We start from the raw sequence: 220,453 nt of genomic DNA on the forward strand, positions 1-220,453 counted from the left end.
GCCTCCTTGTCGCTGTCATCTCCACAGGACTTCGAAGATCCCATCGAGATCCTGCAAGGCAGAATGGTAAGAAGTTCATCCCCATGGATGGTTGGGAGGATCGGTAGCTGAACCTGAGGGTGTCCTGACCCACCTGGGCCCAGGAGGAAAAGGACCAGGGCTCCTTGTCCCAATTCTGTCTCTTCACAGCACCAACTTGTCGACAACTTCTGTGAAACCCTTCTATGGAAATCTAAAGATGAGGTGGGTCAGTGAACTCCCCCATCTCCAATGTAAGTGGAATGGGGTGGCTTTGTTGCAGGAAGGAAGAACTTTTCCAGTGCCTGAGAGTGGGCTCTTGTTTAACACTTGGAAATAATTCTCTGAGGAGACGGCATGCTGACAAAGCAAGAGAGTTTACTGAGAAAGGGTGCCCGGGCGGAGAGCAGGAGGGTAAGGGAAGCCAGGAGGACTGCTCTGCCTGCTGGCTCGCAGTCTTGGGCTTTATGGTGATGGGATTAGTTTCTGGGTTGTCTTTGGCCAGTCGGTCTGACTCGGGGTCCTTCCTGGTGGTGCATGCCTTGCTCAGCCAAGATGGATGCCAGCGAGAAGGATCCTGGGAGGTGGCCAGACACGTCGAGTCTCCTTTTGACCTTTCCCGAACTCTTCCAGTTACTGGTGGCTTGTTAGTTGCCTGTTCCTCACTAGGACCTCCTGTCCTAAAGTTACTCATGCAGATGGTTATGGTGGTGCCTGGCCAGGGTGTGCAGTTTCAGTCGCTGTGCCTCCCCTAACAATTTCATGATGATGGTGATGATGAAGGTGATAGCTCAGAGCCCAATCCTTACACTGCACAAAATTCACCTGTGTATCCAGTGACCGCACAGGTTGGGAATACAGAGGCCCAGGGCTGCTGGGGAGGTGTGCAAGTCACAGGGCAGAACGACAGAACAGCAGTGTCAGATGCTTGGTCCCCAGCCACCGGGGGAAGAGGGGACATCAATGAGCACAGACTTGGGCTTGGGATTGAGACTCAAAGTGAGAGAGGGCAGGGGAATTTTAAATTGAGTGATATTTTCCCAACAGGTCTGCTCGGATCTTACTGAATTGGAGGTGAGTTTGGGTCTTGCCCTTCCCCTGAAGTTGAGTTCCCACAGTTGGGATCAGCCAGGGTACTGTGTCTGGATGTCTGTCTTCCTTCTGACTCCTCTGGACCTGTGGGAGGCCCAGTGGGGCCCACAGACCTCAGCTGCAAGCCCTGTGGGCAGTCTCCACATTCTCTTTCCCCAGAGCACATGCAGTGCAGATGTGGCTGACGCTGTGGATGCTCAGGTTAACAACAACTCCGTGAATTTGAGCTGACATCTCAACTCCTCTTGATTCCCTTCCCCACTGGTCTGTCTTGTCATTGGTCCTGCCACAAATGCACAGAGCTCCCCAGAGTGGGGGTGAGGGGGCCCTGAGAGCTCCGGAGGGGCAGCCTTGGGGCATCAGCCTCCCCACTCAGTGCTCGGTGACCAGAGCCCTACTCCAGGGCAAGGGTCCTCCTTGGGTGTGTGAGTGTGTGTGTGTGTGTGTGTGTGTGTGTGTGTGTGTGAAACAGGTCTCAGTGGTTACAAGGTCAGAAGACCAACTTTCACTGTTTCCTCCACAGGGAGTCCCACGTAACCTGGATTCTCTCAGGGTCCAAATTGTAAGAAGCTCATCTCCATGTATAGCTGGGGGCTCGGGAGGCCTGGGTTCTGCTGGGTAAAGCCAAGAACATCTGGCCCACTTGGGACCCAGCAGGGAGAAGGACCGAGCTTCTTTTACTCAAGTCCCTCTCTGTTCACAGCACCGCCGTGTGGATTATTTCTGTGATATGATGGGAAATCAACCAGAAAAAGCACAAGTGGGTCAGTGTGGCCCACCCCCGAACCCTCCCCAGGTTGAGGGAGGTGGGGTGGGGTCACAGTCACAGTGATGATGAGGGTCACAGCTCAGCGCCCAGTCCTTTCACTGGACAAACGCACACCTGTGTGGCAGGTGAGTTCACAGGAAGGGATACGGAGGCCCAGGGATGCTGAGGGAGGTGTCCGGACCACAGGGCAACGAGGGCAGGCAGGCATGCCAGACGCATGGTCCCCGGGTTGAGGGTTAGTTATTGGGGTGACTGGGCAGAGATGAGAACTAGCTGGGGCTTGGGGTTCAGGGTGAAAGTGAGAGAGGGTGGGGATGTTTTAAACAGAGTGTTTTTTTCTCAACAGGTGGAGGAAGCCCTAGGAGAGATGGAGGTGAGTTTGGCCCTTGCCCCCTGCTAAGGGTAGTCCTCAGAGCTGGATCAGCCAGGGTATGGGGTCTGGGGCCCTGGCCCCCTTCAGACTCACCTGGGTGCATGGGAGGCGACAGTGGGGACCCCTGACCTCAGCAGCGGGGCAGGAGTGCAGACCGCACACTTCCTCTCCCCAGGAGGCACTCAGCGAGGACATCGTTGAATACCTGGAAGATCACATTCAAGAGAACCTTCCAGTGAGTTGGAGTCACTGTCTCAGGGCCTTCCTTCCTCTCCCCTCTGGCCTCTCTTGCCCTTGGTGCTGGCACGTGTGCACAGAGCTCCCTGGAGTGGGGGTGAAGGGGGTCCCTGAAATCTCCGGTGGTGCAGCCTTGCTGGCATCGGCCTCCCCACTCAGCGCACGTGGGGCCAGAGCCCTGGACTCAGCTTCCTGCCTGATGAGCCCTGTGGGCCTGGTGCTGGGTTCAGAGGCCAACCACCTACAGGCAGGTACAACCAAGCATCAGGGTTCGTTTGAGCTGACATCTCAGCTCCACTTGATTCCCTTCCCCACTGGTCTGTCTTGTCATTGGTCCTGCCACAAATGCACAGTGCTCCCTGGAGCAGGGGTGGGGGGGCCCTGAGAGCTCCAGAGGGGCAGCCTTGGGGCATCAGCCTCCCCACTCATTGCTCGGTGACCAGAGCCCTGCCTTCAGCTCCCTGCCTGGGAGCCCCGCGGGCCTTGCGCAGGGTTCAGAGGTCAGTCCACCTTCAGGTACAATAAACCACCGGGGTTTATTATTTGAGGGGAACCAAGGGGCCAGGCTCAGGTTTTGGGAAAAGTCTTTGTGTCTTCAGAGCTGTTGGCAGGAAGGCAGGCAGTTTTCATTCATGGGCTTCTGGGTCCCAGAGTTTCCTAAAGGTTGGGAGGCCTCGGCTCGGTCAGGACATTGCCCCATTGCCTCCCATCCCTGCAGGAATCCAGTGCCTTGCTTTGTGAAACACAGCAAGAGTTTCGTCGCAGAGTCTGTGAGCCCTCTGGCTCCTACAGTCCCCCATCTGGCTCCTACAGTCCCCCAGGCCCGAACCAGCCCTTTGACTCCTCCACTTCAAGGAGTTGGTACGACTGGATACTTGAGCGATTTTATTATTTTAATTTTTTTTAGTTCTACTAGTTTATTGCTACCAACCCCTCTCCCTCCACCCTCGTGCACACATGCTCAGTCATGTAACCCCATGGACTGCAGCCCGCCAGGCTCCTCTGTCCATGGACGTTTCCAGGCAAGAATACTGGAGTGGGCTGCCATTTCCTTCTCCAAGTGGGTTACCATTTTCTTCTCCATACTTGAGCGATTTAAAGAGCTCCTGCAGTGACTGTAGCAGACGTTTCGGAAAGCCCTAAACTGGATTAAGTGGATAGCAGCTGCCTGCCTACTAGGCTTGCGCAAAGCAGCTGAGGCCATCTGGAGAGTGTTAAGGGTTTCTGTTCCTCTCTGGAGCAGTTCTTCAAGAGCCTCATCCAGGTCCAGAAGCCCCAAGGGGTCCCCAGGGAGCTTGGCCTCATCTAGAAGCCTCGATTTTCCCTTCTCACAGGGCATCTTCTGATGCACCCTTTACCCTCCTGCTCACCCTTGACCCATCCTCGCAGGCTGCCTTACCTTCTCCCCTTCAGGGAGGAATGCTGCCTCACCTCCTCCCCTTCAGGGAGGGCCCAACCCCACCCAGCCCGTCTAACTCTCCCCGCCTGGATTCTCCTGCACCAGGTCTGACCTGCCTGCCACTGTAGTGCTGATGTCCTAATACAAGTCAGTTGACCGAAATGGAGTGTCTGTGGGGATTGGAGGTTGGGGGTCCGATGGCTACAGGCAGAGGTGGTGGGTCAGATGGACCCACGTGGGGGTCCTGGTGCTGGGTGAACAACACAAGCCACTGGACTCTCTGATCTGTAACTGGGAATGAAGGAGGAAACAGACAGAACAGGCTCTGTCTTGAAAGCAGGACTCCATCTTGAGCCAGACTGAGCTGTGCCCAGTATCTATGGAATCAACATACCAACTGGGAAGCCAGACCCTTCCTCCCCTATGGAGGAGCCCAGGACTCATACCTAGAACTCTCCAGTCACCTAAAAGAATACCCTAATTATCTGTGTAACCAAATAGAATCGTAAATTCTATTATGCTTATTGGGGTGTGACCACAGGCCTATTGATAATTGTCCACTGTTAACTGCCTGGGCTTAAGGCATACGGGTTTAAGGCATACGAATCACAGGTTAACTTTGATTGTATCTTTCTTTTCCTTTGTTCAGACTAGTTTCAGAGAATTTGGGGAGGTAGGTTTGAGCACATACATTTAGGGTATATAAGGTTTTCACAAAAACTGGTCAGGGTCCTTGGCTAAGAGGAGACTCTACCTTGGGCCCGCCGGTGTAATAAGCTGCACTCCACTATCTGCATCGTCCTTCTGAGTGAGTTTGTTTCCCAGAACGCGTGTCAAGTCGTGGACTGACTGGTGGGGAGGACTGGACCGTCACACTCCTAGGCTCTTTGGTCTTTTTCCAAGATCAGAGCCCCAGGAGCCAGGGGAGGGGAGGGAGGGCGCCCAAACCTGGGCCAGGAGGGAAAGCAAGGTAGGAGAGCGGGAGTGGGCCTCTGTGCCTGTGGCCTCCCTTGCCTGGGCCTCAAGGCAGAGACTGGGGGGCCCAGGAGCAAGGCCTGAGGGCCAGCCTGGCTCACATCCCCCTCCCCCAGGACACTACCCCACCTCCCCAGCCCTGACTTCCTGCCTCAGGGAGGTACACACAGAGCAGCTTTCAGGGGTTCTCTTTAGCTCAGTCTTCCTCCCAACCCCAAAGGGCTGCACCCCCCACCCCAGGCTCAGAGCTCTCCCCCCCAGCTGTGTCCAGGAATCACCTCTACTTTCCCCAGATTTGGGGCTGGTTCTCCTTCAGCCACTTGAGCTCTGGTTGATGAGTTCACTTCCTTTCCACAAGTATTTGCTAAGGAACAGCTACTTGTCAGGTTGATGGAGGGGCAGTAATTTACCAGAAGTCATGTGATTTGAAATCTGTGCACCAGAGGAAGAGGCCAACCAAGTGGGTCTGATAGGCAGGAAGGTGAGGAAACTTAGAGAGCAGTTTTGGGTTTTAAAGATTATGGGTGGTTGTGCTGTACTGTGTTTAGTCACTCAGTCATGTCTGACTCTTTGCGACCCCATAGACTGTAGCCTGCCAGGCCGCTCTGTCCATGGGGATTCTCCAGGCAAGAATAATGGAGTGGGTTGCCATGTTCTCCTCCAGGGGATCAATCCCAGGTCTCCTGCATTGCAGGTGGATTCTTTACCGCTTGAGCCACCAGGAAAGCCCAAGAACACTGGAGTGGGTAGCCTATCCCTTCTCCAGGGGATCTTCCTGACCCAGGAGTCCAACCCAGGTCTCCTGCATTGCAGGCAGATTCTTTACTAGTTGAGCTACAAGGGAAGCCCCTATGCATGGTTAGGGGTCCCCCAACAGTCAACCCAACTTACCTGCAGGCAGGTTTAGTTTTTCAGTTTGAATTAATCACCCGCTAAGTGCTAGCATTTTGTTTGAATTAGTTACCAACCTTCCACAAGAACAGGTTTCCAGTATTAATCTAACATCTGAGGTTTTAAGTTTTATTCAATTTTAATTAAACAGCCAAATACACTGGAGGATATTGTACTGAACATGGGGGTTAGTGGTGGACTCCAGAGGAGAAATCACTCCAGGGTGAGACTGGTTGGCTTTGCCCACAGTTGGCTCTAAGAGCTGTCTTCTGCGCACCCCTCCCCACCCGCCCCCCCGCCCAATGCACACATACACACACACCCTGACAGACATACACACAGTCACAGTGAGCCTTTCCAGGGGGGAGGAACTCTCCCTGGATCTGCTCCCACCCAGCCGACTCTTGAAGGGGTGGGGGAAGCAGAGGGCATCACCACAGACCCAGTGGAGAGGGTAACAGGTGACACTTTAGAAAAATATAAAGAGGGGCCATGTTCAGAAGGCTGTTTTACTTTGGGTATTTTAAAATACATTCCTGAGGTCTGGAGGAGTTGCTTCTGTGCAAGGGAAGAATTACCATGCAGGGTCAGTGGAGCCAGAGGGAGGTGACTGGGTGGGGTGGGGGTGGGGTGGGAGCAGGGCGCATGTGCGGCAGCCGGGAGCAGCCGGGGAAAAGATGCGCCGGGATCGGCCCCGCCAAAGCGGGAGGAGCTAGTACAGAGTCTCTCGGGCGTGGGTTCTCAGGTGGCGCAGCAGGTGGGAGTTGCGGCTGAAGCTGCGGCCGCACTGTGCGCACGAGTAGGGCCGGGCTCCGGTGTGCACCAGCATGTGCCGCAGCAGGTTGCAGCTGCGGCTGAAGACCTTGCCACACTCCGGGCACTCCTGGGGGGGCTCCGCCGGCCCAGATGCGGCCTCGTCCCCCGCCCCGGCGTGGGTGGCCAGGTGCCGCTGCAGGTGGGCGTTGCGCCGGAAGCTCCGGCCGCACTGCTCGCAGCTGTAGGGCCGCTCGCCCGTGTGGCTGCGGCGGTGGCGGGCCAGGTTGGAGCTGTTCCGGAAGCGGTGCCCGCAGGTGTCGCAGACGTGGGGTTTCTCCCCGGTGTGGATGCGCTGGTGGCGGGCCAGGTGGGCGCTCTGGCTGAAGCCCTCGCCACACTCATTGCAGCGGCAGGGCTTCTCGCCGGTGTGGCTGCGCCGGTGGCGGGTGAGGTCCTGGGTCTGGCTGAAGCTCTTGCCACACTGGGCACAGTGGTGGGGCCTCGGGCCACCGTGGGTCAGGAGGTGGCGGGCGAGGCCGGCGCGCCGCATGAAGCGCTTTCCGCAGTGCGGGCATCCGTAGGGCTTCTCGCCCGTGTGCACCCGCTGGTGACAGACCAGCTGGGAGCTCTGACTGAAGCTGCGGCCGCACACCTGGCAAGAGAAGGGCCGCTCGCCCGTGTGCACGCGCCAGTGGGCCCCCAGGTGCTCGCTGCGCCGGAAAGCCTTGCCGCACTCGCTGCACACATAGGGCCGGCGCTCGGGCCCGGGGCGCAGGCTGCCCGAGCACTCGGAGCACTGGTGGCCCTTGTCCTTGGCGTGGATCCGCAGGTGGCGCTTGAGGCTGGAGCGGCGCTGGAAGGTCTGGCCGCAGTGGGAGCACAGAACCACGGTCAGCTCGGGGGGTGCCGGCGGCTTGGTCTCCGGGGCGCCGCCGGGGGCCTTCTGGTCCTGGGCGTGCGCCAGCAGGTGCTGCGTGAGGCGTGCGCGGCGCTGGAAGCCCTGGCCACACTCGGCGCACAGGAAGGCGGGCTCGGAGGAGTGCGTCTGCAGGTGTTTGTTCAGGTGCGAGCTCTGGCGGAAGCGGTGGCCGCACAAGTGGCAGGTGTGCGGCCGCTCGTCCGTGTGCGTGCGCATGTGCAGCTTGAGGATGGAGCTGCGGCCGAAGCCCTTCCCGCAGCACAGGCACAGGAAGGACCGCGCGCCCGGGTGCGAGTGCAGCTGGTGCGCCTCCAGGCGGGCCAACTGCGGGAAGCTGACGCCACAGTCTGTGCAGATGAACTTGACCTCCGGCTCCGACTTGGGGACGCCTTCGGCTGCTTTGACCTTGAGAACGTCACTCCTGCCGGGAGGGGACATTTCTGCTCCGGGGCCGCTTGTCTCAGGGCCAGACCCTAGCGACTGGGCGTGAGGCTCTTCTGCCACCCTGGGGCTCTCTGCCTGAGCGTTTGCTGAGGCGGTCGAGGGCCAGGACACCCCTTTCGGCTCTTCTGCCTTAAACGCCTCTTCCAGGGTTCTGCCTCCAGTTCCTAAAAAAGAAACAGAAAACAGGACACGTTAGGCGTTCTCAGAGGGCCTTCTGGGAATCTCTAGAACCTCAATGCCGGGAAGTGCAAAGAAACCCAGAATTCTGCAAAGTTTATAGGTGGGCAGAGGGTGGGTAAAAAACTAAATAACATACAGCTTACCAGTTGTAAGGTGTATAATTCTGGTCCATTAGGCCTGTTTATAATGTCAGGCAACCATACCACTACGTCATTCTCCGAAATGGAGACCCATATCAGTTAGCAAGCCTTCACATGACCACTGATTTTATTTATTTAATTAAAATATTTATTTATGTATTTGGCTGTGCGGGGTCTTAATTGCAACACACGGAATCTTCATTGCAGCACGTGAACTCTTATTAATAGTTGCCACCTTGTGGGATTTAGTTCCCTGACCCCAGCCCCTCTGTTTTGGGAGTGCAGAGTCTTAGCCAGTAGACCACCAGAGAAGTCCCTTATTTTATTTAACTTTAGCTGTTGTAATTAATTTTATTGAAGTATAGTTGATTTACCATGTTGTGTTAATTTCTGTTGTACAGCAAACTCGTTCAATATATATATATATTCTTTTCTCTTATGTTTTATTACAGGAGATCCAGTAGGACATTGCTGTTTCTCCATTCTATTAATATATGTAATAATTTGTATCTGCTAATCCCAAACTTGCAATCTACTCCTCCCTCCCCCTTGGCAACCACGAAACTGTTCTCTCTCTCTCTGTATTTCATAGATCAGTTGATATGTGTCATAGTTTAGATTCCACATATAAGTAATACCATATAGTATTTGCCATGACCACCTTTTTTTTTCTTGGCCATGTCAAATAGCTTGGGGGATCTTAGTTCCTTGACAAAAAATTGAAGCAGAGCCCGTGGCAGTGAAAGCCTGGAGTCCAAACCACTGGACCACCAGGGAATTCCTGACCACTTATTTTAAAAGTTCAGAGTTGGGGGGGTTGATGCTTAGATGCAAAGAGCCTTAAAATTATACCTATATAGATATAGACATATCAATAGATCTATATCAATATATATCACCTCATCAAAATAGCTCATTTTTAGTCAAAGAGGCCAAAAAGTCAGGGGCCACCTTGGACATACAAAAAAGCCTTCAGTGGTCATAAACCCAGGAAAAAGCTGTCTCACCCAGAGGATGCACAGGCCAAGCCTTCTTTGCTGGTACGTCTTCAAAGGTCAGGGACTCCTGTGACAAAGGGATAGCAGAGATTGTCAGTGAGTGAGGAACGGGGCTCGGGGACCTAAGAGAGATGAAGAGCTCTCCAGGTTTAAATTAAGGAAGACAGGGGTGTGCTGAAACCACGGAGTTGGAGAATGTTCCAGGGCATGAGACAGACCTAGAGTGAGGGAACCCATCCAGCTCACCAGCACTGCTGCCAGCTCCTGGTCTCCCGAGTTCTCCTCCGGCCACAGCTCAGGGCCCTGGAGGGCTGACGGCAGTGAGGGAGAGAGAGAGAGAGAGCTGTGAGAAGGCAGTTCTACCGCCATGTGGCCTCGGGGTTGTGCACCCGTGGCCAGGGCCCTGGGACGCTCCGCCATTCCCATCAGCTAGGGAGGCCGTCCCCTTTCCCTCCCTTCCCCCAGCCACCCGGCCCCGCAGCTGCCCCCGCACCTCAGGCCTCCATCTCCCTAGGGCCCCGGCTCCTCACCGCTCTCTTGCAGGGCCTGCAAAGTCCTCTTGGGACCTGGGCTCAGTGGCTGCCTTGAACTCAGGGAACGTCTCCAGTCCCCCATCTCAGCAGGCTTGGAGGGCCTGGACTGGGACGGTGGGAGTGCCTGCGGTGGCTCCAGGGCTGGAGGCCCTTCTGAGGGCGCTTCCTTCTTGGGACTGTGGCTAGAGACTTGGAAAGAGCCCCCCTGTTCCTCCAAGGTGCTGTCTGCATGGGGACAATTCTTGCCAGCATTAAAACTGAAATCCTGTTCAGAACACACCATGTCAGGGCACAGGCAGGACAGTAATTCACGTCCTACTAACTCCCAAGGGCAGTGGCACAGTGTAAAGGTGACAGTCAGACAGAGAGGGAGGGAGTTAGGAGGTCAAGAAGGAACTGGCAGAGGAAGACAAGTGGGACCTTGGTCCCCCAACCAGGGATCGAACTCCCTGCTGTGGAAGCACAGTCTTAACCACTGGACCACCAGCAAAGTCTCAGCTCAGTGATTTCTAACAGGGTGATAAAGTCCCCGCCTTTCCGCCTGCTGTCCAGCCCACCGGGCAGCCTCTCTTACCAGCGGCCCCACGTTGCTAGACTCCCTCCGGACACCCTCTAGCAGCAGTACCACCTCTTCACCATCCCTGAGCGGCTGGCCCTGCAGCCGGGCCAGGAGGTGTGGGGGCAGCACACTCAGGAACTGCTCGAGCACCAGCAGCTCCAGGATCTGCTTCTTGGTGTGTAGAGCCGGCCTCAGCCAGTGGTTACAGAGCTCCCGGAGCCGGCTCAGGGACGCCCTCGGCCCCATGTCCTCCTGGTACTGGAAGCATCTGAAGAGCTGATGAGCCACCTCGGGCCGGGGCCTGGCCTCTGGCCGCCCGGGGTCCTCCTGGATGGCAGCCTCCTCCTCTTCCTCCAGCTTGACTGCTCCGAGCTGCTCCGGCTCCCCCGCAGCTGGGCCGGGTTCTGCAAGCATCCTTCACCTTGGGGACTCCTCACCACGGTTGCTCTCGTGTTCAAGTCTCTCCCTCCCAGCTCCCACACCCGGGGTGTTAAGGGGTGCCTGCAGGTGTGGTCTCCAGAGCAATCTCTTCTCGAACGGGTCACAGGTAGTGCCTCAGCCTGACCAAACAAGGCAGAGAAATCGAATTGTTCAGTACTATCCGTTCCTTCCTGAAGCACTTAGAACTTTACCTCGGTTTGCCCCAGGGACCAAAGTTGGCAACCCCGAAACAGGACAGTCTGGCTGTCCCTGCCTCTTGATATGGTGCCACAGGGAGTACCTGGCACCACTGAAGAGAGAGTCCTTGCTAAAAAATGTTCCGTCACAATCCAATCCAGCCTTTAGACCCAACTTCCAGTTAAAGGGCATTGCAGGGAATAAGAACAAGTTGGCGGAAAGGCTAAGTGGAATAGTGTTCAAAGGTACAAACTTGGGGAGGGAGGAGGAGAAAAAAATAAATAAATAAATAAAGGTACAAACTTGTAACGTGTAGTAAATAAGCCATAGTGATCTAATGCATAGTATAGTGAGAGGGTAACAGGCAGGAAGGCCAGGGGTCTCCAAACAGAGGAAATAGGCTGCAAGTGTCAAACATTTTTATCTCTCTTAAGCGGCAGGAGGAAACAAACTGGCGATATTTTTTTTTCCTTCTCTATACAAATTTAAAAGGAGGTTTCTCTTAAAATGCTCTGTTGCCATGACACCTGGTTTCACCTGAAGCTAACTATTCTCAAACTTATTTGAGAGCTATTATTATTGGATCTCATCTCTGGCCCCGGATTAAATTCGTCTCCTCAGGAGGCCAAAAATCCTGGCATCTTATCGTTCAGCAACAACCTTTTGATAGCAAATACAGATAATAATGTTGTACTGTAATACATTATGTAATATGATACACATTGCTACATCACAGTCATATTATAATATATAAATGAAATGTTGTTTAAAAGTTACTCAATGTTACATGTCACATTTATAAAACAGGGCCTTCCCTGGTCTAGGAACTTAGAGTCCACAGGCCACACAGCAACTAAGTCCCGGCTCCACAGCTAGACAGAAGCTCGCGCTCGGCAACTACTGAGCCCATGTGCCACTACTAAGACCCAACACAGCCAAAAATAAATAAATGAAATATTTTAAAAACAATTATAAAACAAGTCAAATGATCCATTGAGTAAATGACCAAACAGGTTCAAAAGACCGGACATGCCCAGAAACAACTGGTCCAAGTTCTTCTAAGTCTGTTATAAAAAAATAAGTGCCTGTAGGCACATTGCTGTAGAGAAGACTAACAGCTGATGTAAGGAAATGTGTGAACCTTGACTGGATCCTGACCTTTAAGAAAGGGGGTGGTGGTGCTAAAAGTTATTCTGGGGAAATAGCTTTGGGGAAATAGTTGGGGAAGTCTGAATCTGGTGGAGCCCTGAGGGATAAGGGAAATGACTAGCAACTTTTGAGATGGGATTCCAGCCTTGCGCTATGTTGGAAGTGTCTTCATTCTTAGAAATTACTAAGGATTTGGAAGTGAAGAGGCATGAGGTTTCAGCCACACTTATGGATCAACAAGGCAAAAGTGGCAAAATTATAGCAATTGTCGAATCCGGGAGGTGGGTGTATGGATGTTCATTGCATTGCTGTTTCAACTTCTCTGGAAGTTTGAGAATTTTAAAGATAAAAGGGTGGGCAGTGGGTGTAGTTCATATATATGATCACTCCTTAACCAGACGTCCTGATTCTCACTTTCTGGTGCTGGAGGTGGCTCTCAGTGGTCAAGGCCAAGGTCACCCAGCTGACCAGGGCAGGGGTGAGCTCCCACCTAGTGTCCCAGTCTCCTTCCCTGGGTTCCAACCCAGGAGACAGGCCAGGATGAGCCAGGGAGAGAGGGTTGGTGGGTGGGTTTCCACATGAGACTAAGCTGACTCCCGCAGAGGTTTGTGACACATGTGTCCCCGAGGCAGGCCAAAGCAGACAGGCATCCAGTGGGTGCAGCCTGGGGAGCTGGGTGATGAGAGGGAGACGCAGACATTTCCCTTTCTTCCCTAGTTTTTTTTTTTTTAATCCTGGATTCTTCCTTTGTCCACTGGGAAGTATCCATCACAACACCCCTGTGAGTCTAGCTAACAACAACAACAAAAAGTGCTTCTAACTTGGCAACAGGGGGCACTGGTTCTGTAAGACTCTTCCTTCCTTTGGGGCTAGTGGAGACCTACCTAGGGGCAGCGGACCCAAGTTCAGCCCCACCCCCAGAGGACTCAGTTCAGTCCTTCAGCACAACGCAGCCAGGAGGCTTACACTTCCAAACAAGCTTGTACTCTTGTTCCAGAGCTTTGAGGCACTTTTATTTTATGTTTTGGCTCAGCCACGTGGCTTGCAGGAGCCTAGTTTCCTGACCAGGGATTGAACCTGCACCCTTGGCAGTGAAAACGTGGAATCCTAAGTCACTGGACCACCCTGGAACTCCTGAGTTACTTTTATATTTCAATCCAGGCAGGGATTACTTTATGGATACGGAAACCCAAGTTCCAACATCTCTCTGCCCTCCCTGTTCTCCAGCCTCAGGGCTGCGAAAGAGCCTTTTCCTGTTCCCCTATCCTCACATGAACATCCAAGGCAGAGAGTTGGGCAGAAGCCCTCCTGCATCACTTCCCACCAGGTAAAGGCAGCAGAGCGGTGCCCCCACCTGCAGACAGTACACGCTGGGCACACGTCTAAGTGCTGGCTGTTCTCATTGAGTTAAAACACAAACAACCATGGCTAACAGCTCATCCTACCATGACCATGTTACAGCCCAGGACACCTAGACACAGAGGTACAGACATTCTTTCAAGAAGGCAACCCAGCCTTGGTGATGGAGACAGAGAGGAGTCGGCCTGGCCAAGAGCTTTGATAGTTTAAGCCTTCTTCATTAGGGGCTGAGGGATCTCTGAACCTCCTTTTCTGGTGGGATGAGTGGGGGCTGAATGTGGTTAAAGAGCACAGGAAACTGAGCCTAGCACTTCCCAGCTCAGAGGAGCGGGTCGTGATGCTAAAGCACAGACCGAGGCCTGTGTCCTGGCCACCTGACCAGCCCCCAAGCCTCAGCCTCCCTCCACCCCCTCCAGCATCTTCCCAGCTTCCCTTCCTCTCCCTCATCTTACCCACTCCTTCCTGCCACTCTCCAGGCTCCCTCAACCACTCCAGAATCTCCCAGCTTTCCCCACTTCCATCCTCTCCCCCAGAGCCTTGTTCAACCTCCGTTCTTTCCTGCACGTTGGCACACAGGGTTCCTTCCACTCATTGACACCTCTCTTCTGGGATGCCACATACACCACCCACCTATCTACCTTGCAGTTGTAATTATTAGGAAGGCATGCAAACATGTCTGGGGCAGAAGAGGTCTTTACCTTTCAAGAAAATGGGTTTTTGTTTTCTTATGTTTCGGTAGCGTGAGCAAAAAAGTGATACAGAACCCGTCACACGTGATCAGGAACACAGTATTAACAGATGGCGTGTACCGAGAGCTTCTCCGCATGGGTTCTCTGCTTAGGGTCACTTCATCTCACTCCATCCCAAGGGAAAACTATAATTTCTCCATTCGACAGGAGCGAAGAACACGCTCCGAGAGGATGGGTGACTTGCTCAAGGTCACACCAGGGGAAGCGAAGATTTGCTTTAAGAAGAGAATACTGATCTTACGGTGCAAAAGCTTAGAAATAGAAAAGGACCCAGTTCCCCTCCCGGCATGTGCAATCTGCCTAGCCTTAATCAGAATATTACAGCACAAATCTGAAGAACTAAGGGCATTCAAATTTCCAACCCTCAGGGCTTAACTCACGGGATGCCACAAGCTTCAGGTGAGGTCTCACCAAAAGGTTCGAAAGAGATGGAATTCAAGGGACTTTGGCCTGAAGAGTCTCTCCCGCCCCCACGTCTGCAGGACAAAAGCTCTGTGAATATGCGCATCTGTGGGGGGTGAGCTGGGTTGCTGGAGGCGGGGTGTGGGGCTCTTCAGCCATCTTCTGGTATTTGACCAACTTAACTTGGAGCCTAGAGTGGCGGAGAGGCTTAAGGTAGACCAGCTCGGGTGGAGGTGCAGTCACAAGACCCACCCAGACAATGGGGGTGCCCAGAGCCGGGATCCTTAGCCAGAAACTTTCCCTTGCTCCCTGAATCGCTGGTCTTTATTGGTTGCGCTCCCCTCTAGTGCTGAGCTGAGTCGAGGAGCCCGGTCAGTCAGTCCACCTGAGGGAACGTGGAGCCTGCCTTCCACTCCCCAGAAGGCATAGCAAACCCACGTCACAGGAAGTCCTGCGACCCTCCCAAATGCCCCCACTGACACAGGCCCCCGGGTCTTCCCAGCCCTGGACTCCCCAGCACTGGGCTCCCCAGCACAGACCAACCACATCCTCCCAAGACTCTTCCAGCACTCTAATGCCTCACCCCACCACCCCTCCAGAGGCCTGGAGCCCCCTTTCTCTCTCCAAGGTACAAGGAACCCCTTAAATCTGTCCTTGGCATCCTGTACCCCAGGCCTCCCTGCAACTCACCACTCGTGGGGGTGTTCTCTGAGGGCCCCTAGGGCCAGTCAGCCTCGGCCAACCTGGAGACCGACTCCGGGAAAATGGAACAGGAAGTTCCCTGCCCCAATCCCATCCAGGTGGTGAGGGGGGCTTCCTTGAGTTAACCCTTAACCTCCCAGTTTGGGAGCGGGGTGGGGAAAGGGCGGGGCCAGGGAAATAGACAAAGCAACCAGTTAGGATTCCAACCCTGGCCTGCATTTGAGAGTCTAACTACCCCTCCGAGTAAGAGCTGAGCCCCACCTAGTCAGGACTGGCTCTGTGCCCCTTGAGGGTCTGTCAGCCTGTATGTTTGGTGGGGGACAAGAGCTGCCATTTAAAAATGCTTGCTGGGGTTTCCGTGGCAGTCCAGTGGTTAAGACCTTGTGCTTCCACTGCAGGTGGGGCAGGTTCAAGCCTTAGTCTGGGAGGTTCCCCTTATCTCCAGGTATGGCCAGAAAAAAAAGCTTGCTGTGTGCGTGGTTCTTTGCTCGGCATTTCATTCACGCAGCAAATATTTGCCAAAGGCCTGCTGTGGGTGTTGAGGATACTGAGCTAAATGTGAGGGACAGTTCCAGATTTCAGGGGTTTAAGTGCCAGGGCACAGGAGCAAACCACAGGTACTAAGAAGAAAACAGAGCAGGACCATGTATTGGGAAAGAGAGGTCACAGGTTGACATTGCCACCTATAACTCTCCAAAGAATCTTTAGGGGTGGCTTCTGTCCCCTCTTTATCGGTGACTAAGTGGGGCTTCCAGGAGCGCAAGTGGCCTCACCAACAGCCTAAAGTCCAACTCCAAAGTCAAGCCTTTCCCTTTGCTCTAGAGGGCCTTTTTGGGTCATGTCCTTGGCCCTAGCGGGACGGGCGCCTCCCTCTGGGGAGTCCGCGGTGTCCGGCTGGGCGTTCAGGGCGCCTCCTGTTTGGGGGGTGCTGGGCCACGTTCTCAGTGGCCGACGCTGCACTCGCTCTGGTTCCCCGGGTCGTGTCTAGTCTCCTGCACTTGCCAGCACCTGGACTTCGTTCCTTTAACTGTCTAGTTTGGATCTCACAGGACGGCGGGAGGTATCCCTTCTCTGCTCCGCGCCTAGCGCCTGGCACATGTGAGGATGGACGGAATGCCTGAGGAACGGCCGGGCAGAGTCCCCGGTCCTGCGATGTTTACTGGCACCGCGCACCTGGCGCCCCGCGAGGCTAACTCCCCGCACCTCGCGGGTGGGCGGGGGTTGTCGCGCCCCCACTCGGGGCGGGGCCGTGAACCTCACCCGGGGCGGGACTGTGAAAACCCACCCCGGACGTGGAAAGGAGGCCCCGCCCCTGGGCGTGGCCGGGCGGTGGGGCGGAGGTGTGTCCTGCACCCCTCCACCTCGGCCGGGCCGCCACGCCCCCACCCGGCCCCGCCGCCCCGGCCCCGCCTCCAGGACCGACCCGCGCGCCGAGCGCTGCGGCCCTCGCTCACTAGGCCAGGTCCGAGCCCTGCGACCGGGAGGAGCGGGCCCCGTCCAGACGCGATGGGGCAGAGCTGCAGGAAGGACTGGCCTCCTCGGGTAACGATCCCACGTGGTGGTCTCCGTGCCTGGAGCCTGGGTGAGAACTTCGGGGAACTGGCCGGGAGCGCAGAGGCCAGACTCGGTGATCGCTGCTGACAGTGACTTCCAGGCGCCCGACTCAGGTGCACACCTTCCCCGGAAATCTGTCAGAAAAGCAGAAATCGAGTTGACCCAACCACCAGAAACAGCGTCCCAGCACCTAGGCAAGTGAGACAAGATCAACACTAAACAGACCACCAGCCCAGGTGGGATGCATGAGTCAAGTGCTCGGGCCTGGTGCACTGGGAGGACCCTGAGGAGTCGGGTGGAGAGGGAGGTGGGAGGGGGGATCGGGATGGGGAATACGTGTAACTATATGGCTGATTCATGTCAATGTATGACAAAACCCACTGAAATGTTGTGAAGTGATTGGCCTCCAACTAATAAAATAATATTAAAAAAAAAAAAAAAAAAGATCAACACTAGCTTTTGGCCTCCTCCACCCCTAACTCGCCGCCCAGGGATGGGCTCTGGCTAATATCCGTGCTCCTGGTCCACCTCGCGCGCGCGTCATTCATTCGGGAAAAATTTGCTTCCCTGAGTGCGTCCAGGCCTGGTCCCTGACCCCAGGGACCCACTGCTGAATACAGACACGACTGCTGCCCCCTTGAGGCTTACAATCCGGGCAGGACCAGATCACTGAGGCCAGGATTCCTTTTGACTTTTATTAGTTCAAATTACTTTGCAGGAAAAAAATAGGGGGGGGGGGGGTGTGCGGGGTGGGGGTGCTTAGGGGAACTCCCTGGCTGTCCAGTGGTTAAGACTCCGCTTTCACTGCGGGGCGGAAATTCAGTCCTCAGTGGGGGAACTAAGATGCCGCAAGCCAAAAAAAGAGGCTTAATGCACATTTAAGTCCCTTCAAATTCGTCCTCATCTTTGAAAATACACTCTCCTGTCCCAGAATGTTAGCCGCTAAGAGAGGAAAATTCTTGTGAAGTTGCTGGCTTGTTACTTTACTCCATTTAGTAAACGATAAACGCATCCTGAAAGGATTTTTAATATACGTCTACCTGTTTAGTGTATATATCAATATCTTCTAAAATTATCTTGAAAGTGAACACAAACTATTCTAGTTTTTAGATTTAGATTTAAAGGTTTAATCTAAACCTTAGATTTAGGGGGAAAGTAAATGGTGTTTAAAAACAAACAAAACACAAGCCCCAACTTATCATTTATTTATAAAATATGAAAAAAAAAATGTCTAGTATTATCCAGGCCAGGAAAAGTCCTTGAAAATACTGACTGATGCGGTCTTCATCTTTTTTGTTATCTCTTCAGAGATTGCAAAAGAAAAACAAATTTCTTGTATTTTCAGTTTCCATAGGATTCCTCCATTTAGAATAATTCAGGGCAAAAGGAGAAAATCCTTCTCCAGCTCTGGGAAGAGCTACTGTTAAAAACACTATGATCCCTTGATTAGACTCTGGCTTATCAAGGGGCTTGAGCTTCCTTTGTGGCTCAGCTGGTAAAGAATCCACCTGCAATGCAGGAGACCTGGGTTTGATCCCTAGGCTGAGAAGATCCCCTGGAGAAGAGAAAGGTTACCCATTCCAGTATTCTGGCTTGGAGAATTCCATGGCCTGTATGGGGTTGCAAAGAGTAGGAAATGGCTGAGTGACACTCACTATCCAGTGGCTTAAGTATGTTTCTAAACTGCATTAGTAACATGTTAGCATTTTCCTCTGGGCAGCTGCGATCTTGAAGGAGTAATTAGGAATGTTTAAGGCACAGTCAGACCCCTCACTAAGGACCAGCCCTGGGACAAAGGCACTGGGCATTCTGATGAAAGCAGGAGTGAGCACTCCTGTTCAGGTCTGTCTTGAGTGTCTGTAAACTAAAGCTGTCCCCCAGGCTTTTCAGCTTGTGTTTTTGGCAGGAGCCAGCTGTTGGCTCTGCGAACTCCAGCTGCAGTCATCACTGCTGATCGCTGCCGTGTGACTTGGGCAGGTCATTTAATTGCATCCCTTCACTGTGCTGCTCAAAGCTCTTCCGTGGCTTTCTGTGGCACTCAGAACTAAGTCCAGACAGCTCGGCCTGGGGTTCAGCCCAAAGCCCCTTCCTGCCTGGATCTCATCTTCTGTCCTCTTCTCCTTTGCCTTTCAGCTTCTGAACACGCCAAACTGATCCCACCTCACTACCCTGGCCTCATTATTTTTATATGTATATAAGAAATTTTGAGATACATCCTTGTATTTATTCTGACCGCACTGGGTCTTCCTCGTGGCATTCGGACTTCTTTTGTTGGGTCACACCGGCTCTTGAGAGGGGAGGGGGTGAGGAGGGGAGCAGTGCTCAGCAGGGCAGGCTCAGTTGCCCTGGGGCATGTGGAATCTTAGTTTCCTCACCAGGGATTAAACTCCACATCCCCTGCATTGGAAGGTGGATTCTTAACCACTTGGACCAGCAGGGAAGTCCTCCTCTTCATTCTTTTTTTTTTTTTTTTTTTTTTTAATGAGTTGGTTTAATTTCAGGTGGTACAGAAATCAGGACAGAACAAAGACTTTAGAACACATTTTGGCAGGAATCTGGGCTAGATTTACTATGATCTCACAGCTAAAGCAGAAAAAACGGAGAAGAACTAAAGAGAAGTTGAGCCACTGTATGATTTATTTATTTTTAACAAAACTATTCTCTTAAAGGTACAATAGGTTCAAGACAACACTTCATCCTAGCTATGTGTGTATTAGTCGCTCAGTCGTGTTCAACTCTGCAAGGCCATAGACTGTACCCTGCCAGGCTCCTCTGTCCATGGAGTTTTTCAGGCAAGAATATTGGAGTGGGTAGCCATCCCCTTCTCCGGGGAATCTTCCTGACCAAGGGATCAAACCTTGGCCTTCTGTATTGCAGGCAGATTCTTTACCATCTGAGCCACCAGGGAAGCCCCTTCATTCTAGGTGGTGACAGATATTATGGCAGGGAATCCAGATGTTTAAACGTGCATGGGATTAAGGATCATCATTGCCTCAGACACTACTTTTTCCCAGATTTCTAAATTCCACCTGTGACCAGGGGGCCCTTAGCTTTTAGCTCCTCAAGTTTCTTCTGCTTTTTCTGTATCAGTCTGAATGCTTTATTTTCCTCATCTTTCTTCTTGGCTTGCCTTTGTGGCTGCTACCCCTCCCCAATTTTATTTTAATTAATTAATTTATTTTGACCACAACATGCAGCTTGTGGGATCTTAGTTCCTTGACCAGGGATCGAACCTGTGCCCCCTGCAATGGAAGCATGGAGCCCCAAGTTCCATAGGGCTGATAGCCTGAACATTGCTTACATCTGTGTTTCTCTACCTCCATGCCACTACCAAGTCCAGGTCACCATCATCTCTTGCCTGGATCATAGCAATGGCCTAACTGGCTTCTTTTCATTCACTTTCTTTTTTCATCTCCCCCACCCCATACACTGCACAGCATGTGGGATCTTAGTTCCCCAACCAAACCCTCATCCCCTGCACTGGAAGTGCAATCTTAACCACTGAACCACCAGGGAAGTCTCCCTCCTTTTTTCTTTCAAAGTGAACTTTTAGGTGAACTGCACAAACATGTGCGCAAACACAATATGAAGCACGTGATGAAATTCCACCAACTGTAAACAGCCCTTGAGCCAGCATCCCAATCAAATCAGAATTCACTGGCACTCTACTCTGGTGCCCCCTTGTGGTCACTTCCCTTCCCCCATAATCTCGACCTTGACTTCCAATCACAGCAGATTTGTTTGGTCTGTTCCGGAACTCCGTGTAAATGAAGTCACACAAGAGGAACTCTCCTCTGACCTTACTCCACAGTGGGGGACTCATCCACGTGTTGCTGATTCCCTGAAGATATACCCCCGCCGTGGTGTTTATTCATTCTGTCGCTACACGAGGGGGGGGGTGTTCAGTTTGGGGCCACACTTAATAATTCTTGTAGGTCTCTGGGAACCATACAGGTGTGTGACTGTGGGGCGTGTGCCCAAGAGGGAGTCGCTGTGTCACAGGATCTGTGGATGTTCAGGTTCAGGAGGTCCTGTCCCACCTGTGCAGGGAGCTGGTACTGTGTCCTCTCCTGCTGTCTGCAGATTCATCTTGTGCGTTTCTCCTCCCAGTCCTAGGACCAGCCATTTCTCCATGGAACCCTGACTCCTATCATTACTGATTCTTTTCATATTATAAAGCATTCACAAAAATAGGATTTTTAAAAGGAGAAGTAAAACTAATGGAAGTTCTACATTTCTTTTCACATCCAGTCAAGTTAAAAAAAAATAGAAGAGATATTTGTGAAAGCACACGACACGTAGAGGAGGGAGTCTGCCAGCTGAGGGTAGGGGGCAGAGACTGCATGCAGAAGGATGAAGGGCTGGAAACATTAGCTGAAAAGGACATCAAGGGTGGGTGTCTGCATGCCATTGTCATCTGCTCCCAGGAGTGGCCTCCAGGAGGGTCCTCTGATGCATAGTCAGTCACAGCGCCTCCTAAGTGCCCCCATCCCTGCTTCAGTGTCTGTCACTTTTGTGAGTGTGGGCTGAAACTCTACCCAAGACTGGGGGACACTTTAGTGTATCCGACAGCAGGAGGTAGTCACAGCAACAGCGAAGGGTATTTAGGGATAATGACAGTGACCTGGTTTCCTAAAAATGCAGCAACTTCTAAGGAGAAAGTAAGTTAATTTACTCTAACATCTACCCACAAAAAGCCAGGTGGAGTGACTAGTGAGCTCAGTCTCAGTAGACAGTCCCCTTCCTACCTGTACTGTAAGCTGTCTTTAGCACCCAGTTAGAGACAATGTTCTGGAAGGTGGGATGTGGGTGTTTGGGAAACATCCAGTCAACTCTACTTTTCTGCAGGCTTTTCTGGCCCTGGTGTTCATGGGTTGCCTGGCTGAAGCTGAAGCTGCCAGACTTGACAATCATGGTAAGAAATGCTTGGAGCTGCTGCCTAGGGAGGAGCCTCCTTGTCCTCCTGGAGCTTGCCCGGGGCAGGAGAGGGCCACATGTGCCAACTGTGATGGGCAGGCTTCTGAGCCAGCATCACGGCTAAGATCCAGGAGCCAGGTTTGGGGTTGGCAGTCTCTCTGCCTGCCTTGTTTGCAAGATCAGAGGTTAGGGCTTCCTTGGTATTCCCATGGTTAAGAATCCATTTTGCAGCGCAGGGGACACAGGTTCAACCCCTGGTCCAGGGAGATCCACAAGCCTCAGGGCTAAGCCCAGTGCCACAACTACTGAGCCCATTTGTAGCAGCTACCGAAGCCCACAAGCCCTAGAGCCCATGCTCCATAAGAAGAGAAGCCACCACAATGAGAAACCCACACACCACAACTAGGGAGTAGCCCCCCGCTCTCCACAACTGGAGAAAGCCCCTGCACAGCAAGGAAGACCCAGCACAGCCAATACTAAAGTATTTTTTAAAAACCAGATGTTAGTCTGTTCACTCCCTGGAAAGAAGCAAAGGTTCCACCATAAGAGCTGCTGGGTAGTTTCAGTTGGTGCAAGGCCAGGGCATCAAGGAGTGGGTGGTGAGTAGACTGTGATGAAGCCACACAGCAGAATGTGCCACAGTTACAAAACAGCAAGGCACTGCTTGAGAACGGCAGAACTCTTGGCACATAACCATCTGTCCAAATCTGCACGAAGACTTAACCGAACTCTAGCATGGCTTCCAGAAGCATAAGGCTATGATGACTCCAGCCCCCCTTTCAAATGCCTGCCAGAGAAAGCTCCACGCTGTAGAATTTACTATTTGTTCAAGCCAATACCTGATGATGGGCCCCTCACCTCACTTTCTAAGAGCATTTACTAAACAAGGCTTATAATGTGAACATATGTCTCTTTCAACCCAGAAGCATCCCTCACAGCCCTGAGAGTCATACCTTTGAAATGTATGCATCAGAAAGAACAGGGCCTGTCTCCCTTCCCCGTGGGAGGATGGACTCCAGACTCCCACATCTGCCAGCTGGCAGACACCCCCCCCCCCCAAATGCATCTTCATTGACCGGCTCTTTGTGATTTTTCACTTTTCTGACTCTACTGACCTCCCCCCCACACCCCAATTCTCCCTTTGAAACACCTGGTCACCTTTGCACATAGGATGGAGATCAGCTGTTTGCCCTGCTGTCTGTAGATACCGCATAAAACCTCTTTTCACCACTTACTAATGTCTGGTTGTGTTTGTCTTTGACAGACTGCATGCTTTGCTTTCTCTATTTCTATGTTTTTCATACTGAACATCTCTAAGATATATGTCACCTACGTAGAGGGGGCAAGTCAGCAGCATACACTCTCATTTTTGGAACAAAACCCATCAGACGTGGAGGGGCGGAGATCCGTGACCCGGGAGGCTGGACTGAGCGCTGGGCGGGAATTCGCGCTCGCGGGTCCCCGGAGCCGGCGCTCTCGGGCAGAGGGCCCTCGCGCAGCCAACCCCATTCTCCCCACGGGGAACGCGAGGGCTCCCGGGCGTCCGCCCCGCGGTCCTTACGGCCCCAGTTGCCCACCTGCCCCTGGTCCACAGGCGGGCTCCACGAGAGACCCAGGAAAACCGGAAGTTGAAATGGGCAGCCAGACGGGAAACGCGGGCACAACTAACCAAGGTCAGATAGCAACAGGATAACCCTCCAGCCCCGGCGCTGCCTTCGGGGGCGCGGACGAGAGCGCGCAGGTAAGGGCGACTAGGTTGCGCTCTGTGGGCGGGACCATGCGGAAGATAGCCAATCACAGTGTCTCCCGCGGGGCGGGGCGGGGCAGAATCGTTGCCTGAGCGACGCGATCCCCGCGTTGGTATTCCGCTGGCAGCGCTGCTGGGTTCCGCCGACTTGTGCGCGTTCTTGGCCTCGCGTGGCTCCGAACGCGTCCTCCAGCGGCCACCGCGCAGCCAGGAGATGGAGTCGCAGGTTCCCTTTACGCCTCCGGGGGTCAGCGGACCGCCGGCCGCCTGAACACTCACGACCTGGTCTCCAGCTACCCTGAGAGTTCTTTTTTTCTTAAAAACTTTTTTTTTTTTTTTTAATTTATGGCTCCACCTACCTAACACTTATCCGTTCAGTTCTGTCGCTCAGTAGTATCCGACTCTTTGCGGCCCCATGGAGTGCAGCACGCCCGACTTCCCTGTCCTTCACCAACTCCTGGAGCTTGCTCAAACTCGTTTCCATCTAGTCGGTGATGCCATCCAACCATCTCATCCTCTGACGTCCCCTTCTCCGCCTGCCTTCAGTCTTTCCCAGCATCAGGGTCTTTTCCAATGAGTCAGTTCTTCGCATCTGGTGGCCAAAGTATTGGTTTCAGCTTCAGCATTAGTCCTTCCAATGAATATTCAGAACTGATTTTCTTTAGGATGGACTGGTTTGATCTCTTTGCAGTCTGAGGGACTCTCAAGAGTCTTCTCCAACACCACAGTTCAAAAGTATCAATTCTTCGGCGCTCAGAGTTCTTTATAGTCCAGCTCTTACATCCATACGTGACTACTGGAAAAACCATAGCTTTGATTAGACAGACCTTTGTTGGCAAAGTAACGTCTCTGCTTTTTAATATGCTGTCTAGGTTGGTTATAGCTTTTCTTCCAAGGAGCGTCTTCTTTTTTTTCTTTTTCAGTGGTTAACATTTGACCTGATATTACTCGATTATTCCTGTTTTTCTTGACCTCTCTCACATTCCTTTATTTGCCTTATCATCTCTCTTCCCTAAGACTAAATAAATCTCTGCAGTGCCCTGTCTCTAGCCTGATTTAACCATCTTTTTTTTTTTTTTTTAATTTAACCATCTTAATGAGTACATGTTTGTTTTTGTTTTTCTTATATCAAATGATTTTTTCCCCCTAGTTTTTATTATCCTGGCTGTTTTTGTAAGGTTCTCTTTAAGACCCTAATCAGCTCACAGGCCAGTCTGGGGGGAATTCACAGAGTTATTGGCTTGACTAAAAATCCATTTTTCCCAACCCAGTATTTTCTAAAGATGGCATTTTCTTACTCAAGCTCACTGAAGTCACAGGATACTGGAGTTGGCATTTGTTGACCATTTCACACACCTGAAGTTCCAAAAAGACCCTTCATCCATGATGATTATCTTATAAACAGGCTCCTGAGGTAAGTATACCTCTAACCTGGTGGCCTGTGAAGGAGACAGCAGATGTTTTCTGCTGGAATTGTATACAGTTCTTAAACTGCTTGTTGGTTTTAGTCATCTATATCCAAACATCAGGATATTTCGCATAAAAATTGAATTCTTTCTTGACTTCTCTTGAAAAATCCTCAAGGTTTTGGCAATATCAAACCCCCAACCACCCCCTTTAAACAAAATGTGGTTTTTTGAGACCCTTGAAGTCCCTCTCACTCCAGTCTGATACCTCAAGCACTGATCATTCATTGTACGACCTGGTTGTGAAGTGAAAGTCGCTCAGTCGTGTCCGACTCTTTGTGACCCCATGGACTGTACGGTCCATGGAATTCTCCAGGCCAGAATGCTGGAGTGGGTAGCCTTTCCCTTCTCCAGGATATCTTCAATACTACCTGGTTACTGAAGACATTTAGGTTTTTGACCGCTTTACTTATTGACTCACTCTGCCCTGGTGCTTTTCTGAAGTCTTTCAGGGACTGCAATTCTTACACAGCAAATATTGATAATCCTTCCTCCCAGACCTGCTCAGGCCTAGAGCAAGCCCTGGAACAGTTTCCTTTCATTTCCAATGAGTTAATGTCTGTCATATAGTACGTACTCAATAAATATTTTCTGAACAGTTAAATAAATGCTGAGGCTTCATTTGGTCTAGTTTAGGTGATCCCATAGTGGCATCCAAACCTCTAGGCTTTCTCAGTATCCCTGAAGTAGCCCCTTTTGCCTGATAGAGAAACATTTGCCCAGGAATCAGGACACACACACTCTCTCTGCCCTGGGTATACTCCTGGGTCTGCCATGTGTGAGACAGTCCACCTCAGGGCGAATTCCTTTACTCTGGACACTGACTTGATGAAGAAACACTCCCAGACTGCACAGTTCATCTTTTACAAGGCCCACTGTGCCTTTTCCCTCAGTTTATAACCCTCTCTGGCTTGAAAACAGTATTGACTCTTGATACAACTTTGTTCTCTTCTCTTTACATTGAGGATTAAAACACCTGAAAATACTGACCAGAACCAAACTCCGGGGGTAATTTTTCTTTCATTAAAGTGATCGTAGAATCCCTCAGAATTCTAGGACTCCTAAAACAAGTTGAACTCCACAAGCAGAATTGCAAACCCAAAATGCTGCAAGGGCCAAGTGGGGAACCAAAGGTGGTAAACTGAGAGCAGACCCCTAATGGGAGGAATATGGGTATAGGGTTGCTCTGGTTCTGCTTTCTCAAGACAGTCAATCTTATGGGGACTCTCCAAGGGGGTGATACAGGGGCCACTGGTGTCTGTCTTCCTGGGTGATGTGGATGCATCTCGGAGGATGCTGATGGGCAGAAGGCAGGGGGCCTGGGAACGTTTCCAGGAGGAATCTTCCTGGGATTTGACTACAGGGCTGACTCTCACCCCTTTCCTGACACCTGGTCTCCTGTGCCCTGTTAAGGAGGGATGGGTGCTTTGCCCCAGAAAGTGAAGCATAGTCTCTGCTCTCCATTTTGGGAAACTTAGTTCTCAGGGTCCGAAGGAAAGACAGAGGCAGAGGGGTGGACTATGAAGCCACCAGGGTTGTCTGAGGGTTTGGGACCCTGTGCTGGGTCAGGGGTGACTGGCTCAGGCCCCTGTGTCACTTCTATCCCTAGCCTTGAGAGGGAGCTGGGGGTGGGGGGAAGGTGTCTAAAAAAAAATCAGATTAATCCCACATCTTTCCAAGGTGTGAGGCATGTGGGGTAGGAGTGGGTAGAGAGTTGTTCCCAGGTCTCTCTGTTTCCTAGGATTGCTCTTAGGCAGCGAGACCTCCATGCCAGCCTTGAGGTGAACTCAGGACCTGCTGACTACTCTGGGAGCCTTAAATGAAATCCAAGGATGTCTCCACGGAGACACCGATAAGACCTTCAGAAACTGTGTACTGAAAAGGACCACCGTGTCCCTCCACTGGGCAGTGTCCGTCCTGTAAGGACAGCTGCAAATTTGAAACGCTCTCAAATATCAAAATCCTTTGACAAAATCTATGTTCCCGCTTTGGCTGGTTTCACGAGTACAGGCAGGGTAAAGCGGTCGTGAGCCAGCAAGGAGAATCTGGGGAGTCGTCTCCCGGCCGGAAGAGAGCAGGTGCAGCCGGCCTCGGGACCCCAGACCCGGAACCCTCCAGGCTGGGAACCCTGTAGGGCTGCAGCTGCGCGGGGAACGGGATCTGAGCGGGACTTCCTGTCGTCGCTAATCCCAGTCTCCACCCGGCTCCCTGCGCCCGGTGCAGGCTGCGGAGACTCCCTTCCCCAGGGGCGGGGGCCCCGCCGCCCGTAGCGCCCCCTCCGCCTCCAAGTCGGTGAGAGCGGGGCTGGGAGGGCGCCTGGATCCCGAGAGCCGCGCGGGTGGCCGGCTGGCAGGAGGGGCCGGGGTCAAAGGTGGAAGGCTACGGGCTGGCGGGGAGAGGAGGAGGCCTGGACCGGGTTCGGAGAGAGGAAGGACATCATTCGTGCGGGACCGTGAGCAGGATGGACGCCCGGCCCGGGCGGGTGATTGCAGCCGCAGGGAGGGCTGCTGAGAGCGGGCGGCTCAATTTCGGGATCCCAGGTGGGACCGAGTCAGGTCGAGCGCAGGGTGTGTGTGTGTGTGTGTGTCCGGGGCCGGGAGACGCTGGGGCCTCGATTCCTCCGCCGAGCTGGCTACGGCGGGCGGGGCCCCCATTCAGCACCTGTTTGTAGCATCTCTGTAGATCTTTACGCTCCTGGTGACGGGAGATACAGATTCCAAATTCCCCCAGCTTTCCCTAACCCAGCTGCTCTGAGATTCGGAGTTGTTGCTTCAGCGATAAAGGGGATCACAGAAAACAGCATTCAGTCAGAGCGAGGAACCAAAAACAGCTTAGAGAGGGAGGCCGTTGGAGGGCGTCCGGGGGGCTTTATGTCCGTTTGGGGCCGAGGATGGGTCTGGTCCCGCGTGGGGATTTCGGGGCTTTCAGGGGGTGTCCAAGAGACGCTGGCTGATTTCCTTCTTCTCCTCCAGGCTCCTGGCCAGAAGCTGGAGGGGGCTTGGCCAACACAAGCACCAAACGACTCAACGGTGCTTTCTAGCTCTAAGATTTAAAAAATGTCTGCAGACGACGGAGCCATCCGAGCTACCCAGGACAAGGTGAGAGGCCGAGAGGTACCAACCGGGTGTTGGGAGGGGGAGGCATGCACTGGAAGGATTGGAGTGGGAGGGGATTTTCAGGGCAGGGCATTTGAAAGAGTTAGACTCTCTGAGGGAGCAAGGCTGGTAGATGGGTTCCGGGGTGTTGAAGAGAAGGAATGATGGGAAACACTTTCCACCTGGGAATGGACTTCTGTGGTACTGATTTGCTTTGCCTGGTGAAATCATAGTCAGCAGACCAAAAGCTACATAAGATGGTAAGGGAGTTGCATGGGGGGTCCTACAGGTGGGATTTGCTCCAGGCAAATGAGCACATGGCAAGCCTCACCCCTCTGCCTGGGTCCCCAGTTCCTCTCACTCTGGGCCTGAGCACTTAGTCCTTCCTGTACCTGTGTGTATGTGATGAACAACCTGAGGGAGGACCAGGGTCACCAGCCGTGGGGGAACCTGAGTCAGCTACAGCCGAGTGTTTGACGTTGCCCAGGGACCCTGGCCTCTGGGAACCAGGTGTGTCATCTGTAAAGTACGGATCATGTGCCTGCCGTGCCCACCTGTCTCGCCAGGTGATGGGGAGGCTGGGAGAAGTTAATAGGCAGGGGAGTCATCTGTGTGCAGCTCGTCAGCCTGTAGGAGCTCATTACTGCAGCTTGTAAACCAGCACCACCCATAGCAACTAGATCCTGGGTCAGAGAAACATGGAACTCCTCTACTAGGATTCCAGTGGCTGCAAGTGCAAAGACAAATCAAGTGGTTTTTTTTTTCTGTGTTCATATCATAGAAGCACAAAGAATTTTTTTCCGCTGCTCAGTATCCCTTCCATCATGCCTTTGTAACACCCAGTGGGCCTCATAGGTCCATAGCATTCTCTGCTGATGTTGGATTCTGTCAGCTCCCACCAGAGAGTGATAATAATAATTACCAGCACCCGTCTTTGTTCATCCAGAACATTCTGGAGAAGGTAGCTCTTGTGTGTTACCAGTGCGGAGGCAGAGCAGCTGGGTCTCAGAGGCCTCCTGGCCCAGGCATTTTGACTCCAGGCTTGAGGTGTTTCTTGTCCAGACCCTAACCTATACCCAGGTGGGTGGGGAGGTGGAGGGATAGACTTGAGTTCCCAGCAGGAGGCTGGCTGTTGCCCAGTGCTGTGGGTGAGATGAGGCCTCACAGGACCTCCCAGTGCAAGGCAAGTGACTTTCCCCAATGCTCTGCTCTGGGCTGAAAGGCTAGTGACCAGAGGTTATGGATTTCAGCCCCGTCAGCCTCCCAGGGGGCTGGACCCTGAGGCTGCTGTGAAGGGGGCAGAGAGGTCCCTGGAAGTCCCACCGTTGGAGGCAGTGCTGAAGGGGATGAGCCTGGGAGTTTTCTTTCCATCAGACCTAGGTGGATGCAGGAACTCAACACATTTAGGGGTACCCTTGGACTTTTTCCAAATCAGAAACTACAGCTTCTCTGACCAATTGAGTAAGGCCTGAAATGGGCCAAGGCCACAGGCGTTCCTGTCACTTTCAAGAAGTGGTTGCCCTGGGGTGACTTGCGGGTCAGCTCCACTTGAGTTCCAGTCTCGGTCAAGTCACTCTCAGCTCGGCGCCTGGGTGTGTTAGGTTCCTGTGTTTGCTGTAACAAGGGACCACAAAGTGGGTGGCTTAAAACAACCAGAATTTATTCTCTCACACATTTGAAGGCCAGAACTCCAAAATCAAGGTTTCGGCAGGACCCCTCCCAAGGCTCTAGGGGAGGATCTTCCCTGCCTGTCAGGTTCTGCTGGCTCCAGGTGTCCCTGGGCTTCTGACAGCATCGTTCCAATCTCTACTAACAACTTCACGTGGCTTTGCCTCTGTTTCTGTGCTCTCTTTTTTTGTTGTTTTGTTTTGACTTGTGGGGTCCTAGTTCCACCACCAGAGATGAAACTCTGGCCCTTGGCAGTGAAAGCTTGGAATCCTAACCACTGGACCACAGGGAAATCTTTGTGTCCTCTCCTTATATACAGACACCAGTCACTGGATTTAGGGCCCAACTGATTCCAGGATGATTTCATTTCAAGATCCTTAACTCATTACATCTGTGCCGAGTTGTTTCAGTTGTGTCTGACTCTTTGTGACTCTATGGACTGTAGACTCCATTACACCTGAAAGACCTTTAATCCAAATAAGGTTCCAAGTAGACATGAATTTTGAGGGAACACTATTCACCTGACCCAACCACACTGTTTCTTCATATATTCAGTTCAGTTCAGTCACTCAGTTGTGTCCGACTCTTGGCAACCCCATGAATTGCAGCACGCCAGGCCTCCCTGTCCATCACCAACTCCCGGAGTCCACCCAAACCCATGTCCATTGAGTCGGTGATGCCATCCAACCATCTCATCCTCTTTCATCCCCTTCTCCTCCTGCCCTCAATCCCTCCCAGCATCAGGGTCTTTTCCATTGAGTCAGCTCTTCGCATCAGGTGGCCAAAGTATTGGAGTCTCAGTTTCAAAATCAGTCCTATCAATGAATACCCAGGACTGATCTCCTGTAGGATGGACTGGTTGGATCTCCTTGAAGTCCAAGGGACTCTCAGGAGTCTTCTCCAGCACCACAGTTCAAAAGCATCAATTCTTTGGCGCTCAGCTTTCTTCACAGTCCAACTCTCACATCCATACATGACCACTGGAAAAACCATAGCCTTGACTAGATGGACCTTTGTTGGCAAAGTAATGTCTCTGCTTTTTACTATGCTGTCTAGGTTGGTCATAACTTTCCTTCCAAGGAGTAAGCGTCTTAATTTCATGGCTGCAATCACCATCTGCAGTGATTTTGGAGCCCAGAAAAATAAAGTCAGCCACTGTTTCCACTGTTTCCCCATCTACTTGCCATGAAGTGATGGGACCGGATGCCATGATCTTTGGTTTCTGAATGTTGAGCTTTAAGCCAACTTTTTCACTCTCCTCTTTGACTTTCAGCAAGAGACTCTTTAGTTCTTCACTTTCTGCCATAAGGGTGGTGTCATCTGCATATCTGAGGTTATTGATATTTCTCCCGGCAATCTTGATTGCAGCTTGTGCTTCCTCCAGTCCAGTGTTTCTCATGATGTACTCTGCATGTAAGTTAAATAAGCAGGGTGACAATATACAGACTTGACGTACTCCTTTTCCTATTTGGAACCAGTCTGTTGTTCCATGTCCAGTTCTAACTGTTGCTTCCTGACCTGCATATAGGTTTCTCAGGAGGCAGGTCATGTGGTCTGGTATTCCCATCTCTTTCAGAATTTTCCACAGTTTATTGTGATCCACACAGTTAAAGGCTTTGTCATAGTCAATAAAGCAGAAATAGATGTTTTTATGGAATGCTCTTGCTTTTTCTTAGAGAATAACAATCCACACTGCTCTGGGAGGTGTGAGGCTCACGTTGGGAAGAGGCATCTGCCCCGTGGGCACCTGCAGGGCCGTGCCCAGCCTCCCTTCCTTCCCCCACAGTCCTGTCCGCTGGTGGGTGTGAACCAGGGTGTGCAGGTCTCAGGGACGGAGAGGGGAGCAGGGCAGCCTTGCACTTGGGCGTACGCTCTGCCACCACGGGGTCTGCCTCTGTGTCTCCCATCCTCCGTCCCAGGGCTGATGCAGCTGTCATTCCTAGACTCCAGGTCATGGGCATTCTTGTCAAGAAATGCTCTCTGAGTCAGAGGGGACAGTGCCTCTGGGAGAGGCCCGGGAGTCACCCCACATCAAGATGGAGCCAGAGGAGCTGCACCCTGAAGGGATGTCGCAGGAGGCCAGAGCTCAAGGAGTGGGAGGCTGGATGCCCCTAAGCCAGGGCGCTAAGGAGAAAGTGTGTTTCCTGCCTGGAGGAGGTGAGACAGAGAACGGGGAGAGGGGCCCCTTCCCTGCTCCTAGCCCAGGTAGGGAGACCCAGGGGTCTGCCCCACAGAGGCTGCCCCACTCACCCTGAGCCCATTGACCCTCCTCTCGGGTCATGTTGGGGGTGGAGTTGGAGGCAGCAGGGGGGCCCCTGGTGAGCCTGGCATTCGCTCACTCCCGGGAGCAGGAGGGCCAAGCAGGGCCAGGTGGCCGCCTAAGGACCTTTCTCCTCTCTCAGCCCTCCCGGCCCCCCAGATCCCTCTGCTCTCCCGCGAGGGGAGGACCAGAGACCGGCAGATGGCCGCGGCGCTCCTCACCGCCTGGTCCCAGGTGAGTGTCCACGTCCAGGGCTGGAGGAAGAGCCAAAGGACATGGAGGGACAGCGTCTGTGACGGAGCTGTGCTTCAGATCCAAGCGCTGAACCTGAGGGTGGGGGCCAGAGATCCTGAGCTTTGGAAGTGGTGCTGAAAGGGAGTCTTGCTTTTGTCCTCTGCTGTCCACAGTCGCATGGTTCTTGCCCCCAAAAGTCTTCCGTAGGCAGCTGCCTTGCTTCACCAGCAGACCCAGGTCGGGCCTCACCCCAGTCAGCAGGATAGGGGTCCAGGTCCGTCCTTGTCCTGGCACCACTGAGCGCCTCCACCACATCCCGGTGAGTCCCAGAGAGGGGGCATGTCCTGGAGAGGGGACCTTCTGTGTTGTTTCAGATGCCGGTGACCTTTGATGATGTGGCTCTGTACCTCTCCCGGGAGGAATGGGGGCGGCTGGACCATACCCAGCAGAGCTACAGGGAGGTCCTGCAGAAGAGGAGGGGGCTGTCCTTGGGTAAGGGCTGGGGAATCAGAGCGGGGCCCGTCTACCACCACCTCCTCCCCCTTTTCCAGGGCTTGAATCCCCTCTTGCAGTTCATCCGGACCTTGCTGTCCTATAGAACCTTTCTAGTGGTGGATGTGTTCTTTCTGTGCCGATGTGGTAGCCACAAGCCAGATGTAGCTAGTGAGTCCTTGAAATGCAGCTGGAGCCACTGAGCTCTTTTATTTTAATCAGCTCAGATTTGAGTTGAAGTAGCCATGCATGGCCAGCGGCTGCCATGCTGGACAATGCCCACCTAGAGACTACTTCTCTCTAGTTCTTCCCTAGCTCTTTCCAGTAGCTCCCCTTCCTCTACCCTCCAAGCCCAGCTTCAGAGGTGTCTGAGCAGAAGCTTGGCTCCGGGCTGGGCTGCAGGCCCAGGGAATGGGGAACGGTACCAACTGGTCCCTCCAGGCCTTTGACTCTGAGCTGTCACATCCCCCTCCCAGGGCAGCGTCCTCTTCTCAGAGGGGCCTTGGTTCCCTTGGTTTTTCTCATGGTGAGTAATTAAGTCCCAGGGCTTTGACTCCTCAGTTTCGGGCTGTAGTTTTCATGACAGAATTTTATGAGGGTTTATGGGAAAATCAGAGCATTCATTCATTTGGTCAGTCAGTCTGTCTGCCAGTGCATGCATATCTGTTACACACCTGATGGTCCCGGTGGAGCCACAGACTGGGTGATTCCACCCTCTGACTTTGGTGGTGGGCCTCAGGATCACAGCAGTGGCTCTGCTCACACCTGTAATTATCTCAGGTTTGCTTGCCACCCAATGTTGGGACTCTGCGGGGCCTCGGCCAGCAGGTCCAGGCAAGTCCTGGGAGATCAGAGGGAACCAACCTCCACTTGCAGCCCCATGGTGGGCCTCAGGAATGCCCTAAATCACCCATTGGTCCACATGTTACTTCCCTCCCATGGGGCTTGGATCAGGTCATGAAGCCTGGGGCCCCCTCTGCTGTCTTCCTGACTTGACCGGAATACCCAGGCCCTCAAACCCGGGGGACTCGGCAAATAGGCCGTTGGTCCCTGATTTCTGGGTGGTCGGTGTCCCTGTCTCTCTCACCCCAGCCCTCCCACCAGCCTCTCTCTGCCCACTGCCCCTCCCTCAGGAGCCCTGTTTGTGGTCCGGGGAAGGTGCAGGAGAGGAAGACTGCATTTGGATTCTCACTGATGGGCCACTGCTGGGGGCTGTGTGACACAGGGGTGGCCAGCCCTGAGAAGAGTGGACGATGCCTGGGAAACTGCGTCCTGAGAGGGTGTGGCCATCTGGTTTTGCCCTGCATTTGCAGAGCTGCACCCCCTCTTTCACTCTATCTCTCTGGGGGGTGGGTGCTGGTATCTCCCACTGTGCAGCCCGAAGGGCCCTGACTGAGCGCAGCATCTCTTTCCAAGCAGGGTTTCCTTTCAGCAGACCCTTCTGGGCCTCTCAAGTGCAGGGCAAGGGCGAGGCCCCGGGCTCCAGCAGGCAGTTGGGACATGAGGAGGAGGAGAAAAGAGGTGCGTGCAGAGGGGACAGGTGGGCAGGGCAGTGGGGTCTTGGCTGTCACTGTCCGATGCCCCAGGTCAGCGTGGGCTGTTTCCTGTGGGGTACAGACACACAGCCCCTCCTGGGGTGGGACCACCTGCCTCCCCTCCAGTGTGGAGGTAGCTCTTGCTTCCAGGGTGCCCCGCAGGTGCTTCCCCTCATCTCCATCTCCAGGACTCCCCTGAGGCCCTCATGAAAGCCTCTCTCTTGCTGGAAACCCTGTTTATCCAGGAGCGGTGGAGGCAGACAAGGAGGAGCTGGCTGCATCCCTGGGAGCCCTTGGCGATGTAAAGTCCTTCAAAAGCAGAGTGGGAAGAGCCCAGGTGGAGGCCCCGCAGTGCGGGGAGCGAGCAGCCAGCGGCCAGAACTCAGGGCCAGCCAAGGACGATGTGCAGCCCCGTCCCGTGGAGGAGGCACAGCCAGAATCAGCCCCGCCTGACACCGACCTCCCGAAAACCCAGGAGGGCCACTTCCCAGAGCAACCCAGAGAGGGGAGCACGGCCGCCCCCGAGAGTGGCGAGGAGGGCCTGGCGCTGGACAGTGAGGCGGGCAAGAAGACCTACAAGTGTGAGCAGTGCGGCAAGGCCTTCAGTTGGCACTCACACCTGGTGACGCACCGGCGCACGCACACGGGCGAGAAGCCCTACGCCTGCACGGACTGCGGCAAGCGCTTCGGCCGCAGCTCGCACCTCATCCAGCACCAGATCATCCACACGGGCGAGAAGCCCTACACCTGCCCATCCTGCTGGAAGAGCTTCAGCCACCACTCGACGCTGATCCAGCACCAGCGCATCCACACGGGCGAGAAGCCCTACGTGTGCGACCGCTGCGCCAAGCGCTTCACCCGCCGCTCGGACCTGGTCACCCACCAGGGCACCCACACGGGCGCCAAGCCGCACAAGTGTCCCATCTGTGGCAAGTGCTTCACTCAGAGCTCGGCCTTGGTCACCCACCAGCGCACCCACACCGGGGTCAAGCCCTACCCGTGCCCCGAGTGCGGTAAGTGCTTCAGCCAGCGATCCAACCTCATTGCGCACAACCGCACGCACACCGGCGAGAAGCCCTACCACTGCCTCGACTGCGGCAAGAGCTTCAGCCACAGCTCGCACCTCACCGCCCACCAGCGCACCCACCGCGGCGTCCGGCCCTACTCCTGCCCGCTGTGCGGCAAGAGCTTCAGCCGGCGTTCTAACCTGCACCGGCACGAGAAGATCCACACAGCGGGGCCCAAGGCCCTGGCCATGCTGATGCTGGGCGCGGCCGGGACTCTGGCGGCACCCCCGCCTGCCCCTACCTAGGAGGCTGGGAGGGAGGGGCCGGGGCATCTGCTGTGAGGGTGTGACCTGGGAGACCCAGGAAGGGAGGCGGGGAGGTGCTGGCATGGGGGTGGCAACACGGGAGGAGCTCGGATGAGGACCAGGCATGCTTGCTGGAAATTAAAGGCCTTGGAATTCAAGTGACAGCCTATAGCTTCCTTTCATGGGGCCCTGGAAGCTGATCCTGGACTCGGGGGGGCGGGGGGGGGGGGGGGAGGAGTGGAGACTCCTGGGGCAACTATGCATTCTCACTCAGTCCTCTGAGAAGGCACCTTCCTCCCCAGTCTTCACCTGGCTTGGGAACCATTCCAGAATCTAGAGGTTTTCAAGCTGAAGCCAGCCGGCCATTTCTGCTGCTGTTGTCATTAGGTATTCCTACTGAGCCCTGGACCCTCCCATGGCTCTTTTCCTAGGGAGTTAGGAGCAGGGCAGAGTCAGCATGAGAATTCATGCTCAGTGTCTTCTGCCTGCCTTGTCTCCTGTCTCAGGCACTGGGGCATGCATTTTGTGGCTTCACATTTTCACCTGCATCCTGGGGTCCCAGCTTCAATCTAGTGAGGATTTCTCACTTACCAGGGACCCCCTACCTCTCCTGGTCCTTTCTGAGGCTGATGCAATCTCCCTCTCCTACTTCTCACCTCCTTGGCCTCTTTGCACAGTTCAGTTCAGTCTCTCAGTTGTGTCTGACTTTTTGCAACCCCATGGACTGCAGCACGCCCAGCTTCCCTGTCTATCACCAACTCCTGGAGTTTACTCAAACTCATGTCCATCAAGTCCGTGATGCCATCCAACCATCTCATCCTCTGTCATCCCCTTCTCCCATCTTCAATCTTTCCCAGCATCAGGGTCTTTTCAGATGAGTTGGTTCTTCACATCAGATGGCCAAAATATTGGAGTTTTAGCTTCAGCATCAGTCCTTCCAATGAATACAAGAGTGATTTCCTTTAGGATTGACCGGTTTAATCTCCTTGCAGTCCAAGGGACTCTCAAAAGTCTTCTCCAACACCACAGTTCAAAAGCATCAATTCTTCGGCGCTCAGCTTTCATTATAGTACATGTCCTTTGTAATTTGTCCTGCCTGAGCCTGCCTGCCTGTTTTACCCTTCAGTTCAGTTCAGTTGCTCAGTCGTGTCCAACTCTGCCCTTGGCCTTGATGAAATGACAGAGTGCCTGATGAACTATGGACAGAGATTCGTGACATTTTACAGGAGACAGGAATCAAGACCATCCCCAAGAAAAATGCAAAAAAGCAAAATGGCAGTCTGAGGAGGCTTTACAAATAGCTGTGAAAAAAAGGGAAGCAAAAGGCAAAGGATAAAGGAAAGATATACCCATTTGAATGCAGAGTTCCAAAGAATAGCAGGGAGAGATAAGAAAGCCTTCCTCAGTGGTCAGTGCAAAGAAATAGAGGAAAACAATAGAATGGGAAAGACTAGAGAACTCTTCAAGAAAATTAGAGATACCAAGGGAACATTTCATGCAAAATGGGCACAATAAAGGACAGAAACTGTATGGACCTAACAGAAGCAGAAGATATTAAGAAGAGGTGGCAAGAATACACAGAAGAACTGTACAAAAAAGACCTTCATACCCAAATAATCATGATGGTGTGATCACTCACCTAGAGCCAGTCATCCTGGAATGTGAAGTAAGTGGGCCTTAGGAACAAAGCTAGTGAAGGTGATGGAATTCCAGTTGAGCTATTTCAAATCCTGGAAGATGATGCTGTGAAGGTGCTGCACTCAACATGCCAGCAAATTTGGAAAACTCAGCAGTGGCCACAGTACTGGAAAAGGTCAGTTTTCACCCCAATCCCTAAGAAAGGCAATCTGAAAGAATGCTCAAACTACTGCACAATTGCACTTATCTCATATGCTAGTAAAGTAATGCTCAGAATTCTCCAAGCTAGGCTTCAGCAACACGTGAACCGTGAATTTCTGGATGTTCAAACTGGTTTTAGAAAAGGCAGAGGAACCAGAGATCAAATTGCCAACATCTGCTGGATCATTGAAAAAGCAAGAGAGTTCCAGAAAAACATCTATTTCTCCTTTATTGACTATGCCAAAGCCTTTAACTGTGTGGATCACAATAAACTGGAAAATTCTGAAAGAGATGGGAATAGCAGACCACCTGACCTGCCTCTTGAGAAACCTATATGCAGGTCAGGAAGCAACAGTTAGAACTGGACATGGAACAACAGACTGGTTCCAAATAGGAAAAGGAGTACGTCAAGTCCGTATATTGTCACTTGCTTATTTAACTTATTTAACTTATATGCATCATGAGAAACACTGGGCTGGATGAAGCACAGGCTGGAATCAAGATTGCCGGGAGAAATATCAATAACCTCAGATATGCAGATGACACCACCCTTATGGCAGAAAGTGAAGAAAAACTAAAGAGCCTCTTGATGAAAGTCTAAGAGGAGAGTGAAAAAGTTGGCTTAAAGCTCAACATTCAGAAAACTAAGATCATGGCATCCGGTCCCATCACTTCATGGCAAGTAGATGGGGAAACAGTGGAAACAGTGGCTGACTTTATTTTTCTGGGCTCCAAAATCACTGCAGATGGTGATTGCAGCCATGAAATTAAGACACTTACTCCTTGGAAGGAAAGTTATGACCAACCTAGACAGCATAGTAAAAAGCAGAGACATTACTTTGCCAACAAAGGTCCATCTAGTCAAGGCTATGGTTTTTCCAGTGGTCATGTATGGATGTGAGAGTTGGACTGTGAAGAAAGCTGAGCGCCAAAGAATTGATGCTTTTGAACTGTGGTGCTGGAGAAGACTCCTGAGAGTCCCTTGGACTTCAAGGAGATCCAACCAGTCCTCCTACAGGAGATCAGTCCTGGGTATTCATTGATAGGACTGATTTTGAAGCTGAGACTCCAATACTTTGGCCACCTGATGCGAAGAGCTGACTCATTGGAAAAGACTCTGATGCTGGGAGGGATTGAGGGCAGGAGGAGAAGGGGATGACAGAGGATGAGATGGTTGGATGGCATCACCGACTCAATGGACATGGGTTTGGGTGGACTCCGGGAGTTGGTGATGGACAGGGAGGCCTGGCGTGCTGCGGTTCATGGGGTTGCAAAGTGTCAGACACAACTGAGCGACTGAACTGAGCTTGATGACATTAAATGAAAACTTCCAAGTCCCTAACCACTGGACCGCCAGGGAATTTCCCGGCCCAAGTCCTTGCTAAAGGCATAATGCCTTCCCTGGGCCGGGCTGGGCCGGGGACTTCGGCTGATTCAGCACTGCGATAGCCAGAGAAACTCCTCCCAAACTCGTGTGACCTCGCGGAGTCCGCGGTCTGGAGGTCGCCTCATATCCAGGAGGACAGGTTCCGTAAGGTCCCGCCCTCCCCACGTTGGCCTTTGCCAATCAAGTGTTGAGGCGGGGCTAAGGGGTGGGCTCCAGCAAAAGTAGCCAATCACGACCGATGTTTGTTCTCTAGGTATTCCCTCCCCTTCACGCCCCCAAGCCGCACGGTTGCCTGGCAACTGGTCGACGCTTTGGGCTTTGGAACTTTGCCTTTTCCCCTCTGCACAGGCTCCAGGCTACCACCGAGACCCGAAACCTTCTTCCGTCCTAGAGAGGGGGCGGATAGAAGGCGAGGGCCCGGGCCACAGCCGCTTCCAGCTTAGCTTCTCGCGCAGAGCTGAGACTTGCTGCTGCCCAGAGACCACATGAGGCCCTGGTAATGGCTGGCTTGTGCACGGTACCCGGCGAGTAGAAGCCCCGGCACAGAAGCTCAGCGAGAGCCCAGACGCCTCCAACCGGCACTCTAACACCTTCTGAGCCTTAGAGTAGGGCCTAACTGGGCTGCCTGAAGAGTCGGGCGTGGAAACGGCCTGAAGGAGACCTTGATTCTTTTGCTGGGAGCCGGGAAAAGTGAGGCAGTCCATGCTGGAGTGGGGACGTGGTGATGAGTGGCGCGCAGGGGTGAATGGTAAAGGGCGAGGAAACGTTAAATAGGGGCTTTGCTGCATTCACTCCTTCATTTTTCAAATACGAAATGAAAACGTGCCTTCCAGGTCCTTTGCTAAATATCGAAGAATAGGCGATGAAAAAGCCAGACTAGATCCGTGCCCTCAAGTGGTTCCACTCTAGTAAGGGCGACTAACAAGCAGTGTAATGTATAAATGACATATGCATTACTTGCAAGTAGTGACAGATGCCAGAAAGAAAGGAACCGGGTGAAGTAAGGGAGGATGTTAGGTACTGGTTGTCGGACACGGCCTCTCTCAGGAGGGAACGTTCAGGCTTTGGGGTTAGGACCTTCCAAGTTAGGGGAACAGAATGAATAAAAGCCCTGCCCTGAGGAAAAGATTGATGTTCCAGGAGTTGAAATGACACAAGTGGTGGAAGGGAGGGGTGGGGGTTGGTTAGAAAGGTGAGACTTGAGAGAAGCTGTGGCCTGAGATTTCTCCCTGGTGTCTTGTGTGAAGGGTGGAAGACTGGCAGTTATGAAGATGGTCCGACTGTCTGCATTCTTATGCTCCTCGGCCATCCCAAGATGTGTAATCAGGCGGCAGGTTTCCTGCCTGGGTTGCAGAGGCAGGATTCTGTGGTTTGTGCCTGTCACCGCCTGGAGCTAATGCCAGTTTTTCTGTTCTCAACTAACAAAGCTCCAGGTGAGCCATAATGATTAAGCTCCAACAGGCCACTGACCAGAACAAGCTGGGCTCGAATCTTCCAGGGAAAGTGGAAAAGATGCCCGGAAGGTCCTTAACTCCTGCTGTCTCTCATGCATGAGTCCTCTTTCCTGTGGCATGACCATTTGACAGCTCTTGGTGATGCATAATTCCCTGAGAATAACCATTCTTTATTGAATGTTTCCTTGTGTTAAAAGTTAGTATTGGACTAAGTGGTCTATGTGTATTCTCTCATTTATTTAATCTTTATAGCAACCCTATGAGGTAATGAATCAGGATTCAGTTCAACTGCAAATAATAGAGACCCAAAATAAAGATGATCTTAAAAAAGACCGAAGTGAATTTCTCTTTCTTTTTTTTTGAAGTGAATTTCTTAAGACAACACCTGGAGGTGGGCTGGAGATAGCTTATGGCAGGACTGGCATGGCAACCCTAATCCACAAAGTCAGTAGAGACCTAGACTCCTCCAAGCCTGCTGCCCCACCACCATTAAAGTCTCACCTCACTGACCCCAAACAAGCAGTGGGACTTAACCATATGTGCCAATTTTAAAAATTTTAACCAAATGGGAATATTATGTACAACTTCATGTTAATAAATCTGAAATTGTTAACGAAAGGGATGACTTCCTAGAAAAATCATAATAACAAGATTTAGTCAAGATCACATAGAAATTCTGAATATCCAGTATCCCATAGAGAAATTATAAAAGTAAAAAATATGTATTTTTACCATTTTTTTTTAAGACTGAAAGAAAATCTGATTTTAGCTTGGGTTTAGATTTGACAAGAAAGGCACTAGGACCATTGTCAATTTTCCAGTACGCTGGGTGAGAAGACAGACTCAGGTCAAAGGATTTGAACATTATTTGCTTGAGATGGGGAAATTAGCTACCCCTGCATAAAGTGCACACTGTGTGTGCATGCGTGTACTTAGTCGTGTCCAACTCTTTGCGACCCCATGGACTGTAGCCTGCCAGGCTCCTCTGTGCATTCAATCTCCCAGGTAAGAATAAACTCTTAGCAGGCAGTAATGCTAGTTAGGGTTTACATTCTGGTTAAAATAGAGATCCAAAATAAGAGTGGCTTAATCTCAGAATCTATTTCTCTCTTACACAATCATCTAGGCATAAATCCACCCACAATAACCAGAAATCCAGGCACTTCCATCTTCTTGCTTTGACACCTCTAGCATTAGTGTCATCTGCATGGTCCATGCCCCCATGTCCAAATTCCTGCTAGCAGTTGGGAAAAAGAGAGTAGGAAGACAGAACCCCTTTCTAGTAAGATACATACAGCACATCTGCTCATGTATCATTGTCTTCAATATAACAACATGGTCATACTTCAATGCAGGAGACTGGGAAATATATATTCATTATTCTTAAGGGCCATATGCCCACTGAAAACTTACTATTGAAAGGGAAAACTCATATTGAGGAACCACTAGAGGTCTTTCTTCTTCAAATGAGAATAGATGCTCCATAATACAAGCATGGAAATCTATATCGAGACAAACAAGAAGTATTTTCATTACCCAAGCCAATGATGCCTGTTGTGCTGAATTTTTTCAGTACTTATTTCTTTTTATTCATTCATTATTTTTAGCTGCGCCAGGATCTTAGTTGTGGCACGTGGGATCTAGTTCCCTGACCAGGGATCGAACATGGGCTCGCTGCATTGGAAGTCCAGAGTCTTAGCCATTGGACCAGAGGGAAGTCTCTGTCCTGATTTTTATCACTTTGGGAGCTCTGGACAATGCTCTAAGACAAAGAAAAATAATGAGTATAGATTTTAGAAATGAATATAACTTCTGTGGAAAGAAAAATTTTACTCTTTACATTATATATTTTCTAACTAGAAAAATAAACTAAAACTATCAGAAGGAAAAGAAAATGCAATAAGATGGGTCAGCTTCAATATATATATACGAATAATTTAGCAACTACAAGCAATGCTGAATAGAGTATTTGGTAGGTGTGCCGGCTATTAATTTATTGTCTCTCAGACCCCCCAGCAAACCCTTTTGGTCCTGCTTTGTGATAACGGAGCCGGATTCTTAGACGTTTCTTCTTCGCCAGCCAACTAGATGTTAGTCTTTGTCAGTAGAGGGCGTTGAAAGAACACTAAGGCCACAATGGAAAAAAATGTCCTGTGTCGTTTTCCACTGGGGCCAGTAGGGGGCGGCGAGGGAGCCCAATGACATCCACATCATCAGTCTTAATAGAACAGCCTGGGCTCACGCCGTCCAGTAAGTTGTTCAAATACAGAAAGATGTATGTAGTAAAGATCTACAAATACAGAAAAATGGACACAACCTAAGTGTCCACGAGTAAGAGACTTTAACTGGAATATGGAAATTTCATGCTTTGGAATACTGTGCAGCTTGCAAGATGCGTTTTATTTATAAATGCTGATTTGGAAACAAACCTTCAATAGACTTTGGAGCCAACGAAACATTACTTAAATAGAACGGTTCCAGATTTATATTAGAAATATTCATAGAAGTAGAACACTGAAATATTAATAGTGCTTATTTCTGAATGACCTTACTAGAGATCTTTTCAGTTATTTTTATCTTCAGTTATTCAACAAATATTGTGCCGGGCACAATATTTTAGGTGATGGAAGTAAAGCAGTGAAAAGTCTGACCTCATGAAAATTATAGTCGAGTAGTGGATTCAAATACTATACAAATACATCAGGTAGTGATAAAAGTTAAGAAGAGAAATAAGGTAGGGCAGAGGCATAGCAGCGAGGGGAGGTAGGGGGCAGGAGCTGTTTACACAGGGTTAGGAAAAACCACTTTGATGGAGTGCCACGTGAGCTAACTAAAGAAACTAGCTTTGTGGATATGGATACCTTGACAAGTTTATTTTCTTGCCTACACTAAGGATGCAATTCTTGCAAAATCAAACAACAATCAGACAAGAAAGGATTTTCCACTTCAGAAAAATATTTTGGAGCCTCAGATCTCCAAGCCGAGTAAGAGGGTGGGAGCACGGACAGATGTACAAAGTTTTTCCGATGCGGTGCCCCTACTTCAGATTCTCCCCAAGCGCGGAGAGCCCCGCTGTCCTTCAGTCAAATCTATCGGTGGCAGAGGGCGGGGCTCCTTCGGGGTGAACGTCGCCGACGGCCGCGTCCGGCTGAGAGACCCTGGCCGACTCTCAGGAACAAAGAATCGCCGCCGGAGGTCCCCCGCCCCTCACTGAACTGCTTCCCCAGCAAGCTCCACGCTCCACTAAGAGCGGATGAAGACTTGGGCGGGACCCTAAAAGCTATAAAGGAGTTTCCGAGCGCCGAGCTTCAGCTCCTGGACCACCGTCCCCTCAGTCCTCGACCCACTCTGTAGCGGGAAATGCCGAGGAAGGAAGGAAGAATCCGCGTCGGAGTATCCCTTCCGGCGGAGCTGGCGTTCCACTCGTAGCTGGGATAAGCCATGTATCTGCCCACCAGGCCAGTCTTGGCTTCACCTTTACGCCCTTCACCGGCCAGAGGAGCACAGAAAAACTGAAAAACCGAAACAGAAGACAGTGCTGAAGTGTCTCCTCAGCCTGGGGGAATGGGTGTGGCTGCGCATGGGTCATCCTTGGGAATTCTGCCCATTCATTGGCCACCCGTCAGAAAGAAGGCGGGTAGAGTAGGAGAACTGCCTCCTGGGGAGTGTAGTGCTTAGTGTGTGCCTCGACGCGTGCGCTCTGTCGCTTCCCGGCGGGCCCCGCGCAAACTTCCGGCGCCCGGAGCAGGCGGCGGAAACTGGGATCGCCTGGGCGGCTGTGGGCGGTGTGTGTCTAGAGAGGGGCGGGACCGGCGACGCAGCCCGCCGGGCTCCTTAGGTTTAGTACGGGTCTCTGGGCGGCCCGGCCCGGCCCTGCCCGGCCTCCATAGGAGGCAGAGGCCGAAGGGGTCGGTGGAGGGGCCGCTTGGAGGTGCGGAGGGGAAAGCCTGGGGCGTCGCTTCTGCCGCCCGCCCCTCCGCCTCTCATCTCCGGGCAGGCAAGGCTCCTGGGACCCTGGCGGGGCTCCGGCCGGGTCCGCGCTCCCGACTGCCGAGTCCTGCTCAGCGACTCTGGTGAGTCCCTGGCTCTCTCCGAGCGGAGCCTCCTCCTCGGTCACCGGAGGATGAGCGTGGAGAGCGTACCTTTCAGGGGTGTTGTAAGCAGTAGGAGAATAAAGTAAAGGACGTGCTTCGCGTGTAGTATAAAAGAATTGGAAACGATATGAGTGCCTCACTCAGCTGGGGTGGGTACTCATTGAGAAACAAGTATATCCGTACTGCAGGATCTCCTGGAGTGGCTGATGAAGAAGCATTGTTAGGTAGAAAGGCAGATTACTAAATCGTGTTGCAGTAAGAACTGATTTATGTAAAAACACGCACAAAGCACTCCCCTCCCTCCCTCTCCCCCCATTTCTGTGGATACATTTCCAGTTATTGCCCCGGGAAATATTTGGGAGGTCAGCTGTCAGACTGTTAATGGGGGAGCAGCTGCATGTGGAAGGGAAGAATTTCTCTTTGATGTATTACTGTATTGTTTAAACCCCCCCTTTTATTACAATGGTTCATAATCACTTTTTTTCTTGAAACAAAAAGCAATTAAAGGGCTTCCCTGGTGGCTCAGTGGCGAAGAGTCCGCCTGTCAGTACAGGAGACGGGTTGGATCCCGGATCCAGGAAGATCCCACAGGCCCCAGAGCAATTAAGCCTGTGCGCCACAGCTCCTGAGCCCACGTGCCACAACCCGTGTAGCCCCTGTGCCCTAGAGCCTGTGCTGGGCAACAAGAGAAGCTAGTTCAATGAGAAGCCTGCTTAGGGCAACTAGAGAGTAGCCCCACCAATCTCCACGACTAGAGAAAAGCCGGCGCAGTCAAAAGTTAAATAAATAATTAAAAATACTTTTTTAAAAAGCAATTGTAAAAACCCAAAATACACACGTTTCAGGACTGTCGTGTAGAGTTGCAATAAGGTGTAAGTATCTGTCATGTTCATGTGTATCTATGGATAATGGATGGCTCCAGGTGGTGTCTGTCTTTTGGAATTAAGTTTTCAGATTGAGAAAGATAATACAGCACATATATTATATAACAATAACACTACCAGGAGAATCTGGGACAACACTCAGTAATCAAAACATTAGTTTAAAAAAATTTTTTTTTTTTTTTTTGGGAAGCACCACCAAGTTTGCAGAATCTTAGTTCCTCAACCAGCAATTGAACTCAAGTCCCTGGCAGTGAAAGCATCAAGTCTTAACCACTGAACCACCACAGAATTCCCAGTTAAAAGAATTTTTTTTTAATTGAAGAATAATTCACAGAAAATACATCAGAAGTTCAGCATGAGAGAAGGAAATGGCAACCCACTCCAATATTCTTGCCTGGAAAGGTCCATGGACAGAGGAGCCTGGCGGGCTGCAGTCCATGGGGTTACATGACTGAGCATGCGTGCATGAGGGTGGAGGGAGATGGGTTGGTAGCAATAAACTGGTAGAACGAAAAAAAAAGTTCAGCTTGATGAATTTTTATGAACTGAACAAATACATTAATATTTCTGCCATACAACATATGAACATTTACATTACCTGGGATAAAAGGAGATTATAAATATGCTCGTCTCACGTCAGTAGACCAGGTGGTAAAAACCTGGGAGTTTGGGATTTTGGAACTAAGGATAAGGGGCCATGGGCCTGTATAGGTAGGAGAGAGAGAGAAGCGTGAGCTAAACATCAGAGGAGTGCCTAGAAAAGGCTTCAGGGTCAGGCAGAATTGGAGCTAGAGCCCCTGGACGTCCTTCCAGGCTGGTGCTTGCTCATATTCCACCCCACCCCCACTTTCTTGATCTTTCCCCAGGAGTGCCCGTCCAGATGCCAGCTCCACTGGGGAACCCTCTGGGAGACTGAAGACCCAGGCTGAGGCTGACTGGCCCTGAGCCCTAGGCCAGGGCGATGGCAGCCCCCCCAGAGCCTCAGGACCAAGCCCCTGAGGAGGGAGAGGGGCTTCTGATCGTGAAGGTAGAAGATTCCTCCTGGGAGCAGGACCCTGCCCGGCTAGAGGACTGCGGGGACCCAGAGGTGTGCCGCCGGCGCTTTCGGCAGTTCTGCTACGGGGATGTGGGCGGGCCCCACGAGGCCTTCAGCCAGCTCTGGGAGCTCTGCTGCCGCTGGCTGCGGCCCGAGCTGCGCACCAAGGAGCAGATCCTGGAGCTGCTGGTGCTGGAGCAGTTCCTGAGCGTGCTGCCCGTGGGCGTCCAGGACTGGGTGTGCCAGCGGTGCCCAGGCAGTGGCGAGGAAGCTGTCGCTTTGGTGGAGGACCTGCAGAAGCAGCCAGTGAAAGCTTGGTCACAGGTGAGGGGTCCCGTCCCACATCCTGGGGGCACCTGGATGGCACGTGAAGTGAGGAGAGCTGGCTGTCTCCCTAGAGATGAGTCCTCGACGGGTCAGAGGCGGGGGTGGGGGAGGACACGGAGAGCCAAGGGAGTGTCCATGGGAACTTGTCATAATGTGTGGCCTTTCTGAAAGACACCGTCCAAGTGAATCTGGTTTCTTTTTGGTGACTTTGAAGGGTAGCAGTAGGCCCAGAGGGGGCATGTTCCAAGAAAGCAGCTTTTAGCTCCACAGGATCTGCAAACATTTATTTGTGTTCTTGGGAAGCATCTGGGGAGATGCTGATGTGTTGCCGGGGAGTGGGGTCCTGCCCTTGACAGGAAGGTCTCCCACCACGGCCCCTTGCTAAGTGGCTTTCTGATTCTGGCCTTTGGAGGCTGGTCCTTGCCTCGTGCTTGGTCGGGGACATAGCACTGCCTGGTCTGTCTTCTGGTCTTCCCGGGGGGCCCCATGCTGACCACCTTGCCCATCCCCAGCCTCCTGAGGAATGTGTCCTATGTCTCCTTCCCAGGGATTAAACTCTGTCTCCCCAGTCTGGTCTCGATGCTGATGAGCGTGTTGTGGTTCCTGCACAGGATATGCCCTCAGAGCGGGCGGAACCCGAGGCTGCAATCCAGGGGTCCCAGGCCCAGGGGCCTCCCCGGAGGGCGGGGACACGAAGCCGGCCACCTGTACCCTGGGAGCCGCACAGCCGTGGTGGTGAGTAAGCTTGAAGGTGGCAGAATGGCGTTGCCCTAAGGGAGCAGGTAGGGTGTTTCTGTTCCAGGAAGGCAAGGGGTGTGTGTGTGTGTGTGTGTGTGTGTGTGTGTGTGTGTGTGGTGTATGTGTGTGCAAGTCATGTGTGGTGTGTGTGCAAGGCGTGTGTGCAAGGCATGTGTGTGCATGCAAGGCATTTGTGTATGGTGTGTGTGTGTGCAAGGCGTGTGTGTGGTGTATTGTGTATATGTGTGTGTGGTGTGTGTGTGTGTGGTGTGTGTGTGTGTGGCATGTGTCATGTGTGTGTGTCTGTGTAGTGTGTGCATAGCATGTGTGTGTGTGGCGTGGGTGTCTCTGTGTGTGTGGAGTGGGTGTCTGTGTGTGTGGCATGGGTGTGTGTGTGGTATGTGTCTGTGGCGTGTGTGTGTGGTGTATGTGTTTATCTGTGTGTGATGTGGGTGTGTGTGGCGTGGGTGTCTGTGTGTGTGTGTGTGGTGTGGGTGTCTGTGTGTGTGTGTGAGAAGGACAGCATGTGAGAGCGCTTGCTGCCGGCCTAGGCTGGGCTCTCTGAGGCTCCCTTCTTCCCCGCAGCCCAGCTTCCAACTCTTAAACAGGGGAGCACCAGAGAGACGACAGATACCTGCTTTGCCTCTGGGGTGAGTTACCCGTCCCTTTGTCCCTCTGACGCTGATGAGTCCCTGAAATGGGTCTCTCCTTCTCACCAAGGCCTCCTCCATCCCTCCTTTTCCTGCCAGGACCCATCCTGTTCCCATCCCAGCGCCCTTCCTGTCTCCACCCATACCTGCCTGGGGAGTCCTGAGCAAGGCAACTCTGAGTTGGGCTTCCTCACCTCATTCTAGGGACCTGTGACATTTGGAGACATTCCCTTTTATTTCTCCCGAGAAGAATGGGGGTCCCTGGACCCTGCCCAGAGGGATCTCTTCTGGGACATAAAAAGGGAGAACTCTCGGAACGTTGCCCTGGGTAAGCATTGGGCACAGCAGGGGCACGGGTGGGATCCCAGGCATAGATTGTTTAGGCCTGTAGTTTCTAAGTGGAAGGTGAGGTAGATCAGTCAGGTCTGTAGTTAGTAAATACCTCTGCTGCGGAAGCCTGGCAAACCCCTTGGGTGCTCCAAAGGGCTTCTCTGCCGTCATTTTCTCATGTCCCCGTTGCACGGAGGCTGGTCTGCTGGAGCGCAGGGCTGTCAGCCTGAGCGCCCAGGTGCTAGCCCGGAGCCCCGTTCCCGCTCCCCTCCGCTGTGGCCCCGGAACCGCGTGGCACTTAAGAGGTTGCCTACTACCCGCTTGCAGGTTTGGGGCGCAGGAGCCACAGTGAGAGGTCCCAGCTGGAGGAGGTGGTGACGGCGCTCCCGGACCAGGCTGCTGGCGACGAGACCACATCCTGGAGGCCAGAAGAGGCCGAGGCCTGGGAGGGTGGAGCCCGGCCCGGGGCGCCCCGGGGGCGGGGGTCAGGGGCGCGGCGGGGCCGGCCGCCCACGCGCCGGCGGCAGCTCCGGGACCTGGCGGCCGAGAAGCCACACAGCTGCGGCCAGTGCGGCAAGCGCTTCCGCTGGGGCTCCGACCTGGCGCGCCACCAGCGCACGCACACCGGCGAGAAGCCGCACAAGTGCCAGGAGTGCGACAAGAGTTTCCGCAGCTCCTCAGACCTGGCGCGCCACCAGGGAGTGCACACCGGCCAGAAGCCCTTCTCCTGCGCCCAGTGTGGCAAGAGCTTCAGCCGCAGCGCCTACCTGGCTGACCACCAGCGCATCCACACGGGCGAGAAGCCCTTTGGCTGCAGTGACTGTGGCAAGAGCTTTTCACTGCGCTCCTACCTGCTGGACCACCGGCGCGTGCACACGGGCGAGCGGCCCTTCGGCTGCGGCGAGTGCGACAAGAGCTTCAAGCAGCGCGCCCACCTCATCGCCCACCAGAGCCTGCACGCCAAGATGGCCCAGCCTGTGGGCTGAGGGCGGGAGCGGCACCCTCCCATCCGAATCCACCATCTCAGCGGCGGGCTCCCCACTCACAGAACCCGCCGGCCCTGCCCTCCTGGGACCCTGGCTGACGCCCAGGGCATGCAGTCCCCTGTGACCTCGCTGCCAGACTTCTAATGCTCTGAGGTTTTTCTTGCCCCTGGTTTTCTGGAGCCCCAGCACATTGCAGGCGGGTGGGCTGAGAACAGGGGAGAGGGAAGTCTGAGGACTCAGGCAGGGCCTGGAGCCCCATTGCAGAGCCCCCCTCAGCCCTGCTTGGCCCCGTGGCTCTCTGTTCCCAGCCTCTGGGCTGGGTCCGTGGGCCAGGCCTTCGGTCCTGCCATCCTGTGCCTTCCGGTGGGAGGGAGGCTAAGCCTCAGGGTGCTGCTGGGGTCCGGCGAGGGATCAGCCCACACCTGTGATGTGGATCCTGGGCTCCACCCCTTTCCATCGCCAGGCTCTGGCCTGTCCCAGCAGCCCAGAAGCTGCCCGCCTCTGCTCTCAGCCAACCTGCCTCCGGCTGAGTTCCCGAGAGTCACCCTCCACCAGCTGGGGAGAGTGGTGTGGGCTCTAGGGACAGAGGCCCACTGTGCAGACTAAGAACAGGGCTGGCTGAGGCCCGCTGCCCTGCTGCCCTCTGCTCCCCTAGCGTCTCGAGGTTTACGGTACTTCACGCTGCTCTGTCCACACGTTGTTGTTGACTCCTGAGGCGCTGCAGTCCCTGCAGAAGGGCATTCACAGGGACTGACCACAGGCCCTCCCAAGGAGCTGGCCTGGCTGGCCTTAGAAGGGCAGCAGAAAGGTGAGAATAAACATGAAAACTTTCTCCAAGCTGCTCTTGTTCTTTAGGTGGCCGCTGGGAGTGGGGGGGTTGGCGGGGCCTGGGCCTCCTGACCTGGTGGTCCTGGTAGCCCGTGGTGCTGGACAGTCATCGGGTGGGGCCACCGTCTCAGCTTCCGGGCGGCCTGGGCCCCAAGGGCTGCGGTGAGCCTCAGGGGCATCCCCGTGTCAGCCAGTGCTTGCCCCGTCTGAGGACAGCTCGGTGGTACAGCTGGCACACTCCTCCTTACCCCACAGGAGAGTGGGCGGCTAACTGGGAGCTAGGGTTTTCACCGGGGCCCTCCCTCTGTCCCTTGATGAAATCAAACCCCATGACTAGTCAGGGCAGGGGCTTGTGCTGCCCACGGGGGCCCCGGAGCTCTCAGCTGGACCCTGTGCTCAGACCCCTAGGGAGGTAGTGCTGCTGAGATGGAGCGGGCCCCATGCATCCTTTCACATCTGACCCTCCCCTGCCTGGCCCGGGCCTGGGCCCCTATGGAGCTGGTGGGTGTGTGCTAAGATCACCTACCCCGCCAAGGCCTTTGCAGTTCAGCAGGTGGTGGCCTCGGGGCCACCTGCGAGACTGGGGGTGAGCTGAGGCAAGATGTGTTGTCCCCCAGTCTGTGCGCCTGCCTCTCTGGCCCCCATGTAACCCAGGCTTCATCCCGAGGTTGCTGGACGAACCCCATTTCCCTGATGAAGCCACAGGGCTCTCCCTGGAGAGCAGGGTTCAGCCAGGGGTTCCTGTCTCTGGGGCGGTGCCCTTCGCTGCTCCCCATGCCCCCAGACTGGCAGTTGCTGTGTGGGCAGGCTCCCATACGTGCCCTGAATGAGTGAGTAGGGGTGGGGGGTGGCGGGGGCAGGGAATGAATTTTTTCAGTGCTGGAGGCGGCTCAGAAGGGAGACACCAGAGTGTAACGAGATCAGATAGCAGGTGGGCCAGAAGCTAAGAATAGACTGGGCACAGCCTCCTGGCGCAGGTGGGGGTGTGTTAGTGCCAGGCAGGAAGTAGCCCATGGGATCCAGGGAACAGCAGGGCCTGGGGTGTCCAGGACCCAGGGTTCCAGGGCAGGGGTCAGAGTCCAGCTCCGCTCATAAACAAAGCTGATGGGATAAGACTCGGAGAGAGGCCAGGCCTTGGGACCCAGAGCATTGGCACTGGAGCTGTTTGAAGGAAGCCCCCACGTCACCCCCATGGCTTTCTTGGTGGCTGGGATGCTGCAGGTTGCCTCGCAGGTGGCTGATGCTCGGGAGAGCCTGGGAAGAAAGGTAGGCGCTGGCTGGCCTAGCCCATTGCTGGCTCCCAGTTGAACCCCACCCCGGCCCAATTCTGGCCTTGCCTTCCCAGGGTAAGTACAGCGTGAAGGGCCCAAGGGTGGCCCTGGCCCTCTGCAGCCCTGAGGTGTCAGCCTCTACGGTCGCTCTCCTGGAGGGCGTATTCCAGACCCTGGGCTTTGAGAGCTGCCAGAGGCAGGAGTCCTCCATCCAGGTGAGCCCTCCCCTGCCCCCCGCCCCCGACCTCTGCCCTCAGCCCCGCCTGGGGCCTCCCTGCACTCAGGCTGGCACTCACTTCTGCCCCAGGGCTTCCGTGGGGAGCTGACGAGGTTCCGGGAGCAGCTGGATGCCCGCGGGGGCCCGGTGGGCTGTGCTTTTGTGGCCTTGGTGGCCCCCCGCCGGCAGCTGAGGCAGTCGCAGCAGCTGGTCCGGGAGCTGAGCCGCTGCAAGGCCCTGTGGGGCCGCCCCAAGGTCTTCCTGCTGCTCTCCAGTGCTCCCGGGGGTGAGCGGGCCGGCCGGGGCCCCCGATGGGGGCCGGACAGAGTGGGGGTGGGGGTGGGCAAGAGGGCCGAGACCTTCCCTCCAGGCCCGTGTGCTGCTGCTTCTCCACCCAGCTGTCCCCGAGCCTGGGGCCTTCCTCGCCAGCCTGGGCGAGCTCTGCGGCCGCCATCCTCACTGGTCACTGCTGCAGCTGCTAACAGAGGTGAAGGCCCAGGAGGGGCGTCCCAGGAGGGGGGACGACGGCGCCGATGTGTTCTCTAGGGGGCCAGAGAAACCACCCAGAGGGAGGGCCACCAGGAAGTGGGGAGGCCGTGACCCTGTCCCAGGTCCGGTCTCATCCCCACCTGAACCCATTACCCCCCATTCATGCCACAATAATGCTTGTTGTCTACACACAGCCTCTAAGCCTCGCCTCCCACCTCCTCCCATCCCTGTCCTAACCCACTGAGGGCACCCCAGGTTTTCCAGCATCAGCTCTGCTCCGTGCCTGTGCCCAGGCTGCTCCCTCTGCTTGGAGTCCCGCCCCCACCCGCCCCTGGTCATCCCAGCCTGGCACAGACCCTCCATGCATCGGCTGTGCCCCTCATCACCCAAGGGCGGATGCTTGAATTCCCATCCACCCCTGTTCACGCTCACCCGGCTGTGACGGTCCCATCAGACCTGTGGGTCCCTGGGGATCAGGTCTGGTCTTGAGGCCCGAAGTTCTCACTGGGCAGCAGGTGGTCATTGGCTGACCCCAGAGGTGAGGGTGGGCCCCAGCTCTGCTCCACAGTTCTCCCTAGGTGGTGCCCACCCCATGGGCCTTCCCGGGCGGGCCCTGACCCGCTCTGGGAGCACCCGGCCTCTGTGCTGGGCTGGGGGGCAGAGTGGCTAATGGCTCAGCCACTGTCTCCCTGTGGCCACCAACGTTCTGGAATTCTGTGACCCTGAACTTGACTAGGACCTCCCTCGAGGCTTCCCTTTCTTTTGTGTCTCCTCCTCCCTCCATTCTGGCAGGGGATCCCAAAGAGCCTGGCCAAGCTGTGCCCTGGAGCCAGGGCGCCCCCATAGCCCACCCCCACAGAGTGGCCGCCTGAAGAGTTCTCTGCCCCTAGGTCTTCTCCAGGACAGCTCAAGAGTCTGCAGGGGCTGCCTACTGCCCGGTGCTTCGGAGCTCCTTGCGGGGGGCACTGTGCCTAGGGAATGAGGAGCCCTGGGGGCCTGAGGTGAGGGGACAGGACGGGGGTCCAACCACATGGCAGCAGTTTTGAGTGGGATGGAGGTGTGGGGAGACCCGGGCGGGGACAAGGAGCCGGGAGGTCCTCCGACTGCGTTGAACCCACTTAGTTAGTCCTGTCTGCAGCCAGAGCCCGGCCCCAGCATTCAGTATGACCTGTCCGGGGCCAGGGCTGCCCTCCTGCTGGCTGTGACTCAGGGCCGGCCGGGGGCCCAGCATGATGTGGAGGCACTGGGGGGCCTGTGCCAGGCCCTGGGCTTCGAGACTGCTCTGCGGACAGACCCTGCAGGCCAGGTGAGAGGAGCCCAGACCCACTGGAGGAAGGGTGCCCCCACGGGGCCCTGGGGACTCTCTCCTGGGCCTCATACCAACCGTGGGCAGGAAACGCACCCTCATCCTCCCTGTTGTATGCATGCATCTGTGCAAACCCCCTTCCCTAGCCCCTGGAAGCCCAGTCTCGGGCCCCTGCCACCTCCCACGCTGGCCCCTGCTCAAGGCTCTAGCTGGACCCTCAGCCTTTTCCTGGAAGGATCTCTGGTTCCTTCCCAGACAGCTGTCAGCTCACTGCTCTCCCCTCACGGCTCTTAACTTTTTGGTGCAACTTCTCCGTGGCGATCCGAGAACCAGCTGCAAGAAGCTGGACCCACATCTCCTCCAATGAATCCGTGATAGGCTTTGCAGCAGGGGGGTTGGTTAGAAAAAGGTCTTGCCCCCTCCCGGGCTGAGGCTGGCAGGAGGTGGGAGGTGGGAGGTATTGTGGGCTGAGGACTACAGAAACCACCCAGAGGCGGGGAGCCAGGTTCCAGGGAGGCTGTGACACTGGCTCAGGCCCAATCTCATCCCGTCCCCAGGCTTTCCAGGAGGAGATGGCCCAGTTCCGGAAGTGGCTGGACGCCCACAGGGGCCCCGTGAGCTGTGCCCTTGTGGCCCTCATGGCCCACGGGGGCCCTCAGGGGCAGCTTCTGGGAGCTGACGGGCAAGAGGGGCATCTGGAGGCACTTGTGCAGGAGCTGAGCTACTGTGGGGCACTACAGGGCCGCCCCAAGATCTTCCTGCTTCAGGCTTGCCGTGGGGGTGAGCAGGCCCCCGGCCCACCCTGGAGGCCCGCCTCCTGCTGCCCTACCTCTCCTCATCCCGCGCTCAGCCTCTCAGGACTTGCTGTTCACCTCCTCCAGAAAGCCTGAGCACTGCCCTCCTCCTGCCCGCCTCCCAGCCTCTCCTAGAGGTCATGTCCGTGAACCTGAGCCTTCACCCTCAACACGTGTCAGTCAGTGCTCTGAGTGTTTCCGGCCTGGCAGGTCGGCCCAGAAGCTCTGGGGGTTGGGGGCTAGGGCCCTGAAAGCATCCCAGGGTGTCTTCAGAGTGAAAGGACCTGACTGTCCCCTCCGTCCCCAGGGCACAGGGATGCGGGAGTGGGACCTGCAGCTCTCCCCTGGTTCAGACGCTGGCCGCGGGCACCTCCAGCCACCCCCTCCCAGGCCGATGTCCTCCGTGTCTGTGCTGATGTGCAAGGTGGGTCTGCCTACCTGAGGGCTTGGGTAGGGCTGGTGGGGAAGCTGCCAGGAGGGCATTTCCGGGGCTCTGAGCTGGGATCCTGCTGCCAGCTCCCTCCTCTCTTTGCCAAGAGGACAGGAAGGGAAACCTGCTAAAGGGTAAGGACCTTTGAAAATTGAGAGTTTTTCCCCCTACTTGAGCTCGAAACAGCCCTGAAGACAGGAAGGGAAAATAGCTCTTCTCAGGTCACACAGCTGGTAAGTGGCAGGGCTGAGATTTGAAACCGGATCTGTCTTTCCTGCCCTGCACTCTTTTTTTTTTTTTTTCTGCCCTGCACTCTTTCTACTGCCTTGTGTGCCCTTGAGCCAGACTTGAGGGGGCCCTTGGGGCAGTTGGAGTCCCAGGATGCTGGGTAAAAGGCGTTGCTCCCTCTTGCAGGCAACTCCAGGGGCCCCACTCCAGGGAGCCCTAACCAAGCAGATGTGCTGATGGTCTATGCAGCCACTGAAGGTAAGGTCATCACGAAACCCAGTTACACAGAGCCCAACCTCCTGGCTAGAGATCTGAAGTGGCGTTAGGGACATCTGGGGCTTGGCTGTTGGGGTGCAGCCCCATTGCAGTTAAGCCATCTTCCTTCCATATTTATTATTTGTGACAATAGTAACATGGAGCACACAAACCGAGGGCTGGCTCTGCTAGGCACTCGACTTGACTCCTCTCCTCTAGGTTGTAAGGTCCATGAGGGCAGGACAGTTCTGTTTGCCTCAGGGCCTGGCACATAGTGGGTTCACAGTGAATGTTTGTTCCACATTGAATCCATGGTATATCCACTCCACAAACATTGAGCAACAACTTGATCCAGAAGCAAAAAGGTGCTGCTCCCTACCCCAAGCCCTGGGGTCCTGTGTACTTGCCCCCACTTCCACTGACAATAGGCCACTGGGGACTGGAAGGCAACTGGGAGGGGACCAATTGTGACCTTCTGGCCCTGGTCCCCTGACCTAGGCTGTGTAGCCTATCGGGATGAGAAGGGCTCAGACTTTATCCAGACGCTGGTGGAGGTCCTCAGAGCCGACCCCAAGGCAGACCTCCTGGAGCTGATGACTGAGGTGAGTTTCAGGGTAGGGAGGGTAGCCTGGGGAGAGGGGCTGGATTCAACCTTCTTCTCAACTCCAGTGTTCTGATCACCTCCTATCATCCTTTTGCTGAGCGAGGAATTCCTTTGCCCTCAGAAACATGAGACGTTGAACACAGAACACCTGACACCAGACAGAGACACGGCCAGCAGTTATTAGCCACATATGCTCACAGCTGGGGGCAAGGACACCTCAGGCCATGCAGGCCACTCGGGGTTGCCTTGGGGAGCAGAGAGAAGCAGCAGGGGCTGTAGACTCAGGCCTTGTAGACACAGGACGTGGGGTACTTGTTGCAGTAATTTCACAGGTTGGCAGGGAACTGAAGCCCTTCAGGATGATAGCAGGGGTGGAGTGTATCTAGTCTGGTTGGTGGGGGAACTAGCCGCGAGGGGGGCCTTCCCTGATGGGTGGGGGGCACTTCTGACAAGAGCAGGGGAAACCGCGGGGGCCTGTGAGCCCCAAAGATGTCAAGGCAGCACTTGAAATTTCAGGCCTCGCAATACACTGGGTGCCAGGCTGGGCGCGGGCGTGGGGAACCTGGCCGTCCCAGGCACAGGCTGAGTGTGGTCCACACAGGTCAATCGGCAGGTGTGTGAGCTGGACGTGCTGGGTCCGGACTGTGATGAGCGCCGCAAGGCCTGTCTGGAGATCCGCAGCTCCCTGAGGCGCCGGCTCTGCCTGCAGATCTGACCGCCCCCGCGGCCACCCAGGGGTGCTGACAGTGGGGGGCCGCACACCAGCACCACCAGTAACCCCGTCCATCCCTCGGTTTCCTCTCCCAAAAACGGCGCGATAGCACAGGAAACTCGGCTGGCATGAAATAAACGTGGTGATCGCTGGACACGTGAATAGCGCTCGCATGCAGGGAACTAGGACAATAAGCGAGATGATGTATGGAGCGCCGGGCACTTCGGAGGCCGGGCCCATCGAGGGAAGAAGGGGCGGACTAAGAAACCCTCACGTGGGCTAGGAGGCGCTGGATGACCTGGGAAGGAGCAGCCCAGGGTCCACAGCACTCTCCCAGCACTCCCACCCCACCCGCACCGCACGCTGGGGCCGCGGACGGGGTCGGATGGCAGGTTTAGTGGTGCTGCGATAGGGGAAGCAAAGGGGCTGCGGGAGCAGCGGGCAGCCCCGCCCCAGCGTGGGCCTGGGGCTCGTGGGAGAAGAGATCAGGAGTTCTCGGGACAGGAGGGGCTTGGGCAGCTTCACCCGGGCTCGAACTCTGAGTTGCACGGCCACCTCAGCGGCGCTCAGTTGCGCTGCTCAGCTGCAGGCTCAGAGCCCTGCTCTCCAGGAGTCCCGGGGGCGGAGCGACAGACCAGTGTGCACATGCACACTCGGGAGCGGCACTGCGCAGGCGCTTGCAAAAGGTTTAAGAGAAAAGCTGAGAGAACGTTCTGCGCAAGGCCGCGTGGCCTAATGGATAAGGCGTCTGATTCCGGATCAGAAGATTGAGGGTTCGAGTCCCTTCGTGGTCGTTGCAGGGTTTAGTTTTCTTCTTTAGATTTAAAATTTTCCTTGTCTCCCAACTGCTCATTACGCAAGCCTAGGACCCTCTGGCTGTCAGCCACACTCCCTCCTGCCCTTCAGATGCATCTCTGATGCTAAGGGGCTCAGGACCCAGGGTGAACCCTTGGGCACTGTGGGGAGACCTACGCTGATCAAACCGGGGCGGACTGCTGACCCTGGAACCCCGACCAGGAGTCCCAGGAGCCCAGGGGCGACTGGCTGCATGAATATAGTTCAGATGACTAGAACTGCGACAGATGAGGGGTTGGACTTCTGTGGGGTGGCCCACCCTCAACGGGTCAGGGGCATTTAAAAATATAAAAGAAAGAAAGAAAGAAAAATACAAAAGAGTATTGTGATGAAAAAGTTTTGGAAATAGATAGTAATGATGATGGTTGCGCAATACTGTAAATATAACTGATGCCACTAAAATGTACACTAAAAATGGTCAAAATGGCAAATTTAATGTTATGCATATATTTAAACACTAAAAAATGTTTTAAAATTAAATAGATTATTTCGATTTCTTGCAGTGAACATACCCTTAAATGATTAGTGTGAATGTATATTTAAAATTTAAATGTAAAGAATATGCCCAGGATTGAGCCATCATTTTACCCAGAAAAAATGACTGTCCCTGCGGAACCAAGTTCTCGCCAAGGAATTTCTGGCTAAGTGGAATGACCAAGGCGATGGGACCTTCTCCCCCCAGGGAAGACCCTGGGGGAATGGCAGCTGAGCCTGTACCCCAATGGAGGGCGCAGTAATCTTGAGGTCATGGGGAGTGTCACTTCTCCTTTTTCAGTTTCGTGATGTGTCAGTGGTTTGCTAAGGACTCATAAACAAAAGAGAAGTTTCACTAAGATAAACATTTTAATTATTTCCCCCACTTTTACTGAGACGTAATTGACGTACAGCCCTGTATAAGTTTAAGGTGTACAACATAATGATTCAATTTACATACATCACAATCATTATCACAATCATGGTTTAGTGACTATTCATCATCCTTGTGATGAGAATTGGGGATTTACTCTCTTAACTCTAAAGATGAGCTGTTCTAACATAGCAGTGTTGTCTTTAGTATGTTGTATATTGCGTCTCTGGTACTTCTTTTTGCTGGAAGTTTGTACCTTTTGACTACCTTCATCTAATTCAGCTCGCGCCTCCCCCGACCCCACTTCTGGTAACCACAATGTCAAATATCTTCAAGAGGGGAAAGAATACCCATCTTCTAATAAGAGAGTAAACGCCGGGCTCTCTGATATTACAGTTCCACACTCTACACACTGAGCTAGCTGGGCATATACAGAGCCATCACGGAGGGTCCTTAGGACCAAGACCTAAGGCCACTGGGCTCTGCTAAAAACCGCCTAGACTTGGGACTAGGAAATACTCTCGATCTAAGAGGCAGCGTGGGGAGGAGGATGAAGGTCATGACCGACGCTTTTCCCAAGCTCCCGGCTGTTCCCTCTCTCCTCTTCAAGCCCACATTTTGCCTTAGCGAACTCCTTCTTGATGCTAGTTTTCACGGGACGTAGATTCTCCTAAAAGAAGCGGGGGAAGAGCTCGTCCGGGATTTGATGCCTAGACTTTCTGCACCCTAACCGAGGATAGTATCCCAGTCAAGACAGCGGAGCTAACTGCTACCCTAGTACTTTGAGCAGCTTCCTTCGCGCATGCGCGGTCTCCCCGGGGTCCCGCGATGCTCGGGGGCGGGCGGGATCTGAGCGGATGCACCGGTCTCATACGGTTGTCAGGAGGACCAAAATCAGGCCAAACTGGAGCGGGGATGCTGTACGGAACCGCGGGGAGGTACCAGAGAGACTGGTCTAAGACTGTCGAACAAAGCCTTTCGTCAGCCCCGGTGGCCTAATGGATAAGGCATTGGCCTCCTAAGCCAGGGATTGTGGGTTCGAGTCCCACCCGGGGTAGAAGAGGTTGTATTTTAAACCCCCCTAGAGAAGGGGGGAAAGTTAAAAGAAGCCAGCTGTCTACTTACCCGAATCGGAAATTAAGCGCCCCCCGGGGGGCAACCCAACCAGCCGTCACCTTGAACTGAAGTCCAGCAAGGTTTAATTTTCCCATAAAGACATGCACGTTGTCAGATGTCAGAGGGCTTGCATTCTTTATGTTGTTTTAGCAACCATCCATTCTACTTGATATAGAAATATTCATTTTTCTAAATATATTAATTGTATTGTGGTTACTTACATTTTTTTAAAGTCTTTATTTTTTATAAACCTAGCCAGTTATTTAGAGATTAAATTATGTGACAGCCAATGTGCTTTAAAATAGTGGGCTGGGTAGTGACTGCAGTTAATAGTATTGTACTGTATACATGACATTTGCTAAGAGAGATCTTAAGCATTTTTATCACACACATCAGGTAATATGTGAGGTGATGAATGTGTTGAGTAACTTCACTGTGGTAAATATTTTACAATGTAAATGTATATATCAAACCGTCATTATATACCTTCAGTATACATCATTTTTATTTGTCAGTTGTATCTCAGTAAAGCTGGAAAAAAAGATAATGGACTGGATCGAGGTATACACAAAACAAGTTTTTCTATGAGGTGATGTCTTAACTGAGCACATTATATTATTTTTCTCTGCTTTAGTTCTTCCTTGAAATAGTCCATAATGAAGTTTTCTCTTTTTTTTAATCCATGCAATCTATGCGTTCATCCTCAAGGTAATAATCTCCCAAACTTCAGGGTATGGTGGAGAGTAAAATTAGAAACCTCCTCTACTACATACACACAGAAGAAATGATCTCTGAGGCTTTGTCATATGTGTATATGCAGAGATATTACTTTGCCATCAAAGGTCCATCTAGTCAAAGCTATGGTTTTTCCAGTAGTCATTTATGGATGTGAGGGTTGGACCATAAAGAAAGCTGAGCACTGAAGAACTGATGCTTTTGAACTGTGGTGTTGGAGAAGACTCTTGAGAGTCCCTTGGACTGCAAGGAGATCAAACCAGTCCATCCTAAAGGAAATCAATCCTGAATATTCATTGGAAGGACTGATGCTGAAGCTGAAGCTCCAATACTTTGGCCACCTGGTACAAAGAACTAACTCACTGGAAAAGACCCTGATGCTGGGTAAGACTGAAGACAGGAGGAGAAGGGGACGACAGAGGATGAGATCATTGGATGGCATCACCAACTTGATGAACATGAGTTTGAGCAAGCTCTGGGAGATGATGATGGATAAGGAAGCCTGGTGTGCTGCAGTCCATGGGGTCACAAAGTGTTGGACACGACTGAGCGGCTGAACTGAATTGACATATCTCATGGGCTTCCCCAGTGACTCAGTAGTAAAGAATCTGCCTGCAATGCAGAAGTTACAGGAAATGAAGATTCGATCCCTAGGCTGGGAAGATTCCCTGGAGACAGGAATGGCAACCCACTCCAGTATTCTTGCCTGGAGAATCCCATGGCGGTCCATAACATCACATAACTGAAGTGACTATATATATAGTATATATGCACATAGTTCTCTTTTCCTTTTAAAAACCATGAACGAGACTCTTTTGATCCTCCAGCTCTGGGCTTACTTCTCCTACTTTCCCAGGCACCTGGGGTCCCGTCATCCCTTCTCCAATCAGGAATTTCTGATTGGAGCACCTGCAATCTGATTGCAGCATCTCCCACCATCATATGTGACCTGTAGAGAACAGTGACCACAGAGTGATCCAGCTGCCAATGTTTCCCTCACTGATGTCTCTCCCTGCCTTATGAAAAGGAGTGTCCTCGGGGCACTCTCAGTGGGGTGGTGGGTGTGCTCATCAAATATGACAGACTCACTGCAGCATTTCTTTCTTGCAGAGTCTGAGTTCATTTCTTTACATGATGCCAGGGACATGCTTGAATCTTAATCCCCTTAAACATAGGTCACCACTGAGTTCAGTGCTTAGCCAGCCAACCAAGAAACATTCAGCTGCATGAATAACATTTAAACACAGGTTTTAGCCACTCCTTTTCAGTCAGCCTGTTCCCACATTTCAGGAGTGTATTATCCTCTGCCATTTAATAAAAGATCTGTCTGCTAAATAAAATGAAGAAATAAACACAGGCTTGCTGGGAAGTGTGCCCAGAGTAATAACTTCACTAGATCCAAAAATCCCATCCCATCCTCTTTATTCTAACATCCTCAGATCCATTCCCACACACATTCCCTACTTTTCTGCTGGCATAATTCTTTTGGCATATGAATGAGTTCCTCCCAGGCCAGCCTTTGTACTTGCTCCTGCAGTGTGCTGATCTAACTGTAGTTACGGGACAACCAGTGTTAGAGGGTAGCAAGGCTGGCTGGTGTGGGCTTTGAGGAGAACTCTCCTCCCCTTGCAAGACAACCGCTCCAGGTGCAATTATTATGGGATATTCAAACACAGGAAGGCTACTCTCCCCAGATATCAGAGAATAGTCTGCTTTCACTGGCAAGGGAGACTCCAAGTGACTCAGGGGTTTAAGATCTCAACTTGGTCCAAGACGACCTAAACTTCCCCAGGCTTTGGCTCCACTCCTTCGTAATCAATGCCATGTCTTTCACAGAAAAGAACTCTCGAGGCTGTGAACTCAACTTACAGTGTCATCCCGCAATATACATCATTCAGTTATGTGTTTTATTTTCAGCATTGTCAGCCTTGCAGCTATATGATTATTTTTTGGCTGACAGAAAATATCCCTGGATCTCTGGGCATGGCTTAGGTTGAAAGTTTAAAGGCCTGATCTTGTCATTTTCTTTCTTCAAACAAACAGGCACACCCAGGGGAGTCCTTCCCACGTCACAGTCCTTGTGGTCACCTCTACTGCTGCAACAGTCAAGTGCAGCAACCACGTGGTCCCCCAGGGACCTGCTTCTGTCAGCACTTCATCATAATCAACCAAGTGATAGGCGGCTTGATCAGGTGCTGCTGCATGTCAGGAGTTACCAGTATACCATTTCCCACTGGCAAGGAGCTCAAGTCCAAATTCATTACTGAACCAGGGCCCAGGCATCAGTCAATAAACCCATTTGTTGGTGGGGGGAAGGTGGGAGTAATGGGAAGAAGTTGTTACAAGGATACAAAAGTTTAATTATAAGATGAATAAGTTGGGGAGATCTAATGTACGGCATGGCAACTGTAGTTAATAATACCCTATTGTATACCTGAAATTGTTAAATGTAGACCTTAAGTGTTCTCAACACATACACACATACACAAAAGGTAATTTTGTGAAGTGATGGGTGTCCGGCTCGGCGTGTGGGATCTTAGTTCCCCACAATGTTCATGAGCTGAACACACACCCCACGACTTCCATCCCTCACATTGTCTTTAAAACCTTTCCCTGAAAGCCATGTCTGGAGTTTGAACCTTCTGAGCACTAGCTGCCTAGACTTCTTGCTCGGAGTCTGTAATAAACTCCTTCGCCATGACTCAAGCATCAATAGATTGGATTTACTGCACGAGGTTGAGCCGACACAAGTTTGGTTCTGTAACAATCTCATTCTTAGAGTGTTTCCAACCATTTTAGGACATATTTCCTAGAAAAGCTGAGACAGGGATTTTTGTGTAATCAGTTCGAGAAGGGAACACTCAGAGGAGGCATCTGTAAGGGAGAGGAGGACGCAGGATAGACAAATGGGCTAGTTCTTAAATTTATCTCTCCGGTTTCATTGTGGAAGCCAGTTCTTTACAATCAATCATAATCTGTCCCTAACATCCCCCAGAAAGACAGACTATAACAGAACTCTGATAAATATAGTCGGGTCCCTCTCTTTTGGATGAGTAGGTTGCCCCAGTCCAGCCACCAAGAGAGACATGACCTGGCAGGCACCTCCCCAAGCCCTCTCCTGCCCCCCTCTTACCCCCACCTTGGAACCTGGATCCCCAGATGACCCAACATCCTGAGAGCATCAGGAGTGGCATCGCTAAACTTTCCAGCTGCCCTGTCTCACTCTCAGAAAGGAACTCACATTTCCCTCACTGCTGCTTCTTGGGAAGCAGGGGACCTCACCTCTATCTGAGGTATCCCATGACTGCCAGCTTGCTTTCTACTTTAGAAAGGGGAGAGGGGCTGGGACAGGAATGGATGACCAGATGAGGGGCTCCCTTCCCTGCTCATCTCCCCCAGGAGGGAGGAAAGCCGCAGGGATGCAGGTGGGGACACAAGGGGCAGGGGGTGGGGCTCCTGGCTGGGATCACTCCTGGATACAGACGGAGCACCACATCGGTCCCCACGCAGGGCCAGAGTTAGCTGAAAATCCATCTCCAAGTCTCCTCTTGTTGCTGTCGTTCAGTATGTAGAACTGAGACTGATCTCATAAGAAAGTGGGTTCAAGTCCTAGTTTGGGGGACAATTCTTGGCCTTGCCGGGATCTCAGGAATTTCAAGAAAATTCCTAGAGGAAGATCCCACGTGCGGTAACTAAGACCTACTGCAGCCAAATAATTTTTTTTAAAATTCCTAGAAAAGGATCACTCTATATCACACTTTTAAATTCCAAAACACATATAATGAAATATGATGCTATGCTGAAAAAAAACTAAAAAAATTAAAAAAAAATAAAGTGGTAAAACGTCTTGCAAAAAAAAAAAAGATGCTATACTGAGACTCAGCGTGCCAGTCTCCCTGGTCTGGCAACTTCAAACTCAGAAAGCAGCCCCGTGGAAAGAGGATTAGTTTATACGGACCTTCCTGCTCTCTAAAATTACTTTTGTTTAGGTGTAATGCCCTAGGGGCAAAAGCTCCGCCCAACGTGGGGCTCGAACCCACGACCCTGAGATTAAGAGTCTCATGCTCTACCGACTGAGCTAGCCGGGCTGATGCAGAAGCGAAGCTACAGTTCTCCTGAACTTTGCTGAACCTAAAACTGGTAGGCACACGCTCTGAATCCCGCGCACACCGTCTCCCTCGGTTAGGGTGTGGGAGGTGCCGGGTTCCAATCACGGACAATTTCTCGTTTTCAAACTCTCAGCCCCTTTCAGAGAGGTAGCATTAAGCCGATCAGGAAGGCTTGATGGCCTCGCCGCCGGGACAAGCCGGGAGACCTTCCCTCCCCGGAAGGTGGGGGAGGGGTGGGGGGATGTGGACCCCTTGCTCGTGCAAAAATTTGGAGCAGCTGCCCTTCCGGGAGAAGTGAGCACCACCCTCCAGTTCTGACCCCTACATCAGGTTCCAGATCCGTGAGTGTTTCCTGCGGCCGAGCCCAGACCAGGAAGGACCCGGAGAAGCTCGAGGGTCACCCGGGACCGGCCGGTTGGGAGGTGACCGAGTCTCATTCTCCTTTGTCGCATGTTGGGTAAAATTTCTGTCCTGGGGTCCACCATGAGAGACCACATTCGCCCGGCCGCACGGTCTCTGCCCCCTGCTCCTTGTCACCTGCCCCCTCCTCTAGCTGCTGCGGACTGGGTGGCCTTCCTGCAGGCCGGGGAGGAGGGGCGGAGTTCTGGCTCCGCCGCCCGGGGGCCCGAGCACGCGGGAGTCCCCTCACCGGGAGATTCGGCCGCGCTGCGCCGCTTCCTCTCCTTCTCCAATGGAAACCGAAACCATCCCCAGGATCTGGCTGCGATTCTCAGCCCGGGATCCGAAGGCGGAGCCGCGGTCTCGGGCCTCCAAGGACAGACACTAGAAGTCACTACAGCACCGGCTCGTTGGTCTAGGGGTATGATTCTCGCTTTGGGTGCGAGAGGTCCCGGGTTCAAATCCCGGACGAGCCCAGTTTTGGTTTGGTTTTGTTTTTTTTTTCTCCCGCCCCCTCAGACATCGGCTAGTTTTCGGTTTGAAGACTCCGGATCTCCGCGGAGTCCTGAGCAACGGAATCGTGGTTCCCGCCGGCCGCGATCCGATCATCCGCGCTCGGTTCTGTTCTGCCAAGCGGCCGTCACTGCGCTGGGTCGCAGCAGGGGCGGCGGCCTCCTCGAGCCCTGGGCCTGGCCCTGGGGGAGGAGACCGAGGTGGCTCAGTCTCGGCTCTCGGGAGGCCAGACCGTCACTGGGCTGGGTGATGATCGGGCTGGGCGATGATGTGACTTGCTGCGTGTGTTTATACTCTGGGTAATAAACTCAAATTTTATGACCCAAGTAAAGGACAAGCCCACGTTTCAATATCTTTCCTATTTGAGGGGCTGCCCAAAGGGTCTTCCACGACCCAGGGAAGGAAGGAAACGCAGAGGAGACTGCGCATGGGGCTGCAGCAGACCACTAGTCTCCACGGGGTCCAGGGGGCGGTGCTCCAGACACGGGGTCTCCTCTCCCCCTAGAAGAACGCGGTGTTTTCATAGGTTTTATTATTATTTTCTGAGGCAAACTGGTCCAGCTACTGAGAAGATGACTTATTACAGTTTCCAAGAGGAGGTTGCACAGCTCCGTGTGGGGAGGAGGGACGGGACGCACCAGCGTCGGAAGGGAGAAGAAAATGAAGGCAGGAGACTTTCTCGTGGTTTCAGGGAAGGTGAAACAGGGAAGGCAGGGAAGACAGGTTGAAATGGCTGGCTGAAATAAGTTCAGTGGGCTCGGGGGTACAGGTGCTGTCCCTGGTTGTCTGTCTCCTGGCCTTGAGGTGATTCTGCAGATGGATTGTGGCCCAGAGGGTGAGAGTTTGATAAAAACAGGTGATCGTCGGCTGTGGACCCTGGATTGGTTGGTTTATCTTTGAAAAATGCCTGCTGACAGAGAAATTGCTTGCTATCTCGAACAATTGACCAGATCCATGGGTCTGGAAGATCCCCTGGAGTAGGAAATGGGAGCCCACTCCATTATTCTTGCCTGGAAAATTTCCATGGGCAGAGGAGCCTGGTGAACTACAGTCCATGCGGTCGCAGAGTCTGACAGGACTGCAAAACCGAGCACATTGACGAAGAGGAAGGTTCAGGAGGGAGGGGACATATTCACTTACGGCAGATTCACGTTGATGAATGGCAGAAACCAACAGAACACTGTAAAGCAATTATCCTCCAATTAAAAATTCAAAAATAAAATTTTAAAATGTTAAAAAAAAAATGAATTGACCAACCTTGGGAGAGGCCTCTGCTCCAGAGTCAGCAAGGCTCCAGATAGCTAAACAACATAATACAGAAAAGACATGGCTGATACAGGAAGGGACTGAGACTTTGGTTGGAATCTGAGGGCCCCCAATCTAGGAGGCTTTCTGATCCCAGGCCCAGAGTCGGACCTCCCCAGGGCATTAAGGCACAGAGCCCCTGCCAGGCAAGCTGCCAAAGGGCCAGAACTGCCCAGCACATGCAGAGGGGGCAGGGGGCTGGTGAACCTCTTCTCTGGTTTAAGTGCCCTGGTTTCTCTGGTTAAGCCTGGAGTCTTGCATGCTCAGTGCCCCTTTCATGCCTCCTGACTCTCAAGTCCCCTAGTGAGTGCGTTTCCTGAACAGAACTCCGGTTCAAAGGCCTCTCTGGCCTTTGAGGCCTAGTGGGCATCAACCAGAGTAACCAGGCTCCCTAACCAGCACTTTCTTCCCCTACAGACAGAACCTTTCAAGACTTCCATTCCTTGACGGGAAACCACCACTGCCTCCACCAGCAGGTCCGCTCCTCTTTGTGTCGGGGTGCCCCTCCCTCCGACCTGCCTCAACCTCCCCCCCACTTGGGCACCCTAGGTCTCCTGTCCTCTACAGCGAGCCCCAAGTCTAGGTCCTGCCTGAAGCTGGGGTCTGACTGTCATCTGTCCAGGGAACGGGAAGTGGGCACTGCAGAGGAAGCTCCCTATGGAGCTTTTTGGCATCAAATTTGGCATCAAATCCCCAATGAGCCCCGTTTGCTTTTTCTGACCACTTTAGGGCTGGTAGAGTGGGTGTGGGTCCTGGGCCTGTGAGAATGGATCATGGGGCAGGTGCAGTGGGTGGTGGACCCAGACCCGCTGGATGTGAGTGGCCAGAACAGGCCTGGGCCCTGAGGTCAGGGGTCCGTGTGTGTTCAGTGGATAGGGAGGCACCAGGACCCAGGTCACATCAGTGGCAACAGCATCTTGGGGCATCTTTTCTGAGCAACTTCCTCCCTTATCCTTTTACTCCCTACTTAAACCACCACCCATCGCCGGGGCCTCTTCCTGGCTGACGTCTGCACTGGGATTTGAGTCTGGGACTCCGGAGGTGGTTCTCCTGGCCGGACCAGCTGTGAGACTGGCGACCCCTCGGCAGGTGTTTCCAGTGGGTGCTGGGGGAGCCAGGTGGTCCCGGAGGCGTCTAGGAACCGGCAACGTCGAGGACGGGATCCAAACTCTGCTCCCAGCTTCGTTTTGCAGCCCAGGCCTCAGCCCGGTGACAGAAGGCGACCTGGGGGCGTTCTGCTGAGCTGATCGCCTCAGTTTTCCTTGTACAGAGAATGAGAGGGGAGGAGCCGAACCCTCCAAAACCTGCATTGGGACGCGCCAACTTGGAACCTCAGCATGGGGCAATGTGGAACGTCCCATGTCTCACCCACCCCCACCCTACCCCTGTCCACGGAATTAAATCCTTCTACTCATGACACTCATGGGGAAAAGGGAACCATCCATGGACGAAGCAACAGGGACAGTCCCAGACCAGGGAGGACAGAGCCAAGTTGAGCTCTGCAGGAGGGGATATTGGCTCATTGGTCTAGGGGTATGATTCTCGCTTAGGGTGCGAGAGGTCCCGGTTTCAAATCCCGGACGAGCCCTGCTTTTAATAAACGGCTGTGTCCCAGGGACACACTGTTGTCACATTCACCGGATATGGATATTCCCACCTCAGCTGTCATCCTCATCCTTCCAAACAGTGGTCTGGGTTGCTCAGAACTACAGGGCCACTCCTGGTAGAGAGAACATGGAACTCGGTTCTCCCCTGACTCCCAATGGAGCATCCTAGTGTAACGAGCTTTTTATGACTGTGGACATGTTGTCCTGCAAATGCAGAGATGATAGTAGCTGGCTCGCTTGCTCCCCTAAATAAACCAAAGGAAAAAGTGTGGTGGGTGGGTTTGGTCTAGAAGCCAGGTTCAAATCTTTAATGGACCTATTTCTAGGGTTCCTTCGGTTAAAGAAGTTGAGGAATCTGGTGAGTTAGCAGGTCCACTGTAAGGAGTGGACACTTTGGGCTTACGAGAGCTTGGGCAGGTGACACGGTGCAAAATCACAGGCTGCGTGACTTCACCTTTGGTGCATTTTGTTCCTAAACAGAATGGCAGGAATTGCTTAGAGATCCTGTCAAAAAGACGCCCAACATGGGGCTCGAACCCATGACCCTGAGATTAAGAGTCTCATGCTCTACCGACTGAGCTAGCCGGGCACACATGATTGGGAGACTACAGCCAAACTTCAGAACCTGACTGGCTGTGGATCACCCCAAATGACTGGGTAGGGTACGTGCCTGGGTCAGCAGGGATGTGGGGTCCTCTCAGGGCCTTCTGTGTGTTTAGACTGCCCAGAATTCTCCACATCCCCAGCAGGAGAGCAGCCTTGCAGGGGCCTGGGAGTGGGGGGAAGTGGGAGGGGTGGGGAGTGAGGGAAATAGGGGAAGTCAGGGAAAGTGGGGGGAGTCGAGGGGAGTAGGGGGACTGGGATAGAGTGGGGGACATGTGTGGTGAGATGCCACTCTGACAGAGGGACGGACACACAGCTGCTCAGCAGCTGCCAGGAGCCCTGCAACTGGGACAGAACCGAGGGTGGACTTGCCCAAGTTGATCCCAGCACTCCTGGATGAGGGGACCTACCGAAATTGGGCAATGACAGGGGACCCACCACTGTATTTGCACAAGTAAACCCGTGAACTGAAAAGAATTGTTAGACCTGCTGGGTTCTACTGGGTTCTATGTTCATATAACACCATCCATGCTTCCTGCACATTATCTAAAATAAACTTTTTTTTATTTAAAGTTTTATTTTGCCCCAACGCTTCTCAGTCTGTCCTTTTGGTGATCTTGAATTGTTGGAACCAGGGACCTAGCGGTGGATTGCTGGAAGGGGTTGGAGACCCCAGGGTGCTGGGACACCTACCCTGTTCACTCCTGTTTCGGCCAATCTCCCAGGATTCAGAATCAGAAGTGAGGTGGCCCTGGAGGAAGAAAGCAGATCCTTGCCCCGCACTCCTGAGATCTGGGTAGGTTGAGGAAGAGGCCACCCTGCCACATCCCCCTCCCAGTTTACCCCTTTAGAGCAGAAAGCAACTTCAGATACACAGTGGACTGGGATGAGGGCAGAGGTCATCTGCTCCTTCCCTGCCCCAAATTCTGGAGACAGGGTGCCTCAGAGAATCTTCTAAGGATCCCCTGAGATTTCAGACTCCACCAGTCCCCATGTGCAGAGCTACCCTGCATCCTGAAATGCAAAGGGAGGTTAGCAGGCAGCAGGAGCCTGCAGGCACGGAGCACCGTAGAATACTGTGGGGCCATCCTTAATGTTGTTGGATATGCACATGGCATTAGATTATTTTAAAAGAGAGGACTTTATTTAGAGTTAAGGCAAAAAACTTTTATGGGTGAAACAATGTCATACACATATTTCAAATATACACAGAGATAGGGGAGGCTCCAGTGTGGGGGGGGCAGTGAGGGGTTATGTGATTCTGCTCCATTTTTTCCCCAAAACTTTAAAAGTAAAGTTTATTTTGAAAATTTTATTCTTTGATCAAAGAATGGAGAGGTGCAAGTACTCTTCTAAACTTTATTATTATTATTTTTAATCCACCAGAAACTTTCAGTAATTTCTTTTCTCTTTTTCTTTTTTCAGTTACTATTTCTTCTAACACTATTTAGCTCCATCTTTCTCCTCTCTTAGGTCTTCAAGACTCCAATATTATATATTTTGTTAAAGCCCCACAAAGTCTTGAGACTCTGTTACTTGGTTTATTTTTTTAAGTTTATATTCTCTGTTCTTCACATTGGGTAACATCTATTGTTCTATCTTCAACTGATTCTTCTGTCCTGTTGATCCTGCCATTGCCTGTCAATTAAGTTTTTTTATTTTGATTATTGCATGTTTCACTTCTAAGGTTCTCAGTTGGTTATTCTTTATCTGTTTTATTTATTTGAGACTTTCACTTTTTAAATTTGTTTTAAGTGGCTTGTAATTGCTCTCTGAAGCATTTTTACACGACTACTTAACCACTTTTACCCTCCTTGGCCGATGGTTTCAACATCTGAGTCAGCTTCTCTTGATTGCCATTTCTCCTTCAAGTTGACATTTTCTTGGTTCTCAGTTTGATCAGTGATTTTCAACTGTATCTTGGACAGTTTCGGTATTATGAGACTCTGCTGCTGCTACTGCTGCTAAGTCACTTCAGTCGTGTCCGACTCTGTGTGACCCCATAGACGGCAGCCACCAGGCTCCTCCATCCCTGGGATTCTCCAGGCAAGAACACTGGAGTGGGTTGCCATTTCCTTCTCCAGTGCATGAAAGTGAAAAGTGAAAGTGAAGTCGCTCAGTCGTGTCCGACTCTTAGCGACCCCATGGACTGCAGCCTACCAGGCTCCTCCATCCATGGGATTTTCCAGGCAAGAGTACTGGAGTGGGGTGCCATTGCCTTCTCTATGAGACTCTAGATCTCATTTAAATCTTCTGGGTTTGCAGCCTTCTCTGACAAGGCGCTCCCCGGTAGGGAAGGAAAGAGGGGGCCACCCTGTTGCTGTCTGGTGAGGGCAATTCCCACAGGATGGGACCTGGTGGGTCCCACAATGCTGGGCTGGAGTGAGAGTTCATACTGTCCACTAGGCTTCCGCCGATGGCCCCTGGCAGGAGGCAGGAGGGGCGCCTCCTATTGCTCCCCGCGTGGACAAAGAGAAGATTGGGGGGAACGTTCATGTCCGTCATTAGAATCTGGATTACAGCAGGGCGGGGGAGCGGGGGACGGCGCCACTAGGTGCTGGGCCGACGGCCCTGACGTCTCAGGTCCCAGGAGGGGAAAGGGGGAGGTGAGGAGACACTTCGGCCGAAGTTAAGGGGTCCATTTCCTCAGGTGGATGCTCAGGGCAGTCCTGCCCAGCCTCCCTACTATCACCTTTCACCCCGTGGGAAGGCGGGGATGGGGGGGCGGTCCAGGGGGCTCCCCGACCCAGCACCGGTCATTAACAAAAGCAGCTGCACAGCCGGGCGGCCAGAGGTTCCCCCGGCCGGAACGCACCCGGGAGCCTGCCCAGGCCCGGGCCGGGAGGAAGCGCCGTTCCTCACCCGCGGCAGCGTTGGCGCCGCGCGCCCCCTGGCGGCAAGGCGGGGAACAGCACCTGCCAGTGCCGCGGCACAGGGCCGCGCGCGGGGCTCGGCGTCCCAGGCGGGAGCGGTGGCCGCCGGCTGTGCCTGGGGATCTCTCTTCATAATTCCCACCCGCTAGGCTATTTAACGTGGAGCCCAAGTTCAGGACTCAGATTCTGGACCTCTAGCCCTTCCGCTCAGGCTAGCGGGCTGAGTGGATGGGACGGGCGGGTGATGGTACATCAGACCACACTTCGTGTCCACAGGAGGTCCTGGAATAGGTACACTGGGAGTTCTGGGGATAAAAAGATGGGCTCGTCCGGGATTTGAACCCGGGACCTCTCGCACCCTAAGCGAGAATCATACCCCTAGACCAACGAGCCACAGTAACCCTTCCTTTCCTCATTCCATGTTATCGTCACATCACTTCCCTGTCCAGCCTCAGGGCCACGGCTCCCCGCTTCCGAGCCGCTTCACAAAGGGCTCCGGTGAGTTCAGTTCTCTGCCGTCTAGAAGATGAGAGCGCAGTGCCGCTGGCCCTGTGCGCTCGATTGGCGACGCCGGCCACCATCACTGAGGCCTCCGCCCAGAGGAACTTGAGGGTCTTTTCCTCTCTATATAACCAAAGGCTGGGGACTGGGGACAGAGCTGGAGCCGCGGTACCCGGATTCCTCTGGTCCCCACGAGGCCTTGAACGACACAGTTGTCACTCTCCTCCAAGGATGAGAATTTAGATTCAGGGAAATGTGGGTCTTGTGAGGCTTAGGGGCCAAGCACACCAGTCACCCCAGAGGAGCAACTAACGTGGCCTGGGCCTTTCCCAGGGCCCTCCCGCGGGAGCCTCCATCCCTGAGCTGGTGGCCTTGTCCAGAGGCCACCTGCCACCACCACCATCCCTGGGCCCCTGCCGCGGAGGCTCTGCCCTCGTCAGAGCTCAGCAGAGGGCCCACTCTTCCCTGTACACCCAAGCCCAGGCCCTAAAACGTTCAGAAGAGCTCACGGCTAGATTCTGCTGGGACTTGTTAGACCTGAGATACCACCCTCACATGTCCCTGTTGACCCTGCAACCTCAGTGACCCTCCTCCCCACTGTGCATTCTGACTCATCTCACACACTCCATGCACCAGGCTCTGTGCTGAGAACTCTGCAGGGACCAGCTCTGAGGGCACCAGCCCCAGTGGGAGAGGCCATGATCTTTGAGCAGAGAGACACACACCTGGAAAGACAGGGAGGCTGGTTCAAGTGCTGACCCGAGGGGCGGAGAGAGGAGGAGGAGACTTGGGACAGAGCAGAGGGGGTGGGGTTGGCTGGAGTGGGTGCTGGAAGAGGGGCTGATGCAGGGTCGAAGGGTGGAAGGAGGGCAAGACTCCTTCCCTTGTTGTGGGGGAAGGCCCAGGGCCTGCTCGGTCTCGCTGGCCTTTTAAGCCAGGGATTGTGGGCCCAGGTTCCACTGGGAGCTGGCACAGTGTGTTGGGTCTTGCAGAAGGTTTCTATTGCCTGGGTTTGGGGCAAATGGAGCTTCAGCTTTGGGCGTTAGCATTTCTGACCTCCTCCAAAGGACCTTCAAAGCTAGAGCTGTCTCTTGGTACTGTGGGGTGGGGGGAGGGAGGCAGAGAAGGGGTCCCTGGAATGTCCCAGGCTTCCTATTCAGTCTAGTCCTTCTGACTTTTCAGTGGCGGCAGCTTTTCTAGATTCTGGGACTTTGGAGGGAAGAAGAGAGAGGTCAGGAACAGAATCCCACCCAGGATGGGTTTTCCAAGCTGCGTAGGAATGGTAAACAATGTGCCCCCCGTCCCAGAGACTTTCTGGGCAGACAAACCATCATGGGAGGGACCCAGGATCGGTTTCCGATTCTTCCAAGATATCCCCAAGACACTGGTGGTCGTGGGCAGAGCAGTGGCTCCCTGGAGTCACAGATGCGAGGACCCTACACAGGGACAAACAGAAGCAGCCCACGAGCCCTCCCCTCTGCCGGGAGCCAGCACACAAGATCCCACCCATAACAAGGTCATGAGGAGAAAACCTGACAAGAAAGGCGGATCAGGATTCCAAGGATTTCAAAAAGCTTCGCTCATCTTAAAGATGATATCTGTCTTTCTGATGCTTGCTTTAATAGACTACTCCCTAATTTCTGTGGCACAGGCAGAAGGCCTTCCCCAATCTCTTTTCAAATAAGAATCAACTTAGAACTTTAATCAATATGTCTCCCAGGTGGTGGTATCTTATGAGATTATCCAGGATGAAAGGAGTGTTTCAATTTAAACTCCTTTGCTGGCATTTTAGTTTGTTTGGCAAATGTATTTATGCCCTTGGTACTAATATGCATGACTGCTCATAATACCCTAATCATAAAACAGCATAAAGAACGTGATCACACAAAGGCCCTAATAGGCATAGAGCCCTTCGGGGGGTGAGGAAACCCTATTAGAAAACACAAGAAAAATTATTCTAAAAGTGGTTATTGGGTCAACGTTTGCTTGCTGTGTTTTTGCTCTTAATGTGCTAAGGTTATGCAGTGGAAACCATTGTTAATATAGTTAAAGATTTAGAAAAATAAGAGCTTAGCCCTAGTGTGGTAACAATGAGATGGTTGTTAATTATTAGCCAGGAGTGCTAGGCAGGGGCTGCCTCACCGAAGCCAGTCACAGAGTCTGTGTGGGGTAAACCTCTTAGATAAATTCAACTGACAGCTTCTGCAGAAGAATTGACCTTTGTGTTGACAAGGTTATATTTCTACTATGTTGTGACATGCTGTACTGTTGCCCTATGAGACTGCAACTTTTCTGTTAAGATCACCACAGAAACGGAAAATAGGTTTACATTCACCTGACTTGCATAAAATGTCAATAGGCCCCAAGGCCAGAAGATAATGTGCAAAGATCTACTATAGAAATAGAATGCAGAAAACATCCTGTTCTTCCTAAAGGACAAACTGATGTAATGTTAAACTAACCCTGTGTAAGCATGAGTAATCATCTCGTACCTTGGATACATTCTGAGTGAGGGTATATAAACTGTTGTCAAAAAGTAAAAGATAGATTTGGCTTCACAGAGGCTGGTCTCACGCGTCTTCTCTCGCCAACGCCGTTCATCCTGAGGGTACCCCTGGATCCTACCGAGGCTGGGCCCAGGCAAGTGGTAAGGGACCCGAAGGTAAGACCCCAATTGTTCAGTCTCGGAACGGCTAGGACCCCACTAGGGTGTTGCGGGTCCCCCTGCATAAGAAAGGTAGGGTTAGGAAGGTGGGTAGGGTTAAGATTTCTTTTCAGAAAAAGCTAAGATGGGCAACAATGAATCAAAGGAAAGGCAACTTTTTATTGGGGTGATATTACAACTATTAAACAAGAGAGTTATTAAAGTAAAAAAGGCCAGCATTCAATCTTTTTTCACATTCGTTCAGGAGCAATGCCCTTGGTTCCCAGAAGAGGGCACTGTTAACTTAGATACATGGGAAAAGGTGGGAAAATGGTTAAGAGATTATTATACTTTACATGGACCGGAGAAGGTGCCCACCGATACCTTCTCCCTGTGGAGTATGATTAGAGATACCTTAGATCCGACTCAAGAATTCGAAAGAGTAAAAGTTAAGGGAAATGAAGACGATGATGAGTCCAAACCAAGCTATCAACAGTTAATGTTATAGAGAAATGTTAGCTGCTATGAACACCAATAGTCATCCAGAATGTGGGGACGAAAAGGAGAAACAACTTTCACCCCAAGATGAGGAAGATTTAGAGGAAGCAGCAGCTCACTATCATTCTGATGAGGATTGGTCCTTTTTTGCCAAAGATGCTCCTAAAAGTTTAAGAGATACATCTCCAATTAGGCCTTCTGTAAAATTCAATCCTAAAATCCCTAAAGTATCCTTAACACAGGGAAAAAGAAGCATGAGGCGATCTCGACCCCCCATGCCTCCCCCTCCATATAGGAGTAAAAGTCCTCCCTTAGGCTTTTCACAAAGAAGGGTGCTTTCAAGGCCTGAGGATGATTTTGACCCCTATCTTGAGGCTTGTTTTCCTGTATTACTTGATTCAGAGGATGAAGAAAGCCCCTCTTGGGAACCCCTTCCAATAAAACTGATTAAGGAACTCAAACAGGCTTGTACCTCATATGGAGCTACAGCCCCATATACTTTGACATTATTGGGCCCTTTGGCAGCTAGATGGATGACCCCATATGATTGGGAGACAGTTGCTAAGGCTTGTTTATCTGGAGGACAATACCTACTTTGGAGAACTGAATATGAGGACTCAGCCCGTAAGCAAGCTAGGGACAACCGCAAGCATGGTCCAAAACATATTGTGCAAGAAATGCTGGCAGGAACTGATGAATTTGAATCAGTCAGAGACCAAATGAATTTAGATAAAAAAGCCCTAGAGCAGGTGACAGCTTGTGTTCTCGGGGCCTGGCATTCCTTGCCTCGAGGAAAAGAATTAACCTCTTCCCTATCTAACATAAAACAAAAACCAGAAGAACCATATGAAGATTTTATATCTAGACTTATTGAAGGAATCCACAGGGTTATTCCTAGCGAACAAGCAGCTGAGGTCTTGATAAAACAGCTAGCATTTGAAAATGCCAATTCTACCTGCCAGGCTATACTTTGTCCTATAAAAAAGTCTGGAGATATAGGGGATTATATTAAGCAGTGTGCAGATGTAGGACCAGCAATGATGCAGGGCATCGCCATAGCTGCAGCTATAAAGGGTAGCTTTTATCAACAAGCAATATAGTCCTTCTTTACCGGCAAAGGCAATCCTCGAAAGGGCCACTCAAATAGTCAGGGACAAAATGCTAATTTGGCTAAAGCCTGTTTTTCTTGTGGTCAGATGGGACATTTCAGCCGAGCCTGCCCTCGAAAGGCCACCAATACTCCTTTGCTAAATTCTACCTCCACGGTTATGGCCCCCAATCTTCCTAAGACTCCCTGCCCTCGCTGTCAGAAGGGATACCACTGGGCCACGGACTGTAAATCCAAGTTCCATAAAAACGGAACCTTGTTAGTTTCTGGCCAACAGCCGGGAAACGGATTGAGGCGCCAGTCTCAGGTCCCAACAATGATTGGGGCAACGACATTAATCCCATTTATACCCTCCATTCCGTCACAGAACTCATCAGAGCAACCCCAGGCAGTGTAGGACTGGACCTCTCTTCCACCACCACAACAAAAAGGGAGACATAAAAGTATTAAAATGTTTGGGAAAGAACCATCTAAAATCATAGTGCCTTATAATAAAGAGCAATTAAATCCCCTTCTATTACTAAATGAAGATTGGCAGATTGCCATTGGTAATTACCTGGGACAAATTTTACACCATTTACCTGCTAGTCCCTTATTAAATTTCCTCTCGAGACATTCAGTAATATTCCAAGAAAGGTGTCAAGTTTCCCCTACTGAGGGGGCAATGTTGGTGTTCACGGATGGGTCTTCTAACGGAAAAGCTGCTATTGTCAGCCAGACTTCAAAAAGGGTCTTGAATACTGGGGAAACATCAGCTCAAAAAGCAGAATTAACAGTTGTGATAGAGGCGTTCAAAGAGTTCTCAGACCAGGTTTTCAATTTATTCTTTGACTTACAGTTAGGTTTTTTCCTCAAATTGAAATGGCTGTTTTGCCAGAAAATAAAACCACAATCTTTAGATTATTATCTACCCTTCAACAGCAAATTTGGAAAAGGTCAAAACAATTTTATGTTGGACATATAAGAGCTCATTCTAATTTACCTGGACCCCTCCATACGTTTAACCAAGAGGCAGACTTGCTAACCCGGACCATAGTGGCCAGTGCTTTCGAGGATGCTAAAGCCTCACATGCTATGCATCATCAAAATGCAACTGCCCTTCAGTATCAGTTCCACATTCCTAGGGAATCTGCATGCAAAATTGTTAGGACATGTCAACTTTGCCCTACTTCAGTTCCCGCTTTGCCTTTTGGGGTAAATCCCCGTGGTTTACTACCTAATGTGCTTTGGCAGATGGATGTAACACATGTTCCTTCCTTTGGAAAACTATCCTTTGTGCATGTTACTGTAGATACCTTCTCCCATGTCACTGTGGCTACTGCCAGAACGGGAGAAGCCTACAAAGATGTAGTTGAACATCTTTTTGCTTGTTTTTCTTACTTAGGGATGCCTAAATCAGTTAAGACAGACAATGCACCAGCTTATACATCTAAGCCCTTTAAAAAATTCTGTGCCCAATTAGGTATATCCCACTCTACAGGAATTCCTTACAATCCCCAGGGATGAGCAATTGTAGAAAGGGCACATCAAACACTTAAGACACAAATTTCTAAATTACGGAAGGGCAATTCAAATACAGTTCTCCACACCACATTTAGCATCATGCCCTCTTTGTGCTCAATAACCTTAATGCTGATCAAGCCGGTTTAACAGCTATGTTTCGTCACTGGAACCCGGAATAGAAAGATATAAAACCTTTAGTAAGATGGAAAGACCTCCTTTCTGGACTATGGAAGGGACCTGATCCCTTGCTAACCAGTGGGCGAGGGTATGCTTGTATTTTTCCACAGGGTGCTGACTCGCCAATTTGGATCCCGGACAGACAGATTCGCCATGTTGCAGTCCCCCAGACATCCGGTTCCCCCATTGCTTTGACCACAAAAGACGAAGGGCACTCCTCTGCCCCTGCCTCTGCCACCCACCTGAGAAGTCCAGCAGACTCTGAAACAACCGGCAGCGGAGATCCTGGAAGAACAAACGGTAGATCCACCCACTAAACAGATGTCACGGCTTTGCATAAAAGACCGTGATCCTCCTACTCCTTTACGTAGTAGAAAACCACCAAGACATCCTGCGCGGGCAACTCAACAAGCCTCCATACCCACATGGGGGCAAATTAAGTCGCTTTGCCTTCAAGCACAGGGAATAGCTTCTCTACAGGGATCTTCAGCCTGTCCCAAAAGTTTTTATTGCTATGCTTGCTTTACCTTTTTGCCAGTTAAGTGCTACCTCTTCCACATCAGAAAAATACTGAGAATATTTCCCTGATCCCCCGACCTTCCAAGTAGTTACTTGGAACAATGACCCTATACGGGTCAACACAAACCAGCCTCATCTCTTGGGAGGATCCTATGCTTCCTATGATAAAGATCACCATCCCATTAGTTTTAACTATACTTTTAGGGGATTAACGGATGACCTTCCCGTTTGCTTTAACTTCCCCCATAGTTATACAAGAGATCTTATCACCCCCTCTAAAGAGGGGTGTGTTGGAGCCTCCAAAAAGCAATTCTGACAGATTCTCCAGCATCAAAATTTTCAGATAAAACAGGAGATCGGCTGGTTTGGATATTACAGGCCCATAGGCCCGGGGTCCTTGACCCCTATAAATCCTTGTTCCTCAACATTCCACCAAAATATCCCAATTGTATTGATGTTGCTCCTTCAGACGTCGTTTGGAAAATTATAGACAACCTCCTGGGATATCCGGTATGGAAATCTTGTACTTATAATTCGAAAATAGATTATAGAATACCAGGAGGCAGAAACTATTCAGTACAAGACTGGAGCAATCCAGACCCAAGTCAGGATCTAGGATCTGTTCCTGACTATGCCAATAGGTTTAGCAATTGGAAAGATGATTCCATCCCTTGGCTGTTGGCGGCCAGCAAATGGCATTATAATCAATTTGTTCCCCTCATGTTGTCCTATACAACTAAGGGCAAAACTTTTTGGCAACCAGAAATTTGGAGAGCCCTTGCTGCCACCTCCATTGTTACTCTATCCGGCCAGAAGACGATTCCACCTATTCTGTGCTGGCTTGTTTACCCTCCCCTTACGTTTTTTTTGTTCACTGATGACTCTAAAAGGCTTCATATACAGATAAACTATTCAGGTGGACCAAATACAGCCTACTGTGAACAATGCATGCTCTCGTCCTGCCTAACCTCTCAATATAATATTTGTTCCTTTGTGGTGCTGCAACGCCCACTTTACCTTATGGTACCCATCGCAGTGAGTACCTATTGGTATGACAATTACGGTCTAGCCGTTCTGCAACAACTGCAAGATTTAATGTGATCCCGACGGTTTGTAGGACTACTTATCTTAGGGATTTCAGCTTTGATAACAGCAATTACATCTGTCACTGTGGCGGCGATATCATTGACTCAACAGGTACATACTGCTTAATATGTCAATGATATGTCAAAAAAAATGTTTCTTTAGCTTTAGCTACGCAAGAGATTATAGATAGGAAATTAGAAGTAAAAATAGACACCCTAGAAGAAGTGGTCATACATATTGGAACTGAGTTGCCGGCTTTAAGGGTAAAGTTAGCATTATCCTGTCATGCAGACTATCGGTGGATCTGTGTAACACCTCTAAAAGTAAATGATACCGATTACAATTGGGAAAATATTAAAAATCATATTTTGGGTGTATGGAATAGCTCCAGCATTAGTTTAGATCTTGGAAAGCTTCACGGTCAGATAAAAATCTTAGAACATCCCTGTCTGGACTTTACTGCTGCAGGGGCTGCTAATGATTTTTTTGTACTTTTTCTAACTTTATTACTGGAAAAAATATCCTATCAACTATCTTCAGTTATGCTGCTGTAGCAGTCCTAGTCCTACTTCTCATTATAATCCTTCCTTGTATTGTCAGAACTCCCCGGCAAAACACTCAAAAGCTCGCGACTGAGATCCATCTGGCTGTCTTAAAAAATTAAAAAGGGGGAGATGCCGGGAGCCAGCACACGAGATCCCACCCATAACAAGGTCATGAGGAGAAAACCTGACAAGAAAGCCGGATCAGGATTCCAGGGATTTTGAAAAGCTGCCCCTGACGCTCACCTTAAAGATGGTATCTGTCTTTCTGATGCTTACTTTAATAGACTACTCCCTAATTTCTGTGGCACAGGCAGAAGGCCTTCCCCAATCTCTTTTCAAATAAGAATCAACTTAGAACTTTAATCAATATGTTTCCCAGGTGGTGGTATCTTATGAGATTATCCAGGATGAAAGGAGTGTTTCAATTTAAACTCCTTTGCTGGCATTTTAGTTTGTTTGGCAAATGCGTTTATGCCCTTGGTACTAATATGCATGACTGCTCATAATACCCTAATCATAAAACAGCATAAAGAACGTGATCACACAAAGGCCCTAATAGGCATAGAGCCCTTCGGGGGGGTGAGGAAGCCATATTAGAAAACACAAGAAAAATTATTCTAAAAGTGGTTATTGGGTCAACGTTTGCTTGCTGTGTTTTTGCTCTTAATGTGCTAAGGTTATGCAGTGGAAACCATTGTTAATATAGTTAAAGATTTAGAAAAATAAGAGCTTAGCCCTAGTGTGGTAACAATGAGATGGTTGTTAATTATTAGCCAAGAGTGCTAGGCAGGGGCTGCCTCACCGAAGCCAGCCACAGAGTCTGTGTGGGGTGAACCTCTTAGATAAATTCAACTGACAGCTTTTGCAGAAGAATTGACCTTTGTGTTGACAAGGTTATATTTCTACTGTGTTGTGACATGCTGTACTGTTGCTCTATGAGACTGCAACTGCCAGGAGCCGGCACACGAGATCCCACCTGACAGGCAAGGCGGATCAGGTTTTCAAGGGTTTCGAAAAGGCCAGCTCATGAGATCCCACCCATGACAAGGTCATGAGGGAGAAAGCCTGACAGGCAAGGCGGATCAGGTTTTCAGAGATTCCGAAAAACTGCCCCTGCGCTCACCTTAAAGATGATATCTGTCTTTTTGATGCTTGCTTCAATAGACTACTCCCTAATTTCTGTGTCACAGGCAGAAGGTCTTCCCCGATCTCTTTCCAAATAAGAATCAATTTAGAACTTTAATCAATAAGTTTCCCAGTTGGTGGTATTTTATGAGATTATCCAGGGTGAAAGGAGTGTTTTAATTTAAACTCCTTTGTTGGTAGTTTGTTAGCCAAATGCATTTATGCCCTTGGTACTAATATGCATGATTGCTTATAATATCCTAATCATAAAATAGCATAAAGAACCTGATTATATAAAAGCCCTAATAGACATAGAGCATTTTTGAGGGGTGAACGAGTCCTATTAGAAAACATAAAAAAATTATTTTAAAGGTGGTTATTGGGTTGACGTTTGTTTGCTGTGTTTTGCTTGCTGTGTTTTTGCTTTTAATGTGCTAAGGTTATGTTATAGAAACCATTGTTAATATAGTTAAAGATCTAGAGAAATAAGAACTTAGCCCTAGTGTGGTAGCAATGAAATGGTTGTTAATTGGCAGTCAGGAGTGCTAGGCAGAAGCTGCCTCACCAAAGTCGCAGAGTCAGTGTGGGGTAAACTTCTTAGATAAACGCAACTGACAACTTCTGCAGAAGGATTAATTTTTGTATTAACAAGGTTATACTTCCACTCTGTACTGTTGCCCTATGAGACTGCTACCTTTCAGTTAAGGTTACCTTAGAAACAGAAAATAGGTTTACATTCACCTGACTTGCATAAAATGTTAATAGGCCCCAAGGCCAGAAGATAATGTACAAGACCCTCATAAACAAAGAAGTATGCAGAAAACACCCTGGTTTCGTGAAGAACAAGCTGATGTAATGTTAAACTATCTTCCCCTTAGAAATGTACTAACTTAGGGTATAAAAGCTATGGTAAAAAATAAAGGATTGCCAGACTCTTCCAGACTCTGCCAGACTCTGCAAACACCCCCGTCTGGTCATTCTCTCTCTCTTTCTTTCTCTCTCCCTCGCAGACTTGGCCCTATCAAGGCTGGTCTCACCTGTCTTCTCTCTCTCACCGACACCGTTCATCCTGAGGGTATCACCTGGATCCTGCTGAGGCTGGACCCCGGCATGGATGTCCAGCTGGGCGTCCAGGGACTGTGCCAACCGCCTGAATGCTCAGAGGGTGGGCTCCAGGACGCCCGCACCTGTGCCAATTTTTTTTTTTTCCTTCCTTTTATGTAGGACCCGCCTTTGAGACTCAGCGGCAGGGAGTCAAAGATGGCTCTTGTCTAAGCCCGGCTAGCTCAGTCGGTAGGACATGAGACTCTTAATCTCAGGGACGTGGGTTCGAGCCCCACGTTGGGCGTGTGCTTTTGGATGATGAAGAGGCCACACGGGCGGCACACCACCAGAAATAAAATATTAAGAATTAATCATTTCCAGAGGTTTTTAGCGATACAGGCAGCCAGGGGACCTATGCTGCCAGCAGCAACCTGATCGGTTCCCTGGGTCGTCACACATTTCAGTCGCAGACTTCCGTCTCCGCCTTGAGCAAGCGGTTCAGACCTTTGGCCCGCCAGCCAGCTTTTGAATACCTGACCTGAGAAGACGCCCAGCCCCTGGATTTTAGATTTAGTAAACCCCGAGCAACCGGCGCCGCTGCGCTTGACTAGGGGCTCATAGAACCCCGAACTCCGCGAACCCCAGGGCGCCCGCCGCCCGCAGTGTGGGTGCCGGCGGCGGGGGTGGTGAGGGCGGGGATGGAGGGCGACTCTCCGGCCCGGAGCGCCCCGGCCAGTTCCAGGCACCGAGGTTTGGGGAGCCCCATCAGGAGACTCCTCCAAAGCAGGGCTCCCCGCGTGCCTGAGGAAGGGCTGCTCAGAACTCCCCCCGCCCCCCCGCCCCGGCCCCGGCAATTGGTGGTCTCTTAATTGGTGGGGGGGGGGCTCTCAACTTTGCTCCACTCTCCCCCAGTAAAAAGGACATGGACACGGGGCGTTTCGCTTCTCGATTTGGGGGAAAGCGAGGAGGACGCGACACAGTTTCCATCAGCGGATTTTCTTATTTTCTCTCAAGGATCCAGCCTTCTAAAAGGCCCGGCTGGGTGTTTGACGGGAGCAGGTTTGCTTTCTTTTTTGGTAGGAACCCAGGCTTCTGACATCAGCGAGGCTGCCCCTGCCTCTCCCCCGGACCCTTGGAACTCCAGGTCCCAGGACCCAGGCTGCTACTCCGGCCAGAAGCTGCCTTCCCTTCAAGACACACTTAATCTCAGGAATTTCTCCTGGTGTCCTTAGGGGAGAAGAAAGAACGGTCTGGGGTACAGAATAGTTAGGTCCATACACCTTAGTAGCTTTATGCGCACCGGGGTGGGGGGGGGGGGGAGTCTTACCTTCAGCTGTGGCTGCCCTAACAAATAACCACAACCTGGGAAACGTGTGTGTGCGTGCTAAGTCGTCTCAGTCGCAACCCTATGGGCTGTAGCCCGCCAGGTTCCTTTGTCCATGGGATTCTCCCGGCAAGAACGCTGGAGTGGGTTGCCAGAGGATCTTCCTGACACAAGGATCGAAACTGAGTCTCTATGTCTCCTGCATTGGCAGGCGGATTCTTTACCAGTAGCCCCATCTGCAGATAGGTGTGGCTAGGATTCTGTGAATGCTTGCTCCACATGGAAGAATCTGAACTCCCTTACCAGCTTAACAAGCTTAACAAAAGCTGCGCCCAGCGTGGGGCTCGAACCCACGACCCTGAGATTAAGAGTCTCATGCTCTACCGACTGAGCTAGCCGGGCTGCTTGCTTACCTGTCTCTCCTTTGACAGATCGACCCCCCTGTCCATAGGTCCCTGCTGTTCACAGCTTGGCTTCTCCCAGTTTTCTCAAAAAACTGCCAGGGAGCCTCAGGTTTGAAGGCTGCGAGGGGGCGAGACAGCCTTGACCGAAGTATAGAGGCTTGCTTAGGGGGGCGGGGTGTGGGGGCGGAGGCTGACCCAGACGGACAGGCATATGGAGGCCCCGGAGCGCGCCGCGCTGAACCTGTGCCTGGGCCCCTGAATCCCATGCACGTCCCGGGACCCCGCACGCAGGAGGCGGCCCCACGAAACTGTCTTCTTGCTTCCCAGATATGGGATCAGAACCCAAGCTTCCCCCAACCGTTCCTCCCTCCCGTGGGGGCGGGGGGGAAATCAGGACCCTCTTGCAGACTGGGGGGCAAGGTCGCTAAGATAGGTGGCACAGGCTTTCTTCTCTACAGTGGTCTTGGGGGTGAGTCCTCAGGGCCTTCGAGAGCTCCTAGGGCCAAACCACGGTCCCCCTGACCCCTGCTCCGAATACTCACCCTTCACCTTGCCCCACCCCCATCCCCGCCCTACCCCCTTCCCGCTTTAGGCGGGCCACCTGCGTTATCCAGAAGGACCCAGGGGACCTGCTGCAAGCCTGGGAGAGAGAACCCGGTACCCAGGGGGTGTGACGCAGTGTCTAGCCAGGGCCACCTTCTTTCTTCCCAGTCAGTTTCTGGAATAAGGAAGGAAAGGCACCTAGAGCCACACGGGGGCTTTGGGAGCCCAGTCCAGGAGCCCCAGGGTCTGCCCTGGACCCTAGTCCCCCTTCCTGTAGGGTGAGACTTGGCTTTGATCCAAGGTCAGTGGCTGGGGCTGACCAGTTAGTCTCGAGTTGGGTCTCACAGGGAACCCCCATGCAGTCCCTGCGCCTGGGCCTGGGCCAGAGGGAGGGTCCAACAGCAATGGATTGGTGGAGGGGCGACCACCCCCCCACCCCCACCCCCTGCCACGCCCGGCCTCTGGGACCCACAGTGTCGGTCTCATTTCTCTCTGGAGAGTAAGGCAGATCCTCCAGCCACAAGCCCCCCTTCCCTTGGGGAAGGGAGGATCTAGGGGACCACCTAAACTGAGTGAGGGAGAAGAGAGAGGAGGAAGTGGATGACACCAAGGACAGTCAATATGGTTATTATGGCTTGTTGGTCTAGGGATATGATTCTTGCTTTAGGTGTAAGAGGTCCCACGTTCAAATCCCGGACAAGCCCACTTGTTTAAAGCAGTTTGGTTTCAAGTTTTGTGATGCTCTATATGTTTGATTCTGGAGAGATATATATATAGTATCTAATAAACATACTACTGTGTAGGCACCCTACCTTCTGAGATTCTGGATGGCCATGAGTGTTAGGAGGACACCATTCAACCCAGCACAGTGCATTTTTGAGAAGAATACTATTAATACTATTTTTACATTCCTTTAAAATAATCATCATTATTCTCTAATGGAGTATGTGCTCTTGATGGGCCCTGTACAGCTTCTCCAACTTTGGAATCAGATTGAACTCTGCTACTCTCAGTTCCTACTCCACCTTGATTTTCCAGCAGTGCTTGCTTTTTTTCACAGAAACCATGGAAAACCTAACTTTGCAAAAAAAAAAAAAAAAAAAAATATATATATATATATATATATATACACACACACACATATATATCACACATCATAAAACTTGAAACTGAACTGCCTCGAACCAGTGGTTCACATAGAATGGTGTTTGATGGATGTTGACTATTGCTGTTTCCGTCAAAACTTTAAAACATCCCTGGAAAATTTAAAATGCCATAAAGGTGCCTCCACACACAGTGTGGGATTGCAGAAGAGTTGCCCTGAGTACAGGAGTCACCTGGTTTAGGCACAGAAGTGGCCAACACCAGAAGGAGCTCCTGCAGGTGGCCCCTTGGGCTGGGTTTGGGGCGATCGCTATGGAAGGGGCTGCCCTTTGAGCCCAGTCCCTCCCCCGCCCCAGGGGGCACTGTCTGCCTCAGCAACACCCTGGGCCAGCAGCCCCAGGCTCCCAGCCCACTCCAACGCCCACCCACCCGGCAGCCCTCCCTCTTGGTGCACAGACAGCCAGGCCCCGCCTGCTGGGCTCTGAAGAGAACCCTTGGGGTTGGATTCAGGAGCTCTCACATCTAAAGCAAGAAAAGCACCCCCAGGACAGAAAAGTCCCTCTGGCTGGTGGTCCTTGGTGGCTGCTCTCCCTCACAGTCTGCCGTGTACCCTCATCTCTGTGGTCTGGAATGCGTCTGTGGTGCTGAAAGACCGTTCATAGACCATTGACACATTTTCCTAAAAACAAAACAAACAAACAAAAAAACCCAAAACCCAGCTACCCATAGGGGTTCATTTGGGATTTGAACCAGGACCTCCCACACCCAAAGCAAAAATCACACCCCTAGACCAACAAGCCACCATAACCCTACTGACAGTCCTTGGTGTCAACCACTTCCTCCTCTCTCCTCTCCCTCAGGCAATTTGGGTGGTCCCCCCAGATCCTCCCTCCCCTGAGGGAAGGGGGCCTTGTGGCTGGAGGATCTGCCTTACTCTCCAGAGAGGAATGAGATCAACACTGTGGGTTTCAGAAGCTGGGGGGGGGGGGGGGGTCACCTCTCCACCAATCCACTGCCTCTGGGCCCTCCCTCTGGCCCAGCCCAGTTACAGGGACCGCATGGGGGTTCCCTGTGAGACCCAAACTCGAGACCAACTGGCCAAGTCTCACCCTACAGGAAGGGGAACTAGGGTCCAGGGCAGACCCTGGGGCTCCTGGACTGGGCTCCCAAAGCCCCCGTGTGGCTCTAGGTGCCTTTCCTTCCTTATTCCAGAAACTGACTGGGAAGGAAGAAGGTGGCCCTGGCTGGACACTGTGTCACACCCCCTGGGTACCAGGTTTCCCCTCCAGGCTTGCAGCAGGTCTCCTGGGTCATTCTGGTTCAGGCCACATGGTCTGCCCTAACACAGGGTGTAGGATGGGGTGGGGTGGGTGGTGTGTATCAGGGGCAGGGGTCACGGGGCCAAGATTCATCCTCAAGAGCTCTCACAGGCCCTGGGGACTCACCCCAAGACCACTGTAGATAAGAAGGCCTTGTGCCACCCATCTCTAGTGAGCGTGATCCTCAGGACACTGTCCCCAGTCTGCAGGAGGATCCCGATCTTCCCACCCCACAGGAGGAGGGACGGTTGGGAGAAACTTGGGTTCTGATCCCATATCTGGGAAGCAAGAAGGCAATTTCATGGGGCTGCCTCCTGTGTGCGGGGTCCCGGGATCATGCATGGGGCTTCAGGAGCCCACGCACTGACCTCCCAGCGCTGCACACGCCCACCTTGACTCCATCTGTCCGTCTGGGTCAGCCTACTCTTTCCCCCCTTCCCTCACCACCCTAGGCAAGTCTCTGCGTTTCAGTCAAGGCCGTCCTGCCTCCTCACAGCCTTCAAACCTGAGGCTCCTTGGCGGTTTCTCAAGTAAACTGGAAGGGGCCAAGCTGTGCACAGCGGGGACCTATACAGGGGTGGTTCCTTCAAAGATAAAAAGGTGAAAGCGCTGCCCGGCTAGCTCAGTCGGTAGAGCATGAGACACTTAATCTCAGGGTTGTGGGTTTGAGCCCCACGTTGGGTGTAGCTTTTGTTAAGCTGTGGTGAGGGAGTTCAGAGTCTTCTGTGGCAAGCAAGCATTCACAGAATCCTAGCCACACCAATCAGAAGACCCTGGGACCAAATTTCAAGACCTCGACCTAGGAAAAGGAAAGGGCAACTCACTCCAGTATTCTTGCCTAGGAAACCCACGGCCCGAGGCACCTGGCTGGCTACAGTTCAGAGTCAGAAAGAGTCCCACACGACTGAGCAGCTAAGCAACAATGATGACCTAGGGTCGGGGAGAAAGCATGGAACTTTCATAAAGAAGGAGACGGGGAAGATCTTCATTTTATGATGGTTTGACCTTTTGGAGGTACCTGCTGGCTGGGGACAGACTCCCAACCCCAGGGCCAGCTCATTCCTAGAGGGAATAAACAGTTTGCAAACCAACAAATTTCTAGTCCACACACTGAGTCATCTCTTTATATAACTTTCACACACCAGGCCAATATTTCCCCTGGCCCGAATCACCCATGACTTGATCACCCAGCCTCCACACCCTAAAACCCACTGAACTGTTCAAATGAGCCAGCCACTGTTGACCCCATCCTGCCTTACTTTTCCCATGGAAGGGATTTGCCCAGAACCGTAAGAGGCTCCCAAGGTGGTCGTCTCGCACCCTTCGGGGCTTTGGGGATCAGTAGCGGGATCCGCCACCCTTCTCCCGTGCCCAGGCTGGCAGCCCTGGGGCCTGGTGCATAAGGCCGAACTGTCCCCTCCTTCCCCTGATCCTCCTCCTCTGGAGGTTCTAGGGCACAGGCCCCACCTTAGCGGATCGGTGCCTGCTTGATGACAGTCCCCTGTGCCTGCCTGCTCCTTAGCCACAATCCACAGCCCCACGCTGTCAGCCTGAGGCTCGGGGTCCCCTGGACAGTGGGTGCTCGTCCTGTAAGATGCCCTCCCGCTCATCCAAGCCTCTGGTCCCCGCCCCCCACGCCCCCATGTTTCTGCTGCTCATTCTCCTAGGGCGGGGATCAATCCCCCTGTGGTCCAGGAATCACTTCGTCCTGATCCTGGCTTAGCGGACCTCTCTTTCTACCCCTGCTGGCCTGGGTTTCCTGGGTCTTCCCGCCGCAATTCCAGTGCCCCTCTGCCAGTCTACTTGGAAATAAACCTGACTCGAGCAAGGATGGGAATAGTTGTGAAGGAAGTGTTGAGAGTATTCTCTCAGGGGTGGCTCGTTGGTCTAGGGGTATGATTCTCGCTTCGGGTGTGAGAGGTCCCGGGTTCAAATCCCGGACGAGCCCATTTCCAGTTTACCCATTATTTTTTTTTTAGATCGGAGATTCCGGGATCTCTTTCCCAACTGGATATGGGTTTCTTCCGGCTGATCGGAGATGTGCTGGAAAAGTTGCAAAAATACACACTAGCTTTTGAAGACTCGATCCAAACAAAGTAAGAGGTCTGATAACTTGTTGAAATGATACTTCAGATATATTGGTTTAGTTAAAATATACTATACTTAATTTTACCTTTTTATTACTATTTTTAAAATCTGTGGGAATTCCCTGGTGGTCCAGTGGTTAATCAAGATTCGCCGTTTTCATTGCTGGAGTCTCAGGTTGATCCTCAACAGAGTAGCTAAGAGCCAACATGTTACATAGAAATTTGATATAAGGCATTCTTCTTTTGTTCCAGAATTCAAAATTCTTCCACTACATACGTTGGCCATTGGAAGGGAGGCTTATACATATGCGTGTGAGTTTGTGTGTGTTTTAGTTGCTTGGTCGTGTCCGACTCTTTGCAACCCCATATACTGTAGCCCACCAGGCTTTTAGTTTAGCTGATTGAATTTCTTACCTGGCAACTTGGAACCCCACGTATGTGTTCTATTGGACAAGATGGAAGCTGCAGCCGTTTATAATCCAACCTTGAAGGTCCTACAGTGTCACTTAGGCCCTACATTATTATATGAAGAAGTCACAGTCACAGTTCACTGAGGTTCAAGTGGGGTCAGTCCAAAGACCCCCACTCCTCATTGCAAAGTGTCGAATAATTTGTGGTCACTAAAAAAGAAAAAGAAAAAAGCTTTATTCAGACTCACAGATACTTAGAGAAAAAGCCAGTGGCTACCAGTGGGGAGATGGAGCAGGGTAAGGGGCACATGGGGTAAGGGATTAATAGGTAGAAACCATTATGTACAAAATAAGCTACAATGACATACTGTACCACACAAGGAATAAAGCCAATTTTTCTAGTAACTATGAATGAAGCATAATCTTTAAAATTGTGAATATTGTACACCTGTAACATATAATATTGTACATCAATTATACTTCAATTTTTAAGTTTTGATATAATAGAGTGTAACACATTTAAAGTACACGATTTCATACATTTTGACCTTTGTGTACTTCCAAACCATCACCAGAGTCAAAATAATGAACAAATTCATCATCCTCAACATTTTTCTCATGGCTTTGTTATCTCTTTCTTCTACCCCTCAAACAGCAGTTTGCTGAGAGTTTTTAAAATCAGGAATGGAGGTTGGACTTATCAAGTGCCTTTACTGCATGTATTGAGATGATCATATGGTCTCTTTCAGTCTATAAAAAGTACATTGATTTTTAAATGTAAACATTCTAGATAGTTTGAAGACATCAGAGCATTAAAGATCTTGCTCCTCTGTAACATGTCCCTTACCCCCTAGCCAGCTCCCTTCCTTCCTCACTTTTACCGGAGTAAAGAAATACCGTCCTCCAACTTCGGGGGTCCTAGAAGGTGCAGCTTTCAGGGATGTGGTCGATAACGGTTTTTGCTGACAGAAGCCACCCCAGCATACAGATGCCAAAATGTAACCGACTACCCCGGGTGGGACTCGAACCCACAATCCCTGGCTTAGGAGGCCAGTGCCTTCTCCATTAGGCCACCGGGGCATGCTCCCTAGGCGCTCACTTCCTGTCCAGGACCCGCCCCTTCTACATTTCCTGCGCGAGACTTCTGTTCCAGCATTTTGCTGCGCTGGTTCCTTTGTTTAGGGCCAAGCACAGGCTTAGGATACAGGCATCCTTGTGCCCGGTCCCCTAGGGTCCCGGGGCCGCCCAAGTCCCCCCTCACCTGGTGGGGATGGAGGAGGGAGTCGGGGTGGAGGTGGGGGTGGTGGTGGAAGCCGCCCTGCGCCTGTATCGCCGAACCCCGGACCCTAGAACACCAAGCCTAACCTCACCCTCCCCTTCGGGGTATCGGCACCGAAGCTTCCCCCAGGTCCCCTCTCTCGGAGCAGAGAATCCCGCCTCTGCCCTAGATTGGGGGGGGTGGGGTGGGACGGGGGCGGAGGGGAGGGGAGAGGGGGCGGTGTCAGGGCGACAGAGGACCAGAATGCGTCATCTTCCTTCTGGCTCTTTGGTTTAAGGGTACGGTGCTGGTCTTGGGGGCGACCGGCCCTTCACGCCAGCCTTGGGCAGGAGGGGCAAGCCAGGAAAGCTCCAGGAGGAGGGGATCCATCGCCTCTCCCCCTTTTTAGTGCCCGGCACAGGGAAGGCGGTGGCTACAGACTTTTCCTGCCGGAAGAAGTGTCCCTCACCCTCTGCTCCTCTCACCTGGAGGCTTAGGGGGACCGCGGAACCCGGATGGGACCTGTGGACTAGGACCGAGTTGGGGAAGGAGATGAGGGAATTCAGAACCTCCGCACTCGTCCTCTGAGCCGCGCGCGGCACCTTGTCCCACAACGACGCCCTTGGGGCTTGGACCCGGGACCCGATCTGGGATGATGCTAAGGAAGAAAGGAGGTCGCAGCTTCTCGCACGTCAGGCGTCCAGACTGCGGGCTCTGCGACCCCAGACCACAAATCGCCCCCACCGGAGCAAAGGGGACCAGGTTTGTCTGCTGTCTGCTGTGGACTGGGGACCCGACTTTCCTTTGCGGACCTAGAACTTGTGCCGCGAGTGGGAGACAGCAGCTCCGCGATTCAGGGCCTGTAACCTCGGCGGCAGGTAGAAGATGGGGAAAAAAGGCGGGTAGGAGCAGCTGGCCAGTCACCTGGGCTCCGCCCATCCTCGCAACGCCCGGCTAGCTCAGTTGGTAGAGCATGAGACTCTTAATCTCAGGGTCGTGGGTTCGAGCCCCACGTTGGGCGGGTTTCCTATTTTGGGGGGCCCCTGTTGCTTGCATAGGCTTTTCAATAACTCCGAATCCGGTTTGGAGAGATCTTCCTGAGAAAGGGCTTCTCTGGTGGCTCAGCTGGTAAAGAATCCACCTGTAATGTGGGTAGACCTGAGTTCTGTCCCTGGGTTGGGAAGATCCCCTGGAGAAGGGGACAGTTTATGGCCCCAGTATTCTTGCCAGAGAATTCCAAGGACTGTATAGTCCATGGAGGGTCCCAAAGAGTCAGACAGGACTAAGCAACTTTCACTTTTCTGAGAAAACAAACACAAAGTCCTAGTCACCTTATCCTATGAGGAGGAAGAGAGAACCCTGAGTTGGGGTGTGATTTTCCCCTCAGGAGACATCCTTGGCGGAGGGAGCAGGGAGGGTGTGTCTTAAACAAGAAAAGACAGAGCCAGGCCTGGAGGGGTCCCCACCCTATGACTGGGGTGTACGTTCTGCTCCCCTGCTGACTGGGGGTCTCCGTGCCTCAGTTATACTCTTTGTTGGCTTTGGGTGGGTCCTTAGGGCCCCTGGTCACCTCACACCAAGTGAGACTCACATCCTACCCTTCTCTACAGGGCAGATTCAAATCCTGGACAAGCCCTTCCCTTGTCCTCAGGGCACTTCTGCGGTGTGCCTGGAATGATAGACTCTGATTCCAGTCAGATTCCAGTCTTTTACTTTATGATGGAGAGCAAAGGGGTTAAGACAGGAGGGGGTAAGTAGTGACAGGGAGTCCTGGGGTCCGAGCCCTGCCCTCCCCCCTTGTCCTGGGTACCACTTTGGGACACTGGACTGATCCATATCCGTTACACACACACATCCATACTTCCCTGCACAGACTCTGTCCCTGAACCTCAGTTTCAGGAGAACTCTAATAACCTTGTAGAGATCTAGGAAATCTCCACAGCTAAGTGACTGGTGGTCTGGGGTTTTGAGCCTCCCTCTAGGTGTGAGTGGTCCAGGATACAAATCCCAGGCAGTTCTTTTAGGGTTGGGGAAGGGCTATAGGACCAGGCTCCTCTATTCCCCATCTGAACCAAAGCCAACAGATCTGGACCCACCATGCCTGGGCTCTCAAGGGCCTCTCAAGGGCCCCATCTATAGAGTGGGGATAATAGCAGCTCATGCCTCAAAGATTTATTTGGGATATTAAGTTACTTAATTTTTTGGTAAAGCATTTAGAACAGTGTCCGAAGACTGCAGAACTAACTCTTGCCTGAGCTTCCATCCTGTCTGCCCACCCCAGGCCACCTCCCTGAGCCAGGCAACTCTGGGTTGCTGGAAACACTGGTTTTCTCCCTGAGGCCCCTCCCAGCTCCCTGGGCCCCCTCTTGCCCCTGTACCTCACACTCTTCCACCCCACTTTGGGCAGAAACCTGAAGTCTTGTCCCAGATGGCAGCCTCTAGCTCTGGATCCTGAGAGTTCCTATCAGTGATCCGACTGGACTCAGAGTTAGTCAGGGCCCAGCAAAATATTTTGGCAGAAGGAACCCATGGGTCAGGCCTACTTTCCATCGCCCTGAGGCAGGAGCTGTGTCTTCATATTCCTGGCGCCACCTCAAGCTGATGCACTCATGTCCTCTGGCCTCATGGTGGGGACCGGGGTCAACATGTGTGCCTCAGGCTGTGTCAAGGCCCAGAGATAGACTGGATTCAACTCAGCACCAGGCAACATCCGGGATCTCAGGCTGCGTCTGACTTTGGGGGTTCGGGTTGAGGGCTATGTGTGCAACTGAAAATACCTATGATCTGAAGCAGACCCTGGCATCATCATGAGCCCAGACGTGGTTTTAACAGATAGTTGGTAACAGCGACTAGGGGGGCCCATCCTCATTTGGGGCCAAGTGTCCGTCTACACATTGGGAGATCATCATCCCCCGTGGGTCTGCCCTGAGTTCTGTCCGTGCGGCAGGGCTTCTGGAGACCACTGAACCACCAGCCAACCAACCATCCATCCGTCAGTGCCGAGCCTCACCCCAACCCCGCACAGCTCCTCCCCTGTCTGAGAACACCACAGATTCTAGGCAGTCTAGACACTCAGAATGCCCTGAGAGGACTCCATGTCCCCGCTGACCCCGAGCCTGCCCCCTCCTATCATTTGGAGTGGTCCATAGCCAGTCACATTCAGAAATCCCACGTTGGGCGATTTTTTCGTTGCCTTTTTTTTTTTGCTGTCTATTGTGGATTCCTGTCCCACGTGAGCTAGTTTTCTACTCCCAGTTGTCCACTCCCGACTAAAAAGTGCCCTGTTAGAGGCTCAGTGAGCGGAAACACACAAGTTCCTGATCACCATAGGCAGCTATGCTGGGCCCTGCCCTCAATGTCATCCTCTCCTTTGAGCGTTTGGGCCTCTCCTGGGGGCTTGTAGACTCCCATTTCTAGAAGGCGAGGGGAGTAGGGAGCTCAGGACAAAGCCAGAACCAATGCCTGTTAAGGGTGACAAGCCCCCAAAAATAAAAAGTGTGAAGACCTAGGCTGCTCCGGGAATTTGACCTTTTTCTCCTAATGGAGACTCCTAGTGGCTCAGCTGGTAAAGAATCCGCCTGCTATGCAGGAGACCTGGGATCATCTCCCTGGGTTGGGAAGATCCCTTGGAGAAGGGAATGGCTTATGGATCCAGTATTCTGGCCTGGAGAATTCCACGGATTGTATAGTCCATGGGGGTCACAAAGAGTCGGACACGTCTGAGCGACTTTCACTCACCCCTGGACCAGTGAGCCTTCCCAGGGAACCTCCTCCTCCTCCTCCTCCTCTTGTTCAGAGATAGTGCTCTGTTTGGGGGAGAATTTGGTTCAGGTGTCATCAAATAGAGGGATAAAGGGTTGTTCCGGTAGTTTCAGAGTCTGCTTTGCCTCAGGCCCAGGGCACCCCCGATAGGTCCTGGAGAGAGCCGCCTGTGGGCGAGGTGTAGGGCTGGAGTCAACGGCAGCCACTTGAGGACAGGCGGGTGGGTGGCTTCAGGGACCTCCCAAGAATGGAGAGCTGCAGCTTCCCAGTCTCCCTCCATCTCCCACAGCAGGAGGAGCCAATCTCCGTCTGAGGCCGGAGTTCGGTTGCGAACCCGCAACCTCGCGAACCCACAGAGTCGGTTTCGCAGGTGCGCACGCTGACAACTGAGCTACAGCGGCAAGCTTCCCGGGAGTCACCTGCAGAGGGACGGGGGGAGGGGTAGGCGGTGTGTGTCGGCTCGTTGGTCTAGGGGTATGATTCTCGCTTTGGGTGCGAGAGGTCCCGGGTTCAAATCCCGGACGAGCCCATCATTTTTCTTTAAGAGGAGAACTGAAGACCGACCTGGTGGAAGCGTCGGGGAGACGCAAGGCGCGCCTAGGGCATCTGAGGTCAGGACTGCTGCTGTCCGGCCGGATCAGCCAGTAAAACAAGACGATTCTCACAGTCGGCCTCGGGGGTTGTGGGCTACACGTCCGAAACGCACTTTCTTGATTTTGATCTGCGGGGGCGGGAGCGGGGAGCCGAGCCGGGAGGAGCGCGAGCAGCGCGGGAGGCCGAGGCGGAGGCGGTGTCCCCTCCGTGCACTCCGCCGGCCACGGGGGCCACGTCTTGGGGGTTCTGTCGCCCCCAAAGCGAGCGTCCCAGAGATCGCGGCTCCGGGACCCTCCGCGCCCCCGCCCGCTCTGGAGCGCTCCCCACCTGCCCGCGCGCCCCGGAGTCCCTCGCCGGCTTTGTCCAGCGGGTCCCCTGCGCTCGCGGCTGCGAGGAGGTCTGCGAAATGACCGATGAGCGGCGCGGGGACAGAGGCCGGCCGCCCTTCCTGGTCCGGGTCTCTCTGTCGTCCGAGGGCGGAGGGGAGGCGGCGCGGACCCCGGACTGTCGGAGCGCAGGGGCTTCTGTCCGTTTTGCTGCCCGGGAGCTCTGGGTTTTCTCCGCGCGCATCATTCCTGGAACCCCGCAGTTCCCAGTGGGTCTGAAATGGGGGTCTTCGTTAAGCACCACCTCACGGGCGTCGCCGGTCCAGCTCCAAGCCACCGCGGCATCAGAGCGTAGAGCCGAAATCCGTAGTGTGTGTGGCTCGTTGGTCTAGGGGTATGATTCTCGCTTAGGGTGCGAGAGGTCCCGGGTTCAAATCCCGGACGAGCCCTGTTTTTCTTGCCCACTTGCGGGTCTCAGGGCCCACTCTGTGCCTCCCCTTGTCGTCCTTTAAAAATTTTCACTGAGGCCCAGTAGCCAAAGTGTCTCCACGAGTGTCTCAATAAGCTACATTTTCAGTCCGAGTTCCAGGCACGGAAGACTGCGAGGTGTTCCCTTCCTCTGCATCGAGAACCGGTTGCATTGTTTGCCGGTTGCAGGTCTCTGAACCGTCAAGCCTGGGCCCCACAGTCCCAGGTCAGGAGGCCAGGATATCCGCGTGCCGAGAGATGATGCGCTGCTGGCGTTTGCGTCCGGAGTCCAGTCCCGCCTCAAATCCCCATGTCCCCGCTGACCCCGGGACTTGCTCCATCCTGTCATTTGGGGCGGTCCACAGCCGTCAAGTTCCGACATCTGTCCGCAGACAGGTCTGCGCAGCCGCCCGGCTAGCTCAGTCGGTAGAGCATGAGACTCTTAATCTCAGGGTCGTGGGTTCGAGCCCCACGCTGGGCGTGGTTTTTTGCTGCCTATTGTGGATTCTTGCCTCACGTGGGTTGGTGTTCTGCTCCCAGCTGTCCATTCCCGATTAAAATGTGCCCTGTTGGAGGCACATGGTGCAGACACACACAGATTCCTGCTCGCCGTAGGAAGCCAGCCTGGGTCCTACCCTCGGAGTTGTCTGCTCTTTTTAGCAGATGGGCCTCTATTCGGGTTAGCTAGACTCCCATTTCTGGAAGGTCAAGGGAGTAAGCAGGTCAGGACAAAGCAAGAACCAACGCCCTTTTAAGGGTCACAAGGGTTTTCCTCTTCAGGGAACACTGGTCCTAATCAAAGTACAAGAAAGTGTAAAAACCTGAGCCCCTGCTCCTTCCTCTGGACCAGGGAGCCATGGCTGGAAACCACCTCCCCCTTCTCCTCTCGCTCAGACACGCTGCTCCGTTGAGACAGAATTGGATTCAGAAATCTAGGGTTTTTCCAGAATCTGTTTTCCTCACTTCCTCAGGAGGCCCAGGCACTCCCGTATCCCCGCCCCCCACCCCATCGGTCCCCGTGTGAGGCTGACTGCAGGCGAGGTGTTCTGGGCGGCGACTCTCCTGCCTTCATTTGAGGCCAGAACTGAGCAGAGCTGCAGCTGCGGGGTCTCCCTCCAGCTCCGGCCGCAAGAGGAGCGGATAATCCAATCGTCCGTCTGCAACCGGAATTCGGCTGCGAACCCTCGACGTCGGGAACCCACAGAGTCGGTTTCGCAGGTGCGCACGCTGACAACTGAGCTACAGCGGCAAGCTTCCCGGGAGTCACCTGCAGAGGGACGGGGGGAGGGGTAGGCGGTGTGTGTCGGCTCGTTGGTCTAGGGGTATGATTCTCGCTTTGGGTGCGAGAGGTCCCGGGTTCAAATCCCGGACGAGCCCATCATTTTTCTTTAAGAGGAGAACTGAAGACCGACCTGGTGGAAGCGTCGGGGAGACGCAAGGCGCGCCTAGGGCATCTGAGGTCAGGACTGCTGCTGTCCGGCCGGATCAGCCAGTAAAACAAGACGATTCTCACAGTCGGCCTCGGGGGTTGTGGGCTACACGTCCGAAACGCACTTTCTTGATTTTGATCTGCGGGGGCGGGCGCGGGGAGCCGAGCCGGGAGGAGCGCGAGCAGCGCGGGAGGCCGAGGCGGAGGCGGTGTCCCCTCCGTGCACTCCGCCGGCCACGGGGGCCACGTCTTGGGGGTTCTGTCGCCCCCAAAGCGAGCGTCCCAGAGATCGCGGCTCCGGGACCCTCCGCGCCCCCGCCCGCTCTGGAGCGCTCCCCACCTGCCCGCGCGCCCCGGAGTCCCTCGCCGGCTTTGTCCAGCGGGTCCCCTGCGCTCGCGGCTGCGAGGAGGTCTGCGAAGTGACCGATGAAAGGCGCGGGGACAGAGGCCGGCCGCCCTTCCTGGTCCGGGTCTCTCTGTCGTCCGAGGGCGGAGGGGAGGCGGCGCGGACCCCGGACTGTCGGAGCGCAGGGGCTTCTGTCCGTTTTGCTGCCCGGGAGCTCTGGGTTTTCTCCGCGCGCATCATTCCTGGAACCCCGCAGTTCCCAGTGGGTCTGAAATGGGGGTCTTCGTTAGGCACCACCTCACTGGCGTCACCGGTCCAGCTCCAAGCCACCGCGGCATCAGAGCGTAGAGCCAAAATCCGTAGTGTGTGTGGCTCGTTGGTCTAGGGGTATGATTCTCGCTTAGGGTGCGAGAGGTCCCGGGTTCAAATCCCGGACGAGCCCTGTTTTTCTTGTCCACTTGCGGGTGTCAGGGCCCACTCTGTGCCTCCCCTTGTCGTCCTTTAAAAATTTTCACTGAGGCCCAGTAGCCAAAGTGTCTCCACGAGTGTCTTAATAAGCTACATTTTCAGTCCGAGTTCCAGGCACGGAAGACTGCGAGGTGTTCCCTTCCTCTGCATCGAGAACCGGTTGCATTGTTTGCCGGTTGCAGGTCTCTGAACCGTCAAGCCTGGGCCCCACAGTCCCAGGTCAGGAGGCCAGGATATCCGCGTGCCGAGAGATGATGCGCTGCTGGCGTTTGCGTCCGGAGTCCAGTCCCGCCTCAAATCCCCATGTCCCCGCTGACCCCGGGACTTGCTCCATCCTGTCATTTGGGGCGGTCCACAGCCGTCAAGTTCCGACATCTGTCCGCAGACAGGTCTGCGCAGCCGCCCGGCTAGCTCAGTCGGTAGAGCATGAGACTCTTAATCTCAGGGTCGTGGGTTCGAGCCCCACGCTGGGCGTGGTTTTTTGCTGCCTATTGTGGATTCTTGCCTCACGTGGGTTGGTGTTCTGCTCCCAGCTGTCCATTCCCGATTAAAATGTGCCCTGTTGGAGGCACATGGTGCAGACACACACAGATTCCTGCTCGCCGTAGGAAGCCAGCCTGGGTCCTACCCTCGGAGTTGTCTGCTCTTTTTAGCAGATGGGCCTCTATTCGGGTTAGCTAGACTCCCATTTCTGGAAGGTCAAGGGAGTAAGCAGGTCAGGACAAAGCAAGAACCAACGCCCTTTTAAGGGTCACAAGGGTTTTCCTCTTCAGGGAACACTGGTCCTAATCAAAGTACAAGAAAGTGTAAAAACCTGAGCCCCTGCTCCTTCCTCTGGACCAGGGAGCCATGGCTGGAAACCACCTCCCCCTTCTCCTCTCGCTCAGACACGCTGCTCCGTTGAGACAGAATTGGATTCAGAAATCTAGGGTTTTTCCAGAATCTGTTTTCCTCACTTCCTCAGGAGGCCCAGGCACTCCCGTATCCCCGCCCCCCACCCCATCGGTCCCCGTGTGAGGCTGACTGCAGGCGAGGTGTTCTGGGCGGCGACTCTCCTGCCTTCATTTGAGGCCAGAACTGAGCAGAGCTGCAGCTGCGGGGTCTCCCTCCAGCTCCGGCCGCAAGAGGAGCGGATAATCCAATCGTCCGTCTGCAACCGGAATTCGGCTGCGAACCCTCGACGTCGGGAACCCACAGAGTCGGTTTCGCAGGTGCGCACGCTGACAACTGAGCTACAGCGGCAAGCTTCCCGGGAGTCACCTGCAGAGGGACGGGGGGAGGGGTAGGCGGTGTGTGTCGGCTCGTTGGTCTAGGGGTATGATTCTCGCTTTGGGTGCGAGAGGTCCCGGGTTCAAATCCCGGACGAGCCCATCATTTTTCTTTAAGAGGAGAACTGAAGACCGACCTGGTGGAAGCGTCGGGGAGACGCAAGGCGCGCCTAGGGCATCTGAGGTCAGGACTGCTGCTGTCCGGCCGGATCAGCCAGTAAAACAAGACGATTCTCACAGTCGGCCTCGGGGGTTGTGGGCTACACGTCCGAAACGCACTTTCTTGATTTTGATCTGCGGGGGCGGGCGCGGGGAGCCGAGCCGGGAGGAGCGCGAGCAGCGCGGGAGGCCGAGGCGGAGGCGGTGTCCCCTCCGTGCACTCCGCCGGCCACGGGGGCCACGTCTTGGGGGTTCTGTCGCCCCCAAAGCGAGCGTCCCAGAGATCGCGGCTCCGGGACCCTCCGCGCCCCCGCCCGCTCTGGAGCGCTCCCCACCTGCCCGCGCGCCCCGGAGTCCCTCGCCGGCTTTGTCCAGCGGGTCCCCTGCGCTCGCGGCTGCGAGGAGGTCTGCGAAGTGACCGATGAAAGGCGCGGGGACAGAGGCCGGCCGCCCTTCCTGGTCCGGGTCTCTCTGTCGTCCGAGGGCGGAGGGGAGGCGGCGCGGACCCCGGACTGTCGGAGCGCAGGGGCTTCTGTCCGTTTTGCTGCCCGGGAGCTCTGGGTTTTCTCCGCGCGCATCATTCCTGGAACCCCGCAGTTCCCAGTGGGTCTGAAATGGGGGTCTTCGTTAGGCACCACCTCACTGGCGTCACCGGTCCAGCTCCAAGCCACCGCGGCATCAGAGCGTAGAGCCAAAATCCGTAGTGTGTGTGGCTCGTTGGTCTAGGGGTATGATTCTCGCTTAGGGTGCGAGAGGTCCCGGGTTCAAATCCCGGACGAGCCCTGTTTTTCTTGTCCACTTGCGGGTGTCAGGGCCCACTCTGTGCCTCCCCTTGTCGTCCTTTAAAAATTTTCACTGAGGCCCAGTAGCCAAAGTGTCTCCACGAGTGTCTTAATAAGCTACATTTTCAGTCCGAGTTCCAGGCACGGAAGACTGCGAGGTGTTCCCTTCCTCTGCATCGAGAACCGGTTGCATTGTTTGCCGGTTGCAGGTCTCTGAACCGTCAAGCCTGGGCCCCACAGTCCCAGGTCAGGAGGCCAGGATATCCGCGTGCCGAGAGATGATGCGCTGCTGGCGTTTGCGTCCGGAGACCAGCCCCGCCTCAAATCCATGTCCCCGCTGACCCCGGGACTTGCTCCATCCTGTCATTTGGGGCGGTCCACAGCCGTCAAGTTCCGACATCTGTCCGCAGACAGGTCTGCGCAGCCGCCCGGCTAGCTCAGTCGGTAGAGCATGAGACTCTTAATCTCAGGGTCGTGGGTTCGAGCCCCACGTTGGGCGATGCTTTTGCAGCCTATTGTGGATTCCAATCCACTTGAGTTGGTCTTCTGCTCCCAGCTGTCCATTCCCAGCTAAAAAGTCCCCTATTTGGAGACACAAACTAATTCCTGCTCACTATTGATGCTTTCGAAATGTGTTGTTGGAGAAGACTCTTGAGAGTCCCTTGCACAACGAGATCAAATCAGTTCATCCTAAAGGAAATCAAACCTGAATATTCATTGAAAGGACTGATGCTGAAGCTCTAATACTTTGGCCACCTGATGCCAAGAGGCAACTCATTGGAAAAGACTCTGATGTTGGGAAAGATTGAGGGTAGGAGGAGAAGGGGGTGGCAGAAGATGATGGTTAGATGGCATCATTGACTCCATTACCATGAGTTTGAGCAAACTCTGGGAGTTGGTGATGGACAGGGAGGCCTGGTGTGCTGAAGTCTATGGGGTCGCAATGAGTCAGACACGACTGATTGAACAACAGTGGAAGCCACGCTGGGTCCTGCCCTCCTCGTTGTCCTCTTGTCTGCTTCTTGTAGCGGTTGGGTCTCTCACCGGGGCTTGTAGACTCCTGTTCCTGGAAGGTCAAGGAAGTAAGCAGGTCAGGACAAGTAAGAATCAACGTCCTTTAAGGGTCACAAGGGTTTTCCTCCTCAGGGAACACTGGTCCCAATTAAAATACAAGAAAGTGTAAAAACCTGAGCATGTCCTCCTTCTCCAGGCACCAAATGGAGACTTCTTCCCCTGGACCAGGGAGCCATCGTCGGAAACCGCCCCCTCCTCCTCCTCGCGCTCAGACACGGTGCTCTGTTGGGGCAGATTTGGATTCAGGTGTCGATCAAGTAGAGGAATATACGGTTCTTCCAGAATCTGTTTTGCCCGTTTCCCGCACTCAGGCCCAGGTACCTCCGGGTCGGTTACTAGGTGAGGCCTCTTGCTGGCGAGGTGTTCTGGGCGCCGAGTCTCCTGCCTCCATTTGAGGCCAGAACTGAGCAGAGCTGCAGTTGCGGGGTCTCCTCCAGTTCCCGCCCCACGAGGAGCAGATAATCCAACCGTCCCTCTGAAACTGGACTGCAGCTACGAACCTGCGACCTGGGGTTTGCAAGTGAGTACACGGACAACTGAACTTTGGCGGCGAGCTTCACCGGAATCACCTGCGGGAGGACCGGGGGAGAAGGAAGAAGGTATGCGTGGCTCGTTGGTCTAGGGGTATGATTCTCGCTTTGGGTGCGAGAGGTCCCGGGTTCAAATCCCGGACGAGCCCTGCTTTTCTTCCCCAGTTGGGGGTTTCAGGGCCCACTCTGTGCCTCCCACTGTCGTTTTAAATTTTTCATTGAGACCCAGTAGCCAAAGTGTCTCCCTGAGTCTCCTAACAAGCTACTTTGTCAATCTGTGCTGGAGGAACGAAAACGGAAGACAGAGATGTTACCTTCCTCCGCAACGGGAGCCCGTTCTCCACGGTGGCAGGTCTCAGAACCGTCAAGCCTGGATCCGACGGTCCTCGGTCAGGAGGCCAAGGCATCGGCGTGGGGAGAGGAGACGCGCGGCTGGCGTTTGCAGCCGGAGCCCACCCCCACCTCAAATCCAGGCACTCCACTTACCCACTGACCCTGGTACCTGCTCCATCCTGTCGTTTGGGGCGGTCCACAGTCCGTCAACTTCGGAAACCCGGCCACAGTCGCCTGTCCCTAGCCGCCCGGCTAGCTCAGTCGGTAGAGCATGAGACTCTTAATCTCAGGGTCGTGGGTTCGAGCCCCACGCTGGGCGTGATTTTTTGCTGCCTGTTGCGGATTCCAGTGCCACGTGTGTTGGTTTTCTGCTCCCAGCTGTCCATTCCCGACTAAAAAGTGCCCTGTTGAAGGCACAGGGTGCAGACACACACAGATTCCTGCTCACCGTGGGAAACCACGCGGAGCCCTGCCCTTGCGCTGTCTGCTCCTTGTAAGGGTTGGGCCTCTCATGGGGACTTCTAGACTCCCATTTCTGGAAGGCCAGGAGAGTAAGTTCAGGACAAGTTAAGAACCAGCATCCTTAAAGGTAAGACTGACAAGTCCCCAAAGGTGTGAAGACCTAGGCTGCTCTGGGAATTTGACCCTCTTGACCCTCTTGCACCTAATGGAGACTCCTACCCCTGGCCGGAGCAGTCCTGCGGAACCTCCTCCTCTCGCTCAGGGACTGCTCTGTTGGGAGAGAAATTTGGTTCAGGTGTCGATTAAGTAGAGGGATATAGGGTTGGCTGTTCGGTAGTTCCGGAGCCTGTTTTGCCTCAGGCCGAGGCACCCCTCCGTCCCTAGGTGAGGCCTCTTGCGAGCAGGAATCTCCTGCCTCTATTTGAGGCCAGAACTGAGCAAAGCTGCAGCTGGGGGGGGCGTGGGGGGTGCTGTCTCCTTCCAGTTCCCGCCGCACAAGAAGCAGATAATCAAAAAGTCCCTCTGAAACCGGACTGCGGCCGCGAACCCGGGACCGACGATTCTACGGAGCTGGATTCGCAGGTGCGCACGCTGACAACTGAGCTATAACAGCGAACTTCACTGGAGTCACTTGCAGAAGGACTGGAGACCGGAAAAGGAGTGATGTAGTGGCTCGTCGGTCTAGGGGTATGATTCTCGCTTTGGGTGCGAGAGGTCCCGAGTTCAAAAGCGGACGAGCCCGTCCCTTTTCTTTAAGCGGAGGACTGAGGTTTGGTTTGGTGGAAGCGTCGGGGAGACACAGACTAGACAGCGTCCTCAGAGAGCGGGACCTGCGGTAACCGCTCCTGCAAGCAGAGTAAAGGAAAGTGCCTCGAAGGATGCCCTAGGGCTCCAGGTGTCTGACGATTCGGGAGGATCACTGCTCCAGCCCCCGATCAGCCCTACTATAACTTAAACTTGCATTTTAGTGGCGGGGAGGCGGGTAGAGAGAAAGAGACTCCTGGGCTTCCCTGGGCACTTTACTCTTGGGTCGGGGGTCTACTCCCCGGGGCGTTCCCTGATGAGAGAGCGAAGAAATGGGGCCAAGTATCCGGAGCGGTTGGGGAGTGGCTGGACGTCGAGGGAGGACATACCGACTGCAGACTCTGCCCCGACCTGACCCCCGACTGCTGGACGCGGGCTTCTCCTACTCCCCAGCCCGACCGCAGGGCCCGCCTCCTCCCCCGGCTGGACTCAGAGGGGCATCGTGACCCGCCCTGGTGCGCGGTCTGGTTGGTGGGCTAACCCGCCCCGCTCTAGGGACCACCCCCAGGTCAGGCCTTCCTAGGGCATCTGAGGCCGGGACCTTTGCTGGATCAGTCGGTAGAACAAAGCGACTCTCACAGTCAACCTCGTGGGTTGGGGGCCCCGCGTCGGAAACGCGCAGTCTCGGTTTTGACCTGCGGGGGCGGGAGCGGGGAGCCGAGCCGGAGAAGCACGAGCAGCGCGGGAGGCCGAGGGGGAGGCGGTGTCCCCTCCGCGCACTCCGCCGGCGTTTGCTGAGCGACCACCGGGGTCCACGTCTTGGGGGTTCGGTCGCCCCCAAAGCGAGCGTCCCAGAGATCGCAGCTCCGGGACCCTCCGCGCCCCCGCCCGCTCTCGAGCGCTCCCGCGCGCCCCGGAGCTCCTCCCCGGCTTTGTCCAGCGGGTCCCCTGCGCTCGCGGCTGCGAGAAGGCCGTGAAGTGACCGATGAGCGGCGCGGGGACAGAGGCCGGCCGCCCTTCCTGGTCCGGGGCTCTCTGTCGTTCGAGGGCGGAGGGGAGGCGACGCGGGGACCCGAATTGGGGGAGCGCTCAGTTTTCTCCGCGACCGTCAGTCCTGGGTCCCTACACTTCCCAGGGGGCTTGAAATTGGAGTCTCCATTCCGCGTCAGTTCCCTGGCGTGGCGGGTCCAGCCGCGATCCCACCGGTGGAAGAGGAGATCCAAAAGCCGGAAGCAATGTGGCTCGTTGGTCTAGGGGTATGATTCTCGCTTAGGGTGCGAGAGGTCCCGGGTTCAAATCCCGGACGAGCCCTGTTTTTCCTCCCCAGTTGTGGGTCTCAGGATCCACTCTGTGCTTCCCCTTGTCATTTTAAAACTTTGAGGCACAGTAGCCAAAGTGTCTCCACGAGTCTGGCAACAAGCTACTTTGTTAGTCCAAGCTCCAGCAGGGAAGACCGGAGAGGTGTTTCCTTCCTCTGTGCATCAGGAGCCAGTTCTTCGGTTGGAGGCCTCTGAACCGTCAAGCCTGGGCCCCCACAGTCCCTGGTCAGGAGGGCAGGGCATCCACTTGGGGAGAGGCAATGGGCTGCAGGCATTCGCATCACTCCAAATGAAGTCACTCCACCTGGAGTGAACTCAAGCGTCTTCCCTCCTTCCCCGCCGGAAGTCAGCAGGAGTCCCGGGATCTCGGACACCGCTGGGTACCCAAGGTCCTGGGACCCAGCGCCTGACAGGAGCCAAATCCCCTCTGCCCTGTTCTGCGGAGGGCGCCTTTGAGGTGCAAGAGGTGGTCACAAGGACCCCCACCCCCCTGTGGGGTGTCAGGTGCTTGCCAGGATGTCTTCAGCATGTGCTGGAAAGACTGCCATGGGATGCCACAATGAAAAATAACAAGGAAACTGGGCATCATGAACAACAACCAGTGAACAATAGATATTAAAATAAAGTTGGAAAGATACTAAGATTATCAGATACAGATTATAACACAACTATCCTTACTATGTACAAAGACATGAATGACAAAAATGAAAATATATTTGAGAACAGAAGCTATGTAAAATGCTCCAGAAGAATGAAACAGGACTATATTTGTCTAAAAATACGCAAAAAGTGAAACAAATCTCAACAGATGTATGCAATGGTTTAGAAAGATGAAAGATGGTAAACTAAAAATACGCCATACAAACAATATAAAATAAAAAATCTAAAATATCCTAATATGATTACAAATTAAACAATACACTTCTAGAAGTTATATGAGTTAAGGAAGAAATTACAGTGGGATTTAAAATACTTTGAAATAAATGATGATGAAAAATGCTGTATACCAAAACCTTTAAAACTACAGCTAATGCAGTAGTTAGAGGAAAATTGATAGCCTTAGATGTGTATAAAAAAGAAAACAAGCTGAAAGCTAATGACAAGAAGTTAGAAAAAGTACAGCAAAGAAGAAACCCAGATAAATTAGAACAAGGGGAGAAATGATTAAGAACTGAAAATAATGATGTTGATGGAGAAGGAAATGACAACCCACTCTAGTACTCTTGCCTGGAAAAGTCCGTGAACAGAGGAGCCTGGCGGGCTGCAGCCCATGGAGTTACATGACTGAGCACACGTGCATGAGGATGGAGGGAGACGGTTGGTAGCAATAAACTGGTAGAACTAAAAAAAAAAGAAAAGAAAATAATGATGTTAAAAACAAGCATACAATAGAGATTAATGACAAAAAGTTAATGCTATTGATGAATTCTGCAAAAACTGTTTAAGAAATAATGACAGAAGACACACATAACCCTTGTCAGAGAATGACTTTACAGTTATTGGATAAATTAAGAAGATAATAGCCATTTAAAAAAAAATTCATTTGAATCAGTTCTAATGAGATGGATGAAACTGGAGCCCATTATACAGAGTGAAGTAAGCCAGAAAGATAAACACCGATACAGTATACTAAAATATATATATGGAATTTAAAAAGATGGTAACGCTAACCCTATATGCAAAACAGAAAAAGAGAAACAGATGTACAGAACAGACTTTTGGACCCTGTGGGAGAAGGCGAGGGTGGGATGTTCTGAGAGAACAGCATTGAAACAAGTATACTATCAAGGGTGAAACAGATCACTAACCCAGGTTGGATGCATGGGACAAGTGCTCAGGGCTGGTGCACTGGGAAGACCCAGAGGGAGGGGATGGAGAGGGAGGCGGGAGGGGGGATTGGGATGGGGAACACATGTAAATCCATGGCTGATTCATGTCAATGTATGGCAAAAACCACTACAATATTGTAAAGTAATTAGCCTCCAACTAATAAAAATAAATGAAAAAAAAGAGGATAATAAAAGTATATCCTAAATAACTTTGTGAAAGCTGTTAGTACCCATAACTTGACCAAATTATCTGCAGAATACCGCAGCAAATTTCAAGTTTGTGGTGAAACCTTGAAAATATTCTATTTGAGGTAGAAATGCAACAAGGATGCTGACACTCTCTATTTCTGTTGAACACTTTATCGGAGACAGTGAGTCACCCCATACATTGCTGGTGGAAATGTAAAATTGTACACTCATGCTGGAAAACCCTGCGGCATTTTCTTTAAAGACTAAACTTTGGAGAAGGAAATGGCAACCGACTCCAGTATTCTTGCCTGGGAAATCCCATGGACAGAGGAACCTGGCGGGCTACAGTCCTTGGGGTCACAAGAGCCGACCATGACTTAGCAACTAAACCACCACATTATTACTGACTTCTCTGTCTACTTGTTTCACCAGTTGCTGAGTTTGTTTTGGCAGAATACTGCTGAATTTTTAAGAAACATGTACTCATTTGGCTGTACCGGGTCTTCAGCCCGGCATGGAGCCCTCTGCTGCGGCACGGCCATCTCCGGCTGTGACTCACAGATGCTGGAGCAGGGTCGGCACCTGGATGAGCTGCTCCTCCACACGTGGGGTCTTGGCTCCCCGTCGAGGGATCAAACCCACATCTCCTGCATTGGAAAGTGGATTCTCAACCACTGGACCACCAGCAAGTCACTATAGTTGGATTTTTTTTTTTAATCCAAAAGACAATCTGCCTTTTAATTGGGGTCTTTTGACCTTCTACACTTAATGAAGCTATTGATATGGTTGAGTTTAGAATTACCCTTTGCTATTGTTTTCTACTGGTTCTACATATTCTTTATCTTCCTTTTCCTCTTTTTTTTTGCACTATAATTCTATCGATATTTAGTAGTTGCTTTAGGGCTTCCAGCATACATATACCTGTAACTTATGACAGTCTACCTTTAAATTATATTGTACCACTTCACATACAAGAACCTTCCACAGTATATGTTTCATTTCCCCTTGCCAACCTTTATATTTGTGTCACACGGCTGAACCTAACAACTATAATTTGTGCAAAAAAAAAAAAAAAAGACTAAACTTACAGCCACCATATGACCCAGCAATTTGGGTATTTATCTCAGAAAAATGAAGGCTTCTGTTTACACAAAAATCTGTACACAAGTCTATAGTTGTTTTATTTGAAACAGCCAAGAAACTGGAAATAACCCAGATGTCCCCCCAGGGGTCAATTGTGCATGTTGCCCTAGGTTTGTGCTGCTCTTTCCGCGCGACTTGGCCCAGCTGCTCCTCCCTAAGCCCAGGGTCAGGTGGGCTGGGTGGGCACAGGGGCCAGACTGGGTTCCCCAGCTACGGGGTGGTGAGGGAAGTCCTGGACTAGAGGAACTGTTGTAGAAGGGGCCATAGGTGGAGAGTGGAGCTTGCAGCGGGGACTCCCTGTTAGGATCAGGAACCTTTGTCTACTGATCCCTCCACCCCACCCTGGTGTCCACATCTAAGTCAGTACCTGTCACCTAGGTCCCATCACTTGCACATTACCCCATCAATATAAGCAAGGATAGGGTTTCCTCATGGTTGCCCGGCTAGCTCAGTCGGTAGAGCATGAGACTTAATCTTAGGGTTGTGGGTTTGAGCCCCACGTTGGGCATTGCCTTTTCTTGATTTGGACGTTTTGGAGTCTGGAGAAACTCAGCAGGTGAGCATCAGTGAGCATCAGATGGATACTAGGATACTACACCTGCGGGAGCACTTTTCCCAAGCAAGGCGATCCTGTGACCTGCCATCAAAGGGCACTCAGCTGCCCAGCTGGACCCACAGCTCCTTGCTGGCTTTACCCCAGCTCCTCCTCAAGCACGTTCCTGGCTGCACGAAGTGTCAGCAAAGTGACCTAAAGGCCAAGCCAGGATGCTAAGGAGAGCCCGCCTTTCCTGGCGTTGGGCTCACTGTAATCTGAGCACAGGGACCGTCAGACTTGGTTGTGAGGGGGGTGCAGTAAGCTGCAGGGGCTGCTTCCCAACTTGCCAGCACCGGGAGCTCTGGGTCCTCCCCTTGCCCACTAATCTATGAGCTCAACACTTTCCCGTGGCTCTGAAATTGGGTCTCCTCCCCGCGCCACCTCACTGGTCTCCCGAATTCCATATCCGGGATGCCACAGAGTCACAGAAGAGACCCAAAGGGTATCATTTGTGTGGCTTGTTGGTCTAGGGGTATGATTCTCGCTTAGGGTGCAAGAGGTCCCGGGTTCAAATTCCAGACGAACCCATTTATTTCCCCTTTTACATGAAAACAGCTCTTTAGAGATTTGAGAACTACCCCCAAGTCCCCAGATCTTGTACTTCAAAGCTCCACACTTCGAGAGAATTAGAGAAAACATTTAAAAGTTTCAGGCTGTTTCCAGGTACTTTGAAACTTTCAGTAGGAGTCTTGGGGATTCAGGGGTGTGGACATCATAGTGCAGGGCAACGCCTGCGGGGCTTCGGTCAGGTTAAGGCCGGCAGGGGAGAAAATCTGGAACAGTCTCCCCAGATCACCTACCTTTCAGGCTTCAAGTCCAGCAATTAATTACCCCATTGAGACTCAAACATCCCTGCTAAGTGTCCAGTAATGTATCGGGCCTGGCTCTGGCACCCAAGGCCCTCCTCCTCTTTCTTGATTCCCTTCTCTTCCTCCTTCTCTCCATCTCCTGTCACCCCTCACCTGGGCACTCTCAGGTCTGCCCTGGTTCCGTAGCCCCAGGTCAGGGAACGGTTCCTGGAGCCAGGGTTGGGCACGGAGAACTAGGGTTCATGCTGTCGGGATAGGAGTCCTGTCCCCTGCTCTGAACCTCAGGTTCTGTTGGGCCCCATTTTTGGTGGCTGGGGGTCCAGGTGGAGTTTGAGTTTGACTGTTAAGGAGTTCCAAATCCAGAGAGCTGCTTTCAGTAAAACACAGAGATTCTCCACTTCCAGCGGCAACCACATGCCAAGATCACCACAGACGGAGACCAGGGCCCCCCTCAGGCCAAATCTCCTCTTTTTCCAGAGTCCGTTGCAGAACTCCAAGCTGATTTGACTGTTGGATTTGATTTCCTGGAGGGAGTGGGGGAACCATCTCTCACCAAATTCGTGAAAAACAAACAAACAAAAACACTTTAATTTATTGGTTTAAAAATGATAAATAGTTTTAAAGAAGTTATAAAGAAAAACACTCTGCCAGAGTCGAGGTTTCTAGTAACACAAATGGGTTTTGGAGACCAACCCTCTTTCTAAAAACAACGGAAAATGTTGGATATAAAAAACAAACAAACCTCAAAGCAGTGAAGAGGTTGCTTTTGGAAAAGTCAAGAAATTCCGGGCCCAATTTAAACGGAGGCGGCAAACCAGAGGGATGATGGAGGCCCGAAGTTGCCGTGGAACCACGGACACCTGCCCATCTCGGCAAACGTGACCGCCTTGGGTTCCGCGAGAACAAGGCAGAGCCCAGGATCTGCTCCTGGGTTCCCCCTGGAATCTGTGACCCCCAAAGATGAGTATGAACAGGAATACACCCGTCCCGCCCCAACGCCGCCAGCTGCTTCTGCAATGCGTGTTCCCTGGCGTCTCCTCCTCCCGGCCCCTTTTACTGAATAAAATACAATCGCTTTAAAAGGCGAGCCCGTGCGGAGACCGCGCGCATCCGTGGGACGAAGGACACCCGAGGCACAAGGGGCCCACGTCTACAGCGTCCTAGTTCCTCTGTGTCCGCCATGTTGTTGCCATGCTGGTTTCTCCCCAGTCTCCGGCCTGGGGGCTCCAGCGCCCCCCACGCCTAGCCCGCCGCTTCATCCGGACGGGTGGCCAGACTGCCGGGACCAACAGGACAAAGGAGATTAGAAGCCGCGGCAACTGAATCATTCTGTCCTGGATTTTTTTGTTGTTGTTTTTGTTTTGTTTTTAGCCATAAAGGACTTATTGGAGGAGATTGAAGGAGACTGGAATCTGGACTGCGCATTAGATAATCCTGTTGCTCGAGTGACAAAGGATGAAATCGGGATGGGGGTGACGAGAGGAGAATCTAAGGTCCCGGGAGCTCTCCTGAGGGGATGCAGTGGGGGGTGGGATCTTGAGCGGCTCTGGATTCTGCTGACTTTTTACCCTTCGGATTAATTAGGAACTTCAGTGAAGAAATAAAGGAGGGTGGCACGGGAAATGGCAGGGGGTGTGTCCCGATCCCGCGGACTTCGGCTTTGGGCAGCTCCAAGGGTGTGGTTTGGCCTGGAAAAGCGAGGTCGGGCTGGGAGTATTCTGCGGGCGGGCGCTCTCCCGGACTTGGCCAATCCCTGGGTGACGATGCCCAACGCAGGGGTCTATGGGGGAGGTTCTGACTGTCGCCTGCGACTGAGCCTCGGCGGGCGCGGAGGGGTCGCCTCCCCGGCTCGCGGTGTTGGCCCCGCACGCCTTCTTCCAGCCCCGCGCTCCCCCGGGGCTTCTGTCCAGCCGCGTCTCCCGAGGACCGAATGTTTATCACACACGCCGCAGTGTGGTCCTGCCCAACGCGCCGCGGACTGATGCAGTCAGGGACCCTCACTGCTTGCTGCATTTGTCATCCGCAGGACAACCCAGGGCGTTCCGGAGCCTGGAACTCCCGCTGGAGGAAGCCGACGAACCGGACTCCGCGGAGCGCGCGGGAGGAGCCGCGGGAATCCGAGGAGAGGAGGGCGCGGCGGGAGGCGAGGGCGCGGCGCGCACAGGAGCTCTGCCGCGCGAGCCACGGTTGTCTGTTTCGCTCACGACTCTGTTCCTTGGCGACTTGAACAGAGACTGGGACTTTGTAGGGACTCAACCAGGTTTCTAATAAGCACCCAAACCAATTCCTGGATCACTTTCTACCTACTGGCGACGAGTTATTCCTTCTTCCCAAGTTCAGGGAAGCATCCTTGGCAGCAGCCCCAGTGGCCTAATGGATAAGGCACTGGCCTCCTAAGCCAGGGATTGTGGGTTCGAGTCCTACCTGGGGTAGTATGAGGGGTGGCCTATCTTTCCTTAAATGGAGAGGTGCATTTTGGATCATTAGATAAATAGATAATAAGATAGATTCCCCACAATCTTTAACAAGGAAGGACAAAGACGGTGTTCAGAGGTGCATTTTGGATCATTAGATAAATAGATAATAAGATAGATTCCCCACAATCTTTAACAAGGAAGGACAAAGACGGTGTTCCTGTACATCTAAATAGGAAAAAATGTGTGGTTACACATACATCTTAATGTGGGAATATGTGTGGTTTTATTCGAATTTTGCAAAGCAGTCTATTCTTTTTGATCCTCTAATTCCAATTCTTTGACTCTGTCTCAGAGATAAAACTACTGATGTAAGTACGAAGGTGTTTATTGCAGCAGAGTTTGGTAAATAAAAATAAAAGGGAGACAGGAATGGCCATCTGTGGGAGACAGAGAGAATACATTTTCCTTCATTAATACTGCTCAACCTCAGAAAAGAATGTTCAGTCGTCTATCCCAGTCGACTTGGAAGTTCTTGCTCTGAAAGGTGTGCTCAGTGCATTTCTTACACAACAAACAGTAACTCCCAAGCCGCAGCTGTTCCTGCATGACTGTACAGAAAAGAATCAGGTGTGGAAGGACCCAGGAAGGAACGGGAGGAAGAAAGAGACTCTAGCAAAATGCAGAAATACACAGATCAATAAGTAAACAGAAAATGTGGAGAGCAGAACTTGCCCCTTTGAAATGTGGGTGTAAGAACTGAAAGGGCGTTTAGGGGAGAATTGGAAGTAGTGGGGTGGGGAGCAATGATAACATTGACTTGATCTGGGTTAGGATTGTGGGTGATTTTCTGCCTGGACTTCTGTTATTTCAGTATAGCTACTTTTGTGACTTTTTATAATCACAAGTCAGGAGAAATCACCCCGTGTCCTCAGAAAATCTCTTTTCTTTTCTCTTTCTTTCTTTTTTTAATAACTGAAGAGGGCAGGGCAAGTTTCCGAACAGGGAAGAGAGAATCTGCCCCTTAAAAGACTCGACCGCGCTTCCTGCTTGCCTGTTGTGTTAAAAACTGCAGGCGTGGAACCTGGTGAGGAAGGAAACAAAAATGAACAGCAGCAATTTCCTTTGATCTGGAGTCTGGCCCCCTTTCTTCCTCTTTCTTAAAAATCTAATTTGTCAACTGCGGTATCCTCAGTGCTTGGCATACATTAAGCGTTCAGTCAACACTTGAGTGAATGGATGACTGTTAGGCGAGTGACCGCTGGTATTCTGGGACACGTTTGGGGTCCAGAGCTTATGGGAAGATGCATGCTCCCCGCCAGGCAGCACAGCACCAGCTCATCGGGTTTCGCCAGCTCCCGGCCCAAGGAGTCCCCGCTCTGACGGAACTCTTCATCCTCCTGCAGCCGCTGTCGGTGATGCTCCCACTTCATCGTCAGGGTTTTGTCAGGTAGTAGGCACACACTTTCTCCTGGAGGGAGGTAGAGTCCATGTGAGCCTGGCTAGCTCAGTCGGTAGAGCATGCAACTCTTAATCTCAGGGTTGTGGGTTCGAGCCCCACATTGGGTGTACAGTCTTTTTTCTTTTTTTTTTCCTTTTTGTCGGGGAAGGCGCAAAAGCCAGGATTCTCTTAAATACATACCAGAAATAGTCTTTGAATAAAAGTTTTTAAATTTAGCAAGACTTAGAAAGATGGCATCTATAGTACTATATCAATTTTTAAAAAGGGCAACCAAGAAAACAATTACAAAAAAGAAAACAGGATAAAAAAGTACAGCCAGATATAATGCCTCCTGAGGGAATCCTGGAAGCAGCAAATGTCACATTTGTAATGAACAATTTTCTAGTAGGGGCTTCCCTCATGGTTCAGGGGCTAAGACTCTGTGCTCACAATGCAAGTGGCCAGGTTGTGCACTAGATCCCGCTGCCTCAACTAAAGACCCCCGCATGCCTCTACTAGACCTGGTGCCGCCAAATAAATAAATATTTTAGAAAATTTTTTCTAGTAGCCTTATTAAATTCTTAAAAATGAAGTCAACTTTAATAATATATTTTATCTTATCTGTGCTTAGTCGCCCAGTCATGTCCAAATATTTTCGGCCCCTTGGGCTGTAGCCTACCAGGCTCCTCTGTCCATGGGATTTTCCAGGCAAGAATAACTGGATTGGGCTGCCATCTTCCTCCTCCAGGGGATCTTGCCCACCAAGGGACTGAACCCAGGTCTGCTTGTCTCCTGCACTGCAGGCAGATTCTTTACCTGCTGAGCCATAACCAAATTATAATTTCCCACATAATAATATACAAATTATCAGTGAGATGTATTATGATCTCAACCTCTGTACTTTTGAAATTTTGAATCAGATGGTTCTATGGGGGGTGGGGGGAAGGAGGGTTGCCTGTTCATGGCAGAATGTTTAGCAGCATCCTTGGCCTCTAGATATCAGTAGCCTCCTTGTGACAACCAACGATGTCTCCATACACTGTCCAAAATCCTCTGGGAGGCAAAGTTGTTTCTGGTTGGAGTCATTTGTCTAAAGAATTGAGGGCAAATATATTGGTACAAACAGTTCACATGTGGAATCTTACAGGAGGGCTAACTGGACAAGGGCCAGATGACTGGGTCATTTCATCCTGAGACAGCCAACTCAGAAGGCAGCCTGGTAAGGTCAGGAAATAGGCTGTGTACAGGGGACTTTGCTGACAACGGTCTATCTAGTCAAAGCTATGGTTCTTCCAGTAATCATGTTTGGATGTGACAGCTGAACCATAAAGAAGGCTGAGTGCCAAAGAATTGATGTTTTTGAACTGTGGTGCTGGAGAAAACTCGAGAGTCCCTTTTACTACAGGAAGACCAAAGCAGTCAATCCTAAAGAAAATCAACCTTGAATATTCATTGGAAGGACAAATGCTGAAGCTGAAGCTCCAGTACTTGGGCCACCTGAAGTGGCCGCCTGACTCGTTGGAAAAGACCTTGATGCTGGGAAAGATTGATGGCAAGAGGAGAAGGGGACGACAGAGGATGAGATGGTTGGATGGTATCACCAACTCAATGGACATGAGTTTGAGCAAACACCAGGAGATAGTGAAGGACAGGGAAGCCTGGTGTGCTGCAGTCCATGGGATCGCAAAGAGTTAGCGACTGAAAAACAAAACAACAAAAGGACTTCACAAATACGTTAATATATTGAGACTAGCAGGAGCCAGATTTCTTGCTGGTGAAGTTGGAAAGAAAAGGCTTCAACAAATCCTATGGTGTTGCACTGGAGTTGGAAGTATTACTAACGTTTTCTGGTAACTTGGTAACTGTTGTTTCACTGGTAAAGAGGGTTGGTGGTAGTGACTTCATAAAAGCAGGTCTTAAATGGTATATTTTCCTGCCTGCAATCAGCATCTTTTCTAGTTCTCTCCGTTTTCTGTATTTCTTAACAGGCATAGTCTGTATAATGAACTTCTCGCTTTTTCCCGTGTCCCTCCGTCGTAAGGAGAGGAGTTGCCGCCCTGTAGGCTCATAAGCAAGGGTTGAACGGGTGGAACCGCTCCAGCTTCTAGGTCAGGAGGAACAAGCAGACTCAGCATCGAACCCAATAGGCCGAAGGCCCCCAACACCTTCGGTTAAGACGGGCTCATTCAATCCAAGATTGCGAGCGCGGAGCCGCCGCTGACTGCAAACGGCTGACTGCAAGCAGAGATCCGGCCCGCGAAAGCCGGCCCCTTCTATGTGCGGACAACCAGCCCCACGACCGTCCGAGCCATACGCCGCAGCCGCCCGCACTTGATCCGAAAGAACAAGTACCGCCGGAGTTGCGCGCGGCCGCCATCCGCCCTGCGCATCGCGCCGTCCTGCGCAGCCTGTGATGGTGAAGGAGAGGCGGACCTGCCCCACCCAGAGCCCCTGGACGACTCCCTTTCCCGAAGCAATGACGAATTATCACTAACTGTCCTAAAGAAGAGAAAGAGGGAGGGGAGGGAGAGAAGGAGAAGGAAGAAGAAAAAGAGTAAATGCTAAGTTCATTCCTTTAATTGTTCATTTTCACCTTCTGTTCTTCAGGAGATCTGGTTCGGTCCCTTGGTCGGGAAGATCCCCTGAAGGGGGGCATGGCAACCCACTCCGGTGTTCTTGCCTGGAAAATCGCTGGACAGAGGATTCTGGGGGGCTACAGTCAATGGGGTCGCACAGAGTCGGACAGGTCTGAGTGACTGACACTTAAAAAACTTACTTATGGCAAATTATCTTAAATTTTTCTCTTTTAAAAATAGCGTTAATATTGATTCACAAACTTTAAAATATTTAATATTTTATAATCACTTATAGGGCTTCCTTGGTGTAGGGAATATGCTATGCATAGGCCTGTACTATAACGGGGCTTCTTTGAAAAATAAGAATGACTTTCTCATCACTCCCAGGCAAAGGGCTGGGAGCAGTAAAAAGTACATCATGGAAAAACATCTTGAAAACAAGATGTTGAAGTACTGATGTGACTGATGGAAAGCCATTAGTGACTGTTCTCGTAACCAGAGTCTTGAGGGAGTTGCTGAGAAAGGTTGTCACTAGCTGAAGGGCTAAACGGAGTCATGAAAGGCCTGAAGGTTTGACTTTGAGGACTGTGCATTGTAATTCTTTATCCCTGATCTGAGATTGTAAAAAAACAGATATCTCTAGAGCATGTGCAAGGAAGTAGATGTTAGCAATAAAAGGCTTGCAAGGATTAGGATCTGGGCTTTTGCCTGCGAGCAGCTCAGCCCCCTGATCCCCACCTTATTTATGAGTCTTATTTTTCCGTATTCTTCAGCGGCAACGCTCCCTCAGGTTGGTTCGTTGTTGCGCTGGTCCCAACACTTGGTAGGACTCTGTGGTAAAGAATCCACCTACCAATGCAGGAGACAAGGGTTTGACCACTGGGCTGGGAGGATAGAAAAGGATAGAAAACGCAGAAGAGCAATTAAGCCTGGGAACCACCGCTACTGAGCCTGAGTTCTAGACCCATCACAATGAGAGGCCCTTGCACAGGCAACTCTGGAGAGTTGCACAGAAACAAAAGCCTGCACAGCAATAAAGACCCAGCACAGCCAGAGATATATAAATAAAGGAGTAGTTTATAATCACTTATAGGTTTTTGTTTTGCTTTGTTTGGCTGCGCTATGCAGCTTGTGGGATCTTAGTTCTCACACCCGGGGTGGAAAACTGCCCCCTCCACAGTGAAAGCCCAGAGTCCTAACCATTGGCCATCCAAGGAATTCCCTATTCTTTGATGCTTAAATTATTCCAGATTCAACCAGTGGGAGAGCCCTTTCAAGCTAGCATCTTTGTTTATTTTCAAAAATCTATGTTTATCACAAATCTTCAATTTGAAAATTTTCAATCCTGAAGAAAATTGAAAGTTGAAAGAATAGTACAGGGAATTCTCTGGTGATCCAGTGGTTTATGATTGCATGCTCTCACTGCCCAGGGCATGGGTTGAATCTCTGGTCAGGGAATTAAGACCCCACAAGCCTCATGGCAGGGCAAAATAAAATAAAATAGTACATTAAGCATCACATATGGATATGGTGATCCATTTGAAAGTCATTTGCAGTTCATATATGTCCACATTGGACTTTTGAGCATTTCCTTATTTTTTGGCACACACATAATGTCCTAGACTCACTCACCTTACTTTTTTTCTGCCCAAATCTGGAAGCAGCCCTTTCTGTAAGAAATCCTGTTTCCTTTTAGTAGAGAGTGGTATTTAGAAACCAAGATCTGGGTGCTAGGCATGATGAATGCTACTGGATTGTCATTAATTATGGTTTTTGGTTTTTTTAGTTCACTTTAACTTTTAAAATAGCTTACTAATTTACTCTTGTGTCTTGAGTATTCCTTCTCCAATCCTTTGCTTAACTCAGGTCAGTTGATGGAGTGACTCTAGTGGATTATAGTAACTGATATTTATATATTTTATTTTGCTTATTATATATATATAAAACATATGTTTGTGTTCTATGTATATATATATGGAACATATATATATATATGTTCCATAGCATTCCTTCCCATTTCTTTCCTTTCTTTTTTCTTTTGAATATATTTGGGAAACTCCTCCTCGCCTCCATTTAGTCCTTGTGGTAAATTTCCCCCACTAAATTCCCATATGGAATAGGCTGGGTTTATGACCCACGTTGACCAGAATACCTCACTTTCCCATCAGGCATGGTTAATTCTGATCTGGGCATATGATTCAGGAAGGATTGATCATAGTCTTGCCTTACAACAGTGCCAATAAACTGAGAGAAGTGCCCTTCAATGGTTAGTCTGGGAAGATGTGAGGGAGGTACTGGTGGCTACCTTCTTGCCACTTAGAGAGAGTCTGCAGAGCGAAGACAAACAGAAGCAAACAGAGTAGGGGATAGAGAAATACAGGTCCTGATATCATTGTTTGGGCCCCTGAATCTAGCCCTGTCTGAAACACACAGGCTTTGCAAGAATAACTTTGGACTTTGCAGTTACATCAGCCAACAGAGTCTATTTCTCCTTAAGCTGATAATCCAGTCACCATTCTCCTCCCCCTCCCCAGATCTTTGATAATTAATTTTGTATGTGGGGACATTCGCCTATTTTTGGAGATGGAATGCAGAGAACTTGATGTCATAGTATGTATCTGATGGAGACATGAAGGCTTATTACAGTCCTGAGATTCTCATTTTGAGTTACTGCATGCGTGCTGGGTCACTTCAACCATGTCCGACTCTTTGCAACCACATGGTTAGTAGGCTGCCAGGCTCCTCTGTCCATGGGACTCCCCAAACAAGAATACTGGAGTGGGTCGCCATGCCCTCCTCCAGGGCATCCTCCCAACCCATGAATTGAACCCACGTTTGTCTCCTGCATTGGCAGTTGCGTCCTTTACCACTAGCACCACCTGGGAAACCCTTTGACTTACTGGGAGCAGGTTAAAGATGTTTATTAACATGCCATAGTTAGCATGGGAAATATATTGATGATCAATAACCCAAGTAGTAGATAACTAGCTAGAAAGTGAAAGTGAAGTCGCTCAGTCATGTCTGACTCTGTGCAACCCTATGGACTGTAGCCTACCAGGCTTCTCTGTCCATGGGATTTTTCAGGCAAGAGTATCAGAGTGGCTTGCCATTTCCTTCTCCAGGGGATCTTCCCGACCCAAGGATTGAACCCAGGTCTCCCGCATTTTGGGCAGATGCTTTACCTCTGAGCCACCAGGGAAGCAGAAACACTCTGTTGTCTAAAGGACATTTTTTTTTTAAAGGAATGTCAACTGTCACTTATGACCCAGGTGTGTGGTTTTTATGAGTAATTCTTTAATACTATCAACTCAGGAAAATAAATTGCAATGCATAAGATTAAAGGCTTTATTGGGCATCTTAAAGCCAGATCTTGCCCTCAGAACAAATAGAGCACTATGTATTGGACTCGGGAATTCTCTGTTCCTCATTAACATCCATGTTCTACCAATTTATAAATGAACTCAACAATGTTTCCTATTTCTACCTCATTTACTCCCAAATTAAAATATAGAATGAAAGATTTTTCCACTGACCCACTGTAAAAATAACTATTGACATATGAAGATAAATATGTGACACTATTTCCAAATGTTATTTATCCAAAACACAGGTGATTAAGCAGAAAACAAAGGGTATAAATATCACAAATACCTTTAACCTCCACCCAGTGGATATGGTCCTAGCCTAGCGCATTGATGAAGTTAGAGGTCATGGGTGTTTAACATAAATTACCTCATTTAATCTCACAATTCTGCAAGGTGATTATTATTTCTCCTTTCTACAGAGAGTGAAAATTTGTAATTCTCTGAAGATTGGTAGCTTTCTCAAGGTCATACAACTGATGATGTGGGTCTGGAATTCAGTACTGATCTAGGTGATCCAAAATTTAACCCTTATCCAAGCTTCATGTGTATTTCCCAGCAAGGCTAGGTGGGGGATAAAATATAGAACTGGGAGTTTTCTCTTGCAGAAGGGTTGCGGCTACTGACAGTCCCCAAGATTGCATCATTTCCAGTGTTGCCAAGTCCTGAAGCAGCAATTATATAACTCTGATGACAGGTCTTTATTATTAGTGTTGGATCCAAAAAAAAGCCCACAGAGGAGAGGAGAGAATGACTATTGGCTTGTCTCTAATGAGGCCCTCAGGGCACGAGGCCCTAGTGGCCATCTAGTCGCCTGTAAAGAGATGGCTGAGTGATACCCAAACATCCTTCCTGCACAAAGGGCTGTATCTGTGCACCCCAGCCCCTTGTTCATGCAAACTCAGCCTGAAAAACCCAAAGCTGAGTCCCTCTCCTTTAGAAAAAAATCTCTCGCCAGGTCTAGAAAAAAGAAGCAAACATGGGGATTCTGGGGACCGTGAAGACTACCATTCTTCCTGGGTAAGGGTCAGATGGGTGGGACTTCCTCAATCATTTATTTATTTATGTAAATTTATTTATTTACATCCCTAGGGTGTAAAGCCTTAAGGGGGCACCCCTCATTACATCTTCCTTTTAGTGGCTCTGTAGAAACAGTTCTGAGCTCATCTGCAGTTCCTGCCCAGGAGGCATAGCCTGCATGTTTTATCTGTTTATGAGACCCTGAACTGTGGGGAAAACAAACAGACCGAGTTTCTGCCAATTTCCATTTTAGTTTTACAAATTTGTGTTAGGGAGCTCAGCACACATAGCCGAAAAAGCTGGCTCAGAACTCTGTAAATTATCCAGAAATTTGAGCCCAGGAAGGAGTAGCAGCGATACTATCATATCTGCGATACCACCTTGAGAGCAGTTTTTGATTGATCACGATATCCTCAGAGCAGGTGTGCTAGGAATGTGTAACAGCTACAGATTAGAGATAAGGGAACTAAAAAATATTCTCTAAGGCAACATCTCTAATGATATTAATATCAATGACATCAGCACTCTGTTTCAGGGTATATGCTTACTACATGTCAGTCTCTATGTTAACCATTTACACTTGTGTTATCCAGCACTCATCATAAATAATAAAGTCTCCATTAATATCCCTGTATCTGTAGTGTTTCTGATACTTACATTAAAAAATACATGATTATGGTAGAAAGTTTAAACATACACAAAAATTATGGACAAAACCACTGTCACATTCTCTCGATGTCCTTCTAGAGGTACAGCACGAGCATAAGGAAACTGCCCTCATTTTGCTAATACAAGAGGCACAAAACAGGAGAAAAGTGCTAATGCCTCAGCAAGGTGTTAATACCACGGCCTTTCTCCTTGCATTCTTCTTAATTGTCCCATTTTGACCATCATTTTCCCGGCTTTTGAATTTTTCCTGCTGCTGTCTGCTTCTGGCTCCTGGCCCCATGGGAGAGGCGAACCAGTCGAGAGTCTCTGAGTTCCTCCTCCTGGGGCTCTCCAGGCAGCCCCAGCAGCAGCAGCTCCTCTTCCTGCTCTTCCTCACCATGTACCTGGCCACGGTCCTGGGAAACCTGCTCATCCTCCTGGCCATCAGTGTGGACTCCCGCCTGCACATCCCCATGTACTTCTTCCTCTGCAACCTGTCCTTTGTGGACACCTGCTTCTCCTCCACCACTGTCCCCAAGGTGCTGGCCAACCACGTACTCAGGAGCCAGACCATCTCTTTCTCTGGGTGTCTCACGCAGATGTACTTTGTTTTCATGTTCGTGGACATAGACAATTTCCTCCTGGCTGTGATGGCCTATGACCGCTTTGTGGCTGTATGCCACCCCTTACACTACTCAGCAAAGATGACCCCCCAGCTCTGTGTCCTGCTGGTCGCTGGGTCGTGGATCATCGCCAACTTGAATGTCCTGTTGCACACCCTGCTGATGGCTCGACTCTCCTTCTGTGCAGACAATGCCATCCCCCACTTCTTCTGTGATGTGACTCCCCTCCTCAAACTCTCCTGCTCTGACACACACCTCAATGAGGTGATGATACTGACTGAGGGTGCCCTGATCATGATCACCCCCTTCATTTGCATCCTGGCTTCATATGTCCTTATCACCTGTGCTGTCCTGAGGATCCCATCCACAAAGGGGAGATGGAAAGCCTTCTCCACCTGTGGCTCCCACCTGGCTGTGGTTTCCCTCTTCTACGGCACCATCATTGCTGTGTATTTCAACCCTTTGTCCTCCCACTCGTCAGAGAAGGACACTGCAGCTACTGTGATGTACACAGTGGTGACCCCCATGCTGAATCCTTTCATCTACAGCCTGAGGAACAGGGACTTGAAAAGGGCTCTTGGAAAAGTGGTTGGCAGGAAAATGTTTTCTGTCTCAGGAGAGAATCAAAACTGAGCCTCCCCAACTAATAAAAATAAATGAAAAGAAAAAACCAAAACAAAAAACTGAGCCTCCTCCCCATGCAGATTTATTTTCTTATCAACTGGGTATCTGTTGAGCCATTTTGCCAAGGGCAGTCTGGAAGGAAACATTTTTATGTCTGTGCTAGGGGCATGTAGAAGACAATCATTATTTATTTGTTGACCTAATTCACCCATAACCCTGCTGCATCTACCAAGTAAAGACGTGGTTTTTTTTAATGACTAACTTTTGAATTATTTTACAGCCACACCCAATTTTTTAATTTTTAAGTGGTATGTTTAGAAAGATACATGTTCCACATATTTTTGAATATTAAAGACACCTGGATGTTACGACCCACTGATGTCCAGGTCCCAGCACAGACATCAAATAGATAAAAATCTCTGGAAGTGGGGCCCCAACACTGAGATTTTGGAAATCTCGCGATTCCACTGTGCAGTCAGGATGAAGAATCGCTGATCTCCATCATCTTATATGCTCTCTGTCATGATGAGTCATAAAGATTGGGTCACAAAAACGCTCACAAGAGTAGTTATGAGACGCAGATAAAGAAGCAACCGAGTGAAATATGAGGACCAAAGTCGATAGTAATATTTCAGGCTCAGAGGCTCAGGTGGACTTTTGGTTCAGAGTATGACAGGCGAAGCGGCGCAGAATGCGGAAACCCCCTGTGAGCATCCTGATTGGCTGTCTGGCCTTAGGGGGCGGGGTCATCCGGGCAATATTTGATACCAGGACTCCAAATCAACATGTGCTCTTCCTTCTGCTGGGACCCACGCCCGCTGCTTTCCTCCCTGGCTAGCAACCCTCTGCCACACCTTCAAACCAAGTCAAGTGCCACCTCGTCCTCCACGAGCCCTTCTGATTCTCGAGCTGTTTTTTCTTTGGTTTATTCTTCCCCTCCACAAGGATTTCCTACATATTATGAGACAGTCCATACCCAAATTCACATGCTATTCACCCTATTCCCCAGTGTCTGGCACTGCTCTTAGATCAAAGGCAATACTCAGATCTAGCTGAAAGAAGAAAAAAAAAAAAAAAGGATGAATGAATGTCGCCTAAACTTTTATCTATTTTGGCTGCACGGGGTCTTTGTTGCAGTGAAGGGACTGCGTTACCCAGAGGCATATACCATCTTAGGTCCCCAGCCAGGGATGGAATATGCATCTCCCACATTGGAAGGCAAGTTCTTTACCCCTAGATCACCAGGGAAATCTTTTCCTTAGCTTTTAATTTGAACATTCTTGCTTGAGAAGGAGTTTAAAATTTTCCCCATTTAAAAATCACTTTTGTTACTTGACAGGTAATACCTACATACTATGGAACATAAAAAAATCACTAAGAAGAAGATCAAAATAACTTGTAAATTTGCTGTTCCAAGATAACTTCAGTATTACACATAAATGTAGCTTTAGAAAAGTTGGCCGCACTTTTCCCATTTGTGTTCTTATTTTCCACCTCCTTCTTCCCATGTCAGTAAAAGTCTTAGAAATTTGATTTGAATGGCCATATAATATTTTATCCACCTGTGGATGCAATTTATTTATTCCTTGACTCTGGACAACTTAAAGTGTCTCTGTGCTATTAATAACACAACTGTACACTTCCTGGTGTAGAAATCTTTGTGTTCCTTAGTGTCAGTCAGCATACATACCTATTGCCCCAGCTTGGAGTAAAAATTAAGGTCATCATTCCTTTATTTCTTCATTATTTCTGCCCCACTCCACCTGATAAAACTATCAGGAAGTCCAGTACCTCTCTCGGTGTCAGAGCATCTCAGAATTTCACTCAAAGGAGTCAGTCAGTCTTGCTTTCTACTGCCAGGTGGAGAGAGAGAACCAGAAGTTGGACCCGCCCAAGGCAATGATTGTGTGAGATGCTAGAACCCAGTGTAGCTACTGAACCTTGATCTTGTTTGATCTCCTGGAGGCCTGTTTTGCTGCAGCAAAACAGCTATTGGAGGGTCACAGCTATTGGAGGTCAAGTTTATTTTATCCTCCATAAAATTCTGACTCTGCTCCATGGTGGCTCCATACACGGCAGCTCCCAGCTCCACTGTGTCAAACCAGCTCTGCCCGTGAACACCCAGCTCATATTTACCCTTCTACCTTTGAGATTCCTGCTGGATCCTTGGAGTCTTTTTTATGTGGAATGGACTTCAATCAGGTTTCTTCTACATCATAGCTGTATCTGTGAAACAGGATTCAAATAAGTGTATATGAAGATGACAATATTTGGATATTGATTGATTTGTAAAGTAATGAGCATTTTAACTATTGTCTCTATAATATTTGGATGTTGATTGATCTGTAAAGTAATAAACATTTCAACTATTTTCTCTCTGTACATTAATAGATTTTATCTTTTGATTTGATGCTGGGTTATGGAGGGCATGGAACTTCATGAATGTTATACATTCATCATAGATTGTATCTGTTAGTAACTGAAAGATCTTTATTCTCTTTAACCCTTTTTTTCATCTTAAAGCAGGCTTTCGTTAATATTAAAATCACATCTCTACTTCCTTTCAGCTTGTGTTGATTCATTCTCTCAGACTTTCTAAAATAGTTGACTTGATGAAGGGTTCTTTCCCTGTGTCAGTATCTTTTTTTTTTTTTAAGCTTCTAGTACACTAGAGAAAATTAAAATATAATTCTGTACTTAGAAAGAATAGTCAATGCTGAATGTCTCCATCTCCCATTCACTGTTAAAAATAAAGGAAACAGACTTCCCTGGTAATCCAGCGGTTAAAAATCCACCTGCCGATGCAGGGGACATGGGTTCCATCCCTGGTCCAGGAAGATTCCACACCTTTCGCGGGGCAACTAAGCCTGTTGCCACAACCCCTGATGCCCTCACTCTGGAGCCCAGACTCTGAAACAAGAGAAGCCATAGCAATGAGAAGCCTCGAAACTAGGGAGTAACCCCCACTCTCCACAGCTAGAGAAAGTCCCCGTGCAGCAAGGAAGACGTAGTTCAGTGAAAAATAAATAAATAAATTTATTAAAAAGAAACATGAGTATAAAATTAATACATGCTTTGTAAGACACAGTTCTCCATGTGTTTATTGCTTTTGTGCACATTTTGTGACCAGAGACATTCACTTCTTTTGTTCCAGACCATTTCTTCAAGGATGTTTCTATAATGAACAGCACTGGAAGATAGAAACGGTGTGTCTTTCCAGAGCAAAGGGCAGATTTTTCACCATCCAGGGTAATAAATGTATTCTTCTGGGGCAAAGTTCAGCCAGGCTTATTCTCAATGACGAGATCTGATTTCTTAAGCTTGAGAAATCCTCTCCTGTAACACATCCATTGTGTATGCAGGTGCTACTTGTCCTTATTCACATCATTCTGTGAGAATCAGGGCTTAGGAACTGGTGTAAATGCAGGTACTCTGGAGAGCTGCTCCGGCCGCGGCCCTGGGAACTGGAGGAGCCGCGACTCAGCAGGCATGACTGGAGAGGGTGGTCCGAATGGTGCTGCAGTGGCAGAAGATGGCTCACGAGTGAGGTCTGGAAGAACAACAGGGAAGACATCCGTCATTTGCTCCAAAGTGTGCAAGTCAAATCCCGGGGAGAATCATGATGACCCTGATCACTGAGCAGCTACAGAAGCAGACCCTGGATGAGCTGAAATGCACACGCCACAGCATCAGTCTGCCTTTGCCTGATCATGCAGACATCTCCGACTGTGGGAACCCTCTTCAGCTTGTGTCTGAAGGTGCTTCCTGGAGGGGCCTGCCCCACCGTTCCTGAGCCAGTTGCAGGGCAGCCTCAACCTCAGCTACCACCCCTCAGGCTTGAGCCTGCCCCTCAGACCACCCAGCCCGGGAAGTTCCCCGCAGGAGGAGTCCCTCTCCCAAGCCCCAAGCCCTGAGCCCCCAGGCCCAGAAAAGCTTCCTGTGCCCCCTCCCCTCCACCTGAGAGGCACTGCTGCTCACTCTCAGAGCCCGTGGACCCGACTCGCTGGCAGCCAGTGTGGCGGCCCGCCCCCTCCACACTGTGAACTCCCATTAGGCACCGGGGCAGTGGTGGAGAGGCTGGGCCGCAGGTGCCTCGCCAGAGCCCCCCAAAGCGGGTCTCCAGCCTCAGGTTCCTCCAAGCTCCCAGTGCCTCTTCTCAATGTGCCCCAGCCCACAGACCCTACAGCCCCCCTTTCTTCAGCCTGGCCCTAGCCCAAGATTCCTCTCATCCCTCTGCCGCCTCCCCGCAAAGTGGCTCCTGGGAGAGTGATGCTGAGTCCCTGTCACCTTGCCCACCCCAACGCCGCTTCTCCCTGTCACCCAGCCTGGGCCCACAGGCAAGCCGCTTCTTGCCCTCTGCCCGGAGCTCCCCCGCATCCTCCCCAGAGCTGCCCTGGCGACCTCGAGGCCTAAGCAATCTTCCCCAAAGCCGCTCACAGTCTTGTGATCTTGATGCCCGCAAAGCTGGGGTCAAGCGGCGCCACGAGGAGGACCCTCGGCGGCTGCGGCCTTCCTTGGACTTCAACAAGATGAATCAGAAACCATATTCAGGAGGTCTCTGTCTCCAAGAAACAGCCCGGGAAGGCAGCAGTATCTCTCCACCATGGTTCATGGCCTGCAGCCCCCCACCCTTCTCTGCTTCCTGCAGCCCCACTGGGGGTTCCTCCCAGGTGCTGAGTGAAAGTGAAGAGGAAGAGGAGGGGTCCGTGCGGTGGGGGCGGCAGGCGCTGAGCAAGCGGACACTGTGCCAGCAGGACTTTGGGGACCTGGACTTGAATCTGATTGAGGAGAACTAAAACTGAGAGGCTACTTCCTGGGGCTACACAGACTGACTCTCTTACGGCTACTAACAAGTGTCGAGGTCCCAAGGCCAGGGGCCCAGCCTGGGAATGGGGGTGAATGGAGGGCTCCGACTCAGGGCAGCCGAAAATCTTCTCGCTCCAGGAAGCTCGACCATGCCGAGAGACTGGCCGGGACAAGATAAATGGAGCTGGTGGTGGGAGGGACAGCCCCAGAGCAGACCCTTCCCATGGCGGCCCTGAGTGTGAGTATCCCTGCCACCAAGAAAGCAATGGGCAGGGACGGAAGGGATCTGCCGACCCCAGCTCGGGGAATTTCACTAGCCCCTTTGCTTCAAAGGGCACTTGCGTCTTAGAATTTGGCCAGGGTGGAGGGTTCATTCAGCCTCCTTGGAGAAATTGTGTGAGAGTGTGTGAGTGCATGAGAGTGCTCGAGGAAAGGTGTGTTTGGGGAGCCTTAGGGAAGGAAGGCAGTTGCTCCCTAACAGCAGAGCACCACAGTACTCCCAGGATCTTGGGTTTTCATGGGACAGCAGGCTTGTTCTAGGAGTTGGGGTTCTAAGGAGCTCTGGAAGCAAGCTTGTAATCTGTTAGCAACAGTGGCTGTGCAAAGGATTCTATTTGGGGGTCCTCAACTAATGGTCTTTTCCTCAGGCCCGCACCTCCTCCAGATAGATCTACTATTGGCTGAAGAGAGTGCTGCATATTGATTCTGAGCTGGGTTTTGTTTTCTCATCAGATTGCCAAGGCTGGATACAACTTACCTGTCTCTCTCACTAAGTAGATGCAAGCACATGTGGGCAATTAAGGCAGGGCTAAAGGGCTCCATCTCTTTCTTTCCCTCCCTACTGATGGGACCTCTTTTCCCTCTTACTTTCTGCCCTTTGAGGGTCAAGAAGAAGGAAGGAAGCCCCTGTATGGAGGCTGACCTGCAGCAGCAGTAGTGTTCAGTCCCCAGCAGGCATAGGTGAGTGCACCCCAGCACTGCCCTTTGGAAGCAGACTGTAGAGAAACTTGTTACAAGATCCAGGCCTAGCAATTTTTTCTGAGTTGGTTGAGAAAGAGGAAGGGGATGTTAGCATTTACTAGTTTGCTTGTCTTCCACTCCTGCCAGGAAATGTTTATTTGCCTCTAATTGGCCCTTAGAGACCTCAGAGAGGTTGAGGCTCACTGAGGGATTGGCTGAAGATGTGTAAAGCAGACTGTGAGGAGCAGCTGGGAGTTTGTCGTTGCTGGATTGAATTTCTTTTATTGTTTCACACCCACAACTTGGGCCCAGGCAACAAGTCTCAGTGGCCATACTGATGGGTTTAAGGATTTCAGAAGCTCTATAGAGCTGGCTCCAGGGGAGATACATACTGAAGCTGCCGCCATAATGGCTTTTGAGGCTTTGTCCAGCTTTGCTTAGACCCTGCAGGACCAAATTGGACCTGCCCGTCCTGTTTATTGGAAGAAGGGCATTTTCCCAGGGTTTTGTAGGAACCAACTGCTCATGTTAGGGAAGAGGACCTGTGTGTTTTCTTCCTTATGGAATTGAACCTATGATTTTCTGGGTCTCCCACATGTTGGATAGGAGCATCAGTGAGGCCCTAGCATCCTTGCCTCCACTCCCGAGGAGATGGCTATGTCTTCTTCAGCCTCCTGTCTTTAGAGGTTCTACCCCTCCAGGACTCCTTTCCTTCACCTGCTAGTTAGCACGAGTTACCAGTGAGCTACCAGGTCTGTAGGGGCCTGAGAGAGGTTCTCTGGAGAATCCAAGGAAACTGTGAGTCCAGGAGTTGCCCCTCCTTGGTTTTATCCCTCCCTTGGCTGTTCTCCCTCTTTAGGCCATAATTTCCCTGGTGCCAGCTTCTTTTCCTCCTGGGGCATCCTCATCCCTGGACTCTCTGCTGCAGATTGTGCCAGCTTACAATAGGCCACTTGTAATGTCAGGGGGTTCTCTGCAGGCCCAAAGCTGAAGAAGTGAGGGCAATAATTTCTGCCTCCACCCTGGTTTCCTCAAAGCCCTAGGGCACCATCCCTAAGGGAGAAGGTCTATAGATGCCATATTTGAATTCCATTACTTTAAGATCTGGAAAGTTAAACTAGCTGGAGCTATTGTTTTGCTTCCTAATCTAAGTACCTGTGGTCCTTGGATAAGCCTTTTCGAGAAGTGGTTTATTTTGCTTTACACGGTAGATCTGTTCCAACAGTTCTGTATAAACCAAATGCTATTTTTCAAAGCATTTGGACTGCTGACCATTTAAAAGCAGCCTGTGATTGCTTCTTTTGTAAAGCAAGCAACCTCCCTCTACTTTAGCTGTTTTGACAATTTGGATTTTCACATATTGGGCTACCCAGAGTGGGACACACCTCTGCAGTGGTTGACCCTGGGTAGACATCTGCATCTCTGTTGTGTGTGTGGTGTGGCTGATCAGTAGGTGAGCATTCCTGCGTGTGTGAGTGAAGCCACTCCCAGGCTGCTGCTCTCCTCCTGTGCCCGGTGATGCCCACTGGCAGCTCCAGCTGCCCTCCACCCCCACCTGCTGCCAAAGTCCCTGTGCTGATGGAATTACAAATATAAAAAGTGGAAAAAAAATGTTGTAAACTTTGCTTTATATTTTAAAAAAATCCATAAGTCTGTGTGTGTTAAACATGAGGTCCTGCCTCTGTGGCTGTGTTTGAAAAAATAAAGTTTTATTAGAATAAAAAAAAAATGCAGGTACTCTGGCTCCTGCTCCTGCTGGGAGTAACACAGGCATGCTTCATTCTGTTGTGCCACATAGTTACTGCACTTTTTTTTTTTTTTTTACAAATTGAAAGTTGGTGGCAACTCTGTGTCAAACTGCCATCTCCCCACAAACATGTGCTCACTTTGTGTCTCTGTCCTACTTTGGTAATTCTTGCAATATGTGAAACTTTTTCATTATTATGATAGTTTTATAGTGACATAGCATCAGTAATCTTTGGTGTTACTACTGCAAAAGATTCTGACTCTCTGAAGACTCAGATAATGGTTAGCACTTCTTTGGCAAAAAAAAAAAAAAAGTATTTTTAAAGTAAGGTATGGGGCTTCCCTGGTGGTTCAGTGGTAAAGAATCTGCCTGCCAATGAAGGAGACACAGTTTGATCCCTGGGCTGGGAAGATCCCACATGCTGCAGAGCGGCTAAGCCCATGCACCGTGACCAGGGCGCCTCTGCTCTAGAGCGCATGCTGTGCAACAAGAGAAGCCGCCGCAGTGAGAAGCTGCACACCGCAACTGGAGAGTGGCCCCCACTTGCTCCAACTAGAAAAAAGCCCACACAGCAATGAAGACCAAGCACAGCCAAAAATTAATAAATGTATAAAATTTTTTTAATAAAGTAAGGTATGTACATTTTTTAAAAGATACAATGGCACTGCATACTTAATAACTGTCTTGCCTACTATTTGGCCCCTTTGTACCAAACAATGATGGTAAAAAGTATTGTCTAAGGTTTAGATGTCACTCTTGGGTCAAAACTTGAAGATATTAGAAATGAAGCCAGCACTATGGCGATAAATCCCAGACAAAATTCCCTGGGACCTCAAACCTGGGACCTGGCTGATCTGGGCCTATGCCTGTAGATGGAGAGATTCAGTTATTAAGTCCTTATTCTTCTCTCTAATGAGGCTCTTCGGGAATTTGGTCCCAATGGCTGTGAAGTTCTTACAAACACCTGCTCCGTGATTGCCCCAAATATTTTTCCTGCACAGGGGACTAGGAACATGAACCCCTGCTCCTCACTCACAGTACCTGCCTATGTTTCCAAGACATTCTAACCCTCACAATGGGTAGAAGCACTGATGACCCCTTATCCAGATGTGAAGAACGCTTGATGGCAATAAGCACCAACCTCCCCCAGGTAAGAATACAGCAGTGAAGACACTAATATCTATTAAGACAGGAAATTTTTAAAGGAACCTCCTCTGCTATGTCTTCCAGATACAGGAAGTTAATAGTAGGAGGTCATGAGTCCATCAGGTGTCACTCAAGATGAACCCAGTAATGATCAACCGTTCTTCTTGTTTCTTTAAGAGCCATGTATGAGTTAGGTAGGTAGGGGAAGAACTGAAGCATTTATGCAGAGACCATATAGTCAGAGAGTCATGCTGTGTAGAAGCTTGTCCGTTTTTTAGATTTTTAAATAAAAATTTCGTGAATTATGCCTCAATAAATCCTCAATAAAGTGCAGGGGAGAAAGCAATGGTATTTTCATGATAGTAATACATCATCAGCTGATTGCTCATCAGCTTCCCTGGTGCCTCAGTGGTAAAGAATCTGCCTGGCAATGCCTGCCAATGCAGGAGATGCGGGTTGGATCCCTGGTTCGGGGAAGATCCCCTGGAGGAGGAAATGGCAATCCACTCAAGTATTCTTGCCTAGAGAATTCCATGGATTGAGGAGCCTGGCGAGCGATAGTCCATGGGGTCGCAAAAAGTTGGACACGGCTTGGCGGCTAAACAAGCAGCTGGCTGTTCTATTCACGGCTCTTCAGACCAGTCAGCAAAGATTGTCATTCCCCAAAGCAGCCACACGAGGGCGACCCTAAAGTTTTAGGCGCTCAGTCGTGTCCGACTCTTTGAAAGCCCGTGGACTGTAGCCCGTCAGGCTCCTCTGTCCCTGGGATTTTAATAACATAAGAATCAGTGAGTCAAAAAAAAAAAGAATCAGTGAGTCAAAAAAAAAAAAAAAAGAATCAGTGAGTCCAATATGGAAAACATCAGAACTGAGTGTTGGAGATCGGGAGCGTAGGTGGGGTGGACACAACGGGAGTAGCAAATCTATTAACTGATTTGCAAATGTGATCCTGCCTGGAGCCTGATTTCTCAGCTATTGACCTTCCTTGTCTGGGTTTCTGATTTCGCTGTTCTTTGTTCACCCAGATTCAGCCTATAAGAGGGGCAAACCAGTCTAGAGTCTCTGAGTTCCTCCTCCTGGGGCTTTCCAGGCAGCCCCAGCAGCAGCAGCTCCTCTTCCTGCTCTTCCTCAACATGTACCTGGCCACGGTCCTGGGAAACCTGCTCATCCTCCTGGCCATCAGCGTGGACTCCCGCCTCCACATCCCCATGTACTTCTTCCTCTGCAACCTGTCCTTTGTGGACACCTGCTTCTCCTCCACCACTGTCCCCAAGGTGCTGGCCAACCATATACTTGGGAGCCAGACCGTCTCCTTCTCTGGCTGCCTCATGCAGATGTATTTTCTCTTTGAGTTTGCTGACATGGACAATTTCCTCCTGGCTGTGATGGCCTATGACCGCTTTGTGGCTGTATGCCACCCCTTACACTACTCAGCAAAGATGACCCACCAGCTCTGTGTCCTGCTGGTCACTGGATCGTGGGTCACTGCCAGCTTGAATGCTCTGTTGCACACCCTGCTGATAGCTCGACTCTCCTTCTGTGCAGACAATGCCATCCCCCACTTCTTCTGTGATGTGACTCCCCTCCTCAAACTCTCCTGCTCTGACACACACCTCAATGAGGTGATGATACTGACTGAGGGTGCCCTGATCATGATCACCCCCTTCATTTGCATCCTGGCTTCATATGTCCTTATCACCTGTGCTGTCCTGAGGATCCCATCCACAAAGGGGAGATGGAAAGCCTTCTCCACCTGTGGCTCCCACCTGGCTGTGGTTTCCCTCTTCTACGGCACCATCATTGCTGTGTATTTCAACCCTTCATCCTCACATTCTTCTGAGAAGGACACTGCAGCTACTGTGATGTACACAGTGGTGACCCCCATGCTGAATCCTTTCATCTACAGCCTGAGGAACAGGGACTTGAAAGGGGCCTTGCAAAAAGTGATTGGCAGGAAAGCATGCTCTTCTTGATGATGGTACCATAGATCTTTCCTTGGCAGTTGTGTAAACCTTTGCCAATTCACTGAAATGTAGCAATCTGTCAGTGTCTACAAAGAACTCAGGATAAAGAAATACTCTCAGCAGATACTTATCAATGACCCGGGACTTAAGTACAACGCTTTGAACAGTTATTTGCATTTACTTCTAGTTACTGTATTTTAAATTACTTTGCATAAAGGTCAAGTTTTCCTTTCTAAGTGATCACTTTAAAAAGTTACACATAACAAATATTTTTGCATTTCCCTTCTGGAAATATTCTCAGAAACCACTATTGGTTTTCAATCTTGGATGTATGATATTATCAGCTGTGAAGCTTTTAAAGTATGTTTACTAATGCTGGACTAAACCTTGACCAATTGAATTAGTATCTTTGTGCTGGGACTTGGGATTTAGTAATTCCCCCTGCCTAAAGTTTCCCTAGGGGTTCTAATGCACTTTTTAAAAAAAGTTTTATTTATTTAGTTTTTGGCTGTGGTTGGTCTTCCTTACTGCGGTTGGGCTTTCTCTAGTTGTGGCGAGCGGGGGCTACTCTCTGTTGTGGTGTGTGGACTTCTCACTGCAGTGGCTTCTCTTGCTGCAGAGCTGAGGCTCTAGGTGTGCTGGCTCAGTAGTTGTGACACATGAGCTTTGTTGCTCTGTGGCATGTGGGATCTTTCTGGATCAGCATTCAAACCATTGTCCCTTGCTTGAAGGTGTATTCTTAACCACTAGACCGCTAGGGAACCCCAATGTACTTTCTCAGTTGGCAATCAGCTACAGTGACTGGAGTGATGCATTTACCAAGCACCATCTGGATTGCTGGCAATAAGCAACCTAAGGACCCCCAGGATTGCTGCAGCCACAGAAGGTAGAATGAATTGTCCCTCAGAACCTCCAGAAGGAACCAACCTTGCCAACACCTGGATTTTGGACTTCTAGGCTCCAGACCTATGAGATAAATTTCTGTTGTTTAAAGTCATCTAGTTTGTGGCACTTTTTTACAGCAGCCCTTGGAATCTAATATGGTATCCCCACAGAATTGCTTGCCTTTTCCTGTACAACCATCTTCTGCAGTTTTTTTGCATTCTTCTTGGGTCTTCCATTCTGGCAGTAAGGATTGGGTCATCTTTTTTGAAATTGTGAAGAAGTAAGAAATTTATGCAAGTTTTGGTGTTGCACTCCAAAGTGCAAAAATTGCAGCCATTGTGTATAATGAGTGCTTAGTTAAGATGGAATAGCATTTCATTTGTACACTCAGCATTGGGCACTGGGTCTGCTTCATATAAAGTGTAGCACATTTTGTGTTGTATGAAAGTACGAAAGGAGAGAAGGTTAAAGTGTAGCACATTTCATGGAGAATGAGCAAGTAGCTTAAATCAATTTCCTTGAAGTAATTATTTTGTGTTTTTCTTCTCATGCTCCCTACCTCAGTTAGACTGTATCTCCATGAGTGCAAGGCCCAGGTTTTGTTTTCTTTTTCCAATTGGCATGTAGTGGTTGCTCTACAATTATTATTTGCCTGAATAAATGATTATATGACTGAATCAGTATGGGGAAGTCACTGGAGAGGTAGATGAGAAATTTTCCTGAAGGAGTTGATGGGCTTGACTCAGATCGCCACCACCTTTCAAGCATTATGGACGTATACATAGACATATACATGTTTTAATGTAGTTTTTAATGGTTAATTTTTCCAAAACATTTTTACAAAAATTAAGCCTCTTGTCCGGTTTCTGTAATTTTTCACTTCTCACCTGGAGCCCCTACCATCCTCTCTCCTGACTCCTCATTGCCGGGAGCCAGCACACGAGATCCCACCCATGACAAGGTCATGAGGAGAAGGCCTGACAAGCAAGGCAGATCAGGACTTCAGGAATTTCGAAAAGCTGCCCCGGCGCTCACCTTAAAGATGATCTCTGTCTTTCTGAGGCTTGCTATATTAGACTACTCCCTAATTTCTGTGACACAAGTAGAAGGCCTTCCCCCGATCTCTCTCCAAACAGAATCAACCTAGAACTTTAATCAATATGTCCCCAAAGGACGGCGGTATCCTGTAAGATTATCCAGGATGAAAGGAGTGTTTCAATTTAGGCCCCTTTGCTGGCATTCTAGCCTGCTTGGCAAATGCGTACTAATGCACATGACTGCTCACAACACCTTAATCATAAACAGCATAAAGAACCTGATCACACAAAAGGCCCTAATAGACACAGAGCCCTTCGGGGGTGAGGAAGCCCTATTAGAGAACATAAAAATATTATTCTAAAAGTGGTTAGAGTTAAAGATATAGAAAAATAAGAGTTTAGAATTGTTCATCTTAACCAGGAATGCTAAACAGGGGCTGCCTCACTGGAGCTGCAGTGTCTTTGTGTGGTAAACCTTTTAGATAAATTTAACTGATAACTTCTGCAAAAGGACTGACCTTTGTGTTCATTAAAGAATAGATTACGGAAAACAGCTTTGCATTCACCTAGGCCACAAAATGTCAATAGGCCCCAAGGCCAGAAGATAATGTATAAGACTCTCACAGAGAAGTTGCAGAAAACACCCTGGTTTCATGAAGGATAAGTTGATGTAATATTAAACTATCTTCCCCTTAAAAATGTACTAACTTAGAATATAAAAGCTACGGTAAAAAAATAAAGATTTGCCAGACTCTGCCAGCTGCACCCCCCGTCTGGTCACTCTCTCTCTCTCTCTCTCTCTCTCTCTCTCTCCCTCGAGGACTTGGCCCTACCAAGGCTGGTCTCACGTCTCTCTCTCGCCGACGCCGTTCATCCTGAGGGTACCCCTGGATCCTGCTGAGGCTGGACCCTGGCACCTCATTTCCCTTCAAAAGGCCCAAGAACTTCTGCAGAAACTGTGCTTAGCCTCTTCCCTTGCTGTCAGTACACTACTGCCTTCTCCCCCCTTATTCACAGTTTCACTTTCTGCAGTTTTAGTTATTCATGGTCAACTGTGGTTTGAAAAATATTAAATGAAAAATTCCAGAAATAAACAATTCATACATTCTCAGTTTCACACAATTATGAGTAGCCTGATGGAATTTAATGCCGCCTCTGCTCTGTCCAGCTCAGGACGTGAATTATCTGTTCCTCCAGCACATCCGGAGAAGGAAATGGCAACCCACTCCAGTACTCTTGCCTGGAAACTCCCATGGAGGGAGGAGCCTGGTAGGCTACGGTCCATGGGGTCGCTAAGAGTCGGACACGACTGAAGCGGCTTAGCAGCAGCAGCAGCAGCAGCAGCAGCCAGCACATCGTGGCCGTTAGTCACTTAGCAGTTCTCTGGGTTTTCAGGTCAACTGTCGCGGTATTGCAGTGCTTGTGTTCAAATCACCCCTTATATTACCTACTAACAGCCTCAAAGCACAAGAGTAGTGATTCTGGAAATTCAGATTCGCCAAAGAGAAGCCATAAAGTGCTTCTTTTAAGTAAAAAGATGGAAGTTTTCAACCTGATAAGGAAAGGATGAAAAAGGATGCTGAGATTGCTAAGATCTACGGTAACAATCTTTTTTGAAATTGTGAAGAAGAAATTTGTGCAAGTTTTGCTGTTGCACTCCAAAGTGCAAAAATTACAGCCATTGTGTGTAATGAGTGCTTAGTTAAGATGGAATGGCATTTCATTTGTACATGATATTTTGAGAGAGACAATAGTCACATAATTTTATTGCAGTGTGCGTGGTTAGTTGCTCAGGCATGTTGGACTCTTTGCGACCCGGTGGACTATAGACTGCCAGGTTCCTGTGTCAATGGAATTTTTTAGGCAACAATACTGGAGTGGGTTGCCATTTCCTTCTCCATTTATTACAGTATATCATAATAATTGTTCTATTTTATTAATTTTTATTGTTAATGTCTTATTGTGCCTACTTTATAAGTTAAACTGTATCACAATTATGTTAGTACAAGAAAAAACACTATATATAGGGTTCGGTAGATCCATAGTTTCAGGTATTCACTGGGGGTCTTGGCTCATACCCCCAAGGACAAGGGGGAGATCACTGTAATTACTGAACAGAATCAGCTTCACCACTTTAACTAATGTCTGGTTGGTGTGTATATTTGACACTAAGTTTAGTGGACTCAAACATCAATAATATTTTAAAAATCTAGTTCATTTCCTATCTTGGTTTCAAGAGAGAATTGCCATCTTAGATAGTTTCTCTTGATCAACGGAAGCTCTAAAGTATTTACTAACCTTGTCTTTAAACTTTGATAGTTTGTTCCAAGACTTTTTTGCATTAATTTTGCTTTGAAAAAACACTGCATCGATACTCTGGTTTCTTTTCAGATCATATAACTTTTTCGCCTTTTATTAAAGATTTCTGTGGAGAGGAACAATTCTAAGTTTTTACCCAACTTTTTGAGGCCCTGCACTTGCAAGGCTAAAAAAACAAAACAACAAAAATCCCACTGCACTGAAATACGCTTTACTTTCGACGTTAAACTTTTCGGTGGTTCCGGGAGCTTCGCCTCTCCAGTCCCCCACCCCGCCTTGGTGTAAGGCGGTTGCGGCCCTTTAGAGAACGTCTCTACGCGCGACCCTCATGCGCATGCGCAGCGCAGGAGGCGCGGACGCGGCGGGACTTCTTCCCGGAAGCACTGAGCAGGCCCTCGACAGGGCGCGTCAGAGGCTGCGTGGACCGGCTTGCCTTGCCCCGCCCCTTGCCGCTCCGCACCCACATGTTCCTGCCCAATTAGAAAGGCGGGAGGCGGAGTCTCAGCTCTGCGCGGTCTCCTTGGGAAAGTGCGACCGATTCTTTCACCGGAAGTACCGCGGGATGGGACCTCCGGTGTGGAGCGGATGTTCAGTGATGTAGTAAGTGGTTCTGCCTCGACCCCAAAATGCTGTAAAGAGGCCCTCTGGGGTTGGTGTCTGCCAAATCTTGGGCAACTGGCGGATCCCATGAGCCTTCCACACGTCACCTAGTCCCGGTCCTGCTCCATCTCTCTGGCGTTTCCGGTTAGGATGGGTCACGAGGTGTTCAGGATTCCTGTCTCCTGCTGCCAGAGCCCGAAACTCTAGGAAGTCAACGCCTGAGTTCCAATCTGGATGTGCTTTCAAAAGGCGAGATGGACTGGGAAGCCAGCACCGCAAAAACCGGTGCACCCTATTCAGGGTAAGGGCTCCTTTTACTCCATTGCTGAGGGCTTGCTACTGCCCAGTGTGATTCGAGGACCCGGCGTCACTGCCTGGGTGATTGTTAGGAATGCCTAAGCTCAGGCTCCATCCCAGACTTCCTGTCAGAAGCTTCACTTTATAAACATTCTAGATGATTTCTGTGCACGTTAATGTTTGAGAATCGCTGCCCTCGGCTTCCCGAGATTTCTAGTCTAGGAGGCAGTGTTGATGTATACTATTGCAGTGGATGGCCTCTACTGCAGATCTAAAGGAGATGTTAAGATTTGAGCCTGGTAAGTCAGCCTCAGGACATTTATGACATCCCAGGCATCACCTACTACTTAATTAGGATGACATAAGGAAAGTGATGATGAGGGGTGATATAAATAGACAATTTATGGTGAGCATGCTTATTTGGGAATGTGCAGAAGCACTCGGGAAAGGGAAACTGATGTACAGGAGGACATGCTTAATCAGCCTGAGGTCGAAAGACTCATAGCATATATGTTAGGGATGAATGAATGTATTCATCAACTTGGCATTCCACCAACATCGTTTCTAACCAAGGAACTCACTTTATAATAAAAGGAATGTGGTAGCCAGTTTTCAGGATAGTCCTGGGCAATCCTAGTCTTGTGTAATCTCTTCACACAGTGAATTGGGCTGATTTATCTCTAAATGTATTTAGGCTTCTGTAACAAAATACCATGGACTGGGTAGCTTGTACATAACAGAAATTTATTTGGGGAACTTCCCTGGTGGTTCAGTGGTTAAGACTCCACACGCTGTCAATGCAGGGTGCTGGGGTTCAATCCCTGGTCAGGGAACTAGATCCCACATGCTGCAACTAAGAGTTCAAATGCCTCAACCGACCCCACATAATGCAGTTAAGATCTGGTGCAACCAATACATTTCTTTTAAACAAAATTTTTCACAGTTCTGGAGGATAGAAAGTCTAAAATCAAGATGCTGGCACATTTGTTGTGTGGTGAGAGCACACTTCCTGGGTCATAGATGGCAGTTCTACCACTTATGGTGGAAGGGACAAGGGAGCCGTCTCAGGCCTCTTAGAAGGGTACTGATCCCCTTGGGGAAGCCTTGCCCTCATGAGCTAATCACCTTCCAAAGGCTCCATCACCTGAGGATTAGGATTTCACTATACAAATTTTGCTGGGACACAAACATTTGGTCTGTAGCACTGTGTGAGTTATAGGGTATTATGGAAATGATGCTGGGTGACTTCTAGAGCTCAGTCATTATAAAGATACTGTGGCTTCTATGCTGCTGTCTTGAATCACTTGCTCAGGGGGAAACGAGCTCCTCTGTTGCAAGGACATACCAAGTTATCTCCCTAGAGAACTCCACAGGAGGAACTGAGGCTTCCTGCCAATAGCAATGTATGAGCAAGCCATCTTGGACACTCATCCTCCACCATAGTCAAGCTTTCGGATGACTGAGCACCTGCAGATAACTGCAGTCTCACGAGAGGCCCTGCTCCTGAACCATTCCGCTAAACCATTACCGGATTCATGACCTATAGGAACTGTGTGATATAAATGTTTATTGTTTTAAGTTGCAAAGTTTTGGTATAACTTGTTACTTGACAACAGATAACTAACACAAAGGATAAGGCTGGTGTCCATGGGATTCTTTGGTGTTTACTTCTACACCATTACCAGGAACAGTTGACCTTAGGAATATAGAAATGGTCTTTTAAAGACTCAGTTTTGATTCCAGTTGAGGTGACCAGGTGGCTTGGTGGTAAAGAACCTGCCTGCAGTGCAGGAGACATGGGTTCAATTCCTGGGTTGGGGAGATTTTTTGGAAGAGGAAATGGCAACCCACTCCAGTATTCTTGCCTGGAAAATTCTATGGACAGAGGAGCCAGGCAGGCTGCAGCCCATGGGGATGTAAAGTTGTGTCCAACTCGACTGAGCACACGGATTACCCTGTAAGATTAGGGTGCTATTTTATAGAACACAGTATAAGTTTCATACCAGTGGACAATATATGCTAAACTTTCTCCCAGGTAGCAATTTATGGAGCAAGGAAATAAGAGGTAGAAGTAGGCAGCACTTTTTGTAATACCTCATGATGTACTTGCAACAATTTGCTTTTTACCCCAGCAGTACTAAGCTCTGAAGAGACTTCCTGCTGACCAATTTGGGCTCCTTTTGCTACTGGATAAACTGAACAAAAGGAGATTCTAATATTGTTATGAGTTTGACTATCTATGGAAAGTAGTTTTTCTGCTGCACAGTGGTAGCAGAGAGGATTATGGGTGGAAAGATCTCCCTGAGAGATTCTGGAATTGCTATGTCTTGTGATGGGAGTTAATAAAAGACTAGGAGAGTCTTATATGGGCAAGATCATAAGAAGGTCAGATCTCTCAGACATAAGAATTTAGGTTACTATTCAGATTTTTTTTTTAAAACTTTGAGTAGCTGAGATGCTGGCTAAAGATAAAGGGAACATGAATTCGATTGTGGATAAGGGAGACTTCCCAGGTGGGTCACTGGTTAAGAATCCCCCTGCCAATGCAGGAGGCACGAGTTCAATCCCTGAACCGGAAAGACTTCATTTGCCACGGAACGACTAAGCTGGTTTGCGGCGACTACTGAAGCCCACACTTTAGAACCTGTGCTCCATAACAAGAGAAGCCACCGCAGCAGGAAGCCAGTGCACTACAACTAGAGAGTAGTCCCCGCTTGCAGCAACGAAGACCCAGCCCAGTCAAAAAAATAAACATAAATAAAAAATTTTTAAAGATTGTGGATAAAGGAAACTATTGATATCAATTAATCATTCATGGCTACTTATGGAAATGAATATTATATCATTCAGTCATATTTCTCTTTCTGTTTATATTTATCTCTTGAGCTAGTTAGCTTTCTTCTTTTCTCTCCCTCCTTCTGTTTTACATGTATGTAGGATATGTATATATTGCTTAGCTTTCAAATTTGATTCAGAAGTTATAGAAAGTCATAATGGGATCATGATTGGAGAAGGGAAGATCTTAGTTTGGCTCCTGGATACAATAACTCATGTTCTTCTGTGGTGAGGAGGATACTTTTATTATGTTAGACCAGAGAATTTCTCTACTGAAGGTAAGTAGGTGAGAGGAGTGTATGTTAATATACAGTTAGGAGGATGGATTCCGATGGGAGTTTATCTTACTTCTTTGGCTTCCCAACTTCTGTGACCCCTTCCAAAACTTAGGTAATAATACCTACTGTGTCATTCTGGTAGGGAAGAAAAGCCTACTTCTTCCTGTGTCACAGGAAATTCTGAATCACTTCTATCCCAGCCCTAAGCTGGGATAGAGCTAAGCTGTGGGCACGTGCGGACCCATTCGATATCCTGAGTCAGCCTTTGACACAAAGGGAGCAAGGAGGAGATTCTTCTAGCAGTGGCAGCTATTGCAGCAAAGGGGTTGCCGAGCAACTGCGCTTCTGGTGGCAACTTGTACCCAGGGCTGGCTGTGTCGGAGTCATGAGCTGTGAGGTTTATGCTGGGATAAACCCACTAATCCAGCCTGTGCTATGGATGATCTGGGCCATTCTAGCTGCCATGTGACCTCCTGAGCCTCCTCCTCCAGTTGCACTGTGTTTTTAAATAAGAATGATCAGTTTCAAGAGATCTTTTTCTGCTTAATTGGCGAGACTCTGTTATTTTCACCTAAGAACTGTGAGTGAGGCCACAGTACTCAACCATCAGAAAAGGACTTGAGGGACTTCGCTGGTGGCTCAGTGGCTAAGACTTCAAATGCAGGGGGCTCGGGTCAGGCAACTAGATCCCACATGCTGCAACTAAGACTGGGCATGGCCACATAAACAAATATTAGGGACTTCCTGGGTAGCGCTACTGGTAAAGAACCTGCCTTCTAAGGCAGGCGGCGTGGGTTTGACCCCTGGGTCAGGAAGATGCCCTGGAATGTGCTGTGCTTAGTCGCCCAGTCTTGTCTGACTCTTTGCAACCTCATGGACTGTAGGCTGCCAGGCTCCTCTGCCATGGGGATTCTCCAGGAAAGAATACTGCAGTGGGTTGCCATGCCTTCCTCCAGGGGATCTTCCCAGCCCAGGGATCAAACCCAGGTCTCCCTCATTGGAGGCAGATTCTTTACCATCTGAGCCACCAGGGAATTCCCTGGAATAGGGAAAGGCAACCTGCTGTAGTTGTATTGCCTGGAGAATCCCATGGACAGAGGAGCCTGATGGACTACAGTCCATGAGGTCACAAAGAGTTGGACACGAGCACACACAAAGAAAGACATATTTAAACAAAGAAATATTAAAAAAAAAAAAAAAAGGAACGGTCTTGAACTCTGAACAGGGTGGCCACTAATATTCTTTCCAGCTCATTGCTGTTTCTGTATGCTTTTTTAGTTTTTTGTTTTTTTGCTTTTCTGCATAGATTGTTGCTTCTCCGTCTATGAGGCAGACAGGAGAGAGTTGCAAGCTTCTGGATTTCTCCATCCAGACCAAGTCATGCTGGGAATGACCCACAGGTCCTTAGCATCAGTGCAAAGATCCCAAATCCATCACGAATCCTCACTGGGAGGAGATGGTGGACTCTAAATTGGGCTGCTGGAGCCCACACTCCTGTTAGTATGGATTGATGACCATCCCCAGCAAAGAGTGGTCCACTGGCAAGACATCCCCACAGAAGTCCGTTCTAGGAGCCTGGGGTTTCTCCGTCATGGGACGTTGTGCTCTCTGCTACATCTCTCCCTCCAGGCTGATCCTTTACATCAGATGCTTTACGGGAAGAAGCACAACTCTCCCCTACCCCAGCTTCCCTGTCTGCACATACATCACTAGCTCTACACCGTAAATGACCAGATATTAGATAAAGAAGAGGCTCACTCAGATAACACTGCAATAACCCTACTTGCTGAGCTAAGAAGACCTTTTAATAGCTGAATTGTCAAATACATAAGCATAAGCCCAGATCAGCAAGGTGATGAAATTGGAGATTTCAGAGGATTTTCTCTGGGACTCCTCTCCACCCAGACAGCTTTATCTTCAAGTTCTGATCCTGAAGTTAGATCATATACTTTGTTTTCATTGTGGGCTCATAGGGACCAGGAAACAAGTGGGACAATTACTTTCTGCTTGTCTCTAATAAGGCTCTCAGGGAATCTGGTCCCAATGGCCATGAGGCTACTATAAAAAACCATCTCAGGCCAACCCTCCCCCGCTCCAAAAAACATCCTTCCTGCACAGAAAACTGAGGTCATGAACACTCTGCTCCTCACCTGCTCAGGACCTGCCTATCCTTCCAAGCCTTTCCAAACCTTGTCATAAAGAGGAAGCCTGGCCAGTTCCTCAGAGGTGAAGCACACTTGATGGCAACAGCACAAGCTTCTCCAGGTAAGATGGTAACAGTCAACATTTCTTTCTTTTTTGGGTTGTGCTGTGTAGCATGTGGGATCTTAGTCCCCCGAGCAGGGGTTGAACCCATACCCCTGTAGTGGGAGCTCAGAATCTTAACCAGTGGACCATCAGACAAGTCTAAATATTTCTTTATTAATGGGTGAAGTTTTTGGAAGGACCTCCTTCGTTAAATCTTCCAAATCCAGGGAATAGTAGCTGTCCTCAGCTGGAGCTTGAGATAAACCCAATACCAACCGTTTCTCTTCTCTCTACGAACTACTAAGTAGGAGAAAGACTGGGAATCTTAATAGAGACACACATAGCGGCAGGGGAGGGCTGTGCATTATTTTTATGTTATATTTGATATAATTAAAAAAATGAATCCAGTGGGACCAGTTATCATCTAGGACTGGGAGTTGGAAGTTGAGGGTGTGGGGAGTAGGGGCAGATTCTGACTGAGCAACTCTGCGTACATGGAGTCACTTCAGTCATGTCCGACTCTTTGTGACCCCATGGACTATAGCCCAGGCTCCTCTGTCCATGGTATTCTCCAGGCAAGAATACTGGAGTGGGTTGCCGTTTCCTCCTCCAGGGGATCTTGCCAACTCAGGGATTGAACCTGCTTCTCTTATGTCTCCTGCATTGGCAGGTGGGTTCTTTACTACTAGTGCCACTTGGGAAGCCTTTGAGCAACCTTAGAGGGTTTATTAGCATAACTATGGCTGGAGCTTTGATTATTGCACCCAAAGCATTAGCTTCTAGGTTTCTGACCTCTGCTTCTCATTTCTGCATCTTAGTCCGGCCCCATGGGAGAGGTGAACCAGTCGAGAGTCTCTGAGTTCCTCCTCCTGGGGCTCTCCAGGCAGCCCCAGCAGCAGCAGCTCCTCTTCCTGCTCTTCCTCAACATGTACCTGGCCACGGTCCTGGGAAACTTGCTCATCCTCCTGGCCATCAGCGTGGACTCCCGCCTCCACGTCCCCATGTACTTCTTCCTCTACAACCTGTCCTTCGTGGACACCTGCTTCTCCTCCACCACTGTCCCCAAGGTGCTGGCCAACCATGTACTCGGGAGCCAGACCATCTCTTTCTCTGGGTGTCTCACACAGATGTACTTTGTTTTCATGTTCATGGACATAGACAATTTCCTCCTGGCTGTGATGGCCTATGACCGCTTTGTGGCTGTATGCCACCCCTTACACTACTCAGTGAAGATGACCCCCCAGCTCTGTGTCCTGCTGGTCACTGGGTCGTGGGTCACTGCCAGTCTGGATATGCTCTTGCACACCCTGCTGATGGCTCGACTCTCCTTCTGTGCAGACAATGCCATCCCCCACTTCTTCTGTGATGTGACTCCCCTCCTCAAACTCTCCTGCTCTGACACACACCTCAATGAGCTGATGATTCTAATTGAAGCAGGGCCGATAATGATCGCTCCATTTATTTGCATCCTGGTATCATATGTCCTTATCATCTGTGCTGTCCTGAGGATCCCATCCACAAAGGGGAGATGGAAAGCCTTCTCCACCTGTGGCTCCCACCTGGCTGTGGTGTTCCTCTTCTATAGCACCATCATATTTCTGTATTTCAACCCTTTGTCCTCCCACGCAGCTAAGACAGATGTAGCAGCTGCTGTGATGTTCTCTGTGGTGACACCCATGCTGAACCCCTTCATCTACAGCCTGAGAAACCAGGACATAAAAAAGGCTCTTGGAAAAGTGGTTGCTATTAAATTTTTTTCTGTTTAGTAATCAAATGGGCTGAGAAAATCACAGAGGGAACTAATTTCTAAGAATATTTTTGTTTTTTTATTATGCAAAACTTAAAATTTGTTTTTTAATCTTGATACTAGAGACCTATATCCTGATCTTCCACTTATATTTTATAAGTCTTTCTAAATTTCTGAATAGTCTCCACAAATTTTATTTTCCTTTCCTTTTGTATTTCCATCAGGTTGCTCTAGCAAAATAAACTCGCTAATCACCCTGTTACTGAATTAAAACATAAAGGAAGTTTTACTATTTAAAAGTACAACTTTATATTTTGAAAATAATTGCAGAAAATAAAACATTGAGAAATAGATGAAACTGGTTAAAACATCACTGAGAAGGATGCTCTGGATTGTGAGGGACAAAGACAAAAAATAGGGCAGTTCCCATTAATTTCACAGAGCTAAGATGATATCTTTTATGAAAATGGACAGAATTTGAATCCAAGGCAATTTCTGTTTATAATAATGATTTTTGTATATTCTTTGTAATTGTGTACTGGTATTTTTGCCTAAAGGGATAAGTGGTAGCATTTTCCATTTTTAGTCTATATATCCAAGAATTATTTGTAATAAGAGGGACAATACCTGTTCTTCCAAAGTCTGAAAGAAATCCCCAACCTTTGCTCCATGTATTTTTGTGCTGTTAGATACAGTCATATTTATCTGTTTTATATGTTTGTTTTATCCTTTTATCATTATAAGATATACCTTTTATCTAGAGTAACATTTTGTGTAATATTGTAACCATTCAGGTCTTCTGTGGTTTCTGTTTGCATGACATCTTTGCAACCTTCTTTCAATTCAATGTGTCTTTAAATCCAGAGTGTGTACCCTGTAGACAACATATACTTTGATCATGTTTTTTAATCCAGTTTAATGATCTCTGACTTTTGGTTGAATTTTTAACCCACTCACTTTTTTTTAATGGCTGTACTGGGAAGCATGTGGGATCTGTTTCCTGACTAGGGATCGAACCCGTGCCACCTGCGTTGGAAGCACAGTTTTAATCACTTGACTGCCAGCGAAGTCCCCCATTTACTTTTAACACTAATATGTACCATTTAACTTTGTTTTCTTGTGCCTTGTTTGTCTTTCCTGCTCTCTTTTGCATTTATTCTGTATTTTCTAATGTAGCATTTTAACACCAGTAATTCTTTTTACTATATTTTTTTGGGTGTTTTTTTAGTGGTTGCTCCAGGTTTAACTGATGATCAGCGTCAGATTTATACTAGCTTCAGTTTCAGTTCAGTCGCTCAGTCATGTCTGACTCTTTGCAACCCCATGAATCACAACATGCCAGACCTCCGTGTCCATCACAAACTCCCGGAGTTTACTCAAACTCATGTCCATCGAGTCGGTGATGCCATCCAGCCATCTCATCCTCAGTCATCCCCTTCTCCTCCTGCCCCCAATCCCTCCCAGCATCAGAGTCTTTTCCAATGAGTCAACTCTTCGCATGAGGTGACCAAAGTATTGGAGTTTCAGCTTCAGCATCAGTCCTTCCAATGAACGCCCAGGACTTATCTCCTTCAGGATGGACGGATTGGATCTCCTTGCAGTCCAAGGGACTCTCAAGAGTCTTCTCCAACACCACAGTTCAAAAGCATCAATTTTTCGGCGCTCAACTTTCCTCACAGTTCAACTTTCACATCCATACGTGACCACTGGAAAAACCATAGCCTTGACTAGACAGACATTTGTTGGCAAAGTAATGTCTCTGCTTTTTAATATGCTATCTAGGTTGGTCATAACTTTCCTTCCAAGGAGTAAGCGTCTTTTAATTTCATGGCTGCAGTCACCATCTGCAGTGGTTTTGGAGCCCCAAAAAATAAAGTCTGACACTGCTTCCACTGTCTCCCCATCTATTTCCCATGAGGTGATTGGACCAGATGCCATGATCCTAGTTTTTTGAATGTTGAGCTTTAAGCCAACTTTTTCACTCTCCTCTTTGACTTTCATCAAGAGGCTCTTTAGTTCCTCTTCACTTTCTGCCATAAGGGTGGTGTCATCTGCATATCTAAGGTTATTGATATTTCTCCCAGCAATCTTAATTCCAGTTTGTGCTTCTTCCAGCCCAGCGTTTCTCATGATGTACTCTGCATATAAGTTAAATAAGCAGGGTGACAATATACAGCCTTGACGTACTCCTTTTCCTATTTGGAACCAGTCTGTTGTTCCATGTCCAGTTCTAACTGTTGCTTCCTGACCTGCACACAGGTTTCTCAAGAGGCAGGTCAGGTGGTCTGGTATTCCCATCTTCAGAATTTTCCACAGTTTATTGTGATCCACACAGTCGAAGGCTTTGGCATAGTCAATAAAGCAGAAATAGATGTTCTTCTGGAACTCTCTTGCTTTTTCGATGATCCAGCAGATGTTGGCAATTTGATCTCTGGTTCCTCTGCCTTTTCTAAAACCATCTGGAAGTTCTTGGTTCACGTATTGCTGAAGCCTGGCTTGGAGAATTCTGAGCATTACTTTACTAACGTGTGAGATGAGTGCAATTGTGCGGTAGTTTGAGCATTCTTTGGGATTGACTTTCTTAGGGATTGGAATGAAAATTGACCTTTTCCAGTCCTGTGGCCACTGCTGAGTTTTCCAAATTTGCTGGCATATTGAGTGCAGCACTTTCACAGCATCATCTTTCAGGATTTGAAATAGCTCAACTGGAATTCCATCACATCTACTAGCTTTGTTCGTAGTGATGCTTTCTAAGGCCCACTTCACTTCACATTCCAGGATGTCTGGCTCTAGGTGAGTGATCACACCATTGTGATTACCTGGGTCATGATCTTTTTTGTACAGTTCTTCTGTGTATTCTTGCCACCTCTTCTTAATATCTTCTGCTTCTGTTAGGTCCATACCATTTCTGTCCTTTATTGAGCCTATTTTTGCATGAAATGTTCCCTTGGTATCTCTGATTTTCTTGAAGAGATCTCTAGTCTTTCCCATTCTGTTGTTTTTCTCTATTCCTTTGCATTCATCGCTGATGAAGGCTTTCTTATCTCTCCTGGCTTTTCTTTGGAACTCAGCATTCAAATGGGAATATCTTTCCTTTTCTCCTTTGCTTTTTGCTTCTCTTCTTTTCACAGCTATTTGTAAGGCCTCCTCAGACAACCATTTTGCCTTTTTGCATTTCTTTTCCATGGGGATGGTCTTGATCTTTGTCTCCTGTACAATGCCATGAACCTCCATCCATAGTTCATCAGGCTGTCTATCAGATCTAGTCCCTTAAATCTATTTCTCACTTCCACTGTATATTCATAAGGGATTTGATTTAGGTCATACCTGAATGGTCTAATGGTTATCCCTACTTTCTTCAGTTTAAGTCTGATTTTGGCAATACGGAGTTCATGATCTGAGCCAGTCAGCTCCAGGTCTTGTTTTTGGTGACTGTATAGAGCTTCTCCATCTTTGGCTGCAAAGATTTTGGCTGATTTTGGTGTTGGCCATCTGGTGATGTCCATTCCTGTTATATACAGAAATGCTTCTTCTATATGGTTTTATTCCCTTTCCACATTTTAAGCATTGTTATGTATTATTGGTTTACATATTGTATCAATGTTACAAACTAAACAATACATCTTATAATTATTACCTTACTGTCTGTGGTCATTTCCTTAGTCCTGTAAAGCTTTACTCACACACAGCTTCTTTGCTGTTACTGGCAACTACATTGCTACACAGATGTTACATTTCTATTTGCTACAGGCCCAACAATACATTACCTACATACTATTTTATCCAATTGCTTTTAAAATTACTAGCAGCTTCTCAGGGTGCTCTCCCTGGTAACTTGACTTTGCACGCTCTACATGTGGGGCACAGAAGGCATTTGCTGGGTGTGAGAAGGAGTTTGGGTCCTGAGAGTGTCACCCACCCAAACGTCTTGGGGATTCTGTGGCCGAACCCTTGGGCAGGGGACAGGACCCACTCACCCCCGGGACCTCACCTTCCTTTTCTGTCTGACAGTCATTTAGCCTTTTAAGTTTTCTGGGCATGCAGGTGGGTCCCTCTGCATGATAACTGGGTAAACCTGGGCCAGAACTGCAAATGAGTAAGAGAATAACACTGACAGCCAGTTTTGTCCCTTATTTTAAAGGGTACAGTAGGCTTGAAATACACAACATGGATAAAGGCCTGTTTTGATGTGGCTTTTAAGTGTTGGGGTTTCTTCTTCTATCTTTGACTATGACTCAAGACAACATCCTTCTCTTAGTATGCCTTGCACCACAACAAAGTTTAGAACAACTTATTTTAAATGTAACAACAACAACAACAAAAAAGAGCAACAGGCAGAAAGGAAAAAACAAAACTATTACTTATAGATGGTATAATTTTTAATCACAAATTTTAACAGAACCGAGAAATTACTGAAAATTACATTCAGAGAAGTAGCTAGTTTTGCAAATATATAATTAAAAATAACTTTCCTATGCAAGAGCAATAACCAACTAGAAAAATACAAAAAAAAAAAAAAACTATTTACAAAAACAAAATTTTGTTTTGTGTAGAACTTACCGGAAAAAAATTAGGAAAAAAAAACGTACTCAGAATACTCTAATTAATGGAAGGTAGGTTTCTGGATGGGAGCAAAACGTGTAAACGTAATTTTCCACCATAAGTGTACAGGATTTAGCCTGTTCCAATACAGATACCAATTTAAAACCTAAGGAAATCTAAGAGGAGCAAGACTGATGGAGAATGAAAATGACACACCACAGGATTGGTCCTGTGAAGGCACCGCTGGCCTTGCTTCTGGCAGACAAGTCAGGAAATGTGGGTACCGGGAAGCCACAGAGAACAAATGTCCACTACAGTGAGGACGCTGGAACCCTATCTCCTGAGGGGTAATGTGAGCGAGCTACTGGAGAGATAATTTCTAAAAGTAAAACACTATGCTTGTGAGGTAGTGACCACCCATTGGCAAGTCTGATGGGAACTACACACATGGCAAGGTTATTGACCAGCCACAGATCCAAGCCAATGTCCTCCTCCCCCTCTGCAGGATCCTGGGGTTTCCTCCTGGCAGGTTTTCCTGACTCAACAGAGGGACAAAATTCAGAAGTATTTCCAGGGGTGGGGCTGAGTGGCCAGGCCCGAGTGACCCAAACTTCTTGCGGCAAGGCAAAGGCATGAGAGAACTGTTTGAGCAATTAACAGCTGGACAAAATACAGTAAGAACAGCAGACACTTTTAAATTACACTGTGAAGAGGATTTCTGTAAATGTCTCTTTTCACCACAAACTGCAAGAGTTATTGAAATTGATCGTTAGTTTTTAGATCACATACAAATGATGGAATAAGTCTTTGACATTCAGTTGCTGTGTTTTCCTATATTCCAAAGTAAACAATCCCTTTCATCTCTCAGGCTTTCAGTGTATCTTTAGATGGTGATATGAATGGCTGATAGAAGCTGTTCTTATCAACAAGTCAGTAGTTTGGTTTTTTTAGGGGAACAGTTTCAGATAAGGATCTTTACATTTCTCAGGTGTGAATTCCTATGTAGGGGGGGAATGGAATATTCTGATACTTTCAGTACACTTGTCGGTCTTCGCCTTAAGGTAAGCAGCCCCCAGACTCCTATTTCAAACCCTTTTTTGGGAAAGGGATCTGTGAGCTGTACATCGTTGCGTAAGTTCACAAAAGAAAGCTCTTTAGTCTAAAAAGCCTGGTTGCTAACTGAGGTATAGCCCTTGAGGATGTTTTGTTTTCCCTGCGAATTTTCTAAAAACTTGAGGTTTCGGCAAACTTGAATATTTATCTGATTTTGGCTATAGCGAGGTTTTATCTGTATCTTTTTAGACAGCCTGGCAATTCAGAATTATTTATGGAATATTTCAGTTTGAGGTGGTACCATCAGACCTTTCCCTGATGTCACTTCTGTTTTCGGGTTTTACATGCTGAGTGGGTTTTCTCATGCCGGGTGCAGTTTGACAGCCGACCAAATCTTCTCCCACACTTTTTACAACCATATGGCCTCTTGGTCTTGTGACTCTGCAAGTGAATCACAAACTCTCTGTTTTCTGGGAAGGTTTTCCCACATTCTGGACACTTAAATATCTTTTCCCTTATATGGATTCCTTCATGGCGACTTCGATGAGAATTCTGACGGAAGTTTTTCCCACACTGAGAACATGAATAAGGTTTCTCTCCTGTGTGGATTCTCTCATGCTTATTAAGGTTTGTTTTATGATTAAAGCTTTTCCCACAGTGACTGCAGTCATAGGGCTTTTCTCCAGTGTGAGTCCTCTGGTGGGAAATAAGGTAAGAACTCTCATTAAACTGTTTCCCACACAGCAGACAAGTATACCATCTTCTTGTCCTACGATTGCGGGTAAGTGCGATAACATTAATATCCACATATTTTGAGAGTTCCTCTAAAGGAGTATCATTTTCAATGGTAACTAAAAGATTTCTCATTTTCCTTTCCTTTGGAATAGATGTATTTAATCTTTCTTCTTTTTGGCAATCTGGAGACTGCTCAGGGACCATGGCACAATCCATTTCATCACTATATGAAGACTCTTCTCTATGATCTTCATCCTCTACAGGTTCCGTCTGAAGCTCTTCACCCTCAGGATTATTGCCACTGACTGCTGAAACAGAGAGAAAATCTAATCATTTTTGAGGGACATGATACCATGCAGGAAAACCCAAGTTAGATTTCTCATGAGACCATAGCCTTGAAAGTCAGAAATCTGACTGGCAGGCAGTTGCCATCTACACTTCCTCACCCTTATTGAGGGTGGGATACATGACTGATAAATCTTCCCTTACCCATAATGCAAGCACATAGTCCTCTTTCTCTCTCTCTCTCTCTTTTTTTTTAATGAAATGTGTGGAACTAGACTGAAAGATTTCCATGTTTGTTTTCTGAATAGGCACCAATTATTCAACAAGTTTATACTGATCTTATATTATGTGTAAATCACTGAGCTAATAAGGACCAGGGGGTGAAGGACATAAATATTAAAAGGTACTACTTGTAATATTTAGGAGGCTAGTAAGTAAATGGTTAGATGAGTTACTTCCAGGTTTTCACTATATTATAGTATTAGCTAATATTATAACATCTAATATAGTGAACAACTGCAAACAATTCAAATGACCACAACTAAAGGAGGCAAAGTATTTTCACACAGTGTATTATTTTTTTGGACATGAAAGCATTACTACAATGAACTTTCCTGGCAATCCAGTGGTTAAGAAGCTGTGCTTCCACTGAGTTTGATCCCTGGTCAGGGAACTAAAGATCCTGCATACTGCACAGTGTAGCCAAAAAGAAAAAATGATCTACATTAAAAAAAAAACTACTACAATTGATAAAATGAAAACTATGGTAGAAGTCAATGGTTGTCATTTTTGGGGGCAGATTGGAAACTAGTGACTGAGCAGGACCACAAGAGGGATATCTGGGGTATTAGTTGATTTTAGATAAATTTTAGACAAATGTGTTCATTTGTGGAAATCTGAGCTGTATACTTAAGACTTGTATTTCCCAAAAAAGTCTGTGTAAAATAACAGATTACAGCACTTGCTCCGGCAGCACATATACTAAAATGGGAACGATACAGAGAAGACTAGCATGGCCCCTGCGCAAGGATGACACGCAAATTTGTGAAGGGTTCCATTAAAAAAAAAAAAAACCCACCAGATCACAAAGACTAGGTAACAAAGCCAAAAAAAAAAAAGTATGCTATGAACAGATGGAATGACAAGGGACTTTGTCTGATTCTGGGCAATTTATGAAATTAAAGGATGAAATCAACCACTTTAAATAATGTGACTGATCCTAAAGCCAGAATCTGAATCTCTGCTGGATTTAGCACTTTCACACCAATAGATTTCTTTCTTTTAAAATTATTTCATTTAATGATTCCCTTAGGATAATGAAAATGTTGGGCTAAAGCACAGGACAATTTTTATATGAACTGACATAAAAGGAACTCTACAGATTTCAATATAACCATCAACATGTGGCTAGGTATCAATTTTAACTAATCTTGCTGGTAGTAGATATAATTTTCAAATATTTATTTACTAGGTATAGAATGGTTTCTCATTGTAGCTTTATTTTGCACTTTGATTATTGCAAACTAATAATTTATATATTGGTTGTCACTTTTATAAATTTAAATAACTTTTATAGGACTTCCCTGCTGATCCAGGGATTGAGAATCTACCTGCCAATGCAGGGGACATGGGTTTGATCCCTAGTCCAGGAAGATCTCACATGCCAAGGAGCAACTAAGCCTATGCACCACAACTACTGAGCCCAAGCACCCTACAGCCCATGATCTGCAACAAGAGAAGAAGACACTGCATTGGGAAGTCTGAGCACTGCAACCAGAGAAAGCCTGCCTGCAGCAACGAAGACCCAGTGGAGCCAAAAATAAAATAAATACAAATAATACATAAATTGTGTATATTTTAAATCTTAATCTCTTTATCACTGATATATTTTTTTAATTAAAGTCTTTCTCTATAATAACCCCACAACTTAAAACAAGAAAATCAGTCTTTTAACATCCAATAAATTTCTATTGTTTTCTGGCCATTCTTTTTACAACTTATTTTTATTTAACTCTGATACTGTTGAAGTTTAGTATCACACAGTTTGTTGTTCGTAACATGTCTAATATTGGTAGGGTTAGTCAGAACATTCACTTCTTTCACCAATTTGACGGAGTACATTTACAGTATAAGTCTGGAGAACACTGATATCTTTACATGATTTTAGTTTTCCTATTTAGACCTGTTTCTCTCCAATATTCAAAAAATCTCTTCTATTTACCATATAAAACATCTATTTTACTCCTATTTTATAGTCATTCTGAAGGAGAGCTCTCATTATTTTGTGTTTTAGAATGCTACTGATAGTTAAATATTTATTCCTACTGACCTACTGTAAAACTATTAAATATCATAATGTTTTAATTGATCCTTTAAAATTTTCTAAATACAAATCATATTTTGGTTCCCCCTTTTTTCCAATATTCATTCTCCCTAACCCCTTTTTCATAAAAATATTAGGTTAAATTAAAGAACTAAATATCTGTTTTGAGAACAACTGAAACTCAACTGCATTTAACATTCCTTTATTGTACTAACTTTAAAAATAGAGAATTTTAGTAGCTGATATATTTATATGGCTCTAAATCAAAATACAAAAATTACACTGAAAAGCCTTACTCTAATCCCTGTCTCATTCCAATCCCAAAGAAAGAAAGGCAATGCCAAAGAATGTTCAACCCCACAGTTGTATTCATCTCACATGCTAGCAAAGTAATGCTCAAAATTCTCTAAGCTAGGCTTCAACAGTATGTGAACTGAGAACTTCCAGATGTTCAAGTTGGATTTAGAAAAAACACAGAAATCAGAGATCAAATTGCCAACATCTGGTGGACCATAGAAAAACCAAGAGAATTCCAGAAAAACATTTACTTCTGCTTCATTGACTATGCTGAAGCCTTTGACTGTGTGGCTCACAACAAACTGTGGAAAATTCTTAAAAGAGATGGGAATACCAGACCACTTAAATGCCTCCTGAGAAATCTGTATGCAGGTCAAGAAGCAACAGTTAGAACCAGACATGGAACAACAGACTGGTTCCAAATTGGGAAAGGAGTATGTCGAGGATGTATATTGTCACCCTGCTTATTTAACTTATATGCAAGAGTACATCATGCAAAATGCCGGTCTGGATGAAGCACAAGTCGAAATTAAGATTGCCGGGAGAAATATCAATAACCTCAGATATGCAGATGACACCACCCTTACGGCAGAAAGCAAAGAAGAACTAAAGAGCCTCTTGATGAAAGTGAAAAAGGAGAGTGAAAAAGTTGGCTTAAAACTCAACATTCAAAAAAACTTAAGATCATGGCATCTGGTCCCATCACTTCATGGCAAACAGATGGGGAAACAATGACAGACTTCATTTTCTTGGGCTCCAAAATCACTGCAGATGGTGACAGTGGCCATGAAATTAAAAGACGCTTGCTCCTTGGAAGAAAAGCTATGACCAACCTAGACAGCATATTAAAAAGCAGAGACGTTACTTTGTTGACAAAGGTCCATCTAGTCAAAGCTATGGTTTTTCCAGTAGTCATGTATGTACCTAAAATTTACTGCACTTTATTTGTTTAAACATTTATTTTGTCATAAAAAGTTTTAAAATTTTTACACATGATCTTAGCCAAAAGGCCAAGAAGCGATAAAAAGTTTTTAAATTTTTATGTATTTACCTTATTGATCTTTTCTTTAAAAGACTTCTGGATTTTTGAGTCTTTATTAGAAAAGTCATCCTATCCCATGGTTATAAAGGAATTCACCCACATGCTCTAATTGTTTTTAAAAAAACATATAAAATCTTTGACCCACCTGGCATTCTTCTTGATGTGCAAAGTAAGATATGACTCACCAAGAGGCTAAGTTTTCACTGGATCTTTTATCAAAAAGTCCCTCTTTACCTTGCTGACAGGGGATTCCAACTTTATCACAAACTAAATCCCCATGTGCATTTGAAGCTATTTCTGCACTTCTTATTCCATCCCATTGGTCTAGTTACTCACATGCCAAAACTCTATATTGTTTTCATGACAGGTTTTAGAGGCTGCTTAAACATCTGGTACGCTATAACTCTCCTGCCCCACTGCTCTTCTTTCCAATTTTCCTGGTTACTTGCAGTTATTTTTCCACTTGAATTTGAAATCAGACTGTCCAGTTCCAGGGGGGGAAATCCTATTGGTTTTAGTAAAGGGACTACATTGAATTCATAAATTAATTTGGGAAGAACTGACCTTTTTAATATTAAATCTTTCCAACCAAGAACATAATATTTCCATTCATTCAAATTTACTTTTGTGACCTTTAGAAGTGTTTTATTTTCCTCATCATTTTTGCACATTTCTTAAGTTTATTTCTAGATGCTTGATCTTTTTTTGTTCCTAATGCATATCTTCTAAATCACTTGTCTCCAACCTTTCTGGAACCAGGGACCGGCTTCATGGGAAGATAATTTTTCCATGTACCCTTTGGGTAGGAGGGTGGGGTTTCAGAATGATTCAAGCACATTACATTTACTGTGCACTTTACATCAGCCCCGTCTCAGATCATCAGGCATTAGATCCTGGAGGTTGGGGACCTCTGTTCTAAATGACTGTGTTTCCATAAATGATTTCTGTATAAAAATTTTACATCTCATTGCCTTACTGAATACACCTATTATATGCAATAAGTTTTCATACATTCTCTAGAATTTTCCAGCTACACATTTATATCATATGTAAATAGATGTGGTTTTATCTTTTTCTTAAATTCTTGTATGTTTAGTTTCTTTCTCATTTAACTGTACTAGCTAACACCTGAAAAGAAAGTGAAAGTATCAGTTGCTCAGTCGTGTCCGACTCTTTGCAACGCCATAGACTATAGCCTGCTAGGCTCCTCTGTCCATGGGATTCTCCAGGCAAGAATACTAGAGTGGGTAGCCATTCCCTTCTCCAGGGGATCTTCCCAACCCAGGGATTGAACCCAGGACTCCTGCATTGCAGGCAGACTCTTTACCATCTGAGCCACCAGGGAGGCCACCCAAAACACAATGTTAAATAGTAGTAGTGACAGTGGGCTTCGTTGTTATATCCCAATTCTAGTAAGAATGCCTCTCAGTGTTTCCCATTAAAGATGATAATGGTGGGACTTCCCTGGTGGTTTAGTGGCTAAGAGTTTGTCCTCCCAATACAGGGGGTCCAGATTCAATCCTTGTCAGGGAACTAGATACCACATGCAGCAACTAAGAGTTCACATGCTGCAAGTAAAACTTGATGCAGCCAAATAAATAAACATTAAAAAAAAAATCCCTGCTCTACTACTTACTGCTGTGTGACCTTCAGCAAATTTAACTTTTCTCTACTTCAGTTCCATCATCTATAACATAATGATTCCTATACCCGACAGTGCTATCATGAGAATTACATGTGATAATAAATGCATGTAAAGTACTTAGAATAGTGTCTAGCACATACTAGCATACATGTGTTTAACAAATGCTAGATAATACTTCCATCAAAAACGGGGTATATTTTCTCTTACACTAGTAGGCTTAACAGCTATTGAACACCAATGTCAAAATAAGACTTGAAAAAGAATTAGTCAAGTGTCCAGTGAAAACAGTGATGTAAAATGTATCTGTTGAGAGAATACCACTAGATGCAGAAGGTGGATTCAGAAACAGTATGCATGTGCTTTCTGTTTAAATGTGTAATGTTAGCACATCAGCTGCAGGTCTTGATTGCCAGAAGAGATGCCCTCCACCCTTGCTGCCCCAAAGATACAGGAAAAATGGCCACTCTCAGCTGGAGAAGGCTCTGCCACATAGAATAAAACATAAATATGCATGTAAGAACATGTACTTAGCTAGTGTGACCAGTGTCTCAAAAAAAAAATTGAGATGAAACAGAATCATGCTTTTCCCATAGCCTTCAATCTAAACATACAAGGGACTTGATTTCTTACCCAGTAACATCATCTCCCCAATGCTGTCTTCTTCCATCTCTGAGGTGGGCTGCTGAGCAGGATCCAGGCTTACACATTCTTCCTGGGAGTGAAATACACTCAAATCCTCAAAGACCACCAGTTTCTGAAAGAACAACAGGCCCCCTTCCTCTTAGTAACAAAGGTTCTTTGACAGCCTCGCTGTTAAGAAAGACTGAGACCAAAAGATTGGGGAAGGGATGGTGAAAGGGATCTACAAGTCTCACGGAGAAGCCAGGGTCAGAGAGAAGCCAGGGGAAAAACAGAACACAACTGTCTAAGAAGGCAGTGAAGAATGAGCCCAGTCTCCCTGCTGACTCCCTAGAGTGTGTTTTTATATGTGGGAGGACTGTGAGAGCAGAGAGGGCGATACACCCAAACAGTGAACAGGAAAGCTGAACCCACCTCAGATTCAGATTTCAGACACAGAGATACTGTCTCCTGTTTCTGTTGGGTTCCTTCTCTAGGTAGAAGCTTCACTAAGGGACGAGGTTGCACTGGGGAAAGAGGAAGCTGCAGTTAAAAGAAAAGTCAGTGACTCAAATACAAAGATTCTACCCACATTTTGAAGCTAGATCATTCCTTCGGTAGGTAACTCATAGCTTTTTCTGCTCCTACAAGCCCAGTCAGAGGTCAAGCCTCAAACCACAGGGTCTTAAACCTACATGGTGTCTTTTCATTAAAAAAAAGATGATTCTCCTAAGCATCTTTTAAATTTCCATTACCACTAAGGGGAAGGTTGGGGTATGGTAAAGTCTGAAGATGTCCACAGCAAGCACAAAAGTTAACAAGATTCCACATAAGCTGAAGCCAATTCAATAATTCATTGACATTTCTTTATCCTAAAAACATATTCCCCAGGCTTCCCTGGCAGTTCAGAGTATAAGACTCCATCTTTCTAATGCAGGAGGTGCAGATTCGATCCCTCGTTGGGGAACTAAGATCCCACATGCTGCATGTCGTGGCAAAAGAAAAAAAAGATTCCCCCTCCCAAAATGTATCAGTAAAAGTGACACTACAAAAAACATTAGTCTATTCTACAGCTTTACACACACTTAGCAAATCACTCAAACCCAGCTTGAGGAAAAAAATAATACTCCCTTCCTCTTTCTGGCATGTTGACTTACTGGAATCAACTCCTTTTTTCAACACCCACCTTCCTAACTTCAATTCACTATTACTATGGAAGCCTAGCTCAATCCCTGGTACCACCCACTTTCTTCTAGTGAAACAGTATGTGCTTCTTACCTCTATTCTGAAGGTCTGAACTCACATCCTTCACAATAACCAAGGTCTCCTTGATTTTCTGACTGGGTTGGACTACGCTTGGTTTGGGCAAGAAGGTGAGGAAGTGCTCCAGAACCAGTTGGTGGATGGTCTTGGGTCCACTAGTAGCATCTCGAAGTAGGTCTTGGCCCAGCTTGGAGTTGGGAGGGACTCTGAGTATAAAGGACCGTTTTGGCTTGGGGGGCATAGGGACCACTTTTGTAGCCATCGTGCCTTGAAATAACACACCACACTTGTTTCTGCAGAGATTCAAGAGCCACCTCTTACTGGAGAAAACCTGTCAGTCAGCTGTAGATGAGAGAAACCATGGGTCAGGCTGAGCATGCCTCTACTCCAATATGTTTCTTGGGCAGTGAGGCCACATGAAATCTAAATCAGTAAGGAAAGATAAGCTGGGGTAGGGAACTCACAACTGAAAAGAAGACCCCTTAACCTGATACTCTCAGTAAGACCCGAAAGGAATATCCTGCGAATGGAGGAAGTAGATGACCAAACCTCAAGGGCCAAACAGAAGGGAGCAAAGACAACCGGCAGAAGGCCAAAGGTCGTCCTCACGATAATGTGAAGCGCAAACTCCATTAGGAAAAGTGGTTCCACTCACGCTGGGGAAAAAAAAAAAAAAGCAACGGGCCAAAAGACAGGAAATCCGAGGTTCAATAACGAGGGCATCTGGTTAGAGGTCAGCTTGGCCACTGAATCTGGCCTCACCGCAGCCCTTGGACAGCCCTAGGATGTCCTTCAGGGGGCAGTTGGCCCAAGGAGCAACCGCAATGCCGCATGAGGGGTCTACATGTGGCCAGCCACTCTTTTCCGCCCTCAAAGTCTTGTAAGAGGGACAGGGGGCCTCTAAATGAAATCCCAGTAGGGATTTAAATTTTAAAATTTTAAAATTTAATTTAAAAAATTTTTTTAATTTAAATTTAAATTAAAAAGATTTAAATCCTTACTGATTTAAATTTCATCCCAGTAGGGCCTACTGGGCCAGGCCCACTCTGCAGCCTCTCCCACTGGCCAAGGAGCACCTTCACCGCAAAGCCCAGCTGGCGGCATTGGCTGGGGTGCGCTCCAGCAATGGCCCCTGTTTCGCTCCCTTGAGGCCGCCTCAGTCTGGTTCCCGCCCTCCCGGAGCCCCTCACCTTCTGGGGTTCTGCTGTGCCTGGGCGCACGCTGGGGACAACCCCGGACCCAGACTCAGGGAGAGACTGGGAAACTAGGCGTGAGAGGCCCAGTCCAACCCTCGCCCTTCGGGGTGTCCTCACTGGCAGCCAGCTATTATTTGTGTGAGCTGCGGTTAGTTGGGGAGGACGACCGGGACGCGGTGCCTTCTGGGAGACCGGGTGCCTAAGCGGCCGTGATGTCACGCCCGGTGCCTCGTTTCCGGTGCGGAAGCCTGGTCTCCTCGCTTGGAGCGGGCAGTCTGCGCTTCAGAAGGCGAGGTTCGAGGCCGACCAGCAGGACTTTCAGGACCGCAGGGAGGCTAGGTTGGCAGCATCCGCTTTCTCTGAGGCTGTACCTGGGAGACGGAAAGCTAAAGGCTAGCTCCAGCCCGCCAAACCTGGTTGGCACCACTCCAAGTACGGAAGGGCTAACTACAGGGGATGCTGGGAAGTGTAGTTCGGCGCCACACAGCCAATGGGAGATCGTCAGACTCGGCGGTTGGGGCGGAGCAGGATCAGGGCTCGACCGGAAGCGGGCTGTCGGGAGGACCGGAAGGTCTATGCTAGGCCGCCGCAGTTTCCGCCGCAGCACCTGGGGTCTATCAAAAAACTGAGGTGGCGGTGAGTTGGTAGTGGGTTCTGGCCTCTGTCGGGTCTAGGGTTCTGTTACAGCCGTCTCTTTCGGTAGGGGCGACCCGTTGGTCAGAGCCGGGCGACGCTCCCCTCCCCTGTATGCCAACTCCTACACTGCGGTCTGGACCGGCCATCTTACTTCCTGAGAAATCCTAATTGTCCATTCCGCTTCCGTTCTCCGTTTATTCTTTCTGCCTAGTTCACATACTCGGTTCATTCTCCAGGGAGGTATTAGTCAAGATTTTGGGCCACACAAGAGCAGAGATTGCCTTATTTCTCTGTATAAAGTCATTGTCAGTCAGGATGACTAAAGTGAAAATATAAAGGAATCCCATTTCTTAACGGAAACTGGGTGATTCAGCCATGGTCTAAAATGTGTTATGAAGAGACTACTGTCAAAACTGTGTGGCAAGAAAAGAAAGAAAAAACACAAACAAAAAACTGTATAGCAATAAGTTAAAGAATACCTGTCTTTCCAGACATAAATATTAGGAAACAAAAACAAAAACCTTCAATCAAAGCTGTGTAGTTTGAACTACGAGTGAATAAATAGAACAATAAATGCTAAAATTGATCTGAATATATGTCGACTTGTATGAAAGGGTGGCTTTTAAGCTTGGTACTAGCAATAGTTGCCTGTTCTTCCTGGAAAAAGGAAGACGCCTATCTTTACATACCCCCAAATTGGGATTTAATAGCCAATGAAAGAATATTTACGAGAATGCTAAGTTTAATATTGAGGCAGAGTAGGAAACCGAGGTGCCTTAGAGTAGAATATAAACTTGTGAGAATGTATTAAAAAAGGAAATTTTAGAAAATAATATTGATAAAGTCAAACAAGTGGTAGACTGGAATGTAATTGTGCAAGATAAGTCAAGTAAAGAATAGGCATTCCCAGCATACAGAGTTCCTGCCAACTGACTGAAGCAAAGGCCATGGAACCATTCCATAGAGGAGGATATTGACATTTGAAAAGATGTTTAGTGGGAATTCCCTGGCAGTCCATTGGTTTGGTTCCTGGTCGGGGAACTGAGACATTGCATGCATGACAGTGTGGTGAAAGAAAAAAAGAAAAGATGGTTAGCCACAGTTTGGCAGTCTTTCAAAATAGAATTATTATCAGTTCAGTTCAGTTGCTCAGTCATTTCCGACTCCCAAGCCCCATGGACTGCAGAACGCCAGGCCTCCCTGTCCATCATCAACTCCCAGAGCTTGCTCAAACTCTTGTCCATCCAGTCCATAATGTCATCCAACCATCTTAGCCTCTGTTATCCCCTTCTCCTCCTGCCCTCAATCTTTCCCAGCATCAGGATCTCTTTCATGAGTCAGTTTTTTTCATCAGGTGACCAAATTATTGGAGATTCATCGTCAGCATCAGTCCTTCCAGTGAATATTCAGTGCTGATTTCCTTTAGGATTGACTGGTTTGATCTCCTTGCAGTCCAAGGGACTCTCAAGAGTCTTCTCCAACACCATAGTTCAAAAGCATCAAGAATTACTATAGGATCAAATAATTCCATTCCTATGTATAAACCCAAGAGAAACGAAAACCTATACACAAATAGCATTGTTCATACTGGCTGAAAAGTAGAAACAACCCACTTGTCTGCGGAACAGATTAACAAGATGTATATCCATATAATCAGTTATTTAACAATAAAAGAGGAACAAAGCAGTGATACATGCAGCAACATGGATGAACTTTTGACACACTGTGCTGAGCCAAAGAAACCAGTCACACAAGACCATATGTTGTAATTCTTATGTGAAATGTCCAGAACAGGCAAATCCGTAGAGATAAAAAATAGGTTAGTCATAGCCAGGGCCTGAGGGCAGAGGGGAAAGACCAGTGACTGCTATTGGGTGCAAGCTTGTTTGGGGGGTCATGAAAATGTTGGGGAATTAGTGTTGATCCACACATTGTGGATATACTAAAACCCATTTAGTTGTGTATTTAAAAGCGTGCATTTTATGGTATGTGAATTATATCTCAGTTTTAAAAAACCATCTGACAGGGAAAGTTACATCCTACAAATACAAATATTTAATATTTAAAATATTTATGTAAAAGTACTACAAAAACTTGTTCAACATCTCGATCCCACATAGCAAGTAGTTAAAGGAACTGTACCATTTTTATAGACTTGATGGAAGCAGTTTTTCACATGTTGAGGTCTGGGGAAGTCATTCTTGCTTATAAATGATTCGGCTTGAACTTTACGCTAATTAGAATAGCCTGTTTTATGGCTTGTCTAACTTACATTGTACATATGCTTTAACCATTAAAAAAAAAAAAAAGAATACAGATACCAGATTGTTGAAAATGTCATCTTTGAGGATAGGGATAAATGTTCCCCTCCCACCCCCATAATGCCAATGCTAGTACTTCATTAAAGATGAGGGTCTCAAAAAAAAAAAACGATGAGGTTCTCTTCCCAGACACCAGGGTCATGCTAACTAGTTGTGTGCATGCTAATCTGCCTCGTTTGAAACCTCTCATGTTTGATGTTTTTTGTTCTTTTTTATTAATATTACTTTTTGGCCATGCTGGGCCTTTGTTGCTGTGCGTGGGCTTTTCTGTAATTGCTGGGAGTGAGGATTACTCTCTTGTTACAGTGTTTGAGCTTCTCATTGTGGCTTTTCTTGCTGTGTCTTGGGCTTGAATCGTTGCAGCCCATGGGCTCAGTAGTTACAGCTCTAGAGCACAGGCTCAATAGTTGTGGAGCATAGGCTTAGTTGCCCCACGGCATGTGGAATCTTCCTGGCCAGGGATCGAACCCATGTCCCCTGCATTGCAAGGCAAATTCTTTATCACTGGACCACCAGGGAATCCCAGTGTTCCTTGTTCTGCCGAGATATAAAACTGTGATTCAGGCATCCAAAATAGAGAGGATAGTGATTGTGATTTAATTTCAGACTTGTGCTTGCATCATTGAGAACCTCTATTTTCTGAACTGTATCAAACTCAAGGATAGCACAAACCATTCTCAGAACAATATCTGCTAGTAGCTGCCAGCTGCAACCTAATGGGCCAAGGTCTCCCCTTGTAACTTTGCAACCATTTTGAACCCCCAACCAGTCCTTACTTAATAAGCACTCTTATTCTTGCCAGCTTCAATTATAATTCTTGACAAACAACTTAGGTAGCTTTGAGGTTTTGCTTATATGAGCCTCCCCCCATTTTGAGGTTCTATGGGACACAATTCAAGTATTTCTTAAGTCTGTGTCTCCCAGACTGTAGTCCTCAGTTTGGCTTGAATTAAAACTATTACTGTTTGGATTGTTTATCAAATATGTGTGTTGACAGAATGAAGCAAAAAAGTAGAAATTCATGTGGAATTCATATCCTTAATTTCAGGTAATGAAATAAAACACAGGTAAAATCTCATTACATTTCTATCATATCAGCAAAAATTTTGTAAGTGATCAACACTGCTTCAGGCATGAAACATTTAAAATCTTTCTGAAGGATTGTATGGCCAACCACTGCAAGTGTTGTCAAATAGTTCACGTTCTGAAACAGTTTTAGGAATAATTGGAGGGAAGAACATGTGTATGGGAAGGTGGCAGAAAATATACACCAAGCTGTTCATGGAAGGATAGCAAGGGAGAATTGGTAACAACAAATGCCAAACACAGGGAACAGCTGAGCAAACAGGGCACGTGAGCTGTGTCAGCATGTTGATTATGCATGTAGAACAAAGCTCCATGAAGAAAGGAAAGCATGTGTTTTATGCTCTGGTCACAACCACAGAGAATCTAGGCTCCACTGTGAAGATGGGAAGAGAAGTTGGAGTAGCAGAAGTTTGTGGTTCAATCTTCATTTGATCCTCGTTTTTTCTTACATCCCTCTTTATATGTCATTTTATTCTTTGGGTGTGTTAATTTTTTTCTTTTGAAGCATAGTTGATTTACAATGTTGTGCTAACCTCTGCCATACAGCAGTGTGACTTGGTTATACACATACAGACATTCTTTTTTTTTTTATTCCTTTTCATTTGGTCTATCTCAGGAGACTGGATATAGTTCCCTGTGCTATACAGTAAGACCCTGTTGTTTATTCATTCTCAACATAATAGTTTGCATCTACTATCCCCAAACTCCAAGTCTGTCCCTCTCCTTCCCCCTCTCTCTTTATGTCTCTTTATTTATTTATTTCTGTCTCTTTAAATGGAGAATGAACTAGAATCTAACATTCCACAGACCTACAGATTTGCCAGTAGAGCTCAGGAAGAGTAGTAACAGCAGCCCCATCTCCTTCATGGTCTTCTGTATGCAAACAGCATCTCACAGTAATCAACTGAGTGACAACAAATGCAATTACAACTACATTTTCTAAGTGATTTATTTATGAGGTCCAGTCACAGTTCATTAATCCAAGTACAAAAGTGATTTGTAATGATCCAATTTGCTTGTTTTTCTTCAGGCTTCCTAAGTCTCAAGACAGGGGTAGGTAGAATGAAGGAACACATCCTTGCCAAGGGTCCTGAGGGAAAATGAGGGTAGGTTCTGTCTCAGGAGCATCTTAGGTGCTAATTCTTAACAAGGATTTATTAAGCAACAGCGATGTATTCTGAAAGCCTTGTATCATCTGTATGTGTGTTCTCTCTACCCTTGGTTTACCAGTATTTGTGACCCAGCCTACTTCTGCTTCTGTCCCGTAAACTCCTTGGGCTCAGGGACTATTTTTTTATTGATTGTATTCCCCACAGCACTGGAACCCAGTAATGACTGTCAAGTGTATGGATTCAAGATTCAAGACCAGGAGCCTGAAGGGAGATGCAAAGTGTCAGGTATTCAGGGAGGCTGTGGCCACCCCCACTAGACATATGGTCAGAGGATCCATGTTCTTCTCTCCATCATGTATCCTGGGGCTGAGGATAGGTTGAAGGGGCCCCGGGGGAAAGTAGCCAGTGGCTGTGAGGGATGTGGGATTTGACTGTCACTTTGTAAAAGGAGATGTCCCCGTCTTGTAGTCCAGGGAGATGCCCCCATGCCAGCAGGGCTCCTTCATCTGGATCCGGAGAAAGGTGCACACCTGACATTCATTTTACTGCCTCATTGTTTCTACCAAATGCCCATTCTCTGGTGACAGAGTCATGTTCTCCTTGCTGCTCGTGGCTGCCTTGCAAACGCCCAGGACCCACCCTGGCTTGTCTCCCACCTTCACTTCTCAGTCATGGTGGCTAGAGAGCAAGCTCAGAGAGCCCAGCACCACGATTCAGCTATAGAATCTTCCTGGACTAGCAGGCAGATGGTCCCACTTTTTTTCTCCAAGGCTCACTCTCCACGTCATCAGAGAAGGTGAAAGATGAGGTTGGAGTGGATAGTTTCTGCTTCCAGAATCACATTAACTGCAGAGAGAATTAGAATTCCTGACTTCAGGTCCATGGACAACATCCCCACAGGGTTTTCCCCACATCCAGGAGACGTGGACAGGGTCGTTCTTCGGGAACGCACTGGGGGACCGAGCAGGGACCCGGCAGGCCAAGGCTACTCGCCTCAGGGTGCCTGACCACCAGTCAGTTCTGCAACTACAGAGAAAAAGGAGATGGGGCAATGCTGAGCATCCCCAGTCAGAGGGACTACATCCACCCTGGTCCCCACAACAAGGAAAGACAAGGACCCCTCCTCCCTACTCAGGACCTGCCCGGCTTCCTCTGATTTCGTAGGCCCCCGTTCCTCCTTGGCACCCAAGCCAGCCTTGGATATTCTGTGATCTGGCAGTGACTCCAGCTCAGAGACTATGAGGACTTGTCATGACTTTTCTCCCACCTTTGTTACAGGTGTTTTTTTTTTTTTTTTTTCCCTCTTTTTTTCTCTTTTAAATAATGCCTAGAAATCACAAGGGACCCCTGGCCAGCACAAACTACCACCACCATACTCACCATTGAACGTTTCCACTTCTGAGCGTAGGGTCTCTAAAAGGAGAGAAGGAGTTCGAGTTAGGTTCCCCAGATGGGGACAGATCTGGGAGACGCTGAAGGCAAGACAGAAAGGACAAGAGAGATGGAGAAGAGATGCCAGGGGGCCCAGGCTACATGGTTCTTGAGAGCAGGTGAGGGGGCTCTTCCCATTCTCCCGCAAGCCCACCTACCCAAGAAGTGCTTCATGCGCTTCTCAACAAACTCTGATTTCTGGTAGAGCAGGTGGATCTTCTCTTTCACCTCTGGTGGCGTGGCCCACAGCTCAGGGACAGTCACCATCTTGGCCCTAGAGACAAAAAGACCATTGGCAAAAGAGGGCTGGAGCATGGGGGTGGCCCAAGATCTCATGAACTGAAAGGGAGGTGCAGCTTCCACCAGGCACACCCAACCCAGACCCACTTCATAAAGAAAACTTCCTTCCTGGGCTTCAAGTTCTAAACACTGGTCCTCAACGCTGGCCATGGGGTGTGCTCTCCAGGGGAGTTTCAAAAACCACAGACACCAGGGGACTTTCCTGGCGGTCCAGTGGTTAACACTCCGAGCTTCCAATGGAGAGGGTGAGGCTTGATCCCTGGTTGGGGAACTAAGGTCCTGCATGCTGCAGGGCAGTTAAACTCACACAAGAAACACCCAGTGCAGCCAAAGTTAAAACAAGGAATGGGGGGTTTCCCTGGTTGATTCATTTGTTAAGACTCCACTGCAGGGGCCACAGGTTTGATTCCTGATTGGGGAACTAAGATCTTGGATGCAGCCCAGCCATAAAATAAAAGTAAAAAAAAAAAAAAGGAATGGAATTCTGGCACATTCTACAACATGAATGAACCTTGAAGATATGCTAAGTGAGATAAATCAGACACAAGAACACAAATATTGCATAATTGCACTTACATGATGTAGTTAGAGTAGTGGAATACATAAAGACAGTAAAATGGTGGTTGCCAGGGGTTGGGGGAGGGGAGATTGGGAAGTTGTACAACAGTACGGAGTTTCCGTTTGGGAAGATGAGAGAGTTCTAGGGTTGGATCATGGTGATGTTCAATACTGTGATGTACAATGATATGAAGGTACTCACTGAACTGTACATTTTTAAATGCTTAAAATGGCAAATTTTGTGTTACATGTATTTTACCACCAAAAAAAATTCTTCAAAAAGTTAATGCTTGGGTCATACTCCTGAAGATTCAGATTTAATTTGTCAGCCAGGGCCTGAATATCAGGATCTCGTAAAGTTCCCCTGGGTGATTGTAGGTTCCAGCCTCCTTCCCCTTCCCTTCCTCCCCTCCCTTCCCCTTCTCTTGCCCTTCTCTTGCCCACCCCCTCCACCGCTGCCTGCGGGGCTTAGCAGATCCACTTCTGGAAAGTGCCTGCAAGCAGGCAGTCCTGCAGGAACAGTTTTCACAAGGTGAATTGCACAGGACACGGACTGTTTGCGGAGGTTTCCTAGGAAGCCACCACCACACAACAGGTGTGTTCATTGGGTTCCGTCTTCAGTCCCGCACTCCCCTCCTGATCATGCTCCCATTCTCCCTACACAAATCCAGAAAGGCCTTTGGAAGCTGCAGGAGATGCGAGAAGGCACATCCCTGGGTTGGGAGCATCTCCCTCCTAGGGCTGCCTCCCCAGATGCTGCCTGCAGGACCCCCTCACCAAGGGATCATCAGGGGACCTCTTGGTACCTGTGCAAGGTGACTCCAATGTCCTAGGAGAGAAAAGAGGGAAGTTCTCCATCACCAGTGTTGTAAGGGCTATGATGACTCCTGGCCTCCCTGCCCCAGAGTGTCAGCAAAAACAGGGCCACTCCCCCCAGTTCTAATCAGCAAGGTGGCAACTCAGCTGGGGCCTGCCCATAACCGTACCCAAAGTCTGCTGACATGTGGGAGATGCCAGGGGATCCCCTAGATTCTAGGCCACCATGGGTTCCTGATACTGCATTGCAGAAGCCTGGGCACAAGAGGGATTATGGATCACCAAGGACAAGTCCCACCCCAACCCCAAGGGCCTCACCACTGGGTTGGGGAGAGCAGATGGCAGTACTGGGAGCCCCTGTCATCCTGCTGGGCATGGTGGACAGAGGAAGGCCAGGCCCAGCCGCGCTCACCTTCATAAACTCCCACTCTGGCTGGCATTGCTTGGCCTCCAGCTCCCCAATCAGCTCATCGAGAAGGGCGATGTCCCTCGTGCTTCGGGTGCCGTACGTCTCCCTAACCTGGCCGATGGTCTGGCCCAGTTCCTCTAGCCAGGCCACAAAGAGTCGCTCCTGCTGCTCTAAAAACTGGCACAGCTGCTCCAACTGGCACTGGATTCTCTGCTTCTGGGTTTCAGCTTGTTTCTGGGGAACAGAAGTCAGGGAGGTATAGGGGCCTGTGCACTCAGGGAATACCCAGAAGCCCACCTTCCAAAGGGAGAGTCCCCTCTCCTCCCCCTGAATTGGGGCAAGTCAGTCCATCTATTTGGATGCAAGTGAACTTGACTTCCAGTACTCTTGCACACTGGCCACCCATGATTTTCTCATCACTAGAAAGTTACGGTGGACACTAGAAGTTGCTCTAGGGTAACTTTCCTTCATCCAAGGAGGGAGAGGACCCTTCACATAGACTGTACAGAAGAAATCTCATTTTTGGCTCAAAAGGACAGGACTAAATCTCTTTTAAGTTCTTTTGAACCAAAAATGTCTCTGCACCTTTTGTTGTTGATTTTAATATGGGCATATTCATTTACTAGCCAAACTGCTAGACACAACGAAGAGAACTCTGGTGTAAATTCCAAACAGCCCAGGGCCTCCCAGGACACTTTGTGGATGTTTGCCTGGCCCCTGTTCCCCTGCCACTTGTGGTCCCCTAGTTGACATATGATAGTGGTTCTGACACTGCCTGGTATTTTTCTGTAATTAAGGAGTAAGACTATGTGGAGTAGGAAATGGCAACCCACTCCAGTATTCTTGCCTGGAAATTCCCATGGACAGAGGAACCTGGTGGGCTGCAGTCCCTGGGGTTGCAAAGAGTTGGACACAACTGAGCACGCACATACAAAACAGACTCACAGACGTAGAGAACAGACTTGGGATTGCCAAGGAGAAGAGGGAAAGAGGAGGGATGGACTGGGAATTTGGGGTTAGTAGATGCAAGCTATTACATTTAGCATGGATAAACAACAAGGTCCAACTTTATAGCACAGGGAATTATATTCAATATCCTGTAATAAACCACGACTGAAAAGAATATGAAAAAGAATATATACATGTATGTATAACTGAATCACTTAGCTATGCAGAAATTAACACAATATTGTAAATCAATTATACTTCAATAAAACTAAAAAACAAAAGAGAAAAAAGGAGTAAGACTATGAACTCGATGTGTGTGGAACCTCACACCTTCCCCTGTAACGTCAGCATGCTGAGTTACATGCTGGGTTTCGAATGCGGGAGAGTGTTCTCCCAGTCTTTACAGCACAGCACCGCAGACACACACCTGTGCCTCTGGTCTGCACAAGTCACTTTCCCCATCACTCACTGTCTAATTCTAGACTATCAACAAAAAACCAAGACTGGGTTGTGGCATTTGCTGTTTCTGTGGCGTAGATGGGCTTCTCTGGTGCCTCAGACGGTAGAGAATCTGTCTGCAGTACAGGAGACCTGGGTTTGTTCCCTGGATTAGGAAGATCCCCTGGAGGAGGGCATGGCAACCCACTCCAGTATTCTTGCCTGGAGAATCCCCATGGATAGAGGAGCCTGGCGGGCTACAATCCCAGGGGTTGCAGAGTCAGACATGCTGAGCAACTAAGCACTAAACATGTGGGTGTAGATACTCCCACATGTGTCTAACTTGAGACATGTGGCCAGTCTCAGGCTTACAATGTGATGTTCCTAAACATGGAATCGGGGACACTTTTTGTTGTTGATAGCAGTAATGTGGACTTTCCTTTATTTTTTTAAGAGGACAGGTCAACCATCCTGTTCAATGGCCTATATTCTAAAATTCTCTGATAATTTTGCTCATGATTAAATTCAGGAGAAACATGGGGTAGGGGGTGAGAGTGCCATAGACCTAAGGCCATGCTCTTTCTAGCCCATCCCATTGGGAGGCAAAGACTATCCAGTTTGCCATCATCAGTATAGGGATTCTAGAGTTGGTAATTGGTTAAGGAGGGGTCTACCAGTCACTACTGTAAATATATATTATTTCCTTTATAATTATTAAGTAATTTGGGGAGTGGTATTTGAGAGTGTGTAAGTACGCTGTTCTCTGCCATCTTTTTCCTAAAAATTTTAGCTTCTGTTGCTGATCCCTGTCAGTGTCAACTGTATAGTGGAAATCTTCTAATTCAATTATTATTCTGTACTTGTTTTAGCTGGCTTTCTGCTGTAAAAAGGAGCTTTCCCTACCCTCTTTCCTATGATTAAATTTTTTTTTTTCATTATTTGAAAAAGGAGGAGGAGGTGAAGGCCTGAAAACAGCATTCCTTTCCATAAGGGCCTATGTCACTGCATCTGAAGGGAAGGCTGGACACTTTTGTCTCCCTGGGTTTCCCTGAGCAGCCCAGGCTCCTGCCTCACCGTCCTCCGCCCCACCTGGAACATCCCTGACCTCTGCTCCATCCACAAGTTCAAGCCGCCTGGGGTTATAGGAAAGGGTTTTCATTTGACTACCATTCAGCAGTTTTCCAAAAGTCAGACACCTGGACAGCTGCCACCCCCCTCCCTCTCATCCTGCCCTTTGTTATCTTTGCCTGTTTCTCACTGCCGTGTGGTGGGTCCTGACAAGTGTGGAACTTAAGGAGATGAAATCCAACCAACAGAAATGCATCAGACAAATCATCAAGACTCTGTGGGTTAGTTAGGCACCTTCGCATGAAGGGAGAACAGAAGCAACTAAAGCATCCAAGAGTCTGGACAACACCTTAACAGGAAGGCTGCTGAGTGGTACTTATTGGAATCTGCAGTGCTGCAGAACCACCGTTTTAAAAGGAAATGTTCATTTTGACCATTTGAATTTTACAAATAAATATGGCTTTTGTAAAAAAAAAAAAAAAAAAAAGATAACAGCAATTATAAAAACAACTCGGAGCAGTATTTAGAAAGTCTCTCCTCGCCTTTCCTCAATCCCGTTCCTCACTTACAGCATCCATTTCTCTAAACCATTTTGTGGTGAGTCTAAGAAAGTGTGACTGGGTCCTGGAAGATACCCCTTCTTGCTGGAGGTGGACTCCATCCCCAGGGACAAGCTCATCTCTGGACACCTGTTATCCCCTGCCCCCCAGGAGCAGGTGACTCTAAATATGTGATCAGCTCTGTTTCCCTGTGAGTTAGTACAGGACTTGAGGGACCCCTGCTCACTCTGGGTTCTCTGCTTCCTTCTACATGGTGAACCCAGTCAATGACAGGCCACAGACCATCCCTAACCTTACCAGGGAGTTCACTGTTTTCTTATCCCCCTGAGATCTCTGCTCCTCTCCGGATTTTCTCAACTCCTTCAGATGCTCCAACTGCTTCTGAATTTGCTCCTGGGGAAAAAGAAAAACAGCAACACTTGTTGAAGCTCAAACTTGGCCCCTGCCATCTTTAGTTGGTGCCAACCCTAGATGGGAAAATTTGCTACAGTGAATAAAGCTGAGGGTGCTGCAGCCAGGAGTATGGGGAGAGGTAACCAGAGGAAGAAATGACCTCATCACACCAAAGGAAGCAGAGCCGAGGTGGTGAGAAAGATTTCTTGTGAGCACCTGGATTCAGCCATACCTGAAGCTAGATTCCCTTAGACCTCTGAGCTACATGCAGCATCCCTCTTTGCTGGCTCAATTTGTATGTGTTTGCCATTTACAACCCACAGATGCTCCCTAATGCACCAGTGCCTAGCGCTCCAGGGAAACCACCCAATGTGTTCAGGCACCCAGCAGAGAAGGGTCCCAATGCAGGAAGCTCCACCTTGTATTCCAGGGCAGCCTCCTCAATGGGGCGCACCCGGTGGCCCCGGTGCTCCTGGCTCAGCCGGCAGATAAGGCAGATGAGCTCTCCATGGTCCTCGCAGAAGAGCAGCTGCACCTGCTTCATGTGACGCTCACACTGTGGCAGGTTCTTGGGGTTCAGGCTGGCCATCTGCAGGCCCTCCTGCCACTCACGGCTTCCGTGGCTCTTCCCTGGGAGCAAGTCCTGGCACCGGGGGCAGCTGGATGAGCGGCTGAGTGAGGCCTCAGGGTCCCTGGAAGCCGCAGAGCAGCTGCAGGAGATGTGCACACAGCTGCCACCAACCGGGTCTCCTTCCTGGGCATGGCAGAGAGGACACACAGCCTTGTCCTGCAGCCTCCCTGAGGACACAGCAATGGAAAAACCTCCTGAGTGACAAACCCAAGGTGCTACCAGGGGATGCTGCAAATCAGCGTAGCGGGAATCTGTGCCTGGGACGTGAATGTTCTCTGTTAGACTGAGGCCTTTTCCTAGCTTGTCCTTCCCCAACTTCCCTCCAGCAAGAACACTCGGACTGAGGGCTAAGGTCTGGATCTCATGCCAGACCTGAGACTTGGAATTCTTGGGCATTTATCCTAAAGAAAGGCATTTTGCTATAAATTCTATGCCTTACTCCTGCACATACACTGACACAGGTGATAGAAAGATGGGAAGACATTCTACTGGTGTTGGCTTTACCACATACCACCACTGAGAGGGTGCATAACTTGAATAGAGTTGCCAGGGGATGGTTACTCACTTTTGGCTGGACCCACAGACCCTAGCAGAACCCCTGGCACCTGGTAAACATTTGGGAAGTGTGTGTTGAAAGAAGGAATGAATGAGCCACTGCTCACATACAGATTCAGAACACATGATGTGAAAGTAAAGAAGTAACTTTACAAGGCTGAAGGGTGTAACCCACTGTGATGACCTACAGCTATGACCAGCTCTGCTCCAAGACCAACACAGCTTCATAAAGCAGAAATAACAGGAGACACAAGAGGAAATAGAAACACACTCAATCCATGAGTCCCCTGCCACCTCCTCCTCTCTCAGGGTCCCAGGAACTCATATCACATCTGTAAGTGAGACTGTGAGCTCCCCAGTGACAGTTTCCCCCTTCCCTTATGATGACATTGTTTGCGGTCCATATGACTGCTTCCCCACCCCTGCTCCCCCAAAACTACATTTCCCAGTCTCCCTAGCTGTTAGGTGTGGTCATGTGACTCCAGACACACCTCATTTCATTGCACTTCCCTTTATTGGGACACTTCATTTTTTACAAAATAAAGGTTTGTGACATCCCTGTGCTGCCAGATGATGTTGAACATTCTTTAGCAATAAAGTATTTTTAAATTAAGGTGTGGATGTTCCCTGGTGGTCTGGTGGTTAGATTCAACCCTTGCACTGACATGGCCCAGGTGCAGTCCCTGGTACAGGAATGGAGATCCCAGAAGCCACATAGTGAGGATAAAAATAAAAGGTATATTCATTGTTTTTTTAGACATAATTGTACTCTTAATACAGACTACAATATAGTGTAAACATATGTACTGGAAAACCAAACTTTCTTGTGACTGGCTTTCTGCAATATTTGCATTATTGCAGTGGTCTGGAACAAAACCCACATTATCGCGGAGGTATGTCTGTACATTCTGGCCAAGAGGATGTAAACAGAGGCATCATGGGCAGAATCTAGAAACTTCTGAAAACCTTCCCTAAGTGATACCATTCTCCTTTGTCCCTCCATCCTGTTGCCTGGAATGAGGATATCACCATGAGCTTCAAACTCTGTGGAGCAGAAAAGCAGCAGGAGCTGGGGTTCCTAGCCAGAGGATACCACATTCATCCCAGACTATGTGTGTCATTTTTGTGAAAGGGGAACAAATGTCGGTCTTGTTTCAGTTGTTACTTTGGTGTTTCTGTCATTTACAACCCATCATAATCCTAAATTCTGCCTCTTTAGTAAAAGAGACCTATGATTTTGACCACCAGCTTCCTCTCTGCTCAGAGAGGCGGACTGGCAGAATCTCAGCCCCTTGACATACTGCTGTGGAGTATTATAAGAAGGTGACATTTACCTAGTCTTTCCCAGATGAGCAACCTGAGGTTCAGAAAGCCCTTGGGGATTCTACAGAAGTGTCTAAGAGCTAACCAGCTGAAATGTATGCAACACTGCAACATTTTGTGAAGATGTGCAGATATGCCTTTTTTCAGGATTCAGAGCCTACAATCAGATTTTCAAAGGATTGAGGCCCTCAAGGTGGACCCAAGGGTCCAGTGAAATGGATAGAGTAGAGATAAAAGCAGGCTTGTGCATCTTCCCAGGTGGTGCAGTGGCAAAGAATCTGTCTGCCAGTGCAGGAAACACAAAGAGACACAAGTTTGACCCCTGGATTGGGAAGATGCCCTGGAGTAGGAAATGGCCACCCACTCCAGTATTCTTGTCTGGGAAATTCCATGGACAGAGGAGTCTGGCGAGCTACAGTCCACAGGGTCACAAAGAGTTGACTATGCATGCACAGGGGAAAACCTGCAGCAGTCATCATTCCTAAGGATACCAGGTCTTCTGGACTCTGAGGTCCTTTCTTACCTGCAGACGGAGAGACTTCTGGATCTGAAGGCTCATGGGGCACACTGGAGGCCTTCAGAGCCCCAGTCCCACTCCTCTCTGCAGGAGCTGTGGATTCTAGATGCTCCCCAATCATCGTCTTTCCAGCCAGCAGTACACTGAAAGGTGTATTCCTGAGTGCTGTCCCCTCCAGGGTCGTGGCATGCTCTGGATTCCTGGAGCCCTTCTCCAGAGTCGCGGTCGGCCCTGTTTTCAGAGTGGCCACTTCGCTGGCAGTGGTTGCTGAGCTTGGGTTCTCAGTGTTCATTTTCTCCTGAAGCAGAAGAGTTTCTGGATTGAGGGGTCCTGTCTCTTCTGGAGAAATGGTAAGTTCAAGACTTTTGGGTCGCTTCTTTCCTGAAGGTAAACATACTTCTGATATCTTTGTTTCTCTCCTTCCTGGGGACCCGGCGAATGACCCGCTGGTGAGTCCCTGGAGCCTTCCTGCAGAACTGGCGTTCCTCCGCAGCCTGACACCTGGATAACTCCCTTTCTCCTTCTCCCGTGGCACCTTGGGGAGGACGGGGCTTCTCTTGGAAGACAGAGTTGTGGTCCTGGCCCCCAGCTTGCCCTGCACCTCCAGGCCCTCAGAGCCTTTCTGATCTCGCTGCTTGCCCAGAGGCTTCTTCTGGGGCCCCCTGCCAGCCTCAGGCTGACTGGAGGGTGGGCAGCCAGCCCCATCAGCACTTTGTCGCTGCTTGTCACCTTCCAGGCCATCTGGGGTCTTTAGGCTCTTGGGCTTCATCTCCCCAGAGGAACCCGACGTTGCTGAACTGTCTATGTCACTTTCTTGTATCCAACACTCTGAAAAGACAATGAGATGAAAAGTCATGGGAATGCCCGGTGCTCAGAGTCAAGATTTGGGGAAAGGGAGAGAAGAGAGAAGCCCCTCAGAAATTAGGGAAGTTCAGGATGTTCTAGACAATGGCAGTCAATTAGCATTAAATAAGATCATATTCATTATCTGCTGTCTTATTTCTGAAGTAGTACTTTTCAAACTTTTTTAGGCAGAAGTTGTTTCCAACATAAGGTCTTACATAGAATTCTTAACATATAAGTGAAAACCCTCGTTTATTGATATACAATAATTGGTATACTTTTGTGTGTGACTTACAAATCTCCAAAATCAGTTATCAGTCAATAAAGATAGGCTCAAAAGTTTGAAATCAAGGGTCATGAGGGACAGTTAAAACTTTAGAAGCTAATTTTTTGCTATAACTTTAGTTTTATGAAATGAAGATCCTGTCTGATTCAGTTCAGTGTAAACAGTTTAAAAAACAAGTTTGGCTGGAAATTTCAGGGTAATATTTACTTAAACAGAAATGACAGAAAGGGCTGAATTTCAAGGTCTCCATAAAAAGGAGTTCAAGTATAGCATGAACTATCACACTGATGTGTCGGGAGCCACCGGGCTGTGCCCAGTCCGTGACAAAGTCACAGGACAAGAGAGGAGCCTGCAAGGCAGCTCTTCCTCACACGGGGCTGCCCCAGGGGCCCAACATATCCCCTTGGGAATCACCAGGACGTACCCAGACCGTGACAAGGTCACGGGATTAGAGAGGAACCTGCAAGGCAGCTCTTCTGCTCGGGGTTGTCCTGGGGGCCCGATATGTCTCTTTCCTCTTTCTGTCTTACTGTTGCTGGGCTTTCTGTTAATTTTTGGAAATATAATATATAGTAATAAGGCCTCCCTGGAAAAGTCCAAGCCTTTTTGGAAATGCTCATGAGTGCTCTGGCTCAGGACATGACCATAAACATCAAGTTAAAGAAGAAAAGTCCACAGGCATAGTTTGGCTGCTTGCCTAAAAGATTATAATGTTCTAGAATAGAAAAGAGTAGAGGCATTTAGATTTAGAAGTAGATATACTGCTTTAGTTTACTTGCTCCTTGGTTGAGAGGGTTTTCACTGTTGCTATTTCCTTGCTGCTATTTGTCCATTGTTTCCCTTTCTTTAAGCAACATAGAATATTATGGGTATTTTTGTAGAATTAGAAAATGGGGTACATAGGATTTCAATAGAAGATTTATATTTACCAGCTTCACTGCCATTATCTCACTATTAATAGAGGTGTTTTGCTGCTTTAGAGGTGTTTTTGCTGTTTAAGTTAATCATTGTAAATTGAGATTTTGTGGTTTCAGGTAAAGAAAAATATCAGAGTTTTCACATGGTACTATTCTCAGAAATGTCAAACATGTTACTGTGACCCTTCCCATGTATTGTTTTATTGTCCAAAGAATTTACACTATATCTGAGATTTGTAGAACATTTAGGCCATTGAGGCAAGAAGACTATGTACAGGACATTTAAGAATAAACCCTGTAATCAGAAACGTTCTAGATGAATGTGTAGGGGAAAAACATGGGAAAGAAAAATATTGACAGGAGCACGAAACCAATATCTGATGTAATATGTGGTGACTTAAGGGAGAGGTAACGTTCAGTCTATAAAGACTGAGCTATCCTAAAAATTTTAAAAAGGCTACCTCTTCTATGCAACCTTCTGTGTGTATCTGTCTTCTTCCTCGCCGATGCCACTCATCCCTTGGGTATTCCTGGACTTGCTGGGGCTGGACCCCAACACTGATGGCCTCCAATATTTTAAAATTTGGTTAATGACATATTTTAATATGAATTTGTTAGTTTTGTAAGTTAAACAATTCATAAATTTTGAATCAAGTATTTGCCAACTTTCTAAAGAATTCCTGAAATGTCTTCCTGGGATACAATTTGTAAACCACTACTAAAGAAAATAACCTATAATTAGCACCTTAATTTTTGGTTTGAAAAAGCCCATAGTAAAATTAAGATTGCTTAAAACACTTTGTTGTTGGCTTTCCAGGAAAACATATTTTACAAAAACTGCCTCAGGAACTAGTGAAAAACCCTGAAGAAGCTCATACCCAAGTTTAAAAATACAAAAAAATTAATTTAAAAATTATCCTCATTAAATTATACCAGGTTCAGATTACAGTTTAGCTTTATCACTCTTTCAAAGAGCAGAGAAATTTTGTTATGTAAACTTTTCTACCTCATAGAAGGACATGAAAGCATTCCTGATATATTCTTAAAATCTAGAAATAGAAGAAAATTTTAGACATCAAAGAATAGTTTTTATTTTATTTTTTTTTAAAGAATATTTTTTTAAACTGGTCCCAGAGTAGTGCCCCTGTCCCCACCAAATCTCAAAAAAAAAAAAAAAAAGACTTGAAAAGCAGAAGTCCAATAGACCGCATTCTTTGATCACAGTGTAATAAAATCAGAAAGTGACAGCAAAGGGGTAGACAAAGAAGGAAGGAAAAGAAGAAAGAAAGAAAAGATGAAAGAGAAATAAGGAGGGAAAGAAAGAAGGAAGGAAGGAGAAAGCCCTTTTGAGAATTTTAGAATACTTTTGTGACATGTGTTAGAGGAGAACTCAAAACTGAAAAGAGATAACAATATTACCCATAAACCCAGCTGATAGGAGTGATTAGTTTCTTGCTTGACCGAAGATACTCGTCTTTTGGTGTTAATGACAAATAAAGTGAAGAGCTCTACCGGCAAGCACCCAGCCCCTGCCTCTTCTGATCTGGCCTCATAATCAGAATCTCAGCCTCCTCCTGGGTTTGTTTGTTTTTTTAAAGCCACTGGGAGCCTTAGCTTTGCTCCAGCTGTAAAGACCAGAGAAGGGGAGAGAACTTGATGGGCTGAAGAAGTCACAGGAGTTGTCGCAGACCTGGGACTCCTGACCCCCAAGTCAGTATGCACTGGTCTGAACACAAGTTCCCTCTTGTACCTTCCACCCGACTCCATGAACAGCCAGCAGCTGCACTGAGAGAGGGGGGTGCTTGGGGCTGCTTACCTGGGCTGGTCACCCGGTGAAGCTCCTCTGCCAGGAGGTACTGGTTGATGGCCCTCAGGACCTGCAGGGTCAGCTGCACCGCGTACTCCTCCCCGTAGTGGTTGACCAGCAGAGAGGCCAGCTTCACCGGCTCAGCTGTCTGCAGTTGGCCCCGGGGGATCCGGGTGTGCTCCTTCTCCAGACTGGTGTTCTGCAGCTTGAACTTGAACTTCTCGAAGTCATAGGGCAAAAGCTCTTCCAGGGAGTACAGTAGATGGTCACTCCGGGTCCTGGCCATGGTGTTGACCAGAAGAGACTGGAGGCAGTCGTCCTGCTTCTGAGGGAAAAAACTACTGTCTGTCTTGCTGCCCGGAGAGTAGAAGATGCAGCTTGTGAAATAACGGAAAAGGCACAGGAAATGCTCTGTGTTTTGGTGGGAACTGAGACTAAGGCTGTTACTGTGTCATTGCTGGCTTGTGTCCTCTTCCTCAAAGAATCAGATGCTTTTCCAGGTAGGAGGGGTCAATGCCTTGTCAGCTACATGCTGGTCCTGCATGCCAGCTCTCGCTGACCCAGGCTGCACTTCGGAGTGGTAGGTTAGTCTTTGAGGGAGGGTCTGGGGTTGGATTCCAGATTCTTGATCTTTGGAAGCCTCTCAGATGCTTCCCTTCTTCCTCCCAGGAAGGTGGGAGTGGGAGCGGGGGGAACAGAGTCCCTGGCCCCGTGCTGGAGAGAATCACGATGAGGGTCAGTCCCTCTGGTCAGCTTCTCTCCTCCAGACTCTTGGGGTTTTATTGACCCTCTGGAGCCAATGGCAGGACGATGGGGAGCAGCAGATACAGCCCTGCAAGCTCTGCCCTTCCCTGCCGGAGGAGACAGGTGAAGTCCGGGGGCACGCCAGGGGAAAAGCCCTGGGATCACTCCTGTGGACGTAGTTCCAATTGTCTGGTTCTTCCAGCAACATAAAGGCCCAGGAAGGCCACGCCTGGGACCACCATCCTGACTCGTTTGTCCCAGCGTTGACTCTGCCATGACTTCCTAGGAGCAGACCCCGGAGGGAGGGTGTCATACATGTACGGTTACTGAACACATGTTCTGGACCAGGATGCTGGAGAAACAAGAGTGAAAAATGTGTCCTTAGGGCTCACAGCCCAGTGTGGGGCCCCAGCCATGGCTCTGAAGCTAATGGAGGTGGTATGGGCGAAGTGACTTTTTCCTCTCTTAACTGCTCTTCCTGCTACAATGATTTATATCCTCAATTTTGTTTTTGAAAAATTTCAAATCCACAGAAAAGTTAAGAGCATAGTACAATGAACACGTATATACTTTCAACCCCTGTTCATCAGTTGTTTTTTGGTGGTTATTATGTTTGGTGATTCTCTCCCTCTGTGCACACTTCTGTTTTTTCTTTCTTGAAGCATTTAGTAGTAAGTTGAAAACATATCAGGTATCATTCCAAATACCCTGACCATCCTAAATACTAAGAACAAGGATATGAGGATAATTACTTATGTATTTATTTATGGCCATGCCTCAGGGCTTGTGGAATGGAATCTAAATTCCCTGACCGGAGATTGAACCTGGGCCACAGCAGTGAAAGCACCAAGTCCCAACCACTGGACCGCAAGGGAATTCCCAAGGATATATATTTTTTTTCCCAAGGATATTATTTCAAATAATCACAATACTATTATCACATTCAGGGAATCTAATATTGTTACAATACTACAACCAGTCTAATCAAATGCCCCAGTTATCCTTATAATGTCTTTGATAGCTCATTTTTAAAAAAAATTTTTTCCAATCTAGGATCCAATCGGAGATCATGCATTGCTTTTAGTTGTCATATCATTGTAGTCTCCTTTTATCTAGAACACTTTCACATCCCCCCACCTTTTATTTTAAAAATTTTTGTTATTAATTTTTTTTTTTTTTTGGCCTTGCTGTGCAGCATTCGGGATCTTAGTTCACCGACCAGGGATCAGTCCTGTGCCTCCTGCACTGGGAGCAGAGTCTTAATCACTGAACCACCAGGTAATTTTCTCCCCTCATCTTTTAAATTAATTTATTTATTGTTTATTTTTGGCTGTGCTGGATCCTTATTGCTGAGTGTGGGCTTTTCTCTAGCTGCGGAGAGCAGGGGCTACTCTCTGGTTATGGCACAGGTTTCTCATTGCAGTGGCTTCTCTTGCTGCAGAACATGGGCTCTAGGGTGCTCAGGCTTCAGCAGTTGCAGCACGTGGGCTCAGCTGCTCTGAAGTACATGGGATCTTCCCAGGCCAGGGATTGAGTCTGTGATTCCTGCACTGGCAGGTGGATTCTCACCCACTGAGCCACTAGGGAAACCCACCCCTCACCTTTTGAAATTCTTCCTTTCAAGACATTAATGTTTTTGAAAAGTCTGTTCCAAGCAGAATGTCCTTCAGTGTAGATTTGTGTGATTGTTTCCTCATTATTAGATTGAGGATATATCCTACTTATCCTTAAGATCTCTCCATTGTAAAAGGTCATTTTTTTTCTTTGTTATTAACATGTAACCTGGGCGTGTGGAAAGGTCTCGCGCTCTCAGTCTTTCACCCCATGGTGTTAGCCTTCATTGATGATCCCTTCCTAAATCAGTTGCTAGAGTGGTGGTTGCAAAATAGTGGCATTTCTATCACTGAGTTGGCAAATGGTGCCATATCCTGATTGAAACTTGCTGTCTTTGTCATGAAATTTTTGGCTTACAGATATTTTTTCCAAATGTTTTGTTGGTGATACAGTTACCCCCGAATGATGCTTACTCTGTCCTTTTTTTTTTTTTTAACTCTGTGCTTTATATCCATTGTTCTCTAAAATCTCTGCAGCATCCCTTCAGAGCAGGATTCATCACCCACATTTACAGCTGGGATTAGTGGATTAGAGACCTGCCCCAGAGTCAGGGTTCAAACTCACTCTATTAACCACTTTGTAATACTGTCTCCCTCCAATATTGATACTTTATTTCACTGTTCATCACTAACCCTGGATGTCACCTTTTCGGCTGACCAGTGAGGCTCAAAATGGGCCATGCTGACCATTCCAGCAGGTCAGCGACAGCATTCTGATGTCTGACTGAACAAACAGCCCTGAGTATGACCAACCTGAAATCAAGGCTTCCTTGAGTTCCGATTGGTTGAATTTATTTTGTTGTCTGGATGGTCCATGTGCTTTGTATTTTACAGATTATTAAGTGTTTGGGATTTAACAACTGATAACATCCAGTTTTCTGGATCCTGGTGAAAAAATAAGACCCAAACCCAACATCTTCCCTTAAAAAAATGGATGAACTCAAATGCACCTTTATGGTGCAAATATCAGATGTGTGAAATTCTCAGGTTGGGCCAGAGGGGTTTTAACTGGGATTTTTCTGGGACCAGGACCTGCACAAGATTCTGGAAAGCAGTCTCCCACAGCTTCCACAGACGTGATGAAATTGTGCAATGCCACAAAGCATCCTTCCGGTTCCTGGGAGCTCTGACGCTGATCTGACTGGCCAGGAAACTCCTCTAAGCTAAGACTAAGGCACCTATGACTGAATCTCGTAGGAAGTGGGACTTTCCACTCTACAGCAGGATGTTTTGCAATTTCAGTGACAGTTTTTGCAACAGGAGCAATTCTGAGGCAGAGAGGTATTGAAAGACAGTGCTTTGTTGCCACTGAGGCTTTTCTAGGTCAAGAGAGGCTCACAATGCTTTCATTTTTTGTGGTTCCAGTGATTGTTTTCCTTTTTAATATTTATTTCTTTGACCGCCCCAGGTCCTAGGTGAGGCACGCAGGATCTTCGTTGCCAAGTTCGGGATCCCCAATTGCGTCATGTAGGATCTAGTTCCCTGACCAGGGATCGAACTCAGGCACCCTGCATTGGGAGCTCAGAGTCCCAGCCACTGGACCACCAGGGAAGTCCCATCCAATCATATATTTTTAAAATTTTACTTATTTATTTACTTTTGCCTGTGCTCGATCTTTGGTGCTCCTCAGGCTTTTCTCTAGTTGCCAAGAGCGGGGGCTCGCTCACTAGTTGTGACACGCTGACTTTTCAGCACAGTGGCTTCTCTTGTCAGGGAGCATGGGCTCTAGGCACCCAGGCTTCACAGCTGCAGCACATGGACTCCGTATCTGCGGCTTCCGGGCTCTAGAGCACAGGCTCAATAGTTGTGGCCCACAGGCTTAGTTGCTCTGTGGTATGTGGGAGTTTTCCTGGATCAGGAATTGAGCTCGTGTTTCCAGGATCATCAGGCAGATTCTTTACCACTGAGCCACCAGGGAAGTCCCCAGTGATTTTTTTTTCTTTTTAATGAGGAAATTTGAAAATAGCATTATAGGCTTCAGGATGCATTTTAGATGTTTGATTAACAAATGGAGTGTTGATGAGCTCTTTTTTCTGTACATCTGTGACTATACATGTGTGTGTGCTTATTTGGGGACATGACAAATGGAACATGCCAGTGGAACTGCTGCCAAGGGTCCAACCTGTGCTGTCAGCTCTGACACCCTGACCTTTTCTCCATTCCCAGTCATCAGGGGTATCACATTTGACAACATTCAGGTTTGCATCATTTGGGGCCTTTAAAATCAATATGTGTTATCTTTATAATAAGAAAAAAAATAAGTTAAAAAGTCATTTCATAATTAGTTTAGCTTCAAAGCACATATCAATCCTGTCTCCCCAACCCTCATGTTAAAAAAGGTTTACAGTGTTGAATATAATTAAGTGAAAGTGTTAATCACTCAGTCATGTCTGACTCTTTGTGACACCAGGGACTGTGGCCCACCAGGCTCTTCTGCCCATGGAATTCCCCATTCGAAAATACTGGAGTGGGTAACCATTCCCTTTTCCAGGGGATCTTGAGCATAATACATATCTATTGTTAAGAGAATGGACAGCCCTGTTGTGAAGATTGTGGAAGAGTTCCTGTGTTAATCTGAAGTTGAAAATAATGGATCCCACTGTGACCCAAACTGTCCCTCATCCACCAGTATATTGAATTTTAAGGGAGAAATCTGAGACTTTGAGAGGCTAACCATTGAAGTTCAAAGTGAGTTTCCAGGTAATGAACTTCCCTCTGAGAAACATATTGTAGCTGTTGTCTCTGAGGGTGAACCAACATCTGAGACAACCTCTGACTCCCTCAGCAGGTGGAAAAAGTGGGAGAGGACGCCAACTCTCCAAAGTGGGGTGTGATGGGTAGCTTTGACCTGTCTCAGGTAATGCATTAAGGGTGTCAGGTCACCAAATGAGAGCTTCATTTGCATTATGGTAACCTTAAACCAGAGGTTTTATACGTTATAAAGTGCTGTGTTTGCTGTTTAGTTGCTAAGTCGTGTCTGACTCTTCTGTGACCCCATGGACTGTAGCCTTGCAGGCTCCTCTGTCCATGGGATTCTCCAGGCAAGAATACTGGAATGGGTAGCTATTCCCTTCTCCAGGGGGTCTTCCAGACTCCAGGATCAAACCCGGGTCTCCTACACTGCAGGTAGAAGCTTTACCATCTGAACCACAGGGAAGTCCTTTATAGTGCTGTACACATTATTTATTCTGATTGTTAAATCTAGATGGAGAGTAAGTGGGTATTCCTTTTACTCTTTAAATCTCCCTATGTATTTAAACATTTTACATGCCCCCCCCCCACCCTTGTGGGGGGCATATGGAATGGAGGATCTTAGTTCTGCCACTAGGAATGGAACTCGTGAACCCAGCAGTGGAAGCGTGGAGTCTTAACCACTGGACCACCAGGGAGGTCCAAACATTTTACAATTTAAAAAATTGGAGGGGTACTCTTTTGTCCCCTTCTGATGCCTATGTCAGAAGCTTTCTCTATCTCCTTTATACTTTAATAAAACTTTATTACACAAAAGCTCTGAGCGATCCAGCCTCGTCTCTGGCCCCAGATTGAATTCATCTCCTCCGGAGGCCAAGAATCCCACGTCTTATCGTTCAGCAACAACCTTTCATCCTGGGGGCTCGTCCGGGATCCTTCAGGACAAGATGGGCCTGATAATCTATGTGAGCGTACTTCTGCTGACTCCAGAAATCCTGAGTCTGCCGTTTGATCCTCAAGACAATGCCTTCCTGTCCAGGGCTCACTCCTATGCTGCATTCCACAATTGGTCTAACTGCTGGGTCTGCGGAACACTCCCCTCTTCATCAGTGGAAGGCTTCCCGTGGTGGACATCTCCACTTCAAGGAAAGGACTTTCTCCAAGTCTGCAAATACCTTCAACAATCGCATGTGATGCCTCTTCTTAAACTGATGACATCTAACAACCTTAAGATGGACTGATGTAACTATGAACATAATGTAACTTTTCATTTTGATTTTAACTTGGTTTAATAACTATTTTGCCTTACATCTGTAACTATATAATGGGGTTTTCTAACCGTCTAAAAGTTTTTAATTTACAAATAGTTGTCCAAGTTCCTATGAGTGCCACAGACTCCTCCAACTATTACTTGAAGCCCCTGGATCAGACATCCTCACTATGAGGATTAGGAGAATATGTTGCCTCACCAATTTAGGGACAACGCCCCTTGTCAGCTTGGAAGCAGTTATGGAATGAGAATGACGCCCCTTTTCCCTAGGCAACATAATTCTCCTAAAAGAAAAGGGGGGAATGAGAGAGTCATTTCCTAGGCAGGTTGATAAGAAGTCTAGGGGTCCCCAAGGAGAGAGAGGTCTGGGATATTCAAGGAGGAAGAAAGGACAAACTTTTTTTACTTTTTTCCCTGTACATTCCTTAGGATTATATAACAATAATGTATCCTGCCTGAGGACAGTCTTTGGGTCAAACCCTCTGGCTAATTCTGTTGTCTTAAAACGTAAATTATGGGAGTGGGTCTGGTGAGGTCTTTACAAGGATGTATCCTGCCTGAGGACAGTCTCTGGATTAAACCTGGCCAACTCTGTTATCTTAAAATGTAAATTATGGGAGTAGGTCTGGTGAGGTCTTTACAACCTCCAGACATTCTTTGGATTCATTGGAGAGTATATAACTCCATTGCTAACATTAGCAAAGGGGGTACTCTTTTGCCCCCTTCTGATGCCTATGTCAGAAGCTTTCTCTATCTCCTTTATACTTTAATAAAACTTTATTACACACACACACAAAAAAAAATTGGAAAAATTTTTGTTTGTTCTACCAGTATTTATATGGCCCCTATAAGGAGGCTGGCCTTGAGCACACAGTCCCTAATGGCCGAAGGCAACTGCTTTCCCTTCCATGCATCCTTTGAGATAAGGTTTACCTAATTTTGTCTCCACTTCCAGCTCCCACTTCTCATCACTGGCAGAGCTGACCCCTCCTTCCTGGTGCTCTGGTCATTTCATTCCTGCCCATCACCTTGCATTGAAACTGTTGACGAGTTTGGAAGCTGCACAGAGTGGTGAGGAAATATGGGACTCCAAGATCTAGGACCTGTGTGACCTGGGCAAATTATTCCACTTCTCCGAAATTGTTTTCCTATCTGTCAAATGGGTTGCTAATGGAAGTCAACCAGATAGTGTTTGCAAGGGCCGCCGGCAACGTGGAAGAAATCCTAGCTTCATTCTTTGGTGTTCCAACGCCTGGCACGTCACGGGCGGTGTCCACGGATGTGGATAGGAGATTCCTGCTCCAGCACTGTCATCACCTCCAGGACCCCTTCGGTCCAAACTCCGTGTCTGCAGGAAGAACGGCCCCAGGATAAACGGGAAGTGTCAGCGCAGGGCAACAGCAGGCAGGCAGGCTCTGAGGTGGAAATCCGCTGAGCACACCATCTCTGCCAGGAGCCCGCAGGGCCTGCTGGAGGCAGAGAAAGGCCCGACAGGCGCGACTCTCCGCTGGGTCTGCCCTGGCAGCGCCCGCATTTGTGCTCAAGACGCTCGGAACTACATCCCCCAGGAGGTCCCGGGAGTATGCGGCGTCAATAGGAAGGCGGGTGGGCGGGCCCTCCGGCGCAGTGTCTCTTAGCGGGTGCTGGGCCGCCGTGGTGAAGATTGGCGGCCGCAGTGGCCTGTAGCTGCTTCCCGCCCGAGCGGCCGCTCGCCGTGCGCAGAGGAGGCGCGGTCGTAGTGGCTGGTATCCCGGGAGCTACGCGGGCAAGTGGAATTCGCTCGGCCCGCGGCGGCCGGGGGCTCGCAGGCTTCGGCGCCACGGGGCTGCGCTGGTTCTGTAGGTCCCCAGTCTTTTCGCCCCTGATGGTACTGTAGATCACTCATGTTTACGGCAAGTATTTACTGAGTCCCTGCTGTGTGCCTATTCCAGTGTCAGGGGCGAGGTGGTCACGGGCAGGCAGGGTCCCTGCCTCGAGGAACTTCTCACCTGGGGAGGAGAGAGGTGTGTAAACGCTAATTTCCAGTCCTAGAAAGAGGCGTGAAATAGATTGTTCAGCCCAACACCAGCATTGCCGTCTTCTCGATTCTCAAATGCTGCACCTACCAATCCTGATTAGTACAGATCTTTAAACTTGTCTGTATCGTGATTCCTTCTGAAAAACTAGTGAAATGGCTATGGACCGTTAGGGCAGTGGTTTTTTGGCGGCGCCGCGCGGCTTGTGGCATCTTAGTTCCCCGACTGGGAATTGAACCCGGGTCTGGTAGTGAAAGCGCAGAGTCCCAACCAGTGGATTGCCCGGGAATTCCCTTTCGTTTTTCTTGTTTGTGTGTGTGTGTTTTTCGGGGAGGGGGGGCGGGGAGGGGGGAGGCACCTGCATCTACAGTTACGTATATCACTTCAGGGGCTTCATGGACTTTCCGAAGTCCACCTGCAGAAATCTGTCAGGGGGCTCTAGATATAGACATCCCCTCCCCAATGTCAGCTAGAGCAGCCCCTACGTTTTAACTGTTTTACGTTCAAGAAAGATTTCCTTTGATCCAAATCTACTGCAGGAGGAAAGTCAAAAAGAGGGAACACCCAGGTTGATGGTCTAGCTGTAATTCTAGATCCAACATTCTCTTTTGAAGTCCTTGCCATCAAGACTACTTTCTAGTCTCAGATAAACGTGACTAGATTGAATTCTAGTTAACTAGACTAACATGGTGGTGTGGGGGGCACCTTCTTATTCAGATCATTCTCATTCTTCTAGAACATTCCCCTGCCTGCTACATTTGCCAGTTAGTTAGAAACTGTAAACAATTTAGATGACTATCACTTGGGGGCTGGTTTAGTAATTTTGGAAAATCCGTTCTATGTGCTGTACTGCATCCCTTGAAAGGGAGTGGAGATTTCCAGGAATTGGGCCACTGCCCACTTTTTGACCTTTCTGGTGAGCCTTGGAACTGTCATGGTGCCTGTGGGTATCATGTAGTTTGCTGATATGTTGTAATGAGAACTTCCCAGGTGGTGCAGTGATAAAGAACTCCTGCCAATGCAGGAGATGCAGTTTCAGTCCCAGAGTCAGGAAGATACCCTCGAGGAAGAAATGGCAACAGACTCCAGTATTGTTGCCTGGAGAGAGTAGCCTGGAGGGCTATGGTCCATGGGGTCGCAAAGAGTTGAATATGACTTAGCCGGCAAGCATGCCTCCCTTGAAAAGTGTGATGGGTTTCCATGTGCTAATGTGCAAGGATGGTCAATATATTAATATATTAGTAAATGAAAAGAGCATGTTTACCATGCAGTGTGATAGTATAATCCCATGTTTGTAGATAACAGGGGAAAATTTTTTTTTCTTGCCCGTGTGGCATACAGGATCTTAGTTCCCTAACCAGGGATCAACCCTTGCTCCCTGCAGGGGAAGTGTGGAGTATTAACCATTGGATCCCCAGGGATGTTGTAGGAAAAATAATTTTTAAAATTTGAAAATCTGAAGATAGATTCAAGAAATAATATGGCAACCTCTAGAGAGTAGAATTGGGATTAGGAGGTTGTGCTTTTTACATTTTTTAAGTGTTCTCTATGCACTTTTGTGGTTTTCAGTGAGTATGTAAACATTTCATGACACATGGAACATACTCCGTGAATATATTTCCAGTATAAAACTTAAAAGGCAAAACAGAAGAAGCATGCTCAATCTTAGAGGAAGACTTTCATACTTTGCTCTTTATTTTTAGAGTAAAAACTGTAAAAAAATCTCATTAACTGAAATATTTTTTAACTGGAATGCAGAGGATTAGGAAAGTGGTTTTTAAAAAGCAGATTGTGCCCATAGAGAAACTAATGTGTGAAGTTTTCAAGTGCTATGTGAAGTTTGCCAATAAAGAAGGAAACACGTTGTTGCCTAGTGGCCAAGTTGTGTCTGACTCTCTGCGATCCTATGGACTGCAGCCCGCCAGGCTCCTCTGTCCATGGATTCTCCAGGCAAGAATACTGGAGTGGGTTGCCATTTCCGTCTCCAAAGGATCTTCCCAACCCAGGGGTCGAACTCAAGTCTCCTGCACTGACAGGCAGATTCTTTACTGCTGAGCCACAAGGGAAGGAAGCACTGCACAGACCTACCTGCAAAATAAGCACACACACAGAAACACACACACTGCAGGTATCAAATTAACACAGACTTTTAAACGAGAACCTATAAAGTCTCATACCCTAACTCCCCCTGAAGATATAGAACTGAAGCTAAAATTTTAAAAATATAGTTGAAATAAAAAAAATGACTGAAAGGCTGTTTGCTCAGGAAAGCCTTAGGACAAGTTTCTTAACCCACAGATCAGTATCAAAAACCAGGTGGCATTTCACCTGTCCTGTAGAGGGCACCCTCAGGTGTGAACTCTGGGGCTGCAGCTGGAAGCACAGTGGACACCACCCCACTCCCATCCCCACCCCCAAGAACAGTCCTCCAGCAGCTTTCTTTTTTGCAGTGCAGGAGCTCTTTGTGTCTGCTTCAGTAATTGCAATGCACCGGCCTCAGTAGTTGTGACTTAGTTGCTCCTCCGCATGTGGGATCTTAGTTCCTGAACCAGAGAGTGAGCCCATGTCCCCTGCGAAGATTCTTAACCTCTGGACCACCAGGGAGGTCCCTGGAAGCAGTTCCTAATGCTGCTGAGAGAGGATTTCAGGACGGGTACTCATTTCAGAATTAAAGATCATGAAGTTTCCTGGAGGGCCCTTAGGATGTGTTTTTGGGAAACTGTGAAAGTGCCTGTAGGCAGAAGGTACCACGCCTCACTCCTTACCATACTGTGAGCCCCTTGAGGGTGGATTCAGCAGTCTGTTCCTTGAGTTCCTTGATTTTAGCCTAGACAACATTCTCAACACACTGTGAAAGAATTGCTACAGATTCTTGAAAGTCACAATTGAAAAAATTTTTAAATGGCTTCTGCAGGATTTCTCTGCTTTCGGAAAACAACACGGCATCTCAAGGAGGACTGTCTCAGCTAGAGAAAGGGATGAGCCTCTCCTAGGTTTATTTGTCTCCTATCTTTACTGCCAGCTTTAATTAGGTAGGCTGCTATTAACAGTTGCTATACAAAATCCACACAGGGAATTCCCTGACAGTCCAGTGGTTAGGACTCCGCACTTTGACTGATGAGGGCTTGGCTAGGGAACTAAGATCCCACAAGCCGCCTGGCCTGGCCTAAAATAAAATCCAAGTGATAGTTGTTTTTTTTTTTTTTTTTTTTTGCTTTTAAACCTCTTTGTTTTGTTTTGTTTGCTTTTAAAACCTCTTAGTAAGGGAAGAGGAAGTAAAAAACAAAAGCCAGCACCCAGGAGGCAGAATTGGGAAGCAGTTAAACTCCTCTATCTCACTTCCCCTTCACTTACCACCAAGGATACTTCTCAAGACACAAGAACACTTGAGCGGTCCAAGACTGTTCTAGATTTGGTCCTAAAGATGGAACCCTTGTTTTCTAGGGCTTTGAGTATAATTAACAAGTTTTATTAAATATAAGTCCGAAGAAAACTGAAATGAACTTTTTAAAGCAGAAATAGAATGGATCTCATTTTCTAGTCAATGCAGTAAAAAAAAAAAATTTTTTTTTATAGAGAGAAATTTTTTGGAACAGTTTGAGCAGTTGGCCAACTCTTGGCTCAAAGAGGAAATAATAAAAATGGCAGTGATGGGAATTCCCTGGTGGCCCAATGGTTGGGGAACTGAGATTCCACACACCGCACAGCCAAAAATAGAATATGAAAACTGCAATGACTATTTTGAAATCATCAATAAAGACATTACTTTATACAGAAATGATGAAATAAAACCAAAGCTGCACATAGAGGAAATTGTTGTTCGGTCGTTAAGTCGTGTCCAACTCTTTGTGACTCCAGGGTCTGTAGCATGCTAGGCTTCCCTGTCCAGGCACCCCTGTCCTTCACTGTCTCCTAGAGCTTGCTCAAATTCATGTAGGTGATGCCATCAAACTGTCTCATCCTCTGCTGGCCCCATTCTCTTAGAAAAATATTTACGGCCTCAAATGCTTTTATCATCAAATAACAAAAGCAATAAAATACATTGATGTTTATTGAAAGTTTATTTTGTATAGAGTCTGCACTTAAATATATTTCATTAACCTTTATAGTACTTATGAGGTGGGCTCTGTTTTTTGCCCTTATCTTTTCAGAATGCTTAGAAGCAATAAGATATATCCATGCAGTGTTCCATGTTCTTAGTTTCCAAGAGGTATTATTCGACATCTCTCTTGGTTCAAAGCTACAAACACTTAATGTTTAGTATGTATGGGGTACATTAAGGGATAAAGAAATGAGTTACTGCTGTTCTCTATCTTGTAAAACTCTAGTCATGTATGTGATGTTGATATACGTATATTGGAAGGGCAGGAGAAGATTGCAGTTAATCCTCCTAGTTAAGGAGGACTGTGTTAAGTGCTAAAAATGATCTCTAAACAAAACACTGGCAAATAGAGGGAGAAAAGGAAGAAGTAGTGACGGATATCCTCTTCTTGGGTTCTAAAATCACTGCAGACAGTGACTGCAGCGATGAAATATGAAGACATTGGCTTCTTGGCAGGAAAGCTATGACAAACCTAGACAGTGTGTTGAAAAGCAGAAACATTGCTGACAAAGGTTCATATAGTCAAGGCTATGGTCTTCCCAGCGGTCACATACAGTTGTGAGAGCTGGACCATAAAGAAGGTGGAGCACCAAAGAATTGATGCTTTCAAACTGTGGTGCTGGAGAAGACTCCTGAGAGTCCCTTGGATCGCAAGGTGATCAAACCTACGGTCTTAAGGCAAATCAACCCTGGATACTTGTTGGAAGGACTGATGCTGAAGCTGAAACTCCAGTATTTTGCTCATCTGATGCAAACAGCTGACTCATTGGAAAAGTCACTGATGCTGGGAAAGATTGATGGCAGAAGGAGAAGAGGCGTCAGAGGATGAGTTGGCTGGATGGAATCACCAATGCAACAGACATGAACTTGGGCAAACTTCGGGAGATGGTGAGGGACAGAGAGGCCTGGCGTGCTTCAGTCTGTGGGGTCGCACATGACTGGGTGACCGAATAACAGCAACAGCAAACAAAGCACTAACAGTTTGAGAAGAGGCAACGAAGAAAGGAAGACCACCTCACCGGAGACAGGTCACCTTTATTCAGGCAAGGAGGGGCGACAGTCGGTCTAACGACCAGGCAGAGCACGCGCAGGATCAGGGAGGCTTCATATTTAAGGGGGGGGTTTGTGAAAGCGCTACGGGAAGATATGGTCAGGCGGGGCCTTCTGGGTAATCCTTAGCTGATGGCAGTTCTCTGTTGAACGGGGGTGGGGGGGGTCCCCGGGCGGGGGGTTGAAAGTCTCAGGCTGATGCAATCTGCCCAGAGTATCAGGGTGGGACTTTAAGTTCAGTTTTGTTTTCCCCAAAGTCAGGTGGTCCAGCATGGGCCTTTGAAGTGGTTATCTTCTTTTTCCAGGCCCGAGGACTCCTTCATTCCAGACCCTGAAATCATAAAAAGATGGGGGGAAAGGGCGCCGTATCTCTCTGGTTACTTCCTGCTGTGTAGGGGTGACGGCTCTGGGTCTGGAACGGAGGACTGTCCTAGGGCCCAGGGTCTCCTTTTCCCGAGGTTGAGGCGAGGCTCTTGAGGAGAGTGGTCTTGACTTGGACTCGAGAGATAGCCCAAATCCGGTCTTGGAGAAACCTTTGAAAGAGACTGCAGAAACTGGGTCCAAATAAGAGGAGTAAAATGATAAGTACCAATGGTCCCAAGAAAGGGAAACCAAGGGAGGGCCAGTTTGGAAGAGGCTTTGGGGAGTGGAAAGATTTTGTAACTCTTTTTTGCAGTGTTTGATTCTGTCTCTTAAGTTCTCTGACCCTTCCCTGGACTGTGCCTATTTCATTAACAAAATAGCAGCAGTCCTCTCCTAGGAAAAGGCAAGTTCCTCCCTTTTCTGCGGTGAAAAGGTCCAGGGCTCGTCTGTTTTGTAGGGTCACAGAAGCTGATGAGTTAATTTGTCTTTAGACTGAAACAAAAGATTCCACCACCTGCTCCATGTCCTCATTTAGTTCTTGGGACAGCTTGTAGTAGAAACGGGCCGAGGTCGGGGAAGCCCCCATCCTTGTGCCCAGGGCTGCCTCTATGCCGGTCCCAATCAGGAGGAGGGCCACGATAGCTCTTTTTTCCTGTGGCAGTGTTCCACTTGGGGGTCGACTGTCTGTTGTATCTCTTCTTCTTTGAGGATTATTAGACCTGGAGTCAGGAAGACCAGGATGCAAGGTCCAGGGGGGTCAGGGGGGAGACATGAATGTGCGTAGGTCCCACAGAGAATGAAGATTCCCGGGTTGGTGCAATTATTTGTGCTGTTCCAGAGAACCCAAGTGGAACAGAAGGAGGGAGTGGTTTGTGAGACGAGTGGAGCTGGAGCTGGAGTAGTTGGTACAGGTTAGGTTTGAAGGGGCTGAAAGAAGGATATTGTCAGAAACTGGCCCAATGAATCATGTGGTGTTTTGCTGGGGAGGGGGGTCTAGCTGCCCTGAGGCAACCACGTGGAGGGTAGAGGGATCCCTGTGTGTGGAGATGGAGACAGTGACAGGCATATCCAGCACTGGGACGTGTGTTTTGTGTCCTGGAGGAATTGGGAGGAGGGGTTAAGTAGGCGGGTCAGGTGTCGACTGTCAGAGGATTTAGGAGAGGCCGTAGTTGGGAAAGGAGGTCCAGGTGTCTATAGGGCTCGGGGATCACCTGCACCTGGGAAATTAGGTCTTTTATGACCTGTTCTTGGTTCCTCTTACGTTGCTGACCTTGTGTCCCTCCCCCGTCTGAGTACCCCCGGTGAGTCGTGGGATAGAAGCACATGTCTTTTCCATCTGGCATATAGCAGTTGCTCACGGAGCTCCCTGTCTTTTGTATTTTCACAATGAGTAGGGATCTGGACTTCTCCCCTGCCCCCGATGTTCATGGTGGCTGGTTTAGGGGGCCTCATTATAACATGAGGAATGAACATAGGAATAAATGTCTAAGCAGGGGCAGGGACTAACCAAAAGGCAGGGGAGTGTAACAAGGGTAAGTAACAGGGGTCATTGGTCTGTTAGTTACGCAGCGCGGAGGAAATAGCACCCTTGGAGTAGAGCACAGTAGGTGCTACCGACGAGGAGGCGAAGGATAGGTGACCAGTCCCGAGGGGAGAGGGTTGTTAGTTCTATAGCAAAGGCTAAGAGTGCAGTTATGGCCAGAAAGACGGGGAGAGGCCGATCAAGGCGAGAGGTGAAAGGCCTCGAGTTTGTGGTAGCCTGAATCTGAAAAGGAAGAATGTTTATAAGGATGTAGAATGATGTAGAGAATGAGAGTAAAGAAACAATCTCATCTGGACTTAGGTTGTAGAAGGTTCCCTGAAGCCACACTTGAGACACCAGCGTGGTCAGGTCTTCGAAGGAGGTTCCTGTTGGGGTGCTGGTCCAGAGGTCTTGTAGTAGTTGGGTCACGAACAATTGCAGGCTGAGGAGTGTCCATGTCACTCGGCGTCTTCTTGGATGGTCGACAGAGGTTGTCGTCAGGTGATTTTTATGGAGGTGGGCCCTGTAAGGGAGACCTGATAGGCATTAGTGGGATCAGAAGTAACCCTTTTTAGATGAGAGAGGTGTACCCAAGAGATGACCTTTTCGAGTTTAGCTGCTGTCGGGGTAAGAATGATTTTGAATGGCCCCTGCCACTTTGGGGTCACCCTGGGGGTTGTCAGACAGATAGACAATGTTCCCAATCTGTAGAGGGGGCCAGGGGTCTTGGGGGTCAGGAGCGGGCAAGTTGTGGTTGATGTATTTCCAGAGAGCATCGCGGAGTTCTGCCATCAGAGGGGAGTGTAGGGAGCTTGATAGGGGAGGAGGTTCAGGGGGAAATCCGGGGGCGGGGAGTCATGGGCCTTCCGTACATCACTTCAAAGGGGCTCAACCCAAGGGATTTTCTGGGCAAAGCCCGTATTTTGATGAGAGCAATCTGCAACATTTTGGTTCAGTTCAAATGTACCTCGAGAGATAATTTGGTGAGAGTTAATTTGATTATCCTGTTCATCCTTTCTACCTTCCCTGAGGACTGGGGATGGTATGGAATGTGAAATTTCCAGGGGATCTGTAAAAATTGGACAATTTGTTGGGTGACCCTGGACATGAATTCTGGGCCATTATCAGTCTGTAGGGATGAAAGTAGGCCAAACCTGGGCATAATTTCTGTGAGGAAGACCTGGACCACAGGGTGGGCTCTTTTGTTTGTTGTGGGAAATGTTTTTACCCATCCCGAAAAGGTGTCCACAAGGACCAGGAGGTATCAAACTCTCCGAACCGGGGACATATGAGTAAAGTCTAATCTGCCAATCTTGTACTGGGAGGCTGCCTCACATTTGATGGGTTGGGAAGGGTGTAGGTTTGAGGTTGGAATTGGGGTTAGTACATTGACATGTCTGACAGGAGCAGTAAAGTTATCTAAATAATGTTGGTCTACAGTCGATATAGGGAAGTGGTTACAGATGAACTGTTGAAGTACCTTGGATAAAGGATGAAAGAATGAGTGTAGACGCTAGTCAGGATGGCTGCTATCCAAAAGTCTACAAGCAATAAATGCTGGAGAGGGTGTGGAGAAAAGGGAACCCTCTTACACTGTTGGTGGGAATGCAAACTAGTACAGCCACTCTGGAAAACAGTGTGGAGATTTCTTAAAAAACTGGAAATAGAACTGCCATATGACCCAGCAATACCATTTCTGGGCATACACACTGAGGAAACCAGATCTGAAAGAGACACATGCACCCCAATGTTCATCACAGCACTGTTTATAATAGCCAGGACATGGACGCAACCTAGATGCCCATCAGCAGATGAATGGATAAGGAAGCTGTTGTACATATACACCATGGAATATTACTCAGCCGTTAAAAAGAATTCATTTGAATCAGTTCTAATGAGATGGATGAAACTGGAGCCCATTATACAGAGTGAAGTAAGCCAGAAAGATAAAGAACATTACAGCATACTAACACATATATATGGAATTTAGAAAGATGGTAATGATAACCCTATATGCAAAACAGAAAAAGAGACACAGATGTACAGAACAGACTTTTGGACTCTGTGGGAGAAGGCGAGGGTGGGATGTTTTGAGAGAACAACATCGAAACATGTATATTATCCATGGTGAAACAGATCACCAGCCCAGGTTGGATGCATGAGACAAGTGCTTGGGCCTGGTGCACTGGGAAATCCAGAGGGATCGGGTAGAGAGGGAGGTGGGAGGGGGGATCGGGATGGGGAATACATGTAAATCCATGGCTGATATATGTCAATGTATGACAAAAACCACTACAATATTGTAAAGTAACTAGCCTCCAACTAATAAAAATAAATGAAAAAAAAAAAAAAAAAAAAACGAGTGTAGATAGGAGAGGATTTCTCTAGTGGTGGGAGGATCGGATGGGGTCAGGGCTAAGATGGCGGGGGACTGGAGAGTGGGATGGGACAGAGCTACCTCTTTTGCCTTCTGATCTGTGGCTTTGTTGTAGGTTGATATGAGACTTCCTTTTTGAAGTCCCCTACAGTGGAGGATGGTGGCTTTGTTTGGTAAGAGTGTGGTCTCTAGAAGCTTGTGGTTAAGATCTGAATTAATAATGGGGGATCCCCTTTGGGTGAGGAACCCTCTTTCTCTCCATATCAGGATGTTTGAGTGGAGTATATTATAGGCATATTTGGAGTCTGTGTAGATGTTAACTCTTCCATTTTTAGCCAGGGTCAAAGCTCGGGTGAGAGCTATTAGTCCTGCCTGTTGGGAGGTGGTGTGAGGTGGCAGAGGTGAGGTTTCAATTATCTGTGTCCCGTGGTCGTGATGAAGATCTCCTTGAATGATGGCATATCCTGCCACGAAGGGTGGGGATTTTTGAGAGCTGCCATCAGTGAACCAGTGTGGGGTGTCAGGGTCTAAGATGGGCTGATCTGTTAAGTGTTGGAAGGGATTTTGGGTAAGATCCACTGTTAGACAGCAACTAGGTAGGGGAGGGCCTGTTATAGAAGGTGTGGGTAATAAACTGGCAGGGTAAAAGGGAGCACAGGGGGAGAATGAGAGTTGGGGGTCAAGGAAAAAGACGTGTAGAATTTGTACCCTGGAAGAGGGAAGGGAGAGAAAAGCCCGGTGTGATAGTTGGTCTCTGAGGGTGTGTGGAGAGCAGACTGTCGAGGGGGCGTGCCTAGAGAGTTTGTTTGCTTCAGGCACCAGGGCTGCGATGGCAGCCATGGCTGGCATACAGGGAGGCCACCCCTTGGTCACTGTGTCAAGCTGTTTTGATAAATAGGCTATGGGAGCCCAGGTGTCTCCAGCCCTCTGGCATAGAAGCCCCAGGGCCTGTCCTTGGTTGGAATGTGCGCAGAGGAAAATGGTCTGGTGTAACCTGGCAGGTGGAGAGTTGGCACTCGGAGGAGGCTCTGGGTGAGCTGGAGAATAGGATAGGCCAGCGAGGAAGGGTTCGTCTAAGGACCCTTTGGTTGCCTCATAAAGCGGCTTTGCAATGAGGGAGAAATTGGGGATCCAGATACGGAAAAAGTTTAGGAGGCCGAGGAGAGACAGGAGTTCCCATTTTGTTTTTGGAGGCGGACAGTCAGTTAAGGCCTGGCTTCTGCCTGGAGGAATGGCTCTTTGTTGGTGGGCTGAGAGCCCCAGGTAGGTGACTTCTGTCTGGGCTGTTTGGGCCTTGGATTGGGATACCCGATAACCCCAGGACCCCAGGGCCTCAAGGAGTTTGGCATTATGTTGGAGACAAAGTTTTTGGGTTGGGCTATAAAGGAGGAGGTCATCTACATATTGGAGGAGGTAACTAGGGGCCAGGTCGAGGGTCTGTAGGTCCTTTTGTAAAGCCAAAAAAGTGGGTGCTGTCTCTGAACTCTTGGGGAAGAACTGTCCATGTTAGTTGTTGGGAGACATAAGTTTCGGGGTCCTGCCAGTTGAAGGTGAAGAGGGGTTGGGAGAGGGGGTGGAGGGGGATGGTGAAAAAGGCGTCTTTAAGGTCTAATACTGTGAAGAAGGCTGTAGTCGGGAGAATGGTGGACAGAAAGATGTTAGGATTGGGGACTACTGGAAATGTTGGTGTGATGGCCCCATTGATTTTTCGTAGATGCTGGATCAATCTCCAAGAGTTTGGTCCCTTCTTTACTGCCAGAATGGGGGTGTTGTGTGGTGAATGGATAGGAATTAAGATGGAGGCTTGAAGAAGATGGTCAATGATAGGCCTAAGTCCCTTGTGGGCCTCCGGGGCGAGAGCACTGTTGTTGGGTCATTAGAGCCGAGGGGTCCTTTAGGGTAATGTGGACCGGGGGATGATGTTTGGCTATAGATGGGTGGTCAATATCCCAGACTCAGGGATCTATAGCGGGCAGATACAAGGGAAGGTCAGGAGTAGGGAATGGGGATGGTCCGGATGCCATCTGCATGTAGAACATAGAGACTGCCTCTAGAGGGGGTATGGTAACAGAGACCCCTAATTTGGTTAACAAATCTCTCCCTAAAAGTGCCACTGGGCACTGAGGCATTATGAGGAATGAGTATATGAAGGTCGATTTTCCAAATTGACAGAGTGATGGAGGGCTGATTTGGGGGCTTAAGGGAACTCCAGGGACCCCCTTGATTGTAAGCTCTGAGTTTTGGGTTGGGCCAGAGTAGGAGGTTAAGAGAGAGAAGGCAGCTCCAGTGTCTACTATGAAGGAGATCTTTTCCCCAGCCACTATCGTGTCTACCCTAAGTTCCGAACCCATGTCTGGGACATGGGCCGGGGAGCTGGAACCTGGGTCCCGTCATTGGAACAACTCTCGTAGAGTTGGGCTGGGGTTTGGGAGAGAAGTGGGGACCTCCGCAGGGGCACCAGAGTGTCCCTGTGGACATTCCATCCTCCAAGTCTGGGGGGATAGGGACCTGGCGCCAGGGCATCCCTGGGGACAATCCATCTTCCAGTGTCCCCACTGGCCACAGGTCGGGCACACCTTTGTGGGCGGGGGGGGGCTGTGGGTTTGGGCATACCTTTGCCCAGTGTCCCAATTGGTTGCATCAGAAGCAGGGTCGGGGGGCGGGGGGGGGGGGGGGAGCGCATCTTAAGCCCTGGTCTGGGATGACTTGGGCTGGGTTGATCTCTTCCCTTAATTGCTGCCACCAAAAAGGCAGGTTTAGCTTTTCTCTCATGGTCTTTTTCTCTCCTCAGTTCAATTCTATTCAGTCGCTTAGTTGCGTCCGACTCTTTGCAACCCCATGAATTGCAGCATGCCAGGCTTCCCTGTCTATCACTAACTCCCAGAGTTTACTCAGACTCATGCCCATCGAGTCAGTGATGCCATCCAGCCACCTCATCCTCTGTTGTCCCCTTCTCCTCCTGCTCCCAATCCCTCCCAGCATCAGGGTCTTTTCCAATGAGTCAACTCTTCCCATCAGGTGGCCAAAGTATTGGAGTTTCAGCTTCAGCATCAGTCCTTCCAATGAACACCCAGGACTGATTTCCTTTAGGATGGACTGGCTGGATCTCCTTGCAGTCCAAGGGACTCTCAAGAGTCTTCTCCAACACCACAGTTCAAAAGCATCAATTTTTTGGTGCACAGCTTTCCTCACAGTCCAACCCTCACATCCATACATGACCACTGAAAAAACCATAGCCTTGACTAGACAGACCTTTGTTGGCAAAGTAATGTCTCTGCTTTTTAATATGCTATCTCGGTTGGTCATAACTTTCCTTCCAAGGAGTAAGTGTCTTTTAATTTCATGGCTGCAATAACCATCTGCAGTGATTTTGGAGCCCAAAAAATAAAATCTGACACTGTTTCCACTGTCTCCCCATCTATTTCCCATGAAGTGATGGGACCAGATGCCATATTCTTAGTTTTCTTTTTCTTTTTTTTTTTTTGATCTTAGTTTTCTGAATGTTGAGCTTTAAGTCAACTTTTTCACTCTCCTCTTTCACTTTCATCAAGAGGCTCTTTAGTTCAGCTTCACTTTCTGCCATAATGATGGTGTCATCTGCATATCTGAGGTTATTGATATTTCTCCCGGCAATCTTCATTCCAGCTTGTGCTTCTTGCAACCCAGAGTTTTCTCTCCTAGCCTCCTCCTATTATTGAACACCTTGAAGGCTACTTCTAGAAGATCTCTTCGGGAGGTCTTTGGGCCCTTCTCTAGTTATAGAAGCTTGTATCTAATGTCAGGGGCAGACTGGCTGATGAATTGAACATGAAGGTAGAGTAACCCAGCAGGGGTGGTGATATCTAGGTTGGTATATATGACCGCCTCGGTGAAGCGTGTCAAGAATAAGGCTGGATTTTCCTCCACCCCTTGGGTGACTTCCCTGCCTATCATAATTGACATGGATATGAGCATTTTTCTACATGCCCTCTAGGAGGCAGGTGATCATGTGATTGAGTCTCCTAATGCCTGCGTCACTGGGCTGGTATGTCCAGTGGGGTTCTAATTGAGGCACCACCTCATCAGCAACTGGGTTAGCCTGATCTTGGTTATTTAAGTGATCAGTGTGGGCTTTCGCCACTTGCCAGATACGATCTTTTTCATCTGAAGTGAGAGTGACACTTAGGATATAATACACATCACTCTGTGTGAGGTTATAGGCCTGGGTGAGCCTCAGGAATTATTTTTCTGTATCTGGTAGGGTTTTCAGAAAATAATCCTAACTTTTCTTCTATCTGGCTCATGTCTGACAATGAAAATTGCACATGGACTTCAATGGGGCCCTCTGGTCCCGCCACCTCTCTTAGGGGAAACGTGTTTGGTACGTGATCACCTGGCAGCGGGGGAGGGAAGAGGGGAGGGGGAATTGGAGGAATGGGGTAGCGGGGTTGAGGAAGACTCAGGAGAGGTTTCAAAGTCAGTAGGTGAGTTCGGTGAGAGGGAAGCGGGGGTTTGATGGTGTGGCTGGTAGGGAGGGGGCTTGTCCGCTGGGTCAAACTCCTGGGGGTGTGGAAGGTCGCGATCGGCGTTTAGTTGAAGAAGAGGGGTCCTTTTGTTTGGGAAGCAAGGTGCATAGAAGGAACTCGTGGGTGGAGCAGGCCTTACATAGGGAGGGCCTGCTCTGAAGGGCCCAAAAGGCTTGGGCATAGGGGACATCCGACCACTTGCCATTCCGTTTAAGGAAGTTGGTGAGATCTTGAAGAATGTATAAGTCAAATGTGCTGAATTCAGGCCAGTGGTTTTGATTGTCCAGTTGGTACTGAGACCAGATCTGTATGTGGAGCCATTCTAAGCAGCTAGCTTTGAGTTCAGTGAGTAAGAGTGGTTTGAGATTTTTGAGGACCCAAGCCAGAGGGGACTCTTTTGGGATAGATTGTCCAGACCCCATGATTGGGAGGCAAGCAGAGGCTCCTATTTTGAGTTTGGGTCGTCACCCATAGTCACAATAGGAGTTATGAGAAGAGAGCTCTGTATCGAGGCACAGGGTCCCCCACTGTCGCTTACAGAGTGACCTTAGGCTGGGGGTCCCCAAGACCCGGAAAGGATAGTATTCTGGGTACCTCTAGAACACTGTCTGGATCTTACCTTAATCTACAGGCCGGAGTGAGTGGAATGTTGGATGCGGAGCGGTCGAATGGCAAGAGTTCCCTGTTCTGGAGGTCGTCAGAGAGAGGAGGGGGATAGAGCTGGAGGCCTGGGGGTACATAAGTTACTGATAAAAGGACAAGGCTTGCACCGCTTACAATTCCAGGCTCTGAGATGGGGTAAAACAACAGAGAGAGAGAGATAGGCGAATGCCTCGCCGTCTCCCGGGTTTTGCCACCAAAAATGTGTAGTTTGAGACAAGGCAATGAAGAAAGGAAGACTACCTCAACCGAGGCAGGTTATCTTTATTCAGGCAAGGAGGGGCGACAGTCGGTCTAACTACCAGGCTGAGCAGGTGCGGGATCAGGGAGGCTTCAGGTGTGGGCTCAATCATGTCCAACTCTTTGCAACCCCATGGACTATATAGCCCACCAGGCTCCTCTGTCCATGTAATTTTCCAGGCAAGAATACTGGAGTGGGTTACCATTTCCTTCTCCAGGGGATCTTCCTGCATTGGCAGGTGGATTCTTTACCACTGGCGCCACCTGGGAAGCCAAATGAAACAGGGAGCCCCAAGAAATATGACTTGGGGAAGGGGCAGGGTCAGCTGCAGTGCTTGTTGCCACAGTTCAGTGCCTGCACCTTGAAGGTCTTTACAGCTTTGTTGAGGAATCTGTGCTTTATTATCAGGGCAGTGGGGAACCACTGGAGGATCTGTGTGTGGGGGTGAATGTTTGTAAAACGACTATATTTTTATTGTTGCAATTCTGTTTTTGTTTTCTCCCCTCAGAATTGTTTCTCAGGTGTGGAACTGCTTGATAAAAGAGGTGAAATAGGGACTTCCCTGGTGGTCCAGTGGTTAGAGGGTACATGGGTTTGATCCCTGGTTGGGGAACTAAGATCCCACATGCTGTGCGGGAGAAATATTTTCTAAAAAAAAAAAAGGAAATACTTTAAATATTCTTAAAACACACTGTCAAATCGCTTTTCATAAACTATAGTGCATTCATGGGGTCTCTTTCCTATGTAGAAATGTCGGTATCTATCAATGTCTGAACGAAGGAAGCTTCTCTAACAGCCAGGGCACTTGTGAGGCTCCTTTCCTGAATGAATCCTTTGGTGCTCAGTAGGTCTTACGATGTTGAGAGGTTCTTCCAGGTTGGAGCTCTTAGGGTTTTCTCTCTCTGTAGAGTGGTTATGATGATCTATAAGCTTTGGGGATTTCCATGCTAACTTTCTAAATGTTTTTAGTCTTTTTCTTTGTGTAAAATAGAACCATGGGACACATCCCCCTTTAAAGTAACAATGACCTCCAACTAATAAAAAAATAAAAAAATAAAAAAGTAAAGTAACAATGAATGAATGCAAAGTTCGCAGGTTGTTTTTTCTTTTTCTACTTTGAAGAAGCTTCTTTATTTTCTCTCCTTTCTATCCTGATCTCAAAATCTGAGAGAAGAAATAGAAATTGAACATATCACCCTGATCCAAGGAGAAAGAGTTGTGTTAAACTAGTCATGGGATGATAAAAACTCCTCTAAGTAGATCCCAAAACTTTTTCTTCCAATTAAGACTGAAATTTTCTTTCTTTCTTTCTTTCTTTTTTTTTCTTTTCTTGAAGTCAAATCACTGTTGCATTTCTTTGGAATCCTGCAATTTCTTCACCTGTAACTCTTCTCTCTGCTCCCTGGGGAAACTCAGGCCAGTTTTGGTACTGGATGTCCTGGCCATGATAAAGATAGGAAGCAGGTTAGTTTAGGTCCCCACTGGTATTTCTGAATTCAGACTGAATTCTGTGGATGACCTCTATATCGACTTCTGTTTTCAGCCTGGATTATTTCACCCGGAACCTCTGTCAGGCAGTTTTTCAAAATTAGGACAAAACTAAAACAAGTGGAATGCTCCTTTTGGACTTAAGGCTGTTGTCTTCCAGTTTATGGAAGAGCAGTTAGTTCTGTGTTAAAATCAATAAACTAAATTAGCTTTATATTATCTTCTGAATATTTTGATAATAGAATGATCTAAGTTAGGACTAAAATGTAAATTTTCCTAGAATTCTGAGTCTTTTTTTTTTTTTTTTTTTTTAATTCTGAGTCTTTTAAGGCTGAGAAGCATTGTCTTATTGAATCCCAAGAAAAGAGAGAGAGGTGAAAGTGGGAGTTTTGGAACTGTGTCCTGGACTAATTTCAGTTAAATGATTTTCAAATAAAAATTGGTATCTGAACTGGGTTGGTTGGTGACCAGCAAAAAATAAACTTTACATGTTTCCGCTCAATAAGTCTAGAAGTGGATTATCTTGAAATTAACCAAAACAACTATCTTCACAGTGTTTCTGGCAATCTAAGGACAACTAGTAAAATTTTCTCCAGCTCGGTTTCCTGCCGTGTCTACCATTCCTTTTGTCACTGGAGCAGTTACGGTTTGCTCCCTCTTTCTGTGTCCCTTCCTCTCCCTCCTCACATCTTACAGTCTTTACTGTTCTGGAATAAAATGTAGGTTGATAAATAGTGATTTAAGATCCAAATAGAGGAAAATATTAAATATTAACATTACCAAACAATATTGGCAAGTTAGTTTGGTTAATGTTAACTCGAAAGAAAATTTAAATTTCAGAACATTTTGTCAAAATGCCTAATTTTATATTTTCATGGAAAAAGGAAATATGATTAAGATTAATAAAAATAGTGTGTTTCAAATGAAATGCCATTTAAAGTCACTATTTTTCTGTTTGGATTTCAAAGCTAAGCATGGGATCAAAGAGTAATGTGTTACAGGTCAAGACAAGCCTGAAGTCATAGATCATAGGAAAGCTGTAGTTTAAATGGGAAGAAATCAAAACTGGGGAGAGTGGCAAATAGCAAAGACTTAGGTGGTAGAAACCTGCAGGCCAGGATATCCTAAGGTGAGAGTCAGGAAAAGCATTTCAGAATGACAGGAGCTGCTTATGTGCTCCTGCACCAAAGAGCACAGACTTGAACATCTTAACATTTCTGTTGTTCAGTTGCTCAGTTGTGTCCAACTTTGTGACCCCATGGACTGCAGCACACTAGGCTTCCCTTTCCTTCACCATCTCTTGGAGTTTGCTCAAACTCATGTCCTTGAGTCCGTGATGCCATCCAACCATCTCGTCCTTTGTCATTCCCTCTCCTCCTGTATCAGTCTTTCCCAGTATCAGGGTCTCTTAACATTGTAGATTTCATCAGCTGTCAGTTTGAAAACCAGGCACAGACAACTACCACCCCCACCTTGAGTACAAAGGAATCTATGGAACCCAGGCAAGGACTGAAAGCAGCTCCAGAGACAGAATTCAGTACCCCTGAGAACTAAGACCAGGAGTGATAGGGCATTTTTTAATCTGAAATTCAAAATTGTTTTTTCCTCGACAAAATAGGGAGCCACTGATAGCTAAGGACAAGAAAATATAGTTAACTCATCCAACACGGGTTTGAACTGCATGAATCCACTTACACACGGGAATTTTTCCCTAAATACATGTTACAATACTATACAATCCACGTGTCACAGTTGGCTGAATCCATGGATGCAGATATGGAAGGCCAACTGTAAAGTTATACATGAATTTTCCACTGTGCAGAGAGTTAGAGCCCCAAACCCTCACTGCATTGTTCAAGTATCAGTTGTTTAAGAAAGTAAAATCAACAGTGGTTACTTAAGGGCATACTTACTTCTCTTAATTTTCACCAAGCCTTAAAGTAGTGTGTTCTAATCTTTTTCATCATTTAGAGAGCTTGATGAAAGTCATGGATCCACTTCCTAGAAAATACACACACACATGTAGTTGGGTTTTTTTTTTTTTTTGAGTCTTTTTTTTTTTCCAGTGGGTTTTGTCATACATTGATATGAATCATAGAGTTACACGTATTCCCCATCCCAATCCCCCCTCCCACCTCCCTCTCCACCCGATTCCTCTGGGCCTTCCCAGTGCACCAGGCCCGAGCACTTGACTCATGCATCCCACCTGGGCTGGTGATCTGTTTCACCATAGATAATATACATGCTGTTCTTTCGAAACATCCCACCCTCGCCTTCTCCCACAGAGTTCAAAAGTCTGTTCTGTACTTCTGTGTCTCTTTTTCTGTTTTGCATATAGGGTTATCGTTACCATCTTTCTAAATTCCATATATATGTGTTAGTATGCTGTAATGTTCTTTATCTTTCTGGCTTACTTCACTCTGTATAATGGGCTCCAGTTTCATCCATCTCATTAGAACTGATTCAAATGAATTCTTTTTAACGGCTGAGTAATATTCCATGGTGTATATGTACCACAGCTTCCTTATCCATTCATCCGCTGATGGGCATCTAGGTTGCTTCCATGTCCTGGCTATTATAAACAGTGCTGTGATGAACATTGGGGTGCACGTGTCTCTTTCAGATCTGGATTCCTCAGTGTGCATCCCCAGGAGTGGTATTGCTGGGTCATATGACAGTTCTATTTCCAGTTTTTTAAGAAATCTCCACACTGTTTTCCATAGTGGCTGTACTAGTTTGCATTCCCACCAACAGTATAAGAGGGTTCCCTTTTCTCCACACCCTCTCCAGCATTTATTGCTTGTAGACTTTTGGATAGCAGCCATCCTGACTGGCGTGTAATGGTACCTCATTGTGGTTTTGATTTGCATTTCTCTAATAATGAGTGATGTTGAGCATCTTTTCATGTGTTTGTTAGCCATCTGTATGTCTTTGGAGAAATGTCTGTTTAGTTCTTTGGCCCATTTTTTGATTGGGTCATTTATTTTTCTGGAATTGAGCTTCAGGAGTTGCTTGTATATTTTTGAGATTAATCCTTTGTCTGTTTCCTCATTTGCTATTATTTTCTCCCAATCTGAGGGCTGTCTTTTCACCTTACTTATAGTTTCCTTTGTTGTGCAAAAGCTTTTAATTTTCATTAGGTCCCATTTGTTTATTTTTGCTTTTATTTCCAATATTCTGAGAGGTGGGTCATAGAAGATCTTGCTGTGATTTATGTCAGAGAGTGTTTTGCCTATGTTCTCCTCTAGGAGTTTTATAGTTTCTGGTCTTACATTTAGATCTTTAATCCATTTTGAGTTTATTTTTGTGTATGGTGTTAGAAAGTGTTCGAGTTTCATTCTTTTACAAGTGGTTGACCAGTTTTCCTAGCACCACTTGTTAAAGAGATTGTCTTTTTTCCATTGTATATCCTTGCCTCCTTTGTCAAAGATAAGGTGTCCATAGGTTCGTGGATTTATCTCTGGGCTTTCCATTCTGTTCCATTGGTCTATATTTCTGTCTTTGTGCCAGTACCATACTGTCTTGATGACTGTGGCTTTGTAGTAGAGTCTGAAGTCAGGCAGGTTGATTCCTCCAGTTCCATTCTTCTTTCTCAAGATTACTTTGGCTATTCAAGGTTTTTTGTATTTCCATACAAATTGTGAAATTATTTGTTCTAGTTCCGTTGGTAGCTTGATAGGGATTGCATTGAATCTATAGATTGCTTTGGGTAGAATAGCCATTTTGACAATATTGATTCTTCCAATCCATGAACACGGTATGTTTCTCCATCTGTTTGTGTCCTCTTTGATTTCTTTGATCAGTGTTTTATAGTTTTCTATGTATAGGTCTTTCATTTCTTTAGGTAGATATACTCCTAAGTATTTTATTCTTTTTGTTGCAATGGTGAATGGTATTGTTTCCTTAATTTCTCTGTTTTTTCATTGTTAGTATATAGGAATGCAAGGGATTTCTGTGTGTTAATTTTATATCCTGCAACTTTTACTATATTCATTGATTAGCTCTAGTAATTTTCTGGAAGAGTCTTTAGGATTTTCTATGTAGAGGATCATGTCATCTGCAAACAGCGAGAGTTTCACTTCTTCTTTTCCTATCTGGATTCCTTTTACGTCTTTTTCTGCTCTGATTGCTGTGGCCAAAACTTCCAACACTATGGTGAATAGTAGTGGTGAGAGTGGGCATCCTTGTCTTGTTCCTGATTTCAGAGGAAATGCTTTCAGTTTTTCACCATTGAGGGTGATGTTTGCTGTGGGTTTGTCATATATAGTTTTTATTATGTTGAGGTATGTTCCTTCTATTCCTGCTTTCTGGAGAGTTTTAATCATAAATGAGTGTTGAATTTTGTCAAAGGCTTTCTCTGCATCTATTGAGATAATCATATGGTTTTTATCTTCCAATTTGTTAATGTGGTGTATTACATTGATTGATTTGCAGATATTAAAGAATCCTTGCATTCCTGGGATAAAGCCCACTTGGTCATGGTGTATGATTTTTTAATATGTTGTTGGATTCTGTTTGCTAGAATTTTGTTAAGGATTTTTGCATCTATGTTCATCAGGGATATTGGCCTGTAGTTTTCTTTTTTTGTGGCATCTTTGTCTGGTTTTGGAATTAGGGTGATGGTGGCCTCATAGAATGAGTTTGGAAGTTTACCTTCATCTGCAATTTTCTGGAAGAGTTTGAGTAAGATAGGTGTTAGCTCTTCTCTAAATTTTTGGTAGAATTCAACTGTGAAGCCATCAGGTCTTGGGCTTTTGTTTGCTGGAAGATTTTTGATTACAGTTTCAATTTCCTTGCTTGTGATGGTTCTGTTAAGATCTTCTATTTCTTCCTGGTTCAGTTTTGGAAAGTTATACTTTTCTAAGAATTTGTCCATTTCATCCAAGTTGTCCATTTTATTGGCATAGAGCTGCTGGTAGTAGTCTCTTATGATCCTTTGTATTTCAGTTTTGTCTGTTGTGATCGCTCCATTTTCATTTCTAATTTTGTTAATTTGGTTCTTCTCTCTTTGTTTCTTAATGAGTCTTGCTAATGGTTTGTCAATTTTGTTTATTTTTTCAAAAAACCAGCTTTTAGCTTTGTTTATTTTTGCTATGGTCTCTTTAGTTTCTTTTGCATTTATTTCTGCCCTAATTTTTAAGATTTCTTTCCTTCTGCTAACCCTGGGGTTCTTCATTTCTTCCTTCTCTAATTGCTTTAGGTGTAGAGTTAGGTTATTTATTTGGCTTTTTTCTTGTTTCTTGATGTAAGCCTGTAATGCTATGAACCTTCCCCTTAGCACTGCTTTTACAGTGTCCCATAGGTTTTGGGTTGTTGTGTTTTCATTTTCATTCATTTCTATACATATTTTGATTTCTTTTTTGATTTCTTCTAAGATTTGTTGGTTATTCAGAAGCGTGTTATTTAGCCTCCATATGTTTGAATTTTTAACAATTTTTTTCCTGTAATTGAGATCTAATCTTACTGCACTGTGGTCAGAAAAGATGACTGGAATGATTTCAATTTTTCTGAATTTTCCAAGACCAGATTTATGGCCCAGGATGTGATCTATTCTGGAGAAGGTTCCGTGTGCACTTGAGAAAAAGGTGAAGTTGATTGTTTTGGGGTGAAATGTCCTATAGATATCAATTAGGTCTAGCTGGTCCATTGTGTCATTTAAGGTTTGTGTTTCCTTGTTAATTTTCTGTTTAGTTGATCTATCCATAGTTGTGAGTGGGGTATTAAAGTCTCCCACTATTATTGTGTTACTATTAATTTCCTCTTTCATACTCATTAGCATTTGCCGTACATATTGCGGTGCTCCTATGTTGGGTGCATATATATTTATAATTGTTATATCTTCTTCTTGGATTGATCCTTTGATCATTATGTAGTGTCCTTCTTTGTCTTTTTTCACATCCTTTATTTGAAAGTCTATTTTATCTGATATGAGTATTGCGACTCCTGCTTTCTTTTGTTCTCCGTTTGCGTGAAATACACATGTAGTTTTGTGTACAATATCAAAAGATTTATAAAATCTCCAAATCCATCCATGTGACCCTCTAGAACTGTTGATGGGAGCCACTACCTAGTGGGTCTTGGCAACATGAGCTGCATTTTAAGTGCTCAGCAGCCACCATCACAGGAAGTTCTATTGTAGTTAGAACTGCTGCTCTAGAATTTCATGGACCCTATGTTGAGAACTCCTGCCCCAAATGAACCCATGTAATTCTGTTGGCCTGTAACCCCACTCCCCATCAAATTGCTCTTTGACTATAAAATACCATCCATAAAAGCTATTTTTCTGTTGGACTATAGATAGACCTCAAAGAAATGGAGGAATACTATTAGTAATTGTGAATAACTGAAAATCTCTCTAGCTTTAAGTACCCATTAATAACCTAAAATCAAAGGGAACTTAGATAGCAAATGGTTCATCATTCTTTTTGTTTTGATTTGGGTTTTTTTTTTTTTTTTTTTTTTTTTTGGCTGCACCATGAGGATAGCAGGATCTTATTTCCCTGATCAGGGATTGAACCTGTAGGAGTCTTAACAGTGGGTCACCAGAGAAGCCCCTCATCCTTCATTCTTACCATCTCAAGGTATGTGTAGTTTGCAAACATTACTATGCCCCACATCCTGGAATAATAATCCTAGTGGCTTTTCTATAACATAGGGTAAGCCTTCAGGAATTTGCTGTGCATTGCATGTGTGTGTTCAGTTGTGTGCAAGTCTTTGCAACTCCCTGCACTGTAACCCTCTAGGTTCCTCTGTCCATGGAATTTTCCAGGCAAAAAATACTGTAGGGTTTCCATTTCCTACTCCAGGGGATCGTCCTGGCCAAGGGATTGAACCTGCGTCTCTTTTCTCTTCTGCATTGGCAGGTGGATTCTTTACCACTGTGCCACCTGGGAAGCTATGCATTAGTCACAGCTAATATTGAGTTCATAGTAAATGCCAGGTATGATTCTAAGCATCCCACATATTTTAGCCCATTTAATCCTCACCCAGTGTTAAAAAGTGAGTATAGTATAGTATTATTCCCTCAAAACAGATGAAGGAACTAAGATTTGAGGCTTAATGAGATTGGATAAGAAATGGCAGCCCACTCCAGTATTCTTGCTTTGGAGAATCCCATGGACAGAGGAGCCTGGCGGACTACAGTCCATGAGGCTGCAGTCGGACACCACTTAGGGAGTGAGCACACACCCCCACGAGATTGAATAACTTGTCTGAGATGACAGAGTAAATGCCAGAGAAGTAGTTTTTAGGTTAGAATCTATTGTCTCCTGAAATGTGAATGTCTAAAACATGGGAGGAAGAAGTCTTAGAGTCTGACTCTGATTCTGAAAGGGACCTATACCAGCCTGTGTGCCAGGAGGCCTCTGGGTCTGCATCTGCCACAGCGGTTTGTGGATCTCTTCTCTGGAGTGGAACAACAAAACAAATTCTCTGGACTTTTTCCATCCTGTCGTTGAAAGCTGACCCTCTCCGTCCCCACATCCCCTTTCTGGTCACGGCAGCCTGAACTTTAACGACAGACTAAAGTGTAATTCTGGGCAAGTGACTTAACTGACACTGTACATGGGGATGATAACAATAGTGTCTAGTTCCTACAATTTTGTGTGCCATGAGAATACAGATGCATGTCAGCACGGGCTCAATAAACGATTACTGTTTTTCACGATTCAACCCCACGACCCTTTAATTGACTGAGACCACAAGCCTAACCCTCGCTGGAGGCAATGGACTAGCTGAGCCGGTTTGGGCCGTGGACACCTGCCTCACTGCTGGGCAGCCCTCCCCATCAGCAGCACAAAGCCTGGACTGCACCGGCCAAGAAATCAACCTTCCTTTCACCTCTCACTGTGAAAATTCACGGTGGACCTACAAGGGAGGTGAACAACGACCTGGCCCTGAAGGGCTGGACAATGAAAAAGGCACGCCCCCGACAAGTTTAAAATGAGAAGCCAGTGCGGGCTGGTCCCGACCGGCCCTGAGGAAAGTCCAGCCGCCAGCGGTGGGACCCTGGGCTGACAGGAGAGCGCCATGGGACACACGAACACTCCCCACGACTGCGCCCGCGCCGGGCTCCATAGCGCCAGCACCTCCAGGGCGCAGGCGTGGGCCCCGCCGCCCCGTCGACCGCGTCTCCCTGCGAGCTCTGCGGCGGCGCTGACCCGGCCGGGGCCACTCTTCCTCGCCTCTCCCAAGCACCGAGCGGGCGGTCGAGTGAACCGTGGCTCAAATGGCCCCCGAGGCTACCTGGGCAGGTGAGCCCTCTCCTGCAGCTCCCATAAGTTAGGGGGTGAGGGCCGCCTTGAAATCCGTTTTGACCAGAGCAGTGATTCTCAAAACTTGTCTGTGGGGGAAGAATTTCTCCACAGATTTTCGGGCCCACCCCGACACTCAAAAGCAAGGGGTCTCGCGTGACTCGAAAGTCTGCACTTAGGCTTTCCGAGGAATTCTGACCGCGGTAGCCCGCCGGTGTACCCGTTGCACCCGATATAGGTTTAATTTCCACTAACCGACCTAGCGATCTCGCCCCTAAGGTTTCTGGGATCTCGGGCTCGCGCGACGGTCCCGCCTCCCTACCCCATTTGGCCCCTCCTTCGTCCCGCCCCCACAGGCAAATATTTTCTTCTGACTGGTCAGTGGTAAGTGTGTGGCGAAACCTGATCCAATCAATGGGTGCTAGAGTTCTCAGAACGTAATTCGGAAGTTGGTCCTGAGCAGTTCCGATTGGTTGTTGATGCCTAACGCGCGTTGAGACTTCCGGCGTTGGTGCGGAGCGCGGAGTCCTGTGAGGTGAAAGGAGAGGAGCTCAGGTCCTGTTCTAGGGCGGTATTGGCGGGGGCGGGCCAAGGGGCGGTGCGGCGGCGCCCGCGAGTAACTGAGGCTGAGGCGCAGGAGCCGTTTGCGCCCGGGCTGGAGCCAGCTTTCTCGGTCAGGGTTTGGAGCTCTGGGCCACCTGGCTCTTGCGGACTCCAGCCATCCTTGCGCTGGGCCCGGGGCGTCTTCTTTGGCTCGCGCAGCTGGTTTCGCGGCCAAGGCGGTCTGGGGGCCTGAAGATGGCGTCGGGTCCGGGCTTCCAGGACCGGGAAGGGCTCCTCATAGTGAAACTGGAGGAGGACAGCGCCTGGAGCCAGGAGCTGCCCCAGTCAGACCCAGGTCCCAGCCCGGAGGCCTCTCACCTGCGCTTCAGACGGTTCCGCTTTCAAGAGGCCGCTGGGCCCCGGGAGGCCCTCAGCCGGCTCCAGGAGCTTTGCCACGGGTGGCTCCAGCCGGAGATGCGCACCAAGGAGCAGATCTTGGAGCTGTTGGTGCTGGAGCAGTTCCTGACTATCCTGCCCCAGGAGATCCAGAGCAGGGTGCAGGAGTTGCACCCGGAGAGCGGCGAGGAAGCGGTGACTCTCGTTGAAGATATGCAGAAAGAACTTGGGAGACTGAGACAGAAGGTAAGATAAAAGAGCTGTTTTATATGCGGTTTGTTTGACCCCAGTTGCCCATATGAGTTTACTTGGTTGCCCTGAGTAGATCTTAGATGGGCAAGAAGCCTTTTTGTAGATTAGTGAGGAACTTTCATTCTCCAGATTTGCCCCAAGTTGACAGACAGTGAAGAGTGCCCTGTTTCCACCTGCGTTAGAGTGAGCCCAGGAGTTAGCTTGCTAGGTTCAGATCCTCCCTCTGCTTCGCACTAGCTTTGGGACTTTGGGCAAGTTACTTAATTTCTTCTGACCTCAGATCTGCCGCTGGTAAAATGAAAATGTTAAAATACCTTCTAAGGTGGTTTTGAGGATTAGAGAGAGAGCAGCATGTAGTTTCATCACTCTCTTGGCTTAGAGTCAGTGCTTAATACCTGTTAGCTATTGTTACATTACAGTGTGCAGTCTAATCTTTATAAAGCTGGGTGGCAGTTAATAGTGGAATTTTAAAAGTTTGCAGCTGAAGCTCTGAGGCCATATGCCCCAGAGCCACCCAGATTTACCTTATCCAGTACTGAGGAGTGGATGCATCTAGAAGAGGTGGGTGAAAGCGAGAGGGAGTGAGGTGGGTCAGGAACTGAGTGGAGAAGGTGTGTGTGCCCTGGGAGTGAAATCCCCCCGAACTCCACCCCTCACACACATTTTCTCAGGTGTACACAGGATCAGAAGAGTCTGGTTTTAGTGTAACTCATTCTTCTCGCTGGGTCTAAAGGGTTTGCCAGTGGTTCTCTGTTGAAGGCTTGCCCTCAGAATTCTGTATTAATGTCCCTTCCTTTTGGGCCCTGTTGTGATGATGAGTGATGTGGGTTGGTTCCCAGGTCACAAACCGTGGGCAGGGAACAGAAGTGCTTTTGGAGGAGCCTTTGCCTCTGGAAACAGCACAAGAGTCACCGAGCTTCAAGCTGGAGCCCATGGAGACTGAGCGAAGCCCTGGCCGCAGGCTGCAGGAGCTGCTAGGCCCCGGCCCCAAAAGGGACCCTCAGACTGTAAAGGAGAGGGGTGAGGAACAGTTATCTGGGCAAGTGGGAGGGAGGAGGGGCTTTGGGGTTGCCCCTGACACTGGCAGGATGCAGCCTCACTGCCAAGGAGGGAGCATTTCTGACCTGAGGGTCCCCAGATGTGGAGTAAAAGATCTAGAAGTGGTTTGAATTCCTCTTGGGGTGGGTGAAGGGAGGGGGATCTCTTAGGAAGTCTTTTTGTATGCCGAAGAGAGACTTTTAGAGCTCAGTGAATGAGGGCTTGAATGCTTGGGCCAGCAGGAAAGACTGTTGGTACTCTGTTGTTTTGGATGTCGCGTTATTATCCCTCCGTTGCTTTCTGTTCAGTGTTGGGTCCTGCTAGCAGAGTCTGGGTGTCAGGGCACAGTGGACACTGTGTTGTGATAATCCTTGGGTTGCCAAAATTTAAGGATGCCATTCTCATCATCATTTCTGTCACCTTCAGCATTATCTGCTCCCTGGCTTTCTCTCTTTCCTCCCGAAGGAAACATGGAAGACAAGGAGCTGACTGGGCCCCAGGTGATGTGGAAGTTCTCATTGTCTCCCCCCAGTTGTTCTTGTGGGGTGGGGTCCTTTTGCCACTTAGAGAGGATCCTTACTACCTCACCACATGCACCTCCCCACCTTCTTTGTTTGTCTCCTCCACACTTCACTTGTAGGCCTAACACCCTTCTTCCCCATGAAATGAGTCCTTGGCACCCCTGGGTTTTGCCCTTTAACCTGTGACTCTGCTTGAATTGTTCTTGGTGCCTTAGGGCCTAAAGGTGATCTTGTGCTATTTCAGTTGCCTGAGAGCTTAGAGGACGTGGCTATGTACATCTCCCAGGAGGAGTGGGGGCGTCAGCATCCTAGTAAGAGGGCCCTCTCCCGGGACACGGTGCAGGAGAGTTATGAGAATGTGGACTCACTGGGTAAGGACTTCTTTTCCAAGGATGAAGACTGAGCCATTTCTGATCAGGGTCCTGTCCCTTAGCCACTCGCCTCCTGGGTGTTAAGTTCTGAGTTTGACCAGGAGACCTGCCTTTGCCTAAAGTCTCTTGGACTAAGATCAGTTAAATATTTGCCAGGTGCCACAGTTGGCACACTTAAGAGCCCAAGCTGCCAGAGATGAGGGCAGGGAGTCTGAGCCATGATGAACTTACCAGGGCAGAACAAGTCAAATCCAGTGATGCTCACCACCACCCCCGTCCCCACTTCCCACGCATCACCCACAGAATACTGTGGGGCTCCAAGTTCCTGATGCCTTGCAATTTTTTTTTTTCTTTTGCCTTGCAATTTTAAAATGCTTATTCTTCCGACCTTATGTTTTCTGTGCTCCATTAGTATTTCTGGGCTCTTCCCCAAAGACACAGGTTTCAGGGCACTGGCACCAACATTCCAGCTTAGTGACTGTCCCAGTCCTTGAAAATTGAGGAAGGGGGAAAGCTTTGTAGAAATTTGGAAATGATATATATTCAAAACGGGTGTAAGTAATTTAAACATAAATTAAGATGCGTCTTCATATCGAACTATTATGCAGAGATTAAAAATGAGGTCTCTAAAACAGGGCCAAAAACTGATCGTTGGATTAAGTGGAGAGTGTGTGGGTATTGTATAATTCCTTCATCTTTTCTGCATGTATGGAAATTCTCATAATAAAAACTTGAAGGAATCTTTAAAAAAAACCCAACAAAAAACAGGACTCTATATGTTACCACTGTAGCTATCTTGATGCATACCTGGTAGAAAAGAAGTTTGGTTGCCTGCACAGGGGCCTTCTCCAGGGTCTCTGCCATTGTGCTGTGGCTTGGCACCCTAAGTTGACCACAGTTCGTTCAGTGAGTGCTAAATAAGAAGAGTTCAGATCAGGATTTCTTGGAACTAACCTTTTTAAAGTCCATGTTTGATGGAGTTGGAGTGAGCATAACACAGGATGGCTCTTTTGGGTTTTAATCTCAGAGTCCCAGGTCCTTTTCTGATTGTCCATCATATTACATTTTTTACTTCTAGAATTGTCCCAACTTAGTTTCATAAGGGTCAAGACTCTTTCACAGTATTACACTTTGATTCCTCAAGGAACTGACCACTCTGACCATGTGCATTAGAGTGTTTTAATTACAAAAGTTTTACATTGTCATCGCAAAAAGTTTCAAGTACCACACAAGTGTAGGAAGAAAAAAGCCAGTCTCCCTCATCTAATTTCTTTCTCTGGAGGTAACAGTGGGAATAGTTTAGTGTATGTTCCAAGTAATTGCTGTCAGACTTACTGCACCTTCGTATCCATCCACTGAAGACAGGGAGCAAGACTATCTTTGTTTCTCTTGTCTAGTTGAAGAAAGTAGTGACATAGAAATCCATTTCTTTCATTGTGGTCAGAGTCTCAGGTTCCCAGTCAGGAGGCCCTGAGTACCCAGGTGGAACATGGAGGAAGGCCCTGGCATCCAAGTGTCCAGACTTGCAAGGAAGGTCTGAGCTCCAGGACCCCAGCTCCAGGTAAGGAAAGCAGCTGAGCAGCCTGCCCAACTAGTCTCCCGCTGTTGGGAATAAGGCATTCGAGGGTCTTGGTGTAAAGCTAACCTGTCCCCACTGCCCACTTCCATCCTAGTGATGGCAGGTGAGGTTCCCAGGGTGCAGAGTGTAAGAAGGCATTCATTCCTGGGTTCACTTGCCCACTTTTGTCCCAATCTTGCTCCATCATACACTTTTCCCGAAGGACAGAAGCCAGGGGCTCAGTTGGAGAGGGAGGTCAGGGCCCCCACAAGGGAATTCAAGACTGGTTTGAGCTCTCATTCCTGAGTGATGTCCCCACACCTCATATGGCTGCCTGTCTAGAGTGAGTTACCAATATGGGGAAGATGGGAAACTGAGGGAGAGCGAGGCCTTCTGGACTTTTGACATACAGGCAGTATCACGCATGGGATTTCCTTTTCTCCTGAATAGACATAACATGGGGGTTTGATTTCTTTTGCTCTTCCAGGGGAAGAGAAATTTGAGAACCAGGAAGAGTGTGCTCAGTCTGTTTCACCTGAGAGCATCCACCGCCAGGTGCTGCTGGCTGGCCAGGCCAGAGGGGAGGTGCCCTGGAGTCCTGAGCAGGGAGGGCCTCGGGACAGGGCAGAAAAGCTTTGGGAGCCTCCCACAGAGTATCGACTGGAGCAACCCTTAGTGGGGGCCACAAGTTGCAAAAAGCTGGGACGACCAAAGGAACTGCGCCCAAAGAAGCTCCACTTATGTCCCTTGTGTGGCAAAAATTTCTCTAACAACTCGAACCTGATTAGGCACCAGAGAATACATGCAGCAGAAAGGCTGTGCATGGGTGTGGAGTGCGCTGAAATCTTTGGTGGGAGTCCACACTTTTTATCACTACACAGAGCACACCTGGGAGAGGAAGCCCATAAGTGCCTCGAGTGTGGAAAAAGCTTCAGTCAGAATACCCACCTGACTCGCCACCAGCGAACCCACACAGGTGAGAAGCCCTATCAGTGTAATGTGTGTGGAAAGAGCTTCTCTTGCAACTCCAACCTCCACAGGCACCAGAGAACACACACAGGTGAAAAGCCCTACAAGTGCCCTGAGTGTGGGGAGATCTTCGCTCACAGTTCCAACCTCCTCAGGCACCAGAGAATTCACACGGGAGAGAGACCTTATAAGTGTGCCGAGTGTGGGAAAAGTTTCTCTCGCAGTTCACACCTTGTTATTCATGAAAGAACTCATGAGAAAGAGAGGCTGTACCCCTTCTCTGAGTGTGGGGAAGCAGTGAGGGACAGCACGCTCTTTCTTACAAATCCCGGGACCCACCCCAAAGCCGAGAAGAAACTCTTCCAGTGTTTGACTTGTGGGAAAAGCTTCCGGCAGGGCATGCACCTCACCAGACACCAGAGAACACACACAGGAGAGAAACCATATAAATGTAACCTCTGTGGGGAAAACTTTTCTCATAGATCCAACTTAATCAGGCACCAGAGAATTCACACGGGAGAGAAACCCTATACCTGTCACGAATGTGGGGACAGTTTCTCTCACAGCTCCAATCGGATTCGTCATCTGAGAACCCACACAGGAGAGAAACCTTATAAATGTTCTGAATGTGGAGAAAGCTTTTCTCGAAGTTCACGCCTTATGAGTCATCAGAGAACTCACACTGGATAGAAATGATGGGATTTCTTTTGGGCCCAGATAAGGTGGCCTGTTCAGAGGGGCCTGTTGTTCAGAGATCATATTCCTTACCCATCGAGTAATTACCCTGCCACCCCAGGGCAGCGTCCTTCTGAGGGAAGTACAGAGGCAGCAAATGATTAGCATAAAACTGAAAAGGAATTCTGTTGGAATTAGTGAGAATAGCAAGTCTTTGGGGTGACCCACTCAGGGTGGAATTCTCTATGAAGTACTTCCTGTCCCAGGGCACTCCTATCCCCCTCAGCATATTTAGCCAGCTTGTGATGTGGGTGCCTTATTCTGTCCTGTGTCCATCCCGACAACTTTGGGAATCCACGAACTTGCTGCTTCCTCGCTTGGGACATTCGTCAGGAATATTTGAGCTCCTGAGGCCCTTGAGAGCAAAGAAGAGTGATCAGGTCTCCTGGGAAAGCAGGAGGCACCAAAATACTGGTGGTGAGTTGCAGCTTTTCTGAAGGCCTGGCTGGGAAGCTCATAGGCAGTCTGGGGCACCCACCGTCCATGGCCTGACTGTATTGGTCATTGGCAGGTCCTAATGTAAGTGTCACCTCAAACAAAAAGGAACAAGAGACCTAAGGGAAACAGTAAGGCAGAATTTGCAGGTCTGCCCGGAAATAGGCAGAGGAAACTATATAAGTCTGAATTAGTTTACCCTTTTGCAGAGATCGAGTCTTCAGAAGGTTCACGAAAGATGGGTTCCTTGGGAGACTTTGAAAACATGGATCCTGGGGAAGTTAGGAATCATGCCCACCCCTGTTGAAAATATGTTTGGATGTTAATAAATATCTTCAGGAAACATGAATGTGTGTGACTCATCATTGAGGGCCTTTGTCTTATCTGCCATGTTGATCTGTCTGTCCACTTTGGGAAGAGGCCCTGCTTTCTCTTTCTGGTTTTGTTGCTAAGGAAGGTTCTGAAAAAGGTGACAACAGACAGGTGGAGGGAGGGAGGGTGTGGCCCTGGCTGGCTGCAGGCTGAGGTTGCTATGTGGAAACAAGGGTCAAGCCCAGTGGCTGCTTCGGGTGATGTCATAAAGGTGTGCTTTAAGTTTTGTGTGTGTGTGTGTTTATTTTCCTTCTCTAGCATATAGCAGTGAACATGCCTTTTGATTGTTTAGAATGTTTGCTTTCTTGCAAAGTAAAGATCTGGCTCTTCAAGTTATTTTTGGTCTAGGAAATGGTTGCCGGGAAAAAATGCTGCTGGTATGACTGAGTTATTGCCCATGAGTGGAGAGAGACTTGGGGTAGAGGGCAAAATTATTAGGGGAAAGCATTACATTTTACAATGGGGAATCAGGAATAGGAATTCAGGAGTGTGTTTCTGTGGAAAAGAGGATTCCAGAAAAATTCTAGGAGTGGGAAATGCTGATGCCAGGAAAACATTGCAGGTTTTGACCCTAGAGGAAGATACCAAATTAGCTGTTCTTCAGGAGGAAAAGATGAAATATTCCATTGGCAACAGACTGTTAAATATAGCATATTAAGTGAGGGAGGTACCCCTGCATGCTCCTCACCCTTTCTTATATCTGTCTCATTCCTTTCCCCTTCTCTTGAGAGCAGCGGTAGTGTGGGGCTTGGGCACCAGGCGAGGGAGGTGAGGATTTGAAAGAGATTCATATGGGATGGAAAGTGGTGGGAGCAGGTCAGGCTGCTGTGGCTCTTGATGCCATGAAATGGGTGGGTGGTATAAAGTTGATGTTACTAAGCACTCTGGTTAAGATGGTAACTTATGTGGGTTGAAACCTCATAAAAGCGGAAAGCACCCCTTTAGAACCCCACTTACCCCTGAAGCCCCATAATATCACCCATACAGATCTCATGATGTGCTCTAATTGACATTGCTCCTACTTGGAGTACTACAGCCAGAGCAAGAGGCCCCTCATGTGTTTACTCCTGGCACAAGAAGGCTTTCCAAGAGGAGACTTCACCCAGTCTGCAGTCCAGCTCCCCTTCTAACAAACTTAATATGCAGAGCTCTTCTTGCCTTGTTTTCATAAGATGATGTCACAAAGTATTGCATGTAAAACACTTAGCACAGAGCCTGGAACATAAAATACTCATCTATTTGTGCCACTTGTGGACATAAAAACTGGGAAATTGCTTTTCTTCTAAGTATCTGGTACTGAGATCAATATAAGACCAAGCCGGAGAATTCCCTGGCAGTCCAGTGGTTAGGACTCAGTGCTTTTACTGCTGTGGCCCAGGTTCAATCCTTGATTGGGGAACTAAGATCCCGCAAGCCACTTGGGTGCAGCAGGGGCGAAAAAAAAAAAAAGACCATGCTGGCAGGAATATTTGGGTGGTAGTCTACTGCTACAGGCAGGATTTGTCCTTGAAGTCATATTTGTGTTTTGTTTTTTCTTGTAGTCATATTTGAAAAAAAGGTCAGAGATCCTTACAGTAGGATCCCATGAAGGCATTGCAAGGGAAGGTTAAGTATATATACTTTTATGTTACTCCTACTTTTACCCCACT

General features: G+C 48.8%; 11 protein-coding genes, 3 long non-coding RNA genes and 28 other non-coding genes across 61 annotated transcripts; 34 read left to right on the plus strand and 8 right to left on the minus strand.

Moving 5' to 3' along the window:
• Positions 1-6,407: 6,407 nt before the first annotated feature.
• On the minus strand, positions 6,408-10,697 carry ZSCAN10 (zinc finger and SCAN domain containing 10). Its single transcript, XM_065920277.1, has 5 exons — positions 10,299-10,697; positions 9,722-9,989; positions 9,438-9,502; positions 9,201-9,258; positions 6,408-8,037 (listed from the first exon to the last, which is right to left on the minus strand). Exons 1-5 carry the CDS (start codon positions 10,695-10,697, stop codon positions 6,467-6,469), a joined length of 2,361 nt encoding a protein of 786 aa, XP_065776349.1. The 3' UTR covers positions 6,408-6,466.
• A 12,754-nt stretch (positions 10,698-23,451) lies between these two features.
• Positions 23,452-35,700, plus strand: ZNF205 (zinc finger protein 205). Of its 7 annotated transcripts, none has more exons than XM_065924173.1 (7): positions 23,452-23,474; positions 27,919-28,044; positions 31,653-31,866; positions 32,112-32,203; positions 32,578-32,695; positions 34,112-34,216; positions 34,476-35,700. In XM_065924173.1, the coding sequence occupies exons 2-7, from the start codon at positions 28,003-28,005 to the stop codon at positions 35,540-35,542; spliced, it is 1,638 nt and encodes a 545-aa protein (XP_065780245.1). In that variant the 5' UTR covers positions 23,452-23,474; positions 27,919-28,002; the 3' UTR covers positions 35,543-35,700. The 7 variants fall into 7 exon arrangements, with proteins under 7 accessions (XP_065780245.1, XP_065780242.1, XP_065780244.1 ...); XM_065924170.1 differs by lacking the exon at positions 23,452-23,474 and adding an exon at positions 27,130-27,238; XM_065924172.1 differs by lacking the exon at positions 23,452-23,474 and adding an exon at positions 27,139-27,513.
• A 7,791-nt stretch (positions 35,701-43,491) lies between these two features.
• On the plus strand, positions 43,492-50,104 carry ZNF213 (zinc finger protein 213). The gene is made up of 6 exons (XM_065924182.1): positions 43,492-44,295; positions 46,067-46,560; positions 47,175-47,298; positions 47,887-47,951; positions 48,156-48,279; positions 48,609-50,104. The coding sequence occupies exons 2-6, from the start codon at positions 46,162-46,164 to the stop codon at positions 49,265-49,267; spliced, it is 1,371 nt and encodes a 456-aa protein (XP_065780254.1). The 5' UTR covers positions 43,492-44,295; positions 46,067-46,161; the 3' UTR covers positions 49,268-50,104.
• Positions 50,105-51,093: 989 nt separating this feature from the next.
• Positions 51,094-57,749, plus strand: LOC136160467 (caspase-14-like). Of its 5 annotated transcripts, XM_065924177.1 has the most exons (12): positions 51,094-51,361; positions 51,441-51,581; positions 51,674-51,869; positions 51,982-52,070; positions 52,963-53,073; positions 53,211-53,378; positions 53,936-54,158; positions 54,260-54,382; positions 54,480-54,596; positions 55,017-55,088; positions 55,584-55,687; positions 56,291-57,749. In XM_065924177.1, exons 1-12 carry the CDS (start codon positions 51,287-51,289, stop codon positions 56,402-56,404), a joined length of 1,533 nt encoding a protein of 510 aa, XP_065780249.1. In that variant the 5' UTR covers positions 51,094-51,286; the 3' UTR covers positions 56,405-57,749. The 5 variants fall into 5 exon arrangements, with proteins under 5 accessions (XP_065780249.1, XP_065780252.1, XP_065780250.1 ...); XM_065924180.1 differs by lacking the exon at positions 55,584-55,687; XM_065924178.1 differs by lacking the exon at positions 54,260-54,382.
• TRNAR-CCG (transfer RNA arginine (anticodon CCG)) lies at positions 57,123-57,195 on the plus strand. The gene has a single exon. It is a non-coding gene; the product is annotated as a tRNA-Arg (tRNA).
• A 1,338-nt stretch (positions 57,750-59,087) lies between the features above and the next one.
• On the plus strand, positions 59,088-59,160 carry TRNAR-CCU (transfer RNA arginine (anticodon CCU)). Its single transcript has one exon. It is a non-coding gene; the product is annotated as a tRNA-Arg (tRNA).
• Positions 59,161-63,969: 4,809 nt separating this feature from the next.
• TRNAK-CUU (transfer RNA lysine (anticodon CUU)) lies at positions 63,970-64,042 on the minus strand. The gene has a single exon. It is a non-coding gene; the product is annotated as a tRNA-Lys (tRNA).
• Positions 64,043-64,195: 153 nt separating this feature from the next.
• Positions 64,196-65,287, plus strand: LOC136160479 (uncharacterized). Its single transcript, XR_010661624.1, has 4 exons — positions 64,196-64,285; positions 64,394-64,485; positions 64,778-64,883; positions 64,982-65,287. It is a non-coding gene; the product is annotated as an uncharacterized lncRNA (long non-coding RNA).
• TRNAP-UGG (transfer RNA proline (anticodon UGG)) lies at positions 64,867-64,938 on the plus strand. The gene has a single exon. It is a non-coding gene; the product is annotated as a tRNA-Pro (tRNA).
• Positions 65,288-68,403: 3,116 nt separating the features above from the next.
• TRNAK-CUU (transfer RNA lysine (anticodon CUU)) lies at positions 68,404-68,476 on the minus strand. Its single transcript has one exon. It is a non-coding gene; the product is annotated as a tRNA-Lys (tRNA).
• Positions 68,477-71,684: 3,208 nt separating this feature from the next.
• Positions 71,685-71,756, minus strand: TRNAP-AGG (transfer RNA proline (anticodon AGG)). Its single transcript has one exon. It is a non-coding gene; the product is annotated as a tRNA-Pro (tRNA).
• Positions 71,757-73,687: 1,931 nt separating this feature from the next.
• Positions 73,688-82,176, plus strand: LOC136160478 (uncharacterized). The gene is made up of 3 exons (XR_010661623.1): positions 73,688-74,511; positions 77,882-78,094; positions 80,000-82,176. It is a non-coding gene; the product is annotated as an uncharacterized lncRNA (long non-coding RNA).
• A 168-nt stretch (positions 82,177-82,344) lies between these two features.
• On the plus strand, positions 82,345-82,417 carry TRNAK-CUU (transfer RNA lysine (anticodon CUU)). The gene has a single exon. It is a non-coding gene; the product is annotated as a tRNA-Lys (tRNA).
• Positions 82,418-83,766: 1,349 nt separating this feature from the next.
• TRNAK-CUU (transfer RNA lysine (anticodon CUU)) lies at positions 83,767-83,839 on the minus strand. Its single transcript has one exon. It is a non-coding gene; the product is annotated as a tRNA-Lys (tRNA).
• A 3,579-nt stretch (positions 83,840-87,418) lies between these two features.
• On the plus strand, positions 87,419-87,491 carry TRNAK-CUU (transfer RNA lysine (anticodon CUU)). Its single transcript has one exon. It is a non-coding gene; the product is annotated as a tRNA-Lys (tRNA).
• A 1,192-nt stretch (positions 87,492-88,683) lies between these two features.
• On the plus strand, positions 88,684-88,755 carry TRNAP-CGG (transfer RNA proline (anticodon CGG)). The gene has a single exon. It is a non-coding gene; the product is annotated as a tRNA-Pro (tRNA).
• A 1,556-nt stretch (positions 88,756-90,311) lies between these two features.
• On the minus strand, positions 90,312-90,384 carry TRNAR-CCU (transfer RNA arginine (anticodon CCU)). The gene has a single exon. It is a non-coding gene; the product is annotated as a tRNA-Arg (tRNA).
• A 1,126-nt stretch (positions 90,385-91,510) lies between these two features.
• TRNAK-CUU (transfer RNA lysine (anticodon CUU)) lies at positions 91,511-91,583 on the plus strand. The gene has a single exon. It is a non-coding gene; the product is annotated as a tRNA-Lys (tRNA).
• A 3,198-nt stretch (positions 91,584-94,781) lies between these two features.
• On the plus strand, positions 94,782-94,853 carry TRNAP-UGG (transfer RNA proline (anticodon UGG)). Its single transcript has one exon. It is a non-coding gene; the product is annotated as a tRNA-Pro (tRNA).
• A 768-nt stretch (positions 94,854-95,621) lies between these two features.
• TRNAP-AGG (transfer RNA proline (anticodon AGG)) lies at positions 95,622-95,693 on the plus strand. Its single transcript has one exon. It is a non-coding gene; the product is annotated as a tRNA-Pro (tRNA).
• A 427-nt stretch (positions 95,694-96,120) lies between these two features.
• Positions 96,121-96,193, plus strand: TRNAK-CUU (transfer RNA lysine (anticodon CUU)). Its single transcript has one exon. It is a non-coding gene; the product is annotated as a tRNA-Lys (tRNA).
• Positions 96,194-97,017: 824 nt separating this feature from the next.
• TRNAP-UGG (transfer RNA proline (anticodon UGG)) lies at positions 97,018-97,089 on the plus strand. Its single transcript has one exon. It is a non-coding gene; the product is annotated as a tRNA-Pro (tRNA).
• A 768-nt stretch (positions 97,090-97,857) lies between these two features.
• TRNAP-AGG (transfer RNA proline (anticodon AGG)) lies at positions 97,858-97,929 on the plus strand. Its single transcript has one exon. It is a non-coding gene; the product is annotated as a tRNA-Pro (tRNA).
• A 427-nt stretch (positions 97,930-98,356) lies between these two features.
• Positions 98,357-98,429, plus strand: TRNAK-CUU (transfer RNA lysine (anticodon CUU)). The gene has a single exon. It is a non-coding gene; the product is annotated as a tRNA-Lys (tRNA).
• Positions 98,430-99,253: 824 nt separating this feature from the next.
• TRNAP-UGG (transfer RNA proline (anticodon UGG)) lies at positions 99,254-99,325 on the plus strand. The gene has a single exon. It is a non-coding gene; the product is annotated as a tRNA-Pro (tRNA).
• A 768-nt stretch (positions 99,326-100,093) lies between these two features.
• On the plus strand, positions 100,094-100,165 carry TRNAP-AGG (transfer RNA proline (anticodon AGG)). The gene has a single exon. It is a non-coding gene; the product is annotated as a tRNA-Pro (tRNA).
• A 425-nt stretch (positions 100,166-100,590) lies between these two features.
• On the plus strand, positions 100,591-100,663 carry TRNAK-CUU (transfer RNA lysine (anticodon CUU)). The gene has a single exon. It is a non-coding gene; the product is annotated as a tRNA-Lys (tRNA).
• A 1,182-nt stretch (positions 100,664-101,845) lies between these two features.
• TRNAP-UGG (transfer RNA proline (anticodon UGG)) lies at positions 101,846-101,917 on the plus strand. The gene has a single exon. It is a non-coding gene; the product is annotated as a tRNA-Pro (tRNA).
• Positions 101,918-102,347: 430 nt separating this feature from the next.
• TRNAK-CUU (transfer RNA lysine (anticodon CUU)) lies at positions 102,348-102,420 on the plus strand. The gene has a single exon. It is a non-coding gene; the product is annotated as a tRNA-Lys (tRNA).
• Positions 102,421-104,546: 2,126 nt separating this feature from the next.
• On the plus strand, positions 104,547-104,618 carry TRNAP-AGG (transfer RNA proline (anticodon AGG)). Its single transcript has one exon. It is a non-coding gene; the product is annotated as a tRNA-Pro (tRNA).
• Positions 104,619-111,550: 6,932 nt separating this feature from the next.
• TRNAR-CCU (transfer RNA arginine (anticodon CCU)) lies at positions 111,551-111,623 on the plus strand. Its single transcript has one exon. It is a non-coding gene; the product is annotated as a tRNA-Arg (tRNA).
• Positions 111,624-113,101: 1,478 nt separating this feature from the next.
• On the plus strand, positions 113,102-113,174 carry TRNAK-CUU (transfer RNA lysine (anticodon CUU)). Its single transcript has one exon. It is a non-coding gene; the product is annotated as a tRNA-Lys (tRNA).
• A 7,777-nt stretch (positions 113,175-120,951) lies between these two features.
• On the plus strand, positions 120,952-121,908 carry OR1F1 (olfactory receptor family 1 subfamily F member 1). The gene has a single exon (XM_065919273.1). The coding sequence runs from the start codon at positions 120,952-120,954 to the stop codon at positions 121,906-121,908; it is 957 nt and encodes a 318-aa protein (XP_065775345.1).
• Positions 121,909-125,518: 3,610 nt separating this feature from the next.
• LOC136160477 (protein FAM53C-like) lies at positions 125,519-126,800 on the plus strand. Its single transcript, XM_065924191.1, has 2 exons — positions 125,519-125,657; positions 126,286-126,800. The coding sequence occupies exons 1-2, from the start codon at positions 125,519-125,521 to the stop codon at positions 126,693-126,695; spliced, it is 549 nt and encodes a 182-aa protein (XP_065780263.1). The 3' UTR covers positions 126,696-126,800.
• A 3,735-nt stretch (positions 126,801-130,535) lies between these two features.
• On the plus strand, positions 130,536-132,531 carry LOC136157355 (olfactory receptor 1F1-like). Its single transcript, XM_065919274.1, has 2 exons — positions 130,536-130,562; positions 131,584-132,531. Exons 1-2 carry the CDS (start codon positions 130,536-130,538, stop codon positions 132,529-132,531), a joined length of 975 nt encoding a protein of 324 aa, XP_065775346.1.
• Positions 132,532-136,815: 4,284 nt separating this feature from the next.
• LOC136161976 (U5 spliceosomal RNA) lies at positions 136,816-136,931 on the plus strand. Its single transcript, XR_010661830.1, has one exon. It is a non-coding gene; the product is annotated as a U5 spliceosomal RNA (small nuclear RNA).
• Positions 136,932-137,293: 362 nt separating this feature from the next.
• On the plus strand, positions 137,294-153,363 carry LOC136160473 (olfactory receptor 1f45-like). Of its 3 annotated transcripts, none has more exons than XR_010661621.1 (2): positions 137,294-137,664; positions 152,959-153,363. XR_010661621.1 is itself a non-coding variant. In XM_065924189.1 (2 exons), exon 2 carries the CDS (start codon positions 143,848-143,850, stop codon positions 144,784-144,786), a length of 939 nt encoding a protein of 312 aa, XP_065780261.1. In that variant the 5' UTR covers positions 137,294-137,664; positions 143,839-143,847; the 3' UTR covers positions 144,787-146,294. The 3 variants fall into 3 exon arrangements, 1 of the variants encoding a protein (XP_065780261.1); XR_010661622.1 differs by lacking the exon at positions 152,959-153,363 and adding an exon at positions 142,932-143,036; XM_065924189.1 differs by lacking the exon at positions 152,959-153,363 and adding an exon at positions 143,839-146,294.
• On the minus strand, positions 148,994-160,145 carry ZNF200 (zinc finger protein 200). Of its 3 annotated transcripts, none has more exons than XM_065924188.1 (5): positions 159,761-160,145; positions 158,586-158,912; positions 157,743-157,834; positions 157,320-157,401; positions 148,994-151,405 (listed from the first exon to the last, which is right to left on the minus strand). In XM_065924188.1, the coding sequence occupies exons 2-5, from the start codon at positions 158,830-158,832 to the stop codon at positions 150,684-150,686; spliced, it is 1,143 nt and encodes a 380-aa protein (XP_065780260.1). In that variant the 5' UTR covers positions 158,833-158,912; positions 159,761-160,145; the 3' UTR covers positions 148,994-150,683. The 3 variants fall into 3 exon arrangements, with proteins under 3 accessions (XP_065780260.1, XP_065780259.1, XP_065780258.1); XM_065924187.1 differs by having other exon boundaries at positions 148,994-151,402; positions 157,320-157,443; positions 159,761-160,144; XM_065924186.1 differs by having other exon boundaries at positions 157,320-157,443; positions 159,761-160,144.
• Positions 152,344-152,446, plus strand: LOC136162113 (U6 spliceosomal RNA). The gene has a single exon (XR_010661960.1). It is a non-coding gene; the product is annotated as a U6 spliceosomal RNA (small nuclear RNA).
• Positions 160,146-160,332: 187 nt separating the features above from the next.
• Positions 160,333-185,478, plus strand: LOC136160480 (uncharacterized). The gene is made up of 3 exons (XR_010661625.1): positions 160,333-160,402; positions 175,001-175,218; positions 180,661-185,478. It is a non-coding gene; the product is annotated as an uncharacterized lncRNA (long non-coding RNA).
• Positions 164,064-179,168, minus strand: MEFV (MEFV innate immunity regulator, pyrin). Of its 4 annotated transcripts, none has more exons than XM_065924158.1 (9): positions 178,731-179,168; positions 174,875-175,696; positions 172,261-172,640; positions 171,747-171,842; positions 168,439-168,669; positions 168,017-168,039; positions 166,511-166,626; positions 166,302-166,334; positions 164,064-165,767 (listed from the first exon to the last, which is right to left on the minus strand). In XM_065924158.1, exons 1-9 carry the CDS (start codon positions 179,005-179,007, stop codon positions 165,709-165,711), a joined length of 2,037 nt encoding a protein of 678 aa, XP_065780230.1. In that variant the 5' UTR covers positions 179,008-179,168; the 3' UTR covers positions 164,064-165,708. The 4 variants fall into 4 exon arrangements, with proteins under 4 accessions (XP_065780230.1, XP_065780231.1, XP_065780228.1 ...); XM_065924159.1 differs by having other exon boundaries at positions 164,064-165,947; XM_065924156.1 differs by having other exon boundaries at positions 164,064-165,941; positions 178,731-179,061.
• A 26,073-nt stretch (positions 185,479-211,551) lies between the features above and the next one.
• Positions 211,552-218,781, plus strand: ZNF263 (zinc finger protein 263). 3 transcript variants are annotated; one of them, XM_065924153.1, is made up of 7 exons: positions 211,552-211,614; positions 211,971-212,799; positions 213,645-213,825; positions 214,270-214,343; positions 214,609-214,735; positions 216,180-216,296; positions 216,781-218,781. In XM_065924153.1, exons 2-7 carry the CDS (start codon positions 212,413-212,415, stop codon positions 217,950-217,952), a joined length of 2,058 nt encoding a protein of 685 aa, XP_065780225.1. In that variant the 5' UTR covers positions 211,552-211,614; positions 211,971-212,412; the 3' UTR covers positions 217,953-218,781. The 3 variants fall into 3 exon arrangements, with proteins under 3 accessions (XP_065780225.1, XP_065780226.1, XP_065780227.1); XM_065924154.1 differs by lacking the exons at positions 211,552-211,614; positions 214,270-214,343; positions 214,609-214,735 and having other exon boundaries at positions 211,701-212,799; XM_065924155.1 differs by lacking the exons at positions 211,552-211,614; positions 213,645-213,825; positions 214,270-214,343 and having other exon boundaries at positions 211,701-212,799.
• The last annotated feature ends 1,672 nt before the right edge of the window (positions 218,782-220,453 follow it).

The sequence above is a fragment of the Muntiacus reevesi genome, chromosome 2 (assembly GCF_963930625.1).
Source record: "Muntiacus reevesi chromosome 2, mMunRee1.1, whole genome shotgun sequence".
NCBI classification, from domain to species: Eukaryota; Metazoa; Chordata; class Mammalia; order Artiodactyla; family Cervidae; genus Muntiacus; species Muntiacus reevesi.

Excerpts from the sequence above, each read along its gene's own strand:
- ZSCAN10 (XM_065920277.1), bottom strand. The coding sequence starts at position 10,697 with ATGCTTGCAGAACCCGGCCCAGCTGCGGGGGAGCCGGAGCAGCTCGGA. Across the intron at positions 9,990-10,298 it reads CTAGCAACGTGGGGCCGCTG|GATTTCAGTTTTAATGCTGG; the intron begins GTAAGAGAGGCT and ends TGTTCTGAACAG. Across the intron at positions 9,503-9,721 it reads GCAGGCCCTGCAAGAGAGCG|CCCTCCAGGGCCCTGAGCTG; the intron begins GTGAGGAGCCGG and ends CACTGCCGTCAG.
- LOC136160467 (XM_065924177.1), top strand. The coding sequence starts at position 51,287 with ATGGCTTTCTTGGTGGCTGGGATGCTGCAGGTTGCCTCGCAGGTGGCT. Across the intron at positions 53,379-53,935 it reads GGACAGACCCTGCAGGCCAG|GCTTTCCAGGAGGAGATGGC; the intron begins GTGAGAGGAGCC and ends TCCCGTCCCCAG. Across the intron at positions 54,383-54,479 it reads GAGTGTTTCCGGCCTGGCAG|GGCACAGGGATGCGGGAGTG; the intron begins GTCGGCCCAGAA and ends CTCCGTCCCCAG.
- ZNF205 (XM_065924173.1), top strand. The coding sequence starts at position 28,003 with ATGTCTGCAGACGACGGAGCCATCCGAGCTACCCAGGACAAG. Across the intron at positions 32,696-34,111 it reads GAGGAGGGGGCTGTCCTTGG|CAGGGTTTCCTTTCAGCAGA; the intron begins GTAAGGGCTGGG and ends TCTCTTTCCAAG. Across the intron at positions 34,217-34,475 it reads TGAGGAGGAGGAGAAAAGAG|GAGCGGTGGAGGCAGACAAG; the intron begins GTGCGTGCAGAG and ends CTGTTTATCCAG.
- ZNF213 (XM_065924182.1), top strand. The coding sequence starts at position 46,162 with ATGGCAGCCCCCCCAGAGCCTCAGGACCAAGCCCCTGAGGAGGGAGAG. Across the intron at positions 47,952-48,155 it reads ATACCTGCTTTGCCTCTGGG|GGACCTGTGACATTTGGAGA; the intron begins GTGAGTTACCCG and ends ACCTCATTCTAG. Across the intron at positions 48,280-48,608 it reads CTCTCGGAACGTTGCCCTGG|GTTTGGGGCGCAGGAGCCAC; the intron begins GTAAGCATTGGG and ends ACCCGCTTGCAG.
- ZNF263 (XM_065924153.1), top strand. The coding sequence starts at position 212,413 with ATGGCGTCGGGTCCGGGCTTCCAGGACCGGGAAGGGCTCCTCATAGTG. Across the intron at positions 212,800-213,644 it reads TTGGGAGACTGAGACAGAAG|GTCACAAACCGTGGGCAGGG; the intron begins GTAAGATAAAAG and ends GTTGGTTCCCAG. Across the intron at positions 216,297-216,780 it reads CTCCAGGACCCCAGCTCCAG|GGGAAGAGAAATTTGAGAAC; the intron begins GTAAGGAAAGCA and ends TTGCTCTTCCAG.
- LOC136160473 (XM_065924189.1), top strand. The coding sequence starts at position 143,848 with ATGGGAGAGGTGAACCAGTCGAGAGTCTCTGAGTTCCTCCTCCTGGGG.
- LOC136160477 (XM_065924191.1), top strand. The coding sequence starts at position 125,519 with ATGATGACCCTGATCACTGAGCAGCTACAGAAGCAGACCCTGGATGAG. Across the intron at positions 125,658-126,285 it reads TCTTCAGCTTGTGTCTGAAG|AGCTGCCCTGGCGACCTCGA; the intron begins GTGCTTCCTGGA and ends CATCCTCCCCAG.
- LOC136157355 (XM_065919274.1), top strand. The coding sequence starts at position 130,536 with ATGGCAATAAGCACCAACCTCCCCCAG. Across the intron at positions 130,563-131,583 it reads TAAGCACCAACCTCCCCCAG|ATTCAGCCTATAAGAGGGGC; the intron begins GTAAGAATACAG and ends TTGTTCACCCAG.
- OR1F1 (XM_065919273.1), top strand. The coding sequence starts at position 120,952 with ATGGGAGAGGCGAACCAGTCGAGAGTCTCTGAGTTCCTCCTCCTGGGG.
- MEFV (XM_065924157.1), bottom strand. The coding sequence starts at position 179,007 with ATGGCCAGGACCCGGAGTGACCATCTACTGTACTCCCTGGAAGAGCTT. Across the intron at positions 168,040-168,438 it reads CAGAGTGGGAGTTTATGAAG|GACATTGGAGTCACCTTGCA; the intron begins GTGAGCGCGGCT and ends TTTCTCTCCTAG. Across the intron at positions 166,627-168,016 it reads ATTGGAGTCACCTTGCACAG|GGCCAAGATGGTGACTGTCC; the intron begins GTACCAAGAGGT and ends TTTTGTCTCTAG.
- ZNF200 (XM_065924186.1), bottom strand. The coding sequence starts at position 158,832 with ATGGCTACAAAAGTGGTCCCTATGCCCCCCAAGCCAAAACGGTCCTTT. Across the intron at positions 157,835-158,585 it reads TTCAGACCTTCAGAATAGAG|TGCAACCTCGTCCCTTAGTG; the intron begins GTAAGAAGCACA and ends CTCTTTCCCCAG. Across the intron at positions 157,444-157,742 it reads GTCTGAAATCTGAATCTGAG|AAACTGGTGGTCTTTGAGGA; the intron begins GTGGGTTCAGCT and ends TTGTTCTTTCAG.